This window comes from Oreochromis aureus, linkage group 4 (assembly GCF_013358895.1).
Source record: "Oreochromis aureus strain Israel breed Guangdong linkage group 4, ZZ_aureus, whole genome shotgun sequence".
Lineage (NCBI taxonomy): Eukaryota > Metazoa > Chordata > Actinopteri > Cichliformes > Cichlidae > Oreochromis > Oreochromis aureus.
The window spans coordinates 9,620,643-9,909,000 of record NC_052945.1 but is presented as its reverse complement, the minus strand read 5'-3'; the positions used below and the strand labels follow the sequence as shown (position 1 = coordinate 9,909,000).

Below are 288,358 nucleotides of genomic sequence, written 5' to 3'. Positions count from 1 at the left end.
CTTATTGTAGAATTGGTTCACTATGTATCGGAGGTTCATGGCAGATGAAGAAAAGTGATATTCATTACTGTAGACATTAATCTCTAGACCTTACCTCTTACCTGTTATCCTTGGACCTCGAGGTTCCTACTTTCTGCTCTAATAGCTCTGAATGTATAGTGCCTTTGGGTATTGCTTTGAAGGTTGCAATGAGGCATATGCAGGTTTCTTGCTTAGTACACATACTGTAAATGCAAATGAAGCGTTTACATGATTGCAGTGACATGTTTTTGTCTTTCTTGTACAGTAAGAAAACCTGTGTTCACTGCCTTCTAAGGTTGTCTTATATTTTTGCATCCAAGTCACGCTGTCATTGACATTCCTCCCCAGCCCCTCCTCTAATAACCTCAGATGGCCAGTTTCCACTGAAGCGAGGGCAGATCTATTGTGCCACAGAATGTGCTGAAGGGTTTCTGGGTCGATGAGCTCGCACAGCTGAGATGGAGAGAAGGAAAGAGGACAGCCAGGACAAACTGGGTTTCCTTAAACTCCTTCGGGACAATTTCTTCTAAGAACATGAATGTGAAACTTGGAAAATGAAAAGCCGCATCATTTTTAGACTAAGTGCCTTGATAATTCTTTCTGCAATATGGTCAGCTGCAGAGCCAACATTAAAACCGCAGCTGTCGCTTTATTAGAAAACAGTGGCACAGGGTGCTCATTGTCTCCTCGGAGCTACTTGCTCAGCAAGTTACATCTCTGCATATGAACAGCTTCCTGCTCAGTGAAATATACAAGCCCTGAGGCAAAACACCAGCTTGACCCAATCTTTAGCATTATTTTCTTAAATGTAGTAGACAGAAAGTGTGGTAAGGATTTCCACAAATTATGCACATGACAGCAATTATCTCATTATGTCAAGTGCAGTATCTTTTTGCTTAATTAGACCCATTGAAAAATACAGTCACACAGCAAAACACTGATGTTTCCGCCTGAAAACTACCACTAACGAAATAAAAGCGTAATAAAACACTTTCAGATTTTATATGAAAATCAGAAAATCCTAGAAGCATTCCTACTGCACTCCCTGCTTTACATCTACATTACCTACAATATGAGACATGCAGCTTTTTAATTCCACTTGTTAAATTGCAGCTATGCACCACGATTGCAATCTCACATTTGCTGTTAGAAGGCCTTGATATGAAATGGTCTCTGAAGAAATTGTGCCTGTATGGTTAGCTAGCTTTGCAAGTATTGGTGTGAACGCTTTGTTCGGCTGATAAAGAGGAGCAGCCACAATCCTGTGTGAAAAGCCAATCCCTAATCTGACCGTCCTTCACAGGTTCTAACACCTGCGGTCCATGATGCTGTAGAACACATTACAGAGCTGAGTTATTTTCTCATATTTGTTGACTCTGAAACTCTGACAGGCTGCTGCTGACTAAATTAAACAGGGTTGCCTTCCTTCTGTACAGAGATTTGCAGATGTGTGTGTGAAAGAGAGGCAATGCTCTGCAGGAAAGCAGAAAAAAGTCATCATCAAAACAGTTTTTTGAATTTATTGTACGAGAATATTTATTTATAATTGTTTTTTAAAACGTGATAGCATTTTGTGTTGCTGCATTTTGAGTGTGCTGGTGGAAGGGTGAAGTGGAAGGGAGATTTCATTCTGGCACATTAAGCTGTTTATATTGTTGCTGTGTTTGGATCACCTAGTCTAAAGAGGAGAACATGACACTGAGAATATTCTACATATTAATTTCATTTTTAAAAAGTTATATTTTTGTAACTGCTGTGGTTATAGCTACATTTAAGTTTTGAATTCGCTTAGTTTACGTTCATAATTATTCTTTAGGTTTCATGATATAGGGGCAGGGATAGCTCAGTAGGTAGAGTGGTGGCCCCATGATCGGAAGGTCGGGGGTTCAAATCCACTGAACGGCTACCCTGAGGTACCCCTGAGCAAGGTACCATCCCTACACACTGCTCCCCGGGCGCCCAATGGCTGCCCACTGCTTCACAGAGTGAATGGGTTAAATGCAGAGAGGAATTTCCCCAAGGGGATCAGTAAAGTGTACATTATTTATTATAATGATGATGGCAGTACTTAAAGGCCTCTGATAGGCTTAAAGTAGGCTAGGACTGGTTTGGTTCCTATTTTTGTGAAAATAAGCTTCTGTAAGTGGAATAATAGGTCAATAAAAATAAATATCTGTCTAAGGTGAAATCTATGTAAACGGAGGAGTTTATATAAACTAAGTTTCATTTAAGCTGATCAGTAAGGAATCCCTAAAACCCAAAAGTTCAGACTGCTCTAAATGCTCAGTTTCAAGCTATATTTTTTCCCAATCTCATGTCAGTGAAAGCAGGTGTCTTTGGCAGCACTCGCTGTGAACAGAAGAGCCCCGCCCACCAGTTGTTTACATCTATTTGCAAGGTGCAGCTAATCAGAAGAAAACAACTTTAAAGACAAGGTAAAGGAGCTTAAAGCTGCTTGTTTCAGACAGTTGCTGTGCTTTCTAGTTGGCTGCACAAAGTCCCAGTACAAGATGAATGAAGATTATTTTGAAATGTTTATCATGCAGAAGCTGAACTAGCAGCGAAAAATAAAAATGGAGTTGGAAATGAGCCAAACACGTCTCCTCTCCTTCTCCTAGTAACCCTAGTTCTCCTTTAATATTCCACCAACAAATTTCACAGTGGGTTTTAGGTGCTGCAGTAGCATTGTCTCATATTTGCCTCCTTCCATACGACCTTCTCAGGTTGAATATTTATAGACCGATATCTTGCCTCAGATATAAAGTAGGAAATCAAATATCTGTACAAAATCTGCTTTAAAGGATCGCCCGTCGCTAGTCATGTCAAGTTGGAAGTTAAATCTTGCTTAGTGGCTCTATAAAGCTAAAAGTAGATAATTAAAAATGTTCTGTGCTGGATTTAGTGTCTACTGGGGAACATAATTCTTACCATCTGCACCGTTATCGACAGCGTGACTGCCGAAAACCGCATTTACTTTTTCCATTTCCAATGTTTAACTTTTCTGAAGAACATTGTATATTATATTTATATATCTTAAAACACACACACACACACACTGGAAGTGTTATGATGACATTTTGATCACTGAAAATAAAACATTTTTCTGTCAGTAAGCTCTTAAACACTTGCACTGTTAAACCTCTCACCAAAGAAAACACACACACTAACACACACAAAAACATACAAAACCTGATAAATATTCACTGTGACAGGGTTAGGCTTCTAGCTGAGGTGGACAGGCTACACAAGGCAGGCTGATGTATCCCTTCTCTGAGCCTGTAAACCAGCTGGACATGACGGACGTTCCAGTGTGCTGTGTAAGCCATGAGCAGGCTGATCATATATTATTCATCACTCTCATCATGAAGAGGCCCTCCATCCTCTTTTATCTCTCCATCTCCTGGCATTTTACTTTCTCTCCGTCTCTCTTTCCCCCACTCTTCACTTCTTAATTCATCAGCACCCATTAGGTACTACAGCAGAGGCTGCTTCACTCTGCCTGACAGCAGTATTCTGGATCTCAATCATCCGTGGCTTATACAATATTTGTCCCCGATTTCACACCCTATGCCTTCTTCTCTCAGCTACTTTTAACTCATTTTGTCCTCCATCAGGAATACACAAGATTCATCTCAGTATGGATTTTTCCCCCACACATTCAAGGGTGCTCTTAAATAGCTGAGATAATGTTGGACTTGGGTGATACTTATCAGGACTAAAAATAGTAATAATTTATACAAACATCCAGCAGGGAAGAGCGATGCTGAGGTTGCCCTCCTGTGGCGTCCCTTTCGTCATTCTCACCTGCCGCCGAGCTCCGGTTGCCATAGCAATCCCACTATAACCTCCCCTCTGGCCTTACACAGCTTCATCATTAGCTGATGTTGTCACAAGGATATTTCAAGTGTTCACTCTCTCTCTGTCTCTCTCACCTCCACTGTTTCTTTTTTTTTATTTTCACCCACCTCAGTCCCTCCCCACCTTTCCTGGTACAATAGGTGCTTCAAGCACTTCTATACCCGCCCCCCCCCCTGCTGGCTCAGCTCAGGAGCCCCATGCAGGACCATCTCCCTGTACTCCCCTTTATTACGATATCATGAGATGCACCTTAGGCATGTAGCAATGCAGCGTGCCGCCTGTGTCTTTAAGAGGAGAGCGAGAGTATAATGTGTATTCAGTAGGAAATAAGGCATGGAGAGAGGAAGTGAGAGAGAGTGGGTGAGGGAGTGTGAATTTATCATGGGCAAAATTTGTGCTTCACTCCTAGCTGTGTGCTGAGCATCCCTGCACCGGCATGCACAGTCTCCCAAAGCTGCTGAAGATTACGCCCATCTCTTCCCTCTCTCTCCTCACGCAAACACACCCAGGCGCTCCCACCCAGCCTCTCCCTTACACACTCGCATACACACACACACGTGCTCGCAATCACACACGCGCAGTGCTGTCAGGAGCGCCGCTGCTGGACCAAAGCCATCTCGCGAAGGAGGTTCCAGTGGAGGGAAGAGAAAGCCAGAGTGAGACAAAGGGAAGGAGGACGGTAGAAGGCGAGGAGCGAATAGGAGCGCGGGGACCGGCACAAGGAAGGAGAGACCCAGCGATTTGTGAAGAACAGAAAGCGAAGAACAGGAGGAGGGGAGGAGGAGAGAGGAAAAAAGAGGAGGGGGAACAGGAAACGCGATCACTTTCAGCTGCAGCGGTCCGTGTCGCAGCATGGGCAATGCACCATCCCAAGGCATGTCAACCTTAATTCTATGCATACTTGTGTGGCAGGTATTTTTTGATTCTGTATGTTGTGCTACCCAACCAGCTGGCTGTCCTCCTGTCACACTCTGTGAAAGCAGGGATGGGGGGTTGGGCTGAGGGCTTGTGGAGAGCGGCGTTGCTTGAGGAGAGTGATGCCGTGAGGTAGCATCGGTTAATGGGCAGTAGGTCAGGAGTGAGGTGCCCCGGGAAAAGGCTTGGGGTGGGAGGGCTGTTGAACGTGGATGGGGTGCTGGAAATACAGGGTGGTGGCACCATGTGTGAGCACAAGATATGGGAGGGGACCGGTGTAGAGCAGAAGTACCATTAGTGAAGCAGGTGGTGCTGGTGGGTGTGAGTCTGTGTGTGTGTGTATGTGCACATAAGAGAGAGAAGGACTCGAGAGATGTTTGTGTGTAGTTGATTGGAAAGTGTGATTGCGTTGGTGTGTTGGTTGCAGCTGTTGCTGTCAGCCACATGGACAACCTCTGGGAAGTGAAGCACTCCAAAGTGTAGGGGTGTGTGCATGTTGGTGGGTGTGTGTGCATTTGAAAGATGATGAAATGCATACAAAAACAAAGATAAAAAAGACAATTTAGAAAAAATGGTGAACGTAACGATAGCTTAATGAAGGGACTAGGCAGCTCTGCTATCAGTGAATGGGGGATGGTATTGTAAACGGATGATCGGGTGGGTCAGCTCCTTAATGTGATGCTCTTGCTATTTTCTTCAGCCCCTTATCGCTCTTTTTTCATTATTTCTTCTTTTTTTGCGTTATGAAAAAGCAATCGTTGAAAATGATCTTAAAGTCTTCTTTTGAGAAGCAGGCAAATGTATCACCAGTTTGCACTAAATTTCCTCAAGCAAAATACAGTGCGCCTTATTTGTTTGCAGATTGTACACCCCCAAATAAACGAGGTAAAAATACACGATAAAGAGAGAGTATAAAAAGGGTGTGGGATTAAAGTAGGAAGAAATTTAAAAGAATGTACTTGAGGCATGTTGAAACACTCCTGGGATGGCAAAGCTGTCTGACAGGCAGCAGAAGATCCACTCTTAAGATCCAAAGACAGAAAGAAAGGACAGGATAAATGCTCACTTCTCAGAGAGATGGGCAACATGACACAGCTCCGGGAATTCATCCACATTCATTTCCCTTTCTAAGTCCTCATTCTCCCTCACCTTTTCTCCCTCCTTTCTTTCTCCCCTCCTCTTCATCCTCACTTGCCTCTCACCAAGGGACAGTCTGGTAGCTAGTGGTGAGAAGAGCAGGGAGACAAGTGACAGAAGATATGAAAGACGGGGAGAGAATGAAAGGAAACTCGAAAGAAAAGACAAAAAAGGGGTTTGCTCGTAGGTGGACAGGTAAGTCTTACTTGGGCAGAGGCAACATAATTCTCTTTAAAAGTGCTGAGTACCTTTAATCGGTCATTAGCTGCAGTGATTGTGAGAGCTCAACAGTGGAATAGTAAACCAACTTGTTGGCTTGTGAGCTTATTCTGTGTTTGGTGTTGAATACTGATACCTTCAGCTCGTCTGGTCAGCTTTTGGCTGCTGCTTTTTTGCTTTTTGCTTACAGATGACCTTTGAATAGTTTCATTTTTTCAGGCTGAATTCTTTGTAAGACATGTTCATCTGGCTCTTCAGATGGAGGGAAATAAGTTTGCAGCTTAGGTGAAGGCAGAGGCAAGCTACAATGGCATAAGACCTTTTGCACTGGCCAGAGGTCTGTGTGTGTATATTGGATTTTTGTGCTTTATCGCTATAAAGCTTGGCCTCGGAGCTCTGTGTATAGTCAGTGTCTGTCTTGGAGAGAATGAGATGTATCAGGCTGAATACAAACCCCTGGGTGTTATTATTTCTAAAAGCAGACATTACATTTGACTGAATGTTTGAGCTATTAGGGGGTTTTTTTCTTTACACCATCAGCAATTTTGGATAATTTGCTGAAACAAAAGATTTCCAATCACTTACATTACACCTGCAGTATTCAGCACTGTCATTACTGCTGGTGGTAATTAACAGCACTATTTTATTATAAATCTGGCAAGACCGAACCAATTCAAGTCACCAGCTGGAAAACAATTTCCTAAACCAGGCTTAACTTTCCCAGCTCAACCAGTGAAGAAGTATGGCTCTTACACTTGGTAGTCACACCTCCTGTAACTGCAAATGGAAACATCTTCATAAGCCTATTTCAGAGTTTTTCCAGCTCACACTGCAAGGCTAAACCATAAAGAATAGATTAGCAGAGTCGAGCGTTAAGCCAGTGTTAGCCTGCCGGAGAGCTAACACTTATCGTAATGTTGCCATTGTACAGAGACTGTAGATCCTGGTAGCTTTTTATCTCCATGCTACCCTAGTATGTTCAGCTGAGGGTTATGTCAACACGCATGTCTGTCTATCTTATGATCCTCTGTAAGAGGAGAGCAGGGCCCGCAGTGCCTGAGATGCTGTTTTACTGCTGAAGTAATTCTATAGTTTATCCAAAGAGACACAAGTAACCTGCTGACTGGATGTTACATGTTGTGATTTGCTAGGCATAAATTCAGGCCAGTTCTCTTCGGAACAATAACGGGTAAGGTGTGAGGTAGTGTGGTGACCTCTTTGGCCACATTAGCCGGCTGGATTTTCTTTGATATATAGAGGCTTTGTCTTGACATTGGTGCAGACACGTTGGCGACATTATGACATACTCAGGGCGTCGAGGTAGATAAACTGCAGGAGGATTTATCTGAAAGGATAAACCTGTAAAAAGACAGTAAATTTATGTCATGCATCGACATGAAATTGATGAATTCATATTTAGATCATGGCGTAATCCTGCTTTTAATGAGAGTTAGGAAAATTCAGGGCAGTTCCAAGATTAAAGATTTGCATTTGATGGAACAGGTTTTGTTTTGGAACAAGTCACTGAGCTGCTCTGTTTACCATTTTTTCATTTCAATACTGAAAGCAAAGACAGGTGGACTGTACGAGGTCATCTCATTATGCACCTGCCAGATATTTATCTTGCATGCAAGGGCACAATCTACATTGAACCACATTATATCCTGGCCCCTGTTAAATTCTATTTGAGCACGGATCAGATCACAAGTAACATGATTTGGTTTTTTTTCTTTTACCAAAGCATTGCTCTAAGCTTTAAATGCCTGCTATTGACAGCAGCACACTGTGGATGTCACTGTGTTAGTGTACTTGGGCACCTGCTTATTCCCTAGGTCTGTGCCACACAAAGCCCCATGATTCCTGCCTTGTGATTGGCTGACGATGATGCAATGTTTTATGGCAGAGGAGCTGCATGTTTGGAGGGGATTTCTGAAGTAATTGACCCTGCTGGGAATAGCGTAACCAGAGTTGTTCTGATGTTAACGTAAATGTGCTAAACAAAATATTTATATGATATACACACTCCCCACATTCTGGGGCACAACCTCGAGCTGGTAAAATGGGTTGAGCTCTTAATGATCGTGCAATGATAAAATCCCAGGCTTCTCTGCCCAAATCTGCAAGCTGTTTAGATTTGCTTCACGCCGTGCCCTCACCACATATGTGCACCCACATGCATATGTTCAAATATGTACTTTGGGATGGATGAAGGATGATGATGACACATGCAGCATTTAGTTATTATATGAGGCAACTGATCGTGCTCAAGCGATGACATTTGTTCTCTAGTTGATCACTATATAACGAGGAAAAACAACAAAAAACCGTTCACATCTGATTTCGGAATCTTTGCTCAGGTTTCTCACCCTTGTCAAGAATTGCTTTAATGGGAAATGAAGTTGCAAGTCAGAGATCTTTGCGAATCTTTGTGCTGTTACTCCAGGGGGTCTGTTGTTGACGGTATATGATGAGTCTCTCACAGCTGCAGTGGTAAGCACACTAGTAAGCTCTCAAGGTCATTAATGATTCAAGGGTTTAAATATTACATGCATTTATCAAAGGTCCTTGTTTCCGTGCCACAACTGTGTGCGTGGTAGAGTTTGATATCTGTGCATGAGAATGGACACAATAAAATGGGGGTTATACTTATTGCTTTATTCAAGGGTAACTATAAGTATAAAAAATCTGATTGTAGGTTCCTTTAATAATGAGCTTTTCAAGGAGAATTTTAACTAAAAGAAGAGAAGAAAGATGTTAAACATTTATTCTTGCTATGAAGTGTAGGATGTTTAGTTTTCTGAGAGCACACTGGTTACTCTGTTAAATGTTAGACAAAAAAGTAGAACAAATAACTAACTAAAGCAGGTTAAACACACCATGTGTGAATGAAATTCTCAGAAAATGGTAAACTCAAATACAACTCAATCAAAAAATTGTATTTCATTTATGATTTTAGTTTTTTAAATTGACGTCAGGTTTTAAAAAATGAAGCTATTTAACCACCACCGCTGGGTGTGGAGTTAAATATGAAATGCTTGTTGCAAGTGATGTAACAGGTCCAAAATTAAAATACAGTTTCTTTCTTGTTGTTTTTTTCTGTGTGTCATGAAGGTCTTTGTTTCTGCTGTCAGCCACATTAATTAAGCCATACTGCACCACAGAAATTCTTTGTCTCGTCTTGTCTTATATTAGAAATTATTTCTCAGAGACCTATGCAGTAGGATACAGCTTTTATGATGGGAACAGAAAAGTACCTTGTTTACCACTTTCCCTCTAAAACATTGCATGCTGTAGAAGTCTGATCACATATTTTCTCAGCATGAAGACGGCAGTTGTCAATGACTTGCATTACCATTATAAGTCAAAGTAATGACTAGTACATGCCCATGCTACTGTTAGGCCTGTAAGTGGATGATTTCAGTTGCTATGTGATTACTAATCATGCTTTTGTGGATATAAATGTTATTAATGTGAAATAAAAATGATAGGTGTATGAAAGCTAAAAACAGACCATTTTAGCCCCTTTCTGAGTGGTTGCCAGGCAACATGGTGGCGTCATAATGCATGATCATCATGCATAATTCAGCGTTTGTGTAAATTGAACTTTCACTGTTGTGAAAGAAAAACGAAACAATGTTTTTAAGGTTTTATAGGTGCATAGATGCTAACACAAAATCATTTTAGACTGTTACTAGGCAACGTGATGATGTCATACAATACTGTCTATAGATTACAGACCGTATATAGCACGGATGTAGCTTCAATCCGTGTACCTAGCATTTACATGTTTTATAAATCTTGGTCATACCATGTTTTGAAACTGAGGATTATCTGTGGTATGCTGATAACTCGTTGGTTAACAGGTTGTCACGATTCATCAGCCAATGAGAGTCTGGTTTCACAGTCAGAGCTGTGTTTTCGGGGGTTTTGGGTTTTTTTTTTTCTTCAACTAAGATAGCATTGCTTAACTTGACGCTTTAAAATGGCACTTCGGAAACAACAGGGTGTCAAGCAACCAACCATGAACCAGGTTTGATTGCTTGACCTTGAAAAATCTTTTAGGAGTTTGTGGTCAAAGGAAAAAAAAACAGATTTTGAGTTGTTCTCTTTAAAACACAAACAAACAAACAAAAATACTCAAAGTGCACCTATATGAAAATCTATATTCAACTTTCCACCACTTTCCTCTTACTTTAAAACGAATACAGCTCTATAATTGTCCTCCAGCTGCTGTCAGTTGCAGGGTATAATCACCTCCTGTCAGCTGGTAAAGTCTGTACACTAATCAAGTTGAATGGTGCTACTCCTACTCAGCCTTCTCTCTAGCTGCAAATGTGCTTGCAGCTACTTTCTTGTAATTCCAAAAAGAGCAGAAAGTGAGTAAAATTCCTCCACAGCAGCTTGTACAACATGATCCTGAAGCGATTGCACTGTGAGTCCAAGAGGGCAATATTTACTTCATTATTCTCGAGATCACCCCCCTCCCCCCCTCACAGAGCTCTAGTTGGTCCACAGTGATCTGTTGAAAAAGTTGTACTGCCCTAATGTGCCCTTAAAAGCTACAGCCTGTGAGTCATAAAAACAACTTGTCGTATATTAAGGTGTTCTGTAGTGAGACATAACAATATGGTCTCTAAATCAAAAGTAGCTTTCTGCTGACTCTTTTAGAGACAGAGTGGTACAGAGCTACTTTGTGCTGCGGCAGGAGAAAGCAGTGGTGTTGTGATGGCAAGGTAATGAGAATACAGCATCTTGGCATATTAGCAATGCAAGCAAAAAAAAGAGGGAGGTTTGTTGGCTATTTAACAATATATTGGTCGATTTAAAATGTGCAATCCTGGTAATTACAATACGTCTCAACAGCATTTGAAAGCAACATCTGTTTTCTGCAGCAGTGACAGTTGGTACTGTGGAGATCAATGTGTGAAAAAGTAGGAGATAATGAGGTAAATATTCAAATTTGTCAGGGGAAAAAGGAGCTGTTTTATGTCAGAACTCAGCTTTTTTGTTGCAATGATTAATAGTCACATTTTTTTGGTTTGGGGATCTTCAGTTGTGCAGAAATTAGATATAAAAGGTCACCAGTTGCATCATTGATGGTCAGATCTTATACTGAAATATTCACCCAGTGTGAGGCTGCAGAGTTTCTCCCCTCATCTGCCTCCCAGATTCACTCAGCCTCTGGTGATCAGCACTTTTATGACTGACAGCAAAGCACACTAATCCTGCTGTCAGTATTTTCAGTGTGGTAGTTACGTCTTACTTATTTATTTTCACCCGGTGCATCTTCACTGGATGAAGATATCAACTTATAACAGCTGTCTGTGGCGAACAGAGTTTAAAAAAAAAAGTTGCGTGTCTGCATGTAAATTTTGATTTTAGCTTTTAATTAGATAAGCTCTGATGTTTCAGATGTAATTTTTGTTTGATCTATGAAAACAAAATTCAAGCGTGAAATGGCTGAGCAGAGAGGCTTTAGCATTTTTTGCCTCCACCATGTTACAGCTATCATTTGCAATTTACCCTTTGATTTAAGACGAGTCTATCAGAGCCAGGTTTCTTTTTCGGTCCATTATTGGACAGAAAATGCAACTAGTGCAAGGTGTGTGAATCAAATTCTCTTAGCTTTATTGACAGCATCCGAGGTGCTAATTCAGCTGTTACTGAGGTTGTAAGTTTAGTGGCGATATTGCACTGATCTCATTAATGAAATGAATATTTTTTCCCTGTAATTTTAGTAAAACATCCCAAACACCTCCAAGTTATGCAACAGTACTGGAGACTGCTACATCAATTATATTCATTTAATTTGACACTGAGTATATATACACCCATCTGCCACTTTGTTAAATACACCTGTAAAACTGCTCATTAATGGAAATATCTAACTAGTCAATGTCATGGCAGAAAGCCAGTGCATTTAGGCATGTAGACATGGTCAACATGAGCCACTGAAGTTCACACTAACACCTGCACAGGCTCTCCAAAATTGGACAGTAGATTGAAAAAACATTGCCTGGTCTGATTATTCTCCAATTCTTGTGCTATAGTGGTTTCAGAATTTACCATAAAAAAAAAAGTTGATGCAATCTGCCTTGCATCAATGACTCAGGCTGCTGATGGTGGTGTAATTGTATGAGGGATATTTTCTTGGCACACTTTGAGCCCCTTAAAACCAACTGAGTGTCGTTTAAAGACCACAGCCTCCCTCACAACATGACAATGAATTCACTGTACTCAAATGTCCTCCACAGTCCGCTCAGCCACATTTGGGATGTAGTGGAACAGGAAATTCACATCATGGATGTGCAGGAAAATCTGCAGCAACTGTGCGATGCTATCATGTGCTATCAGTATAAACCAAAATCTCTGAAGAATGTATCCAGCACCCTGCTGAATCTGTGCCATGAAGAATTAAAGCAGTTCTGAAGGCAAAAGGTGGTTCAACTCTGTATCAGTGAGATATACCTAATAAAGTGTAAATGTTCTATTGTAAAAGTTTGGACTTGTTTACCTGTTAAAATATTGCTTATCTGAATACTTTTTGTCTGAAAACATCACCACAAACCTGATTTTGTTCTGTAGGTTTTTGCCTTTTTTCTCTTTAATGCGGCAAAAAATAAACAAGAAACTACTGATAAGCTTTGTTTACCAGGAAGTTATTTCATGCATGCATCTGCACCTTCTTGTTTCTCCACACCTGCAAAAACCAAACGTGTTCTCTGCCTGTGGAACAAAGAGGTCTGATAGCCGCACGAGCCTCACCTGGTGTTTTGCGGTCCCTGAAATAGCAGCATGTATATGCTCTGTTTTTAATATTCAGTGGAAATGGGGCACGTTGTGTCAGGTTCAAATGCATCTGCTTCTCCCCTGCATGGGACAGCAATAGCCTAAACATACGAGATGCAGATTATATTGCACCGTTCTTCTTCCCACAAGGTTGTGTCTTGTTATGTAGACATATTTTTGTGGTCGTTATTAAACATTTATGGCCAGGTGAATGCTTAAAAGGGCTCAGAGCGTTTTGAGCTGAATCACTTACGAACAAGTCAGCTGCTAGGGTGTAGGGTGAGACTGCTCTAACTTACATTTCAGATACCTGTGGGCTAAAGATTCATTTCTGGAATCTGTGTTACTTCACAGAGTACGCTGAACTGTGAAGCACGAGAAGACTAAATTATGGAAACTGCTAAACCCCAAAAACTTCCCCCCCCAAAGAAAGCGAGGCAGTTAGAGGAAATGAACGTGGTGGTGTTAGCGAGGCGCTAGCAGAAGTGGTTATGGTGTTCTTTATTCTCAGACTATTTCCTCCTACGTGCACATCTGATTTTCCTTCTAAAGATGTTCAGGCAGGAATACAAAGCAGGGAGTGCAGGCTCTAGTGATTATGGGCAGATTATCCTTCTTCTGCTTATGACTGGATCCAAATATCCCTCATCTCATTATGGCCCTGGTCTCAATAGACTGCTTCACTGTCCCCATGTTCAGACTAAATGTTGATTTATCAAACTGTAACGAGAGTTCGTTGGGGTATCACTTTGCGAACTGAACCATCAAATATGTCTGCATTGCCTTGGGGCTTGGCTGCGATTTTAGATTGCCATCGTGATTCTGCTCCAGTCAAAATTTAAACCTCCATCATATTTACTGTCAGTTGTGAACCAGTTTCTTAAGTCGCTCGTTCAGTTTAGTATAATTTGTGTGATCCATGCTGCAGTTCTTCATGTGATTGTAAGTCTGTGCTGTCAGAAAGGCTGCGCTCTGCTGCAACTTTGTGGATCACTTTTCATTTCCTTCCTCATTTTCCCCACTAGGAGCTACCCTTCTCACAAGGAAACCAATTCCTGCGTTATCGCCCACTAATATACATGTAATGAGTTGTAACCGGCTGAGAAGCTGATACGGACTTGCATTATTGAGGAGTCCAGCCAAGCTTAAAAAATGGATTTTCTGTAACGGGGATCAGTGCAGTCACAAACATTGCATGTGAAATTCGCGGATGAGCCCAAACTCGCCGCCATAAACTATTAGAGCAGCGAGTTTGAAAAGGTCAGATGTGTTTTACCCTGAGACAGACCGGTATCCCTCTGGTTCTTCCAGCGCTTCTTCCTGTGTTTTGTGTCTCTTGATCGATTAACTGGGCAGCATCCATCTCCTCAGCTGGAGGTTTAAATTGGAAACCAGTGGGTTTCATATTGCAAATTTCACTGGCTTTTTCTGCAACGCGGTCTATAGTGTGCACTCTGCAGCATAAATATAAAAAATGGCAGAAGAGATGTCTAGGATGTGCTGAGATTGTTTGTTTTTTTTCAGTATGAGGAGCAGAGATGTTTTATGAAGTGTTATGAGTGGTAACAGAGAGAGAGCGGGACTGAGAGAGGAAAATGGCTGCTTTTAATATGACTGTGTGTCATGATTGGTCAGTGATTGTGCGGAGGTTAGTTATTATTTCTGGTGGTACTGAGTCACTTATGGGTCATGATTTCAGAAGCCAGGAGTTGCCTTCTAATGTCCGACCTTGTTCAATAACAATAGGTCTGTTGAGGACTGCACACAGAGGTAATCACCGCTGAATCCTGAGCTCAGCCTGTAACAAGGGTGTTTGAAGGTTGTCATGGTGTTCCTTCTTTCGACGCTTTTTACTGTTTATATGCAACTTGTTTGCAACTGCAAATGCATTTCGAAGGAAATGCAATGCCTGCTGGATTGCTCTTTTGTTATCAACATAATGACTAAATGTTGTTAATTAACATTTTTGTTGTTATGTTTTATGTTTTGCCACTGGCAGTGCTTAGTTAACAGCAGGAAACTGGAATGGCCTGATTCAAAGTTCAGTGTCTTGGGACACAACATGTTTATTAAGATGCAACCAACCAACTTTTTAACTAAAGAGCTTTTGTTGCTTCAGTCAAATTGCAAGCAGTATCCCCAAGGTGTTAGACTCCTTGTCCACCTCTCTTAGTTTCCAGTGTAATTCACACATGTGGAATTTTATCCCCCAGTGAATGTATGATATGCTATATATTCATTTGATAACAAGAAATGAGTTGCAGCTTAATTTTCTCTCAGTAGGCTCTTCAAATTAATTGATATTCCTTTTCAGTATGAAGACTCGTCGTCTTCCACCCTGGAAGTCTGTTGCAGAATCATCCCATATCTTTTACAAAAATGCTCAATTTATTTTTTTTTTTAAGGCTGCATAACATGACGCGTTTCCTGAACAGACTGGCTTGTACTTCTATGACTAAAACTGGTGTAGGATTTGATGTGCTTAATTTCAGTTACATCAAATCTGGCAGAGCTGCAAATGATAATTTTTAGAACAGCTTTGTTAATGTCGGTGTTTACTGACTCATTATTATAAGGCTGTTATTTACTTTGTAATTTACATTTATAATCATGTGTAGGTAAAATGTTTTTTGCATGATTTTTTTCCTGCTTTTTCCTTTACAGTAGCCTGGTAATGAGGATAGACATTTACTATATTTCATATTTCTCCCAGGTGTCTCCTATACAGTAAGCCTGAGGTTGCTCATTTTAGTGTAGCTGTATCTGAATACATTTCAGCAAGGTTTTTTTTTTTCCAGTCACATAGAGAAAAAACAAACAAAAAAGAGCTTATTAAGTGATGGTACAGCATGGAAATGTTGATTAGCTTTACATGTTTTGGGTCATAAACCAAATTATAAGATTATTTGCGTTTTTACAAGCAGATGCTGTTAGATGAAAAAGGTAATTGGGCAGCAGTTATTATAATTTATCCTGAGGGAGTCATGATTGTTTGTGTTAGGTTTAATGGCAATCCAACCAGAAGTTGCTTTTAAACCACTAAAGCCTTTACTAAATATCGAGATGTTGAAAAATTATATTATTTTCTCATCTGGTAATTGTCATTTCTTTACTAATTGTTTTTCACTGGTTGGAGTATTTTAGTTTGGACCAAAACGTGCACCAGCTGTCGGACCGACAGACATAGTTACCTCTACAGTGAAAAATCATATATGTATGCAAGGAGTCCTGAAATTATTTAAAAATCAGCGCATGCATGCACCCAACTGTCAGAAAGATGACAAAAAAGAGAAGCTCCTCCGTTCACCAAGCCCTGTGTCCCTGCCACAGTTACTAGGAAACAGGAGGCTCACAGAGCCGGCTGTTGAGGCTGTGGAGGTGCAGCGAAGCAGCAGACTGGCAGCAAGTGTTAACGTGATTATAAGAAGTGAAGCTCTGGGGTTAAATGCTGCACAAATTCCAAATTTTGTATACATTAAAAGATTACCGTGTCATCCAGTTTATTGGCGTTGCTTCAGTGACACCTGTACCCATTCTGCGTTTTCTGTTTCGGCTGTTAGTTTCTTTCAGTGACAATCAATAGATTTTACTGAATAAACACATAAGCTCACGTATTATCTCTGCATCCTTTCAGAACCTTTTGTAGCGTGTTTGCTTTGTTTCCTCTGAGTCCAAGATTTAATTCATGCCATCTCTGCTGTGATAAATGTGTCCACATTTCTAATGACCCTGCTTACCAGTTCTTTCACACTGATAAACAATGTATTAGGCTCATTGTGCATGCATGCTGGATCACCCACCCATAGATCAACTCGCTGATCTTCCAGTACGTGTTTGGAAACAGAGTGCAGCAGTCTTGACCTTATAATCTCTCTCGCTGTGTTGGCACGCATACAGGTGTATTACTGGTACAAATGTGTATTTGTGCATCTGCTTGTGTTTGTTTTGTTTTCGGTTTGGTTAATGCTCTTCAGCACTATTCATTCATTCTGCAGAGGTGGCTGTGATAGTGTGCTTCATACAGCCTGTTGGTTTGGCAGATGTGGGTTTTGTTGGCCAGGGAATTTGGAGCTTGTCATTTGTCTTGTATTGCAGCCTTCTGCCTTTTGGCATACTGGAGCGCCAAGAGGCCATCACGATAAAATATTAGCTCCACCTTCTAGATAACAGCAGGAATTCTGCACCACTGGCTACAGAGAGAAGCTCCAGGGCTTTGCAGCAGAGCTCATCCAGTCCAGCCCACTTCCACCCACTGCCAAGCAGATGCTCTGGAGATGGTGGCGTATACACAGATGGGTTGCTGCCTGTCATTCAGACCACTGTGATATTTGTTCATTGAGATGAAATGTCATTTCTAAACACGGAAGGATGGTGCTTGCTCAGTAGTCTCAGACACAAGTTATAGGGTTTATGAAAAGGTATGTTATGTAAGATGCTTATTAACCGCTTATTTTACACTTATTTTTCATACGATTGCTTGCTGCTCATAATGCCCTTTCAGATTATGCAAGCAGTGTCTCGGCATCAGTTCATTTTTATCAATATAAAGCGCTCTTTTCTTGCCCGCACAAGTAACATTGACACTTACCCTGAAACTGAGCTTCAAATATTCATACCTTCATAGAATTATTAATGTGTTGTGTGCTCTGGGGGGAGTTTTATTTTACTGGTTTCATTAAAAGACATTCTGTTTCTCAGCGATGGAAAATGCCAGAAAAAGGTTGTTGAAGACACTGTGGACTTTCCCTTATTGCTTTGTGTCTTCCCCGGTGTTGTTTTTGAAATGACACAACTGCTTGCTTTGTCTTTTTTCTCACCTTCTGTGACGCGTTGAGTGCGACTCGAGAACAGAGAAGCTACATTTGAAGGAAAGAACATAACCCTTGGATTCAATTTGGATCATTGCTGGAAGAAAAGATTAAAGTGTGCTTATGATTGCATCAATACATAAAGTGCATCTGTGTATTTGCGTTCAACTGTATACTGTAAATGCACTGGTTAGTGCTGTTGCCTCACAGCAAGAAGGCTTTGGGTTTGCCGGGCGCGCCAAGAGGTCTCTCCCTCAGTTGAAACGTGCGTGTTAGGTTAATCGGTGAGCGTGCATTGGCTGTAGTTTAGGATGCATTTACCCGTGAATGGCTGCCTCTCACCTAATGTAAGCGATTAAGGAAATGGGTAGATGAATGAATGGAGATATACAAGAAAAAAAAAAACAGTAATACTCACACTGCAAACACTGGCATGAAAACACATTTTCTAAAGTAGTGTTTTAAAGCGAATAGAGCCCTTGGCACACATTAAATGTGATGTGGTTAATAAATACTGATTCCTGGCTTCGGTACATAATGACAACTCCGTTGTGGCTGACTGGGTTATCATTGACTGTCCTGTTGTTTGTTACAGTACAGTGCGTGTTGTAATGCAAACGTATAGATAATCAATGTCAAATATGGAGACGGAATGTCGAGGAGACAAAGTTGTTGTGCTCCCGGAGTCGTGCATCATCTCCGAGCACCGTTGCTTCCTCACACGGAGAGAAGGAGAGAGAGGGAGAGGAGTATCTTTGAAGTTGATCCTCTCTGCATTAGTAGTCTGTTCTGGTTTGGTGTGTAAGCCTGTTAACCACAAACAGTTGTTGCACACAGCATGCAAATGGAGTTTTTGTTGGAAAGAGGTCTCACCTTGTGGAGGCAAACAAAGGGCTTATTGTTTGTGATTTGCATGTTTCTGTTACTGCACTGCCTTGTGGTATTGTTTACATAGAGTGTTGGTAATCAGCGTATCATTTATAATATTCAGGGGCTGCCACTAGAGCTGCAATGATTAGGTAATAATTTAATTAGTTTATTTTTAACAGCAAGCGAAGTGACAACTGTTTCTCTGATTATTTAATAAGCAAAAATCCCTAAAATTATGAAATTTAGTCTTTTAAAGTGTACAAAAATTGATTTCTTTTTCATCTTCCGTGAATCTGTAGTAGAGTTAATGTCTTCTCAGTTGTCCAGCCAGTAGTTTTAGATCATCACTTTGCAAAAAATAAAGAATAAAAGAAGTAAAGGAGACAGAAAAGCAGCAAATCCTTAGTGGAGAACTTGAAATGGTCTTGTCAGTTTGTAGCTGAGACATGCATTTATTCACATATCAATTTTCTGCAGATGAACTAATCAGATCATCTAACTAGTTCTTTTTAACACAGTTCCTTCACACTTTTGTAGATTTTGAGCATTTTTGGTTGTGTGCATATTTTTTGTGAGGACCCCTAACTGTGAACGAGAGTGTGTATGTGTGTCTTTGTAAGTCCCCCCTGATGCTGTTTGTGGTAATGACAGCCGGCTGTATGAATGATTCATAGCTGAATACTAATGAGACCTGCTGCAGATGTCTTGGAAAAGTCAAGCTGTGCCCTTTAGGTGTCACTCAGCGCTCTGGGTTGCTGGTCACCTGCACGACTCGCTCTCACAACTTCATGAAAAATCGGAACCGATCCATCGAGTTCTTAATTTCCTGCTTGTTCCAGGCTTAATTTAACCTTTACAACTTTGCGTTGTTATGGTAATTTAAGACACCCGCACAATGAGAACATGATTGAAGGCAAAATGATGATCACACTGAAATAGATTGTTTCCCTCAGATGTTCTACAATAGATGGGAAAGAGCACAATGTGATCTAGCAGACGAAGGTCACGGGGAGAAAGAACATCAGAGTTGTGCGGTGGAGGGGAGGCTATAGGGAGCTGTCTAATAACAATAGGGAGCAGAGTTGGCCTTCAAAATGGGCCTCATCGCTCTCTTCTTCTCCTCATCTCCTCCTTTTTGTACTCTCTCCCTTCTTTTCTTGTTTCATCTTCACGGTCGAATATACCTGATGCAGCCTGAGCATAGCATGAGTCACTATTGATTTCTCCTCCCTCTGCTCTCTTGTTGGGTGTTTGACGCAGGAGTTCAGTGACACGCAGGGCTTTGTTGTGGCCCTTTGATCCTTTTCAACGTCCTCAGTCCGTCCATCCTATCCATATATCACAAAAACGTCCTATCGTTTTCGCGTGGCGTATCTGTCAGGATGCCCTATGAACGCTGTCTGTACTAGTAGCAGTCTGGAACCCCACAGGAGTGGTATGACTTTTCACTGGAGCAGCAGGACGCTCACAGCAGTCTTTTAAATGGTGAGAAAAATATCCCAGTGATTTATTCTTAGAAATCCATGTATATTAAACAGTTTGAAAATTCAGACGTAGAGTACTAGAGTTTAAAATGGCTGTCGATATAGTTACTTGAATTCAGATTAGAGCCAAGAGTACCTATAATGTCTTATTCACTGCTTTGAGTTGGGATAAGTAAACATCACATTCTGAGCATTGCAAGACAATATCATGTAGAGACATAAACAAACCCTAGATGGTCAGGTCTCCTATTCGCCCTGCTCTTCAGGATGCTTGCCAACAGCTTCAGCCACTGTTGTGTTTACGGTTTCATTTTTTGACACAGGGTCAGAATCATAGACTGTGCTCTCTAGGAAGAAATACTCTTTCCCATGTTGGGTGGAGGGCAGACCCTGCTACAAATACTCACTATTCCCTCTAGGTGTACAAAAGTGGTATTAAAGTTTGGCTGAATAAGGGCCAATAACTTTATCAGGTACAGTTAAGTCCATAATTTGTTAGACGAAGACACAGTTTTTCTAGTTTTGTCTCTGTCCACCACTAGTGTGGATTTTAAATCACAGAATTAATATATGTTTGAGTGCAGATGTTCAACTTTAATTCAAGAGTTTTTACAAAACTATTCAAATACTCAGAATTAATGGAGTAATAAAATAATTCATAGTAGTTTTGGATGTCAGTGCAAGTGAGGGAGGCCAACATTAGGCTGGAAAACCAAAACAAAGCTCTCAGAGAGACAGGAGGAACTTTAGGGGTGGCCAAATCAGCAGTCACGTTCAAAAAAGAGCAAAACAAAGATGGCAAAAGTGGATAATAACAGCATTACTTCCATGGTTAAGAAAAACTTCACAACATCTCACCAAGTCAAGGACATTCTTGAGTAGGCATATGTGTCATTGTTAAAGACTAAAATTAAAAGACACCTTCATGGATGGAAATACGGAGGGCTTACAACAAAGTTCAAACAACTGGTTACACTCTTACACTCTAGACCAGGGGTCCCCAATCTCGGTCCACGAGGGCCGGTGTCCCTGCAGGTTTTAGATGTGTCCTTGATCCATCACAGCTGATTTAAATGGATAAATTACCTCCTCAACATGTCTTGAAGTTCTCCAGAGGCCTGGTAATGAGCTAATCATGTGATTCAGGTGTGTTGACCCAGGGTGAGATCTAAAACCTGCAGGGACACCGGCCCTCGTGGACTGAGATTGGGGACCCCTGCTCTAGACCATGAAGGTCAGATTTGACTTTGCTAGAAAAAATCTAAAAGAGCATGCAGGGGTCCGAAAAAAATCCTTGGACAGCTAAAATCAAGATGAACTTGAGCAGGAAAGAAAAGTATAGAAGAGGAAAGAAACACATGAAAACTCATAATTCAAAGCATAATGCATTATCTTTTAGATGATATTAGCATTATAGCGTTGACATGTATGACTGTCAGTGAAACTAAGCCACTAGTGTTTATTGATAGTGCGACTGGAGGGTGAATTGTGAAATACACTATGAGATTCATGGAAATGCTGCAAACCTGATTAGACAGTACTTCACAGTGCAAATGTATAATGACCCAAAGCATACTGCAAAAGCAACCTATGGGTTTTCAAGGTGAAGAAATTGGATATTCTTCAAGCCAAGTAATAGCCAAGTCAGTAACCTGATCTCAACACAGTATAGCATGCTTTGAAACTGAATCCAGAGAGACTCATACACGAACTGCAACTGAAAGTGCCTGTAGTGTAAAGGTTGGGCACAATATCTCAAGGGAGAAACCGCAGCCCGTGGTGATGTTCATGGGTTCTAGACTTCAGGCACTCATTGACTGCAAATTGTTTTTATCCAAGTATTAAATACAATCCAAGAAAACCAAGAAAATTTCAGATTTTCTTGGTTATCTGAAAATGATTATCTAGGATTTTTCACAGTTTTCATGATGTTTAAACTCACTTAATTAAGTTATTAATTATACAGTTAATCTTAATTTATTTAGACTGACATTTTTTGTATCTTTGTAATTTTGATGACTGAAAATGTTAGCCCTAAATTCCCCAGGTCTGATTTTCGCTTACTGTAGATTTAGTACACCATAGCTTCAATTATACTGATTAGTAACAACAACATGCTGTTGGCAATGGGGAGAAAGACGAGGAAGGAAGGGGGATTGGTCTGCACCAGTTCACACCAACAATCATCGCTGTATACTATAGGCTAAAATGCATTTGGATGGTTTGAATTGACAGAACCAAGCTCAAAAAAAGGGTAGCCATCTGCTGTGACCAGTTGAGGGGATGAGGAGAAAGGGAAAAACAGTGTTCTGGTCGTACGACATTTCTTTCTATATCCTGTTACTTTTCTGTTATCTTTGCTTAAATTAACATCACAGCAGTCAACCAACGTAATGAATTCCATTCACTGCTCAATCCCTGTAGACCACTTAATTTGAAGGGACTAGTATCAGCCCCAATGCTTCTGTTTAAATCAGCCAAAGAGCCGTTAAGAGATATTGGGCTGTGACACCTGTAAATTCTTTCCACATAAATTACCGTCTCTGCAAGTTGAAGGGCTGGCTTTTTATCTCTCACCTCTTTACCCCGTACGGTTACTGGCTCCACAAAATCTTCTACTTGGGATGGCTGTGCCTGGGTCTAGCTTTGCACCTGTGGCTCATTCACAAAGTGTCGCATCTGTCATTATCATAATCATCATATTACTCTTTCTTCTCTGACACATAATCACTTTAATTGGACCGTAGCCATAAAACTGGTAATTTTGTGGTGGAGGGGACATGAGAGGAGCTTTTGGTAGAATTGAACTGAAAATCCTCAGTTTTCTCTTGTGGGTATATATAAAATAGGTTTAGGGGTTACATCTCAGTGTGTGTGTGTGTGTTTTAATATTATCTTTGGGATTAAGAGGGGCAATTGTCTCTTAAGATTTGGTACGAGGCTTTTGGTGAATCCATTTTGCACACGTGCAGCGTAATATCAGATTTCACATCTTTTTGTATTTATCTTGATATGAGAGGAAAAGTAGGCTTCTGGTCACATTACAGCAACATCACTCTGCATTATCGATCTGCAGTCCTGCTTATTATAGAACAGACAACGGTGCACTATTATTGTATCCAAGGCATTTACAGGAGGACTCTCGCTTCTTCTATGTGGTTTTTGTTTGTTGTTTAGTGATGTATTTGTATTTACGCGTAGGTTGTCTTTAAATTGTTACTGTAAATGTATGATTTAGCATTCCTGAGTATCTTTCCCTTCATATTCTGAGATTGAGGGTTAGAACTGGGTTAGAACTGAAGTTATTCCAAGTGAATCATGTTTGCATATACACATAAACATATATGTTTTAAATTGGTGTTCAAAGTCTCAATAGATTTTAATATCCTGGAACATTTCCTGTCAACACAGAATGACATAAATATAGATTTTTCCTGTCTAGAGTTTTGTCCATCTCTCATTCTTGTACAGTTTTACCTTTTTTAGCACTCATTGTTTGATGTGCCCCGCTTTCTCTCCAAGAATTCATCTTCACTTGAGCAGACATTTGGCTGTTCCCCGCACAAGTCTCTAGGCCTTTTGCTCTTAGATTATCAGATTAGAAAGCCAGCACATCACAAAAAAAAGTGTGTCTATTTTTGTGTATGTGCATGCTGTGTGAATATTCTGAAACAAATCGCATTGTCACAGAAAGCAGCAGATATAATGCAGTAGATCTATCTACATGTTACAATGTGTAGCTAGTATTTATCTTATAGCTCTTCCCCTCTGTGTGTGTGCGTGTCATTGCACATTACATCCTCTCCATGTGACACAACACACATGTTGTCTGAACACTGCTGGGGTAAATCTTTTTGAGTAAGAGGCTGTTAAGGGGAACATCTTTCTGCTGTTGCACATGCACAAACTTTGGACAGTGGTGGTGTGCATCTTTGTAGGGCGGAGCAATTCTGAGTGAGCAATTCTGGTAGCACCTTGTGCCGGCAGCACTGTCTCTGCAATCACGCTCCCATTGAGGGCAGCCTTTCATCTTGGGCCTTTCACAGAAACCTTTCAGACAGAGAAAGGCAGAGATGGAAAGAGGGTAGATCAAGGCAGAGAGAAAGTGCAGAGGAAAGGGGAAGTGCTTCTGCAGCCCCGAGCGCTTGTCTCCGATCCTGACTGTGAATAAGCATGTTGCTGATGAAGAGCACAGATGTTGAAAGACTGTATAGTAGTAAAAGAGAGCAAGAGGTGCTGTTAGTCCCTATTATGCACGTTCACTATGTTATCAGTCAGCTACCCTATTTAGGCCTTTGTCATACTCTAACTTCAGTGTCCTTTAAAGTCGTAATCATTGAGGCGTAATGTTACTGTGGGAGGGAAGTGGTGTTGTACACTTTGAGTACAGTACATTACATTAAAGTACAGTATAGTACTGTGATGCATCACTCAGTTGATCTTACAGGTTTTCCGCTGAGCTGAGTAAAGCTGAGCAGCTTTAGTGGATGGATAGAGGCTGTTTGCTGGCAGACCAGGGGGAGGGAATGTTTGGTGAGGACTACCAGGTGTTCATACCTGATGGGCGGGCAGTTGGCCAGGTGTTTGTGCTGGGACCCATGGATGCTGTTGGAGGAGGTAAGCGGGTTCAGCTTCAGAGATGAATTCCTCTCAGAAATTCAGCTCTTGCTTTTGAAAAGTTTTATTTATTTATTTATTTTTAGATCTGTTGCACTGCTGCAGAAAGCCCTACCTGCGCCAAGGCTTAAACAGCCTGTGGGTTTGAACTTTGTACCATTTCAGCAAGGGTACTCTGAAACTCAGGAAATCTAGGTGCATTTTTTTCTTTGGCCTGAAAACTTTCGTCTTTCTTTGTTTGCCATCATTGCTTTTGTTAGTTTTTGCTTTGTGTAGCATTTATCTAAAACAAACAACTGGCAAGCTTTGTTGTCGCTCATAAATCATTCAGACCTACTTTGTCTGCCAAGTGGAGCCCGAGATACCATTTCACACAGCAGTGTGAAACAGTTTTTGCTTTTGGATTCTCTTTGCTCCTGTATTCATAGTCCTCTGTGCCTCTACCATTACTGTCTGTGTGTCTGGATTTGGTGTGGTCTATTATGCTCTGGCAGCTTTCTGTGTGAGCTATGGAGCTCATTTGATGTCCGCTAGAATAATTTGAGGCGTGAGTGGGGGTGAACAGGGGATATGCTGTAAAAATCAAGCTCTGATTGATCAATGGAGAAAGAATGGAAAAAGAAGGCAAAACTTCCTGTTTTCCTTCCTTCCCTTTTAGAGTCTCTGTCTACCTCCCTCTGTTCCAGAGGCCAGGGTTGTATAGGCAGGAAGGCTAATTAGGCTGCTCCATCCCATTCAAAATGTTCAAAAGATTGTGAAGCAATAGAAAACCACTGACTAATGCAAAGAGTGGTTAAAAAAAAAAGATCGCAAGGCACATTCCTTCCACTATTATCATGATGATAATAAAGCGTCAAAACGCAGGTAGAAAGGAGAGATTGAGCCGATGTCTTCCTGTGCGTGTACACACTCCAGATGATTAACTGGACCAGCACTGATGTCATGTTTTTTTTCCAGTATGATTCAGTATGATGATGGAATATAGATGGATATTAAGCTCACCCACAGTGCGTCCACATTGTGAACATCTGCTGGAGTTTTTAAGCACTATATTCTGCATACACAGGGAAATATGATGGTAATGACTTCCACCTCTGCGGCAAGACAATCAAATGCTGTTAATTAGTTCTGGCACTGTAGCACTCTCAATCAGGAGAAATTCTCTGCAGCTACGAGCCGGGATAGAGAAAATCCAAGTGTGTATATGTACGTGTGTTTGCTCGATAGTCCTGCTTATTTTGTTGGATGATAATTATGACAATTATTAATCATGATTATCACCCTTGATGATTTGAGTAGCAGGATTTTGTCCTGCATTTTTGGCAGCTTGTATTGACAGCTTGAGATATTTTTATGTTAAATTATTTATTTCATTATAATTAATGCAGCTGAAAAGGTTGTCACGAGAGGATACCCTGTGAGGAGGAACAGGTTACCCTATGTTAACCTAAACAACCTGCCTGTCACACTGATGACAGAGCTGTCAAAGCGGTTTTCAGAAAGATTTTGGAGGAATTAAGAAAACAAATGCCTCACTTCCCCACCAGTCATTATCCTGGTGACAGACTGAGAAATGCACCTTTGTGTGAGAAACAAAGTGAAGCAGGGCTTTGTGTGACAGCTGAGAGAGAGATTGGGAGGCAGTAGGAGGGATGGCAGGAGTGTGCATGATTGAGATAAGCGACAGAAAGATGGGGAGCCAGGCAGAAGTCCTCTCCCACACACTGGGATCCCAGAGATGCCTCCCACAGAAACGGTGAAGCACACTGCGGTTGCACTGTCACGCAAGGACACATGAAGGACGCAGGGAGAGGGAGAGAAGCAGAGAGCATTCAAACTGAGCAAGCGAGCGAAAACGACAGGCCTTTTCCTTTAGTGAATAATAGTATTGTAGCTCATGCTCTCCATCGTAATAATGTATTATTGGCCAATTTGAAAGGATATATTGAAAAGTAATACCATCCTTTTTCAGAAGAAGTGAGCAAGGGCACTTTACTTAAGCTTTTAAATAAATTAAATCTTAGTGAATGGGTTGTGTGGTTGTTAATGACTTATGCGTACAGTTTTATTTGCCACACCACTTGGTAAAAAGGGAATTGACAAACAAAGAAAACTACGACTATGATATGAATGTCATGTAAGAAAGAGAAGAGGCTGAATGCTCAAACATGTTCTTGACTTTCGGCATATGGATGTTTGACCTTTCTTAATGTTATGCTAAGTACTATTCAGTGATACTTTTCTTCTCTCACAGTCCAAAGACGTGCAGTTAGTGGGGTTAGGTTAATTGGTAATCCTAAATTGCCCATAGGTGTGAATGTGAGTGTGGATGGTTGTCTGCCTCTTGCCCCAAGATAGCAAGAATAGGCTACAATGACTGTGAATTAGATAAGTGGAAGAGAATGGATGGATGGAGGTTTGATTGACATTTTGCTTCAGGTGTCCTTGAAACAATGAGGTCCAGCTGAAACAAAACGCATTAACTTAGATAAGAACCGCATCTTTATTAGCATTCATTTTTCTTGGGATTCTTCCTGCTTTTGGAGCTACGGTTTTCTTCCTCATGTCGGGCCTGGAAACCAATTGGAAATGTGTATTCTTGGCTGGCGAGTGGTTGTGGAGGTTGTGTGCTGGTGAAAGGCGGAATCAGTTGCAAAGAGGGTGTGTTATTGGTTTAGTCACTAGCAAATTGCCGTAATCACCCGTTGGCGTCGACTTGTTGCAGACGAGCGGTAGTGGAGCTAGTAGGGCAACACGTACTGTAGATGAAGAATTCTTACCTTCTGAGCAATAGTTGTGCCTTACTGCTGAAACCAACATGCTTCATAAAGTGCAACTGTCACTTTGAAAAAAAAGTAGTTCCCATCATCGACAATGCAGATTATAGGGAGCATAAAAACTCTCTATTATTGCAGTCTGAAATACTGAAATTTGCAGATCTAGTGGAATTTCAAACAGCACGAGTTCTGTTCAGAGCAAAAAATAATGAACTACCAGGTGATATTCAAAGCAAGTTATAATTTAAGTGGTTTTGGTAACTTTAAAGCTTTGAATGTGCGAAAGTTTTTGTTTTTCTTTGCTTGGAGTGAAAACTTTAAAACAGTTTGACTGTGGAGTTGAAACAATGTGCAAACATAAAGACGTTTAAAAAGAGTTATAAAGATGTGATCTACATGAGATATAAAGACAGGGAAAATTATGGATTTCAGTGAATGTCTCTGTTTAGAAAGCTGTTATTTCATGCTTATTTGGGTTGTATAATTAACTTTACAAAACTGGAGGTATTGGCTTGAGCGCATCATTCTGCTAGGTGCAACTCCATATGCCTCTTTGCAACCAGTGTGACCTAGCAAGTGCCAGCAACTGCTCACCAACTGGCTGAAAAATACAAAATTGCCAAGGGAAAATTGACCGGTCTCTAACCCTGCTCTGGATCTTAGCAATCTTGTTCACAGTGACTTTCAGCAAATATTCACAACTTGCCAAAGAATGCTTATTTTTCCCTAACAGCCAGTGGTTGCCAGTTCATCAGCTGGACTGTGGGACTGGGGCCTCAAGTAGCGAAAAACCATTCTCACAGTTAAAACTTACATCCTGTTTTTAAAAGATGTTGTGGTTGATTCCTGAACAGGATATTTATGAGACTGTAAAATGGGAAACACTCATCGAGATTTTAATTGGCTTTTTACATTTTTATTTTCACCTGTTTGATCTTAATAAGCCACTCCCGCAGATCTCAGCGTTCAGAGGGTGATAACAAAGTTGACGGGGAGACGTCCATGTCACGTGTTAATTAACAAACAAGCCCCGCTGAGCTTAATGCTGCCAGTATACTCAATCAGAACATCTCAATTAATGTGACATAATGACATGAAATTGGGTATCTGTGTACAAGCATTTCTTAAACTTTCCAAAGCATCAGTTAGACATCTCCATACACTTCATGCTGTGATCTGCCAGAAGGATGAAGGTGAGTTTGAACCCCATATTTAAACAGTGTATTTAGATTAATCTAGTTCTTTTTGAAGTTTAAGCTGATGGCAAATAATGTAAGTCTGACAACTTTATTTTAAAAATGACATTAAAAATAACCACTTGAACAAGGCTGATTAATCAGTAAACATTGTGATCTTTCCCTGGTAACTATCTCCTTACAAACATCACAATTACATTTTGAATTTGAACTATTAGCCAGCAGGAAAAAAAATCTAAAAATAGCTTTAATTTCTTAAAATTCCCTTTCAGCCATTTTGTGTGCTCGGTCTCCACCCATCCAGCTCTCTGTGATTTCTCTTACCGCCCTGTGTAGCCGTATCCATGCAACAGTGTGTGCACACAGCCACAGGGGATTGTCTCTGATTGGCACAAATGTTGACTTTTTTTTCATTATCATGAATCACATTTAAAAGTATGCTTTAAAGTTCAGTTTTATTTTTTTTTTCTTTTCGTTTTGCCCTCCACAGCCCAGTAGGTTTCAGTGGCCTTTATTTCATGGAGCTGTCTATGAAGAACTTGACACCCTGCTGCTGGTTACTGGCCTAATGAGTTGGCTGCTGCGGGTTTGTATTGGAATCCAGTAGTAGATGCCGGTTAGCGTACGCCCTTGGCTTTGCATTCTCCTGCTCATTCTTGTCTTCCAGGCCAACAGTTCCGACTGGGGAGGATCAATCCTATGGGTACAGGACTAAGATATTCCCATCATTCCACTCGCTGTTCTTCTCAGAGAGTGAATCTGGGTCAGACTTTGCGTGACAGACAGCCCGCCATTATCACTACCACTCAGATGCACAAAAGGGAAAGGCCAAGAGCTGGAAAGTGCTGGGATGGTGGAGGGGAGGGGTTGATTGAGGGTAGAGAGCGCTTTCCTGTTGTCTCCCTCTGGCAGTGCGACAGGATTGAATGTTTCTCCCATGGGTGTCTGGTCCTGTGTCCCTTTGACACATTCACACTCTGCCATCATCCCTGAAAGAGGAAAAAAAATTCAGACATGCACATACGTAGAAGACTGAGCCAAGAAAGTCAGTATGGCAATGAGAGTATGATGTCTTGGTTTTCTTTTGCACGAAACTATTGTGAACAGGTCTTAAGTTCAGGGTCTCATTTGTGTGATTCTCACTGTATTAACCTTGAACTGTAGTCAATGCACGAGCTGTCATCATGTGATGTTAAGGTGATAGGGGAACATGCCCCGACTCTTTTTCTAAACTGTCACCAGATGACAGGGGTCACACCCAGACCTAGACTCCCTGTTTCCCTCTATTCTTTCCCTCACAGTTTACATGATCCTTTTTTTTTTCTTCAATTTTTCATTTATCCCTCATTTGTACAAATCTTTCTTTTGATGTGTGCTCCATCTCTTTTCAAGCATGTTAAATGTCTTGCCTTTTACTCCTGCCTCCATTTCACTCTCACGGTCATTGTTTTCATTCAGCACACACTGCACGCTCCATAATTTGTTCTGCCAGTGACACTGATGTGTAGTCAGGTAGAAGAGACAAATAAAGCAAATGGCAAGTCTTTCAACTGACCTGAAGAATTTGGATTTGATTATACCTGCATTGGTGTTCCAGGTAAAAAAAAAAGAAACACATGAATGCTGTTTTGTGCATCCTTATTGCTTCTTAATCACATGTGTGAATCTGTAATGTGTCAGCTCCAGGACAATAGCTTCTCTGCAATATCCTATGAATCATATGTCCCGTTTGATATTCTGTCAGGTGAACCACCCTATCAGGGTTCATCAGGGTCCCACAGGGACCAGTAGACTTTATGGAGACAGATGAGGAATCGCAGCACCTGAAAGGGGGGATTAAACAGAATAGATGGCTGCTTCTGATTGGAGCCCATTAAATATGTCTTACAAACAGCGTAGATGGCCAAAGGATGGTGAATGTTGGACACTGGCGGAAATTTGTTCATATTAAGGTGTCTTGGTGGTGGTGAGTTACACAAATGTGACCTTAGTTTCAACCTTAGTTTTGTTTTATGTGCAGTTGTATGTTGGAGTCACAATCTTTTACACTGTTATCATCTGTTTCAAATAAAGCATAGATCTGCTCTAGGTGTCGGCTGCTGTGTTGGTCCAGCACAATTAATTTAAATGAATCTACATGGTATTTTATTATCAGGAACTTTTTCCAAGGATCTGTTCCACCATTCCACCAGTTTCTTTTCATTCACCGTGGTCTGAAGGCTCAAAAATAACAGCCATGAATATGGCGTTGGATATACAATGCCATATTCATATGCCATGTTTGCATGCCATTATACAACAGACTGCTTCTCTCCAGTCCAGTAATAAAAACTACTCAATTACATAACAGTCAATTACATAACAGTCTAATTGAGTGAGAGACCACTGACACCAGAGCACTTATCAGTTATGTTGTGCTGTTAATTGTGATTTACAGCTTTGCGAATGGTTTCAGTGAAGCAGTATTGTGAAAGAGATGCGAAGATGTTAAGATGTTGTGGAGACTGACTGTGAGATGACTCAGGTGCATGGCTGGCAGAAAGTGCTGTTCTCAACCAATAGGGAAATGGTTTCAGCATTCTTGAACCGAGTGGGGTTGATGCATAATTAAGTTAGGGGTGTGGCCAAGTGATTGACAGGTGTCCTAACAGGTAACTGGAGCCTCAGAGTCTGCTAGACCTCATCCACAAAACTCAACCTCTTCACTGAGTGTGTGTGTGTCTGCATTTGTTGCCTTTCTTAATGGATTATCTGACTAATGTTATGGCCTGCTCTGTCGTACAGGGTAGAAGAAGTTTGTGCTTCAGTTATCGTGAGTGAAATTTTAGTATTTTATTAGTCTAGTGATCTCCCTGTTGGAGCTCAGTCTGGGGGGAGTTATTTTTTTCTCCTTATCTTTCCTCATGTGGTGCATTTTCCATTGTTATACCTCTCTGACCTGTCTTCCCCATGTGATGTTTTTGTGTAATGTATGTATGGTCGGAGGGTAAGATGGCGCCGCCATTGCGTGCAATAGGTCGGCAGCCTTAACATGAAATTTCCCCTTGTGGGACTAATAAAGGTATATCTTATCTTATCTTATCTTATCTTATCTTGTCCATTACTAATTAGCTGATATTACATCCATGTTGCATTCCATATGGTTTATTGCTAACCAAGCTTATTAGCATTAGCTGATAAATTTGCACTCCATCCTTTCATCCATGTAAGGTAGGGATGGGCGATTAATTTTCCCAAGGGGCCAGACGAGAAAGTGGGACTGTTGTGGAGGGCTCCAAAAAAGCCAACATGGCAGGAGCCAAAATCCTAACACTGAAGTTCTAAAAATGCTGAATCCAAAACCATGGGTGACATTGAGGTGGGTACATTTGTCTTTAATTCTGTGTATGAATTATCTCAAAGGAAAAAAAAAAAGGAAACAAAACTTCCAAATATTCCAAGTCACTGGCAAAAGCTTGTGGGGTATATTTGACTGATTACTTTTCAAATCTGGCATTCTATATATTACAACAGCACTTCCTTCCTTAAATTGCTTGGACTTTGGACTATAGCAAGCTAGGCTTAAGGAGTGCAAATGATTCCATCTATTTAGGGCTAGGCTACAACTAAAAGTAGGGTTTTAGATAAAGGCTAGGAGTGCCTCGTGGATCAGTCAGGCTTAAAGCAGTAAATCCACACGTCTCCCTTGACAGAGGTCAGGATTACTTGTTCCTTACCCACCTGTTAGCAGGGGAGTTTCCTTTGATTTTCTTCGCTGTTTTGGAATAATAGTAAAATCTTCAGTTATGTGTCTTTTTATAAAATAAATAGAAGTGTCATGAAAATAGGAAAAGGAAAAAAAGATCAAAATAATCATCACTGACATGTGCATGAACTTATTACTAGCTGAGAAGGCAGCTCTAAAAATCCCCTGAGACCCAACATATCCGAGAGCTTAAAACAGTATCTCAGGAAAAACAAAACCGTAGTTTGATCTTTGATGAATACTTGCTTGGATCAGTGTTCATGTTCGTGTGTGTTTGTGTGTGTTTATCCATTTGCAAATATAACTGAGTAAGTTTAGAACTGTTCCATTCCCGTACGGTTTTAATGCTCCAATGAAAGCATATGCAAGATACTTAATATATCAGGGTGTTGAATGTGGACTGATTCGTGCTGCAAAATGATTTATTTATTTTTTGTAAAAAGAAAAAAAGCTTGGAGAGCATGGGATAAAGTCAAGCTGTTGACTGTAGCATTAAAATGTGAGCTTTTTTTCTGTTAATTGCAAGCTCAAGTCTTATGCTGTGAAGCTATAGAGCTCTTCTCACAGTTGCTGGTAGATGCAGACCGCTAGTAGCTTGGGAGAAAGGCTCTGCCCACACTGATGCTCTCTGCAACAGCAGCCCTGACCTCCTCACACACAGCGTACAGACTCTCTATACGAGTCAGTGTTGCTGCATTAATGATGTCGGTGCATCTGCCTTTAGAACATGCAGCTGCATGTGTTATAGCTGCTAATTTCTCACTCTGTAGTTTGAGGTAATATCAGCCGATATAAGCATATGTTTTGATATATACTGTAAGTGTATTCTTTTGAACAGTCTAAGAAACTCTGGTGGAACAAGCCAGAAGAAATTCATAAAGTGTGTCAGTATTGTATAGTTTATCTGCCAGACTTGATTTTTTTTTAATTGAAATATCCTTTTTCTATATCTTGGAATCAGGTTTTTAGAAAACAAAACAGAAAACATTTGGAATCCTTATTTGTTTTTGGTCATAAAGTGCTATTAGTGATCAGTATATTTATCAAAAATACACAGTTTTATATTGCCTCCTGAAAGCTGAAGTATTAACGCATCAAAGCGACAGCAAAGATAAATCAATCAAACAAAGACTCATGAAGTCAAGCAATTGTTTACTTGCATAACAGCATGGACTGTGCTCATGGTTACCTGATGAGATGAGGTAATATCTACAAAAGTGATAATCTTTTCTGTTTCTCCCCCTTTTATTAACCGGTGTGTGATGTGGGTCCAGGGTTGTGGGAAGTTTTTGATGAGTGTGAGCAGCTGGAGCAACTTTGAAGTGCCTGCCATCAGCTGTGATTAAGCTACTATAATAAACCATTTTCAGCCAGTTTCCCAGACCTGGATTAAACCTAGTCTAGAAAACTTTGATGGAGATTGCTACTGGAAAAGTTTTTTTTAGTCCAACTCTACGCTTAATCCATGTCTGGGGAAACTGAGCTGTAATATCTAATTATGCCTGGTTTTCAGAGTAATATTTATCCAAATGTTGTCTATCAGCTTGGCTCTCTATAATAAGAGAGACTTGTATGGCTCATGCAGCATTACAGCAGTCTCTATTGCTTCCTCTCCATTATCACAACAGACTCTTAAAACTCTTAAGAAGTCCCAATTTAGAGAGTTCTTGACTCCATTATAATAAAGTTAGAAAACACCTGTTTTGGCATTAGTTTTAAAAATCAATTCCATATTTCTTTAGGATGAGACTGGTTGCAGCATGACTTAAAAATGGGATTTTGATTGAATCTATTTGTACTACCTTACCAATAGTGAGCTTTAGTTTTGCAATAAATATAACAGCGGTACTCATACACAACATTTTAATAACAATTCGATCACAGTTGTGGTGTTGACAGTTATCATTAAACCAGCGATTGATAAATGTGATTAAACAGACAAATGTTTTACAGCTAATTTAATCATATATTAGGCTGCTTTGATTAAGTTAATAAATCGAGCGTACAAGATTAAATCTATTTAAGACATGTTTCATTTCACAATCAAACATTTTTGAACTATAATCTCTTCGTGATTGTAGTATGCGGTGTTATTTATCTCACCTTGATACCCAAGCATATGTTGCCTGAATCTGACTCATGCTGTGCAGATGTACCGATGTGGGTGTGTGCTGATGGTTGACACAGAGCCAGGAATGAAGAGCCCAAATTAAATTTCATGAAAGGCCCCCAGAAGACCCAAAGCTGCCCTGTTGAGTTGAGAGACCAAGCATAAATCCTTGAATACCTCCATAAAACACAAATTTCAATCCCTCGTGGACAAAATCGGATGAGAGGTGCATTCATATAAAGCACACAAGTAGTGGTTTAGAATTATGTTGCTGTGTTTTTCCTGTTGCACAGCCACTTTTTACCCCTCTATTACTGCAACTCATCCTCACCCAAACCGTGAAGCTCATTCATACAGTATTCTACAATTTTGCAGCAGGATTTGACAGATATGGCAGCTTATTACTGCTATTTTAACGTGCTATTTGATACAGATTTCTCTAATTGCAGCCAATTAAACAGCCAATTAGTGGATTCATTAGTGATACTGTCTCTTCTTCTGCACACAGATTATCCACGAATCAAAACTTTACAGAAACTTCACTTTTACATTGTAAAACCACCTGATAAGAGCTGAATAGACTGGTGAAACTCTCATCTCACTGTCAGCAGAACCTTGTTTTCTTTCTTCCAAGGACGTCTGGATTTGCACTGATAAGGCTGGGTAGTTAAAAAACTGCTTGCTGAAGCCGTAAAGCCTCTTAAATACAAAGTGCTCATAATTTGCCTCTCTAGAAATATTAATAATATAATTCAGCACATCAGTATCAAATGATTGATGAATGTGTTTAAGTTGGACATTAAAACAGAGCAGGAAAGGTGGGTTGAGGGTAATAACACAAGGAGAGATTTTAATAATACTGTATGGAGTCAGCGAATGTAAGTCCAGGTACGCACACACTGATGCCCAAAAACATTAGTGTGTCTTTGAGCACTTCTAATTTCCCCTCTCCGCTGTAGTTAAAATTCCTGTCGTCATAGCTGCAGTTTGATGTAGTGGTCTTCTCCTGAATGTGATGGCTGCCAGAGTGTAGGGCAAAATGTTAAAATTCAGGGTGCAACAAATTAACAGCTGAAAAGGGGGAGTGACAGAGTGCAGCCTTGATGGTGATGGAGCTCAAGTGCAGTACTGCGTAGCCAATATCCGATCAATATGTCACATAGTTGTCTAGCTTACTGTTGAAACGGCCGGCCTACTCCCTTTAGATCTCCTTCAGACCTGACTGAGTCTTTGTGTCCTCCAGTGCTGAATGCTAATTTATCCACTGTGCCAGAGGTCCCATGTGCACTCTCTTACAGTCATTAAAAGCTGCTTAAGACGTCACAGGACACTGGGCTCCATTTTTTTCATTGATGCTGAAGTGAATGTGTTTTTAGTCTAACTTCTGCATATTTAATAAACTTTAATGCCTATTTGGGATTTTGTGCAGGATTTTCCGAAAAACGTGGAAGAAGAGAAGCTGTCTCATCCACAGACGAAAACACAGTGACTGCTCTCTTTAGACAGTCATCCAATCACAGCCTTTACCGAGTTTTTGAAGAATGAAGACTGCGCTCTTTCTCGTCATAGAACTAGGCGGTCATCGGGGACGGAGGATTGATGGATAGACCTTGAGAGGGCACCTTCACAGAACTGCTGATGTAGTACAGCAACGGGATTAATGTAAAGCCCTGTCTATTTTTGGAAGCCTTTGTGATAGTGGTGTATCTGATTTATTGTTATTTTTTTTATTCAAGAATGTATTGATGTTTAAAAAAATCATACAAAAATCCATGAGCAAATTGGTTTTTGAAAGTACCATTTGCTGAGAAAAGACTCTTTATTTTAACAGTTAGTTTTTCACATACTTAGAGGGACTCTGGTGCATAATTAGCAGCTCATTTGTATTTTTCCCCTTTTTTTCACTTTCTATTATCGCAGTATTCTCTGAGATTTTTTTACATACAGAAGGACCTCGTTTTTTTGTGGCTGCGAGCCCTCTTGCAGAAGAAACAAGACTTTTTAGATTTGTTTGGGGTCGGTTACAGAGGTTTAATATGTAGGTTATGTTGTCTTGTGTTTCAGTGTGAACTAGAGTTAGTTAACGTCTCTGACAGCTTTTTATAGTCTCTTCTAAAGACTTTCAAAGCTACAGATTTCCTTTCAAATAACAAACTGAAGCAAACAGCACAAATCTATGACTGCTCTCTATTTTCTCTCAGAGACAGATGCATACAAGGTCAAATGACATGGTTGTTATTTGTAAAAGGGTATTAGCAGGTTTTATTTTATAAAATCTAACCAATGCTATTTGCTTTCCTGTCATAGAACGGTTAGATAAGAAATGATCATAAACAAAAACCGAGGTCTTCTTACTCGGTTTAGTACACGATCCAACAAGCAGCATTCGAATGCCTGTCTTCATTTGCTTGCAGTGTACTGTTGAGGAAGCACTTAGACAAATGGAAGGAAATTTTGACAGACATTTCCCTCTGAGAGAGCAGATTAAACAGACACCGCCATGATTCTCTCATGCTCTTACACTGTGGCATTTTAAAAAGAAAACATCCCGACACGTCTCCGCTGTCTGTTTTGAATTCCTTGCGGTCTGATCACATCTAATGTTAATGCTGCTCTGCAGAGCTGACTCTTCGCTGATGGAGAAACTCACCCACACAGTGATGAACGCTGGCTGACACACATTCAACATACAGTCAAGCCTGGAAAAAGCAGAAATACAAATGGCTTCAAAAGCTGGTTTTACCAGTGCCTCTCAGTTGGACTGACTCATAGGTGATATGTCTGACTTGGGTCATTTGTCATAAGGTGCAGAAGCCAGGGCTGTGGGGTTCCTGATCACATAAAACTGAGTTATAGCACCCCAATAACATTGGATTACTGCGGTGTGGGCCATAGTACAGTCAACAACACCACTGAGAGATCCTCTGAGTGGTATTGAGGGAAGGAGGGTAGATACAAAATCTAGATGCTGTCAGGGATGAGAAGAGATAGAAAATAGATGCGTGAAAATATATTGAATGGCAAAGTCACTGAAAGGATAGGATACCTAAAAACTAAAAAGTAAGTGCAGCTATACAAGAGTCTGCGGCTTTAAGTATAGAAGAGAGCGAGAATCCCAATAGAGGTTGTTCAGGGTCGCTGATGATCGTGCCTCCAGCTGAGGATCAAAGGAAGGGGAAACACTTTCAGTTTTTTCTGGTTTAGTTTACTTCCTTGACTCCATGTCGGCTCAGTGAGAGATGGAAGAAGCTGCAGTATTTCTACTCTACAAACATTGTCAGTCACCTGAATGCTGACCCAAGGGCAATTGTTTTGGCTACCATTGCAGAGAACAGTAAGATACAAAGGCGAATGTTTGTTTCTTTGTTTGTTCTTGTCGTTTTATGGGAAAGAAGTGAAATGTCTTTGCGATTCTCATGTTGCTGACCACTCTGTCAGTGACTTACATTCATTGTGAGGACGCCAGAAAGATTACCTAAACGATACTCAAGTGTCCTTAAATGAGGCAATCTGCACAGCCCTGCCTATCCATTACTGTTAGCGTCATTATTAGCTTGCAGTCATTTACTCAGCAAATCCATCTCTGGCTCTCTTAGCTCTCTTTCCACTTGCACTTCTGTTGAGATTTTCTTCAGTTTTGTCAATGTCTGCGATTTTTAAAGCCGGTTCTTATCGGCTCAACCCCCCCGGACTTCCTCTTATCAGTGCCATGGCTTGGCCCTGCGGGGCAGAGATGTCCTGTGTGGCCAAGCTGAGGTATAATGACACAGGTACTTCCTCCTCAGCTACCCTCTCACTCAGAGATACACGTTTCATCTCCCTTCCACTACCTCTTTCTGTCTTTGTGTGGAGCAGACTGTTTACATGCCCTGTCAAAATAAGATCTGGCCCAAAAGGTTACACTTGTTTTTGCTGTGCTGTCATTACATTTACTTTCTTTTTCCCTCTCAGAGAGGAAGAGAGAGGATAGAATTAATTAACTGCAGTGTGGGAGAAGTTGTAGACATCAGGGTGAGCTCCACTTATTAGGCCTATACCAAGCTCACGCACAGCAAATATGTCTTGGTGATGCGGGTTTTCTCTCATATCACAGATCCTCTTAGACTGTGGTTTGTCTCAAAGCATCAAGCTATGGAGTGTACCTAAAGAGAGTAGTTCTAGCTTGTGTGCAGAATACCTTTTCTGCTTCACATTTGAACATGTGCAAATGATGCACAGGCAAATTCTTCTATTTAATCTTCATGTTGCTGAAGTTTTTGACTATTTGTTACCTTACTGTGCAAGTGTAATGAAGGCTGAGTACATGTCCATTTGATTCCAAATGTCTGAAAGTCATGCAAAATAAAATGAAATAAACGCACGCACAAGTAAACAAAGGAAGAGTGCACTTGTTGGTGGGTGAAGAGTTTTTTGAATTCTGTTGGCCAGAGGTGCTGCCTGATGAGAGTAGCTGAAAGGAATGGTGAAGTGGTTATGGAGGGTCCTCTCTGATGAAGTCTGCTTTATTTTTTACTCTGTGACTGTGAGGGTCTTGAGAGTGGTGTCGATGATTTTGCTTGCTTGTGAGATTTTTCTTGTCTTTCCACTTTAGAGATGTTTTACCAGGATGCAGAGTGGATTGTGAGAGTGCGAGCGAGAGTTCATCACCTGCCTTTCCATAATAGTGCCATATGTCCAAAGGCAGCGTATGAGGTGACCCTGTACCAATGCTCTTTAAACTTTCTAATGTTCATTTTCAGGGGGTTTTCCTGGAATTAGACAAACTTGGCATCCACATTCTTCCTGTATGTGTGAACAGGAGCCCTCATCTGCCACATGTGCAACATGAGTTGATTTGAGTTTCAAGAGTGAAGCTTCTAGTCACCGTATCTTGAAAAGTTAGACAGTGATCCTGCTGTGGCAAACTCCACAATCACCACCAAATATTTGCATTCATGTATGAGTGTGGTGACTGCCACAGGTTTGAAATTCAGTTTTTGGGGTATCCTTCTGGTCCTCAAAATGAATTGAGGCAAGAGAGTAGTATGTCATGGGTTCATTCCTTTTGAGCATGTTGACCTCTATCAAGGTGCCGGCTTCCGAACAGCTTTGGTTACTGAAGTCGGGTGTCGAGGCCCTGCCTCACATTCCTTGTCTTTGAGTAAATCTCAATTCCATTTTACTTTTATATCAGAGCTTGGCTTTGTTTTATGCTTCAGCTGCCTTTTCAGTTCATTGGCATATTTTTTCCCTCTGATCTCACACTGTTTTTCAGCTCTCTGGGGTTGTTATTAGGATACGATCTGACCTGTTTAGTTGAAATAGCACCGTTACCGCAGAATGACATTTACAAGCAGATGGAGTTATTGAGTATGTTCAGGTCTCGCTCCCTTCTCTGGCAGAATATCTCCTAGTCAGTGAGCTCAAAACAGCCTCTAAGTGTTTTCACAAAATTGTTATTGCAGATCTGAATGACTTTTGAATGGATCTTGAGTGTTTTCTGTCTTTGCCTGTATTTGGCAGCAGTAATCTCATATAATGGTCTGAGAAACCAAGGGGAAAGCATCGCATATACTTTTGCTGGGTATATTTCCAAAACATATGTTTAGTGTTCTGGTCTAACATGGTGATGCTATTGCAGTTAGGCATGCTGTTCTGTGTTATAGGTGTGTGCAGTGCAATAAGCTGGAAGCACGTCCTCTGGGCCAAGGACATAGGCAAGTTAAGGCAGTTAACTTGTGAGGTAGATAGTAAGCATGTAACAACACTCACAATTTCATAAGAGTCTGAGCAGATGTTTTCATGAACTGTAAAAGTTAGTGGCCCATGTATTATGTCATCATTTTCTGGCTACATGGAAATGAGGATTTTTCTGGTAGTACATAAACAATTTTATAAGGAAAGCATCAGTGAACTTCCTCTGCATCAAATCATTCAAACATAAAAGCATTTAAAAGGATGGGATTCGTTCATCTTTGGGTGCAGAAACTGAGCCCTCAAGTGATTAAAAGTGTGTATGGTTTAGCTTTAACTAGAGTGAGAACCCGAAGACTGCCACCTTCAAACTTGACTACAAAACGTATGATGGAAGTAAAGCTTCAGAGGAGAGCTTGCAAAAGTTTCAGCAGTACACTCAGATATCACAAAGGATGCAGCACAGTCTAACTCGTTAAGACAGAGGGGCAATTTAAAAGGAAAAAGCATCATGTAGAGGCAAGATGGTGAGGAAGGAAACAATTGGAGAGAGATGACAGAAAGACAAGGATGCAGGATTGTTATAAGCAATCCTTTGGTGACAAGCCAAGAGGAGGGTGGGTGGGACAGGAGGTGGGAGATGGGGAGGAAGAGGGTTGGTGGATAGGGCAGAGAACTGAATAAGCATCAGGATGATTGAATGTGATCGAGAGAGGTGGAGACAGAGCTGGTTTCCAGATGCCTTGCCAGAAGATAAAGAGAAAGAAAGGAGCCAGGGTCCTCTCTAGGGAAATGCTCAGAGGAAGGAGAAGAGGAAATGGGGAATAGGAAGAGGGGGGCAAACAGGGGGCAAGTAGAGTTTTCCGGTAATACGAGTAGAAAAAACTAGGACAAGATGTTAAGCATCAGGAAAAGAGACGGACAATATATTGGGCCCTTTGTTCCATAACCAATTATGGTCTGTAATGGCCAAATCATTTATTTGCTGATAGAGCATAATTGCACGTCAGAGGGTTTGACTAGTGGTAACTGAGCTAATAAATCTCAGATGATTTACCGCAGTCACACGAGCATGCACACACACAGACACACACACTGATCATTTAGTGTACACGAAATGAAGGGAGTGTTATCCTATCTGCTTGCTGAATCACAATTCCCGCTCTACTGGAACATTAAGTAAACCTGCAGAGATGCTAATGCAATTACGGCACGCTTGCTCTGTACACAAATCAGAATAATTAAAAGGTCAAAGAGGACGCAGTAAGCCATTAATATCTCATCTGTATGTATTTGTTGGTGCTAAATTGCTTGGTGGATAGAGGGTTGTTTTTCAAAGGTAGAGGATACGCTTTTTTGGTGCTTGTTGTTTACTTGTCCTTGCAAGGCATTAGCTCTCTGCGTTAGGTTAACAACACACTTTTTTTTCCTGTCACTTATCAACATTGGCAAAAACGCAGAGCTTGAACGCTAGTACTCATGTCCCATACAATGCATACATGTGCGCAATGGAAATGCAGTGAATACTTTAATGTGTGTGCAAGTGTTTTAGTCTGTGAACTCCGGGGAGTAAAGCTGCGTGTTCAGCAGTTGTCAATCCCTATGTGGCCATTGTTAACCTTGCATCGCTCAGCAGGTGTACGGCTGCACAGGGTAAATTATCTGTGGGTGTTCAGTACAGTGATAATGGGGGGTTGCCCTTTGTCTAACCATCCCAAACACTTAATTGAAAAGTGTGGAGATATGCCAATGTGGTTAGCACAGAGGACCACTTCATGTGCTTTAAAAAACTTAAAGCCTGATGTGTGGCAACTTTTGTGACTTTAGTCACTTTAGCGAGATTTGCATAATCATTTCAGGGGTGCTTTATTTTACTGCAAAAGATGGATCGATAAAATAGTGTGTAGCTTTCAGGTTTAAAGATGGAATACATGCAAAACAAGAGAAAAGGCACACACTGGAGACCAAAGTGCTTGGACGTAGTGGGCAAGAGTGTGGTGTGGGGGGATAGCAAGGATAGTGTTTGTTATGTGTTATCATTATAATTAAAAAGGACAGTAGACCTAATACACTTTAGGGCAGGTCTAATTTGTGATTGACAAGTGGATAACCTATGAAGATGTGCAGTGTCTCTCCATTTCTCTGTCAGATATCGCTCATCGCTTGTTACATCTGGTTTTAAAACACAAAGAGCCAGAGTTACTACGTGGGGGAAAAACAACGCATGATTGGAATTCCCAAAGGTGTGGTTAGTTCTACGGGTGATTTACAAAAGTTACAATGTTTTGGAGTCAGTCCATTACAGAATACAGAATTTAAAGGAAACAAAAAGATCTCTAAAAATGTTCAGATTAAGCCTTACGCATTTGTATTAACATTTTGTTGGATCTTTGTCATTTGACAGTCTAAACATAACATGTGTTAATTTTTCTTTTTATTTATACATTTGTACTTGAATGTCAAACACAAGTTTGAGTATTTTTTATATGATTTTGCTTTATTTTAAATATATATTAAATAATATGTTAAAATAATATTAAAACTGACGACTATGTTATTTTAATTTCAGCTGTCATTTTTCGATAACAACACTGCACTGTCGTGCAGGCGCTATGGCGACAGTCTGTTGCTGCACATTATTTTGATGCAGCAGTTGTCAGATCCGGTATGATTTTATCCTATGAGAGACATGAAGTAATCGTATCGTACATCACGGAAGACAGTAACCCTGACAAAAGACTCGGATACACTCAAAAGAAAAGAAGCAGCTTCTATGTCGTTGCACAGATTGGCTACTTGCATTGCTTTTCGAGGGCGATCTTCATCCTGAGGGCTACCTTGACCTTTTCTTGCTTTTTATGAAGGTCTCTCAGGTGCCGATCTTGACTAAATCTAACATGTTAATCAAATGTTATTGCTGTTTCAGAGGGGCAAAAAGCAACGGCTTTGCTTTCATTCATCTAAGATTTTGATTGATTGTTGCTCTGTGTGATTCTTGAGAGCTGTTGAGCTAATCCCAGGCCCAGTGTTGTTAATTACCACACCTCTCGCCTCCCCCGCCTGTGATTGGCTATCTTTATCTGAGCAAGGGTGCACCGTGGGGACTGTGCGTATGTGTGTGTACATATAAATATATATACACCGCTCTGATGGGTCTCTTTTTATCAGAGCACATAAAGATGCAAAGATTGACGATCTTTTCTTCTCCTGTGAGCTCTGCTGGTAAGGATTTGCGAGATGGATGAAAAATAAATATAAACACTCTCCCTCATTTTATGCAAAGGAAAAAAAAAGGGAGGAAAAAGTGGAGGCAGATGGAGGTGAAGAGGAGGAGGAGGGGAAGATGAGGAGTTGAGGACGGGGGAAGCAGGCGGGGAGCGGAGGTGTTGCCGGGGTGACAAGAAGAGAAGGATGAAGTGGGACGTGCCAGTGGAGCGTCGGTAATCTGGGGCTCTGGCTGGCTGACAGTACAGTCATACACACACTTGCGCACATACCCTTGCTCAATCTATGGCCTGAAGCGCACAACCAGTGCACACAGGTCTGCAGTCGGTGGCCTGTCTTCAAGGTGTTTTAGGGCCAGGGCGAGCCATGTTTTCTCCTCCTACCCTGGCACGGCCACTCAGATGGACATAATGTGGAAGATGAAGAGAGAGAGAGCGAGAGAGAGCAGCAAATAAGACAGACAGCTAGGGACACACAATCAGACAGAGAGAAAAGAGACAATGTTTGGAACTGGCAGCCTCACTTTTCTCTCTCTCGCCCTCTTGCTTTCTTTGTGTGTGTCTTTCTCACTCGCTGCATTTCTTCCAATACTCCTACTCTCTCCCAACTCTTTCACAATCCTCTCGTCCCTCCCTGCCTTCCCTCGCTTTGAATTTTTTTTTTGTACGCAAATGTCCGCCCAAGCCAGTGTCCCAGTAAGGTGGCAGCAGCAGGGGATGAATGAGGAGATGGATGGAGGGATGGAGTGACCTAGAAGAAAACAGAGAGTCAGGGATAGAGAGCTAAAAGGAGCACGGATGGAGAATGCTGGGAAACCCTCAGGTGGGCAGTCGGCGTGGTCCCCTCACTCCTCTCCTCCGTTTGTGTGTCCTGGTCTCTGCTCGTTTTTGTCTATTGTCCATCTCCTTCCTTTCTTTCCTCTTTCTCTTCAGAGTTTTCTTTGAGCGTTGTTGGATTTGCTTGGATGCTTGTGGCTTTTAATCTTGATAACGTGCAGCACTGAGGGACTTTGTGGATGTGTTTCACAGTGTGTTTGTGCATCTGTTTGATTGTGGTTGGTTGTCATGAGAGTCACGTAGCTCTGCTGTCTGCCTTTGCCTGCCTCCTGTATGTTCAAAGGCTGTTGAGCTTGGTTGCTCCTTTAGGACTTGCTGCCGTTGCTGCCACTGCTGCCTCATTCATGAGAAGCTTCTTCATAAACTCTGCTTTTGCGTCCCATGTGCCCTTTGGGAGTTTTTAAGTCATTTGTAGCCAGTCAGTTGTAGTTCATTTGATTTCTATTCTTGCGTCTTCTGCTGCCATGCTGGTTTATGTTTGTGTTTTTTTGCAAAAACTTCTCTTTTGCTGCTGTTGATGCTGATTTGTATTTACTGACTCTACGAGGGCTCCTACAATCCCTTAAATAGTGAACTTGTCTGTTTCCAAGGAGATGTCAGCTTGCCAAAATAAAAGCCTTCAGTCAGTGTTGCCACTCCCTTTTCATTTTCCATTTTTCTCATATTCCTTTCTCTGTCCCTCTGCTGTCTGCACACATTTAGCAATAATATGATCCAGGGAAAACTAGTTGGATGATGTCAGCAGGACAGCTGGGCCGGCAAGACCAGTTATTCTTCACAATTATACCACTCTAATGACCTCAGTGACAGCATGTGCGAGAATTTGTCGGGCGACCACGAAGCTCACAGAGCATCAAGGACGCTGTGAAACAACTACAACTTCTCTTTAGATATTCCTTGATGACGACTTCAGCTGAAAAGGATTGTGGTGAGATGCTAACATGGCACCTTCGCCCTCCAAAGCAGGGATATGACAGTAATGAGGGTGTGGGGTCTGTGTGTTTTTGTGTGTGGCTGTGTATTGGAGTTCTCATTAGCCCACTGGGTTTTAGTCAATAGAGGCCAGCGCCTCTCCTCCCCTTTTTTGTCTCTTCCTGACAGCACACTATAGCACAAATTAGGATATGTTTGCAGTGTGTATATCTTTCAGGTGTGCGTGTGCTGGTGTGTATGCAACCTGTTCAGTAATCCCCGATTTACAAGATGGCCTTCTGTTTCCCTTTTTTTTTATTGTTGCTTTACGAGAAGGCTCCTTTTCCCTGTTAATTAGTCAGCTGAACCCCAAGAGTTTAAACCATTATTTATTCATCATGCCCTTAGTTCAATCTCATCACTTAATAGCGAGTTAATGTGTGTCCGTGCGCGTGCTTATGCGTGCTTTTAGGATCAATGCCAGAAGGATGCAGGGTTCACAGAGTCAAACCATCTAGTACACAAACACATCCACACATCTTTGCAGAGATTAAAACGCGGCAAACTCTTCCTGAATAAACGACTTCCTTCTTCTACGTCTTCTAAAAACGCCTACACTCTGTCGTCTTCATAAAATGAGTTTAAAGGATTCGAGACAGCTAGACAATAGGCGGTGGGAGATTAAAAGTGGGCAGCTGACATTTGTGTGTGCTGGGATTTCTGTGTGGAAGATACATCTATGTTATGTGAAGGATCATAGACAGTATGTAGGTGTGTGTGTGTGAGAGAGAGAAAGAGTAAGCCTGTTCGGCATTTTAAAATGTTTTATTTAATCTGTTATGTGCTATTAATAAACTCATCGTAAATCAAATGACAACTTGTCCTGACATTTGACACATGATAATCCGAAATGTTTAAAAAAAACAAGTAATACTCTTTATTTTTGTCATTTCAAAAAATATCACAAAGGTACTTTTTCTTTTAAACTGTATGGTTTACAACAAAATGTCATTCTGGTTTATTTTCTATTACACTATGTAACATTTGTTCTGTGAGTTATTACCCTTACAGTGTTTTGGCATTTTAAAAAGCTGGGTTCATTAATGTTTGTTCATTTTTATTGTAAATATACTCTCTGGGTATAAACCTTGTCGAATCGGCTTTTTGGCTACTGTGGAATTTGTTTTAGAATAACTTTCTTACGTGTCATCCTGATCTCTTTCCAAAAGACAGACTGTGAGAAAGAGTTAGTGTGTTAACCTGTGTGAATATTGATTACAGCACAAGTCTTTTCTAAATCTTTTTCATGTGAGGAGTAAGATATGATGCTCTTTTATGATAAAAAAAATTGCTTAACAAAGTGTTTGTGGGGATTTTAGTGGTGGAAAGCAGCAAATCCTCACATTGCAGCACCAGTGACCGGCAAAAATTGTCCTTGATGAAGGGCATCGACAGTTAATCATTCGGTGCATTTTGGCAGTTTTTTTCCCTTTGTTTTGTTTTTTTCTTTTCTTTTTTAGGCTACAACTAGCATTTCTCTACACCGAGTTAATGCTCCTGTTAGTTAGGATTCACTTTAAAAAATGCAGCTTTGCTTTGCCTTTATTCTCCAGGCACAGTTGAAACAGCACTTGAAACTCCGGAAGCGCACCGTTTGTCACTACCATGGAAAAGAGGAGAGAGATGTAAGGGTAAAATTGTTTGTGAAGAGACAGGAGAAAGGAGATGATGAAGGGCTGCGGCAGCATTTCTGAGAGCCCCATCTTACCCTCAAAGTGATATTTCTTTTTGATATATTTTCTTCCTCCTTTTCAGTCACATTGACACGACATGAACAGTCGACCTCTGGCAGCAGCTCTCTGTGGAGATGTGTTCTCACCACAAGTGTCCAGGTTATATTTAGAATATCAACAATGGCAGTTTTTCTGAAAAGCGTTTAACCTCCTCCTTCCACACTTGGAAACATATGCATGATAATGCAAGAATTTCTAGGCATTAGTTGTCACACTGCAAAATCACATAAAGACCATTGTCATGGCTAAATTATGATGTAACATCACAAACCTACAGTGAAGTGTGGAGTTACGGTTGGTCACAGGGCAATTTTAGTTATTTGGCGTGTTTGCTTATGGGCCAAAAAAAAACTAAGAGTGAGTCAAAACATTTACATTTCTATCTTTTTCTTTTTGGAAAACCTTGTGTCCATGAACCCATACAATCAAGGATTTTCGCTATAAGCTGTTAAGCATTATAACACAATTATACCACATACAAGGACAAATGTCTAAATCTTACTGCCTTGTATCTGAGACACTTCAAAGCCAGACCAGCCTCTCTTTAACAGGGAATTATGACAATCTAGATTAATTGTTAATCCTAATATGATAGCCTGCATAATGAAAACTAGAAAGGACTTTCATCCTTGAAATGATAGCAAATCACACTAATCCCTAAATGTTCTCAAAGTAGCAACAACATACTCTGACTTGGTGTGCTATTTGTTATTGGACAAAAAAATCAGAATCACAATACTTTATTAATCCCTAAGTAAATTGTGTAAATGATTATGTATTATGTAATTAATAATACATAATTATGTAAAAAAAACAAACCCATAATGTTAAAAAAGGCAACTTTTTCACAACCTGTTGAAACCCATCAAGTCTTTTTAAATGAATAATTTATTTGTCACTTAATATAAATAGATTTTTGCTAGTAATAAGCTGGTGTGGACATGAAATTATGTATTTGTCAAACAAGATTATTTTTCATTTACTCCACCAAGAAAAATTCCCATCTCTCTCTGTTTGTCTGCCAGCAGGAACATTAGAAGGTTTGCAGAAAGGTTCAGCATCGGCAGAGGAAGACCCCATTAGATTTCCAAGCCTGTGAGCATCCCGTTAGCTGCATCTTAAATGCTATACCACCACCAATGGTCAAAAAACTATGATGGATGTAAGTTTTTAACCATTTTCAGACCTGAGATACTGGTGGATTGCTTGGCTTCAGCTAGGAGACAAAATGACATGAATTTTTAATATCCATTAAAAATAAAAACACCCAAAAGTTACCACATAGATTATTTCTTTCCATCACATCCTATCAAAATTTGCTGCAAAGCTGTGAAACAAGACATGTAGTCATATGTCAGCATTGCTTTTCGTCTTTAAGTTGACTTGTTATATTGACCCTTGGGACCCTTTTTTGAGAAAACACAGTTTGTGGCGCTGGACCACTGAAAGTGTTGCAATAAGAAAGAAACTATAATTTTCTATTGTCCTATTAGCTCTGAGGGTATGCTGACATTTATGATGAAACCTTCAGTCAATGCCAGCATATATGCAAAGTGAATAGAAGAGCCTGCTGCTGGCCTTGGCACAAAGGTCTTTTTTGACCCTCTTTCTGTTCCATAAATCCTATACTTATTCAGGATTGCACTGCATGTGTGAAAAGAGTTTTAATCTAAATTTTTTATGGCTTAGAAAGCAGCATGTTTTCTAATGGTTCCAGGTCATGATTGAAGCATGGCTCTGAGCCTTCTTCATTCATTCCCTGGGCTCTGCCGCAGCTTTATGTCCTGTTGACCAGCCACAGTGTAGCAATGCCAATGGTGGATCTGGGCTGAGAATCAGGAAGGCTAGATTTTTGGAGGTTGAAACTATTTGTGTGGTGGGCAGGAGATGGTTTCGGTGGCAGGGGGTGGGGGAGACCATGAAAGCAGTGCTGTAGCTAGAGGCGCCATCTACAGACTGAAAAAAATGGAACATTTGTACACACATGCTTCAAATGGCTTCAGGGTGAGAGCAACAGCAGGTCAAAAGCAGAATATAACTAGATGTCGGATGGAGATGAGAGTGCTTAGTTTTCTTTCTTCATATAATTAAAGCCAGTGTTGCATTTTTTTGACTGTAGGGAAGATGTGCATATAAGAGCAGAGCGAGGCCGAAAGAGACAAAGAAGTTGGAGAACATGCCATGAGTGACTGACAAGCTTTTAAGCTGGAACTAGAAATATCTCAAAAGCATCTAGCGAAGCATAAAGAGCTCCACAGTCTCAAGTTGGAGGAAAAAGACAAAATATGGCGAAAAAGAAGCAGGGATAGCAAGAGAGAATGGAGGAAGGCTCTGTGTTTGAAAAACTGAAGTTAAAACCTGCCACATCAAAAACACAAGTGCTCTTTATGGCATCAAACGAATCAGGGTCTTTTTGGTGTGTATGCCAAAACCATATGAGCAGGAGACTGTGAAGCCTTTCTGTTTTGGATCAGATTACAAGTTGGTAAAATCCCCTGATTAGTTAGTCAGTGACCAATAAATCCCGCACTAAATCTTTCATTCACGCTCTCTTCATGTGTTTATCTTCCACATTTTTGCTAAGGAAATATGCAGGTGATGTATACAAACACTAATTCATTGACATGTAGGAGTTATGAGGACTGACTGAAGATGACAGCCTCTACTTAGATGTACCAATTTGTGAATACACTTCACCGAAGTCAACAAATCAATTGCAAAATGCAGTATTTGCAGGAGCAACGATGGCTCTTCACTTAAATTTTTATCTACAGTCCATCATTTAAAAGTAAAAACTTGTGTCAGTGCATCGATTTTGCCTTCAGATAGCATTAAGTTCAACTGGTTATTCACTGAGTTGATATTTGCTGATAAGATATTTTAGGTGTTTTTTGAACATTAAGGGGTTTTTTTCTGTCTTTGCAGCTATGGTATAACATGGGTCTGAAGAAACTAGGGAGCCAATGATATCGATACCTTAATTCAGCTGCTGTTAAGCTGTATTCCTCATTCTAAGGGAGATAATGGGGAGGATTCTTAGATTTAATACAATGTTAGGGTTGGTGTAAAGATTTTTGTCTTAACTTTGTAAAGTAAAATGCAAGAAGTCTGTAACACTTTATAATATAGCCCATGCCTAAGTGCATAAATCGCCTGTTATTTTCTTTTAAAATACAATGCAATTTTGTTAACCCACAAATACTTAATGGTAGATACACTATAATAGGGTGTAACAAGTCAGGCTTTTACAGGAGACTATGTAAGTCTTTGGTAAGTAAGTAATGCTTAAAAACTAATGCATGAGTAACTTTAATTATTGCATAACTTAATTCAGTCAACTTCAAAATATGGCCTGCACCCCACAAAGTACAATGTAAGATGGGGAAATATTGTTCATTATCATTTCAGTGTTGTACTCAGTGTTGTACTATAGGATGGGGTAACGAGGGTATGGCTTGGGTAGGAAAGACTTTTCATGGGAGTTGCTGACTGATGAAATAGTGTGCTTTGTTGTGGGAGATCCGTCTGTTTGTCTCTCTGTCCATCTTCTGGGAATTCTCTGGTGAGATGAATGTCTTCTTGTCAAATTGTAGACTCCCTCCTGTCAAACACACACTCCCAATCCTATTTATAACCAGACACTCACTCAAAAATGCTAATGAGTCTCTGGGTAACAAATGGATTTGGAGGTTTCACAACCTGGTTTCTGCTCTCTGCTCTTTTTCCACTGCCTTTCTGGCCCCCGACTCTAACGGTTGATTTTTTTTTTTTTGTTTCTTTTTTTTCTGTCTTGTTCGGTGCACACCTCATTTCAGCCCACTTCTGTGCTCTTTCTTCACTTTTCAGCTGTTTTTCAACGCTTACCTGAAAACCGTCAATTACTCCTCTCTTCACTGCCCTCTTACTGCCGGCCTCTATATCCCCATTTTTCTTTTTTGGCTCTCTAAGTTTCATCTACCTCAATACTTAGGTTCTCTTCCTGTCTATCTGTAGCAACCATTGTCTCTCTGTCAATCTCCATCTCTTTTTCTCTGTCTCCCAGCTCGTTGTGAGTCAGTGCTAGTTCTTACTGGATCAGCCATGGGCTGCTCTGCCAAGTGCTCTGGTGCTGTGGGGCAGAACATTTAACAATTGTCAGATTCAAGCTTCATTCAGCTAGCAGGTGGCAGGAAGAAAAGATTGGAACATTTGCTAAAATAGAGACATTTTTGATGTCTTTTTTTATATTAAATACTGCTGTATTCTCCCTTAAAGACCTAGGATCCCAAAGGAGGCCTGCTTTAGTTTTAAAACTGTGATACACCGCCTATTTGTGTGTGTCCAGAGAGGCAGCTTTTCTGTGGGTGTGATTGGCAGCATGAGGCCTTAAGATTGAAGGAAAAACATTCAGTCAGATTGGCCTTGGGACTCATCATAACTGACATTTAACTTGAGTAAATGTTACTTGGTGCTCTTGAGTTTTAGGGAGTAGGTGTTTTTGGCATGCCTGTACCAAGCCCTGCAGCTATTAGTCCCATGATATAATAAGTGACTAAAAGTATACTATAGGGAGCACTGTAGCATTCAGAGCTTTTACATGGTATAATATCGAATCAAAAAGTTTCCTGTAAATTTAAATCAATGGAAACTGAATGTTAAATGTACATCCTGATAAGCTATCTAAAGTCAAAAAAAGCAAAGTAACCAAAAGCAACAGAGCACATTTGATGTTCTCTCTCCTTTGGTTTGATTGATTTTGACTTCTGCAGTTAAAGTGTTTTGAAGTGGTGGCAGCAACATTGGCTAATCCTCGTCTTGCTGCAGTAAGCCATTTGGGAGTGAGCTGAGACACTGAGGTTAGCCTGGAAGGGCACAGTAAACTTTTCTGCTCTATTTCTAAGTTTCATCAACTAAAATTGCTATTTACCACAATTTTTTTTTTTTTAAAAAGAAGAAAAAAAAGAAAACGCAAACAGAAAAAGTGACATCATTTATTGGTTTTTGAGCTTCATCTTTACGGCTGTCACAATAAGTGATGCCACAAAGACCTTTAACACAAGAATTACACAAGCCTTTTTTGATGATTTTGGCTTATACTCATGAAAATTGGAAATCCAGTATCTCATTCTTTCAATAGTAATTTATTCAAATGAAATATTCTACAGTATAAATACCATGTATTTCACAGTGTAGTTCAGCACATAAAGCTATAATCATGGAGAAGACTGCTGACTTGACAGTTGTCCAGATAACAACCATCGACACGCTCCATAATCACTGTAAGCCACAGAAGGTCATTGCTGAAAAAGCTGGATGTTCGCAGAGCGCTGTATTGAAGCATATTAAGGGAAAGTTGAGTAGAATGAAAAGTGTGGTAGGAAAAGGTGCATAATCAACAGAAATTACCGCAACCTTGAGAGTCTTGTCAACAGATGTTGTTTTAAGAACTTTAGAGACCCTTGCAAGGAGTGGACTGAGTGGTGTCTGTGCATCAAGAGCCACCATGCAGACGTCTTCAGGAAAGGTGCTACAACTGTTGCATCCTGAATCAGAGACAACATCAGAAGCATCTTCACTGTGCTAAGGAGAAAAGGCACTGGACTGTTGCTCAGTTGTTCAAAGTCCTCTTTTCAGATGAAAGTACATTTTACATTACATTTTGAAATCAAGGTCCTAGAGTCTGGATGAAGAGTGGAGAGGCACAGAAACCAAGCTGTTTGAAGTCCAGAGTGAATTTTCTACAGTCTGTGATGATTTGGGGTGCCATGTCATCTGCTGGTGTTGGTGCTGGTTGGTCCACTCAAAGTCAATGCAGCTGTTTACTAATGTCCGATTGATTTTAGACATTATAGCCATTATTGGCTATGTGCTTATCTATCAGTATCTGCATTTGCAATCCTGATAAATGAAATTTAAAAGATTAAAAGACAGGTGGGAGAAACCCTTCAACCATGTTATTATTGCTGACAATGAATACTTTCTCCACCAGAGGGCAGTCTATAATTTCCTTGTTGGCAACACAGATGTTTGGGAACGCCACAAACACAAGTGGAATCTGGCAGAGCCTAAATAAGTAAATACGCTAAATACTATGCTTAACAGATGTTAGGGAAATCTGTTTAATATTTCGTGGGCCTAAAGAAACAAATATCAGCTGGTGTATCAGAATGTTGGATTTTCAAATCCAATATTCACCAAATATTGATATCAGAATCCTACAGTGGTTGGAATATACTGTCTACCACGAGCATGCTTCATGCTTCCATTTGCCTACATCTTCGAACTTCCCACAGTGCCAAAACTATAGTTTGCTCACTATGTTATTGGTGTATTTGATTGGCTAGCTAACTCACCTGACATGAATCAGGAGAGAATCTATGGTCTGTCATCAGAAGAAGATGAGGAAACCTTAACCCAAAAGTGCAGACGACCTGAAAGCTGCCATCAAAGCAACCTGGGCTTCAATCATAGCTCAGCACTCATTTGTGGTAAAGGAACCCCAACAAAGTACTGAGTTTATAAATGCATGTACTTTTAAGAAGTTGGATGTTTCTGTATTGTATTTCTGGATTGATCTTAGGAAACATTCAAATAATCTGAGACACGTGAGTTCTGATTTTCATGAGCTATAAGCCAAAAACAGCCTTTGAAAAAAGTTAAGAAATATTTGCTTAATTATGAAAATGTTTTATTAAATGTTTCCTCTTAGATTCGTATGGATACAACACACAGTTGACTGCTAAATGCTAACTAATTTATTAAAACACTAAAATTTTACAAACCAAAACCATAGCACATGCATCTGAATGTGCTGTACTAAATAATAACTCCTATTATTTCACAGGTAATGCCACTTAAATGCTAAAAATAAAATCTAAACTAGTGAGATAAAGAAAGAAAATCACACCTGCAGTTGTTGTGAAGGGAGGAACGATCTCATATCAAAACTCTTCAGGGGTTTTTTTTGTGCCAGATTATAAACGTGCTTTTTAATGGTGTTCAGTTGGGCATTTTAACATGAGAGTCTGTTGGGATTGACTCTCTTTTGGATCCACCCTCAAGTGTCCATTTGAGGAACTGCCGGTCTTGGCATTTCTGCATACCCGGAGGCTTCTGCTTGATTTCGCACATTAATTTTGTTTCAATTGGTCCAAGCTTGACCTAAAGTGGGTACCTCTTCTCTGTGGGTGGAATGGTGTTGGATTCATATTGATTGCTGTTTATAGCACCGGGCTTGTCGGGGGGTTGTCTCTGTTGTTTTTGTTGTTGCATTGGGCGCTGTGTTGTGTTGGCAGCGACAGCTTGTTAACGTCTAACTCGTCATCTCCTCCTCCTCTTTCGTGCCAACTGGCTGCTCTTCCCCGCTCACCTACAGTACATCACAACAGAACCCCACGCATCCATCTGTACGACTGCCCCACCCCATTCATCTTTCTGCACGCCAACCCAAATAAAACACATAGAGACATGCAGTAGAAACGCGAGATAAAGGAGGAAAGAGACATCTTTAAGAGGCATGACGATCACAGGGCACATGATAAATGAATAGGAAAAACAGACAAGTAGCATAGATTGTTGCAGAGTTTTGTCTGCACTAATGTGATGCCTAGAAGGACAATCGTTCAAGCGCAAGAGAAGATAAATGAGAAAGATGCAAAATTTTATTTAGTTAAGTCAAGGTAACTCAATCTTGCAGTATTTCAAAAGCGATCGGAAAGCACAGCGACATGAAATAATGGTGCATTATCTAGAGAATGCAGCATCCTACTATTAAAGCATAATACTATAAGTTACATTGAACAGAAGCAATACCAGCTACAGAGGATGCACTTATTTACTAGATGAAATGTCTTTCAGATGCCCTCTAAGCAAGCTGCTCTGATTCTCTGGATTATTGGAGCAAAAAACACTTGAAATCAGGTCATGCCTTTTTTTCTCAAGAAAAAAAAGAAATTCTGGAAAACAATCTCTTCTGTACAGCTAAAAAATAAAGATAAAATTCACTAAAACCATGCTTTTTAAAATTTTTCTGGAAGCATCATCAGTACTGACAGACGGTATAATCATACCATATAATATAAAGAACAGTAACATATAAAAATTAATTTTATCGTCACCTGTGTAAAAGCCTGCACAGTGCTTGGGCACACTGTTTCTTTAGGTAGTGAACTTAAAAATAAATGTACGCCTGGGGATCTTTGAGTTTTAGTTTCTCCTTCACGTACACTGTACAGTGAAGTCATTTCATTACATCGACAAACCCTGCCATAAACACAAAATGGCAAACATTTTATTGACCATAATTCCCAGTTATACTGTGACAGTGTCTCTAATATACTTTCTATTTTCTGTGCTTGGCTTTTGACACTACCGAGGGACACATACTGAAGTAAATGGTAAAGTTCAGCCTGCCAGGTTGCATTTGTTGTTCTGACCTTTGTGATGAAGACAAAGAGGCAGACAACGGAGATATGGAGGAGCAGGTGGAGCTGCTGTTTTGGAGTGTTTCGTCGAGCTTCTCCGCTGCCCACGTTGTGATGTCCCCTGGGGACTGGTTAAAAATAAGCAATTACTCTGACACCCCACTAGGGACTGCTGTGTGCCGTTCATCTCCCCCCTCTAGTACTGGGCTCACAGCAGACATGACAAAGCCCCGCTAAATAAGCTGAAATCCTAGATATGGGAATTCCTTTCTGATCTGTGTCACAGTTTTCGCTTGACTTCAAATGCACATGGCGTCTTTGTGTTTGTGACACTCTTTCAGCATGTGCGTTTTCTGATCTGACTGTCCTAATAGATGAGGGGTTTTGTTAACACAAAAGCAGATGACTTGAAAACGTGATTTGAAGATGAAAGAGGCGTTTAATTTTTTTTCTTTTTCTTTAACTTAGCCCTTTAAAAGTAAAAGCCATTTCCTACCAGACATCTGGAGGAACACCCACCTCCTACCTCCTATCTTCTGATTTTCTATTTGTCTTCTCTCTGATGCCAGTTGACAGAGAGCAGTTTGTACTGTGACACATGATGATCCGTATCATAACACAGATTCATGTGCCTTGTTGTCTCAGCAACTTGTAATCTCCGCTACCCTGCTTGTGCCACATCTGTCGCTGGCTACGTCTCACACCATAATGCTTGTGCAACCTTTAACCATATGCTTGTTGGACAAATGTATGTGTGTGCGTGTGTGTTTGGGGGTTAGCTAACTGCTGATGGCTTTGCAGAACAGCTGACCTGTTGCCAAGGTAACCGATCTGCAGTGACAGTCGCTGTCAAACTCATCACGGCTAATGACTGGTTGTTTTGATTGATCCTTTATATTTCTTTTCCACTTTCTTGTAGGTAAGTTGTGTGTGTGTTTTGTTCTTCTAATTAAAGAATTCTGGCAGCGGCATTCCAATTAAACTGTCAGGATAATTCCCGTCAAAGAGGAAAATTGCTTCTGTTTATTGTCACGATTTGAAGGAAATCAGCAATTCTGTGACTGTGACTGCATGCCTGCCCCTCCAGGTAGAAGACATGAAAGGCTAATTGTAGCTTCTATCTAGGAGCCAGAAAACACTTTAGCAGAGACAAAGATGACTGTGGTAAAGGTCTAGCTTATTCTTAGGCTGTGAGGGCCTCATCATTGATCTTTTTGGCTTCACTTGGTGCCAACACGAGGCCCTACAGCTTCTTATTCCCATAAGAGTGCCAGTGACAATTTTATTAGACCACCTGTCTTAAATAAACAAGAAATAACAAAACCTGTTATACACTGTTATGTATTAGGAAATAACAAAATATTCACGTTTTTACACCTAAATTTAAGACAAAGGACTTATTTGAGCAAATCTGCATTACATAACGCCACTGTGTCAGAAAGTACGCTACATTTTCATGTGTGCCGTTTGAGAAAAATGAAGAATAGCAAATAGATTTGTTATAAAATTGAGCACATTGACATTTACAAATGATAATGTTGCCGACTGAAAGGCAGCAAGGCATGCGTTTGTTTCGGTGGCAATTCACATTTTTCTCAGTTTCACTATACTCACATTTAATCCTGTTTGATTTGTGGAGCTGCTGCTTTACCTCCCCCCCCCCCTCAATTTTCGGGCATCTCTCTGTTGGTCTTTCTACATCTCTTCATGCAAACCATTTAATCAGCTGATGTAAGTAATGAATGAATTCCAGTACATAATGTAATCCACCACTTTGATTGATGACCCATGGCCAGAGCCTAACTAATCTGACAACAGATGTGTTCCTGTGGGAGATTGCTCGTTAGGTTAGCCTGTTGGCTCTGTCTGGAATGAAAATGCTAATACTACAAGAGGCTTGGCAGCAGGTCTGCTGGGAGGGGTGACGGCAACTACATGTCAGAACCGGCTCAGTAATCCTGCCCTATAAAAATAAATAACCTCACCAGAGCTGCGGTGACAAGATTTAGTGTAAATTACACATCATTACATGATCATTTGGAAAACTTAGACACACAGCCTCAGCGTCACAAATTAGGTTTTGGCTTTCATTCCAGTAAATTGATATTAGAATAGGCATAATCTTATTAATGATGTTATTTTGGGGCCGACTGTTTAATTAGATACAATAACAACAAGAAGAAACAGTAGTAAGTGTTTGCAGTTACCCTGCTTGCCTATGCAGTGCTGTGTTTCTTTAGCAGTGGAATGCGTCATTTGTTAGCGTTTATTCAGTGTAAATACATTAATAAGGTCTTTAGGGTTGTAGTCAACTGTTAGTCATTAAAAGATCACACTCATTGTTACTGGAGAAGGTATTTTAGCTCTATTCAAACAATATCATGGTATAAATTGCTTTGTCTTTGTCACCTCAGCATGCATTTTCTTTGTTACCTTTTAAGAGCTCTCAACAATCTGGTAATTTATTTAATTTAATATTATTCATCCTGTCTGATCACTGCAGAGAAGAAGAATGATTTCTTGCCCGAGGAAAGAATACCCTCAACACTTCCATCATGTACAAGCATTTTTATGTTAGTCGTCTTTTATTTCACAACTCTTTTCATTGTGTACCTGCTGGTTTTACCCAAAGGAGCATTTTAGAAGTTGAAAGCTGGTTCTTGCGGTATCTTTGAAGAGCCGTTCCACATCTCTCACTTTTACCGAGATTCAGTTTGACACCTCGGGTGTCTTACAGAGACTGTTGACATACCTGCAGATGGATGTTTTGAAATCAGCCTGATGCTGCCAGCCTGTGGAGCAAAGAAACAGGAAAGCATGCTGACCTGTCCAAAGCAAACTTAATGAACCATCAGTCTGTACTATAACAAGAAATTCACTTCTTCTGCTTGAATCTATTTCTAAAAATGTACGTGCTTCTAACACTACTTCCTATAATTGTGCTTGTGGGTGGCCCTCAGAGATTACAAAGGTGTATTTACATAAGAGTGCACACCAGCATTCCCCTCCTATATTGCCACGAAGGAGGGGAAAAATACATCAAAATTGATGCAGCAGAACGCTACCTATCGTGCAACTAGACCACCAACAGTTTGATCTGTTAATGTTAATACTAAAAGAAGCTTACATAGCCTTTTTAGCTTCTCAGCCTCAGATCTGTTTAAGTTATAGGGTTTAGACCCCTCTGTGTTTTTCAGTGGTACTCCCACAGACATTTGAAAAGACTTTTACGAGTAATATGGGTGGCGTTCTCCTTTAACGCTGGAATAATAGATTGTTTTGGCCGCTGGCAGCAGGGAGAGAAGCTGACAGAACTACCACTCAGACATCACATTAAGTTCTTGGCCCTAATGTGCAGGCAAAAATAGCTTATTTTTACATCCAGGATGCCAGGAGAATATGAAAGTTGAGATCAGAGGAAAATGATGTGCAGGAGCTCTGTAGAGCAGTAGGGTTGGGTGGTCATTCTTAGTTATTACACCAGTTATTTGCTTCATTATTATATATACCATGATTATAGTGGTCTTTATGTATGTTTTAATAGCTTTTTACAGTCGGCATTGTCTAAAGTAGGAGCATAATACGGGAACACATAGAAGCACAGCTGTAAAAAGGTTTATAGCTCTCTTAGGACTGCTCTCATCCCGTGTTGCCCCCTCTGTCATTATAACCCTGCTCATCTTATGAATATGTAAACAATCAGGTTATCAGCACAGATAGTGAAGGCTTCTTAAATCTTCCTTTTATATCCTCAGATTTTCATTGCTGCCTCAGCTACTCGACCAGATTTCACATCATCAGTCATGTTATAGTTAGGGTGTGCTGCATTATAAACTCTAGCAAGCATCTGGATATGTGGATATGTGACTGTGTGTGTGCAGGTGTGTCCTGCTGTTAATAAAACAGGGCCTGTGGGGCAGATAATGACCCATTAGACCTAAGCAATTTAAGATAGAGTTATTGTCAGCCATTATGGTGCTTCCTTTGTTATCTGCGACCTCTTGCAGCGTTTCGGTTCCCGCTTTCTAATTTTTAACTATGGCTCCCCCTGTCCTTCAGACATGGTCGTGCAATGCAGCAGCTTGAATGCTTTTAGTGGGAGCGCCTCTTTTTTTCAAGTGACAGTGCTTTCAGTATGGTTCATGTGTGTTCTTAGAGAGATTTATTTATTGATATGAGAGCAAGATAAGAGGACAGCTGGCAGATCCTGATTGGATGAGTGTTGTCATCCATTTGCCTTTGCCAGAGTTGGCCTGTTTGCAAGATAAACAGTCATGTTGAAACCCTCAGGAAAATTTTGGATTTTTTTTTTTTAATCCTGGATCTGCCTTTGTCCCCTTTCTCTCTCCGGAAATAGTTTTATTTCTCTACAATCACATTAACTTGTAAAAAGCTCCATCCTATATGTTTTTGTTTGGTGGCTGTTCACATCTAAAAAGGGGATATTTCAGGTATTTTTACTTTTTTCAGGGCATGATTTATTATGCCACTATATGTCGAGGTTTTTCATTTCCATTTTTATTTCCTTCCATGTTCTTAGCTGCTTATCCAGTTCAGGATCGCAGCAGGACTGGAGCCTATCCCAGATGCCATAGGGTGAGAGATCACCAGTCCATCACAGGGCTAATGTAAAGAGACAGACAACATTTCATGCTCGCTACTGCCCCTGAAGCCAATTTAGGCACGCGGAGTGGACCTAATGTGAGGACCTTTCTTTGGACTCCACTTGAATCAGTGCATGCAATAAGAAAACACGCAAACTCCACAGAAAAAGGCCTGAAGGTGGGGTTCGGTGGGTTCAAACCTAGAACCTGGTTTCTTAAAGTTGAGACGTTTTGGCTTGTATTGTGATAGAACAGCAAAGAGAAGAACATGAGAAAGACCAGGGGAAGACTTGCAGTGACTGTCTTTGAGGCCGATTCATACCCAGGCAACTGCATTATAGCCTTTTAGCATATGGGTCACCTGCTACTAGTCGGTAAACTATATTGGCACCCAGTTATCAATTTAAGAAAAGGAAAATGCAGCTGTGGAAAATAAGCTAATTGTTTTAAATCCCTGAAAGGAAATTCAGTATTCCGCATGCAGTGACGTCCATTGTTTCAAAGTTCAGTGTACTGCATTCGTCTAATGAAAACAAGAAAAAACAGTTGGATAATGCCACAGGTGATGCTGTTTTTTATGCTTTGTTTTGTTGCTCCTTTCATCACTTGACTCAAAGGCTCAGCAGTGTATTGCATCATGCTATTTTTTAGGGATAAATACCAAATGGAGTTTTTGCCTTAACTGTTCAGGTGCCACTTAGAGAGTGTAGTAAGAGAGAGAAAAGTGTATACAGGTCCTTATCTACCAAACCAGATGTGGGCCACACGATTGCTGTTGTTTGCTCTGCATACAGTAGAATCAGGTCATTGTGGTTATACATTAACACTCCTCCTTGAAATCAGTAGAAAAAAAAATAGACCTGGATTTTAGCGTTTCAACTGGAGTCCACAGTTACCCCTCTGTTACTGAAACTGTACTCTAATCTCCATGTGGGAAGGATCAGTCAGGAAGACACATTTGCAACAGCGATCAATGAGGAATCTGATTAGCTATAATAATGCATCATCATTTACAGCATGGACCCATGCAGATACTTTAAAAGGTGGTCTGCAGATTTCTACACCATCTACTAGTTTGTGCCAAGCTGTGCTATGTGTGTGTGGCTGATTGTGGCCAGTGTTTATACACTGTAGATGTGGCAACGGGCCAATCTTATTACATCGCCCTGCCAGAGGTTGTATTGTCAGCAGCAGCCTGTTTGAGATGTTATGATGACTCGGGCATCTCTGTCATTCATACTGAGAGTGTATAATGTCCTCTTTGGTTTTTTATTGTTTTTTTTTCTAGTGTTCTACTCGAGATGTAGTGTCTCTAAACCCCAAGCATCAGTTGTCACCATAATATTATCAATTTCATTTCTCTGTTAGTTTTAATATGTATCTCTATCTCCTGTCCGGTGGTTTGGACCCTTCGAAGGTTACTGAGCGTGGCACATTCAGTGAAGAGGCGGCCTCATACTGCTGTGACTAAAATGGTTGTAGGATTCCTTTTGCTTCATTTGGCAGCAGTGCAGCCGGGGATTTTTATAACAGGTTCAATCACAGTCCGTGTTTCCTGGACTTATTGGTACAGGGTTGCTATTTACTCCTTAATTTACAGATTTGATTCACTGGAATTAAAATATGTAATTTTCTAATCGCACTCTGGTTTGATAGGAACGAGAAAAACTTTTCCCAATGTGTCTCTCTATGGCCTATAAGGATAAGTTTGGATTTTGGCGATGTACACACTTTAAATCATACTTTGTAACTGCAACCAGACATACTGTGTGGTGGATTGACTTAAAATTGTTGTTGTGAATTTGTTTGGCTGTTGTAAATGAGCTAAAACACTGTTGAGATTCGAGGTTAGGTTCCAGCTCTTTGAAGTGTCTCTCGCCGAACGTATTTTTCATCAGCTCTCTCTTAACTCTAACACGCCTGCCTGTCTCCATCTGGCAACCTATTGTAGAGCTCCCCAGTGAGGTAAATGTAGCAGCACTGATGTAATGTAGTGTGTTTGGAGTGTCTTCCTCACACCCAGTGGCAATACCATGCTGCCTGACCGGGTTCGACAACAGGCTGTAATTAAGAGGCTTTCTCACCTGCTGCTGGACTGAAAGAAAAAAAAACCAGCCAGCTTTTACCAGAACGATAAGTGAAACAAAGAGATGCAATACGCTAGCTACCACCACCTGTTTCTCCCCAGGTCTCTCCTCCCCTTCCAGAATGTCTTTGTCACACTTATATTCCATCTCTCGCATTCATCCTCCAGTTGAGTACACACACATTTGTCGTTTGCAGCTACAGATGTTTCAGAGGAGCCGTAGCGTGCTCTAATTGCTCGATTGTGTGCCTTTGTGTATTAACAGGTGTTTTGCTGGATCCACGTTACTGCTGCAATTTTAGCTTGGCTGCCTCTGTAGTATTCCCAAGTTTGCCACGGAAACAAAGTTAGAGGCTGCCGGGTTTGTGGGTGGGAGAGAGGCACAGATAATAGATAGACTGAGGAGGGCAAAAGGTGAAAAGATGGGCGTGTTGCTTTGTATAGTACATGTTTTAATGATCAAGAGGCCGTCCCCCCCATCGCTTTGTGAGGAGCAACAGATTACAGTTGTCTCGGTCACTTACTGTATATGTGAGGCTGTCTGGAGCCTTATGATTGCCTTGGCCTGTTATTCCATCCAGCAGCTCAGACAGGCAGGCTGGCCTTCTCCTGATGGCTTGCTCTCTCTGCCCAGCCGTCATTTTCACCCCTTTTAACTCTCCTCTCCTGGCACAGCAGTGCCTCTGAGCTTTCAGAGATTACCTTAATGGAGAGAAAAAACTGAATAGCACATGCCTGCTGGGTTATATATGTGTGTGTGTTTTAACCTGGAGCCTGATTGCTTTAAGTGTATAGCAGACGCAAGCAGTGAGAGAGCAAGACAAGAGAGAAGGGGGGTTATTTTTACAAGTTCATAGTCATTTTTTGGCGCCATATTCAATGAAACTCAAATGGTTGCCTTTATATCCGCTACTGTAAATTTCAAGATGTGTGACGGCTTGCAATCACTGTCACACGAGTCACTTGTTGCAGTTGGAAAATCAGTAGCGACTGCCTTTTACCTCATCTTAACCTTACCTGACTTTTAACCACCCTTGTTTAATCTTTGATAATGCAGCTCACAGTACTCTTTTTACGGCTTATTCATTATGGAGATATAGCCTCTTTCTTGAGTTGTGACCTGCAGGGTTTATAATGTCCTGATTGTTGGGTTTTCATGAGGTTATAGTTAATCCTGACATGCCCTTCTTTCCTTCTGGTTGTTTGTTTTAAGTGTTCCCACTGGAGTGCACCGAGTTAAAATTGCTAACAGCTTTAGGCTTTGCAAATTTCCTTTTGCCTTTAGCTTCAACAGACGAGCCGGATTTGCAATTTGCAGTTTTTTACCTACTTCTGCTTAATTTTACATCTTCCCCACTTTTTCTCAGGTTTAATAATCAACTAGTCTGTCCTGCTGCAGCCGGCATTCCACAAAGAGCTTTGCCTTGCTAGCAGTAAATTAGATTGCATTTACAGGGAAGAGCTCGCCTTGTTTTCCCAACCGTCTGCATAGGGAGGAGATTGAGTTATAAAAATAAATAAACTTAATTCAAAAATCCAAAAAGAAAGCAATCAAAAGAAGTTTCACTTATAAAAAATATTTTTGATAGCAGCAACAGGGCCAGAGGGCCAATTAGGAGAGATGATTGAGTTTTTCTTAGCTATTGTTACACTTACTCGTTAATTTATTCCCTCTTGCCACTTCTGCTTCTTGCTGTCTGACAATGCACAGTCGAGACTATTCAAAAACACTAGAAAAAAGCATGTACTGTATGTGCCAGAGTTTTCAGACACAAAGTAACTTAGAAAATACTTCATACTTTAACTATTTCACAGATAGGAAAAAAAGCTTTCTGTCCTCCTGTTTCTTACTGCCACCTAAATAAGTAGACAAGCAATCCATCAGTTAGTTACTGATTAACTTGTTTAGCTAGATGATAGCATTTCAGCTTCTTTAGTGTTTTACCAGAGTAGTCTCGAAAACTAAAGATATCACCTTTAACTGTTGGAAATGATAAAAGAAATGTTCATTTTTTTCTGACATTGTGCAGACCAAATTATTATTGATTAACGGAGAAATCCTCCACATTTATCTATAATTAGGAAGCCACTGCATCTCCATTATACTGTGTTTAACTGCAAGCACCATGTTTTTTTATGTCAAGAGAATGTTTATTCAAATAATGCTTATTCAGAAGCCTTAAATTGCACCTGCATATGGCACACTATGTACAGACTCAAGTGTTTTGAAGTGCCTGTGAAATTAGATTTAGCTAATAAAGAATCCGGAGCTCTGATTATTTGCACCTTGCAGCTCTCTTATCATGCTGTGTGACTTAAAGCTTCTCATACACCCCCTGCTCGCTCTGACCCACATGTTTAACATCCCTAAAATATAAAGCTGCACAGGCTGCCTCTTCCAAATCCGGCAAAAAGCGAATCCAAACCCCTTCTCCTGATTCTCCATACCATATGTCTTTGCATATGATGAGTAGCAAGTTCTCTTCCTGAGCTTCAGTGGGTGGCTGTAAAAACACGTTTTCGTATACAGTCCAGAATTTGGTTGTAGTGATAGAGATTAATATTATGCATGTATGTCTCTTAATAGTTTTCGTGGGTGGTTTGGCAAATACCTCGTCAGGAACTGAAATTGCCTACATTTAAAGATAGATGAGAAAAGTTAAGGAGGATGAGGTGATTATGGGGGAAAAAACGACTAGTATGAGCCCTGTTTTTTTTTTTAAGCAACTTCTATCTTTTTATGCATAATCTTTAATTTGTAGAAAAATCTTCACTGATGGAAGATGGTTTCAGACTTCATGCATTTTGCATAAACCGGGAGAAATATCACTGGAGTTGGACTGCGCAATCAGGCTGCATTTGTTGTTAGAAGTTGTTTTTTTGTTGGGCTTTTTTGGACCGTATTATAGTATCTATTTTTCCAGGATTGTAATTTCTTCTCCTCTGTTTGTCTTGTGTTATCTCTCTGAGCTTGCCGCAGCAGGCTCTTTTTATTTAGACAGGTTAATGCACTTGACTGTGGCCTCTATCTTGGCAGTGCAGCTCAGGCCTCATTGGGCTCACAGATCTTATCAGTTCTCATTGCAGGCTCCTGTTGTCATTCAAGTCCTCTGTTTTTTAGCTGACCAACATCCTGCAACTTCTCCCGGAGGCGCTTTGTAGTTGCAATTTGGTGCGCTGCAGACCCAGACTTTATGACAGAAAGTGCTTTCTTGTTATATAGTGTACACTAGAAATCCTCCCCCAACCCATCTTTTTATGTGTGTTTAAATGATGCTGCCATTGCGTGGGCTTTTACAGATTGTTTTGGCTGTCAGGGTTATTGTCTGCCAGCTTATGTGGAAATATATTGGCTGAGAATGACGAAAGTAAAGATGAATAACCTGTTTCCATTTTCTATTCTTACGCTCCTGCCCACACAACTTTTACTCCCGCTGTTTTTAAGATGGAGGACTTTGTGTACAGCTTTGCAAAGAATATCCACAAACTGCAGTTCGGAAAGTTTTTGGGTTGGATTTGAAACGAGTGTTACAAAGAGATACGGAGTCATTCATTTTGGCAGACGTTTGCAAGCCATTTAACTTCTGCTATGACATAAAATCCTACTAAAACATATGCACAGCCACATAGCATATTGGCCTGAATACAGACCTGACATTAAGGAATTTCCAATTATCTGACATCTGTTGAAGACAACTCATTTTGAAGATAGGAAACATTTCTACACTCATCTTGTTTCCCTGAGATACATAAGCCTAAGGAAACTCCTCTGTAGCTGACAGATTCTTGATAATCAGACATGAAAACATGCCTAGCAAAGGAGGATTATAAAATTATCCCCACTTTTTAAACTTAATTTCCAGGAGAAAGAAACGAAATCGTATACAGGCCGGTTTAGTTGTTTACGCCGTCATTCTAAAGAACAACCGTGTAGTGATAATGTCCTAAATGTTTTTTTCCAGGCATTAACCAGCACTGATGCATTATTTTTGTTAAGAGGTTTGAATTATTTAGCTAACAGCTAATAAGGGCTTGCTACCAGTGCTTGTATTTTGCTGTAGATTTAGCCCTCGTTACCCTTTAAACGTTTTCCCATGTGTTGTCTTAACTTCAAGTAAAAATACTAATACTATATATCTAATTAAATGGGCTACTGTATTTTAATGCCGGCCGTAACGATGGCACTTGAAGAGCCAAATGTTTTTTGAGACGGTATTCACTGTGAAAAGTTTGACAGTCAGTCTATAGGACTCTATAAAACTCTTGGCTGTACTATAAATGTTTGCTGATGTTTCGTTCTCTTCTTAGTTTTATGCCTGTCTATAGGCAGCCTAGTGTACTCAGCTTTTCACTGTCACCGCTGCTACTCAGTTGCATAATAAGCCATACTACATAGGCACAGCTTTGCCAGCCATTGTAATGGGGCCCTTGAGTCAGGTCCTTGTTAGCTGATGCACAATAAGCTCCAGCCTAATGAGGTGTAAACCAGAGATCTGGGAAACTGAGAGGGGGCCAAATGAGTATGGCCGTCAGCCTTGGTGTGCAGTGGAGAGCTCAATGCTAATGCTATTAGCTCGGAGGTCAGTCCATTTTGCCTTTTGCCTGTTCAGTTTATCAGCACTTCATAACGTGTGGGGTGTTAGGGCGGGGTGTTGAGACAGCAGTTCACACTTAAGTGCAGAATCTTTCGGCGAACGAAGAGAGTGAGAAATGGGTTCGCAATGAGTGCACGGTTTGATTGCAGCTGCCGTGGAGTGATCACAGACCTTCGGCCCTTAACAGACTCCTTCTGTGTTAAGGTTTCTCCACCAGAGAGCGTCGGAGCCTCCATCTGGCCGGCTTTCTCGTCACTTCTGCGTTCATTAACAGTCCATTTGTTGCTTCTGCCCCGAGGAGCCTCCCTCCGCTGCTCACTTGCTCAGCTCGTCCTAATGTTGCTGATGAGAATTTAATGTACATATGGTGCACTTCATTCAGCCCTATTAAGCCTCAGCACTTTTCATGCTTTTACTTTAAATAATATTAGTTTTTATTATCGAGTTGAAAAGAAAAATGCTTGTCTACCTGCTGACGTTTAATATTTTGTTAGACTTAAATGTGTTGTAGTTTTAGGAAACATTATTTCTGTGTAAAATTCATGATTGTAGTCATTCACCATTCTGCAGGTTACCATCAGACACTATTAGCATTCATAGAAAGCCATTTCGCCATATGTGAGCCCTTATGAATACATCACAATGCATATATAATGCATTAACTTATTGTAATTCAGAGGAAGTGCTATCATTTCTTGATAGCCCTTTTCTGATGGTCATGTGTTCTGGTGTGTTCGGTTGCACATCTGTGCACAAACACATATATTAACCCTTGGCATGTTTCTCTTCTAGCCAACGCTGGGGCCTGTTTTCCTAAGCAAGGTAACTTACTGGTTGAAAGGTTCTCTGCTCTTTATCGCACTTTCATTCATTCATGATTCAAGTCACACATTTATTTGTGTGTGTGTGTGTGTGTGTGTGTGTGTATGTGTGTAATTGTACTGTCTCCTTCCGACTGTCTCCTTTTCTGTCCTTTTCTTTCCTTCCACCTTGGGCTGTGTTGTCTGTCAGTTAGAGAGCTGACAAAAGGCCGAGGGCTGTCAGTTTGAAGCACCTCCTTAAAAATGGACAGCCGGATCAGTACCTTTCAGCAGAGACAGTAAGAATATGTAGAGAAAATGTCTCACGGGGTTATGGGATGGATCGACAGGAGTTGGTGAGGAAGGACAAGAATAGTGAGAGAAATGAAAATGCTGTTCTCTTCATGTTCCCATGTGACTTTCAATCACCTCAATTTTCAGTAGTTTGTTTTTCACTGTTTCCACAAGAAAACAATGAAAGCCACTTAAGATGACAAGCAGGCATATCACAATGGAATATCCAGCAAAACAAATTCAGTTTGAGCTTCTTCCTTTGATGTACCGCAGAAGCATTTTACTTTTCTCATTTTTCTTCCCTCAGCATTTGAAATCAATAATTCTGCAAGGAACTGCTCTGTCCTGGTGGCAAATAGTCTAACATCCCATCCCATTTCTCTCTCTCTTTCTCTCTCGCTCTCGCTCTCTCTCCTGTCCCCTCTGTACCTTATATTTCCACTCTCCTTCTCTGCTTCATTTGTTTCCACCTATGCGTGCCTGCTGTGTGTATGTACGTCTCCACCTTAAAATCTTTCTGCATGCTTGTGTGGGTGCTGATTCACCTCTCTCCTGCATACTTCCCACCCTTCTTTCCTCCCTTTCTCCCTTTCCTTTATCCTCCCTTTCCTCGTCTCTTAGATCCCGAGCGTGTTGGCGGTCACATGATCTCAAGAGATGACCTGGAATATCCACGGGAATACCGGACGCTGGGGAACAACGCTCGGCGCTTCTCCAATGTTGGTCTGGTGCATACGTCTGAGCACCGGCACACAGTCAGTGCTGCGCAGAGCCTGGAGGCCCTGACCAACCTGCACAAAGCTGACATGGAACGCAAGAGGGACGCCTTCATGGATCACCTGAAGAGCAAGTACCAACAACAGCAGCAGCAGCAGCAGCAGCTTCAGCATCCACACCACAGCCCCCACCACAACCCACCGTCACCCTCACCCTCCCACGCCAGCATGAGGGGTACATCAGAGCGATCTGCAAGAGAACAAGTAATTAATATTAATTTATTAGTTAATGTACTTGCGACTGTTTCTATTTTTCACTTTGTTGCCATTTCCAGAGATACTTCCAAAAGACAATTCAAGCTTGAAATGACTAATTTATTACAGCAGCAGAGCTAGAATTTGGTATCTTAGCCCAGAGAACATCTCTTCCCCCACAAATATCACACGCGCAGAAATTTGGGAGCGATAGGGGAGCCAACAGGTGGGTGCAGGGCTCCAGCAGCACTGATTTGTTATAGGGAGAGAAAAGTATAAATACACCATCAAATGGGGACAGTGTTATTGATATACGACAGCAGGACGTGAGTCATGTTACGTTTGTATGACGTAGCGCAGCTCAGGTTGCTTGCCTTGAACCAGCTCGCAGGGTTTTACTCCATTTATGGTGCTTTTTTGGCAGGTGCTGCTTTTAATTCAGGACATACTACTGTTTTCTCAGTGGGTGACATTACCAAAAAACAAAACCAAAAAATCAGAAAAACATGCTGTCTGTACACACAGAATGCCTCATTACTTAGGTGGAGTCAAATGGATTATTAAATGGTAAAAACAGGCATCTTGCTGATGATATCAACAGTGAAACGAGCACACAGTTTGACACCGACCTAGATAGAAAAGATGTGAAAGAGGTGCATCAGGTAGTTTTTTGTAGGTGTAACAGGTGTCATTACAAAATGCTTTGTTTTGTTGTACTTCATGAAGAAGTAGCAAAACTTTACATAGCATTAAAGATGAGAGATGTCCTCTCAAATTAGTACAAAATTTGGAAACCCTGATTAAAAAAAATAACAAAGATCAAAGAACCAAGCTGGAGGTGCTGCAACAGGATGCTACTCAGCATGGTGCCGCCTTCAGAAGAGGGGTTCAGACCAGAGCAGGGGTTCAGACCAGAGCAGGGGTTCTGCTAAGGTGTAGGAAAACGCACTATAAAATACTTAATGCGCATATGATAATGCGGACACATCGAAATAATCTTTCTCCTCTACTCTCCTCGCTTTTTTATCAGTTGTTTTCCCCTTTCCAAATGTGCTTCATGCTTTGACCAGTTTCACGGCTCTCTGTCTCACACACACACAACGCAGAAACATGCTCTCTGTGTTCCAGTGCAGCTGCTGTGTTAAAAACGGGTAAATTTAGTGTAATGATGTGACAAGAAAAGCACATCAGGGGTGAAGGGAAAGAATCAAAGAGAGTGACGGAGTGAGCGAGCGAGCGGGAGGGTGGGTGAACGGCAGGTGGAGTCCGTAGTTGCCTTGGTAACCTCTCCCATGTATGGTAGGTGGGGATATCGCATTGCAAAGGTCAGGTTGTGTAGAGAGGGATGAATTGTGCAATAATGAAGGCAGAAGAGACAGGGGAATAATAAGCTCAAGGTAGGCGTTTTTCTCAAATTAAGTGTCAGCCTGTGGAGTGGACAGATCCATAGGTGACAGGGCATTTTCACTGCACAGGGGAGGAAGCAGCAGAGCCCAGGATTTCTTGTCATCTTGTGGTTTTGCAGAGCATGGACGGCAAGGAAGGAGGGAGGGTGGGAGGAGGAGCTGGAGAGGAGCACAGCAGCCTGTGAAGCAGCCCGCTGCTCAATTAGCCAGCACCAGCAGGACCCAGCCACCCATCTGCGAAGGAGTTAATCGGCTGGTGTTGTAATGAATTAAATAAAGAGTTTCCGCCGCATGTGCAACTGTAGAGCGAGACAGCGAGAGAGGGAGATTGAGTGAAAGAGAGGGAGGTGGGTAAGAGAAGCTCAGGGAGGGAGAGACAGGCGAAAGCACGATGAGGATTCACTGTACCTGACGAACAGCCTGGGATGACTGGAGTGGTGGACAGGCACAGGTGCACTGCAGGTGAGATGGGACTGGAAACTGGAGGCTGCTGTAGAGAGTTTGTGTGTTTGTGTGTTTCTGGGAGGGCATGTGCTCGCTGGGATTAGAGTGCATACCTGTTGTGCTTGTTGTGGTTGTATAGACGGCGTGCATATGCTCACAAGGCAGGCTACACGGGGGCTGATGTATAAGCTGTTCACAGCGTCCTTTGTGTCTCTGTTTGAGTGAGCAGTAATTTGCTGATTAATGTGTGTGTTTTTAAGAGAGAGAGAAGCTGCTGTGATGTTTAGACACAACACTGGACTGGAGGAGGATCGAGGGAGAAAGAGTAAGAATGGTTGATTTGAGGGGGGCGGGGGTGCAGAGAGGATGACGACATGAGAAAGAGACAGAGGTGGAGGAGGGGTGGAGCGAGTGCAGCCTGTTTTACATGCAGGTCAGGTAATGCAGCGCTCCACTCTGCGAGACTACGTCCTTCTGTTAGATTTCTGTGGTTAACCCCAGTAAGTGCACAAACACAAGCTTATGCGTAAATATATAGATGTCTTAACTTTGCAGTGAGAAATGCATTTAGCCCTCCAGCCCTGAGTTCAAACAGCTATCAGTAATTTGGTCTAAGTGGGGCTTGCAGCCTATTTAATTCAAGTGGAAGTTAAAAAATGACAATGTGTAGATTTGAGCTAAGTAGCAGAGCTACAGTCAAGAGTTACTCTGTCATCTGGGATTATGAGTTAGAGTGATAACGACTGACAGTATAGGCTAAGGTGTTGAATATGATTTCTTCCCAGAAGATGTTCTTTAATGGCAGTGATTATTGCCTGCATGGAGAAGTGCTAAAGAGAATAATCTACATTGAAATAAGCCCTTTCCAGTTTGCTCTCTCTCGCCTTCACATTAGAATATTTGCAAGTCAAAGTCCAAGTGAAGTGTATCTGCAGCTGTCAGAGCAGAGCAACGGTTAAAGAACAATAAAAATGTGTTTACTTTAGTGTGAGTTAGCCTCATTAAAGCAACAAACAGAGAAACACTGGGAAGAGACAGACACACAAGACCACAAATCACTTCTGCACCATTAAAGCCAAGCCTCAGAGTCATTCAGCTTTGTGGGAAAATAAAATCATTAAGGTTGTCGGAACAAATGAACAGCAATTATTTATGATGCACCGGTGCTGCCCCTGAGCTCCTGTCAGTTCGACAAATTGTCAAGGACAAAACTCAGTGGCTACAGTTACTAAATGATGGACTCATGATCAGGTATTTAAGGTCAGTTTAAGTCCAGTCCTGAAGGATTGTGTATTGGCATATCCCCAAAAGCGACCCGCTTTATCACTGACCTTCTATCTCTAACTGAGAGTCTGCTTTTTGACCGGATGATTTACAAATCCAGTGTGTTCCTGTGAACAACGAGAACTTTTTAAAATCACCCACAAGGAGTTTTCTCTTTATTATCACCAATATTGGCTAGTTTAATCCTGTGGACTTTGAAGATAAGTGGTTTTTTATGGACAGCAACAATATAAGGCATTAGAGGGGTAGGGGACAAACTCGCCATCACACCAAAGAGTCATCTTCTCTAGTAACTGCTTTGACATGTTAGTAGAAATTTATATACCACGGGGAAAACGAAGCGTGGGTAGAGATTAAGCACAATATAAATTTGTGTCCCACTTGTCTCAGAGCCAGTGAGCACAGTCATACACATTTAAAATTATACTTAGAACAACTCCGCTCTACACTAGCAAAGCATTACTTGGAGAATAAAATAACAAAATGGGACACAATGCTTTAAGTGAGATTTAAAGGTTTCGCTGTTTCATTTTTTAGGTGGTTAGTTTGTTACTGTTATTCGGCCCATATCACAGGATTATTAAACCATTTTAGTATTGTATACTGTGTAAGCTCCAAGCAGGTTTGGTTTATATAGTGGAGATACAGTAAAAAAAAAAGAAGATGAACTCAAAAACAGCAGCCACTTCACGAAACCTGAATAATTTTAGAGCGTCCTTCTAAAGCTGTTGTCTATCATTCATTACAAAAACACAAATGGCACAGATATTCTGAGCTATGAATATTTTTCCATTTTTGGGATGTTCTGGTAGTTTGGTGCAGTCATTCCCAAGACTAATGCTGAAACCAAAGTCCAAACTACATGCTGATTTAAAGATAAGATAAGATAAGATAAATCTTTATTGCAATTGTACAGTCATTCATAGTACAATAGTACAATGAAATTGGAAAACTGTCCCACGTCGGCACTAGATACATCACAACACATCACAGTAACTTAACTTAGTAATAAAATGAAGAATAAGTGTTTGTGTATTGCACACTGTTATTATTGCACATTAATTATTGTTGCACCTTGTTTTTTATAAATATAAATATTATTATTGTTATTGTTGTTACCCGCCCAAAAAGTCCAGGGAGGTAGTCAATCAGGTCAGCTGTTTGCACTGATTAGGGCTATTGCCCTGTTGTAAAAGCTGTCCTTGAGTCTATTTGTCCGGGACCTCAGCAGCCCAAGCCTCCTGCCAGACGGCAGGAAAAGCAAGATTTAAAATATGTTGCAAAAGTCTCAAAAGACTTCCAAAAAATATTTAATGGACTTTTATTATTCAAGAGAAGTGTACAATCAGTGTAGCATAGATATCAGGGAAACATGGAAACGTATTTTGATATTTAGCTCCCCCCTCTCCAGCCTGTTTGTGTGTATATACAGTATCTTCTGTATACAAAAAACAATTAAATTTTTGCTATTCTGGCAACTTTTTATTTTTAGGTAACCATATAGACATGATTTCCATGAGTGCTGTAGATGTGGCTGCTTCCAGCTGCTCCTTTATTCACAAGGGACCCACAGTGGGTAGCTCGGCATGTTTGATTTGGCAGATTTTTTTTTTACGCTGGATGCACTTCCTGTCACACCCTCAAAAGGATTTGTCTCCTCCTGGGATGGGATCTTTTGCTTGTTAGATGGTGTGAACCACTACACCATCGAGCCACCGTGTGTGCTATTGATGCACAGCGCAATGCAAAAAGGCAAAGTCCTGGGAAAAACAATCATAATTCATCATTAGAATAATTCGATTTTAGTAGAATAGCTCTAGGAGTACTTTGAAAAAACATTTAGTGTCTTTTTAGTGCATTTGTGCATTATTTTGTTGGTGTGATGTTCAAAATTCACAGTTTAATTCAAAACTGATAATATAAAATAATTATCTGTTCATTCATGTAAAGTAGCTACAAAACAGCCATTTAAAGTTTTACTTTCCTGTTTTCATCAGAGCCATAAAACACCTTCTACACTAACTAAAAAGAGCTGCAAAGGGGTTTTCAGCACACCTTCTTGCCCAGGAAACTTTACTGCTTTGTATTAATTTAATTATAGCACTTCATTCTGTGTCAAGGCCAAGCAAACAGTTGCACCTCGATATAAAAAGAGAAGACGGAAGGAAATAGAGTGACAGAAACACCTGAGCTGAAAAAGAGTGAGGGAACATTAAGTGAAAGCTTGGGTTGCAATAAGGTAGTAATCACTGGCCCTGATTCTCGTGTTTACAGAAATAATCTAGGCTTTTGTTGAGACTGTATTAGAATGGGAGCCGGGTAATGAAAAACCACCAGCTATCATAAATCAAAACTTGTCGCTTTAAAAAAAAGAGAGAAAAAAATTCATCTGCCAGGAGACTAATGTGGGTTCCGGAGAACGGGGACTGAATGGACTGAAAATTGCCTGCAGATAAGAATAAGAACAAGAATAACAGTTTGGATTAGAATTAAAATTCATGAACTTTTGCACAATCTTTTTTTTTTTTAATTTCCATGTCAGTTTAAGGTATTTTGGAGCCATCAGTGGATTGGCCTGGATTTGACTGTGGGGTAATTATGGCTTTATAGAAAGCCAGAGACCTCTGCCAAAATGCGAGCACCTTTTAGTATGTGGCAGAGCAGCAGGAAGGGCAAATGGACAGATGAGAAATACAGCATGCACTGGCGAAAATAAGCAGGTGAGATTTCGAGGTTCTGATGAAAAGAGCGCAGCTGGTGGATTGGGAATGGATGAGACAGGAGACAGCAAGCGGGAGGCAGAGTGCTCGGTTGCCTGTGGTGGTGAAGTCTGGGAGAGAGGCCAGCGTTGCCGCTACAGAGTGGGTTGCTTGCTTGATTCGATTTCACTCTTTTCATTTCCTAACCTTCACCAGTTACAGCCAACAACGCAATCTTGTTTTAGGTACGCTGGAACCCAGTGCTTGCAAAACACAGTGACCACTTGCATTAACACCAATCACTTAATACTTCAGAGAGCCCTGTTAGATGAGGCTGTCAGTAATATTAATGGGTTCAAATGATGCTTTCTGGAGGAAGATGCAAAACATCTTGTGGCCTGCAGTGTGACTCTGTCTTGTAACTAGTTCACTTTGCTCTGTACAATATTCTGTTTATATTTAACTTAAGCTATAAGCAGAGACGTAAATATCTAACTATTCTCTCTCTGTCTCCCTTCCTGAAACTTCACAGCAACAGCCCAACTACTGGAGCTTTAAGGTCAGTGCTGCTAGTTCAAGTGTCCCTGTGTGTTTGTCATTTTTCCTGTCCGTTTGAATGTGTCTATGTGTGCTTTGTGCTGTGGCATCACTTTCGACCCTCAGGCATCACTAGCCTATCTCCATGCTCCTTTGGCTTCAGTATCCAACTCGCTTGACATCTCTTGGCTCTCTGTGCACTGTGTGTGTGCATGTGTGTGAGAGTTTTGTCTCTGTATGGGTGTGTGTGTGTGTGTGTGTGTGTGGTGGCAGAGGTGTCAGGGGGTGGCAACAGCTTAAACTTCTCCTGCTCCATTTAATCTGCAGAAGATGATTCTCTCTGGATTTATGATACCTCTGTCAGCTGGCATTAATGGATAGCAGCCATGTGACACTGCTGACGTATTACTGAGTGAGACATTAAGAAGGCATTTCAGATGTGCTACTCAAGCATTACTGAAATAATGCTTTGGCATTAGCACAGAAGCTTGAGTCATGGCTAAAGGTGCTAAATGTATTTTATCCACAGGTTTATAAAGGAAAAACATGGGTTGTATACACAGGCAGAGATATTGACTGTATAAATCACTTACGCTGAATTGCTGGCTTGCATGCAAGGTTGTGTGTATCACTTTCTGACTTTATAGATCATAGTGGTAGGCAGGGAGTTGTACTATCTAAATAGAGGAGGTTAAAGAAGGTATTGATATGTGTGAGGGAAAAGCCCTGGGCTTGTCTGAGTTGTAGTCTGACCTCAGTCTGTGCTCTCAGCATCATTTGGACCAGGTGGAAATGTCACTAAATATCAATGGCTAAATGCCCTGACCCTTGGGGAAGGGTAGGCAATTTATCCCCTGTTCCCACAACTACTTTATCCTGAAAAACATGAATTTAGAGTTCTGTCTGTCACATAAATGTGCCACACAAGTAAACGATTTTGAACTCTGCAGGACATACAGGTGGGGTGCCAAAGCTGGGGGGTGTTTGAGGAAGAAAAATAGCATTTGAAACAATCGATTGAACCAATTATGACTTTTCAGAAATGAAATAACAAGACTGAAAGATTTTTTGCAGAAATACTTCGAATGCTTGCCTCATCTGCCTCCATTCCTCTGTCCTCCTTCACTATATCCATGAATTTGCCTCTTTTCCTGCTTGGAAGCTCCACATTCAACATCCGTTACCCACTTGTTACCCACTATATCCACTATCACTCCTCTGCATTTTCAAATAATGTCAACCTGAGCTAGCCCTCTGATATACTCATTTCTAATCTTATCCATCCTGGTCATTCCCAATGAAAATGTTAAAGTCATGTGAAAATAATGGAATTGAAAGTAATCATTATATTTGAAAACGTGGGTTCTTGATTAGCAATGAAGGCCGTGACGTGCTCATCAGTATTCCCCAAAGTCAAGTTGACCTTTTGGGATGTTTAGTTTTTTTCCAACCATTAATGAGAAACTGAAAGCTGCGTTATACAAACTGTGAACTGTTTAGAAGAAAAAAGCCAAAAATTAATTAACTCTTCTTTAGTCAAAGTAGTAACATTTTCTTTATCAGTGAAAGAGATTGTTTTCATTTCTTTGCATTTATTAGTGCAAGTTGCTTTTTTGTTATTCACATATTGTTGTTTTGCAGCTTTGCTTCACAATGCACTAAGTTAGGTTGTTTTAATAACGTAGTAGTGAGAAAGAGAGAATTTATTTATTTGTTCCAGAGGTGCACCAGCATTAATATAGTGTCAAATGAAATAAGCAAAATACTCCAAGTGATCATAGATCTAAAGATATTTATATGCTTTTAACACAGAGGCTGTTGTTGACATTTTTTACTGTATGTCGACGCCTCATCTTGTTCAATTTTCTTCATTTTGTACTAGAGCTTCTGAAAGCCATGTCCTGCTCCCTCATGCTATCATCTCTAATCTAAGGCTAATTCTCCCTGGATTACCCTCCCTGCTCAAATTAAACCCCCAAATGGAAGTAGTATAAGGACTGCACTATACTCATGGTTTCATCTTTGGCTGAAATATGTTTTCCAGGGATCTTATTGGATTGTACCATGCTAAATATAGACACATTTGTAACTCTAATTAACAAGTTGTGGGTGATGCATGACTAAACATATCCCTGAAAATGAAACTGTCAAAGTTTCAAAACTGCTGTTTCTCTCGGCCAGAAACCCACCTAACACTCTCAGTTATAATATGGTGTCTTGAGGAACACTATGTTATTCTCACTGTCTTATATAAACAAACCTATTGCAACAACTTACAATTTATAGCAATTTTACAAAGCAGTTTGTTCCATGCATTGATGATTCCTGGTACTCTAAAGAGAAAGGACTCTGAGAGTGTTGGGGGACTGTGTGTCCAGGAGATTGGCTACAAAGATGAAAAGCTATAATAACGGAAAAAAGCAAGTAGAGCCAAATGGATGTGAGAGATGGATCGATTTAGGGGTCTGTTTTCTCTCCATTTTCTAAAAGTGAGAGCTGTGAACTTTTTTTGTGTGGGAAAAGAGCCAGGCTGTGGGTGGAGGAAAAACATTAAAAATGCTCAAGATGTAGACAGAAACAACACGATAGATGTACCTGGATGTGGCTTTGGCCTCTGCTGCCAGAGACTGAGGGGGAAGCAGATATGTTCACACAAAGCAGCTGAGTAAGAATTAAAGGAGGACACATGAGTGACAGGGGATAAAAGGTGGGAAAGGAGGACATATCACTGGAGGCTAAGACACAGAAGCATCCTGGGAAGATAAAGATATTATTAGGAGGGGGGAACAAAATAAGCTGGTGGGGGGGGGGGGGGGGAAGTATGAGATGTGGACAAGGTGTGAGGTTTGCAATTTAAAGATTTTACACCTCGGGAACCAAAGGCTTCACTCACATCAAGCTGTGTTTGGCATTTTTATATGTAGTAATTTTCAAATCCAGCAGAATTTAATATCACTTAAGAGGAGAATTACTGCTCTTGCAGAAAAGATTAGAAAGAGGCTGCCAGCAACCTTCATGTAATAAGCCAGCCTCTGGTTTTAGACTGTTACAGCAGTGTAGTTCAGCCATTTTCCTGTCTTGTTGGATGCTCAGCAGTATCATAGCCAATGCTGACAACTCTCACATGAACTCCTCTTAACCGCTTGTGCATCACATGGTTCATATTTATTCACATTCTACATGTTATGTTATGAACGAGAGGAAAATAGGAATATATAAGGACACAGAGGGGGTTTCAAGTTTCAAAATATACTCCAGCTCACTTCACTTTTACAGCCAGGTCACTGAACCTTCAGGCAGTTAGTTAATCAGGCATCAACCACCTCAAACTGAGCACAATATCAGAAAACAAGTTCAGGGTAAAAATTAGATGTAATCTTCACAGAGAGATAACTTAACACTTTGCAGATGCATTCATTTTTTGATTGCCCCAGAAGTATAATTACAGTATGCCTGCACCTCTGATTAAAACATTCTGTGGTTGAAGTGAAGTTCACCATTTTTATTGAAGAAGAGATAAAAAAATCTGACAACTAGTTTGCAGTCTAAATAAGACGACCCTGAAGTACAAGTTGGAGTTTGATGAGAAATGCTCCCCCAAACATAGAAAGCCATATACCAAGGCTACAAGGCTTTTGACCTTAAAGCAGAGTAGACCATTGTGTGTGTGTGTGTGTCTGTGTGTATGCACTCGTGCTAGTGTCTACAAGCAAGAAACAAGAAAAGACATGGTGGGAGGTTGCAATGAGTTTAATGCAGTTTGTAGCCTTAGGTTGCCTTGTCCCACTTTCCACTCTATTCACTTGTGTTCCATGTAAGATCATCCTGTTCCCTTCTTGTTCCTCTCTTCTGCCATGCCCTTATAGCAGCGTGGAGTTCTCAACAGTAATTGAGTGCTGTTGGAAAAAGTCTAAAAGAAAAGGTTGAGGTGTAGGGAAGGGGGTGGAAGGTGGGAGGGTGTGGAGGAAAAATGAGGAGGTAAAACCAGTTTTCCTATAAGCCTATGAACACCGTGATGTAACACTGGCATTTCTAGCAGCACCAGATGCATGACCAGATGGTGTATTCACATATATTATTTACAATGCAAAATTACCACAGTGAGACATTTTCAGTTTACATATCACATAAACCACCAATATGGAAGTCAGTGTTTGGGGACTGTTGTAACAAGACAATCTGAGTAAAACCACATATAACAACAGCTGCAGTAATCTTACACCCAGTCATACATGGGGATTTCATTGTCGTTTTTTTGCAGCATGTTGAAAGGAGTTGTGGAGAGAATACAGCGTGAATAAGGAGGTAAATTTGGGTTTAAAAAGACGACAGGAAAGCTAGTTCAGACATACAGGATCATACTCTCCCTTTTCCATTTCCTAGAAAGCTCAGTGGGTTATTTCGCTTTAAAATAATATTCTAACAAGGACAGCTAGAATGAGTCAAGCTGTAGTTCAGAGTTGCTCATATTCCCATTCATAGAAAAAGCTGCATTTCTTTGCCAAATCAGCTCCTGGGTGTTAGTTTTACTGAGTAATATTTCATTTAGACGGCTGGTTCAGCACCTGTTCTGTGTTGGCTAAACACCTGGATTTGTTAAGCACAGAGTACAAAAACTGCTTTTTATCACCCTCCTTCTTTATTGGCATTTAAAACTTCAAGTGTAGTCTACAAATAGTCTAGCAAAAATTAACATTAAAAAATTAAATAGTTTGGAAATATGCTTATTCATTCTCTTAACAAGAGTTAGTTGAGAAGATTGCTATCCGCCTCATGTATGTGAAGCATATATGAAAACAACACTATCATTAGCACACCTCACTATGCTGGTTCATTCTAAAAAGTAACAAAAATCTACACATCGGTACCTTTTAGCTCAGTAAGTAACCTTTTATTCTGTTTAGCCTGTAAAGTGTAAAAATTACAACTGGTTATTTTGCCTATTTTGACGTAAGGTCATGTATAAATAACTCCAGCCTACATAGTTGTCTGGCAAATGCACGAAGCCCAAGAATTACACTGCTGTTACCTCAGAGCTGGGATGACTGTTCACCAGTGTTGCCAGTCTGCTAATCATAGCTTCTTAGTTAAGCAGAAGACTGACATCAAACAGGTTGTATAACACCGAAAGCATGTTTCAACATTTCAATCATAGCTTTTGCTTACTAAAACAGTGGAAACGTAAATAAAATCTCCAGGGTTTATTTTGATCCCCCAACCTTCCTCACCCCTTAATGTCCCTATGTAGGATGTTCTGGCCAGAATGATGCAAGCTACAGTGCGTGCTCCTCCTCCTCCTCTGTGATGCTGTTGGCTGTGTTCCTCGGTGTGGTCACAGCTTAGATAAATTACCCTATTAGAAAACATGGTGGGGGTTATCTGTCAGCATCGCAGTTTCTCAGTGCGCTCAGACACTGTCTGCCGCTACCATCACTGGTTTAGTTCACTGTGTATGATTGCGTGATTGAATTATGTATGATGGCGACAAAAGGAATGTAAGGTTACATTATAAAAAACTGTTGTGGGGATTTTTAGTCTTGCTGCAGGTTTGTAACTTGTCTTGTAAACATACACGTGAACGCATGCAGCAGCAGCTAATTAAAAGACCAAATTACCAATGACTGCAGTACCTAACATGATGTAAGGTCCCATATATTGCTGTTTGGTTATTCCATTTACTACTGGAATAATTACTCGATTCCCAGAAGTTTAATAAGTAAAAAAGATTTATCTCATTGAGTTGCATGAGTACTGCAATGTTTATTATCATTTACATCTACATATTAAGGATATCTACTAAAGCTAAAGCTAGGCTGGTGTTCAGTTGGAAGTGTTGGACAAATTGAACTATGATCGTCGGTGCAAAATTCTGTAGCAATCGATCTAAAAGCTGAGTATGCACCGAGGTGGTCGATCGACTATCTGACAGGGTGACATTGCCATCCATTGAATTGTGCCACCTGCAAGGCTAAAAAAAATTAATCTTGTGCTACATTCATTTTGCCCACTGTGACAGTATACTGTCACATGCTGCCTACTGGTAAAAACAAAACCCACCCTTTTGAAATTCTCTATCTGGGATATTGAGATGGATTTTTTTCCCTGCTATTTTTTCATTTTACTGATTAAGTAGTTAATTGATTATTTTTGAAAAAAAAATCCATTTTGAAAGTATTCTCTGTTTGCATCTTTCATTTCTTGTTCAGCATGCTTTCCTGGCTTATTACCCAATTAACAAAACCATAAATGGATGTACAGTGGTTGTGTATTCTGTGCAGTGTTGTGTGTTTATGAATGAATTCAAACAGCCCACTGCTGAGACTTAATGAGCGCAGATATGGCCCTCCATATTGCTTCTGTCAGTCTCCCATTAATTAAATACCACATTAATGGAAGCAGCAGTAGATCCATGCTGCTGCTTGACTTAGGCAGCGAAAGGAAGACAGGGAAATTCTTAGAAAGGGAGAAGAGTGTTGTGCTTGTGGTGCAAGGAGGATGAGACAGGAATGGCTCCTACACTGTGGCCAAAGATGCGTTTGCTTTTGCCGTCCAAACAATGAGCAGACAGCATTCTGGGAGCTCATTACAGCAGCCTCTGAGCTGGAGGAGACTCTGCAGCGGTGGGGGATCAGAGAGACAGTTCAGTGAGCTCAGCCCCAGCTGCGCTAACAGTCTTTCAGTGAGAGACGCCTGGGCATAGGCCAGCAGGATAAACCCACAGTGACAGCCTGGGATTTGCATGAGCTTCTCCTCCCATCCCACAAGCATTCATTTAAAGTTCGTAGCTGCAAATGGACAAGTTTGGATGAGAGCGTGTGGGAGGTGTGCAAAGTCTCACTAACTTTTTCTGAGTTTCTGCTTAATACTTCTCCTTACAAGTGATTCATAAAGGCTGATGTCCTGGCGTTTTGTGCCAACTGAGTACAGCTATATAATGTTTTGTTGCTCCACCATTCAACTAACGTCAGAGACTGTGACGCCAGTAATTCTTTGTAAATGGCTGCTAGCTTAACTATTGTCAGGGCTTCAATAATCTTGTTAGGTGTTTCATTGTGTGGTGTCTCACTGTGTGCCCGCGTTCTGTTTTCAAGTTGTTCTTACACCACTGGCCCCGTCCAATCCATTCTTTCCACCTCAGTTTCACTTCACAGTAAATTACTCTGTCCCCTTTCTCTCTGTAGAGCCGCAGTCCACGCCACTCCCAGTCTACCCAGTCTGGTCTTGCCGACCAGGCTGCCAAGCTCTCTTTTGCCTCCGCTGAATCCTTGGAGACCATGTCAGAAGCCGACATCCCCATTGGGTTTAACCGGATGAACCGATTTCGCCAGAGTCTGCCGCTGTCCCGCTCAGCCAGCCAGAATAAGCTACGATCTCCAGGTTAAAATCACTGCATACCAGCTGGACTCAAGGCAGCTTTCTCTTTACTCCATGTAGCTGGTGAAGGGAACCACTGTGCTTACAAGGAATTGAAGGAATTGTGTTTTTTCACACCGAATTTACAGTCTTTAGTCTAATTGACCTGCTATAAAAATGTACAGAACACTCAAACCTGATAAAGTATGACTTTGTTTTTCAGTGTTGACGCAGTATGCTCCCTGTGAGCTCAAAAATGTCTTGTAGTTTTTAGAATGGAATAAAAAAATAATCTTTTTTTTCTTAGGATAGTTATTTTAGTGACATTTCATTTAACTGTAACAGAGTTGATACTGTACAGGACTAAGAATATCCTTGTGTGCAAGCAGAACATTCAAGGACAGTTTTACAACAAAAGGGCCTTGGGAGTGTAGAGAGGATTAATGTGAAGGTGGTGCAGATTCATGAAGAGCAAGGTGTGGAGTTACCTTGCGTAGGTAAAAGAAGTGGGTGTAAAATTAAAGAGCTATACCTGATTAGGGCATTCCTGAATAAGAAGTTCAAGCAGAAGTGGCACACCAGGCTTGCCTGTCTCCCCTGTCTCTACACTAACTACTGTCTTTGTTTTCTTCTCTCCCCAACTTGTCTGCAGTATTAACTGACACTTAATTTTGCCTGACTTTTAACTCTTGGTCTTTCTTTGCTTTGTTTGTTCTTTTTTGTTTGTCCCATGGTGTATGACTTTTTGTTTGTCCCATGGTGTATGAAGATGAATTTTCAGGTTAGTCAGGCGTCAAACACATCTTTATTTACATGATCGTTGCAGAATCTGCTGAAAGCTTTTTATGAAGTTGGGATGTTTGGGAGTTTAATTATTCATAGGTAGTGCAACTTATACTCAAAAAGAAAACCTTGCAAAAAATTCAGCCTGTGCATGCATCTTTGTGCATTATCTGTGAATTCTCAACTAGCTCTCACAATCCTAATCTAACATTAAGAAAATAAGAGTGGGTTTGGTACTCATTTAGCCATTAGTCATGCTGACATCTGATGAGAAAAGTTATCTAGATTTCGTATACCAAGAGTCAGAACATTTGTATCATTTCAGTTGCAGCCAACAAAATGTCTCTGCTAGTTCTCTCCATCCACTAAAGCCAACATCTTCTGACTCAGCCACCTTCTCCTTCGTCGCTCTCTTTTAGGCGTGCTGTTTCTGCAATATGGAGATGAGACGCGTCGGGTGCACATCACCCATGAGCTCACCAGCCTGGATACGCTGCATGCTCTCATCGTGCACATGTTCCCTCAGAAGTTGACAGCAGGTATGCTGAAGTCACCCAACACAGCCATCCTGATCAAGGACGAGGCCCGTAATGTCTTCTACGAGCTGGAGGATGTCAGAGACATTCAGGATCGCAGCATCATCAAGATTTACCGCAAAGAACCCATCTATGCTTCTTATCCCGCTGCCGCACACCTGGCCAACGGGGACTTGAGGGTAAGCAGAATGGAGCTGGGAGGTGAAAAGGCCAGCCTGTTTTCTGCTATTTCACAGAACAATTCTTGTCTGATCTCTGGCAAGTTTGACAACTGAACTGTCAATGAAAACCATAATGGGGTGCCTTTTTGGTAAGGTAACAGTGCGTTCTTTTATTATTTTTATTATTTCAGTGGTTACTTTGACAGGCTATTGCAGTATATTCAGGTTAGTAATTTAACAGGTATTCCTCCTGGAAATTTATTTTCTTATCTTCAAGTAGGCCATCTGTTGCTGTGCAGACACCAGAGAACAATGTTCCTGTGTGAAATGAGCATATTTTAACATTCAAAGCTATTTCTGCTTCAGTAAAGATCAAGGGAGCCTGAGGGAGATCTTCTTTTTAGTTTTTTTTTTATACAAAACTCTGCTTACAATCTGCATTATTCACAAAATACTAAGAATACAACTCCTGTTAACCATGCAAACAGAAAATGAAAAATGATTTCAGTGCATGTACTGTGCTTGTTTACATAAACATTTCATACAAGAAATTGACTTGGAAAAAGAGGGGAAAGGGTGGCCAACCAGTATGTGTACACCAAAAAACATCAACAAGTAGCCACATAGGCCCAAAGACCAGCTGGTGACCACCTGGCAACCAGTTGGCAACAGTTGATTTAGAAAAATAAGTATTCCTTGACTGGTTGCCAGTGGTTGTTCATGGTCACTGTGAAATCTATTGCTAAAGCCCCAATTTTGCAGGCTGGATGTAGTTTCTATTGCACTTTTTAAAGTTTCAGTACCAGTGGTTAGTTAGTGTTTGCTAGGCGATTATTGGTACAGCCACCTCTTTTGCGGCCAATTTCTTCCACTGAAAATCAGCAACCACCTGTCAACTGGTCAGGGAATATACATTTTTCTCCAGCGACCAGAGGTTGCCAAAGGGTCATTAACTGGTCTCTAAACCTGTGTGACAAAGGCCTAAATCGTCACATCTTATTTGAAACCAGAAAAATAAGTATTTTTTTTTTTTCTGTTGGAAAAGCTAGCAACTATAAAGTCCATATAGTTTTTATGTACCCCATGAAAAGGGTTTGGTTTGGGTTTAGTTTTAATGCCATGGTTTTTCAGTGTATATGAATGAACCTATCCTTGGTTACAAAAGCTAAACCTCACAGATTGCTCTGTCTTTGTATAATATATTCTCTGCAATAAACTGTTTGCTAAGATGCTGAGAATGAATGAAAACAGGAATGACTTAAGTTAGAAAAGTAGATAGGCGACTAGGAAAAGCAGACTATTTGACATCTAAAAGGTTCAGAAATTAGAAAAATCACAACAGGAGTAAATTAGCAGCAGGAGAACACAGCCAGAGGTGAAGTGAAAAATAGCACTGGGGCATGTTTAACAATAATATACTAGACAAAAGGCAGGGAAGAAGAGCTCAGTGAAGAAATGTTCAGAGCTTTTCAGGTTGAATGAGCTTTGGAATCATGTTATCATCCTGCTGTAGATAAATATACTGATTTGAGACTACATGGTCTTGTGTTGCCTCGCAGATTCTTTCCATTTTGAGTAGACACAATCAATTTTATTTCCTTTTATCATTAGTCTAATAAACAAAATCACAGGTAGCATCTCTGATCTCTTCCATTGGACCAATAATTTGTCTTGTTGTTTAACAAATTTATCATCATATTTTGGCATCTGCAGATCCTGACAGCTTGTCTGGTGTCAGTCAGATCCAAGTCATAGTCATAGTCATTATAATGGGAATCACAGCACACTCATCTGTTGGTCTCCATGGTAACTCTCATCCCTCTTTGTTCATTTCAGAGGGAAATGGTCTACTCTTCCCGCGACTCCTCCCCCACTCGCCGCCTAAATACGCTTCCTTCATCCACCGCCTCAGCATCCTCTGGGTCTCCTTCGCGCTCACGCCTCTCCTACAGCGGGGGCCGCGCTCCATCCTTCGGTGGATCCCATCCCCAACATGATCAGCCCCGACACCCACACCATCCCTCGGCCGGCCACGGTGCCAACGCAGGTCTGTCCCCTTCACCTAGTGCCATCCTGGAGCGCCGCGATGTCAAGCCTGATGAAGAAGTTTCTGCTAAAAACATGGCACTGATGAAAAATGAGGGGTTATATGCCGATCCCTACAGCTTGATGCACGAAGGCCGCCTCAGCATCGCCTCCACCCAGTCGTTAGCTACGATCGGAGACCCCTTTAGCTTCCCTGTTTCCTCTGGCCTGTACCGACGTGGCTCTGTGCGCTCCCTCAGCACCTACTCAGCTGCTGCTCTCCAGGGAGACCTGGAAGACTCGCTCTACAAGCCTGGAGGTTCACTATACTCAGATACATACTCTTCTGCCACTCTGGGCATGGGATTTCGCATGCCACCCTCATCCCCACAGAAAATCCCTGACATGCAGCTGAGGGACAGGGACTCTTATTCCAGTACACCCAGAGCCTCACCTGTTAGACAGAGTTTCCGCAAGGACTCTGCCTCTTCTTCTGTGTTTGTGGAGAGCCCGAAATCCAGGCCCAGCTCCAGTTCTGACCCTCTGTGTATAACAGCTGGACCTGGAGAGGGCAGCCGCACCACATCTGGTTTTGGGTCTTCGTTATCCGGGCAAGATTCTGACAGTAGCAGGTCAGTAAGAATCAGTGTTTTTCTGTTTTTATTCATGTATTTTGTTGTATCTTCTGATGCACTGTGCATCAGGGAAAAAAAAGCAAACAAACAAAAAAAACCCTCAATGTTACATATTTTCTCTGCCTGATAAAATTTTACACATATTATTAATTCATGTTTAACAATCTCCTATTCAAATTTGCATATTTCAAATCCCTAAAAACAAATATTTTTCTGTTTGCACCAAATCCAAGTGTTTTTTCAGCTCTTAGTTTGTGTTGAGTTCAGTGTTTTGTTTCACAGATGTGCCGTTTGTTATTTTTGCAGGGATCATCGCCTGGAGCGTATGGAGGCCATGGAGAAGCAGATAGCCAGTCTGACTGGCCTCGTCCAGAGTGTGCTGACCAGAGCACCAGACAGTGACAGCACGTAAGACTCTCCATTACAGCCCATTAACCCTCTGAAAGTCACAGATACAGCATTAGTTTAGACACATAAACAGGATGATCGACAGGATAATTATCTATTATAAGAGCCATTATAAGCTCCATAGCTGTGAAGTGGTGCATTACCTCGTGTGAGCACAGCACAAATTCAGAGCACTAAACATTAGCCACAGGGCACAATGCTGATCAGTGCACTGATAAATACAGACACCTACTAGAGTCTTTCAGGAGATTTTGATTCCTTACACTGACCATTGTTATCAGGGCACTTTACCCTCACATATGCAGTAGACTTCATTAACAAGGTGACAACTTGTTAATGTAATCAGTCTGATAGTATCCAGTAGTGGTGCTTCTAGTGTTAGCACTGTAATTGCCTTGCCCTGTGGCCGTTGATCCTCAGATGTGGCCTGCTGCGTCTCTGCATGATGGCGGGCTGCCCTCCAGACCAAGGGACGGAGTTTTCACGGCCATTACCTTTCTCTTCCAGCGAGAAGACCGAAACCAACAGTGATGGCTCCGCCACTGGAAGTGAGTAAAGCAGCGTAATTGTAACCTGTGAACCCAACCGTTACTGACACTTCCTTTCCTGTGCTGTGCTCCCTGTGCACGCACCCGAATGTACCCAAACTAGCAATGGCGGTGACTTCCTGGTTTAAGACTAATATATGCCAACTTGGTAACTTTCTTACAAGAGGGTGGATAAGAAGTCAAGTTTAGAAATATAGAGTTGGTAATTGTTTATTTGGAACTTTTAGTTCTATTCCAGCAGTGTTCAAACAATGTGTTAGCTATGAAACTACATGTGAATATGTAGTTATACAGTCTGACCCTGGAACTTAAACATGTTTATCTACATATACAGTAATGGAGTGTCCCATCCCAAGCAGAATTCAAAGAATTTTATTTCACTTTAGCTCTAGTGGGAATGTATATTGACATGTTAATGGGCCAAATATAGTGCATAATACACTGAGTCAGATGAAATATCTTTAATAAATCAGTGGTATGATAGGTTATATGGTAATACTTCCATGTATCGTAAACAGCGATCCTACATTGGCTGTGCATTTTTTATTATAAGCATTGCAAATCTAACAGCAGATTTAGCTTATGAAGTCATAATAATTCTCATGGACAATTTTTCTTCTAGCTATCCAAAACTAACTGCATTACACAGGAAAACTTGCCAGGGTTTATTTTAATTGAACCAAATGAGTTCAGTGTTAAAGCCCCTTTGGACACTCTCTGAGAAATTACATTTCCACCTCATTCATAGCTCTTTTTTCTATTTCTCTTTGACCGTCTTTGCTTTTCTGTCGCTTCTTAAGTGGAAAAGTTTAATTTCAAATGTCTAATATATCATTTGATAATCAAAATTAAGCATCAAATCAAGCATCAAATCGGGTTAATAGAATTGTTAAAGCTCGGTCAGATGAGAAAATTACTCTTTGGTTCTTTTGAGATTGTACAGCAACGTTTTTTTGCATTGCTAAGTACAAATACAGGAAAGCAGAGGCGAAATGCTAGAACGGATCTGTCAGAGATTGAAAAATATACCTGGTGACAGCTCGTGAAATGTGTTAAATAAACTGAGATGCCAAATTGTAAACATAACCTCCAGAAAGAGAAAATAAGACAGCTTTGAAGTCTCTGGAAGGTTTATTCCTTCACTTGTGACTGTCTCTGCTGGCGGCATGTAAATTCAATTTTGTGTTCAAAGGTATTTTTCAAAATATTCGATATTCTCTATAAGAAACAAATATTTAATCATAGAATTTGTTAAATACTGACAGGAGTTTTGCAGCTTTTGCAGCCCAATAGGTATACTGGATGCATCCCTTTGATACTGTACAGTCATCCCTGTCTCTCCATAATTTTATAACCCTGTTGTCTTTGAAGCTTCCTCATGCATTGGATCACTGCCAGAAGACTTATGCCATCACCACAGCCATTGTCTCTGCTATAGTCAATAAAATGTTCTCCGGGATCACCATTCTGTAAATCTAAACTTTCCTCTCCCTCTTTGTCTCTCTGCTACTCATTAATTTCTTGGTAACTGGCTCACTCTTTCTATATTCCAGCCGGACGACAGAAGAAGAAAGGTAGTTTCCATCTCCTACTCTATCGCCCTTTTACTCCTTCCAGACATTTCTCATTGCTCCCTGACCTCTGTATGGGTGTGTGGTGTTGCTGGGTAGCTGGCAGTGTATATTCTCCTATTTATCTCCTGGTTGGTTTCCCAGAAAGCAGACTCCCCTTGTTCTGTCTCTACTGTTTAAATCTCTGCTTGGTTATTCCTTTGCGAATTTCAGAGGTTTGTTTTGTCACACAGTGGAAGACTCCTTTGTGAGGGTGTGTGAATATGTGTGGTAGAATATCTGGTGGGTCAATGGCCATACTCACAAAGGCCTATGTTCAGATAAGAGCATGGTTATCCCCGTGTGTCACTGCTGAATAGACTAATTGCACTTCTCTATGGGTTACTAATAGCATGAGCTCATATTTCTCCCACTGGGCAATTAGAGTTTTGTGAATATGGGACTTTTTTGTATTCACACACTATATCCTCTGTGTGTGTGTGCCCAGAGTTTCTGTATATGTAATTTCTTTGGGCCTTTATGGCAAGTGTGTATTTGTGTTATTGTTTTACTGTGTCATGCTGGCTGGCTGCAACTCTCACCGGAGCATAACCCAACAAACTAACCGCTTTGTTTCCCAACGACCTCCCGGTGACCCCCGTTTCCTGCTCTGTGATTGGCAGCAAATACACCGTCGGCACCTCTAGCTCTGATGCCGCCGCCACCTTCTAACTCAATCCAGGTGAACAGCGTTGGTCGCTTGCAGATGCAGCTCCATCTTCACGGTCTGCAGCAAAACGCCAGCGACCTGCGCAAACAGCTCAACCAGCTACGCAAGATCCAGGTATTTGATATTCATGATTAAAAGTTAATCATCGGTTTGTCCTTTCGGAATTAGAAAACTGGTTATTGTCTAGCTCGTTTGTTTTTCTAAATATACCTTTGATATTCGAGTTTATATTTCATGTTTCCTGTCTCATCTAAAAGATTATCGTAGCTGCAAATGGCAATCTGTGTTTGTGAACCGAGCTCTCTGTGGTTGTGTACTGAATGCCACTATGTAAGAACTACATAAAATGTATCTGGACACATCTATTCCTCCTCCCTATGGAGGAAAATAATGTTTTCATTCATCTTTTTTGTTAGTTATATTCTTGTTATTGCACAACAGAAAAACAAATACATATAAATATGTAATAAGGATAAAAAGAAACAAAGACATCTGATATTAATGCAATATTTCTAAATGTAAATTCATTGTGACAGTGGTATAACTCATCAAAACAAATTGGAAAAGGTGAACAATTATTAACACCCCGACCTCTACCCTAATAACATGCAAATGGTTATTTGTATTTGTATGTGTTGCTCAAGGCTTTGCAAATGTACGCTCTAAAAAATCAGCAGCAGCATGCCTTGCCTGAGACACTTTACTGATGACTCTGCATATTACACAGTCTTGTGAGCAGTTGTTATTAACAAGTTTCTACTGAAGAAGTAGTCCTTAGGAAGAGTGTTGACAGCATGCTCAGTAGATTATTTAGAGAAACCAGGACACTGTTTCTGGGTTGAGATAAACCCATTTTTTACTGAAGTGAACTGGCATTATCTTGATCAGCGTGAATGATGTGCTAGTAGCATTTGTTTGGAGCGTCTTTTTCCATTTCGCTCCTTAGACCTGTCGAGATAGATGCCGAATTAGACAGAAAGCCACAAGAAGAGTTAACCAAAATGTGGAAATTAAGTCCTTTCTGTATGCGTTTCATTTATCTCCGCTTGAAGTGGTGCCATGGTTACTGCAGGAGGAATTAGAAAGAGATGAGATAAATGCTCTCACTTTCAGAGGAGTGGAGTTTCTTGCAGGAAAAGGGATGAAAAATTGAGTAATGGAAGTGAGAGATGATAGGCATGTAGTGCTTTTATTTGTTCCGTAAGAGCAGTTGCAAGGCTGCTTTCAACTAGCGAAACAGTGAGATGGTGAGCCAAACACCAATGGTTGTGATGCACCGAAGAGAGAACAGTTTGCTGTTCGCGTGTCAGTGTGCCCGAGTGTGACCTCTGCACCTGGGCCTATATTGCTGCCCGTGCCGATGGCCAACAGCTTCAATTTTACATGTGAATGAATTATGCAAGAGGGTAAAGGAGAGACAGGCAACTGAGCAAGACAGAGGCAGCAGAGCATGCTATTTCTCTAGATGCATTAAACATTTTTCTTTAATGTGTTACTGTACTCCTTGCTTTTGGCCTCATGCATCTACATCACTGCTGCTGGCAGTATATCAGGGAATACTGGGTAATTATAAATGTTAGCGATATTGTTGTCTTGCTTCACTTCCTGGAACAAAAGAATAATCAATTATTCATTTTTCTTGCTTACTAGGTGATTTCATCTTGGGGAGTTGTGTTACATGCATAGTCCTGTAGAATATTCCTTTCATAACACAAAGCAAGCGGAGTTCATGCTTGGTGCATCTGTTTCATTTTCCTCAGGGTATTTCAGCCCTCTGTGTTTAGAACAATATTGTGTGCACATGCTAATGCAAATACAGACAGCAGAAAGTGAAGTATTGGCTGTATCTCACAGCGGTTTCAAGAATATATTGTTCATTACATCATGAAGGCTAAAACTCACTAATATTGACTGGAAAATTAATATACATTGAAGGACAGAGTTAAGTGTTCTTCTCATGTGGAAGGTCATGGAGTAAAGATGCCACAGAACCTGACCTCTCAAGGACAAGGTAGAAAAAGGTGTGCAGTTGTTGCAAATCGCTGAAGTTTTTTGTAAAGCCTTAGTCAGCTCCAGTTCTCCTCCTTAATGTGACATTATTTTGCGATAAATGAAATAGCAGCTTTCATAACGCCAGCAAGCAATGCTCCAAAGACCAAGAAGGCTAACATTCCCACAGCTAATTTCCAAATATTTGCTGAGCGTATGTGTATTTCTGCGATGTTGTTTTTTAATGTGTGGCTTTTTTTCATGCAGCTAGAGAACCAGGACTCAGTGCGAACGCTGCTGAAGCGGACAGAGGCGGAGCTGAATGTGCGCGTGACTGATGCCCTGAGGAAGCAGGAGGATCCTCTCCAGAGGCAGCGCCTCCTGGTGGAGGAAGAAAGACTCAAGTATCTCAACGAGGAAGAGCTCATCATCCAGCAACTCCAGTCAGTTACAGTACATGATTTGTTTCTTGGCAGTGCATTGTATAACAGTTGTTGAGCAGTACATGCTTGATGATAGAAACCAGTAATAATTTTAAAAAAGGGGGGTTTCCAAATATAGAAGAATCTATGAATGCAATCTGTGCTATAGGTGAATACTGGTTGACATTTGTGTAGTTTAAGATGTATTTTAACTTGTATTTTCTAATCAAATCAGACATAGCAAAATTCATGTCTTTTTTACAACACACTGATAGGATAAAACTGTCGCTATAATTAAGCCCGGCACAGAGCAAGATGCTTATTAAGATCTGAGGTACACGACTGTCCAACAACTAATTAAAGTGACTGCAAAATGAGTCCAAAGAGCTACCTTGAGATTTAATAATCAGATAACCTGCTTCAGCCCTGTATGTGGAAATTTTCACTGTGTTGAAATTTGCTGGATCGCTCTGTGAGTCGAAGAAGACTTATTGAATGTCACTCATTTCTGCACTTGGATTTCAGAATAATTAGTTGAACTGTTAGATGATCCCTGCTAATCGATGTCTGGTACTTTGCCTGGCTAGTGGCAGCCAATTATTTTCATTAATTATACACTGAAATTTTATTCATCATATGTCTTGAGGACCAGACTAGATCAACTCAACATTAGCACTTAACAAATTTATATTTGCGTAGTTTATGTTTTCTTGAAGGCGTTATATTATATAGCTATTTTAAAAGTTTTTTTTTTTTTACCTCAGTTGCTGCATGAAACTTTCCAAAACTAATCTGTACCTCCTCCAGTTCAGCTTGCCCAAACTGTTGATCTAGTTCCCAGTTGATTGAGAGACAGTTTATTGGCAAAAGCATGGCTGAAACTTGAATATCATGATTTTGAGATAAATATTCAGTCGAATCTAAGTGTGGCGGAGGAATCCCTGGTGTTCAGCCTTCTGTCTGTTCCATCTCAGCGACCTGGAGAAGTCAGTGGAGGAGATCCAGAAGGAGTCGTCTGTCAACCACAAGCTGGTGACAGTGCAGGAGCTGGAGGAGAAGGCCACTCTTCTCAGAAAGCTGGGAGAAACACTCACGGAGCTGAAAAGTGAGTCATTCTGGTGGATTTCACTGTACACGGGCGCAAAAAGGAAAACACAGCCTTTATAATGCCCTAGTTACTCATCAATGCACTGGCTAACTTGTAGTCACGAACAGCCAATCTGTAGCACTTAATCACCCTCAGATTACTCATTGTCTCAATGAACTCAGTGACCATTTACCTAAATTGAAAAAGGTTATGGTTGCCTACCACAAAACATTTTGGATAAAATGTAATAGATATTTTTTGTGGGATCACAGTTGGCTCCCTGTGTTAATCTGTTGCTTTCCCCTGAAGATCAATTCCCAGGTCTGCAGAGCAAGATGCGGGTGGTGCTCCGGGTGGAGGTGGAAGCTGTCAAATTCCTGAAGGAAGAGCCACACAGACTTGATGCCCTGTTAAAACGATGCAAGACTATAACTGATACCCTTGCTACCATGCGCAAGTATGACCTAGTACAACAATACCTACGTGGTAGTTTGTATTCCACTAAAAAAACAACATTAAAGTCTAATAGCTGTCTTTATATCGAGTTAGAGATTTTAATAACCCTTTAAATAGTGACAAGGAAGCACTTGTCCAGTAAATTCTTAAGCTCTTAAGTATGATCTGAAAGCTCTTAAATAGGTCCAACACTGACTGACCGGTATACACTTGTAATCAATTCCGGTCAGCCCAGTTTTTCCATTTCCACCTGTGCCAAAGGCATAATGTTTTCACCCCCATGTGCTTGTGTGCCAGCAGAACATTATGGATTTTCATAAAACGAGGCAGTGAGAGAGGCCTTTGACCAAGAAAATTGATTAGATAATGTTGTTGATCCAGATCAGAAACTTTCATGCTTAAACATTTGCTGTTTTTTTAAGTCAGAGTTGTTCTGAGTTCATTAAGAGATATAGAAGTGATTTAAATCCATCAAGTGTGAAGAAAAGCAGTCTTTAAGTGTGTAGTCAAGCTTCCAGTATTGTTGTACTTAATTGGCATTATTGAATGTCACACTGATGAATGTCCTTTTCAGTCACATGAATAACAGTTTTAATTGTGCGGTTAGTATAGACTAGAGGACTTTGAAGGACTTTTTCCTTCGGCATGCCATTGTCTATCTCCTAATCAGCCCTGTGTCCAAAAAGCGCCTCACTCTCAGGCTTAATTAATCTCAGTGATAAAAGAACTCATCTAATGTTGCTCTTTTCTTTCATCTTTTTGGGTAACAGTAAGTTGGCAAATGCATTCAGTAGCAGTGGAAGTTTTTATCCTTCAGCGTTTAGTGTTTTGGATCTTTTTTTAGCATTTGCAATTCCTTTTCATTTCAAGATCTGTATAATACATGTTTGTTGTTTGTGTTACATTTAAAAATGTTGATTAATTAATTCTTCTTCTGTCTTGCTAGACAAGCAAATGAGGGAGTATGGAAGAAGCATGAAGACTTCACTAGTTCATCATCCAAGCACAACGAGGACTTGCGAAAGTTTGCAGACTTTGAAATCCCCACCAGCCCACCGCTCGCCATCAATGACCTCGGGGGAGGCAACAGCTTGTCCAATTGGAGCCCTCACTCCAGCCTCAGCCGTGGACATGGCAACCCATCCGGCCTTCACAAGGATAATCATCCTCCTGTTCCCCACAAGGGCAAGGCTCTGGAAGAGCTTGAGCGTCGTGCTGCTGCTGACAAAGCTTTGTCCATGGAGGTCCGACTGGTAGGGATTATTTCTGCTGTTTATTTACACGTTTTTCACCATCTGCTGTAAATACTTTGTGATGCAAACCAGTAAACCAGTGAGGCATGACCATAGTTTTGTGTTCATACACTGCTCATATCCACCTCTCAACTTCACAGGCAGCAGAGCGGGACTGGGAGGAGAAGCGGGCCAGTCTAACCCAGTACAGTGCTCAGGACATCAACCGTTTGTTGGAAGAGACCCAGGCTGAACTAATGAAGGCTATTCCAGATTTGGATTTTGCTGCCAAGCAGATTAAGCCCTCCTCCAACACACCATCAACACAGACCCCCCAGAGTGGGGCAGCGACCCCAGACCACCGTGCCAACAAGCCCCAGCACAAGCTTTCTGGGAAAGAGGGAGGGTCCAGGCGTGGCTCTGGTGAGATGAGGCTCAGGCTGCATTAGTATGATGGATCGAAGTCAAATTAGACAGCCAAGAACCAAGGAAAGGAGTTTTGTTTCATAGCATCCAATTAATTTTTTTTTAAAGAATCCAATCTTTAATTCTTCAGTAAACAATCTCTGTTGTTTAATCAGTTTATTAAACTGCATGTTTAAAACATACAGTTGTGCTTATATCATAATAATTTGGGGCTTTTAATTACTTCTTTTAATTGTTCTTTTTCCAGGGTAGATTGATTGAAGAGCATACATCTTTAATGGCTTAATAAAATAAAAAAAAATAATTTGAATGTTTGACCCTCACACAGGGTCAGGATTAAATATACATACTCAGTTATATAGAAACTCTCTAATAATACTTGGTTAAATGTCTCTTAAAAGGTTAAAAGTTACTGTGGTGGGGCGTGGTCTGCCGTGCCATGCCGGGAGGGTGGACGCACCTGCACAGCATCCTTAATCGCACCCGCTGAGTTAAAACACGGGGACTCAGGGGTTGGTGTGTGTTGTGGTGTGATGTGATCTAAATAAATGGCTCATAAGCACAATCTGTGGTCCCGCTGTGCCTTAATTCCACCACAGTTACACTTCAACTTTATGCTTGTGGTAGCCATCAACAAGTATGTATGAGTTCAGAGATTTGGGAAGGCCATTCCAGAAGCTTAATGTTAGCCTGTTGTATCCACTACAAAACCAGTTTTGATGTGTGTTTGGGGTCATCGTCCTGTTGGAACACCCAGTTGTCTCTAGCTGTGGATTTGTACAATGTGCTGGTACCACTGGAAGCAAAACAGCTCCAGAGCATGAAGCTACCACCACCATCCTTTACAGTTGATACAGTGATCATATTTTTTAAAAGCCTCACCTTTATTCTTCCATACATAAGCTAAATTGGATTTGTTGGCATGATATTGTTTCAAAAATTCTGTGTTAATAATCTAATAATTGTTTCTAATGACATGTTACTGTGTTTTCAGATGAGCTTACAGTACCTCGGTATCGAACAGAGAAACCCTCCAAGTCCCCTCCACCTCCACCGCCTAGACGCAGTTTCCCCTCATCTCCAGGAGTGACCACTCGCAGTGGGGAGCCACTAATTCCTGGAAAAAGCATAAAGGTAACTGAAAAAAATAGTGTATTGAACAATTCCAGTGTTTTAATCCTTAAATCTACAAATGATCATATTAAGATTCCCCTATAGATATATTTGAGCTTTGGACAAGTTCTTACCCCTTTTTGTTCTTGTGGCTCTAGAAGTCTGAATCTGAAGAGACAGAGGGACAGAAACCTCACATAAAACTGAGGAGGACTGTGTCCGAAAACCCTCGTCCTTCATCAACACCTCCCACACTGGCTTCTGAAGAGAAAGAGGAGGGAGAGGAGGAGAAAATTGCTGCCGAATTGGAGGTAAGGAAAACACAAGGTTAATAATATCCCCAATAGTCTGTTGTTCATTGAAAAGAAAACAAAAGGAATGTTTTTAGTATTCATGTTACGTCCACAATTTGGAGCAAGTCTTTGTGTGCACACAGACAGACAATGTCTGTTCAGATATGCTCACCCTCATTACCACATGTTCAAGCAGCAGGTGCCATATGTCCCCAGCCCCTGGCACTGTGAGAGCCCAAAGATCACATACTGCTCACTCACACACATCATCACCCAGGGCTCACAGATCGCAGCCAGACAGATGGATCCTGATAGCTGCTTGGACTGTGTTTGAGATGACCTGCTGAAACTGAATAGAGTAAAGACTCAACAGTAATTGAGTTTGATCATTCAGCTGCTGCTGTGTTTTTATTTTGCAGATAATAACAGTTTGAAACTTTCTTTTTTTCCCTCCTCAGCTATTTGAGAGAGCCCCGCTCAGGCTCTCTAAGCCAGCTCCCCTTTCCCTGCTAGTTAGCCCATGCAGTATGAAAAGTTTACACCCATCCAGACTGGACCTGTGGGCCCCTGAGGCCTCAGGCAGTGAGGTAACCCTTTGGCTTACCCTGAGTGATCTACCTACTAAGTTTCCATCTCTTCACTTCTGCGCCTGCTACCACACACAAGAATTATTAACTACATCACCAGTTCCAAAAAACTTGGGACACTGTATAAAAACTGAAATAAAAAGGTGCAAAAAAACTTTAAGGTAAAAAATAAAAAGTAATTTGGAATTTGATGGCAGCAACATGTCTCAAAAGTCAGGACAGGGCAACGTTTGCAACTATGTAAGCTTATATATCTGGGAACTGAGTAGACTAGTTGCTTGAATATTGTTTTATTGTTGTCTGATATAGAATTCTAGCTGCTCAGAAGTCATGGGTCTTCTTTGTGGTATTTTCATTTGTGTTATGTGCCAAATATTTTCAATTTGTAATATGTTTGAACTGCAAGCAGGCAAGTTCAGCACACGGACTCTATGAGCCTTACTGTTGAAATAAATGCAGTATCAAAGTAAGAGTGTGTGAACATTAGGTAAAAAGTGTTCAGGCTTAGAAAAAAGCACTTGTATGTGTGTGGAAATGAGGCATGTAGTAAGAAAATGCTTTGAGTGCTCAAACTGAGTAGAGCACAATAAGTAGTATTGGTGCGTTAAAAATCAGTATTACCCTTTCCAGATGTGCAAACTGCTGATTCCATGGCAATAATGCACCATTATACCATCGGAGATGCAGGCTTTTGAACGAAACTCTGATAACAAGCCAGATGATTCCTCTTTTCTTTAGTCCAGAGGATCCAGCAGCCATGTTTTCCAAATCCAATTTCAAATTTTGATTTGTTTGACCACAGAACAGTTTTCTACTTTGCCTCAGTCGATTTTAAATTAGCTTAGGCCAAAAGATAGTGGCATTTTCTTTTGGATCATGTTCACATTTGGCTTCTTCTTTGCATCATAGAGCTTCCGCTTGCATTTGAATGCAGTTTGCTGTGGATAGCACAGCGAACTGTATTCACAGAGAATGCCACCTGAGGGCATCCAATATTGATTTTTGGCTTTGTGCACAGAGATTTCTCCAGGTTGTCTAAATCCTTTGATGAAATACTGTAAAGGCTGAGCTATTTAAAGACTTTCATTTTATTTTCAGGGACATTATTCTGAAAATGTTCCACATTTTTTTAAATCCAGCTTTATGTAGATTGGTAAACCTCTGCCCACCTTTGTTTCTGAGGTCTGCCTCTCTAAGATGCTCTTTTCTGCCTTTTGTTGCACCTTTTTATTTCAGGTTAAATAATTTTGAGAAAAATACATCGCTTTTGGGATTTGCAAATCATTGCTTTCTGGTTTTATTTCCATTTTACAAAGCATCCACACTTTTTTGGAACTGGGGTTATAAGCTTACTTTTATCTAGTGTATATGGGCAGGAGCTATACAGAGGTTTCTGCTGTTAATGCGCTGCAAACCCAAAGCAATAACTGAAAGAGTCAGGTTTGTCTGACAGTGAGTAATTTGATTCAGTACGTTCATTAACAATTTTTCTAATCACTCCCATTTATACCTGTTACACAACTTTTTACATATGTTTGTAAAAGTCATCAGTCCTTAACAGGTATTTGCACTTATTGATAATAAGTGCAAATAATGTGCTTTTGTGTGTGAGAGCCAGTATGTAAAGAATATACACTGAGCATCCTGGCAGCATTATCTACAAAGGTATTAGATACGATGTGATAATACTTCTTTCATGCTTTCTGATGTGCTTGGGTGTTTTTAATGCCATGGTTTGTAATCTCACTTGAAGTTTGTGCTTGGAGTGTGTTTAAATTTAAACCTCAAGTGCTTTCTTCATTTATAGGCAGGGCACATGTCTCCTGTCCCCCACATCGTGTTGACAGAGTGCTGTCCTGCTTCGCTCACAAACTCAGAGGATCCTGTCAGAGATTTAGGGAATGACCTTGTGGAGGAGATTCAATCACAAGATTGGACTGGTCATCATTCAGTCGGCAAGACTATAATTTCAAGGAGAAAGCATTCAGGGGGATTTGAAAGTCCTCCACAGCGAGAACAGTGTTCAGATAGTGAATTCAAACAGGAAGTTGCCCTGCTGGTGACAGATCTGGACATGAGAGTGGTGTCTCCTCTTGAGGTCCAAGAGCTCAGTGAGACTAAAGGAGATGTTCTTCACACTTTAATCATCTCACCGCAGACTAAGGAACTGTCTGAAACTCAGCTGAGTCACCGGCCTCTGCTAGTGCTCTTCAAGGTACAAAAAACTGTCAAAGAGGCCTACGAACTGCTGTATTCCCTTATGGGGACATTCGAATTAAAATTCTCCCATGCCCCAGGCCAGCAGATGTCTCTAGCTGAGGCTCTGAGGAGAGGCATAGAGACGGGGGCTAGCATGCTGACATTTCACCACAAACCTGAAATTAGGTTAATACCTGAGATACAGCTGAGCTCAGTAAGCAGTACTCTTAACCCTAATGGGTCAACTAGCTCTGCGGACACTCCGAGGAGAATGACCGAAAATGTCCGACGCGCCACCTACAAGAGGCTGGACAGCTTGGAGGAGACTATTCGAGAGCTGGAAAACACATTGATAGAGATCAGCGGTCATGCTACTAGAGAGCAGCTGTACAGTCAGACAGTCATCAACAGTAGCCCTGTACCGACGACTGGTAGTCCAACTGAGGCGAAGAAGCCACCACTCCCACCCAAGCCGTCCGCCTCGGGTCCATCATCAATCCAGGTTTACTGCTTACACCTCCTATGTCCATTCCTGCTCTGAAGCAGCATCCTCTTTTTTCTTCTCTTCTTCTCTGTGGATGACTGTTGGAAATTCACTTTCCAGCTTCTGATGTCTGCTCCCTGATTAAACCGGCATGCGACTGTATTTGAAATCGAAACCGTGCAGAGGGGACAGACAGCAGACTTCCTACCTACTTGTCTGTTCTGTGATTAGTGCTGGGGCTGCTCTCCTGCTGAGCTCAGAGTTGTTAATTGTTTTTTATTGATCTGTCCTGGTATCTCCTATCTGTCTGTGAGTCTAGCTAATTTTGCCTTTTGTTATACCAAGAGGCAATAAAAAATAAATGCATTTTCCTCTTCTCCTTTTCTGCTCTTTACTGGTTAGTACAATCTAATTAATTTAATTTCTTATCTTAGTTCTGCCCTGAAATCCAACTCTCTTTTCCTCACTAATCATTTTAAGCACAAAGCAATACAACTGCGGTTATGCTTTATTAAAAGGTAGCACGAGGACATATTTACATTAAGCTGTATCTTCCATTATCCAGGATCATTTTGTTGTACATTATGCTCTTTTTGCAGCAGCTGTTTTGATGTGTCATTGCAAGGTAAACAGAGACATTATTAATGAGATTAAGAATCTGTTCCATGTACATGGGCCAGGTCCCGGTATTGTTCATGTTGGCCTACTTAAATCCCCTGCTGTGACAAGTCAGAATGGCTTTTTATAAAAAGGGCCTGTTGCACACATTACAGTGGTTATGCTTAAATGGAGCCTAATATATCTGTTCTGTGAATGTTCACTTTAAAAGATCAAACACAGTAGAAGTTCCCCATATGAACACCTCAAGCACAATAAACAGGACGAGGCTTGTAACCTTTTTAATAAGTTGAATTTAATTGCTGCCCTTTCAAATCATTTCAATGCAAGGAATTGAGAATATCACATTTACAGCAACTTCTGCCCTAAACTGATGTGAGAAATCCTTTCTCGGGGAGCTATTCAGACACGCGTCACAGATAAAAGAGCCACTGACAAATGCAGATGCAGCACTTTTGCGACATTGTTTTGATTAAGTGCGTATTCATCCATCCACATAAATTTACAATCCATGTAAACAGCTGACCCAAAATGTTTAATCATAAGGACATAAACAGAGTCATTTAAACTGTTTAGCTGCTTTCAGTTAACGAGATAAAACTACAAAGAGAAAATTCAATCTAATAAGTTTAAAAAACAAAAGATTTCTTACCAAAGCCTAGTATCACTTCTAATATACTTCACATTAATATGTACTGACCATGTGCTGAACTCTATTACCAGATGTTGTCAGTGGCCTGGCTTTAGCTCACCTCCAGCTGACCGCTACACAACAAAAGATTAGTAATTATCAAAAGCATTCCTGTGTCAGCTGCCACTTCTCTGAGAGGTCTTGACAGCTTGCGTAGCACTCCCCGTTGCTCTGATTGTAGCCTACCACTCAGGGCAGGGCTGCAATACTTGACAGTCACACTGTCATGGTGAGTTTTAGCCCTCTGATGTAGAGCCAGAAAGCATTCCCATGGGCACGGCTGAGGATTACAGAGTCTTCACACATTATTTCATCACTCCAACTTCAACCACGTTCATCATTTCAGCATGACCCTTCTTCCAACTCTTGTCCAACATTTGCTGGCACACTTACCAAATTCACACTGACAAGAAATCTACTTTCAGAACCCATTAGAGTTTAGTTTTTAATTAGCACATCAAACAGCAAGTTTACTTGCAAATTTTATGATCTAATTTTAAAATTCTGCTTCTCGTTAAAAAAGGATTTGGCGCAGAAGGAAGGTGGTTACAAGTCTTTCTTCTCTGATTTAATGTAGTAGGGGTAACTGACTATTTGATATTAGGGTTAATCTTTTGTTAGTTTTCCTTTCAGCTAATGTCTCTGTGTGCAGATGAGGCACAGTTGGATGGAAATTTGACTGGATGTGTATTTGTTTTTCTGTGTATTAGAGAGAGTCAATAGAGTAACTCAGCAGGAAAGATCATTAAGCACACTGCCTCGTGGATCCTGTGGTGAGGCTAAGCTACGCAACGTCAGTTTTGATGCCGCATTTCTATATTCTGGTCTTTGTCATCTTCTGCTGATAGATAGTGAAACTCTGTGAAGTGGATAGTTCCATTTTATACCAGCTATAAGCTGAGGTCTTAAAAACCTTATTAGTCTCAAGAGAAAGACTTGATAAAGGCTGGACTCAAACTCTGTAGTAAGTAGATGTGTGTCTGAGGCTTAAATTGAAGACACTGTAGAGGGGAAGTGACATCTACAGACATCTGCTGTGTGACAAAGTGTTATTAATGGTTCTCCTCTGTTCTTCTCTTGTTTATTCTATTCTTAGGGAGGAACTAATTCCGGTGGCGGGAAGTTTCTCCACTCCTCAGCTGCCTCCAAACTGAAGCACCTGCAACAAAACAGCACAGAAAAGACTAAAAGTGGCAAAAGAGAGGACTTCATGAAGGTCCAGGGCCAGCAACAGGTACAATTTGCCTTTATGTTTTGCACTGTTGAGGCCAAATCAAACTTAATCTGGCAGTGTCTGTGCATGAGCCCTATGATGGACAAGTGGCATATTAGGTGTAACCATCTTAAGCACTTAATGAAGGCTTGTACAAAATGAAGATATAAAAAACATGAAAATTACAATAATGATCATTATCTGCCTTTATGCCCACAGAGTCACTATAGTTGAAACTGCCAGAGGTTCAAAGAGAAATGTTTTTCTTCACCTTTATAAACATGAAGCTGTCATTCTTAGTAAAATGCAAATTAAATGTTTAAAATCAAAGGTTTATTTATTGAAGTATTTAATTATTAGGGGAAAATGCCGTATATACTGAATGTATACCAATAAAGTACATTTAATTTGACCAGATTCTGTTAAACGTACTCTTTTACATTATACTTATGTAGTCAAATTGCTTAACATCAGCATTTTCGGCATAAATATTTTTTTGAGTGCAAAAATCTGGGCCTACCAAAAATCAAGCTAGAAAGGATAGTATTGATTTTGTTCTGTGTTTAAGCAAATTTAATTGCTTTGTTCCTCAAATAGAGACATATTTTGCGTTAATGTTTACACCACCTCCCCAACAACTTCAGCAAGCCTTCGTTCAGAGTTATTTTCTCGAAAGCAAGTGTGTGCGCATCCATTCACGTAATCCACTCTGCACCAGATCAAGATTAAATAGGCCTTAACTACCACTCTTCACTGCCACTCGATCCTTTCTGTGCCCCGCAGAACCACTGCAACCTTTCAGCATGATACCTTCCTCGCCCTCTGTGTATTACAGTCTGTGTAACATTCAAGATGCAAACTTAACATTCAGCAGAAGTGATGAATTGAATTCAAAGCCAGTTTTGCCAACAATCATAAACTTTTTAATGCCACATTATTGTGACAGGCTCATCATCACGGGAATGATGAATTGGATCAACGGATTTTCTGCAGGCACTGTCCCACAGAGAGATGCATGTCACACAGGTTAGAGTGATGAAGGATTAGCACTTTAATTACCTAAGCAGTGTTTCATGTCTGAAAGTCTTAAGTGGCTTCTAATTATATAATTTAAACCTATTAAAGTGTTTTCATGTGTTAGCATTATGGATGTGCTTGCATCTTTTTTCTGAAGTCTGACAGAAAATTGGGTATGAAGAAACTCTTAAAAGTGCTTGAGTTTAATTTATAAAACTTCATAAACTCCCTCTCTAAGTATTTGTTGTCATGCATATGCCTGACAGCTGGCTTTTCATTCTTTTTTCAGTTTCTAATATGCTGGCATTTTAGAGGTTTAAAGTAAGGCAAAAGACTGGACATAAGGATGCTAGATGGCCTCTAGAGGCAAGGAAATTGAACTGTTGGAGCATGTCGGTCAAGTAAAGCCAAGAGAAGATTTTTACAGCATGCCGGTGCACGGGAGGGGAAAAAGGCTTAATGTCAATGTAATTTGAAAAATAACCGAAGCAGTGAAGTGCACCTAAACCTTCATAACCCACAGAATTTGACAGAGCATTCAGACACAAATTCAGTCTTAAAGATTGAAAAATGAATGCGTTAGGCAGACAGCCAGAGACTTGAGACATGGGGGGCTTTGGTTGCCTCATACTGAGAGAAGATTGAGAAGAATCTCTACAGAGCCATGTAATAATCACCCCTTGAGTCACTGGCAATCACTGATTATTCAGTATGAAGAGGGCAGTTCTCTTTCCACCATAAAGTCTTTCAGGTTTCCTCTTCTTTATGTCTTTTTCTTCCCCTTTCCGCTTTCTCTACTCTGCAATTTATGCATGCTGGCCCTTTCTCCGTTTCACTCTTCCTCTGTCAGTCTCGCTCATTCCCCGAGATTTGGAAGCTGAGTGGATGCCTACACTTGTGTAATGAAAGCAAAATTAATCCCATTATTTCAGTATGACACTCACAGGCAGCACAGTCTCTTTGTCCACAAACTTCAAAACAGTCATTGTGAAAAGATGCTGTACGAGTGAAAGCGCTATCCTCCGAGGGACGGTGGACACTCAAAGCTAATTGTCGGCGTGGGAAGTCGGTGCCAAGCAGTTAAGGGTAGCAGCATACCACAACTGTGTGATGAATAACAAAGAGAAACAAATAACCAGCTGGTTTAGTCTGGGAGAATAAAGAGTCAGCTGTGGTAGGCGCTACAATAGCCAATAACTCTATTTTGTATTATTTTTAACGATGAGGGACTACTAGTCCCTTTGTACATTTCCAGGTGTTGTATAAAGACAAGCGAAAAACATTTATTCGATGCAAAAGTGCACTTGATATAATAATTGGCCACTTTATTAAAATGTTGGTAGGCCTCCATTTTTAAAAATGCTGCCATAGTTTGTTAGCTGCTTTAAGGCTAAAGAGGTTAGTTGGCCAGATACTTGTCCTAAATATCGATGCTTCTAACGATCACTAGTTGAGCTCCTGTTACATTCATTAATGGTGGCGATCCTCATGGATGAACATTTACAGACGGGCTTCTGTAAATGTGCAAACTGGAAGTTTGACAACAGTTTTGATGCACAGTTAACAATCATTGAGGAAATAAACACCGGCTACTTGTAATCTGGACCTCTACTACTGGTCACAAAGTAGCTCTATCATGTAAGTTGTGCAGACATCTGCACCATTACCTCCCTATCTGCTCAGTTTCCTTCATAAACATTGGCAACATTCTTCTTCAACTGCCTAACAGAGCCAAAATTTTCTTCTATCCTTCCATCTATTTTCTTCATGCAGTTCAGGGTTGCAGGGGTGCTGGAGCCTCTCCCAGCTGTCATCGGGAGAGACATGATGTAGTCCCTGAACATGTCACCAGTCTACTTGAAAGCTAACACAGAGCGACAGACAGCCATTAATATTTACACCTTTGGCCAATTTAGAAACACTAATTAACCTGCATGTTTTAGACCGTGGGAGGAAGCTGCCAGGGGGAAATTTAGCACAAGAATTATCTTTTTATCTTTTTATCTAATACAACAAAACAAAGAGCCGTAGCTCGAGGGAGGAAAAAGAAACTCAGAAATAAATTTTGCTGTGAGGCAGACTTGTGACCCCTTGCTCTTGTTATGCACTGTGACAATCCCAATAAGTGAGGTTACCATTACCAGTTCATGCTGCGATGTGGATAAATTACATATGGATTTTTTGCGTGTTGAAAAGTGAACAGCTACATGAAAGTGTTTTTTTAATTGTAATAATGTAATCAGTAAACAGGGCAGCATGGTGGTTCTGTGGTTAGCATTGTGGCTTCACAGCAAGAAGGTTCTGGGTTCCACCGCCTGTTCTGTGTGGCGATTGCATGTTCTCCCTTTGGTTTCATAGGTTCTATGTATACAGAAGAAAATAGATGGTTAATCAGTGCAACACAGTTTTTGCTCTACTTGCTGTCAGACTGTGTTTACTGTAAAAGGTCCGATTTAACAGCAACAAAACTATAAAAGAAGAGTTGAAATTGGTGAATAATTAAATTAAGGCTATACTAGTGATACTTATCTGTCTGTCTGTCTGTCTGTCTGTCTGAATGTCCTTGCATCATTAACTCCATACATATTTTTGAAATCTTTAATGTCAAATGAAAATGGTGCAGAGCCTGATAATTTAGTTTAAAGATTGATGGGGCAAAATCTGTCTACTAAATCATTTTAAATTCAGTATAATGAAACAGCTGAGCAAAGACTAGGCAGGAAAAAACATGCTGATTATCTGCTGCTCATCTCATCAAATTATCAAGGCGGCTGGCTGATTTGCATACTGCCTTTAAGAGCTAATTAAGAACTTTTGCCCAATCTACATTTTACTTTACCTATCTTTTTTTTTAAAACCCGTCAGTGACATCTGGTGTGTCATCTTTCTGAAGAGAAATTCAACTTGCAGCCGCTAAAAAAAACCCAAAATATGATGTATTCTTTAATTTTATGAAACCTTAAAGTTTAGCTGATATTTTTGAACCGTGTAAAATGTGGCAATGACTACAGTTAATCACAGTGCTTCCCATCAACATTTCACCACCAAACTCACTGCTAATTTTTTAAAAATATTGTTGTTTTAACAATCAGATGTGCCCACCTTGGGTGATCGCTCTCCTTGGCGCCGAACTCAAGGTAAAATAGGCTATTCTCCTAAACATCTGCTGTTCATAGCTCCCTAAATGGTCCCAAACTTTTACCCCTCCTTCCATTTCCCCTTGGTGTTTTTAGATTGTTCTCTTTTGTCTCTTCTTGCCAAACCGTAATGACATTTCTGGGGCATTTTAAATAGGGTCCGAACCCAAGGAACGAGGACAGCACTTCAGAGTCTCCTGATGGTCTGCTGTCCCCTGCTCCAGCTAGTACACGAATAGACCTAAATATCTGAATACATTTAAATATCTTTACCGCACAATGACACTTTCCTCCAGATGGCATGAAAGGTAGCTGGTGTTCATTCACTTGTCATGACTGAAAGCCAGCTGGAAGGATAGTTTATAATTTTTAAGATAAGGAAAGATGAATTGGTACCACTTTTTGGTTAAACTTGGGTCCTGCCGTTTCAAGAAAAAATACTGATTGAACATTGCGGCATTTCTATCACCATAAATTAGGATTATGGGGTAGGGATAAAGTTGGCCAGTCAGATTTTCATAATGGCCTTGCTACACCTTACCACAGTCTCAAAAATGTTCCTTCAAATAAAGCTGTATAAAATGTAGCTTTTTTCCCCCAGAGAATTAGTTTCTTTTTTAGATTTAATTCTAGCGTTATTTATGTGTATTTGCAGGTGTTAAAATATAGCGCCTCGTGCCGCTGTACTCGGGCTGCTTGCTCAATAAAGCTATACTGAGACATACTTAGCCCATTTCAGGCATGAGGATCCTTCAAATCAATGTGTTGGATAAGAACAGACAGTTCAAAGCCACAATTTCTCTCCGTTTGCTTTGGCACAGATCAAGGAAGGCATGACAATGTGAATCACTTTCACGCCGCAAAACCCTATTTCCATTTCCCATTTGGCCACTTATTACTTCTGGCAGTAAAGCAGGCTAGTTAAAGGTGTTGGGCATGAGTTGGGGTTAGTAAGGGACTATCCATGGAGGTTATCATTTGGCAGGCAGGTCCGAGTGCGTGAGATGAAGGGGTGCTCTCCCACACTCGCAGACCAGAAAAAAATGTGTCCACCAGGCTTGAGAAGAGTTCCTTGAGCAGAAGGAACAGCCCGGCTCTCTGGGAACGGTTGGCAGCCCAGGATCTGGAGCTGCAACAGAGCAGATGAAAGCCTCCCAGCAGTGCAGTCTAGACTAGCACACCTGCTGTCTTTTCAAGCAGAACTAATTCCCGTAATCCCAGAACAAACAGAGTAAAACTTTTATAGCAGCAGAAATCAACTTTTCTCCTGTTGCTTCATCTGAAAAGTACAAAAACACATTTTTTGCCATATATTAAAAAGCGAGTATTTACTTTTTAAAATGGATTTGCACATGAAACACAGAAACTGTTCTCTCAGATGTAGTCTGCTTGACAAAGACAGACCAATACATGTTGTAAACGCATCACCCACAAGTCTCAATCTACTGTTGAAACAGTGCCATCTACTGTCTCATTTCTGCATTACACAAAAGAACTGAAAGGATGTGTACATTTTTAATGAGTCAACATTAATAAAACAAGTGTCAAAATAAAGGTGGTCAACAGTGTCATTTGCCCACTTTCACTGTTGCACCTTCTCAGTGGTATCAGTCATTTTGTTTATCACGTGTAGATGGCAGCCTCTGTCGTGGCTTGCATCACACAGTCTGATATCAACCTGAATAACAATCTCCTGTGTTTGTTTCCTGTTCTGTTTTCACTCCCCCTCCCCTTCACTACATGTTTCTTCTGACACTTGTTCCTGCGGTGCAACCTCACCTACCCCGTCACCCCGTGTGAACCTGTGCTGCCCTGCACCTCCTGGCCTGCCCATCTACCCTACCTATAAAACCTGCAGCAGTGAGCAACCTGTCCGTGTCCAGCCTCTTCAGTTTCCTTCTTCTCCTGTTCACCTGACTCCAGAGATACACACAACCATGTGCTCCCTGTACCTTATCAACTACTTTCATATCCCCAATGTTTACTCTGATATATGGTCTGACACCCAGTCTGTGTAAGCGCGCGTGTGTGTGTGTGCGTGTGCGTGTGCAAGCATGCTTGTGCAGAAATGTTTGAGTGTAATAGTAAAGGAAGGTGCTGCAGGGCACAGTACCCAACCACAACCAATTTTAAGACTTTCATTTTTCATGATTTTTCCCTTCGACCCCTGAAAACCTCATCTCTTTACATTCCTCCTCTGCTCCCTCCTGTCTTCTGTGTCCCTATTCTACCTGAAGGCGAAAGGGACCTACAGCACCAGTGGCAGCATTGAGCCATACCTCTCTGGTATCAAAACGGGCATTTTTTCAGGCCGAGTGGCCTCTCCTGCGGCAGCGTTTGTTCCTGGTCTGAGGAAGTATCCCCAGGAGGGGGCGATGCCTGCACTTACAGCCTCCTCAAGCCAAGCAAAGGCCCTCTTGGCAAGCCTATCTGCTTCCGGCCTGAGCGCCGAGGCCTTGCTCCTTTCCTCCGCCCTTCGTCATCACCGCCTTCTACGTGAGCAGCGAGCCTCCTCCCTGCCCCTGCCCAGCAGCCAATCCTCCTCCCCTACTCCAACTGCTACCTCCTCCTCTTCATCCTCGCCAAGCACCCCGACTCCATCCCTATCTCCCTCCTCTCCCACCTTTGGTTCCTTTGCCTTCTCCTCTGGAGTTCTCAAGCCCAGCAGGCGTAGCCTCGACAGCTCCAGCCTCAACAGGTGCAAAGATGGTGGCAGCAAGCCTGTGAAAAAGGACTTTTACCCTGGCAACAAGTGATGAATAGGAGGAGGATAAGGACTTTGGATACAGTTCTCAACCACAACCATCATATCATGAACCATAAAGATGAACTAGCTGCATTATGGAACAATATTCTTTATATTCCAGTTCTTATAAGATTTTTTAATTTTTCTTTTCTTGTTTTTTCTCTTTCCTTTTATTGCACAGTCTACCACAGTGTAAATGGAGTCACAGTTTTCTTCACGGACAAGTTTCCTACTCTGATCCGGTACCTTAGTTCTACTGCAGTTCTACCACAAAGTCATTCTGTCACCTTCCCAGATAGAGAGTGCACAAACAGGCCTCCCCTCCCACCAGCTACCTGCTATAAGCTGATGTGGTCTGGATGTATTTGCTGACAGCACCATTCTCACATACCCTCTCTCAGTGGGTTGTTAGTGGCATAGTGAAGTATCTAGACTGTGACTTTGATCATATAGAAAAAAGAGCTGCAATAATCACCAAGTGAGTTCAGTAGTTGTGTGTGTTCAGGATAGTATTGTTTTGACTTACCTGCATCACCTGACTGAATGTGATTCCACTCAGAAAACAAAAAAATATTTCAAAAAATCATAAGGTGGCCAAGGTGATGAATGAAGTTTCAAGCTGTTTAGTGTTAAAAGGGCATTTGTGGCTTTTTTTTTTTTTTTAAATCGCCTGTTTTAAACTCTAAACTGGTGCTATGTTTTCCCCTTTGTTTGTACAAACTGAGCTTACACAATTGTTCCCCCCTCCTGTCTCGGAGTCTGCTTTCATTTAATTTTGTATTTTAATCTATATTTACAACCCTACAAACGAAATACTTGCATCAGCAATTAGGGACATTTAAAGTAGATGTCTAATTGGAAAACTGGAAACTGCAGTGCATTCACAAGAATATAGAAAAGGCAGCAGTCCTGAAATAGCACAAGTCTTTTTAAAGAAACGACAAAGAGGCACGGTTACGCAAACAGAAGGGAAAAGTGCAAACGATGAATTGTATTCAAATGTTGGTTTTCATATGTGTGTATTAACTAGTTAATTATGACAATCAGGATGTTTCCACAGTAGCATCTTCTAGGTTGCTCTGGCATTACAGAGCCTGACATCACAACCCATCCCAAAGACTTAAGCACACACACTGAAGAACAACACACAAACACACAGTCTCTCTCACACACACACACCTGAAAAAGCAACCTGTACAGCACAGACTCAACTATTTTTTTTTTCTTTCAGCCAATCTCATGTGAATAATCATCGTAGGTCACATCTGTTTCACCACTTATAAAGAGCACTCTGGTAAATTATGCCATATTAATCTGATCTCACCCTCTGATAGATTCTTTCTTTTGGGATAGTAGTTCAAAACTACTCACATCAAAGTTTAGGTCTTATTGTAAAATATAACACATTCTGTAAATGAGCAGATGACACATAAAGCCTAAAAGTGAGTCTTACAAACCAAGAGCGACACAAGAGGAAAGTATTGAAATTTAAAGCAAGCACAGTTGACTGTCAAACACAAAATTAACCCAATTAATGAGAATTAACTTTGTAATTTTCGTTAATTATGACAAGCACAAAGGTCAAAGCATTCCCATATACATTTGATATGCTACACATTAGATTCCAAGTATCGCTTTGGTTATATTACCTGCATTTTGAAGCATGAAACTTTTATGAATGAAAGCCTTCAGTGTTTCTCGATGATAGAAACTCAAGTTGGGATTATTTTCAAGCACATCAAAGGTCTGTCAGTGTGAACCCTGCACGAGGAACCTCTTTGGAAGCTGCCTGTCCTGTGTGTTTGCCTCGAGGCAGCCTGCTGGGGAGGTGAAGTAGCTGAATGGACCGTAACCGACAAAGTGATTCTTCTCACTGGTTCTCCAGCATGACTGTGTGAAATCGATGCTTTGTGGCATTGAGGTTTAAAACATGTGAAAAGGGGCTCATGTCAAAGAGTAGGCAGCTTTAGGAGAGGGGATTAGTTTGGGGACATGTGTTTGAAGGATACTTTAATAAGGGCGGCTTTGACTCGTCCTGTGTCCATTGAGAGCGCTTGTGAAATAAAAGACCCAAAGAGATGAGAGGAAGGGTCTGACAGCCAGAGGGCACTTCTTTCCCTGCCCTCTTCACTTTGCATTGAATTTGGTGTGAAGGATCTCTGAAAGTCAAAAGTGCTTAGCTGAGGTTATCCAAGAACAAAGTTTGACGAGCCTCAATTATGAACAATGTGTGCAATATATAATTAGCGCTCTTGCAATTTTACCAAGGCAGTGCTCTTTGCCTTTGACATACTCCTGCCTGCTTATCTACAAGGACCTGTAACCATGTTTTTCCCAGTGCCTCTAAGACGTTGCTCCTGCCAGAACCCCCCAAATGATCTTGTATTACAGTAGTACATCAGCAGCAATGACAGAATAACCCATTTACCCAAAGAAGAAGCTGCGAGAACTGGTTTGTTCCCATTTTTCTCAGATAAAAGAAAACGGCACTTGAAATGCAGTGCGTCAGGTTGCAGCAGTGGCATTTGACTAAACACTCCCCAGCTCTAACAGTGTGCACAACTGCAAGCTCGCAGCACAGCGAATTAAGTCTCACCCCTGGGTGCTCTGTAGCTCTGCCAGGCAGGTTCAAGCCCCGGGTTTCATATTGAGTGAAGTCAAATGAAAGAAATTCACTTACTCATGCTGTTCCACACTCAAATCCATAACTCTCCAAGTTAAATTTGCTGCATTTGCGTCTGGTGAGCAATGGGGAGGAAGCATGCACGCTTGGCTGCTTTCCCCCAAGTAAAGTCTGAAATGAAACCCTCCCAGAATTGCGTGACAGTGCTCTCTGGACTTTTTTTTTTTTTCAAGACAAGTGTTAGTGGGCTGTGATTTCAACATGGCTGGAGGTTTAGAGGGCATGTCAAAAAAAAAACTCACAGTGGATGCCTCTGGCAATCAGAAAAACTCAAACTTGAAATGAAACAGAAGAAATATACATATATAAATATATCTAAGTGAGATGTTTGTGTATGATATTATAATTGTGAAGAAAATGTGATATATATATATATATATAAATATATATATATAGGCCTAGATTAAATTATATACTGTAAAATGTCATCATCTCTTCTGTTTTATATACTAGTGACCATTTTGTACAGATTTTTCTTTTTTTAATTCATTGAGAGATATTGCATTTCACACTGAGATTATTTATTCATATGCAGAACATTTTTATATTTGTTTAAAATCTCTGTATAGATAAGAGTTAGCCTCTGTAATATACTCTGAAGTTAGTTCATTTTTAAATTCTAAATTTTTCTTTACGAACACCAAGTTAGATTTTATGTAATTTTAATTTGTAAAAAAACACACAAAAAAAGCTTTTCCCTGAAAATACTTGTCCAGCTCGTGTACACCTTTGCCTCTTTATGTGAAAGGTCACTTTAAGATATAAGAGGCTGGACCAGTGCCTGTGTGTTGGGCTTATTTTGCTACTGTTGTTTTATTTTGGGAAGGGTACTTTTTTCTGTAACTGTGATCAGTTTCTGTTTTATTTTTAATTTTGTTTTTTCGTTTCTCCCCATTCTGTGTCGTGATGATTGAGCTGGTATTAATGATACTGGAGATGGTCGGAAACACATGTTGTAGTAACTGTGAGTTTGTGGGCCTGAAAGCGTCATACAAGGCCTTGCTGCTTTGAAAAAAAAAGGAATAATACTTGGCTTTAATTTATCCCTGTGTCATGCTTGCCTGTGAACAGGGATGGCAGGAATGTGGATCCTCAGCACAGAAAGATTCAGGCAGGTGGAAGCTCATTTTTGTTGCTTATATTGCTCCACCTGTTCCTCTGAGTGGCTTTACGTAGCAGTTATGCTAAACCATAAATGTAAAAAAAAACAAAAACAGAAAGTTGGATTAATAAGGGAATTATGTGGAGTTTATGAATTTAACCTTTTATCTTTTCTTTTGCCATTGTATCTTTTTTTAAATATAATGAATCTACATTCTATAGTATGTATATGAGATTTTTACATGAATGTGTGGATGTTCCAAACTCTTGGCATCAAAAGTAGAAAAACAAAATTGACTTGTAAATAGGCCAAGTCATTCCTAGCGAGTTCAACAAATTGTTATGTCCAAAAGAAGATGTTTTAATAATAAACTATGACGATGGGTACAAAGGTATATACAAAACAATGCATGTATAGTCTCAAGCAATCGCACGGTGATTTAAAAAAAAAAATGTTGTCTACATGTTTTCTCAAAAAAGTGAGAATAAAGCAGAGAAGGGTTCTATGTTATAGGATTACAAACATGAAGGATGAGACATTATTTTGGTATGTGTGACACGGGCATGTTCAGTCTTACTGTGACGTTATGTGACAATGATGATAGTGGCTGAGAGTGCGAAAAGGAGTCAGGAATGCTTGAACGCACCCCAACCAGAGAAGTCACCAGTGATGGTGTCCTCTTTCCACAGAGTAACTCTCCCATTTGTAGAGTAGTGTGATATAAGAACAAAAATAATACAGAAAATAGATCTATGATATAATGATATATAAATTTAAAAGCCTACTGATACTGGAGATACTAATTTATCAGTGTGGATGCCATGATATTCTGTGAGAAATGTGTGTGTTTTTCCTGTGAGAAGACAGCAGGCAGTTGAACCTGCCTTCTTTTGTACATAAGTTGCTGTGATTGTGTGTCAAATAAAGTGCAGCTCTCTTGTACAGTCGTAGTGTCTGATCTTGCTTTAAACTGACTTGTCAGCAAGTGAAGCTTTTTAGCCTTTATTATGACAGGAAAGCTGGGAGAAAGGGAAGACAGGTAGCAAATGCCCCTGAGTGGGCTCAGAAGAAGCCTCTGCAATAGTCCTGTTGCATATGGTTTGCCTGCTCAACCTAATATCAAATATTGCATTATATGACAGATCCAGTAATCACAGAGCTCTGAGACTATGGTCAAAATGGTTAAACAATGGTTTATTTTGAAAACAAAGTATTTTTATCACTAAATGAGTAACAGTGTATCAGTAATACAAGTTTAATACAAAGCCATTAGAAATACTTAAATGGTTATGTTTTGTAACATTTCAATTAAAGTTTATGGACTGTTTATTATTAAAATATTTCCAACTTTATATTTACAGAGCAAAATGACACTAATATGTCGTTAATACACACTGCCATATGGCTAATTGTAACAAAATTGTATATACAGAACGTTTAAAACTTGTCTTCTGCTTGAATTTTAATGAGTGATTCCAGTTACAATTTTTTAACAAAAGGAAATTTGTAAAGAAAAGAAAAAACTGGCTTAAGTGTCCTGGCGCTGGGCTGGCCGACGACCATCTGCCCGCCTGTATGGTGAGTTCCTCAGATCTAATGAAAAACAAAGACAGACGTGCATGAACGTGAGGGTGGAATTTCTACTGCAGCAGACAAACTAAAACTGATTCACAAGCAAGAAGCATCATGTTACTGTACCTGTGATGATGTCCTCCAGTGCGCCGTCCTTCCCCTCGCGTACTGGCGGTTTCACCTGCCTCTTCTTCAGCTCTGCAATCAGGTCCATCTGGGGCATCTTAGGCATCATTGGGCCCTTTAGAAATCACAAAGTTAAAGAATATTTTGAAGTACATTTCTGAATGACTCATGTTTTAGACAATTTTATTTAATATAGGCTTTAAAAAAACCCTACAGATGACTACACACTAGCAGTATGTATAGTTTCTTACCTTTTGTGATCCAGCCTTGTTTGGAGATGGTGACTCTTTAACCTCACGGCTCTCGCTCTCCATTTTCTTCTTCTGTTCAATCTCCTGCTGTGCCGTCTGCATTCAGACAAGGGACAGAGAATTAAAATATAGCTCATGAGTTATAAAGGACAAATATCAGAAAGCTACCACAGAAACTCACTTTATAGGCCTTTATGAAGCGCCCAAACATGGGGAAAAACATTGAGGGCTGCGTGGTTTTGGGATTCTCTCCGAAGTACTCCACCACAGAGCCGTAAGCCTCCTGAACACAGAACAGCAGATGAATATGTTTCAGAATATGATGAGACATTATTTAGAGTTGAGAGCTTGATAAGAATTACAGACAAACCTGCGCTGTCTTGCCATCTTTGATTAAAGTGTCCAACTGTTCACTATTTGTTTTAATGAATTCCTTCAACACCGGGCTGTCATCCTGCACCAGGAACTCCTTTTTGGTCATCTCCATTCCTCGCTCTAGAGAGCGGATATCTTGAAGAATGCTGTCAAGAGAGACTGGCAAAGAAACAGAAGTGAGTTTAAACTTTTTATCAAATTAAAAAGAAGGTTGATTGGGCCGCCTGAGTGTGTGCATGTACCAAGGCCCGCCTTGTCTACAAAGTGTAGCTCGGTGTGGAAGTTGACCAATTCTGGGTATTTTTCCTGGATAATATTGGTGATGAAATGAAGTAACGTCTGTGAGCGGTCAGTGGATTTGGTCTCCAACAGCTGAAATGTGAAGATGGTGAAAAATGTAATTAAGCTTCCATAAATTGAAAAGCAAACAAAATAAAATTTTAAAAAAACACTACTTACAAGATCCAGACTCTGCAGTCTGAAACCACAAGCTGCACCTCTTTTACTGCTGTTCATGTAGTTACCAAATGCAAGAACAATCTGAAAGGAAATAAATGGGTTAAGAGAACCAAATCTTACAGTTAGATGCCTCATTAGCATTCATACTGCTTTACTTACCTCTAGGATCTTTTTTAGTTTGGTTGAAGACTTGAGAGACATGGATGCAGAAATGATGGAGTTCAGTTGCTGTGGACGGAGTTAAAAAAAAAAAAAAAGAATCAGTATGTGTTTATAATCCCTTTCAGCCCAAGTTACAAAGCATTTAACAGACTGACCGGCTGCAGCCGTTTCACGCTGTCTGGGAAGTTGCCCATGAAAGTCAGAGTGTTTATTCGCTGGTTGAGACGAGGAATCTTCCCAAAGCGTAAAATAAATTGGTCTTCGTCGGTCAGCTCATCCAGTGGACGGCCATCTTTCTCATAGTTAGCAAGAAGCTTCATCTCAAAATCTGATGGTATGAATGGTTCGAGCAGTTCCAGGAAGTCTATGGACAAAGATTGCTGGTCATACCTGTACAAACGAGGGTTAGAGTTAGTGTAGGCAATAAACAGTGTAAGAGGCAGGGTGAAGGAAGGAACAGAATATGCCATTATGGCAAAAACATCTGCTGAAGGTCAGTAAAGCAAAAGTAAGCACGTACATTTCTATGGCTGTGCAGATATTGGCCGGGCTCATTCCCCCCTTGCGTAGAGTGATGGCCAGATTTTTGGCTTTATTGCCATCAATCAAAGATGTCTTGGTGGGGGCTTTCGAGGCCATCTTCTTCTTAACCTTGGACAGGTCAGCTGGGTTACCCTGGGCCCTAGTTTTGAAATGTTCCTCAAACATTTCCATATTCAACTCCTGAGGTAGACAAAAAAGAGCCAGGGAGCGTGCTCACATTAGAATTTCATTTTCTTTCAGGATATAATTTCTGCTGTATGTAAAAAATGCAGAAAGCATATTCTTACCCCCAAGACTTGCTCATCATCTAGCTCGTTGAAGACTGTGCCTGTCACTTGGTTTGGTTTTAATGCCTGCCAGTTCAACAGAGGCATCCTGAACTTGGTCTGAATAGGCTTCCTGTTCTTAGCCCCTGAGAAAATAGAAAAACAAGAGGAATGGTGAACACTTTTCTTTCAGCATGTTTCTTTTTTGGGGGGAGGGGGTATTCATCATTCTCCTCACCAGAGTCTGTAGATGGTGCTCCAGGAGGCGGTGGTGGTCCACCACCAGGTGGGGGAGGTGGGGGTGGGGGGCCAGCTCCAGGGGGTGGAGGAGGAGGTGGGGGACCAGTGCCAGGGAGAGGAGGTGGAGGTGGGGGGGCAGCTGCAGAGCCAGGAGGTGGAGGAGGAGGAGGGGGTGGTGGTGGTGGTGCAGGACCTCCTGGTAGAGATGGAGGTGGTGGAGGCGGTGGAGGTGGAGAGACAGTCTGCTCGGAGCCACCTGGAGGGGGAGGCGGTGGCGAAGGGATGCTAGATGATGGGGAGGCTAACTCAGCAGAGTCTGGAGTGCTGGCTTGGTTGGCTGGGGCCGGGCTTTGAATGTATTCAACGACTGTGACAGGTATGACTTGGACGTCCAGACTTCCTGAGGCTGTGCGTCCCACTCGGATTAGCCCTTTGTCCTGCAGCTCCTGGATCTTCTGCTCTAGCTCTGAAGGTCCCTGAGGGCCAGTGATACCCAGCCGCTCCCTGTCCTTCTCTCTCTCCCTGTCCAGCTCACGCTCTCTTTCTCTCTGCTGCAAAGTGCTAACCTGGGAACATGACTCTCGCAGGCTTTCCTACAAGGGACAATTGCGCAGAGTTGTAGCATGGTCAAGTTTAATTGAATACTTTTGGATTAAACCTTAAAAAGTAGTGACAAAAACTTAAAAGACAGTTTGCTACATGGTTTTTATGCCATCATATTTTCTTTTGACTTATTCTAAATCCAAATTCAATGATGGGCTTTAGTTTTCCAGTCATAACTACTGGGCAAAATAAAGTATCAGCCATATACTGCTGTTAAATAAAAAATGATCACCATTTCATACATTTTGTCATTTTCTCCTTTAGCTGTTATTAAGCTGATATTGTAGTTTGAAATAAAGGGGTAGACCACCTGGCATTACCATGCTCAGGGTTATGTCCATACCATGGCAAAAACAAGTAATTTTGACATTTATTCAACAAGCCCTTATTTTTTCTTTTCTTTTTTACATCCTTTTAACCTTATTTAAACAATCTGTGTAACGATTACATATGTTCCTTGGCTAACTCGAAGGCAGCACTTACTTTGAGCAGCTCAGCCTCCTTTGTGGCCTGCATAAGCTGAGTCTCCAGTTCAGTTATTCTCTCTGCAGTCTGGTTCTCAATCTCCTGAAGCCGTACACTCAGCTGCAACACCACACAAGCAACACTGCTTCAGCATGATTTCACGTAATGTGCAGCAACATTGCCTCTGTTTATTCACTCAGATTCTTCTCTTTCTTTCTTTCTTTCTTTTTATGCCAACCTGAACGTTGTGCTCCTGTAATTCGTCCACATGCTCCAGCACCCCTCCTCTGTTCTCAGCATCCTCCAGCAGAGCTCCCACATCTAACACATTGTCCAAGTAGGCCTGGATCTGGACGTGCAGCTTCTCGCTCTCTGTTAGCTTCAGAGTCTAATACACAAAGATACACACTATTGGTACATAACAGGAGTAAATTACCACTTACAAAATATCACAGAACATGATTCTATTTTTTTTTTTAAAAATTATGACAATGAAACATGAGGTTTTAATGCTAAATTTATTATCTTAATGTCAGAAAACACTATGCCTTTTATCTTAATATTAGCACTAATTATACTTTTTTTTTTTTAAATCAAAGAAACGCTACGTCATTTGGAATACATTTCCCTTAACTGTGAAGTGAGGAAGTGAGTGTGTGACAAAAAAGTAGAGTAAAAGTATAAGTAGAGTCATTCAGGATGAAGAGGCGACAGCTGAGTAAAAGAGGAAGAAAGTGGGCATTGGAATTGAACATCTGGATACTTGAAGTTGTAAATTTATCAGAAAAGTGAATATTTAAATGCTATATTAAAGTATTTTTCTTCCTCACTATAGGCTTGAAGTTGTTAGCAAGAGACATTATAAATTAAAAGCAAAGAAATCCCCTATGAATTCTTTCTCCAACACAGTGCACATAAGTTAAACTTCCATAGGCCTGGTGCATGTTTTCACTAATACCCCTTTGTACCACAAGATGGTGTAGCAAGTCAGTGTCACCTCCAGTTAACATGAGGGGGTGTGGAAACGCCAACAAAGAAGCAGATTGTAAAAGGACAGGCATTCTAGTGAACTGGATGGCAAACAATGATTCAGGCAACCTTATCATCACCAGCATGAAGTTCCGAAAAAAAAAACTATGCCTGGTTGCAAAGAAAATAAATGATAAAATCAGCAAAACAAGTCCCACAGACGAGCTTTCTATTGCTGGGGACAGCTCTTGGAGAGTAAAGGAATAAATGATTATGCCAACTTGCCAGCTGAACTGGCAAGGCTTCTTCTGGTAAAATTAAAGCAGTTAATGCTAATATTTTCCATGCAGTGTTAGCTTGTAAAGCGAGAGTACATGGTATCTGTCATGAAAGTTGTTTGGCTTTTTTAATGAATTAACAAGATGTTAAGCGATTGACCTCTTGTGAATCTAAAAATATAATAAAATCGCTGAATATCATTATCACTTAATAGCTATCTACCAAACTGTTAACTAGGTCAGCATCTGTGCTTCCATTTAACACTTATTGTACTTCAGACAAACACAGAGAGACAACTATTCAATCCTAAAACCAAAGTAGAATCACCAGTTAAGAAAATCTCATGAAGCTGAATCTGTTTATCTGGAAATAACACAGCCCATTTTAAAAGTTGATTAGACAAATTTAGATACAGTGTCAAAAGATACTATTCTATTAGCTGTAGCTTTTCTGGTCATATGAGGGACTTTAAAAAAAATATCCACACCTCTAGATACTTGTCTAATCCAAGGTGAGTGAACTCATATTGTAGATGGACACGGAAGTTCATGTTCTCCACTGAATGGACCACAATGTTTATGAACTGCATGCAGGCAACCTTTGGGTAGAAACAATGAGAGTTAAATGTCGTTCACACGCACGGTCTCTTGGTGAATCTGCATCCAGTGGCTGTGGTACCTACCATGAAGTCAATGTTGTTGTCATCATTGATGAAGTACTCCATGAGCTTCTCAAAGCGGTTCCTTTCTTTGCTCACCTGAAAAAAAAATAAAAGCTTGCTAAATATGTATTTTTATTATTGTGAATATGGGAGGATTAAAAATAAACTGATTATAAATGTGTTAGCCCACCTCAGAGAACATTAATACTGAGAGTATATTCTGCACCTCAGTATGGTACGTGATTTCAGTCTTAAACATAAGCATGCATGACTTCTAGACATGTGCTAAAATTGCGACCATAGTGCATGTGAGCAGTAGACTGTTACTCATAAGATGAGCAATGAAAGAGGGGAAGTCTGAAGTAATTAGATGCCTGAACAGTCAAAGTCAAATAAGGCTCTTGCAATGTGAGGAAATTGCCTGAAAAAAATCATTTCACCTCTTTAAAGTTGTCAAAGGCAGAGAGAATGATGTCGTGTCCTCCTCGGACGAGACAGACGGCAGCCAGCAGCTCCAAAACAAGAGCTTTGGTCCTGCCACGACAGAGGAGGATGGGTGAGATGTGGATGCAGACACTTAACACACTTTATCTCACAGACAAATGCGCTCACCTGGGATTCCTGCTGTTGAGACTGAGGGTGATCTCATTCACGCAGCGTGGGTGAGTCATCACCAAATTAAAACCAGACTAAAAGCAGACGGAAGATACATAAACAGCTGTTCAAATGTGATCAAATGTGCTAGAAACAAGAACTGGGTTTTTTTTTGATAACCCAGAAAACATGTCATATACTGTGATAATCCATTTTAAAGACAGCATAGGAATTAAGTGACTTTATTAGACTGTGTGCTAAAGCTTTACCTGATAGTTCATGATGGCTCGCAGGCACATTATGCACACATGTACATCATCTCTCTGGTTGTTTATGTGGGACTTCTTATGCATCTTGTTTACCAGAGTGGAGCTTATTCTGTGAAGCAATAATACATGTTGGAATACATGTTTGAGGGAAGAGAATCTCCTGTATGCGTATGCATATGGTAAGATATGCAGTGAGATACTTGTAGCTTTGACTTCTAGGGTTTTGGACAGACACTGTGTTTGACAGATGCTATGTAGCACAACATGGAATGAAGATAAAGGATAAAAGACGAACTAACTTTACTAACAAACAGTTAGATGACCATGTGAGGGGATCTGAGTGAACGAGAGCATGAGAATGTCAATGGTTATCTTTTTTAAGGGGAGGCTGTGCTGTAGCACTGTATCGGTTAAGTAAACCTATGTTTCATATTTTAGAGTTATAATCTTATAAGCTCTTACTTATATATCAGTTAGAGCTGTCACTTTATTTGAGAGTATTTCTATTTCTGGGCTCACAGATTTTCTCAAATTCAATCCTAAATATTTATACTTCAACAACTTCTTAAAAGAAAGAGAGGTGTAGCATGGCACAGTTCTCACAGCAGTGGAAACCACTGTGGTGCTTATCAGTACCGCAGAAGTTCGTGGAGTTTTCACACCACTTCTGCTTTGCATGAGTCTATTTTTTGACAGTGTGTAGAGCTGCTTATGTTCAAAGTTCATTCTTCATTCAAAGGCATTTGAACTGTGCAACTTCTCTGAAACCATATTGCTGTTTCTTAAAGCTACTGTATCTCAGTAACCGTCTCAAGTTTCTTACCTTACAGTCAGTGCACGAGCCGCTCTGGTCATCCCATGTGACTGATGGCTGCTGGAGCTCTTGGTCAAGTCTTCCATTGACCTTTCTGCTGATTTTCCTCTGTCTGACAGGCTGCCACCATTTTCTATACCCTCAACCTCAAACCTTAAAAATAGACATCTTTTTAACACAATCTATAATAGCATAATTAAGTTTCGAAACTCAGACTGATTCTAAAATAGCATTCATGTCTGCTTAGTACTCACGAGCTGTCACTTTGTGCGTAGGACAGGTATTCCACCAGAACATCCAAACCTTTATTCTGTTCATTGAGAAACTCCTGGGCCCATCTTCAAAAAGAAAAGTAAATCATGAGGAGTGACAATATGTAATAGATTCTGTGCCCAGACAGGATTTATAGCCAAAGATTGTAACTTTAGAAAGAAAACAGAACGCAGTCCTGCTCTAAATATGGAATCCAGCACAGTCAGGCGATTTTCTTTTGCAATCTTACATTTTTTTTGACGAGTTGCACTATGAAGGAAAAAAATGCAACAAAGTCAAAGGGCTAAAAAACACAAACAGATTATTTCTGCACTGGTTTTGCCACCTTTTCCACTTTATGTACAAATGTAACAATACATTGAAGCTTTAAGTACTGCTTCTGTAAAGGTTGTATATAAACTATATATAACTGTTGGTGTGGTGAAGAACCACACCAGGATTGCGTGAAACTGCTATAAAAATCTGGAAAACATACTTGTGGCACACCAAAAACCAAAATAAAATACATTACACCTTAAACACTAATAAACCAAACAGAGGCTCATGAAACAAACAGGCTCACCCAATGTGATTGGTCCGGAGGGATATCTCCAAATTTTTAAGGACCTGGGTGGCATCTTGGATCCTTTTCTTCAACTAAAAAAAGCAGAAGGGGTTAAAGTCACTGATGCAGGCACATGATGCACGCATAAAGAACAAGAATGCTTTCTACTGACCCTACGAGACACCCCTCCTTGATCCTGGTAGAGGCTTTTGATCTTGGTCAGGTAAGTGGATGGGGGGCTCTTCACCTGGAAACGCTCCTGTGGGAGAATATTTTACAGAGGATAGAGTCAGCACATGCTGAAGTAGAATTAATTTAAGCAGCGACCTCAAATAATGACTGATCCAGAACCATATTTTACCAGCAAGCTGCATTTGAAGTTATTCTAGTAAATACAATGAGCACAAACCGCTCTCTGTTTCCATGCCGACGGCTCTATCAGTTGCCACCACAGAAACTATGTTGCAAGGTTTGCAACCACCACTTAAGACTCTCCCCTTTGGGTATTTGTGCACTTTATATCAACTCTGCCCCCAGTGGAGCCAACGCTGCAAGAATTTGGTCCATTTTGATGGCATATGTTACTCATAAAAAACAAATAAAAGCTCTCACCTGATCACAGACTAATTCCCATTTCTTATCATTGTCGTATTGACTCAACAGCTGGAGTTTATCTGGAGGCAAGTTCATGGAACTCTGAAAGAAGAAAGATGTAAAGATATAAAATGGGTTTTAGAATTTACATGAAAATGTGTTTGGAGTACAAAAAAAAATCAACTCCATCTCTACTGATATTTAGCAGCAAGATATTATACTATATGCTGTTATTTCTTCGTGTTTCCTGCTCATGTAACAATATGCAAAACAACAATACCTCAGATGCACTTTCAGCACAAAACTGAAAGGCGGTAACTACCTACTGGTAGCAGATGACTCAGTGTTTACGTGTATGCATTGATCGTTGCCAATAGGTACCGATGTGTTACACGCACTCAGTGTCTACTCAAGCTTCAGCAACACTTTTATTGACTTTTTGAATAATATGACCCATGTTCAGACATTATCTGTGCAGTCTGTTTCAGCTTTAGTAAAATATCTGTTTCGGTCATAAACTGCACATAATATTTCTGTTATTTTCTGAATATCATAAAGACCTTTATACAGACCAAGTATCCTCCACCTCCATGATTCCAGTGTAGGTTGAATTTCGAGTTGGCATATTACTGTCCATAAGGGACAGTTTCACACTGAGTTATCAAACCTACAGAGACATGTCATGTGTAAACGTTATTTCCCCATTCACAGAAACTGAATGAGCGGAGGTTGTTATTTTTAAAAAAAAAGGTCAAATTAAAAGGAATAAGATACGTCAAGGCATCGGCGTAACTTTCTGCTGAACATTGGGGGGGGGGTCAAGATCTCTGTCTAAATAAATAAATCTGGGTAAATTCCCAGATGATTAAACAAGCAACTATTTTGCTGGTAATAACTGAAATGAGTAAAGAAAATTAACAGCCTATTTATGCAAGATAATTCATCATTTTATTGGGGGGGGGTTATATTGGTTGAGTCTGATTATTGGGGGGGATCATAACCCCCCTAACCCCCCTGGAAATTACGCCCCTGCGTCAAGGAAAAAGGCTTCACTCACATAATTAACTTGTTTTCTTTGATCACTAATTCCCTGTAATTATTTATGTTTTGCTTAAAGATATTTTTTTCACAGTGCTCTCTCACATTACTGCAGCTGGTACTGCACTGGTACTATTTTTTTAGCTGATCAAAAGCTTAAATCAATGTGACCATTTACAGTAAGTTTAAATAATTTCAGTTGATGTTGGGTGTGACTTTTGAATCTAGTTTTGTGTACATTCAAGCAGCGGTTTGACATCTTCTGTGCACTTTTTTTGTTTAAAAAGGGAGGAGTGAAAACGGAAATGATCTGATGTGTTGGTGCTCGAAATGAGGCTCCTTCCTTGGCTGATGTAAGGGAGAGGTCTTACTGTGGTTTTGTGGTACTTAAAAAAATGGTAATGTGAGTGCCTTGCATTATGAAGTTTATAGCTTCTGATTTAGTTACTCAAAAATAAAAAGTACTCACATTTTTCAGTAATGCAAAAAAAAAAGAAGGTTCACTTCTCGTTTCCTTGTTGGTGATGTCAACAATATAATCTCTAGACTGAGGTTTGACAAGTGAGAAGTATTTTACTGAAGAAGGAAGACACTTGAGAGGGTGTTGTCATTTTCCGGAGAGCACATTTTGTGTAGATATTGATGAACTGTTAACCCTGGCTCTAAACTGCATTATCTTGCATGAAATTATAATGATGTTTCCATTCAAGGTTTGTCATATGAAGCAGATATGGCGTGAATTTTGACTTGTTTTTAGAATAATCATGGTATGCTGTTCCAATCAATGTCATTTTTGAGAAAAGACAAATAGTTTTAGTTGGAATAGTTGCATGGATTTATATTTGCTGTGTAAAGTGTTTGTTCTTTACTACATAAAAAATAACTTTCTAATTGCACCCCACCTTCTACAAAAACACAAAATCATTATTTTTTTTACATACACTACATTTTTATGTATGCTAAATATTTGCTTGAAAGGTTAAAACCCATTTACAACTGCTCTGAATAACACTGATCCTGCTTTTGTAATTTAATGTTTTGTTGGGAAAGCCTATGTTAAAGTACCATCCTAAACTTTGTGACATAATATTATTATTAATAGCAGGCAGGTGCTTTCCTCTGTGGTATAAGCCAGACTCATAGAAGCCACACCCTACAACTCATGGGTCTCAAAGGATTTGATACCAACATCCAGATGTTCAGTGGCAGGACAGCCTCAGGGGTTGACAGGTCAAAGAATCTTCGGTGGCTTTAAGTAGGTGTGCCCACTTCCAGACTAGTGGTTTTAATGAGTGTGGTTAAAATGTATATCTGGACACTTAATGCTGTAAATCATCTACCACATAAACCACAATGCCAGACATTATAGAAAATTAAAAATGAGAACATTGTAGAACAAACTGAACTATTTAGATGTAAAAATCTGGAGAACTTGAGCCTTGAAAAGGTAAAACTCTTAACTCATTGATGTTACTGGCTAAGCTATGTCAGATTAACATGACTGTTAGTGTCTTTGTTTCACTTTTGTAGATCTGTATTTTTTTCTTAGCATTGCTAAAGAAAAAACAAAACAAAAATCTCATAGTTAACTCTATTTTTTCATTAAAAAAGTCAAAGAATAAGCCAGGATTAAGATAGTCTAAGCATCATGATTTGATATTTTGCGCAACATATAATCTAAAAGATCGTAATACTTGAAGTTTTATCTTTACTAACTTGTTGTGAGACTGTTGAAAGAATGGTGAAACATTTCCTTTCCGGTCCTGTGGCCTCCGGCATGTAAATGCATTGCTCAACTTCCCATTTCAGCCTGCTGTTGTGCATGCATTTATCAAGCAGTTTCTGGTTTGAATTTTTCTAACCAAACCATGAAGAATTTGGCAACTTGTTGACAGGATTGTCATTGTTTTTATCACTAAAGTGAAAATTTAAGTAACTGATGATATTTGTGCAAATTTGACTGGACAAAATGACAGACCATTAGACTCTGACTGAGGGTGTAACGGTCTTTCTAACGTTCAGCTCTTTCTTCTCACTTGACAAATAGCTTTAGATACACCTAGAGAGTGTAAGAAATGAAGTAAAGTACATATTGGAGTCTATATTAGAGCAAAGTAAATTTCTAAAGAGTGAAAGATCAGTCACTTTCAAACTTGGGTTATTACTTTAACAATGTAACAATGTAAAATGAAAGCTGATTTGATATGTGTTTTTGTGATCCTCTTAATCATACTTACTTGCACAATCGCCCTTACATCTACAAACCAAAACTTTGTGCAAAATCTGCATGATTTCATATGGAGTAAGGGTGCATGGCGTGTCATGCTCTCACTCACCAGAACCGTGTTGAAGCGCTCCTCCAGCTCCTTCTCTGGTGGCATGGGAAGTTTGGGTTGAGGAGGCTGCTTTTTTTGCAAGGTTGGTGCAGAGTCATTCATTGCTGAAGCTGCACTGACTGAGTTTCTGGCCTCTCGGCCTTCGGCCGGTTCATGCTCCAATCCCCCACCAGCCGCATTCCCCATCACTAATCTCCACAAGTAATCCAGGGGGACTGCTTTACGCAAACTGTTTCCTCCAGGAAATCAGCGTATCCAAAAGCAAAGTGACAAAAGATGGTCACTCTGAATTACAATAGCAAAAAGGCCCTAATCAAATCAAGTCTAGGGCCTCTAGGGCAATCTACATTAATTCTCAGGTTTACAAAATCCGCCTCACACCCGAGGACAGGGTGGGCAATGAAAAAAGAAAGTTTGTCCTCATGGCCCCCTTCTCCTTAAGTTGTCTTCAAGTTCCTTTTGAAAATGAGGTGATAAGTCCTGTTAGAGCCTGTTAGAACTCGAAAAAAAGGTCCACCTATGCCTCATGCACTGTTGTCTACATTAGTTGACCGAGAACGCTCTGAAATAGTTTAGTACCGAAGCCTGCGTGTGAGAGGAAGGCGGACGAGGAGTGTGACACAGTCAGAAACCACAGAAGCACAAAAGCAGAAGAGTAACTTCCTGTGCATGACAGCTATAGAACCTGGGGCGGAGGACATGGTGGAAGATAAACATGGTAACCGTTACACGTAACCATGCAGTAGGTGGATGATGATAAAGAAAAGATACTACAGGAATGAAGGAGAGCAGACTCCAGATTTGATGTAAGATTAACAGATGTCGATGTAGATGTAAATCAACTACACAATTAAAGGGAACTTTGCAACATTTCACAAAGAAACCACCTTTTTGTACTAGATTTAGTCATTTTACTGATGTCAGCTTGCCATGAGTCAACGGTTACATTTGTTTTGGTGTTTTCCCTTCATGTGGTGGTTTAATCCAGACAGGTAAAGGTGGTTTCAGCATGACAAGAATTGTCAAACAACACCCCTATGTGGATAAAGATGACTACTGCATCTAGTGAGATCTATCCAGTGGGAATGTTAAGATAGTTATGTTTCTGAAAACTAACTTGTTACCATTCGTTGGCTCAGTAATTTACGAAGCCTGTGTGTATACAAATGATTTCTATTGAGGAAAAGAATAATAAGTTTATCACAGATGCATTTCTTCGAGAAAGTGAAAATTATTAGCTCCGATGCAACAGGATATTCATTTTCAAAGCTTTCTGAGACTCACTAGAAGGCAACAGTGTTATCAGCTGAGTAAAATGAAAAGATAAAGATAAAGATTCCTTTACTGCTGCCAAAAGAGAAGATTGGAGATGTGTTTAGACATCAGGGAAATGCTGGAAAAAAATCATCAAAACGATAAAGCTAATAATTTCCTTACAGGTGTAACAGTGGAGACGCAAGTAGCAGAGGTATTGAAGTAAAGTGAGTTTAAATACTTGGAGTTTTTCTTGTAAAGCAACAGTAGGTACACAAGATAGCTGAAGAAGAGAATGCATGCAGGATGGAGAGGATTGAGACGAGTGTCAAGGGTAATTTGTTACAGGAAGATAGCCGCAAGAATGAGATGATGTATGGTTAGGAAATGCTATCACTAAAAAAAGAGATACGCAGACCTGGAGGTGGCAGAGTTGAAGACTTTCACTGGCCATGATGAGCAAGATTCAAGAGCAGCTGAAAGAAAGCAGATTTATTTAAGTGTTTAAGAGACAAAGAACTGATAAAAAAAATAATTTTAGTTTTCCTCTCATACTATGTACGCCTTCTGTTTATTTTTTCTTTTCTTTTTAGTACAGTCTTTCTGTGACATAAAACCTACATTTTATGCGGTCAGTCACTGCAGTAATCCTTCCAAACCATAGGGTGGCGTTTATCATGAACAGATACAATTTACTACCGTGGTGCACAGAAGAAGAAATCCGTCGCATTCCAAAATGACGGACCCGACAACATCTCCAGAGGACCAGTGGAAAGTGAGTAACTGCTATCAGAAACCTCTATTTCGGGTTCAGATGACTCATGTGTATGGCAGCACTGGCAAATGACAAAAGCTGTGTTGTCTTAAAGTTGAAGCTTTAGTAAAGTGCAGGGGGTACACGGTTTGTTAGCTTCGTGGCTAACTAACGTTAGCTTCCGAGGTTTTGATAATGTTAGAAAGCTGTATTGGTTAGCTAGCCAATTGCCTACTTATGTAAACAAAGCAGCCATTGTTCCCCCTATGGTGTATACAGTAAGTCTTCATCTACACACGCAAAAAGGTAAAAAAAGAAAAAAGGTCAGAGTAGCTGCTTGTTTCTTGCAAATCTATAAGTGCAGCATCAGTGTTTGTGAAGCTCACATTACCTTGTCTGTTTTACACTATATATAATTAATTAGCACACCACAGAAATTGAAATGGTCTTCGTTCCACAGACTCCTTAATAAAGACGTTTAGCCAAATAAAACAAAGAAAATAATTAATAATAATTAACATATGTTCAGGGCCCCCATTAAAAAAAATATGTCTCTAAAATAAATAGGGAATAGTAATTTTACAGTACGTAAGTAGACGTGTAGTAGGATCTATTGTTCAAACTTAACATATATTCATTTTTTCCCCTCCTGAGCTTTTGAGACTTTGGAAACCACAAATTAGACAGCTGTGCCCTACATCAAACAAAAGCTCTGTGATGAAGGCTCTTATTTTCTGCAGCTTTTTACCCACCTGTTTTCCTGAACTGGACAAATCAGGGCAATGCTCAGTGGGGGCTTAACTGGCTGGCTATTGGTCTTTTGTCAAACAAATGTAGGGCAGCACAGCGTTTTCCCTTGTTATTAGCTTTACAGCCTCTTATTTTTTGCCTTTTTCTATCTTCTGCTCTCTCGTGATGGCTCGGCAGACCGATGGTGCTTTCAGCGATGGTGGCTTTGACAACAGTGAGTATTCAGTCAGTTCTTGTGTTGTACTTCATCACCAGTGTAATCTGATCTCCCACATGATACCGATTATAGATGTATATCAAAATATATTTTGATTTTGTTGTGGATTATGTTTGATCACTGCTGTCTTGCTGTCTAGGTTATATTTCTGAAGCAATCAGAAAGGGTACTATAGTGTCCCGGGCCAACAGTATCGGCTCAACAAGTGCCTCTTCGGTGCCAAATACAGGTACTGGGTTTGAATGTTGTATATTTATGTGATAGTTAGCTACTAGTAATGTAATTGTAGTGTAGGTTAATTGTTTACTTGTTTGGTTGTTGTAGCCTGAGCCAGTCAGATATTTTTAAGAAAAAAGTTTTTATTTAGTGTAAAAGCAAAATACAAGAAATAGAGACAGCTTTGCTTATATTTCTCCATGATTTGTATAAAAGGAAAAATCTCTCTTGCTTGTGATTAATAAAAAATATATATTAACCTTAGCTCAAGGCTCGCAAAATTTCAAAATCTCTGGTAGCCCTTCGGGCAGGCCCTCTTCAGTTTTTGGTAGCCCAAAATAAATTTAAGTAGCCCGAATAAAAAAGAGAGCAATTTTTTAATGTTTTGTTTCCTTTACAATATTATACATTAAAGTATAATATTGTAAAGGAAACAAAAATTAATCAGAAAGTTGTTAAAATACAAATCACAACTGTATAAAAATCACAGTCATCAACTCAAATACTTGGTTCTAATTGAACAGAAATTTCTATGAACTTGTAAGAACTGTGTAGAACATGAATCAGTCTGTGTCAGATCCTGAATCTGAAATTTCCACTGAAGTCAAGGGTAAGGGGTAAGTGGAACCAAGATCTAGGCCATTTGCTTTTTGAAGTTTGCAAAGACTGCTAAATTTTGACAATGGTAGTTCACTCTTTGCAACATAGTACGCTTTTGAAAGATTTTTCAGGACTTCTGCTTGTGCTTGGTTTATTTTTAGTATGTTTTTTGCAATTGCTGTTTGTTCTGGGAAAGATATTGCAGACTGAGCAATAATGCATTTCTTGCATTTCTCATGGGTTCTGATGGGGTCTTTCTTAAAATTACTGGTCCCAGTTACAAAGGCGCTTGTCGACTCAAATGAAATGAAACTCACAACACACCTGGCAGAACATCATGTTATTTAGCTTGTCATATTCCAGCCACAGAAATTCTTTTGTCCATGAAACCAAAAAAGCTGAGCTTTCTTTTTGCCTCATAGTCTGATTTGTCATAACTTTTCCGTTTTGTGGTCGGCTTTTATTTGGCTGCCCCTTCTTCACCCTGACCTGTCTTATTTGGCTCAGCAGAACTAAAATACCGGCGTAAATCCTGCTGCTTTTACACACATACTTACATAACGGTCAGCGATTCTCTGCGCAATCAACCTCTCACATGTTTAAGCTTGCTGTGGGAGATTTCACTTGTCACGTTTGAATAGTAGCTAATAAGTGATAAGACGATGTCAGAGGAATTGGTGCGCAATTAATCGTCACTCACCAATCAGTGCTGCCGCTCTCTATACACCGTTCGCGCGATCGCAAAGTGAAAGTGAAAGCAAAAAACAAGCACAAATTCAAACGCGATTTCAATATGTCACATATTGGCAGAGGCTCATCGATGCCGATGACATAATTACTCAGCTACATTTTCGAAAGAATGCAAAAGCATTGACACATATTTTCCCTTCCTATGATAGCCCGACGGGCAGGGCGGAGATAGATTTTGGTAGCCCGACTGGAAAAATCGCTAGCCCCGGGACGTCGGGCTAGCGATTTTGCGAGCCCTGTAGCTCTATAGCTTTTATTTTTATTTATTCCAGAAGTTAGAAAATTCATGTGTTACAGTAACAAAACATTAAACATGGCCCTTAAATATGTCTTAAAAAAACAAAAATACAGTTTGAATAAATATAAATAAAGATGGAAATATTTTTTGTATTGCTATTACAGCAGTTAATTTTCGTATTTATTTTACTCTATTTTTCTGTACAATGTTTTGTGACTGCTTTATACATAAAATTTTCTAACTTCCCAAACACAGGGATTGCTGTGTGAGGTAGAAAATATTTCCTGTATTAGTCCATGTTTAATTATGGTAACATGTGTTTCATATTTTACAATATTTTCTTAAATTCTTTGAGGGTTTATGAGATGTTAAATAATAATTTACTGTGTAAATTAAGTGCATCACAGTAATTCTTACTGATGAAAAACAATGAGTGTTGCCTATATGTGTGAAATGAGTGCCAACACAGGAATGACTCCAGGGTTAATAATCTTGTACGGTTATGAATTGATTTGATCAACTTTTTTAAAATAGCTACTTCAGCATTTTGTAAGTTGGTTAAAAAAAACGCTGCCAATGTCATGGTTCAGATTTTTATTTTTTCATTAATGAGTATTAATCTATTCCCACATAGATGATGAAGACAGTGACTACAGGCATGAAACATCATATAAGGACTCGTATAAAGATCGTCGGAGACAAGCACACACGCAAGCTGAGCAGAAGCGTAGAGATGCTATTAAAGTAAGGACACACATTTTGAAAGTTGGAGATTTGCTTTAACTTTTTTCAGTAGTTACTAGTTGCTCTCTTTTAACATTAGAAAGGATATGATGACCTCCAGTCAATCGTTCCAACATGCCAGCAGCAGTCTGAATTTGCGGTGGGAGCACAGAAGATCAGCAAGGCTACTATTCTGCAAAAAAGTAAGATGTGGTCAAATATTTGTTAACACTTGGACTGCCTCTGATGAGTAACCTTGACTTCAGATTTAGTTGGAGATAATCTATATATTAACTATTACATCTCACATCTTGATAAGAAAAGAGCAATTTTCTATCCTGTTTATGTGCCATGGAAAACAGTAGAATGCTTTGTACTGAACTTGTTGTGTATGGTGCAAGCTTTTCACAGTTACATCTCACTTGGCCACGTTTAACAATAAAAAGAGACGATAGACCAAGTTCAAGGAAGAACAGATATTTCCTGTCTTGCAGGGGCTCCTTTACCCAACAAAAGGGGAAGTTACAGTACTAACGCCCTCAGTATAAAGGTTAACTTTCAACAGTGTACCTAAAATTTGTGTGCAAGGCAGAAATCCCCGACTGACAATTTCTTGGTTGTTGTTTTGTTTTTTTAGCAATTGACTACATCCATTTCCTTCACAAAGAAAAGAAGAAGCAAGAGGAGGAAGTTTCTGTCCTAAGAAAAGAAGTGATGGCGCTTAAGATTATGAAAACGTGAGTGGTTTAAAATTCACAAGCCAAACTGCTTTTTCCACATTGTGTTCTTCACAGGCCTTCTTTTTTTGGCGATCTGAAACTTCCCTAAATCCTCTAAACATACCTAGACAGATGGAAAGACGGATCTTAATTGCTCCTTGGGGATAAATAAAGTCTTTCTGAGACTGTAAAAAGAATGCTGGTCTAGGGCAAAGAAAGAAAACTGTGGAGTGGGGAATGCATTGATGTGTGCTTTTGTCCATGTTCTGTAAAGAGTGACTCAAATTCATTGTTTATGAAATTATATTAACCATTCCCCCCTTTATGTTTTGATAGGAACTATGAGCACATAGTGAAGGCTCACCAGAACAACCCACAGCAGGGAGAGGATCAGGTGTCGGACCAGGTCAAGTTCAACATCTTTCAGAGCATCATGGACTCCTTGTTTCAATCTTTCAGCAACTCTGTTTCAATGAGCAGCTTCCAAGAACTGTCGGCCTGTGTTTTCAGTTGGATTGAGGAACACTGCAAGCCACAGGTAAGGAGTATATTTAAAGAAACCCATGAGAACTTTATTATTTTGTGTTTATGTTGAGATATTCATAGTTTGTCTTCTGCTTATGTTCTTTCCTAGACGCTGCGGGAGTTTGTTGTTGGAGTGCTGCGGCAGCTCAACGGTCAGCTTTACTGACTGCGCCTGGCCTCTGGTTAACACCCAAAAATGGACTTTTTGAGCTTACTCTGGCCTCTAAGAGTGGAGTAAAAAAAATGTTGATCAGCCTCAAGCTATGCCGCAGTATTTACACTCACTTTGACTCATCAGTGACTCCCTGGCTGCAATTTGAGTACCTCATCACATGTGGCAGAGGTGAAAGGTGGCATTGGAATGATATAAGTTTAATACAAATCACTTTAAGCTTTGAAATGTACATACATGTTTAACTGAGTGTATTTCAGGATCTTCTGATTGTTATTTGATTTGGGAACCCAGCAGTACAGAAGTCACTGTAAGTGCCGTTTTCAATGTGTCGGGCAGGCAAAATATTGTGTTTAACTAATGGTAACCACCATCTGCAGTAGCCATAGTTGCCCACACTGAGATAAAAAACATGAGGAGGGGAGATTAGATCTTAATAGCAAGAACTCTTCTTACAGATTGAGTGAACTGATGGTATAGTTTATGGTGCCTTTTAAAATAATCAACAGATAAGGGGGGAAGGGAACTCATGAGCCAACACGTTCCCCTCTGTCACATCAAGCATGACTTTGTAGCTTAATGCTGAACCAAAGGAGCTCTTTCAGCTTCAGTGGACGAACACTGAGCCACTCCTCAGCTGTAGCAGATAATAGAAACTACTGCAGAGTAACAATCATTGCTAAGTGTGTTATCAGGAAAATGCTATATGAGGTCTCAACAATTTATCACTGGGATTTGGCTTGTAATCCGACACATTTTGAGATGTACATAAATGGAGCTGTGACAAGCTGACAAAGTGCTGAAATGTCAAATTATTGTATGTATAAATTTAAATCTCTTTACAGTGTGCCATTTAACATTTTATAGTTGGCGTATTTCAATTCAATTTGGCTTCAATGGCAGGAAAAGTAATGAGTATTCTGTCTCATAATTGAGCTCATCACACTATGAAGCAATGTGTGTGGTGATCTTTCTGCAACTTTCAGATTTTCCTTTAATAAAAAAGCTTAAAATTTCAGCTTGTTGGTCCAATTCCAACAGAATAAACATTGTTTACTTTTGTTATCAGTGGTTCTCAGTGGCTAAGATGCAGTTCATGCCATGCTGTGTATCAGCCAGAACCCGCTTTTTTTTTTTTTCCACCATCACTTTGAAAACTGTCCCTTTGAACTGCACCAGCCAAGTTCATGCTGAGAGAAGTGTTGAGAAGCTACAGCTGCTGTGTGCTGAATTATAATGAGTGAATTTCAAGTAGGTGACAGCTCATTTTAATGATGGTTGTTTGTTGTTTCTATAAACATCCTTTCCTGTGTTAGCTGTTTTCATGGAAATGTTTTTTTTTTAACTGTCTTAAGTTGTTGTTGCGGGTGTATTAATAATTCTGTCATACAAGCCATGTACACTCAGTGGCCACTTTTAGTTACCCCCTGTAAAATCCAGTCTGAAATCTGAGCCTTAAAGTCTGCTTTATAAAGGTTTTTTTTCTTTCTTTAAATGTACACCAGCAGATAGGTGTAATCTATGCATTAATGTACAGCTCTGTTAGTGTTGTAGTTTGCTGTGGTGTTGAATGTTGACGTTTTTAATTTACAATCCAAGGAGGTTGAATATTTAAAATGGGTTTTAAATCTGTACCTCTGAGAGAACACTATGTATTTGATTGTATTCAATTTCATAGGTTTGCCTAATAAAGTGGCCACTGAGGGGGTTTTTTGTCATCCAAATTATGTGAAAATGAAGTATCTGTGCATAACAATAACAGGAAAAATCATAAAGCTAGGCGGTGGTTCCCAACTGTGCAGCTAATGAAATGTATTTTATTTATGCTTCACAAGAATTAAAGTAAAACAATTGTGGCGCTTCAGCATCAGAATTTATGGTGTTGAACATTTAATAAGCAGAAAACAGTACAACTGTAATTAAAAAAATATAGATATATACATTATACATTTTAAGTTATGCTTTCAGAAAATAAAGCAAGATGGAGTTGAACAAGAACAACAGAATGTATAGATTTTAAACATTTAAATAAAGCCTTGACATTTTCACTGGAAAGCTCAGGATTGGTTAAATTGCTTTAGAAGGGAAAATTTAAACCAGCGTTGCCTTTGAGGTGAAGAGCATGACTGTGTTGTCAATTGATGTGAAAGTGTTAAGAGTTTCACAAGCAACAAAGCAGTTTTTTATAAAAACATACTTTCAGTTATGAACTTTTTTTTCAATTAAAGCATTTATTAAAGTTGAACTATTTATTCAAAAAAAGGGCCATAAATAAAGTATTCTCTGGGCTTCAGATTGCTTTCCTGTGTAATCCATTTGCTTAGATTAGTGGCAAGGTGACTGTAAAAGAACTTTCTTGTTCAAGTATTTGGAAGAACTACTTTACAGTCCTCATCAGTCTCCACTCCAACTTCTTCCTGTGAGGAAGCAGAATATTGCAGGTAATAGCAAGAACTTTATTTTATTCTTAAAAAGGATTTTTTTTTTTTTTTTTTAGTGTCTTAAACTCACCAGGAACTCCTTTTTGCTCTTTGGATAACCCTCGAGGATTGAATTTATCATGTCTGAAGCCTAACACAAACAAAGTGCCAAACACTTTAATAACATGTCCATATGCAGTTTCACTCGCACTAATGAAAGGGAGGGATTGTACTGCATTTTTAAAATACATGGCATGCAATACGAAACATATGAGCTATGAATACAAAAAGGAACTTAAGTAAAAAAGATTACCAGTCTCTTCCTCTTTTTCCACTCTTTAACGTAGAGATCTCGTTCTTTATAAACCTGCAAATTAAAAATAATAATAATAATATATATAAGCAGCTGGATAGCGTAGTGGTAAGGTTACACACCTTTGGAGCAGGAGTGGCAAGTTCGATACCCAACATCCACATTGCAGGTCCAACGTTCAGGAGAAGGGACTGCTCTCACAGTTAGAGATTGATAGGGTACAACATATATGCTACGGCAAGGGGAAGCCAGGGCAACAGGTCAGGGGTGGAGATATCATTATCACCCCCACCCGAGATTGGGTACCAAGCCCCAAGTGCGCTAGAAGAAGGATAATTGAGTGCAAGAGATCATGGCAAGCTTGAAAGCTGGATCCTCCGTTACCAAGACTAAGTGAAGTACCCTCAGAAGCTCTACTCCACTATGCCGCCACCATTACCATTACCGAGACTAACAAGCTGATCTACAGTGAGATGAGATGTTAAACAGCCACATGGGAGCAGTACCCTACTCTCTAGGAAAAAACCCAGCTCCATCCAAGGTGTACTCTCAGATACCTACTGAACAGTACATGTACAGTTGACTCATGAATCATTAAGATTTTTATATGACACTGTGGAAGACAGAGGACAACTGAAGGCTGTAGACCATGGTACTCAAACAGGGAGAAGGGACAGTGAGATGGGGATTCATTTGCAAATGGGTGCGATGACATAGCTTATTTCCTTCATTTAAAATTTACTGAAACGTGTGAATGACAAATATGCAAAAATAAAGAAAGAAAAAAAGAAGTTGGTAAGGGGGGAAATACTTTTTCACAGCATTTATAAATAAAGGCCGTAGGACATATCCCTGGTGGATTCCTCACCTTGTCCTTCTCTTCTGGCGTGATGTGATTTGAGGCTGACTTTATCTTCTCCAGTCGGGCTCTGTACCCAGAACACTCTGCTTTTAGCTCCTGGATCTCTGACACCATTTCCTCTGTTGTAAGGGAGCTGTTTAGCTCCTTCAGTTCTGTCATCACAGATTTCACACAGAAATTTTACAGAACATCCCCTTTCAAACATATGCAGTAGAACAAAAACAACACGTGTAGAGAAAAGAGAAGTGGGGACAAGCCTCATCGTAAACCGTTTACTGTATCAAACAGCCACATCTTGTGGCTTAACAGTGTGCAAACTCTGAGAAGATAAATAAGATTGTTGAATGTCAGTGATTAGCAGAAAATTTCACCTGCATCTAGCTGTCTGCAACTCTGGGTAAGGGATTGCACCTCTCCAATGAGCTCTGAGATCTGATGGTCCATTGACTTCAGGTCTGCATCGTTCACATCTTTGAACTGAGCCTGTGGGACAGATTGAGTTGTTTCAGTTACTTTACTGGAATTTATAAAAATTATATGTGCATAATATTCCAGACAAACAGACTAACCTGGTCAGCAAAATAAATCTTTTGCTTGCCATATATTTTCTCCTTTATCTTGCCTTCCAGGGCCAGCAGCTCCATGGCTTTGACCACTGCCTGTTGGAAGAAATGTGTAAAAAACACTTACTTATAGGCTATGAAAAACAGGTTAATTTTAGGCATCTAATTGTCTCGTTGAAGTGTTAAACTCACCGTTTTGCCCAGCCCATGTTGCTTTTGTAAATTTGAGAAGACATCCTGAGCGCTATAGGGCCGGTTCTTCTCATTTAGGTAGGCAAGGATGAGGGCCGCCCCTGTGAATGACAGCAGGACAATCAGCTCGTTTATCTAAACTTACTACAACATTACACTTAACTTATTAACATAACCATGAAAATCTACTTCTGGTATAGCTAATAGTCCCTTTTCTCTGGCCATAATTATCATCCTAACCTACTTTAAAATAAATATGATTCCCCTCCTTAAAACAAGTATATCGTTTGGAAAAGTGGAAGAAGAATAAAAACACGGAGGTCGTCTCAGCTAACGCTAGCTTGTAGCCGTTTGGCTAAACGTTTCCATTTATCTGTGACTTTTAACAATCGTCGTTCGCTCAGTGCAGGCGACTGACAAGCCATCTAACTTGTTATAGCCTAGAATATAAACTTTTAACCTACCGTTATCTTTTTTACTCATTTCCAACTACTCCACTTTAGCTTTCCAGATCCGAGTTTCGCGCAAAACGCACGTCACGGAAAAGATCGTTCATGCTTAAAGATGATTCACACCAGCACAAAATCCGTCTTCTGCCTTCGCGTTTGAGCGCCCCTCTGTTAATCCTGCCCCAAAAGCTATTAAGTATGACAGGTTGAAAGTATCTCAATGGTTCTTTTACTTAAATTATTTTATGTTTAGTAGAACTTTATCTCCTTCTTCATTTCATGTCGTTAGCGATATCCCGAAAAAAAGTAGAGTGACACCTCTTTTAATTTGGCTGTTCTCAGAAGCAGTCAGTTCAAAGTCCAAAACAAGATATACCTAACCGGCCACTTCATTAGGTACACCTGTTCCCGAACGCAAATATTTATTCAGCTAATCACATGGTAGCAACTCATACGTAAAGACCTGGACATGGTCGAGATGACCTGCTGACGTTCAAACAAAGCATAACAATGAGGGAAAAAATGAGATTTGGATTACTTTAAACGTGGCATGGTTGTTGGTCTGAGAATCTTAGACACTGCTGATCTACTGGAATTTTCCCTCACAACCATATTTTTGGGTTTACAGAGAATGATCAGAAAACAGCTGCAGTTCTCTGGGTGAAAATGTCTCATTAATGTCAGAGGAGAATGACCAGGGTGCAATAAACAAGATATGCAGAAGAGCATCTCTAAATGTTGAACTTTGAAAAAAGATGGGCTACAGCAGAAAATCTTACTAGGTATCTCATTAAAATTAAAACGTTACAAAAACGTTGCCTGGTCTGATGGGTCTCAATTTCTGCTGTAACATTCAGATGGTAGGGTCAGAATTTGATGTAAACATTAAAACAAATGTTGGTGCTGGTGGTGAAACTGTGTGTGGCATATTTTCTAGGCAGTTTGGGCTGCTTAACCCTAGAACGCTATTGCTATAAATAGTAACACAATCACTACTGCCAGGTGATTTTTTACCCCTTATATAATAAGACCAACAAAAAGTACGTCATCAAAATATGACATGACGACAAACTAGAGTGGTCTTCTTTTATCTTCAACTGTGCCATGTCTAACAAAATGAAAACAAAAGTGTCATGGGGGGACCCTAAGATAATGCTCCAAAACAGAAAAATTAGGAATTCAAGAAAAAAAAAAATTCCTAAACAAAAAAATAATGACACTGGAAAGCTGGTCTTTGGTCCACCCATTCCTGGGACATTTGAGATTTCCCTGGTGAAGGCACAGTCTCCTTGACACGCTAAAAGCTGCAGGAGAGAGAAATCATGTAAATGTATTTGCTCGGGTGAAAATCACCCAGCGATAGTGTTCTAGGGTTAATACTGAGCATTGTTTAAATGCCACAGCCAACCTGTGTATTGTTGGTGACCATGTCTATCACTTTATGACCACAATGACACTGAGTCAACTGTACTTTAAAATGGCCTCCACACCAGATATCAGACCAACAGGACACCTTTGACATGTGACCAAATGTGACACAAAATGTTTTTATTATCCAAAGAGTGCTTTAGAGAAATCAAATTTTCTTGCAGCTCTTCAAAGTCCACAGCTATGACGATCCATCTAAAACGGAATAAAACAAATGTCAAATTAGGCCGTGACTGGTTTTCTAGTCATTTCAGAGCTTTTCGGTATTAAATGAAGTACATCTGAATTGCCTTAAGAGCACCTTTGATAAACAGAGAGACAGTTAATTGCAAACATTTTATTTAATATGATTTGCACATCAAAACATATCAAAACCAGTTACAGAGAAGAAAATACACTACTATGCACATTACATTACAAACAGCCTACAAATCACTCATAATGAGGACTTCTCATAGAACAGCCTACAGAAACATTCTTGTTAACTGATATGGTCAAACCAAGTCCAACTAATTTAGTAATATTTATTTTCTGCAATTTCCCATCAGTTTGCATTTTTCTATTTAAATTCTGAATCCAGCAGATTTTTTTTCCATACTGTGCTGAAATTGCAGCTATGATTTTCTTCTCAAAATAACAATTGAAAACAGTGATGTTTTTTTCCTCTATTAAACAACCAGCATTTTAACTTTTCATGTGTGCATTTCAGTAAATCTCACTTGTGGCTCATGGAAATTTCAAGTGCCATTTCCACTCTAAAACGCTATACAGACATGATTTGTCCATGTATAGGAAATCAGGCTGACCAGCAAAAGCCACTATAAAATAACACTTAAAAAAGACATGAGGTTAACTTCCTATCCAAACTTGATGTAAACAAGGTCGCCTATTAAGATTGTAAAAGAGCCTTGAGAATATAATTTTCTGTCTTAAAAAAAAAAAAAAAAAAAAAAGGTCAGTTTGAAGGTCAAGCAGACAGAATACAAGAGTGGTAAGACATAAAGAGACTATTTTAAATTTTTTCTTTAAAAAAACTAAAACAAACAAAAAACTGAATCGCACACAAACCCGAGGGCTCATTCCAGGTATTTAACATGCACACAAGGTAATTGAGCCATATTAAAGGGCAGGAAAATGGAAAAAAAATTCAGAAATTACTCACACGCGAAAAAGAAGCATGTTCTGCTGTGAGGAACAAATTCATTAACACAAATGTAACAATCAGAGTTACTCTGGGCCACATAAGACTATTGTGACAAAATAAACTTAGAATGCGTTCATGTTAGTCAAGAGAAAAGGGAAATAGAAAATGTTGAACTTTATCCAGATATCATTCACCTTCATTGAAGAACACAATCACAGTCTAAATACGCAACTGCTATCAACTGTTTAAATTGTCTAAATGAATCTCTAAATGAATTCGATGGTGCACCATCAAATTAATCCTCTTCCATCATATCGTGTTAAGACAGCAGAGTATCAACATGAACATGAGCTACTACTTACTGAAGGGCTGATACATCCGAATACTGCAATGCCTAAATAAGCTTTTATATAAAAGGCTGTTGCACAATATCAGTACTAAAACATGGCTCAGCTCAACCAAGAGGAATGTCACATTTGGTCCTGTGTTAATAGCCCTGTATGTCTAGACCTCGGTGTAGAAAAGATCTGATGGCCTCTGGCTTTCATTTGAAGTCAACAAGTACTTGTACCTTGTAACTGAGTGGTGTGTAAAGTTACAAGACTGCAAAAAGGCTCAATAATGCTGGTTTATTTAATGTTTGAATGTGTTTTATGTATGTTATTGTGTTATCTATTGCTCAGCCTACGAAGTAAAAGTTTTCTGGATGATCAAGATTTCAAACTACAGCAAAGAGAGTCTGAAAAGATAGAAAATATGAAATACTTCACAGTGATAAACTGATGCTAATCAGGAGCAGGGGTGCTGGAACCTAAAATAGTCTCCCACACACATTCTCATACTTTATCAATACGCATTCAAGCTGTGCACACACAGACACACACACACACCCCTTACTGTGGTTTACCAAGCAGGCTAGACAAAAAGTTAGACCCCTGGCTCTCTCCACGTCTAGAACCTGCACCTTCACCGAAGGGATCCAACTGGTTTAGTTCAGACTGATCCAGCATTTCAAAGTCTTCTCCATCCAAGTCTGTGTCTAGCTCAGAGCTGGACTGCTTGCGATAACTTCGGTGGGCCCCGGCCCTGGGGGGACCTTCTCTGCGTTGGGCAGCAGGAGGCCGAGGTTGCAGCGCCCCGGCTATTGCTGCCTGGATCATGTTGCTGGCAATGACTCCAGCCAAGTCTCCAGTGATATTAGAGGCAAGTGGCAGGCTGCTAAGAGAAAGTTCAGCATCTAGATCCTCTTGGTCTGAGTCAAGATGAGCATCCACATCCAGCACTGAAGCCCGGTGGCTAGCTAGCCCAGACGGACCCAGGCTAGGCAGTCCAATGCTCGTGTCATCATCATCATCCATCAGAGTGGCATCAGGGTTTATGGAGGGGAAGTCTGGGAGGTCCTGGGCAAAGGATTCTTCAGCATCACTATGCCTGTCAAAATCTGGCCGGATTACAGACAGGGAGAAGATCAGAAGCATGAACTAACCAGGAAATGGAGGTAAGAAAGCCGTCTTTCTTGCATACATACCCTCAGAGCCTTCAGTCAGTGGGGTCTGGCCACGTGACAGGTTAAATGTTCCATTGTCAGTATAAGAAACCTCAGCATCAGAATGCTCGGAGTCGGTCAGTGCAAGCGCCCTCGCAACAACAGCATCATCAAACTAGGAGACAAAATGAAATGGTTTAGGTTGTGCTGTGGTGCATTTTTTTTAAGATGGCAGTCAAGCTGGTAACTCCGACTCTGACATAAACAGAGAAACATTCTTAGTTTGACTCTGCTTGTTTCTCATCCTTTTACCGTCTGCAGGCTTTGCCACAAACACACATTAAGACAAAAATAAACAAGCACATTTTGTGACGTTCCTAACCACAACAGGAAATGGTGCTGACGTGCTGCTGTAGCTAACCGTGTGCTGAAAAAGCAATAGGTGCAATGAATGTTTCATCTTTTGTTTCATTTTATAACCTTGTAACCAACACTGTTGACTAACAACAACTTATGTTCACTTAAAGAAAAGAAAAAAAAAAAAAAAAACATTGACAGACTTTAAATTTTAATTTATAGAATTTTAAAGACTCTCTTTAACATTTTTTCACAAATTCACATTACACATTATGAACACTTTAAATATAAAAGTTTACTTCTGGTTTAGGAAGCATTTTGTGTATGTTGACATAATTACTGGATCACAATATGAACAAAAACAAAAACTATATTTGAAGACAAATTTCAGGTATGATGTCCCGACTTTAAACAATAGAAAGGCAGGCATAGTGAGTAACAGTTTGATTAAAATATCAAGAGCTTTAGAAGTGAAACAGCAACAGCCTTACTGTTGGGCAAAAAGCAGCCAACTCCTCCTCACTGTCACTGGCTTCACCCGAAGCTGCACCATGTAGAGGTCTTCGTAGGACTGCAGAGTGGAGTGACCAAGACAACAAATGAGTACTTAGTCCAGCTCATTTTAACTGTAGTAGTTAAATAGTGTGCAGGACACCTCCATTTCCTGGTTAGTTCAGTTTTAGAAATGCTAAAATGGTTTGTAAAATTAGAACTGATTAACATATTAATCAACAAACAAAGAAAAAAATACTTTACATCACTGTATCTACTCTGATATTTGCACTTTGGTCTCATTTACTGGAGAGGAAATTGTCTTAACAACAGTTTCATCTCAAAAGAATAAATTTACATAAAATCCAGCTGATTTGTTAGCTGTCAATTCTAGTAAAAACATACTAATAATACACGATACAATTTGGTTTACAACTTACACTGATTATCAATGGGCTTTGACATCATGTATCCACGAACGCTGAAGTCCAGCCGCTGCAGGACTGGATCCAGCTTGAAGCCAAGATGCTGGAAAACCTTGTGATAGGCTGCCAGAGGAGTCAGGAGAGTAGCTAACACTAGAGGAGGGGCAGAGAGAATACTAGTTAAGATAGAGAAGAAGGACATTTTCCATGCTATTAGACTGCAGTATTTCACTACAGAAAGATAGCCTGTTGACTTTTTTTTTTTTTTTTAAGTGATAAAGAAAAACTGAGGCACAGGGAATAGAGGGTTAACATGTAGAGTACAAGCTGATGTTTGGATTGTTTCAGACGTCAGACGTCCTCCTTGCCCAGCTTTGCAGCCTACACTGGTTGAAGGTTAGGAGATTAGCTTGGTCTCTGTCTGACCTCCTTAGCTTTCTGCCTGGCTCTTTCACTCCTGCCTGGTCTGCCTCATCCACATTTTAATCACCTCAGAGATCAGGCCCTGGTACTGAGCCCCCACAGATCTGGTTTCACCACCCATGCACTTTTAATTAGACTAGTCAGGCAGAGTTTCTCTGCCAACATAGTTCTGTGAAGAGGCGTGGATTTTTAATTAGAACTGGATAAACTGCTCGGACTCACAAGCAGAGTAGGAGAGCACTAATCCAGGAATGTAGCGTCCAATGATAGCCAAACAGCTGAACACTCCACAGGTCAGGATGCAAAACTGTCACAGAAGAGCCGGAAAAACAAAAACAAACAAACAAAAAACAAGCAAACAAACAAAAACACACACACACACAAACAGAAAATAGTCAACAACACCATCACGTGTTGCCCATGGTGCATTTATCCACATTAACAGTCACACTAGGGAAAACAGCAGTTGGAGACCGTATCACAACCAAAAGTATTCCAACCCCGTGCAATGAACATGTGGTATCTCTTCGAAATGGTAACTTTAAAGATGGCGAGCAGGACAATGACAAATCAGTCAGTTGCAGTCTTTAAAGTTACTTTAAAACAATGATAAAACAGCAATAACTGTGATTTAACTGGACAAAGATAGCTGCTCAGTAACTCTGATGTTATATAGGAATATAACAAGAAAACAACCAGCTGACTAGAACGATCTATTGCAAAGATACTCGTCACATATAAGTTGTGTCCATCGTTTCACGCCGACTCCAACTGTTTGTGTTTACAAATTAGACATCAATTTTCTTCAAGGCTCTGCCGATCTGTCTGAGCGACTGCAGTAAGTCCAACTTGGACTGTGACTGGGTGTTGCCTCCCAACAGGTCGCCTTGTGATTAAAAAAATGGTCTCCCAGAGGTTGATGGTTGAATGTTCGAAGGTTGCATGCTCAACCACTTGGTGACAAGTTGCTTGCCGAATGTGGAAAAATTCTGTGCAATCATTGGTCAACCGCTTATTTTTCCTCTAGTGTGACCGAGTTAATAAACCAGTGAAGGAAAAAAAAGTTAGAAAAGGATAATAGGTAAATCAAACAGGGATAACTTAAAAATCATACAACAGGTGTTGTGATACAGAATGAAGTCATTGTGTTATTGTGTGTAACCCTCACTGTGCCAGGATTTCGACGCTTGTACTGCACAATACTGGATTTGAGAACCACTCCACTGACCCAGGCCTCAGCAATATGGTGGCACAATTCAGGCACACTGAGGGTGCCAGGATGCACCAGACCCCAGCTAGACAGGGACACAATCATTTAAACTTCAACTCCTTATCATTCAACTAATGCTGCAATATGATAATTAAAAAAATAATTAAAAAAAACAACTGTGGGTACAAACCTCTCATTTTCTGATTCATCCAGCTTTCTGACTGTAGAGGGAGAGAACATTCATCACTTTAAGAGACATTAAATATCACTGTTTTACATTATGTATACATTATTTAGACATTTGCTTGGCTTTCATCTACAGTGTCTTCAGGATTTTAAAAACCACTGCCAAAGATGAACTGTTTCATGACTAATACAGACCACTTTCAAAGTCCGGAGTGCAAGGCTGCTGACTGATGTCATGTTTATTCTAGGAACAAAAGTACATTTGCTACAGCCACAGTACATTAGGGATTGAATTGGCTGCATTTTGCACAATCTATTACATTCCAGGAGTAGAAAAAAGGAAAATGCAGAACATGTTGCATTCTCTTAAATATACAAAGACCGCATTGAGACAAAATTTAGCACCTCTAATCTCTGGCCAGATCTTATTTCTCCAGGTATCTAGACAGACGAATACAGCCATGCCAGATGCCAACAGGAATATCAGGCGCAGTGAGGTCAGAGCGAAGAACCTGGCAGGGGATAAACCACAGAAAACACATGAACACAGTGCATCTATTTCTTGCTTTCCCAGGCATAAACAATCACAGAGCTATGTAGTTAAAAAGTTAATGCAAAATTAATTAAATCGCAAGACGGTCTGAGCGAATTCCATTTATTATTGTCAAAAGTAAGAATAAGAAAGAAAGCCCACCTTCTGGTGTCTTACACAAATTTATTGTAAACCAGAAGGTTGGCAGTAAGTAGAGTATTTGACTGTTTTTTTTTTTACTCCACCCACTACTGCAATATCAATTATATCAATAAACATTTAGCTGATATTAATCCAACAGACTAACAGATGTACATATTAAAAAATGTGGTCTAACTATACACAAGGTTTCAGGTTTTTTCCATCTTTCTGCCTTGCACACAACCCTAACTAAATCCCCACTGCTGCTCCATTTTCAGATCACAAGACTCCAAAATGTAATGGGAACAACAATACTGCAGGAATCTGCCAATCACCGGTTAGAGATTAACCTAACAAAGAATTTGCTGGCAGAACAAGGGGTATCAGTATTTGGGTTAATGCTGTAATTAGAAGTGACAGTAACAAAAGCAATGTGAAATGTTTATGGAAAGTTGGGTCACCGAAAAATGAGAAAACAACAAGTGCTCAGCACTGAAAATGCAGCTGGTGGTTTCACAAGTTTGTCTTCGCCACCTGTATGTTGAAAATCAGGACAACCCTGTCCTACTGTGAGAGTGGCTGCCCTTGTTAATGTCTAACTTTCAGTCACTTTGGGGTTATGGCTGCATCACTCTGGGCTGAAAATGGCCTGCACCATTACGTGCGTGCTGAAGCAAAACTAAAGCAGATGCAGTGCAAACGTTCTGAAACGCTTGGTGGTCTAATCAAATTCAGGCTGAATGCCAGAACTCTGCAAACATGCACACCAGTCAGGCTTTCTTTCCATGTGTCAGGTCAGTGATCCTTCCTGTACATCTAGCAATACCCAGCTCAACTAAGTAAGGCAAAATTTGGCCCAGTGAAACACTCAAACATACTTACATATTCATATAGTGAAACAACTTCCCCCCTTATCCCCATGACACTAACTGTAGATTTGACCTCTACAGGCTCACTGGTAAAATTGGTAGAGATAATCCACAGCATTACACTGATTTCAAGATGAAAAGCAACAGTTTGGAGAGCATAAAAGTTGAGTGAAAAGTCCCTGCAGAGTGTGCATAAAAATAGTACCGCCACTCAGCCAGCTGCTTTATATTGAACTGACAGGCAAAATATTTGCATTGTGCATAAGAACCATCTGCTTCCAGTCACGCTGTCTTGCCTCTTGGTTTTGTCTGCATGTCGGCAACTGTAACACAGAGACACTGAGGAAACATAACTCACAAACTAACATAAGCTAAAACTTACCAGAACACAACGTTGATCACAATGTAGAGAAGGACACAATGAAAGGGTTTTTCCCAGACCAGGACAGACTGCAGGTAGGTCAGGACAGGCTCATAGGGCCCCAGCCTGGACTGGAGAGCAGCTTTGACAGCTCGTACTTGGCCATCTCTTTCGCTAGAGCATGAACGACTTCGAAGGCAGATATCAGCGCTCTGATTAGCAGAGCAATCCCCCACATCTGCCCCTTGCATTGTTCCAGTGTGAGTCATCTTAGCGTCCTACTGCTGATAAAGTAAGCCTGTAAAATAAAGACTTAAGCTAAGTGGAACCATGTAAACAGCTTCATGAGGGGCGCCACAGCGCCGCTCCACTAACATTTATGCTAACGGATTTTTAAGCTAAAAGCAAATGACGCCAGCCAAACCACTTTATTATGGTCTAACAACACACATTTGACTATATTAAAATAAAATATTTTATCAAAGCAAATGGATAAACGTTTCAAAAGCAGCTGACACTTACTATTTTGTCATTTTTTTTGCAGAAATGCGGCGCTCGACTCGGAGAACTTACAATATGGCGTTACCTGTTTTTCTGAGCCGTCAGCGGCCCAATCACAATCCACTTGGGCCCTGCGTCATGAGACATTCAGGTGCAGTAGGAACATCTTTGCTTATTTTGAAGCACTTCGTTGGCAAAGTTGAAAATTAAAGAGCCATTGCGACTGTAATTTTCCACACCAAAAACCTAACCCATTTTCGATTAAGCTGTCCACAACCACCCACTTCTTCCCTCTTTATTCATCATGATTTTAAGCCTATTGAAAATATCATCTCGTACAATTCAATACTTACGACCTATTAATGAAAATGGCTTGTTATGAAAAGAACTTTACTTCCCTGTCTAAATAATCTAAATTTAACTGTATACCCGAAAGTTTATTTAGCTACTGTAATTTATCTCATAGACAGTGGGCTTACAGTTGAGCATTTTAAAACGTGTCTACACTGTCCCCTTCTGGTCACATTCTATAATGACATTGATGAATACAAACAAGGGGAACATTATTATTATTATTATTATTATTATTATTATTATTATTATTATATAATGTTAATAATGAAAGGATATGCAGCAGGTTAGAGTGATTACAGATGGAAGCTGTACTAAAGAGTGTGCCGAGTACTTTGAAGAGCTCATGAATAACGAAAGTAACAGAGGGGGAGAGATGGAGGACAGTTAGTGAATCAGGAAGGGCAGAGGATTAGTAAGGAGGAAGTAGCTATGAAGAGGATGAAGGGGATGGAGAGTGGAAAGGCAGTTGGCCAAGATTACATAAGTGTGGAGGTATAGAGATGTCTATGAGAGTGGAATTTTTTTAACCAGATTGTTTAACACAATCTTGGAGAGTGGGATAATAACTGAGGAATGGAGAAGAAGTGTGTTGGTATACATTTTCAAAAACAAGGGAAATATTCAAAGCTGTTGAAAGATGATGTAAATATGGGCAGAAATCTGTGCCATCAATTTTACGGTTCCTTACAGCACTACACACTCCGACACGAACGGTGGCAGCACACGTTTAGAGTCGCCTTGCGACTCGCTAACCTACAGTAGAAGAAGTCTGCTTGAAGCGTCACTGCAGGACCAAGCGGGAAGGAGCGGGCAGAGGTGAAGCGGTGTGAAAGCAGTGGCTATTTTCTTCTATTATTTAGCTAGCAGGCAGACTACAAGAGCTAGCTAAATAAGGGGCGACTGAAGACGGAACATGCCGCGGGAAATCATAACGCTTCAGCTCGGACAGTGCGGAAACCAAAGTACGTGCAAAGACGTTGATAGCGTTGAAACCGCTACAGCTTTTTTATTGTTAGCTGTGCGAGATGTCATCAGATTGTCATGTATTCTGCTGTGTAACGACAGTAGCTAACTGCTAATAATAAGTCGAGCTAACTTTAAATATAACAGAAACAACGACCTTGTATCCTAGCTTACCTATTGGCTAATAGTGTCTATAAACATAATGTTACTGTGTGCATATTGTGTGATTACCATCAGGTGCCTTTGTGATATGCATTTTATGGTAACGGGCATCCGTGCATTTAGAGTAAAGTTGTACCAGTTTGAGTAGTCAAAATGAACATGTTTTGTTTACTTGTTCCCCCTCCCTGTTACTCAGTCGGATTTGAGTTCTGGAAGCAGCTGTGTGCTGAGCATGGCATCAGTCCAGAGGGGATTGTTGAGGAGTTTGCTACAGAAGGGACCGACAGAAAGGATGTATTCTTCTATCAGGTAAGTGGAGCAGAAGTATTCTGGTTCATGGCACATAGTCTCTCTTGCTATGTGTTACATTCGGCCTACATTTTCTGCACCGCAGAGTGTACAACGTCTCCAGTCCTCTATGTGATGATGCTTCTATGTAGCTGAAGTGCAACCATATTATTTGCGACTAGGTGGCATGCTTGTATAGTAAACTGTAAGAACCAAGCTCCTGCAGGGAGACGACAAGCTCAACACTGCAGTGTTTTCATCTAACCGCTTGTTTTTGATTAAAACCCCAAAGGCTGACGATGAGCATTACATCCCGCGTGCAGTTCTCCTCGACTTGGAGCCCCGCGTGATCCACTCCATCCTTAACTCCCCATATGCAAACCTGTACAACCCAGAAAACATCTACCTGTCTGAGCATGGTGGAGGTGCCGGGAACAATTGGGCTAGTGGCTATGCACAGGTGATCACCTGATATAACCTACCTACTTTTCTCTTTTTGTTTGTTTTTTGTTTGTTTGTTTGTTTTTTACCCATACCCCATTAATCTCAATAAAATTTTTAATAACACATCTAAAATCTGCTCTGGATTCTCTACCTCTAGGGAAAAAAAATTCAAGAAGACATCTTCGACATTATTGACAGAGAGGCAGATGGCAGCGACAGTCTAGAGGCAAGTTTATCTTTTATCACATACCGACTATCCCAGAGGGCTGGGACGATTGAGGCTGTGGCAGTGTGGAATTTTAAAAATTGATTTAAGAGTAAATTGATATGGATGTGTGTAGAACTATTATATTTTTAAGAGCAGCTTGAAACTGTAGCCTAAACCTTATTCATGCATTAAAGTGTCAGGTATTTGTTGTTAATGTGAGGGGATTACTTTTGAACCTGTTGAAATTACAGGGATTTTCTGTCTGATATGGATATACTTACACCTTGTAGCTTGTTTTGTGTTTGTTTGTAGTTTTGTGGTCATGCTGCAGCTCCATTTGTCTCTTTGTGATCTGTGATCTGGTTAACTGGTAATGTCTGTCATCATTTTGTGTCGCTCTGTGGTCATTTTGTGTCTCTTTGTAGTGGAGCAATTGGTGTCTCAGTGTCTCTTTGTTGTCATTTTGCGATCATTTCGTCTTTCTTTGTGGTCATGTGGGCACTTTTGGTGTCTCTGGGGTTGATTTGTGTCTCTTTTCAGTGACTTTTTGGAGGTGAAGCTCAGTCTAGACTGAGTAAACCCATTCGTTGTCTGAATACTGTTATGGAGTGGTGGATTTTACTCAGGCATGATTTCTCTCAGTCTTTAAGGCTTGTGTTTTGTTTTTGTTGTGGTAAAATGCATGTAGAAATGAATGACTTGATAGAAACGGCATGCTAAAATGGTGCCAGAGCCTGTCATCTTAAAACCAGCACAGCCCAAGCCATGCCTCACTATTATTCTTAGCGTCCTTTTTTTGGGGGGTGAACTTTCTTCAGCTGCCAGCCTCCCATAAAATAACAGTCGCATTTCCCTTCGAAGGTCTGCAATTTCTGTAACTCATTCACATTATGACCCCACATTATTATTTAGTGTGTGCATTGGATAGGAAGGTGGGCCGAGCTGCTGTGGGCATGTGTATGTTGGCAGGGTGTGGCGTGCAGTATGTCTGGTGATAATAGCCGGGCGAGTGAAGAAGGCAGGTATTACTGGGCTGTCTTGGGGGGGTGAGGGAGCCTATTTGTAAGGTGGGGCTGCGTTCCCATTTATATAACTGCAGAGGAAAAGAGGCATTTGCACACCCACAGGCACATTTAACGTTCTGCTTCAGAAGAGTTCACAGTAAGGTTCGCACATGTGTGGCGCACGCTGTAGCTTGAAATTGAAGGTATTGAGTGATCCTTTGTCTTTGTAGGGATTTGTCCTGTGTCACTCGATTGCTGGGGGGACAGGCTCGGGGCTTGGATCCTATCTCCTGGAGAGGCTCAATGACAGGTCCGCATGCACATACTCAACTTGATCCCTTGTATTTCTTTTTCTTGCAGTATAGTACGAGCAAATAATATATAATTTCTGTCCCACAGGTACCCAAAGAAGCTGGTACAGACTTACTCAGTCTTCCCAAACCAGGATGAGATGAGTGATGTGGTTGTTCAGCCATACAACTCACTGCTGACGTTGAAGAGACTCACTCAGAATGCAGACTGCGTGGTGAGCAGCAGCATTTAAAAAAAAAAGGAAAAAAAGAAAGGATACTAATTAATCCCATTGCTTTCTTGGCATCATTACACACCCATGACGTAAATAATCTCACAAGATGGCATAAGGATATAGGAATCAGCATTTTTGGAAACCCTATAACCGTGCCATGCAAAATAAAGTTAAAATGAACCAAATTGTTCAGCTATTCCACTGAGCTTAAATGGGAAAATAAAATGTAACATGTTGAGATGAGATGTCTTAACATGTGCTTACTGGCCACTTTATTGGGTACAGCTGTTTAGTTTCCTGTTTATGCAGACATCTAAAAATCCAATCAGATGGCAACAAACCAATGCATGTTGTGCATCTAGACTTGGTTAACATGACTTGATGAAGTTCAAACTGGGAATCAGAATGGGAAAGAAAGGTGATTTAGGTGATTTTGAACGCGGCGTGGTTGTTGGTTCCAGATGGGTTGATCTGAGTATTTCAGAAACTGCTGACCTACTGGGTTTTTTTCCCACACAACGATGTCTAGGGTTTACAGAGAATGGTCCCAAAAAAAAGAAAGAGAAAATATCCAGTGAGTGGCAGTTCTCCGAAAATGCCTTGTCAGCAGTCAGAGGAAGAATGGCCAGGCCAAACCTGCGGCAGTTGTGAGACGCTATCATGTCAATGTGGACCAAAATCTCTGAGGATTGTGTCCAGCACCTTGTTGAATCTGTGTTATGAAGAACTAAGGTGGTTCTGAAGGCCAAAGGGAGTCTAACAAAGTACAAGCATGGTATACCTAATAAAGTGGCCAGTGAGTACTTAAAGTCTGTATACTACTGTAGCTATCTCCTTTTATAAGGAACCCATACTTCACTGAAAAGGTTTCTTTAAGGTCTGTTTTATGTTAATTTTAACTTTTCAGTGTGACATTAATATCACAGATACAAAAACTGTTAAATATTTTCCCCCCAATTTGACTACTCTGTTGTAATTTGTCTTTTAAAGTGAAATTACGCGACACTACAGCTTAAGCACTACAGCTTAATTGCTGACGGTGCCTTTGATGCATCCTTTTTATGGCATTTTGTTTATATTTTGAATTGCACAATCTTGTTTTATGATGCTACTGACAGATAGAGACTGTCTAACTCTTATCTTTTCCTTTGTTGAAGATCTACTCTTGAGGCTGCTTCACTACTTGTCTAGCAGGCTAATAAAGAAGCAAACTGCAGTGCCAGCTTTGAGCCCTAGCAAATCCTATTTAATATCGAACTTATTAAATCTAAGTCCTGAATTGGTGATTGTATTAGTCTGAGATGCTCTGACGGTCTAATGGTGTTTCCCCTTTAATACCTACTTCCTCCAGGGTCTTGCATAAGGCCCCCATGTTGATTAAATTAGCCGGAGAGCTAATAGAATCTGCCCAAGAATTGGTCCCCCTGTTGAGACTGTACAGTGTGTCTTTTATATTCAACTCCTCTAACAACAGCACACTGTATTGCTTCTTAAGAGGTTTCTTTACTGCATCATTACTGCGATATCCTCTCACCCTTTCTTTAACATTGTAGCAGTGTATTGACTTTCACTATGCTGTTTTGCTGGAGAGCTTTTCCCTCTCCCTTGTTTTTCCTCTTCATTTGTCTAATCATTGCCCTATGTATGTGAATTGTGTGTGTGCGTCAGGTGGTTTTGGATAACACCGCTCTAAATCGGATTGCCACCGACAGGCTGCATATCCAGAACCCCTCATTCTCCCAGATCAATCAGCTGGTGAGTGAGTGATATAACGCTGTGTTAGAGCCTCCACCTTTCTTTTTGTTTGTCAGTCAGCAGATCTTAGTTATAGGTGTAGTTTGCAGTCTTCCTTGTTGTATTTGAACAAAGACAAATGTTGAGACAGACTGCACGAGACGTGGCACCCAATACAGAAATTACAAGATGCACAAACTAGTTTGACAAGTTAGTTGAACTTTAAAATGGATTTCAGATTTCTTGAAAAGAACCACACTTGGCTTCACTTTCCAAACAGTTTAAAGTGCTTGACTTGAGCTACACTTTTTTATTGCCAAGTGGCAAAAAAAGAAAAGAAAAGCTTAGGGTTTGATTTACATTTGGGTGTGTGGTTGTTGTGTTTTAATATATTTTTATTATTTTGTGGGAAGATGAAAAATTCGTGTTTTCACTAGAGCTGATCAATAATTTTAGTTGTTCTATCAATAAAGTATCTGTCTTTTAAACACAGTTATTGAGCATATAGTGCAGAAATAAAAACATGTCTGCTTTAACGTTCATACATGCAGGTTTCCACTATTATGTCTGCAAGCACAACCACTCTGCGCTACCCAGGCTATATGAACAATGACCTTATTGGCTTGATTGCATCTCTCATCCCCACACCCCGTCTCCACTTCCTTATGACTGGATACACACCTCTCACTACTGACCAGTCGGTGAGTTCCATCCCTTGTGATGCATGTGAAATTAGAAAATAATCCCGATGGTGTTGCGTTTGAAATCAATCACCCTGCTGTGTCTCAGGTTGCTAGTGTGAGGAAAACCACAGTGCTGGACGTGATGAGGAGACTCCTACAACCCAAGAATGTGATGGTGTCCACAGGAAGAGAGAGGCAGCCTAGCCACTGCTACATCGCTATCCTCAACATCATCCAGGGGGAGGTCGACCCAACACAGGTACAATTGTACATCTGGTGTCTGAGGTGTTGAACTGATCCAACATATTTATGTTAGGAGTGTATTTAAACATATGTGAACTGACTCTAGGTGCATAAAAGCCTCCAAAGGATCCGGGAACGTAAACTTGCCAGTTTTATTCCCTGGGGTCCCGCCAGCATCCAGGTGGCTCTGTCCAGAAAGTCCCCGTACCTGCCCTCAGCTCACCGAGTCAGCGGCCTGATGATGGCCAACCACACAAGTATCTCCTCTGTAAGTGCATATTGGAAAGTTATGTTCAGTTCCAGTGTGTAACTATGTAGTGGAGACCTTAATCTGTCCTTGTTCATAGTTGAGGATATGCAGTGAGCTGCCCAAGCAGCATTTCATGGGGAATTCCAGGAAAAATTAGGTTATGGATTATTATGCTGCCAAACAAGACATTTCCTCAAAACTACGTAATCTTTTTACCGGTTTAGAACAAGTTGTAAAACTAAAAGAAACTATAGCCATGTCATTTCATTATATTACTTAATCTAAGGTGATTTAGAAAGCCTTTACTGGTGGTTATATTGCTGTGCTTTGTTTTCTCATGAATGTAGGTCCTAAATTTAAGCAAGGGGAAATCAGTGTTACACAGAAGTTTCAGTCATGCAATAGACTTCATTTTTCTTTCCCGTAACACTAAGGTGAAGAAACAAAACAGAAAGTGTGACTGTTTTAAAGAAATCTGAACCCGAAACTTTTCTTACTTTGGGATGTTAGCATTGATGTCACTTTTTCTTTTTTGCTGTCCCGCAGTTGTTTGAGCGGACATGCAGGCAGTACGACAAACTGCGTAAGCGCGAGGCCTTCCTGGAGCAGTTCCGCAAAGAGGACATATTCAAGGACAACTTTGATGAGCTGGACAACTCGAGGGAAGTTGTCCAACAGCTGGTAGACGAGTACAGCGCAGCAACAAGGCCTGACTATATTTCCTGGGGCACGCAAGAACAGTGAACAGACTTTGTGTTTTATACTTAATTCTCGCTTCTGGACACCCTCCAAAAATAGTTTTCTTTCATACAGATATCACAGAATAGAGTTATTTGGCTATAACCGCTTTTCTGGATAAAAACTATATTTATTGGCTTGCTTTAACATGTAATAACATAGTGTTTGTGTCTCCAAATTAGAGACTTTCATGACTATTAACCAAAAAAAGTAAATGCATCACATCCTGGAGATTCTGAACCCCCAGTTTATATGAAGTGTTCTCAACCTTAACAGCTCTGTGAAATAAAAGGGCACTAATTATAGAAAATCCTGTACAAAGCATCAACAGCTGGTGTCTCCAAAACATCTGTAAATGTATATACCCGTTTCTGTATTTCTATTGTTTATCTCTTGCAGCAATGTTATTTACAGTTATCCTCAGTCTAAATCAACATTTTGCCTTGTTTTGGTCTATTTTTATACAAAGTACAGTACTTTAGTTTTTGTGCACTTGGTAGGCAGAGAGATGTCCTTGTATATAGATGGAACTGACAGAAAGCAGTAGCATGCTGGTTAATGTGGTGCGCTGTACCATCTGTCTGCTGCTGATACACAGTGCTCATTTGTTATCACAGTACATGACCAACAAGAATGTCAAGTTGAAGTTGGATTGGAGCCATAAATGGTGTTGAAATACCTGCCATAAAAACAGCATTGACATTTTAACAGCATTTGTCCTCTAAAGAAAATTAGTTTGCGCAGTTGAACACAGTACAAGGATATATCTCATTTAAACACTTCATCTCTATGCCTGTAAATATTCTTGATTCACTGGCTTCCCCTGTGTTGTCTAAAAGTGAATATACTGATACATTTTGCTTGCCTGTTGGACCTGTTTTAAACTGAATAAAAACATTTTCTATTATTTTAATTCTTACTTGAAATGTCTCAGATGTTATCTGAAGACACACCTGGTCGGTTGTATGAGAATGGAATGGAGCTGTGCTCCTGATGTTTGTTCATCCGACTAATTAAACGGCGCATAACCAGAGGGCAACAAAGACAGTTGGCATTACTCGTTCAACCAGCTATTCTTATAAACGAGTAAAAAGCATTGGCACTAACAGCACAGCTGAGTTACTTCAAAACTACAGGAAGACAATAGTCTTAATGCTTCACAAGTCTGGGCACCACATACGTACATTTCTCAAAATAAAATGGGATAGATGAGGCTGAATAACACCACCAAAGACAACATGGTAAAATTTATTTTTTTTTATTAATTCCATACAGTATTTATAGTTTTTTTTATTGCACTCTCAAGTTAGTTTCAAAACAAACAATAGTGCAATTAACTATACACAAATAGAAAGGTACCATGCAACATACAAACAAGCTTAATACAAAGCAAAAACGTGTAGTTTGATTTTTCTTTTTCGTCTTTCCTTTTCATACATGTAGCTTGGAGCTGCCTGCAGCTGCAGTAGAAAAAGCAAAGACCTGCTTCTGAGCAGGATACAGGGCAGACTGTGCAATGACTTGTCAAGGCCTTCCATGGTGAGAAAAAAATGAAAATTAGGCTGGTTATATTGCATGGGGCAGTGTAGCAGACAGTACTGGACTATTATCTTTACAAAGCATCTACTGTCTTAAATTCCTACATTGTAAATACTACACTAAAAAGAAGTGTACAGCAGGAAAATGTTAATACAAGTGGAAATAGTTGCATATAAATTAGGGAATCTGTCCGCATTTGGTTAATTTCTTCTTGTAAAAGCTTATTAAAATACGCACATCTTTGGTCCGTGCTCAAACCCACGACTTGGTGAAACTTTGGCTTCAGAATTACCAGTGAACACAAAGGAGGAGCTACATGAGATTTACACATAAGAGCTGCTTTAGGGAGCATCTATGGCTCTGATCAGTTAAAGCAAACTTCAAATGAATATATGCATGGGTCTGAAATTAAGACATAAAAGGAGAGTTAAAACAAAATGCAAAGTTGGCATAAATAATACTACGACAGCACCTGTAGCCTGATTAGAAAAGTGTTTCTTTAAAGTAGGGGCACTGTTCGATGATCCACATTGCTGACTGGGACTGAGATTTTTATATTTATATGTATAACATAAAAGCACCTATTTTTTCAGCAGACTACAGCTGCATTAGGATATTTGTCAACATAAGCAAAATTACCTAATCAGTCAAGTGTTAACCAAATTTCAGGTCAAGGATTAAAGTCAAGACAAGCAGCACAACAAAGGACGAATCAGAGCATTTGGTAGAGACACTGTAGAAAGGACTCCAAAATCCTTTGGTTTCTGTGAAAAAAGAAACAGTTTATCCGGATCCTGAATGTGTCATGAAGAAAATGACACAGCTTTTCTGATTTCTCGGTCAAATAGCGCACATAGATAAGGGGTTTTATAGCAGTGGCGGCCGACATGACTCAACTATAGAGTTCAACATCTGTTTCCAGTTCCAAGTTCACATGGCTCACTGCATCAACAGTTCTAGGTAATGCAAGCTCAGCCGGGACCTTGTGAAAACTGAATGTCTCTGATGAACATTTCAGCATAAAGGGATGTGAGAGTGAGCGGGTTTCTATGTGTGTGGCAGAGACGGAGAGCAGCAAAGACAGGGGAGATGTCTGTGTCACTGAATATTCTCAGCACTATGCCAGCAGTGCGTGAGGGATCGCTGCCTTCTCCAAAAGGCAGCGCACATATGGCACTCTTTATGAAAGAAAGAGGACAAAGTAGTGTCTTTACTCTAAGCCATACCTTTATGAGGGGAGTACCACAGCTTATTGTTGCCCTAAGTCTCAGCTCTCAGCTGCTGTGTTTCCCTAACTACTCACATTGTCTTGAAGGGTGGGGTGAGGGAGGAGTGGGAGATACTGCCATTTAGGGTAACCTAGTAGATTGCGTGACAGGACTGGGTGGGGGGAGGGTGTTTGACACCTCATCAGCAGCCGTATTGGTTTCTGTGGGTTTCTGGCTTCACTTGCAAAACAGAAACCCTTGCCTTCTCATCCTCTCCCGAACCCCCCTCTCTCCTACATTGGCCAGCTCCTTCAGCTGGAAAGCTCAGCGAGGGTTTATTTTCAAAGATGGGGAATGAAAACAGCTCTCTCTTTGTTTTGGCTGCTGTGCCATTCCCAGCGGAGGAGGCACAGTGTCTTGAGGCCTGGGCCTGGGCCTTACAGGGGGCCACACGGAGGAGTTGGCTGAGGGGTTGGGGAGTAAGTGTCCGGGTATGGGTCCCTCTCAAACAGGGTGCGAGGGCAGCTCTAGGAGTGTGGGTGTCGGCGCTGATCGGAGGTGACGGAAGCCCACCTCTGTGCTGTCTGCTATGGTGATGTCTGCATCTTCCCCTTTTCCTCGTTGGCGATGGATGGCACTGAAATAAGCATTCATCAGCTGCATGATCTCAGTCAGCTGTGATGGAGAGAGGGAGAGAGAGAGAGAGGTCAAATTGGTGGCAGTCTCAGTGTCTGTCTGGCACTGTCACAGGAGGGCGGGTAAAGATGATGTCATTCAGCTGCCAGAAAAACTAGATCCTCCAGAAGTAAAGCGTGATGTTTGGCAGATTTAAGGGGACATACACATCTCTTAACTGCGTCTGGATAGTTCTTCACTTTGACATACACCACACTGTTCAGCAGCTGTTGCAGAAAAATTAAGGGAGGGTACTATAGAGGAGTTCATTTCTTCATGTGTCTCTCCATTACACAGACCTCAGAGGACATAACCACCAAACCACCAGAAGCAACAATTACCCTTACTCTAGTCCTGCTGATTCTTGGCTAAACATAGTCTGTGCATAAAACAACTCCCTGAGTTTCAACCTGCTTTTCAATTTCAACTATAACCCTGGAATCAGCAGCTAATCTTACATTCAACTCCAGGCCTAATCATAATCACCCCCTGCAAATCTGGTCTTTCCTTTTTTGCCCCCTCTGCCCATCGGCTGAAAACCTTCCACTTTTATGTCAAAAGGATATGAGGCCTTAAGTTCATAAAGTAGAAGTCTTTCTGAACCGTACTTCAATTTGCCTGTGTGTCCAATAAATAAAGTCACTTTTGTGCCTCAAGAGAGATCACAGAGAGCTTTTGTGTTGTGTGTGGGAAGATGCAAGCAAAGCGGCCCAATGAAAGGCATGATTTGTTCTTGATGGGGGGGGAGAAGAAAAAAGCACATCTATGTTTCTGAGAAATGTTTTGCCTAATATTTTAATCTAACCACTGCAATAAAACTTACCCCCATGCTATTAAATGCCAGGAAGTGAGACTTTTGGTGGTTACCATCTGTTGGGGAATATGGGCAGTTTGTGTGCTCTCTATTTAGACCAAATTAATGAGGGTTTTTAAAGTGGGTCAAAGAGGCGGAGGGAAGGGGGTATCGTGGGCAGACACTGTGCGTCTTTCTCTTACTCTGCAGAAAACTGCACAGTGATAAGGCCACTTGGCTCTGCACTGTACATAAACAAAATCCAGCCTACAGCTGAGACACATTATGTTTAAGGTCAGAGCAGAACCAGCTTCAATTAATATTTTCCTTCCAGTCACCTTCAGCCTCACCCTGTATGTGTCATCCTGGGAGGTGAGCCATTATACTTGGGTGACACATACTGTCAGAGATGCTAACCCTGTGGACTAACAGTCGGTTTTACAGGGCAAAGTCAGAGCTAGCTCAGTTTAGGACATTGTAATGCTTTTTAATATTTTACTTTGAAAGTTTATTTGCTGCTACCCAGCTCATGATTCAATAAGTCATCCAAAGGTGTGGCTCTAATTTCATTCTTCATAACTCTTTCTTCACAGACCCAGATCCAGAAAAGCTAAAATAAAACCTTTTACTACCTAAATAAATCACACAAATGACAAATTTTAAACTAAGAATGGAATTTTCCCCCTTAAACTAAACAATTCTGCACCCTGTTTATACCTTGGTGGTTTCAAAGAGCAGATCCCGGCCCCCAGCTGTGATCTTGAAGGTGTTGCTGTCAGATACACCATAAGAACAGATCTGGCCATAAGGAAAGGACTCCAGGGCCTCCGATTCTCCCTGCTTATACAAGGATACAGATGTAGCAGCTACACCCAGCCATAACTTCTGGGAAAAACTCCCCGTTGAACTCTGCAGGCAAAAAGAAGTGTGCAAATGTCAAGAGACTGCAGGATCCAAGTGGCTCTTGAGCTTGGAGGAAGAAAACGTTTAGGAATGATTCTAAAACTAAAGCATAAGCACACAATACTCACAATGTAAAAGTCCACTTCATAAAGAGTGCATCCAAAGCCGGACCACTGGCGTGCAATTGTGAGGTAGGCGGCCATACTGTCCCTGCGGCTGTAGCCGGCCAAACCTTTCCAACGCTCCAAGATGGACGTCATGACAGCCGCTGCCTCCTCCTTCAGGCGGGTCCGCAGACGCATGTCCTGCTCGACCTTTTGCTTGTGCACCGCTGTAGCTGTGTGGCTCCACAGAGTCCCTGCAAGGAGTCCTGTGTGGAAGCGCTGCGTCGTAGGACAGCCCTGAGCAGCTACCTGACAAGGAGGCACATCTTGCGGTGCAGAAAGTGACATGAGAACCCGAGTTTCGAGCATATGACCTGGAAAAAGCTCATCCAGAGGCGGGCAGGGGGCATGTGTGCTGAAGTCACCCATTAGGCTCTGAAGCCTCAGGGCAGCTAATGCCTGCAGGTCCTCTTCACAGGCTGGTAGCTGACCACGCACGACCATCTCATGGCACTGTGGCGAAAAGGTCGAAACCAGGACAGAGAGAAAGAGAACCAAACACAAAGAAGGTAAAAGTCGTCAGTAATAGCTTCAAGTCCCCTCATCCATCCTTTCTACCCCACCTTGTTTTATTTCATCCCGTAACTCTTTTATAGAATTCCCCAGGAAAAAAAATATAATGAAGCCAATGCTGGCTGCCTTTTGCCCCCTCTGCACTCCAGCCAGTGCTCTTAGTCATGTTTTTTATGCAGTCCATTTTATTACAATTACAGCCAGTGGGAAATTACAGGCTGTGATTGCAGATTGTTTATTAAAAGCATAAAAGATTCAACAAAAAAAAAACAACAACACAAGTGATGAATCACTGCATGACAATAAATTAGATGCCATCATCAACACCATCACTGGTCACTCACAACAAAGAAATAGTGAAATAGTGAAAAGAGAAGGCTCATGTTCCACTCCATTACCTGCTCAAAGAGGAATAAATACTCTATGCTGTCCACTGATATGCTGTCTGCATCCAACAGGCAGTAGAGCTTGAAACACAGTTTCCACTGGGATTTAGACTCCGACTCTTTAGTAGAGAAGCTGCACAAGAGAAGGACCAGAAAGAGTTAAATCTGGGTCAAGAAAAAAGATATACTAAAGACACATATGACAAACAAAGAACCTTAAGCCTTCTGTTAATATGTTACAAGCTATTGCTTCCCTGCTGTGTAATAGCGTTGTTTAGTAACCCGACAGTTTCATGTTTACCCTGTCACTCAACATCGAGAGGACAGACACACCCATGCCTGTTTGAAAAGAGAAAAAAATGAAGCATAGAGCCCTTTTTCCCAATTGGCTCATTGTTTTCGTTTTGAGACTTTTGCCTCGCACAATTAAATGACATCATCTTTACCTTGACTAACACCTGGCTGGCACTGCTGACAGACATAGAGACAAATCTAGTTTCCCAGCATAGTGTCATGTTTGACCAACAAGAACAGACAAGGTCACCAGATACCAAGGACACTGGATAACATTCAGCATAGCACTTGGACTAGGGGGGAGATAAATAAACAGTGTGCTGCTGCTCTGTCCATACTCGTCTATAGAGTGACAAATAGGCTTTTTGCCACAATGTTTTGATAGCACGTCTGCTTGGTTTTATTATGACTGACTTTTTTGTTTGTTCTATCTTCCAGGGTAAAGACTGACAGTCACTTTTTCAAACCTGGTTAGGATGTCTGCGACCAGAGCGCTTCCTGTGACTGGCTGCTCCCACAGTGCATTCTGCTCGTATAGTGCAAATGTATTTTTGCTCTCTTGTAGGCCGAGCTTCTCTTGCATCCTTCGAACCACCTGGTGAGGAGGAAGGAGAAGCGGATTGAAAAGACAGATGGACTCACAAGTTACTGGGCTTCAAGGGTGAAGGCAGAAGAGGGAGCATTTTACTAGGCTCTTGATTGCACTGTGAAATTTTGAATTGGAACTAGTGAGTAGCTGAAAGACTCTGAAGCCAGCTCAGAAAAGTTGTGCTGCCAAGTAGAATACAGGGAAATGCTTCCAAACCTCATTGGCAGTAGTGTGTGAGCTGATGTAGAGCTGGCAGGATCCAGGGCCCGGATAGTGCACGGTGCACAGCATCTCCTGTCGGTTCATCAGCATCTGGATCTCCTCCCAAGATGGCACGCACTCCCGACACTTTGTCTTCTCCAGAGCCTCACTGATGAATGACGCATAGTTATCCATTTCAGACTCAGGACTTTGGCTCTGGATTCTGCAAGACAGATTAAATGTGTGAGAAAGTGATACTGCTGTGAGTGTGTGTCTCTGTATGTGTGTGTGTGTGTGTGCATGCACTTGTGAAAGCAATTTGTCATAAAGATGAAAATATTAAGCGCATAAAAGAGAGAATTTACTAATGCCTGCGACTCAAAATCTGTTAGGTGTTACGCTGTGATTATGGACTTTGCGTCACCCCTTTGATTCAACTAAGTTTTTATTTTGTTTGGGCTGGCAGTGCTAGAAAGTCAATGAGGCGAAGAATGACAAATGTTCTCACTTTAGCTGTTAGGAACTTAAAAGACTCAACATCCCTCAATCCTTCAAAGAAAAGGAAAATGGCAAAGAAAACATGTTTGACTTTGGGTAGTGCACGACACAGGAAAAGGCGTTTCCGCTCCTGTGAACCAGAGTGACCCCCTCCTTCCTCCCAATGGAGTGTCCAGGAGTGGAAGGTGAGTGTATGTCTGTGTGCTGTTGTTTTAAAGGAGGGGACAAAAAAAAAAAAAGCAGCAGACAAACCAATCTAGTGGGAGGCTGAGGTTTGCGAGTGTGAAAGGTGTGAAATACAACCTGATTGAGTGATTAGCTAAGCCCTTTGTAAACACAGGGGGAGACAAATAGGAAGGAAACAATTACACTCCAATAAACGTCCCAAAATACGCAAAAACAAGGGCAGAAAGAGGAAAACAAGAAGCCCTGAAATAATTTGTTAGACACAGAGAAGTCAGCTTATTCACTTTAACATCTTGCTATCTCATAAGGGTGGCTGAAACATAACTACGAATGTCCCACTGATATGTGTGAGATTTCCTATACTCTCCTTTCTTTGTGTCTTTGTACCATTTCCTGCTTTCTCTCCCTCTCCTTCTCCCTTGCTTTCTTTCTTTTGGCCTAATCTGTCTGACAGCAGACATTCCCTGGGGGTTTCTCAGGGCACTGGGGGAGTGGAGGATGGTTTCTGGGCCTAATGCCCAGCTCCAGTCTTAGCTCTGCCCAGCTGCAGCCTCAGCAGTGGTCCAAACAGTGAGAGAGTGCGTGAGAGTGACAGCAAGACGTATCAAAACACACAGCCAGCGAGTTCCACAGAGTTGTTATGAATTGCCGTTGCATGCAACTGTTCCATTAGCCAGAGGGCGATTCCCAGTACAGAAATATAGATAGAAAATTGTAGTGGTTTCATGGCATGGCATTAGACAGAAAATCAAGAGCAGGAGATTAGTGCTTCTAATAACTTAGATTAGCATTCTTGACAGAAGGGCTAATTCAGACCTGTAAATCCAGCCCTTGAAAACTGAATCTGTCTAGGGAAGCATGCTAACAATGTGAAGGCATATCATGCTTCTATATCTAAACAAGTGTTTAGGGATGCTGGCGCCTGCTTTTTGTCCGATGTCTAGACCCCATGTTTCGCTGCTACCATGCAACAGTGGTTCACCTTTATCTCCTAGGTCAAGCCATTCCTTTCTTATACCCATGTCTATCACCTACAGTGTACTCCAGGGTCTGATGTCTCATATGGGATCGTGGCCATCGTACTGCTGAAACACTCATGTAAAACAATTTGCATGACTATATAAACGACTTAATGCAACTTTTCTATTAACTGACAACTGCAGTCTGTTACCTCAAACTGTCAACATGGGTGGATACACTGTAGTGTTTTCCACCTTACTTCCACAGGCCACGTTTCCCAGTCGGAGAAATCAGAGCCAGAAAAAGCAAGAAAGTTTTCCACTTATAAGTAAGAGATGACGAGGTGAGCAGCTTTCTCTAGTTCGGAGCATTTGTGTGTGCTTAATTGAATGTGAAAAAAATCCTGTCTGAATGCTGTTGCAAAAGCAAAACAACAATCTTGAAGCGGTGACTTGTGAGAATTCCTTCACTTGAGCTAAATAGTATCTCATTACAATAGTACTGTAATGAAATACTGCAAGGTAAATACAATCGCTGCACCTGACTTCCCAGCAAGCAGCATTAGATTTTAGTCTTGGCTCAATCGTAGCAACCCTTCAACTGTCAGGCATCCTTTGTGTGCATCTCACCTTTTGAGGTGGAATCGCAGGTATTTGAGCACAATTGGCCCAGGAAGGAAAGTGCAGCTCATGCAGGTGAGAAGCTGCCAGTAACGGAGATGCGCGGCAGTGTTTGGGGAAGGCGTGTAGCTGGTCTGCTTCACTAGCTGGCAGTAGACCTCATCGCGGAGAGGCCGCAGGTCCAGGCAGGTCTGTAGCACACCCTGGATGATTGGAACCGGCTCCCTTGCGGATTCCAGCTGCTGCAGGCAGTTGAACAGCTTCACGGCCTCCTCACGCACCGAGCCGTAGCCTTTCCCACTGTGGTCTGGAGAGATAAACAAAGAACAGTGTGTCAAAAGTTTTTGTCAGGACATATTCTTCCTTTCCCCCCTTTTCTAGACATTTGAACCTTGCAGATATCTTAAAGGAACGATATAACATTTAATCATGTAAAGTATCGTAATATAGCAACCTATTACATTAGCATCTCATCAGTTTTATCATCATATCATGATTTTTTTAGCTTAATAAAACAAAGTGTGTTCCCTGAACTCTCAGAGAGGATGTGCGTGAGAGAGAAAGAAAGAGAGAGAGCTGCAGGCATGTATTTTCACACTAAGCTCCCACGGTAGCTTCCTCCCAGTGCATTTAAGTGATTGGAAGATTGTCCATTAGGGTGGAAGAAAGAGCGATTTCAGGGTCACGGGAGGAGAGTGGACGCAAGGAAGCATACGTAAGCAAAATGAAAAGCAATCTGTGTTGCATTGAGCTTAATTCTTCCGCTAAGCAAATCAAACTGCAGAGCAATCACAGTTTTTAAAACAGTTTCTTTCCACTTAGCCACACTGCAATTACAGAAAACAGCTGCCAGCTTTGCACACACACACACACACACACACACACTGAGTGGCCATGTGCACTGGTTATCTCTTTTGTAAGAGCTTCAAGTTAAATTCAGCCAGTTGACACTTACAGTATTCAAAGTGCTAAAAAAATGCTAATCATGCTATTGTTTTTAACAGGTACTTTCACATACATAGCTATGGCAGTGTAAAAATCTTAAGCACTTACATGTGTGGTCCAGACTGCCATAAGGGAAAGGCAGCAGAGGAGCATATAAGGGTCCCTGGGTGTACTTCAGGATGGGGTTGTGCTGGTAGATGTGTTCCACTACCTCAGGGTTGAACTTATTCTCCTAAAACACACAAGTAAAACAAAACCAATCTATAATAAACAAACACATTTGAAAATAAACGCTCATGTGCAATCAACAAGCACGAAGCCAGCCTGAAAACACTCTGTGAGTGCGTGACTGTGTGTTTGCCTATGAAGGGTGACTGAGGTCGATTTGACCGGGGTCACAATCCAGCTCTGGCATCTTTTAAGCAGGAGGAAGGTCAAGTGATGACCCAGCAAACCACACTAGCATGACTGACACGTTATATTTTATGCACTGGTGTCAATGAGTTTGGTGTGCGTGTGTTTGTGCCTTTCACTGGGTATGTGGATAGATACCTTCCAGCAGTACAGATGGCTTCCATGCTACTGCCCACTAGCACCTGTTGCTCATTAGTAACGTTGCCACTGCTCTGGCTCTCTCCTGACTCTGCAACTTCCCCAATCGTGCCTCCCTTTCTCTCTGGCCATGAGACAAGTCAGCTTTCTCCCTCCTTAGTGGGGCAAAGTTGACACATTCCACTGAAATGCTTGGTGCACACTGGTGACAAGTTTGTCTGTTTGAACTATGGGAATGACATGTTGCTCTATGGACCACGTGCAGTGGGATGCAGCAACTCAACATCCCAGATGACATTCATCCACTGATCCAGGGCCAGAGATTGTTTTTGTTCCATTTGGTCATCCACTGCCACATGCAATAGTTTGACATTTTGGGAAATACGCTTATTAGCCGTCTTGCCAAAAGCTAGATGAGAAGAATGATAGCGTTCACATGCTCGCATGGTAATTATGATGGACTGGAAACAGGGGCAAACAGCTAGCCTGTACAACGGCAACAAAATCTGTTCATCTTATTTATATTACACAGAAATGCTTTGTAATAACAAGCTGGTCTAAAGCACGATTGTTTTTTTCTTCTGGTCTCTGTCAACCTCATTGCCAGGGTGGGAAATGGTTTGATATTCCAGAATACACCAAGCATGCTACACTACTTTGGAGTGTTCATATACCAAGCACGACTAAAGAGTTTGGTAGAAGAAAAGACAAAATGAACAGGGTTTCCCACTTTTTGTTTTCATGGACAGTTATCAAGGTAAGGTTCTAAAAGGTCTGTCTAACATATTATTGGGCTGCTTGTGTTTTATGCCTCAAATAATATTCAAATAAATTAAATTTTATTTATATAGCACCAAATCACAACAACACTGGTGTCAAGATGCTTTTTCAATTATCAATTTAGCTAATAAGGAGCTCAAATGCCCCTGCAGCCTTAGACTTTTCTGTGTGGACTGTCTCTCTAGATACTCTAGCTTCCCACAGTCACAAAGACATGCATGTTAGGTTGACTGGTGATTCTAAATTGGCTTCCTGTCTCTACATGGTAGGCTGGTGACAGGCTGGTGTCATGGCCAGGATATACCTTGCCTCTCACCCTGTGACAGTTGGGCTAGGCTCCAGCCACCTGTGACCCTGAACTGGATGACAATGGTTAAGAGCATGAATGTGTTTATGATCTAAGCACATAATAAAGTCACAGTTGAAATAAAACATTTCACGCATCTAATCTCTTTCAAATATGACTTCTGGCTATAGATCCATTGCTAAAGCTGCCAGGCTTTCGCCCTTCTGTGTCTGTAACCTGATTCTATACTTTAAAGATAAGCAAGCAGTCCCGTTCACACAAAGCCGCCTCTGTTTAGTCTCTCTGGATTTTTACAGTTCCAGTCATGACCTCACACTTTAGAGAGAGAATATTTTGTCCAGTTGAGGAAAAGTGCCTATGTATAAAGGTGAGTGAGAAGGAGAGAGAAAGCAAGAGACTGAGAAAAAGTTTTTAGGTGGAAGGATGAGTGGCTGTCAAAGCAATAAATGAAAAGCAGATCCCTTTATTCCTACAAAATAAAAGCTTGACCCCTTTTGGCAAACCAGATGAGGGTAGAGGGAGCAGACTAACCACTTTCTTTGAGATTAGAGACTCTCGTTGGGAGATTACTGAGAGAGGAGGCCAGGCAAAGGACTGCTTATCTCGTCCTGCTGCTTTATGCAGAGCCCTCCTCCATCTCCTCTGCCAGAACTGCCCTTCTCTACACCCAAGAGGCAGACTGATGCAAGACGAGTCGTCTTCTCTGCTCAATGACATTCCAGCACAATGTGTTCTCTAGCAAACCGTGCATTAAAATATGACGATCCCTTGTAAACACACTCCCTGCACAAACTAAGGTATCTTTCAAAAGCCACAAATCCTGTTTTTCTAAATATTCAAATAGCTGGAAATGCCTTTATCTTGGAATGACCTTTCAACTACAGGTCTGGTATTATTTCCTGTCCCTGTGTGACTGAATGAAATGAGGTCACTCAAAAGAGAAAGGCAAGCAGAATAAACTTTGGACTCCCTGGTGCAATGTGGTCGTGAGGTTTCCATGGTAACGGGGCAGGGGGTGTGGAGCATTATGTAGCCTGATGGCCGCTTGTGTTTGGTGGCTGTAATCATAGGTAGTTTGGCAGCAACCCTGTGTATGTTTGTGTGTCTGCGTTGCGTGGCCCACCTCAATGTCTCGAATCAGGAGCTGTGTTGGCGTTTCCACGGGTGATTTACTATCAATGATCTTCTGGATGGCACAAGCCCAGTGCACAGCCTCATTGAAGTGCTTGGTGTACAGCCTATAGCAATGTTTCCGACCATAAACTGTAATGCTCCAGTAACCTGAAAACAACAATAATAATAAAGCAATACACATTTAAAAACCATTGCAAATCCTATGACATGTAATGGTAATAATTCATAGTTAGTCATTCAAACTGCACCTTATCTGGCCTGACACTTTTCCACGCATGTGTGGGATGTTTTGTTTTTTTAAGTAAACAGCATGGATTTAGGCCTGATCCAGTTTCCTACAATGTGAGGCAAACTGATTCCTGCACATCTTTCATACAGACTCTCTCTCCTTTACTCACTCAGCTTCACTGATGATCAAAGGTCAACCTGAGAAAAAAAACCTCAGACCACACCAAAACCAAACAAGAGTAGATATTCTGCAGATGTCTTAGGACACGAGTCCTAAAGCACTTAGTGAGTTTCATTTCGGGTAACACAATAAAAGTTCAAAAAGAGGAACATTTTCGCCTTCTGCAGAGGAAGTATTAGACATACCCCAGGCAGTCTAGCTTGATCTGTAGCCCCATGGCTGTTATCAGGCTTTCCTGCTACGTGACTTGGCACCACATCCTTCTTTGTTTAAAGTTCTTAGTCAAGTATAACCCCAAAATAAAAAAGTTTTAATACTCAAATCATGACACTGCACTATTGCCACTGACCAATTTGAATATGTTCAGTGCCCTTAAATTACCACTGCTTTCAAGGGTCTATGAGACCAAAAACGGAGCCCTTAAAGTGAACTCCTATTTTATGGCAACAACCAGAAAATACAGAGGAAGTAAAGATTTCTTGCAACTCTTTTGTGACAAATTTCCCTGCTTAAGAGGAACACAGATCTACTCAGCAGTGAAACAGCCGGGAGCCTGTGACAAAGTCGCTGTTGAAAGTCCTCTTCTGTCCAGAAAAGTCCCCTGGCCTATTGAGTTAGAACTATGTTTGGGTTTGCACTATGGTTTTGGCATTTTAAGCGGTTTGGTAAAGTTAGCAGGGCATAATCTCCATTCACAGAGAGGCAGACAAACATAGATAAAGGGTGTCTGAGGAATACAGATTTGAAAAAACACAAGTCATCCCTGTGTCTTTTCAAAAGCAACTCTTTTTATAAATCTTTGTCATTTGTTTCCTGCATCCAAGAGATTGCCTTGCTGGTTACGCGAATGAGACACTTGTAGGCCAACCTTGACCCGCATTTCTGACCAAACAAAGCCGGGGCTTCCCAAACTTACTAAGAATTACAGTACTCATGGGAAGGGGAAAGCTAGCCACAAGTCACCACTTTCATACTGAAAGACCCAATAGTTTACTGGGAAGTTTTAAAATAATGCCTATGATCACTATACCACAAAGGGAATTAACACAAAGAACTAACTGGACTCTACAGAGATTACAGGAAAGCCTGCATGAGTGTGAGTCAGCTATGCCTCATCCTGTCTGCATATGGTTAGGTATATAAGTGTGTCTTGCTCACCTGTCTCCTTGTATGTCTGCTTGTCTGGCCAGATGACAGAGCAGAGGTTTGTGAGGACCAATGTGCCTAGTCTCCGGGCACCTTTCTCCGGTCCGGTGTAGTAGTCAAGAGAGTCTTGGGTCAGTACAAACCAGTATCGACGCTGCTTGATCCAGTTGCCACGCACCTCCCGTAACAACCAACCTTTAAACAAGCAGAATGCATATTTTTGGATTTTACTTATCAATATGAAGTAAATATATAGTAAAATATAGTAAGTATATTGCACATTTTAGTGGCTACAGAATGATGACATCATGGGTGCAAAGACTGGCCGCCTATAATCAAGGCCGAACGATAATAGTGCTTTTGTTTTCACTGGTAGCTACTGGTGACTTTTCACAGCCTTCTGACATGGTGGAAAACCTGAGTAACTGTGCAAACTCAGTCCTTATTATTGTATTTACACAAGAATAATAAGAAACAATCCAATCTTTGCAAAAGAGATACAAGGAATGGGGGCTTGAAGTGGTCTGCTGTGGCTTGAAAAAGAATATACACAGGGATTATGTTACAACTTAACCCTGAAATGAAAGATCACATGCCAGTTCAGCTGCAGTAAATGATTTTTTAAACTGATTAGTCCAGCAAAAGGAAATTAATCTTGAAATGTGATGTTTTCAAATTTTCAAGCAAGCGAGCCTGCAGCTTCTTGTCCTGTTTATTTTATTTTATTTTTTTCAGTAAAAAATAAATACCTCCTTTTTATTAGAGCAATCTCTAGCAGTAGTTTCAGATGACTTTAAAAACAAAAAGAAAAAACCCATTAGATTGGTGGTGTCCCCTATGAGAAATCTTTGCTACCACCAAGCAACTTGTGAATTCTCAAAATGGAACAATGCTCTGCAACTTTCTTTCATAAGTATGGGACTTTCACACTAAGGCAAGCATTTCCCTTAAAAGATTTATGGGGGCAGGCCGTAGGGCTACAAATCCAGGGCTACTACACCATGTCTTCACAAAGAATAATCTCCAAGGGGTGTAATTGTCCCTAAAGTTCGCAGAAATCTATGAGTAAAAGTTTTGTTGGAGTAAATACTAGGGGCTAAAAATATGGCCAGATAATAGCATAGGCATTAAAGGCAGCACAAAGCCACCATAACTGCCACTTTTGAGGCTGACAGAATCAGATAAGGAGACAGAGACAGAGAGAGACACAAAGAGAATGAGGCAGCTAGTTTTTAGCCTTGTCTGCTAATTTTGTCAGGTCTCTCTCTCTCTGTAATAAAAGACTCTTGTGTTCCTAAAGTTCTGAGGACTGGGAAAACTGCAACAGCCCAGATCTACCGATCCCAAATCTCTTCTTCCTCCCCAGTTGTGTACAAATTGTTCCTAATAAGGAACAATTACATAAGTACATAAGCATTTAATCTCTGAGCAGATAAATAAACTAAATTGTGCAAATTGTTCCTGATAAGTATTTTATTTCTGAGCAGATAAATAAACTAAATGACTTTTGGCCACCCTGACTGATACTGGGTTGTGTAGGACTATATGCAGGGCTAGGGCATTGAGATGCAGTGGCAGTCAGCCGTACATGGTGTGCCTGTGCATGACAATGCATATGGCTTGCGTATGCATTCTTGAGATTGGTTTAAAAGAAAGAATTAGGCAATATATCTTCAGCCTCTAACCCTGTGAAACTGTAATAACGCCTCCACAGCATCACAACTTCCTCTCTGGTCAGCGAGCTGTGTGTCACCTGTCACCCAGAGATAATTTTGCTTGCATCTTTCTTCCTCTTGCTCTCATTCTCTTCTCATTTACTTTCATCTGCCCCAAATTTCTCTTCTCTCCCTCTTTTTAACCTTGCTTAAATGTGGTTTACCCAGGAAGTACAGAGAAACTGCTGCCTTGCTCCTGCTTCAAATAAAAAAAAGAAGAAAAAAAGCAAGAAAGAAAGGACGGGGTGAAGGTTCGGGCCTCAATATGATATAAGAGGGGATTTTGAACCTACCCTCAAATATAGCCCAAAGTGAAAACCCAGGGGGTACTTAACACCACATCAGAGAGGGTCAGCATCAAAACCCAATGTGAAATGGATAAATAAAAATCGCAAAGAAAGCTGGGACGACACGCAGGACAGGAGGCAGACAAGCTGGCTGGGTCAAAAACAAGACACAGGCATGCCTGCACGCCCCGCAGCTCTGTCGCAGGCATGGGATATACACCACATAGGCTGCACTTAATATTGCAACTTTAAACAATGCAATAAGAATTGATGTGAAAAGGACAGAGATAAAGCTAGAGTCTCCAGACCCCATGTATAGCCCACCGATGATCTTCCATCTGGATCTCATCTCTGTAGCCAGCTAATGCCTCCCCTGGGGGCCACAGCTCGCCCTTAATTTGTTTCATTTGTGACCCTTGACCCTTCAGTGCCCTGCCCCCTCAAACACAGATTGAGAAAACAATCTCTCTCTGTGTATTTCCATCTTTTTTTACTGCAAGCCTCCTGCTGCTCTCACCGCTGAAAGTTTGTTCAATATACTGAACATTGAACTCCATGATAAAAATACATACGTCTGAGAAAATGGGTCGCAGTGCTGTGCTTGCCGTCATTTCATAAAAACCATCTCCGGAAGCAGAGCAGCATTTCAGGAAAATAATACGTTACAAACTGGTATTGAACTACTTTTGTGTGGAACAGATAAAAAATGTAAAGCTAAACTTTTCCCCCGCTTTGAATCATAAAGCACCAGACAGATTCAGCTGTAGACGACTGCAGCATGAGAAACTCTGCATCACATGAGAAACAATTTTAACTTTAAATCAACAAAGGTATATCAATAAACCAATGTCAACATCTCTGTCTGTCAGCACTCGTCTATATCTGTAATGTTGTTGGCCTACTTTAGATACTGGGGCAACATTCGGCCCGTGTAGCCTCGGGATGCCCTACAAAAAAAAAAGAGAGAGAGAGAAAAAAAGAGAGAGTCCTAATGGAGGCATCCTTCAAAACATATTCCTGTGCAGTATACAGAGAGAATTATCTAACACCCTCAGGTTGCCTGCTGTTGGCTGTAATAGTGGTGCCTAGTGAAGTGTAGTGAAGGATTGCTATGTGGTGCAAGAGCTGAAATGTTAAATAAAATTTGCCCACAGAATGTAGCCGTCCTCAGTTTCACAGGGAAACTCTTCTAACAGTGAAACAGCATGAGTGGGGACAGCAGTAAGGGAGGAGGCCATAGCCAAGGGTGCATGGTAACTGCTGTCAGAATTAGGCAATCTGACTGTCGCCATTCCCAACAGGACGTAACATATCTAAGCACTGGCATTTTACTGCTCCCTGTCAGCAGCAGGCCGAACGGAAAAAAAAGGAAAAAATAAATAGCACAGAAATATCCTATGAGATCATTCCTCAAAAGCATCAGACATGCAAGATAGAGCTCCCGATGCCAGTAGCTGTCTTTGCATTAATACATACAGAGGGGAGGGTGGGGGCAGCTGTGCGCCACATGTGGTAAGAGAGGGGTTGGCTACAGGGCAACAGCACAGTATGGAGCTGCGACAGGAGGCAATTAGCCTGATGAAATATATACCATACAAAAAGACACGAACAGCACTGACTAAGCCCTGCAGGGAATTTGTGAATAAACTGGAAAACAAAACTACAACAACAGATTTTTCACTTTGTTAGTGATTGTTCTTCATGTTAGGTTTTGGATTTTTCAATCAACTGTTTAGCCTTAAAAAATAAAATAAATAAATAATAGTAAATATTACATGACAAATTTTAATATACCAAGGGGAAGTCTTAAAATAGCTCATTTACCCCCAGTTTGGCCAATCAACTGTCCAGACACAATTTGCATTGCTAGAAAAATGCTAAAAAGTTAAGTATTTCTGTTAAATAGTAAACTGATGACTGGCATCTTTAAAAAATAATTTTCCTGTCTGAAGACTACTTAATTAGTAATGATGTCAGCATAATGAATAATTGATTATAGCAGGTAGATGCACTTATTTAAGGAGGATAGGAGAAACGGTGGTGCTATGTTAGTTGTGTGTGTCAGGCTCACCTTTTACCAAGAGTTCAGGTTCTTCCTCCTGTCCCATCTTATTCTTGTCAATGATCAGGCTTTTCATCTCTTCAGAAGACTCCGAGACAGTGTGGCTAAATGGAAGAGAAGAAAGAGAATGTAAATAACTCTGCTTCCCTCTCAACTCAAGTCTTCCCCTGACTACTCCCTCCCATTAGACAGCTAATTGGCTCAGAGACACACAGTTGGCTGTGACCCCCCGCCCCATGTGACTCTTTGCCAGCGTTGAGCCTCTCTGATACTCTTAGGTGGGGAGGGGGATCACACTGAAAGAGGTGCCACGAATATCTGTCCTCTAGCGTTTTCCCACTTTCCCTCCCTAGGAGCACGCAAGCCCGCAAACACACACTCATACATACCACGCCACTGTGGACAGCTCGTCTCTCTTTTATCACTTTGGCCGGCGAGCCAAAGGGGCGACTGAAAATAAATGTGACAGAGCGACGCCGGCCCGACTCCCAGCCAGCCAGCTCATGCTGGTCAGAGGAAAGCAGAAGGTTCAAGAGGTCGCCGCCTTAGATAGTTAAAAGCATAAACATCAAAAACATCATTAAATCTGCTGAACGGATGTTTTCTTGTTCGCCAATCAAGTCTGCAGCAGTTTCCACGCACACTGACTGTTCTGGTCAGCAATGCTGTGGACAACTTCAGACTTGTTATCTCTGGCCAAGGCCCATTTCAATTCCATTACATTGTTTAGACGTTTTATCTCTTGTCATTTATTTACCTAATTACTCGTTTGTTTTCTCTATTTCCTGGATCTAACTAGCATGTTAGGTACAAGTGACGAAGCGCTCCTTCCTTCCTGTCCTCTCCACCTCTTCTTCCTCCCGGGATTACCACTCAGGAAATGAAATCAAGCCCTCCCTCCTTCCCTCCCAGGGTTATCTCTCATCTATTTACCTATGCATTTGCTAGCTGATTTATGTCATTATTGATCTGATAATTCAGGAAGGTTCCTCCCCATTGAAGGCAGCAATAATCAGTGGGTCAGAATATACCTTTATCTGCACTGGCTCAGATTACAGCAGTTGCCAAATTCTGTCCTTTGACCTGATCACTGATCACAGGGGAGATTCGAGATAAGGTCAAAGGATTTCTGAAATGCTGTCTCTTATGCATATGTTATCTTTATGGTGTTTATTTGCAGTGGCTGATTCTAACTAACTGGCATCTCTAATTTAAGCTAATGTCCAGACACCGTGAAACTCTAGGAGGCCATTTTTTCCGTATGTGTGTATAAATTGGTATGACGCATAATCAGAAGGCAGAAGAGAGAGAACGAAAGAGAGAGACTGTCACATTATACTCAGCCATGCTATAAAACTAAGCCTGCTCGCCTGCCACAGCAGCAGCCTATGGGGATCTCTATCAGTCCACGCATCTACAGACCCCATTTAAATGTATTAAAATAAACACAGAAATGTGACATCTCTTTTTTTGAGGTTGTTAACTCCCTCTACATAACAGAGACATTCACGCAGAAAAAGCAGCCCAAACAGGATGGGAAAAGGATCTATAGAACAACTATGAGAGGAGTGCGTAGCCTGACGTGCACACTGGGCATGCTAATGTTCTGGACAACACTGTACTATTGTTTCAGTTTCTGAATATCAGTTTAGTATACACAAATATTAAAACTAGGACAAGTCTGAAATTCTAAATAGCTCCTCTAAACAAAAGCAGGATTTGAGAGAGGTGTTTCAGAGAATTGAGTACAAGTGACATTCAGGTCATGTCTAATGGTTATCCATCTTAGAAAACTTGGCTCTTGTGTGCATTTTTGGGGAAATATGGCCATTTCGCTACACTTCAAGCACATTCATAAATTTTTATCTCTGACCCTTAATGGTGTTATCCTCCACATTGAACCTGAAATACCAGACAAGCCAAAAGTCACTGCTACAAGGCCATGTATAGAAAGAGGGGACATTAAAAGAGGACAGAAACTCAGGTAGGAGGCCAGGTTTCTGTCCAAAGTTTTGAACTTTAGCGTCACCAAAAGCCCGACTTTCAAAATAAATGATGTATTAGCAGGGCCACTATTGTCCAAAAACCCACTCTAACATCGAAAACTATCCATCATTGACTATGGCTGCAGACCACAGCGGTATAGTATTATTACTACTGTTATTTCTATATAACAAGCTGTTTTTGTAGCTAACATTTTTTCTAACTCAAGAAGAATTACATTATAAGATATGAAAAAACAAAACAAAACACTGTAGCCTATATCAGAGAATAACCATCATTGTCCTCTGACCACATGTTGGAGGTATAAAAAAACTATTGCTTCAACAGTTTTATTACTCTGGTATTTTGCCAGTGTCGGTACAGACACATGTGGACATTCCATTATGTCTATGTATACATAAACTGGGTAAAAAGTGCTATTTCTTCATGGCAATCTATGGTGTAACAAATGGGGCAATTGTCTAAGTAAAGTTGATGTGGGAGTTTTGGATCTCCACAGCTGTCCAGCATCCCTACAGTACAACCCCAGTCCAACCCCCTCGCCCCCATACTACCACCCCCCACATTCCCAGAAGTTGCAGCAGCAGGCCGTGACGGTGGGGCGGTAGGCAACTTCCTGAGTGCAGGAAGCAATTTAACATGGGGATTAGACACCACGAAGAATAGAGCTAACGCAGATCTACAGACCACACCTCTACAGACCGCACCTCTCTCTCATTTGCCCTTTCCTAGAAGGCTAGACATTTTTTTTTAATCATTTGCAATCTCAGAGAAACACATTGTACGGCAGTATTGCTTTTAAAACCAATATGGCAGCGCACGTAGCGTAGGAGGGAAAAGTGAAGAAAGCAAAAAAGAAAAAGACCCACATCACACAGATCAGTTTCGACTAGAAAATAAAAACTGTTGGCTGTCCCATGAAGTGGAAGAGGGAGAAGTTATGGAAATAAGGCTCAGAAAAAAGAGACCTGATTTGTGAGAGGAAGGGACATATTTCCCTATTATCACACAACCACAGATATCTGACTCCACAGCGAATACAAAGCACATTTTAACAACCTGTGTAGTTGCATCAGCAGTAATGTCCTCTGTACAGAAGATATTGCCTGCGTGATGTAAAGCCAATGAGGCCTTAAATACTGGGCTATGTAACAATTTGTGTTTGCCCTATCCCAAATCTTTCAATGTAGCAAATTTTGTTTTGCCATCTCTTTTATGCCTAATCCCCACAACGGCAACGGCAATACACAGTTCAGGAGTCAATGTGGCTACAAGCAGCAAATTATTTGTAAAGTATTTGACAAATGGGAACAAAATAATAGAGAAGAACATACCAAAGAAAAGAGGAAGAAAAAGATTAAGAGTACAATATAGCTTGATCTAATGCAGAACTCATTTCACCTCAATTTGGAAATGTGTTTCCATTTTAAGTTTTTTTTATTGGTTGTATCAAGGACACCATGCTTTAGAGTCTAATAGGGTGAAAATTGCCACATCGTACCAATAATACCAACACTGTAACTTCTTTTGCCTCACAAATGATTATTTGGAGGGCCTGAAAATCTCAGGGGGTAAATAAATTTCAAGAAATTATAAAGGTTTAGCAAGATGACTTATGCCAATACCATTTATGTCATACCCATATTAATAAAAGGTCTTGAACTCTCATGTAGGTGTATACAGTTGAATTTGTCTACCTTCTTTAGCTGGGTGGAGATTGAGTAGTAATTAGTAATGAGGTCACCAAATTCCATGCACTAAATAGAAAGACAAACTTGAATGTTGTCTCAAATGTCTCACCCTTACAGGTGCAACAAGACTAAAAGGAGAGGCAGGAACATGTCAATCAGCCACGGGTGTGTACACACCCACAAAGGCAATAGGAAGATATCTAATCAGCCAAAGCAGGTAAAGTCAGTGCCATATGAGATTTTAGCTTCCTCCCAGCAACTTCATTACCTGCTAATCTTGTCCATATATGATTATGTGCACTGCTTTGTAAGATCTCATACCCTAATTTGGGTTTTGATTTTAGTTTTCCACAATCATAGTATAGATAGGTCACTTGAGGCAAATTTCAGAGGTTTATAAAATATCAAAAGTTGTCCCAACCACAACCTCACTTTGAATTAAAGTAACCGATACCCTTGAAGGAGAGGAGCTACAGCATGATAGCAAATTGTTTTTGGTAACCTTTTTCTTAGTTAATAATATATAAATGTAATATAGGAATAGCATTGCCAGGAATAGTCAAGTTGAAGTCTGGAAGACCAAATAACCTTCTGAGAAAACTGCTCATTGCTAGAAAAAGGAAAACCCCGCTTTGACTGCCAAAGGACGTGAGGAATATTTAACAGTCTGGAGAAGCGGTGCACTGTTTTGAAGTGCAGTGGCACCAACACAAAAATTATCCTCATGCATAAGTCATCAGTAGAAATACAGTTTTGGTTCCTAACAACAAAAAAGTGAATTATTTTCTGAAAAGAAACCTGCACAGTAGAATGAATGGTGCTCTGCATGAATGTGCTAACAAGCCACCAGTCGAATATTTCACGTATTTCATGTAGCTCACGTATCTGTGATGGTATATGGTCTATTCAGTTCCATTCTATTCTATTTTGTTCTGTGTTTATGACATCACATCACGCCATACCACATGTCATTGCACTTTAATGCTAGTTGTACAGCTAACGCAGCAGGGAGGTAGCTAACAGCAAAGGGTCAGTAATTTGGAGACATTTCATATTTGATATCCCAAGTGATTTTCTTTGTGTGTTCGCAACAGTTTGTGACTTAACAGCAAACAGTGATGAAATAAGCTGACAATGATTGAACGTTTATTGAACTTCAGTGGAGTGTGTGCCAGACACACACCCAGTGAAACTGAGAGCAGGCAGAGAAAAACTAGAAAGACCATTAATGACAGTAAACCACAGAAAAGACTCACAAGGTGTCCCACACTGAGCCGAACAACTGCAAATAAACTAGATAATAACACACTTTTTTTTAAATTTTATAGATTGCTGCTTATCTTTGTCCCAAACCCAATTTAGTACATTTATATATTTAAATATTTTTATTTCTTCTATTTTCTTTTACAAAGTTGGGAAATTAATGTTTAGGTCAAGACTTGCATACCTTGGAAACAGAGAGACACACAGAGAGATTGCTGGTCTCTAACAGTCTATAAATGAAGCAATGCTATCAGAGTTGTACTTGTATCAGCAGATATCTAAAGCAAAGGTATACTATGGGCAAAAGTGGGCCACACCTCTTAATCTTTGATTCAGTTTTTTTCAGTCCTATTTCCACAGTTATAAAAAACAAACAAAAAACTGAGTCTGCCTTTATAAACATTTGTGAAAGAATGGATCATTCTGCAAAGCTCAAAGAATCCGAGCACAGTACTTTAATAGGGTGTTAGTTCATGAAATGTATTTCCTCCAACATATTACGCGATCATCTGTAAGTGGTATTTGCAAAGCAGAAGTGTTTTAGGAACCGCAGCGACTCGGGCACTAAGTGGCAGATCATGTAAAGTTACAGAGTGAGGTTGCATAGTACTGAGGTGCATAGTGTGTCAAAGTTGCCAATGCTCTGGTGACTCAATAACTGCGCAGCTCTTAACAAGAACACAAAAACTGTGTGCCGGGAGCTTCCCATTACAAAGTTCCGTGGCCGAGCTGCTTCTTTAGGCATGCCTTCTACGAGGCATGAAAGCCTCGGCCTTGTGTAGGTTTTATCCATATAATGTATCGGTACTGTGACTGTAAAGTTTGCCTACCTACTAAAAAGAGCACTTCTTTGAACACAAATCTTTTCAGTGATCCCTGGCCCAAATAAATGGTTGTTTCAACTTAAGAACATGATGTGAGTGTTCCTTAGAGCAAAGGAGTGCAGTTGAGTGCGTGAACTGCACATGATGCTCTGTGAACAACAATACAGCTTGCTGGTATGAGAAATGTGAACTACTTCAATTTAATCTGTGTGAACTGAACTTTGAGCTAGCTCTTGCAAAGGGTGACCTTGCACAACACTGAGCTTAGGGAATATTTCACTGCTGGAGCGAATATTAGATTCATTTAAATCCCAGCAAATCCTGGAAGAAAGGATGTGCTTAAAAAAGCTGGTGATAAAAATAATCCTAAACATATTTCAAACTAAACAAAGACTACCTGAAGAGACACAAATTCAAGCTTTTGCCATTGCCCCTAATGCCACAAAATCTCCAGATAGACCTGAAAGCAGCATGCATGCAAGATGTTCCATCTTATAGAAGTAAGGAAGTAAGAATGCCTTAAAAGACAAAATACTCTAATCTCTAACTGAGATGGAGAACAGAGATGGAGATAAAAAGGTAAGCATCATTTAAAAAAAAAATTAAATAGAGTAATATTATAAAAGTCTAAAGATTAAACAAATTAACCAAATGTCAAATCTCTAACTTTATCAGAAAAACTGAAATTTTGAAAAGGATTCCCAAAGTGGTGCATGAATTTTTCACTGGTCTTTGTTTTTTTTAAAGCAGCCAACGTATAGGAAATCTGTACAATGACCATGACACACTTAAATCCAGCAGTGTGAGCAGCACAGTGAATTAATTAGTTTGTGTCTGTCTGCCTGGTTGCAGTTTCTGTGGCAATGAGTAATTGATTTCAGTCCAGGATCTAATCACACTGCTGAGACATTAATTAAAGCTAAAGAGCCACTGTCCTTGCTCTTGGGCTTGCATGACCGCAGTGAAATGAAACATTCCTTGCAACCCAAAAGAACATGCACGGTTGCAAAAATGACCATTGCATTGATTAGTCACAGGAATACTTGGGAGAGTTGTCTGATGGATAAATAGCTCAGGATGTGCCCAGAAAGGCATTTAGAAAAAGCACCAAGTAAAATACACCAAAGTTTATTAAAATCATGCTCATATCAGAGGCTTAATAATCATTCTTCCTGTAGAAATCCATCTATTTCTCTTCCCTGTCTCTATTCCCTTCTCCATAGAGTGCATAGGCTGACTGCATGGGCCTCTGGCTGAAACTGGGCTGGTGGGAAAATGGGAATGTGGTGATTAAGACTGGGCCTATATGACCTCCCAGCTAAAAATACACTGTTTTCTCAAGACCACTGCCAAGAAGCTCTGGACTAGGCAGAGGGGAGAGGGAAAACAAAGTCATGTTATGAGACCTGAGTAGGAGGGACAGGAAGTCTGAGTTTGTGACTGAAGAAGTGTTGTCAGCAAGGCATTTTATGATAGGGGGTAAGTGACTCTTTAGTTTGAATAAAGCCATTCTACTTGTGAAACTTAGTAATGCGGATTAAAACTTTCCATATTTGTTGATGTTGTAAACAAGGCCAGATTGTGATGGTTGGATGGTTGACAGACAGGACGACAGACATCCAGACAGGCAATTACTGGGGGCCCACTCCTAAGCTCTTCACGCAAACACTCACTTGTGTTATGCATACACACCCTCTGTCATGCACGTACATAAATTTACACACATGAAATACATTCCTTAATACTGTTCTCTTTTAGTTATCTAGTGGCAAAAACTTCAAGCTTCTGACTACTTCAGAGAGCTGTCAACAAAGAAGAGGAGAAGCTAATTCCAGAATAGATAGAACACAGAAAAGTCTTCAAGTGTCTGCTTTCTTTTTAGAACAGTTTGTACTCTCCCCTGCCTCAGCTATGAGAAGGAACTTGAGAGTGAGGAAAGGGAAGATTTAAAAAATAAATAAATAAATAAATAGTCACAATGTAAGATGGATTTCAGCACGAGAACAGCAAAGAGGGAGTAAGCTGTGTGGCACTTCCTAATGACCAAAAGACCGACAGGGAGTGCCTCGTGTCATCTGCCTGAAGACCCATGTTTGGACGATTGAACATTTTTATGTAATTTTGTGTCTCCACACCACCCAAGTAGGATTAGGGAAATTTTCAACTTTAACTTGAGGAGATTAACAAGAGTATTGCATTAACTGGTTAGGAATTACAGCCCTTTTTTATACAGTCACCCATTTTTAAAGTTTCAAAAGCAACTGGACAGTTGAGTGATAAGTAGTTTCATGACCAGGTTCGATCCGTTTCCTTGTAATTCGATGACAAATGAAGCAGATGAAAGACCTCAAGAGGAACTTTGTTACCCATCCAGGTGACCTCTGCAGTCTCAACTAACTGCAGGTTTAACAATGAGCAGAAATAGAAGTTGCTTTTGAAGAAGTTACTGGCAGCACGCAAAGTAACAACTGGGGCCTTACCAATGTGTCGTGAGGTCAGTTTCACAATTGTTAATATGCAAATTATCATGACTACTAACAAATGAGAATTGACTGCAATCACAGCATTGTAATATGGTAAAGGATTTACCGTTAGGCCTCCTCCTCTGTCCAGAGATGGTCTTTCCCTTTTCACATAAATGCCCTCCTTGACTCCCTGCTCAAACCATCATTCCTCCCTGTCCAGGATGTGTACATCCTCATCATTTCAAGAGTGGCCACTGGTCTGTAAGTGTAAATAGACTGTGGAGTCTTGGCCTGACAAGGTAGCTAAGGTTGTTTGGTTTCACTGATGTACAATTCACAGTAATCCTCCTGTTTGTGTTGGGAACCCCGATCCTCAGCGTGGACACATTTTCTTCAGCGGTCAGGACAATTTGCATATTAATGATCCTGAAACTGAGCACATGGCCCATTGTTAGGCAATGATGCTGGTTTTGGTCATTGTGTAAATGGACTTTTTGTAAGGTTGGGGAAACTTGCAGTCAGCTGAGACTAAAGAAGTTGCTTGGATGAATGCAAAAACGTTTCTCTCACTGGAAACGCTGCGTCCAGATGAGCGCAATCATCTTTCTGGGATTTCTTGATGACTGAGATTGATTAAGATATATAAATACAATTGAAGGAGGCCATCTTTAAATATTCGATTGGTGCTGATACAAGTAGCAGGATGATTTCTGAAGTCCACATGGGTATACTCTGCTCAAATTCACACATATGCTGCAAGACTCATCAGACAGCACTTCAAAGTGTAGGTGGATAAAGACCCGAAGCATACAGCAAAAGCAACCAAAGAGTTTCTAAAGGCAAAAAGAAGGATATTCTTTCATGATGCAGTCATCTGATCTCAACCGGTTTTGTATTTAGTAACTGCTTTTCAGTTATTAAATGCAAAATTGAACGCACAGACCTATAAACAAGCAGCAAACAAAGGTGGCTGCAGTGAAGGCCTAGCAGATCATCGTAAAGGAAGGAAGGACAACACATAAACAAGGACTCGTCTTATAGTCTTCAGTTACTTTATTTCAAATTGTGTTAGTTTGTCCAATTAATTTTGAGGAAATATGTTAGGAAGTTGCAGGCATGGATTCTGTGAGTCCCCCTGAAATCAGCTAATGCATCAGGCTTGTAAAACGGCTAATTAGCCGAGTATAGCCATGCTAACAAAAAAATCCCCTAATGAATCACAATCACATCTTTATTCCATCTAATTGTTTACATTAACATTTCCTTGCGCACAATGCAATTCAATAGTTTGGTCAAAGTCCGATGTAAACCAGAGCTTGCGCCTCCTGTTATGCAACAATTAAGATGAATTGATATGACTCAATTTGTTAAAATAGCAAAGTTCTGGCTTATCAGAGCCTAACTTGGCGTTCCTTCCGTACAGCTGAACTTCTGGGTGTGTCCATTCATTGGCCAGGTAATGAGCAAGCGCTATGCTCTCTAATCTTTGCACTTACTGTGATGATTACAGCCAGGCAAACACACACTCTCTTCAAACCAGTAGTTAATCATGCCATGCGGCCTAAGGCCTCCACCACAACAGTGCAGAAATGACATACATGCACACACACACGCACATGCACCCGAGCCACACCTCTTTTAGGAGTGCTGTTGAGGCAGGACTGAGTCACCCAGTCCTTACTTCTTTCCATCCCATTTTCCCCCCTCAAGCCTCAAAAGACACCATGTCACGTATGACTACAGCAAAATACTTCATCTCACATACCCACTTCCTGGGACAGCTCTATTCTTGTTGAGAGTTTCTTCAGATCCTCGTCTGTTCATTTGTGATGGGCGATAGACCTACAAGTCAAGCTTTGTGATTCATTGCCTGTGAGTCGGCAGATGTACAGTTGCGATTGTGGAAGGGAGAACGGGGTGGTGATAAGGGCACGATGCCAGAGATAGAAAGAAGCAGAGCGTGGCTACATCACTGTCTGAGATCACAGCCATGCACTAATAGTCTGGATCAAGCCCTCCATGATTCACTTTTGACTCTCATTTGCATTAACTTGTAATCCACATGGCCATTTGAATCTCATTTACAGTAAGATGCCCTGATATTGAAAGGGTGATTGGTTAAAGTCATCTAAGATGAACATATAACAATGTAATAAAAGTAAGTACATCCCAAGGAAATCTTCTGCCATTCACATATGTAGATAAGCAAACATCTCATCCCTTTTGAAGCAATATTTTTAAATAAGATCAATCCAATCCAATTGAAAAATAACTACTTGTCTTTTGTGGAAAAAGTAAATACAGGAAGCCACAGAAACTAGCATTGCTCCCTTTAGCAGAAATAATTAGCTTCTTGTATGCATTTTTCATAATGACTCACTCTGGTGTAGGCTTGCTAAAAATCTTGATTGCGCTTCATTCAGTGGTACGATCCTTAGCACTGTTTTTTTTCTACTCAAAACCCCACACAAGATCTGAAGGGGGTTCCAATCAGGAATTTGAATGGGCTTATTGAGCCATTCTTCAGTGGATTTGCAGAGAGGATGAAATCCTGTTGAAAGGTCCAGTTAAAGTTTTATCTGTCTCTGACTGCTGGCCACACATTATCTACAAGTACCCTTTGATATGATGCAGAAGTCATAGTTCATCATCAGTGAATGGAGGCTGCCCAGGTCCAAACATAGCGCATTAACCAGCATCACTGTGGCCAAGCAACCCCGTCTTTGATTTGTCTGTGCAAAAGGCACAAACTGTAAAAGCATTTACTTTGACATCAATAGCATATGTGTTTGCAACAAATAGTCTGTTCTTCAGCTAATTATCTGGTGAAGTCTGTTCTTGACTAAAACCCAAAATAACAGCCAGGTTAACTTCTTAATGGTAAAGCTCAATCAGTTTGAAAGCCTGAAAACTAATTTAACCTAAAAGAAATCAAATATCACCACAGATCCCAAATATCAGATCATCTGTCAGTATGCATATGACTCTGTACCACTTGCATGCACACATGAGAACACCGCGAGATACTGAAGAGGAACTGAAAGAAATCAAGTATTAACACATGCGCTTGTGGATATATACAGAAATCCCCGCCGCTCAGAGGAAGTATACAAGTAAAAGATGGAACTACTACTTCCCTTGTCGTTTGCACTGTAGCCTGCAACCAAGTCGAGCTGAATGGGGGAACAAATCGAATTGGACATAAAATGGACTTTACCCTGCCAGTTCTATGTAATGCCCAGTCAAAACCATGTGATAATAGAGCATATAATTTCCTGGAGAATTCATAGTGAGAGATTGGGTGTCACATGCCCCGTCTCCGGCATGCTCTTCCCAGAAGCTATATACGCTGTATTGGAAATGGACCATTTCCAATACAGATAATGCAGCTGACATGTACAATCTCTTGCTATTGGCTACATGTGAAAAAGGACAAAAATCAGACAATGCTGGACAATGTCCAGATCCAAATCTCCCAAAATTGACCAAAGTTCAAGTGTGAAATTGGCTTCTGTAGCTCCTTACCCATTTGTTCCATTGGCTGTGCAAGATGGCTGAGAAACAATCACCTCAGCTGGAGTCTGTCAACAGAAGAGAGAGAAAAGGGTAAATCGACAATCATGCACCACAGACATTGCTTTAGCTTCAGAACTAGTCCACAGTTTGAAGTGATCCTTCAATGCTTTGCCTTCAGAAGCCATGTTACAATAGGGCATGCAGTTGTTCCTGGCAAGCCTCAGCACATAGCTGCACTATTCCTGTAACGCTTGGCTTTTACTTGCAAGGAGTAAAATGGATGGGAGAAATATGGCATGCAAAACAGGCTAATTTAATATAAGTGATGGGAACAGAGGAATTTTTCATGCTTAAGCTGAGTGCACCCCAACATTCGCAATCCAGAGTGATTTTTTTTTCCTCCATTCGTTTCTCTAAGAAGCTTAACCTAAAAATAACATCAGTTTTTGAGAATGCATGGACAACCAGAACAATTGTATTCATCGTTTCTATCTGCAAGTTGATTGGTATAAGTTGTGAGAGTTATAGGAGCTTGAAAAAAAGAACAAGCAAGAAAGACAAAGACTACCTTTAGCCTTAATTATAACAGCTTGCACTGAGAAAGTGCCTTTCAGAGTCTTTACACTAAAGATAAACACATAAGTGTAAAGATAAAGTCTTTACACTTATGTAAAGAGAGAAAACAAAATCAAACAATAGCAGTGATTATGATAGAGATGAAGCCTTAAATAAGACCCAAGGTTTTCCTGAATATCAAAATAGAACTGCTGATACAGAACTCTGCCCAGGAATGTAGAAACTGCACTTTACCTAGTAAAATTCATTGTGCCCTAATTATCATCTGATTAACAGATTAATTATTTACTTAAATATTAAACTGAAGCTGGGATAGGCTGAAAGCCTTGATAAGGATAAACGGAAGAGAATGGATAGATGGATGGATATTAAACTGCAAGCCAGCTATTCATTTAAAAATCACATAAACACCTTCTTGGACATTAGTTTTGTGTGGAAATTGGAGTTAGTTCCTCTACTGACTAAAATGAGCCTACCACTGGCAGACATGTAAAATCAAATTTCATGGGTAGAACAATGAACTTTTCATTCCAGGACTCCCCTGTGAAGCAGAAGATGGAAGAGGATGTTTCCTTTCACAGTGCTCCGGCCCCTAGATTCCCAACCTGACCTTGGAAAACCCCATCAGACAGCTTGCCTGTGTGCAATTTGGACAGATTCCCTGGTGTGCAGAGCAGCACTGTGTGTCCCTGTGGCCTGACTTGTTGTCTCTGTGAACCACAGCCTTGAGCCAGCTCCTGTGGCTGCCCTGACCCAACTCAGGGGTGTTGGCCTACCTGAAACACTATCCAGGTCAGTTCTGGGCTCCTCACAGTTCACACACCACACTTTACTACAGGGCAAACTATCCTAAGTATAACCATTGCCCCACAAAACAGTCTAGGCTTCTTTTTAGATGGCTCAAAAATAACAAAGAAAACATGAACTGCAAATTTATAGGCTAGTTTGGAATCTATGTTATATTTTTAAGGCAGACGGACCCATACGCAAATAAGGAAAAGATTACAGTTTGGATAATGAGATCTCATTAATGTTTAACTCAGAGGGAAGTACTGTAAATGTCAAACCAGACTGTCGAGAACAAATGAACAGACAGTGTGTGTATGGTAAATCATTTAGCCAAGCCAACAGGCCCAATAAAAAAAAATCTAGACAGACATCAATGACAGAAAACCCTTAATAAAAATCAGTGACTTAAAAGCAATAATTTAATAATATCAACTAATCAAACAATCAGTAAACTAATAAGACAGGTAGGCACAGTCAAAATAGTCTGAGTCATTGCCCACAAGTCTTTGCAATTTACTGAAAAAAATGCTTTCCAATAGAGTTAATGGGCTGTGGGGTGAGGAACAAGGATAGCGTGCGATGTAGAGCCCTGGCAAAAGATCTCTCTTTGTGGACGGCAGGGTATGAATCATTCCAGACTAGAGCAGAGCTTGAAGAGAAATAGGGAAAGATGCCGTGATGTGTTCGTTCCGTGGCTGACTTCCGCTCTCGCTTTTCCCAGTTTATTCTCTCCTTCTCTTTCTCTCTCCCTTCAGCTCTCCTGGGAGGCTGAGTAACCATGAGAAAATGCTTGGGCTCAGCCAGTGTCGGCCTGAAGACCAGATGTGTGGCCTCGAGGTGGTGAGGCAGAGACGCAGCGGAAACCAAATATAAACCAGCGTACCGTGACACCTCTGAAAGCAGAGGGCAGCAGGGATGGCTAATAGGACCTGCTCTCAGCAAAGCAGCACTGTGTCTGTTTGTTCCGAGCAACAGGATGCACTGCGGTACTCCAGTCCACACTTACAACTGCCTGGGCCTAAACCTCTGTGGTGGTAGTTTATTGGTAAAACTGCATACATATTACATAAATACCGAATAATGGTTTTAGTGGAAACATGGAAAGAAAAGAGAATGACGGATATCCTGCCCTAAAATTAGTGCCCAAGTATTCCCACACTGGAGGCATTCAGCCTGGTGTGACTGTCTGGGCAGCTGTTAAAGAGCAGTTTCTTTGAATGGGGACTGTAAACATGAAGAGAAAAGGTTTTGACATTGCCCTGTGCTCTCAAGGGCCAAGCCTACATAAGCATCAGCACTGACTCATGATCCCAACGTCAGTAAGAAAAGTCCTGGCAAGGAAGAGTGTGTCATCTATGGCTTTGGTACTTCAGTTTCTACACATCATGGCGTCTTCTGGCAGCATGTTGTAAAACAACGCAGGAGCTCATGATTTTGGATGTCTTGAGGATGGTTAATAATGGTTAATAATCGAACACAGCCCAGATGGCTTTCCTAGAAATCATTATACACCAACCCTTCAACTGACCTCACCCTCTTGGTAGAAATTATGGAAAACCAAACAGTATCAACTGGATCTACAGAGGGGAAGGACTCTGGGGACCGTAACACAGCTAAGATCGACCAGCTGATGTGAGATTGGAGTAGTTTCAGCTGTGTTCCTAATTATTGGCTCAGCTTAAGATATTGATAACAGAATTACAACTGTCACAATCAGAGTGGCACAAATTAAGAGATAACATGATTTGCTGAAATGGATCAAGCGCCTGGAAGCGTCAATAAATAACTCCATGGCACGAGAGGGATCTATTATTAGGCGAAGGATCTCTAAGACCAAAATGATGCTTTACTGCCAAATTGTTACTGTGAATTACAACAGTCAATTATTTGATTCCTTCCATTTACAAGTAATCTGATAAACTGAACATGCCAAACCACATGATAGATTAAGACAAAATCCCCCTCAAAAGAAAATACATCACTCAGATTAATACAGACAAGCATATACTTTATGACTCAGGTCACGCCTTTCATATTCATAAATATTTATGAGCAGAAATCAATAGAGCCAAGACTTTAATCGGTGATTTAACATCAATGTTGGGGAAGCCGTAGCTCTAAAGACAAAGCAGCATTATGAGCTTCAGAGTGGACAGTTTTAAACTGCCAGAAATAATAAAAGCTGTTTTTAAAGAATTATTCTTGCGTAGATTGCAAGTTTGAGCTGACCTTTTAAAATGTCACTGTATCATTTCATTAATGGGATAGTATTGTATTCAGTTCATCATTTAAAAACTATTTTGAGAGAAATGTGATAATTTTTGGGTTATTTTATAACATTTATATGTTGTGGTGGTAAGACTGTTAGTCTATATGCCATTTAAATAAGCCCTTTATCTTCAGTAGGCTTGGTTCAACTCTCAAAAACAAAAAACAAAAATGTAACAACTTAGTTTTATTCATAATTTTGCTAAATCAGCTGTCCCTGTTACTATTAGTTATGTATCAGCTTATATAAGTCATATTGGATTCTGATAATAAAAACTAGATTCAAGGACTTCACTTGTTTCCTTTTTGTCAGTCAAATAACGGCACCCTGGTCATCTTTATATTTTTTAAAAAGGCCAGGATTAAAGTCTCAATCAAGCTTCTCTGAAAAAAGCTCTAATTCAATAAACATTAAACCAAAGCCACCAGAGGAGCACAATTATGCACATGGATCATAGGTTGCATTTTAATGAGGGAATCCGGGAAAGTTAGAGGAAAAAGGATCTCGGTGTCTCACTTTAGAAGGCCATCAGGCATCTCCACTGGGACATGTAACTGTGATCTTGTATTGATTGCAAATATGAAGCACAGTTGGGTTCCTCTGACCACCAGTGGTAGAACAGATGGTACATTATGACCAAGATAGTGTGTGCTACGCACCAACACCTCTTCGGATAATGCTGAGTAACAGATGTTGCTCTTATCTGGTGTTTTTCGGAACTGTTAGATTTCTGTTGAGCCAATAACTGTGTAAAACTTATCTGTTTCCATCGTTTACATGCAAATTGCTGTAGTGTATAACTGGCTGGCTGCAAAAACACAAAAGGGGCAATAAACAGATAAGCAGGATTTGCAAGTAATGGCTCCAGGTGGTATTACTTTCATCTGCAAAGGCTTAGTGTTGGTGTAAAGTTTATCTCAGAAGCACAAAATAGCTGTGCCTATAATTTCAACCAGCACATAATGTTATTTAGTGTGCACTGAAGTCAAAGTCTAAAAATATGATTTAAAAAAAAGAGCTGGTGTTTGGAAAGGCACAAAATCCTAACAAATATTTGAGAGTATTTTTTTTCTGGGACACTTTACATTAAGAGCTGCATGTGGGGTTATACAGAAAGAGCCTACCTTAATGCAAGGCAACAATGCCCCCTTACAAGTGGGTGGACAATGCTGAACTCTCTGTGACTGATCAGATGACTAACATTACAGAGAATACAAGGCCACAGTCTTATTTGCCACTGAGCAAATGGGAGGCCAAATACACAGGATCAGTTCAACACCGAGTTCGACAAGTTACATCAGAGAGTGTGTGCATGTGGGATTGCTCAATGTTGCCCAAGCCTCAAAGACCACACAAACCTAAACGTTAAGCTAAGGATCAGTAGATTCTGTGTCATGCATCACTTTTAGAGGCTTGTATTGAACAGACAACAAGGTTAACAGTGAACACGTATCTAAACTCGCGCGTGAACACTGTAGTTCACCACTTCACTGGACATAATGCCATAAACGGGAGGATGATAAATTCTTTATCATACCCTGAATTTCCAACCTATATGTACAGTACTGTGCAAAAGTCTAATTTATTAATATTTTGCTCACAAGAAGCCAGACACTCTTGGTAATTTTTAAGTGGTCTTTAGTAATAGTTCTTAATGTCTTTCAAACTTTTATTTGGACATTGGCTGCTTTTTCAGTCATTTTCAGTCCAGTCCTTGTATGTGCTCATTTTCAGCCAAAGACGCCTATTTGACAGGCATAATAAAAGTATTTTTGCACCAACAAGGTGATTCCCAAAGAGCTGTTAGCCGAAATGGGAATGGCGTTCTGTATGTCCTGTACAGCATGCAAAAAAAACTTGACAAGTAAATGCCAAAAGCCTAAAGAAATCCTAAAAAAAACAGCAAAGATCTGACAAAGGACCAGAGAAAAGCATCAGGACCCTTGGTTGATTGATCTACTGTTCACCAAACTTGTCATCGGAAATGATTTCAGAGGAAGGGCGGCTGCCATGAAGCCATTTTAGCAAAAGGAAAGCAGGACAAAAGGCCAAATGACAAAAACTAGACTAAAACAGGTCTCACAGAGGGGTGAATCTAAATTTAAAATGCTGGGTTCATCAGCACATATGGAAAAGGCCAGGAGACAGGTACAGGGAATGCCTAAAGCAAAACACGGTGGAGGCTCTGTCATGGTTTGTGGCTTTTATCAAAACTGATGGACTCTCAACTACAGAAAAGTACGAACATATTTTGTTCCACCATGTAATACCATCAGGAAAGTGTTTACTTGGCAACTGACCTCATTTCTCAGCATGAGAATTATCTCAAACACACTACCAATGCAGTTAAAGCATATACGGAACACAGTCTGCCTTGGATTGGCCTCCCCAGAGCACGGACCTTAACATTAGTGGTGTGGGATATTCTTGACAGAGAACATAGCCAAAGACCTTCAAGAAGAAGAGAACTATTCTTGAGAACTACTTCAAGAAATTACAAGAAAGCTTGGCTGAGAGTGTTCAGACTGCTTTAAAGAAGGAAAGTGATCATACCAAATATTGACTTTTAAGCTCGTTAGATTTAAACAGTCTGTCTCTGCCTTGTATACTGCATGTATGTTTGTACAAATGAACCGTTGCACCCACGCTAAAGTAAAGGGTGACTCAAGACTTGTGCACAGGACAGTAGTTTTCCAAGTGAAATCATTTTCAAACACTGAACTAACTTCTGGGTTCATTCTTTTCGTTGAATTTCCAGTGTAGGACGAACTGAGCAGTTTTTAAAACCAATACTGATATTTTAAATGTAGTGTGGGCACTCATTAAAAAACATGCTATTAATTTATTGGTGCTCTGAAGCTGTTCTAGTGCAGGTGGTAAGTTTTTACCCGTCCATTGGGAGTCAAGTCCTCCTTGTTGCGCAATTCAAAAGATTCTTCCTCCTCTTTCTCCCCATAGTCCCGTCCGAGCAAACTGAAGCCCTGCCTGCAGCACAGAAACCAGCAAACTCCTTGCAAAGGCATTCAAATCAGGTTAAGTGTGTCGTCTTCTTCTATCCAGGTCGGTGAATTTAACATTCACGGTGTCGTCTCGACCGTAAGTAACTCCAAAAGCTGCGTGAGCGCATACAGCAAATCCTCTCCATAGATATCCAGCGAGGAGGGTGATGGGAAGCATAAGCTTATTTTCTTCCTTTATGTAAAGGAATATTAAATGTCTAGTAAGTGTACATGACAGCAATCGTTCTCCAACACAAAGATGTGGTTAAAGGAAAATCCTCCACCGCTTTCAGAGCTCCAGCTGCTTCATTCGCAATACCCTGCTGCCCCTGCTTTAGACTTCACAAAACCGAGGGGAAGTTAGTATCCCAACCTGGTACTTTAAGTGAAAAGCACCAGTGTGACTAACCCTGGCAGGAGCACCGCTATTGAGATCAGCATTTTTTGCTCACATTTAGCGAGTAACCTGGAACTGTACCTCAGCGGTGTCTGACTCCCGAGTTTGAACAAAAGCGTGCTGCTGCTTGGACAGGACCGTGTGGGAAAGTAGACCACGCCCATCGACCTCAGCTCTACTGCGCTATTGGCTGGACACAAACACTCCCCGGGATACCACGCCCACGGTGCACGCCTCTCAAAGCAAACATCATCCACAGCGTCACATGTCCTGTGGTAGATGACAGTAATCAAATCATCCAGAATCAACATGATGTATTATAATATTCTAATATTGACTGTCTCTAGTGCTCACTTGTAGGGATAGTGTCTTTAACCGCTCACAAATCTCTCTGATGTAGTATTTATACAGACACTCATTATGTCTCAGCAGCCAGTTTAGTCTGTGAATATATTGAATAAGGACACAAAATCATAGGTGTTTTAATAATACACTTCTAAATGACCGTTGAGTGTATTTAAGATGACATTTTACTAAATAGTAATATGCTAAAATCATGATAAAATTCTTCACAGACTTGCTAGTGTTAGGCTACATTATGTTAGTGTCATGTTTGTGTAATTAGGAATCTTTCACACTCTCTTTACTTTGCTCTCTATACTACACTTTTCTAAAATCCACAAAACTGCAGCAGTAGGAGGCAGGAGCACTGGTGCTAAAACTAGACACGTGACAGATCCAGCCCCCTCAGCACTCATGGCTATTTCTCCGTTAATATGCCTTCATTTCCCCTTTGCTGCTCAGTGTAGACTTCCCCCACACACTTTTGGCTTTAACTCATTCCTCACCAAGTAGAGCTCCTAGCAGCTGGTTCACCCACATCAGCTCAATAGGTATACTTCTTTAATTCAGTTCTCAAATGCAGTACATACAAACTAAGGGTCATTTTTGCACTGTGAGCACAAAGGAACATCACCACTTCAGATACTTTTAACCTCTGCACTCTGCATTCTCCCTTGGGCCTTTGAAAAATCAATAAGAAGGCTTATGGGGTCACATTTTCACCTTGGCATTATGGACAGTAAGCCTAGCCACCTCTTTACCCAATCTCCCACTGTCAAAAAGGAAAGAAGAAAGGAAGCAAACTGGTTTCATTTTAAGTATGTTTTGTTTTGACAAACTGCAAAAAAGATAGCATATATTACTACACAGAAGAGAATGTTTCTTTTCCTGAAAGCCATAGCTTTTCTCTTAGTATCTCTCTCAAGGCCAGATCCTCCCTGTCCTCCCCCATATCCCAAAACAATACGCTTGGGGGCCTCTGCTCCCACAGACCTGGAGGAACATATGTTTTATTTTTAGAGCCCTCTCTCTCAGCCCACGCTAGTAAAGTGAAAAAAGAGAAAAACCCTCCCTCCGTGTATGGTTTCTGAAAGAGCTGAAGTAAAAAGAAAGACTAAAAGTATTACAGCAAAATTTTCAAATATCAGTAAAAAGACTAACCCAAATATGATCTGCAATTAGTTTTCTTTCTTTTAAATTTATTTGGTATAAAAGCAGCAATCTGAAAAGTTCTATTCTGTGTCATACAAACTTTATCCCAGTCTTTCAGTATCTTTCACTGTCTCCATCCACCTCCTCCTCTCTTTTCCTCCTTCCAAGAGACGACACACGATGCTCTATTAGCACGTATGCATATATGCACTCACACACTCACGCACGCATACTTGGTTAGACACAAGATAACCTGATACAGTGTGTCAGGTTGAGGAACCAGATCAGGAGTAGGGCAGATGATTTGGTAGGGCTCCCAGTTTGAATGGAAGCCAAGCTGGCTGGCCTCAAGATGGCAGAGGAGAGGAAAGTGTGAACCTGGAGTAACAGGGTAGTCATTGAAATCTGAAAATATGATGGAATGCAGCTGCTAGATGTGGTGGAGCTGCAGTATTTCCTTGTGTCTCTGTAACAACAAGTAAAATGTGATGTTGCTTTTAAAGCACTGTGTGAATTTGGATTTCTTGCAGGTAACATGAAGGGACATTTGTCTTTTACTTCTCCTCAGTCTTTCCTTTTCAGTCCTCCACCCTTCAACCCCACCCCCATAATCACTACCCCCATCCCCAAGATACACACACACACACACACACACTTCCTGCCTCCAACTTCTCACAACACCATTTGTTGAAATTGGCATATGGGGTTTCCAACTGAGACGTAGAGTAGACACAAATCACACACATCAAGAGACAGAGCAGAGCAGAGTGCTGTTCCCTCCACTTTCTGCCTCTCTCTCTTTTCTTTCCTTCTCTCTGTCTCTCACTCTTTCCCCTTTGAGTGTCTGCCTGCAGGATCCTGTTTCACTGCAGCCCGCATCACAGCCAGACTCAAATGTTGGTGAAACAAATTGATTGTCAACAGAAAGAGATGTGAAGTCTGGCCTGCCAAAAAGCTCTCTGCATGATTCACATTTGGGTGTTTGATATGTTTTTGTTGTTGTTTTTTTCTTCTCTGAGTGATGATTGATAAAATCTTTTGATATGTTTCAAGAGCTTTCTGCTTTTGAGGTTTAATTTGAACATTCAAAGGGGTCTCTAGGCACCAGTAAGAAGCTCTATATCTGTATATGAAAGCTACTCCGTATCTGGTAAATTGCACCTTCTGTTCAAAAGTCAGGTCCAAGGTCAAAGTTTATCTGACAGCCCCCATGTAAGGATTTAGGATCGGAACGGACCCTCTGCGGCCCTGGCTCGTGACTCAGACAGGATTTCCTCCCTGCTGTATTCAGCACTGAACTTAACCCTCATCCTGCTGTGGCACCAACCCCTTTGACACCAGTCCTGTGTGCTTAGGGTGACCAAAAGTTTAGGCTGCAGGTCAGAGCACAGAGGACTGCTGTTTGATGGCTGTTAGCCCATGTAATGGGATAGGCTTCTGTAAAGCCCTGGGTGGGTTGACCTCAACTTCAAACTGTGAAATATCCAGCAGTGCACGAGATTACTTGTGACAGAAAAGTTGTTTATGTACAAAAAATGAATGAAAATATAGATGAACGAGAACTAAAAAATGAATAATAAAGTCACTAGAATACCTGGCATACCCGAGGATCTGGTTTTAACTGCAGAACATCCAGTCACAGGGGGCCTTGTTAAAAGATTTGTTAACCAAATTATGCATCAAACATTAAACAAGACAGACAATGGGATTCTTAGGTGCACACCTGGGCTCACACCCATGCCATGTATCTTCTTACCCTTTCCTGTTCTACAGTAGTTATAGTGTTTAACGGTGTTATGGATGCCACAGGTAAGGAAGTGTTTCTAACCCTGGCTGTGGGTACATCTGTTCCTGGGGACTGTATGGTGTACGGGATCGTATCAGTGACAGGCCAGGCTAGAGAAAACATTCCTGGCTTCAACTTCTGACCCTCTTGCCCCAGTTAACCCCTCCCCGTTTCCCTTTCTTTCCTGGCTTCGTTACAGTGACCCTCAGCACTCAAGATTACTGCACACCGGTTCAACCTGTCAATGCATTAACTGACAGCAAAACTTGTGCAATGGATGGATAAAGTTTCGCAACAATGATTCTCATGTTTTAAGAGACAGGGTGATATTCTATACCTGAAGCATGTGTCGCAAGTACCAAGTATGGAAAATGTGCAAGAAACATCACAGTCTACTAAAGTGTCTTTTTAATACAGCAGCTTCTGTCAGCTAGATGTTAGAAAGATTTCAATCTAGGTATTTAGATATACTGACACCATTATTCATTCCAGCAGATAAACAAATGCTTTTAACTGTAACACTGCTGATTCACTGTTTAAATTCTTCAGACTTTACTGTACTTAGTAATTATATTTGAAGAGCATGCATTCCTCCGCTTTGGTGAAAATGTAAATAGGAGCAGACATGATAGCAGAAATGTGGTTATCACTAACTGTCATCAAAAAACAAATGAGGAGGGGATGTACTGGAATCAAAGAGCCATAGAGAAAGATGGGAGACTGATAAAAATCAGTAGTCAAATGGAGTAGATAAATAGCCAGGGCAACTGAGACTCGGGCTTGAAGAATAGACACAACATCTGACAATACAAACAAGCAGAGATATACCCTCATAGTATCTGGTATTTTTACATCAAAGAAGAGGTAAAAAAACCCGATAAGACTCCTCAAATAGTTGTGTTGAACATATCTTCTTACTTGCTGTTAACAATTTAATCGTACAGGACAATCATGCTCTCCCTCGGTCCTCTGTTTTTTTTCCGTAGCTTTTCTAAAACCTTTATCATCCCGTACTCGGGACTATCCAAATTGAAATAATTTATTATAAACTTTTGGTGTCTGGAAGTCAATGATACAGCAGGTTAAACACTGTGAGTGTTAGAGTGAGGGAGAAGATAACATATTGACAGTTAGGAAGGCTGGGCAGAGAACCAGAGTCCTTCAGCTATTTTTGGATGCCGACTGTGTGAAAGTATGCTGAATGCAGAATAGATGACACATTGCCAAAATCTGAACCTGCGTTGCATTAGTGGTGTCTGTGCAAACTTGAATTTCTGCTTGTTCTTAAGCATATACATTTGCAAAAAAAAAAAAAAAAAGTGCTTTGGCGCAGAGGCACATGTATGCATATTCTAACATTTATTTGATGGAAATAATGCAAAAATTACTCTGCATTTTAAGAGTGGGTTGGTTGGTAGTCGCCATAGACGTGTCATCAGTATTTGCAGAATCACTGGAAACAGTCTGCTGTTTGTAAAAGAGTCCAGTCCTGTGCATCTGTGTAAGGGCTTGCTCTTGCTTCCTGTGTTTAGAGATCAGCCTTGAGAGCAGCTCTTACAAGTACAAGCAGTATAATTACTGAATATGGAAAAAGTGCCCACTGCTTTCCCTCAGTCTGAGCAGTGGCCCTTCACAGAGCAACTGAGTAAACTTCAATTCCTTTGGTCCTGTTTGTGAGTATGTATCTGGATGTTTTTGCAGAAGAAAATAATTACACACTCCTGTGATTTTGGGATTTTCCACACTTCTGTAAACAGGATCTCTCAGGTGCTAAAAGTTTCAATAAATGGGTATTGAGTTATATTAGGAAGAAATCAAATATACGATGATGCTACAAAGAGTGGAGGTCTGCGATTCATAGGCTCACCTGAAAAAGAACAAGGTAAGGGATTTGAGACATTTCTATATTTCAGTTTAAAGCAGAGGGACAAAGAAGGGGGTAAAACACAAAAATTTAACTTGGCCTTAAAGTAAATACATGAGTTTACAAATTGTCTGCATTAGTTGGGATGCTAATTAACAGCCTACTGCATTTGGTTCTTTCTTTCCTTAGTCTGGCAGCATTAGCCCACACATCACCACATATTGCACTCACCTGAACCCACTGTTGTATCGTAACAAAGTTAGATTAATCTGTTTGCATTTAAGGAACTGTGTCTTACTAAATAAACTGTGCGTGCTTGAGACAACACACGGGCGTCCCTCCATGTGTTGTCTCGTGTTTCCTTCAGGGCTTGAGCCAAGCTGTTGCTAGGTGCCATGACCTCCAAGAGCACATTCATGGATAGAGAGGGTGAACCCTGCGAGGAGGACCAGGGCTGTATTTTATTTCTGCACCTCCCCCTACCACAAACACACACTGTATACCACAAAGTCCCAATGGGCCTGGCCTCTGGCTAGGCTTGTTCACTCAAGTTCATCATTAGGATCCATTTATATTCATAACTAATGATCTCTTATAACTAATGATGTTTCTTAACAGGAAGCAGTGTAGTCTATGATCCTAAGAGGTAGGATATTTCAGCCTTTTTTCCCCAGCGATGAAGGTTTTAGTATTAAATAGGCTACTTTATACACTACATTGCAAGAAATAGCCCTCCCTCGCTTTGGCTGCCCATCAGATGCCCTAGCCCCCACCCCACCTAGAAGCTGTGAGTGGAGTGGGGCCCAGCATTAAGGGGACAAGTTGTTCTGTAACCTCACTGCCAAAGGTACTTTACTGGAGCTCAGCTCTACAGAGCTGAGCTGTGGGAGGGAAGGACACACTTTGCATGTCTAGCCAGATATTTAAAGAGTGTGTGCATGCATAGCAAAGTGTATTGTAGAGAGGGTTCGGCAGAACGTTGACGAAAAACAGGCCTTGAGAATTAGCAATTGCGCTATTGCAATTACTGGAGTATTTTCCAGTGTCTTTTTTAGCCAAAGAGAGAAGCATTCAGTTGCCACTTTTTAAACACAAGCACAGAAACATTGTTGGTTAGCCAGCCTGACCACCTTTATACGTTGTGACTTGGCATAAACCCTTTTCATCCTCACTCATCATCCTTCCAGCTGCAACTGTCATTTACTACAGACAGTTTCAGATTAAACAAAGCCCGAGGCAGTGCAACACAGGAAAAAAAGACAGTGGGCAAACAAACTGGGAGGCAGACTAAATACTGCGGCTTGTTTGCTTCGTGAGGGAAATACAGCCAAGGAGTGTGTATCACTCATTGAGGCTATACATGTCCCTATATGTGAACTTCTGCGTGTGTGTGTGTGTGTGTGTGCCGTGTTGGCAGCAAACATCAGAAACAAAAGTGTCTCGACTCCATGTATCTCAGGCCACAGCTGCTCATGGTATTTAAATCCAATACAGGAGCCTGTACTGTTGTCTTTGTGGACTTGTCATTGTGTGTATACCAACCTGTCTCGTCTGTCTTTAAATCGAATTTGAAGACATGTGCAGGTGTGTGTATTCACAAATATAGGTCACTATTTGTGTAAAAACGGTTCACGGAGCGCAACAGATGTTGTCCCTTGGCATCAGTCCTTTTCTTTTCTCAAAGTAAAGGGATAAAAGTACATTAAAAAAGAATATAAACCACATGTACTCTAATCTTCAAGTGCTGTGTCTTTTATACGGTATTTGCTTAAAACCCCCCAAAACAATAGGAGAAATAGATTTTAAAGGGGTAATGTAAATGTTGATCAAGTGTGGAACTGCAGTGCTTAGGGTTCTACATGGGTCCTATCAGCCTAGCTAAGTATAGTACACGGTGCATGCTGGTTTGACCTGGAAACCCCTGACATTGAATCTTTGACAGGACTGTAACTGCACAGCTTGTGTCTGAAGTGTTGCTGTCGATAGCAGATAGCATGAAAAAATAAATACTGAATAAATACTTCAAATACTTCAAACACAGGGCATAAAAGGGTTGTGTAACACATTTTGCTTGTTGAAATTTCAACAGCACCTATACCACTCTCATGATTCCATGACCACATTATTCCTTATAGCATTATGACTACAAACATGGAGGAATGCACTAGTCAGATTCTGTCCAAAAGCAGCCACATCTACTCACCAGCAGCATTAGAGCTCACTAATCACTGTTTTACTTTACTTTTTCTAATCCTTAGAAAAGAGAAAGCCAAGAATCGTTTTCTTTGCTGACCCTTTGACAGATTTTTTTCTTAGCAAAATCAAGTTGCAACTCAACTATATTCTCCCAGAAAGCACGCATAGCCTCTACACAACCTCTCAAAAACTGAATTTTTCTTTGAACTGAGGAACTTGCACAGATTTACAAAAAACAATCTAATTTTTGAGCGTTGCAAAGACTAAATGATGGGCTCTGTTACTTTGGACAAAGACGCACTAAGTGCTTCCTGTTGCTTCTAGTTTTGTAAATTGAGCTGGTGCATCCACTTTTGGTGTGAGTGGTTAAAGAGGTTGTGGCAGCTGTCTTGAGCTAACACTGGGGGAGAGCACCAGGACCACTGTACCAGTTTGCAAATCCCCTGCTGGGCTCACTTTTAGCTGGGATTGGCCTTCACCAGCAGGAGGTCATACTAGTGTATGGACACCTGAAAGGAAGCTGTTTTAATTGCTCCCCACCAGTATGGAGGGACACCAGGTTCCCATAGTTTGCGATAAAAATAAACACCTGTCTCATCAGTGTCTGACTGTCTTGCTGAATTATCAGGTTTCTGGCAAACATTTGAAAACCAGACACCATCAGCATTATTTACATCTGTTTTGCGTTAACGTATCAGCTACACATAAATAAAGACAGCACTTACCATAGAAACCTTTCCAGATCCTTCCATCCATCCTCATGACAGTGTTATTCTATGGTAAAAGGTCAGCAAAATTATCTCTTGGAAACATCTAGGCATGACCCTTGTTTATGCGTAAATGTGTGTTTATATGCCCTTGGCTATTGGCTCGACAGTGTAATTGTATTTGTGAGAAATTCTGAAGCGTGCCTTTGCGCTCGTACCCTTATAGCACATGTCCTTTTCATTCTGGAGTGGCACCCCTATGGAAAACACACACTGTGCTAATGGGTGCAGACCACAGTAAAATGTGATCCCAAAGCACAAAAAGTTCTTTTAAAATCCAGGGCTTTGTGAGAAACAAGACCATCATAATTCTCCACCTGTCAGTTTGTTTTTGCATGTGTGTGTTAAAGACAGAGAATTTGTTGTAATTCAGGTTGAATGGGGAAAAAGAGAAAACAGTGTCAGACTGATGTATACACAATTATGGAAATACCTTCTTACTTCCTTATTATAAATAATTGTTTGTGTATGGTTTAAGGTGTGCCAGGTTAATTTTAGAAAATTAAAGCCCCTTCTTTTATTCATTTAGAATTTATATTAAAGTTTTAAACATTTTTGACAAAATGAAATGTTTCGAAAGACCTGCAAAACAGAGTTAAAATGAACAGATTGTGTGAGATAGTTGGACGGCAACCAGCAAAACTGCTGCTCAAGTGTTGTAATGTGAGCAGACCTGTTGTACTGTGAGAAGCAGCGATCCAACTATGAGCCATATCTGACATCTAGTGGTGAATTGTGCAGTTTTGCTCTCTAAAGTCACTGTAAGGTCAAATATAAAAGGTAATTAGAGAATGAGATGGCCTCCAGCCAGCCATATCTATAAGCTAGGTGCAGATGTACTGCATGCATCTACTGCATGCTCCACATTATGTCTAAAATAATGCCTGCTGAAATTAAGTAATCCTCTTTGCTTGCTGCCTTACCATAAATTACAGTGTACTGAATTATAAATTATCCAAGCTATATGAGGGTGTTAAACTCTATATTTTCCTCTCAATATTAAGGGCAAATACATGGCATCTTACCGGAAACAAGTACATCTGTAAAATATTACTGATTATTGTACACTCTACTACTTTAAAACCTCAGTTGAATATTTGGGGCAGTAGGGGGGAAAACAAGAAATTTCTACTGTGACTGAAATAAATTACCCATCAAATCCTTTGCTTTCTGTCTCTTATTAGTTAGACAAATTCATATACAAGGCCTGGAGACTATTTGCAGCCAGTTTCTGGTGCTGATTTGATGTCCTATTTTACTCTCCCGTGTCATTTTCTCCTGCTTGCCATTGTCTTCTCCCTGCAGATATAATTCTGTACTTACGGTATTTCGAGAGTGAAAATAGTTGCAGCTTACAAACAGACAATCTGATTTGATTGAAAACACGTAAATCCCACGATGAAGGCATTCAGTCTCACATCATCACTGACGCACCGCCGTCCCATAAACCCAATTCTTAATCCCAAAGCTTTTTTTTCTCCTTTTTTTGTGGTCAGTGTGCCACTCATCGCCATAAATCCCTCTCCTCCGCATCAATCTCACCCCGCCCCCACTCCATTGTGCATGTGAGTCTCCAGGGATGAATCTGAGTTCAGCCACAACTGGCATCCTTAGGCTATAACCTGTTCTGTTGTGAGTATATATATTTATCATTGCACTTGCTCGTCTAAATACCTGGACAAGGGTCACACGAGCATCAAGCAGAACAGTGCAGCCTACTGGTCAGATGTGATTCTCATACCCTACTCTGCGGTTCTGCTGCTTGTGAAGGATATTACGGAGCGTCATCTTATTTTTGGAAGAAGTTCACGTCTGCAGTCCTGGAGAGAAAGCGTTCTTAACCAAACCCTCGAAAACACGGGGCACAGCCGGGCAAGTGGAAGCCATGAAAACAGTGCCAAAGGATGATATGAAATATAAAGGGGAAAAAAAGAGGAATGAATATTCAGAACATTGATATTTAATCGAAAACTGATTGAAAACTAATCACTTTGACCAGCTTCACAATATTGATTTGGGGACTGAAAACACCGTATTCTTAGTTGCTGAGGAGAACGCCGGACAGCTGCGGACTTTAAAAGTTTTTTTGTTCTTTTTCTCCGCCTATCAGATTTCTTCTGCATTTGAAAATCCAGGCTCCTGCGTACGGGACCCATCTGAATCCTTTCTGAACTGCCTGCAAGCGCACCGCTTATGCAGAAAACTGAAAAGCATGTTGATTGCCACCATAGAGGAGCTATTGCATTCCATTACGGTCATGTAAATAAAACCATTAAAAGGATATAAAAGAAAAGTGCGCGCTCTCGGCGAAGCGCAGCATCAGCACCAGCAACCAATGCGCGTCCCCGCCCCGGTAGAGGCTGCCCGAGATCCCGGGAAGAGGAGTTGGAGCCGCGCGAGTTAAAGTTGGGCTAAAGGGGGGTGAGAGGATGCTGCAGAACAATCTACGATCTAATTAACATAGCATATGTGGATAAACGTGTCCTAAGTGAAGGATGACTTGCAAAACACTGAGCATATGCCTCTTGTTTTGGGGGTTTCAACATTGCTCATCACGTAAGTCTTGTGAAACAGCAATTATTCATCTACTGTCGTTTGCTAGAATATGATTAAAATATTTCAGGGTGTATATACATGCATTATCTGCTGACTGTTTAGCGTCGGATCATACGCTGACGAAAAAGTTGCATTCTAACACGCGATAACCTGATGAGTGAAAAATACCACTGGAGGGCAAAATGTAGCCTGAGATGTTGGGATGTTTGAAGGGCAACGCACGCTGCGATGAAACCGGGCATTGTGTTAAACGGACACGATTTAATTTTCACGGCTTGTTTTTGGCTATTGAACATTTCAAAGCACGAAAAGTGTTGAAGCAAACCGCGTCGGTCCTGCATAAGGTGCGCACGGCAATCCCCCTTTGCACTGGACTGTCTGCATTGCAGTGCTTTCTTCCAGCCTGCACGCAAGTTTCTGCAGCGTGCGGGCTCAACTCTATTTTATTTTAAAAGCGCAGTGCTGTTTATGTTGATTCAAATATAATAATATACACACAGTGTATCTTCTTGTTGGTGAAAATCCGTGGAGCGATTTTTTAATAGCAACGTTTGAGAGAGCAGGGCTCAGCGTCCTGACCGGGACCAGCCCACTGCAGTACTTTTTTTTTTGGGAAAACCTAGGTGTCCATGAGCTGCCCAGAAAGCGCTGCATCTCGCTTTTAGCTTGCTGGGAAATCATCATCTGCTATAAGACTACTGAAGTGCTTCAGTTGTCTTGCAGGTGACATAATCGGGAATACGTTTGTGGGGATATGTTTGGGGCTAAAATTGGGTAAGGGTAAACACCCACCTAGACCCATTCACCAGAGCTTGAATGCATACTGATAAGCGTTATGTGTGATGTCACTGTCAAGATGACCTCAGAGGGTCTTCACTGCTTCTTAAACGCATACTTCCAGAAACCGGCTCATTAGTTTAGGTAAGAAGAATGGAGGATGGACTAAGGTATGACTTCCTGTCACTTTGGAATGTGAAATTCAGAAATTCAGATACTGACTTACTGCTAGTGTATATATATATGTATACTAGAAATTATAACTTTGCTATACAGGAACTATTTTCTTTTATTTTGAAAAAGAAATGTTTCTCTGTGATGTCATGCTAACTGCAGAAGATGAACAGAGAAACCAGTTAGGCAGAATATGTTTGTCAAGCGCATTAGTTCGCTGATTGCCAATCAATAAGTTGATGTCTCTGTGCTTTATCTGCAAAAGTTCTGTTGATAGTTTAATGCAGCCCTCTGGTCTGCTGTGGTGACATGCACAGTGGAGCTGTGCCAGGATAAAATGGAGCCTTAGATCTCAGAGCACTCTAAATCATCCTGGGGTGAGGCTGAAACTCGCTCTCTGAAGTGAGAGTGTGTGTGTGTGTGAGGAATAAGAAGGTGGAATACATGTAAATAAATCTGAAGTTTATAGTCTGAATAACAGAGAACTAACTGTTTGGTTCATGAGAGGGGAATTGATATCTAAAGAAGCTGTAATAGTCATTTAGATTTAACTTTAAGTCTCAGCAGAACTCTGATATTCTTTAGTGTTTGTAGCTTTGGTTCTTGGTAGTCAGGCACCACCCACTGTGATGTCTGCCCAAATATGAATAATTTAGCAAAACCTCTCTTGCAAAACATGTAATATTTCGGCCACTCTTATGTACTGCTTTGTTGCAGTATGTTTTGGTATGTTTGGAGATGCCCGCATTCAGTGGATGTCTTCACTCAGACGGGGTTGCTGTGTGAATCGTCAGCAGCCATGCATCACAGAGCAGCGTCAGTCAAAGGAGGTGCCTCTGCATACTGTATGTAACCGGCAAAAATGATGTGTCAGCCCAGACAGGCCTACCCACACTAGCGGCAGAGTGATATTTCAGCAGGAGTGGTGCTAGAGCTCTACACAGCTACACTGTTCTCCACAGCCTCTTAATGATAAACGGAGAAATAGACTACCCCGTGTGGTGCACAGATGGGAGGGGGTGCAAAATCACAAGTAGCAGGGTACGCAGGCTTCAGGTAGACTCTAACTGCTGCAGCATGACAACGCCCAATAGGGAAGAGACAGGCAGAGAAGGCAGAGAAGATTATGTGATGAAGATGATGATGATAATGATGATGAGCAAGAGTAATGGGATACAGTGAAAGCATGGAAGATTGGAGGGTTTTTAGAGTTGGGCTGGAGATAAAGAGAGTGGTATCAAAATGAGGGAAAGGAAGTGAGACAGTGAATAGGTCTGGGTGCGGAGTGCGTGACATGCTTTTCATAAAAAGGAGGAGCTGTGTGACCTAGGTTACCTTGATGCAGTCTAAGATGAAGCTGTTAAAGCCAAACACCATTTCATTTACTAGTAACTGAAGAAGTTAAAGAAGTAATTACTCAAGCTACTAGTAGCAAAGGAGCTTTGCTTGTGTGATTGCATCTCAAAACTTCAAAGTATATGTATTTTTGTGGGACTGGACATTTGAGGGTGTGGTTCACTTGAAATGGCTTTATAGCACAGCAGTAAAGTAATGCAGCAGAGATCTGTTATTGATCATCTGCAGAATAGCAGGCATTTCTGTATCACAAAGAGAGAGAAAGCCATTAGAGAAGAAGCTGAATCAGAAAGTCATGCCCTTGGAGCGATGTGGACAGAACTCATTTAAGTTGTTTAAAATTTCAGACTGTGCTCCACTTGTCCTCATCTAGCTCCATTTGCAGTCAGTATACTAACTCTGCTAGCATGCCTTGTCCTTAGCTGCTGGTTACCATGCCTTCTTCTGTGCTCCATGACCTGCACGAATGTAAAACGATGATTAAAACTCCTGTTTAGTAGTAAACAACTCCCAACATTTAAGAGAGGATTATACTGACACTGGTGGAAGGTCAGATTGGAGCTTCTTCCATTTCAGTAATAGTTATACATAAGCAAGATTAAAACATTTTATTTATTTATTGATGCACCTGGTTTGTCTTTCATTGAAAAAATAATATCCCTCCAGGATTTTGGTTTATCTATTTTAAATGTCTTAAGAGTCTCAAGGAGCATATTTTGGCACTTAAAATGAGAAACCGTTTCCTTTACAGCTGGAGGTGAGGGCATCAGGCATTTATCCCCAGCCACGACAGAAGCAAGATTAGGTAGAATTATGGTCACTTTTAACAGCCCTCAAGCAGGGAGCAAGTCTGAGCAGATGCGTGATGGCCCCATTAGCCTCATAACTATATGTACAATGGCAAAGCAGCATGACAGAGCTCTTTCTCTCTCTCTCTTTATATATTATATATATGTATATATAATAATAATACATTTTATTTGAGGGTGCCTTTCTAAAACCCAAGGTCACCTTACAAAGAGAAGAAAAATATCAATACAACAGTAGATTTAAATCCATTAAAATCCATTAAAATACAAAAAAAGTAAGATCTGTATTAAGGCGGGTAAGACAGTTTAAACAATTATGTTTTGAGCTGTGACTTAAAGGGAAGGGAATCTATATTTCTTATGACAGGAGGAAATGAATTCCAGAGCCGAGGAGCAGAGTGACTGAAAGCTCTGTTTCCTGTAGTGATAAGACGAGGAGATGGAACAACAAGAAAGTGGGAAGCAGTGGTAATATTAAGCAGATCACATACACACACAAGGATCTGTTTTATTTCTGTTAAGTTTGAGAAAACTGGAGGAGAACCATAATCTCATCTCCATAAGACAGTTCGAGAGGGAAGTAGGTGGAAGGGATGAATTAGGTTGGGAGGAAATGTAGAGCTGGGTGTCATCAGCATAACAATGAAAATTGATATTATATTGTAAATGTATTATTATTATTATTATTATTATTATATATATATAATATTCTTCTTCCTGCTCCTTTTCATGCATGGAAACAGTGTTAATTTAATTGAACTGATCCGAATAAATGTGTCTTCCAGAGAATGCAGTGACCGCTAATTAATCTCCAAGTGGTGTTTTCTTATCTAGCTGTGCAGGAGTGCCTGGTGTTGTTATTCATTTCGAAAGGTGCATTGTTATAAAAAGCACTTTTTTAAAACACCTTCTGACATTGGTGTTGTCCCTGTTTTCACTGCAGGAGAATGTGTCGATCCACTCGTCTCTGGGCTGTATGCCTCCTCCTTCCTGGCCTCTTCCAGATATAACTTTCTGTACTCTGCCAATTTTGCCAAACTATATGGTAAGTTTTTGTAATGTAATGCAATGTTATATTTGAGACCTGATTCACAGCACAAATTCCAATAAAGGTACTAAGGTGAATTGAATCCTCTGTTCCATTCAGCTCCACTATGAAGACGTTTGCATGAAAATATCAGAATGGAATAAACCCATTATTAATGTTACTAGTTGTATAATTTTTGAGGACTATTCCTAAAATGGCAAGGCATATGAAAGCAATCTATAAGCCATAAAGTGAGGGACTCTATCTTAAAGTGGCAATATTTTCAATGGAAATGAAGAGAATATGATATAATTTATTAAAATAAATCCTGCTACTTTAAAAATATAAACAAACTTAAAATTATGTTTTGTTATTTTTTAATTTGATTGAACCTACTTTTAGCAAAGGAATCTATTTTTTAACAACGTTAACAACTGGCAGGTTAAAATAGAGTGTTTACCAGCTATGATGCAAACACAGTTTGATAATATATCACTTCATGATGTGTTGCTTAGGCTGGCTGCAGTCAGCAAAAAACCCCAAAACAAAACAAAACAAACAGAAAAAAGTTACCACCCCTTGTAGTGAAAGGATGACTTCAGATTCATTTTCCTTGAATAGAATAATTATTCTGTGATAATTGAGCCTATACCATACAATTACGCATCTACATGGGGGCTTTAATAGCAGTACATTACATACTGTGTAATCATTCCAATAAGATTTAAGGTCAGCTCTGTAAGGTCACAGTTGTATTTCTATTTATTTCATCCTTCCCAAATTTGATAAAATCTTTTCTTTTCATGCCCTCAGGCAGCAGTGGCTGGTCCCCTTCCCCAAGGGACAGACAGCCATGGTTGCAGATAGACTTGGGCAGGAAGTACCGACTGGTGGCAGTTGCGACTCAGGGGACCTTCAACTCATATGATTGGGTCACCAAATACACTCTGCTCTACGGAGATCGACCAGACTCCTGGACGCCGTACATCATGAAAGGAGGCAACTCTGTAGGTGTCACTGGGCCCTAATGGCCGCGGTGGGATGAAAGCCATAAAAGGGATGAGTCGAGGATTAACTAGTCAAATGTAATCTCTATGGCAGATTTTGGATTCAGTGGGTGTTCCATTATATTCATTGCCACAGGCAGAAAAACAAAGACAGCACAGAATATTATCACTGACAAAGCTAATCTCATCATCAATTCATCATCGTCTCTTAATAAGGCTTTAACACCATAGCAGTGGCTCAATAACTCTCCACTCTTCTCCTGTCTCATCTGTTTGCAGACGCTGCCTGGTAACTGGAATTATTATCAGGTGAAGAGGAATGTCTTCCATTACGCCTTTACTGCTAAACATATTCGTCTGCTGCCTCTGGCATGGAACACAGAGAATGGAGGGAAGATTGGTGTGAGACTGGAGCTGTTTGGCTGCCCTTATGGTAAAAATGACTGAAGGATGCTGTACATGGATTTCCTGATTCTGACTGACATCCAGCAGTTAACCATAGCTCTTAAATATATTTTGAAAACATGCCAAATGTGCTGCACTAGTTCCATATTCTTTCACAAGCGACTACTCTCAGTACTCTTCAGTGGTTTGAATGTATTACGCAAGCTAAAGTGCTAACAATTTCAAGGAGCTCAAGGACATGAGCCATGTAGCATACTTGCTACATTACTCTTTTAAACTGAATCAGGTTGACATTTTGTTGCAGATTCCTATGTGCTACAGTACAATGGAGATGACTCAGTGGTCTACAAGTATCCTGAAAAAAAGTCCCGTACGCTGCAGGACCACATTGCCATAAACTTCAAGACTCTGGAGCAGGATGGCCTTCTTTTGCACAGTGAAGGGATTCAGGGAGACCTCTTTACCCTGGAGCTGAAGAAAGGCCGGCTTTACCTGCACATCAGTCTTGGTACAAGCAGCATTAAAAAATTTGTTTACATTTATTGTTTCAGGAACTAAAAACTTTGTAACAGTAACATCCATCTCACCTGAAACAAAGCCGAATTGTCACGGTAGGGATCTTGGCATTGCTGGTTAGGTTGTTGAGTTAGGTCTTTCAGTTATGCCAAAAATCTTTACATGCTTTGAACATTTTTATTCAGTTCCTTCCATGCTGTGTTTGCTCTTGGTTTTTCAGGAAGCAGTAATGTACACAAACTTAATGGACGGACTACACTGACCGCTGGCAGCCTTCTTGATAATCTCCACTGGCACTATGTCACAATCAAACGTTATGGTCGACAGGTGAACCTCACAGTGGACAGTCAGACAGTGACAGCCATATGTAATGGAGAATTTACTCACCTGGATCTAGATAAACAGGTACTGTCTGGAATATATCCTCCTTTAACCGCAGAAATATTAGTGAATGTAGGACAATGCTCTGGGTATCTGACTGTCTTAATACCTGATGCTTAGATCTATGTAGGAGGAGTAATAGAGCAAAACATGCCTCACCTCCCTAACACGCCAAATTTCGCGGGCTGTATGGAAAACGTCTTCATCAATGGCATCAATGTCATCGACAAAGCCAAGAGAGAAGATCCCGACATCCATATACCAAGAAGGGTAGGGCTCTACGATAACTCTAATCCATTATATAGCAACATCATCATTTTGGGTAATCGCCTTTAAAATTTGCAGCTTCACCCAAATTCATCTGTTTTATGTTCACAGTTTAATCACAAACACTGTCATTCGTTTCAGTGTGGCTAATAAGGTCGATTTTCTCTCTCCATCTAGAAAAAGATGCATTTTACCTGCCGTGACATTCTGCTGAAACCAATGACCTTCGCTGGGCCCAATAACTACCTGCAGGTGCCAGGGTTCTTCAGGAGGCCCCGCATGTTTGTCAAGTTCAAGTTCCGCTCATGGGACTACACAGGGCTTCTGATGTTCACACGTTTTGCTGATGATCTGGGTGCTCTTGAGCTGGGTCTGAGCGAGGGACAGATCAATGTCACTATATTCCAGCCTGGCAAGAAGAAAATTCAGTTTGCTGCTGGTAGGCTTTTCTCAGACACATATTAATGATCAAGCCCATTGCTCGCCAGTGGTGCTAGTTTTTGTCAATATGCAAATTTACTCTTTATAAGGGTGGGGAAACCTGCAGTCAGCTGAGACTGAAACAGTCCATTGAATGAGTGACGAAACGTTTCTTCCACTGAACACGTTATGTTCAGATGAACAGAATCAACTTTTTGGGACTTTGTTAAAATAAGATTATTAATACATCACATCTTGATTGTTTGAAATCCACAATGGTGGTATACACAGGCAAATCACAAAACAGTGTAATTGTCTAAGATCTTATGGAAGTAAATGCATGGAGGGTCAGGAAAGTTCCATAACAGAGACATACCACCAAACTTTAATTTCTCCACATTTAAATATTTTCTGTCCCTAAACTATAACTGGACAATTCACGGCAACCTTTACCTGACAAATGAAAGAATGGTTAGCATTATGCATTAGATTTTTGTACTGATAATATGTACAAAACAACTGCACATATCTGTACCTATAACATAATATGACAGCATCACAAAGGGCTTCGTCTTGTTCCACAGGATACAGACTAAACGATGGTTATTGGCATTCAGTGGATTTGGCAGCCAGAGACAACCTGCTAACTCTCACTATTGATGAGGAGGAGGGCTCACCACTAAAGATCACCAACCCTTTCCTTATTCGGACAGGCGACCGCTACTTTTTTGGAGGTGAGTCGATTTGTCAGATAACTGCTAACAACAAAAAGATCACATAGATCAAATCTGTGCTCATCAAGTCTTACAAAATTTGCTTTCCTCTGTTTAGGTTGTCCGAAAACTAATAACACAGTCAGGAAATGTGAAACCAAGCTGAATCGCTTCCATGGTTGCATGCAGCACATCTTCATAGACAACGAACAGCTCGATATTGACATTATTCTGATGCGACAGTGGGGAAGATATGCTGAGCTGTTGTTGGGCACCTGTGGGATCACTGACAGGTGAAACACACCATTAGTCATTGAGGAAACCTGACTGATTCAGTTTAATTAAAACGATACACTAATAACTCATTATTGCAGTGCTATATTAGTATGTCATACTGAATCATTTATCATATCTACTGATAACCCATTCATAATGTTTGTGGACTACTTGGCCTCACATTGCTGTCAGACATAATTGGTTTGGATTGTCTGGTTTTTAAAACTATCTTGACCTCATAAACTCTGTCTAAAAGAACTTGGCAGGAGAAAAATATCACAAAAAGGAGAATAGGATGGTGAAAAAACATAGGTTATTTATGTAAGTCGTGGGCGATCGTGGCTCAAGAGTTGGGAGTTCGCCTTGTAATCGGAAGGTTGCCGGTTCGAGCCCCGGCTCGGACCGTCTCGGTCGTTGTGTCCTTGGGCAAGACACTTCACCCGTTGCCTACTGGTGGTAGTCAGAGGGCCCGGTGGCGCCAGTGTCCGGCAGCCTCGCCTCTGTCAGTGCGCCCCAGGGTGGCTGTGGCTACAATGTAGCTTGCCATCACCAGTGTGTGAATGTGTGCGTGAATGGGTGGATGACTGGATATGTAAAGCGCTTTGGGGTCCTTAGGGACTATTAAAGCGCTATATAAATACAGGCCATTTTAAGTTGCTCACTTTTGCAATAACCATAAACTTAGTATAATAATCTCTTTTGTATGCAGATGTACTCCAAATCCATGTGAGCACGAAGGTAGATGCATCCAGTCCTGGGATGACTTCATCTGCCTGTGTGAGAATACAGGCTATAAAGGAGAAGTGTGTCACATGTGTAAGTGCTAGCTGATAATTGTAAAACGCCAACACTTTCTTAAATAAATAACACCTTGCTTGTGTTATTTATACTCCTTATTATAATAAATTGCTCCATTATGTCCCCAAACAGCGGTTTATAAAGAATCATGTGAGGCCTACAGACTCAGTGGCAAGTATTGGTCTGGAAACTACACCATCGATCCTGATCTCAGTGGGCCATTGAAACCATTTGAAGTGTACTGCAAAATGAAATGTAAGTAGTCATTGTTGCTAATGATGCATGGCTGCAGCAGCACTGTGTTTGATGTTTTATCTGTAGGTTGCGAAAAGAGGGAGAAAAAAAGTCATGCTATTATGTGAGGGTAATGAGAAATGTGCACTGAAGTTTCAAGGGAAATTAAAAAAAGGATTTATATAACAAGAGAGATCCAGCTGTTGCTGTCTTTGCATCTGTCTCGTGAAACTCTTCATCCTCTGCTTCCTCCATATTATTATAGAGGAAGATATTATTATATAGTAAATTTCTTTTTAGTGTTTCATCATGTTCCTTACTTTCCCCCCATTATTCTATTTGATCCTTTTCTGATTTGACTTACATCTATCACACCCTTTTGCAGCATATAAAGCTTGGACAGTGATACTGAGTGATCGAGTGGAAGGTACTAAGGTGATTGGGAGTTCAATCGACAAGCCATATATAGCAGATGTCAACTACTGGAATGCCTCCTGGGATGAAGTCACTGCTCTTGCAAACACCTCCATGTACTGTGAACAGTGGATAGACTACTCCTGCTATAAGTCCCGTCTCCTCAATACCCCCAGTAAGTAGGATGAGACAGATTTTAATAGCGTGCAGATGATCAATAAGCAAAGAAAAATGAAAACGAATACATGTTTCAAACACAGATTCAATTTCTCTTTCAAAATAGATGGAAGGCCTTTCACTTACTGGATTGGTCGCAACAATCAGAGCCATTATTATTGGGGTGGGACATTCAGAGAAGTCCAAAAATGCGGCTGTGCTGTCAATCAAACCTGTGTCGACCCCAAGTTTCAGTGCAACTGCGACGCTGACTATAGACAATGGTGAGAGAAGAACACACTGAACATGTTTACTTGTGGCTTTGACATAAATCATTTTCTTTGTGGCTTTTCAGGTACTCGGACAAAGGCTACTTGGACTTTAGAGACCATCTGCCTGTGAGGAGGGTGGTGGTCGGGGACACCAATAGGACCGGCTCAGAGGCGCATTTCACAGTTGGGCCACTCCGCTGCCATGGCGACAGTGAGATTAAATATTATGGCTTTTGCTAACACATATGCTCATCTCTAGTGTATCAAGGGCTTCTGAGTTGTTTTTCTCCAAATTTATTTCTATGTTTTCCACAGGAAACATCTGGAACACCATAGCCTTCACAAAGCCCACTTACATAACATTCCCCACCTTCAGGCCTGGAACAACTGTTGACATCTCTTTCCACTTCAAAACCTATCGTGACCATTGTGTCTTCCTGGAGAACTCTGATGATCATCTTAGAAACTTTATAAGAATAGAGCTCAATAGTGAGTGGGTTCATCTGTTAGAAGGAAATTCTCAAGTGTATCCTATTAGAACTGTACATTTTGTAAAAAGTATTTTCTTAATTGTATCTTTTCTTTTCTTCCAGCCACCCAGGATCTTGCATTTGTATTTATGGTTGGCGATGGCATCCTTAATGCGACCCTACACTCTCCCGTGCCACTTAATGACAACGAGTGGCATTTCGTTCAGGCTGAGCTTAACGTGAAGTTGGCTCGGATTAAGGTAGATTATCAGCCATGGGCAGTCAAACGCTTCCCACCTCAGACTTTTATCACCATGAAGTTCACACATCCTCTCCTTGTAGGTAGGTTTCCTGAGGTGCACTTGGAAATTTCAAAATATAAAAACGACACAAATTAAATCAATTTAATGTGTCCTCTAGCCACTGATACAAGTATTCTTTGTCACAGGTTCAGCCAACCGTACCTTGAGACCTTTCTTGGGCTGCCTTCGAGGGTTGCGGATGAATGGCGTGCCTCTCGATTTAGAGGGGAAAGTAAACGAAGAACAGGGCATAAGGAGGAACTGTACTGGGCAGTGTCTTAATGCTACCATACCATGTCGAAACAGCGGGCAGTGTATTGAGGGATACGCTTCCTATACTTGTGACTGTAACAATACAGCCTTTGATGGTTTCTACTGCCATAAAGGTAAGTTATGTTCAGCACAACAAAAGTTAAACACCTTAAACCTGGTAAATGTAATGAAATGCAGACTGAAATCTAATAATTTTTTTTCTAAGATATTGGAGCTTATTTTGAGATTGGATCATGGATGAGGTACAACATACGAAAGAAGCCAGTATCAGATGAAGCAGCGTGGGCCAACTGGATTGACCCGCACTACGACAACTTCAGTCTCGGCTACAACGATACAGCAGATGACATAGAGTTCAGTTTTAGCACTGTTCACACACCAGCCGTGTTGCTCTACATAAGCTCCTTCGTCCAGGACTACATCGCTGTCATACTCAAGACTGATGGTATGGAAAGCTAAGAAACAATATTTGTTGAGAATGGGAAAGTCATAACTTTGCACATAATCTCATTTTTAGGACAGCGTAGTGATTTTATTCACTTGTTAGAGTTATTGAGCAAAACAGTACTGTATGCTATTGATTTACTCTCTTGCCTCTCCCCTCAGGTAGTGTAGATCTGAGGTATAAGCTGGGAGTCATAACACACAAGTACCAGCTGACTCACAGAAACCTGGCAGATGGATTCCCTCACTATGTGAACATAACCAGACACAACAGAACCATCAAAACCCAGGTTCAAGCTCTCATTGCTCCCACTGTGTACAATGTGATCTGTGGTTTAGATTACCTTCTGTGAAATCATTTATTATGTCTCGTAATTCTGAACGCTATTTAAGGATACCCAACTAACTGAACTTCCCCAAGAGAAGCAGAATTTTCCTACAAATTATAAGAACAGTGATCTACACAAATGTTCAAGTAACAGTTTTACATTTGGGAATTAGATTTGGGGTCAGGTAAAAAGGCTCGAATTTCTACCTTTGATAAAAGCCAGGTTGGTAGCCTCACATTTATTACTTTCATATGTCATGTCAAAGAATGTCTTAAAAATAGTGCTTTTTATTTGGAAGTGCTCCATCTGTAGCTGGTTAACTGTTTATAATCATTGATGCTTGTCGTACTATAGGCATGTAATGGTGTCTTTTTATTCTGCAATGTCCCCTTGAGGTGTAAAAACAAATGTTTCTCTATCCATAGGTGGATTACATGGAGCCTATAGTGGAAAAGATAACCTTGGTGGAAGATGCTAGGTTTGACTCTCCAAAGTCCATGTTCCTGGGCAGAGTGATGGGTAAAAGGCTTATTAACTTTTTGTCATTAATAACATCTTGCTGCAAGAATTTTATTTTATTTTTTGTTTAATCAGATCCTGATGTCATGTTTAATTGCTGTATCTTTTCCTTCAGAGGTTGGTGACATTGACTATGAAATCCAGAGGCATAATGCTCCAGGCTTCATAGGCTGCATATCTGGGGTCAGATATAATGTCTACGCACCTCTGAAGACCCTGTTCCGTCCAAACGAAACAGACCCTCCAGTACAGACGCACGGCTATGTCTCTGAGTCTAATTGTGGTGCCTTCCCTCCTGTCCTCGGTTATGTACCATGGGAGGCCGATCCCTGGTTTACTGGAATAGGTAGACGTTTATTTTTCATCATATAACTCTCATGAAATAAAGGCATTATTGTTTTCTGTTTATTTCCTGAACTGTGCATCTCTCTCTCTTACAGAGTATATTTATATCCATGATGACCTAGGTCTATTTTGGATAACAGGTAAGAATCATTTTTATTTTGAAGTTGTACAAAACGTGTAATGTGACATTTAGTAGTTTATTTCATTTAATCTGAAGCACCACTCATCTCCTTCATTTCTGTTTTACTCTTTTCCTCGTGCCCCAGATGGCTCAAACGCTGTTTCAAATTCTCTCTTAGTTTTTCCTAAAATCCTCTAATCCAAAATTAGAGCAGAGTTGTCAGAGTCTGACAGGAGCTTTTCAGTGGTTGATTCTTTCTGAAGGCAGAATTTTATTATATGTGGAAAAATAAAACACAGAACATAATTACAGTAAAGTAAACAACTATTTTTCAAGCATTTCAGTCATACCAAATGATAGTGTTGACTACATTCGAGTGCATTCAGGTATATTGATTAAATAAGGAAAATTAGTGCAATGTATGGGTTATTTGATCTATCTATCTATCTAGCTAGCTAGCTAGCTATATAGCTATCTATCTATATATCTATAGATATCTCTCTCTCTCTCTATATATGTATGTATATATAATTAATAGCCATGAGTGTTGGACCGTACTCGCAACACAGAAATATAAGCTGTCATAACAATAACAATGCCAACTGACTTGCTTTCAATATGCACTTATAGAAGGTATTTGTTATATAATCAACATGAATATTACAATGAGAACATGGACGTGGAGGACATGCACTGAGAGCAGATGAGCAGCCTGCAGCATAGTACCACAGATGAAAAAAAAATTAGAGCAGGTCCCCCTGATGAGCAGGAGAGGCTGGAGTCTCAGGATTAAACTGCAGCACAGAGACTCCCTGCTCCATCCCTGTCTGAGACCTTTACCGGATCAGCTATATTTAGTCTGCATGGTCCCAGCTTACTGTTCATCATTGATAGATGCTTTAGCTTAATAAATCATTTTGCTTCTGAGATATTATGCTAATACTGGACATCAGCATGTCATTAAAGATTAATGCAACATTCGGCTATGCTGACAAAGGTCCCTCCCAGATATCAGACATCTTCTCTGTCTGATATATTGTCATAGATAAAATGGTTATGACTCAGAAATTACACCTCCTGTTTTAATATTACCAATGAAATAAAATGCTAATCTCTACTGGCAGAAAAAAACGTTCACAGACATAAGACCTGAATGCTCGAGCTCTACAGTGAATGATCCAGTGGCTCTGTTATGCTCTGGGGGATATTTAGCCAGCCTGATTTAGATTCCCCTTTTACTCTTTGAGGGAATAGTCACTGCAATCAGAACAACATGTATCTTGTGGAAAGACAGTCTTCCTCATTTTAGATTGAGGTAAATGTACAATGAAGTTTTAGTGAAAGGATTCAACACCATTTTAGGACACTTTATGTTGATTTTCCTTCCATTTTCTACCCTTCTATATCTTTCCAAGAGACATAGAAATACTGTAGAACATCAGAAGTTATCTTTTTTTATACTTCACAGACCATTCTCTGTAACCATTCGCTGTGTTTATGAACCTACGGCGCTGAGAACATTTTATTGGCAGAAAGGCTAGCAAACACTGTTGATGTTTTGCCATTTCATTACACAGCGAACACTCTGAGCGACAAAAAACCTCCACACACCTACAGGCAATTTAATGCCATGATTGCACTCACTGAACTGTCAAATATTAAATGTGGTTGGTCTCCAAGCTCATGTACAGCTTGTCTCTGAATACTTACAAGCACTCTCTTTTAAGATGAAAAACAGTGTTTGTAATATGGTCTTTCATCCTGAAGTTATAGTCGATGTCATTTCAATCTGATGAAAAAACTCATTTATGTCTTTGCTACAGCTGGATTACAGAAAGTCCATCTTCAAAGTCCATTTTCATTTAGCAAATTCTAAATGCAGCTGCTTGGGAACTAAGGACAAAGTGCTTATCAGGTCACTCCAATCTTCAGAAAATTCCTCTGGCTATCTGAAAATTTCCTCTGGCTTACTAAGACCTTGCTTCAGAGAGTGCTCTATTTCAGATCATATTTTAAATGTATCAAATCCAACAGAGGATTACTGAGGAGGAAGAGAGGACATGTATGGATAGGATGAAGCGTGGAAGACGGTTATTCAGATGACAGAAGTGTGTAGGGATGAAGTCAGGAGTGACAGAGAAGTATGTGAGGGTGTTGCAGGACATGCATGAGCACAGTGAGACAGTGGTGAGGTGTGCGGTAGGAGTGACAGATGGGTTCAAGTTGGGGGTGGGATTAGCTCAGGGATCAGCGCTGAGCCCCTTGTTGTTTACAATAGTGATGGACAGGCTGACAGATGAGGTCAAGCAGGAGCCTCCACGAATGTTTGCAGAAGATACTGTGATTTGTATTTGAGAGTAGGGAGCAGGCCTAAAAGAGTCTATAGAGATGGAGGTGTGCACTGCAGAGAAATGAAAGTCAGTAGAGGCAAGACAGAGGAAGAATGAGAATGAGAGGAAGGCAAGAGAAGTGAAGAAGAGCGTGCAGGCCAGGTGGAGTGGGTAGCAATAACAAAAAGACAGGAGGGACAGGTCAATTTGGAGATAAAAGTGAGAAAGGCAAGGCTGAGATCATTTGGACATGTGCAGAAGAGTGTATATACTGGACAAAGTATGTTAAACATGGAGAGGTCAGGTAGGAAGACAAAAGAAGACCACAGAAAAGATTTTTGGATGTAGAAAAAGAGGAAATGCAGAGAGTTGGAGTGGGAGAAGATGCTGGTGATTGGGTAAGATGGAGGCAAATGATCCGTTGTGTCCCCTAAAAGGAACAGGCGAAAAAAGAGGAAGAAGAGATCAAACCCAGCAAAGAATGTCTCGAAAGGCAGGTCTAATTCCAGTGAGAGTACATTCAGTATTTATAAATCAAAATCATTTACCAGGTTATTTAATATTCCAAACCTTTAACTGGGCTTGCTGTTAACCTTTTAAAATAAAATCAACGTAGTATTTGTATAGTCATTAATTCAATTCAGTTCAACTCAATTCAATTTATATAGCACAAAATCACAACAACAGTTGCCTCAAGGCAGTTTATATTGTGAAGTAAAATCCCCCAGATGATACAAACAAAACAGAGAAACCTAACAATCAGATATCCCCCTATATTTTTCTCTTTCTGTATGTTTTGATGACCTTTTCACAGTAAATCACACTAACTAATTAAATCACTAGTGTGAGCAGTGATTTCTTATTCAGAGAGACCAAAAAACCACACATGCGCAGAATGTAAACATCACACTTAAGATGTTGCAGAATTAGATCACAGACTTCTGGGACAGCAGAAAGAAAGTGTGTTATGTTATCATAGGCAATATGAGACCTAAATTCATTTATTCCAACAGTTTGTCTTGTTAAGATAAGAATGTACCTATCTTTGTGTCAAGCAACACTTGCTTGTCATCAGTATTTCTTGGAGCAGCTTTTTCTTCCAGGCCTTGTGGATAATGTCTGACTCCTATTCTTGTCCTTCAGTTATTGTGATCCTGGGGCTGCTGCTGCTCTTTGGAGGCCTGTACAGCATCTATGTGTATGCCTATCAGCAGAAAGGCAGTTACCATACCAATGAACCTAAAAACCTGGAGTCCCCCAGTAGCTCCAGACCCCTCACCGAGACTCTGAGGAGAGAAAAAAAGAAACTCCCAGAAATTGAAGAGGAGTTCAGGAGCGACTAGCATCAGAGAACCTCTTGGACAATGGTTGGGGTTTTGAGTGGGGGTTGGAGTGTGGGAGTTAGCATCTACAAAACCACAGATACCTATATTAAGTTTTCTATTTTTTTTGTTTCCCGATTTTTTTTTTATTTACATTTTGGTTTCTGTTCCTTTGCCCAGTTGATTTGGATATGATGCCTGGTGCTCTACATAGTATGTATTTTGGTAAGTCTGGTTTTGCTGGGTTCAAAGTTCAAATCAAGCCCCGCGTTGCATGAGTAGCCAACAAGTCTCACACTGTATTGCAGGGTGAAATACTGAAGTGCCTCATCTGAGCAAGCTTGATCTGAAGTACCCATAATAGCTTATTCAGATAGGAATTAGTTTAGACACTGTGGGAAAGGATCTTTAATTGGAACATCAGATTTAAGTGTTTAGGCTTTAATTGAGTGATTTCTTTTCTGAGCCATTTTTAAGACCGATGAAAACTACCAATAACCTACTGTATAGATTTATCGCCATCTAAAATATACCTTTTGCTGACAATCTCTTCTGGAACCACTATCGACACCATAGTGCATAATCCATTTTGATTTTAAACAGTGAGAGCATCTGAAGTGGTGAACTAAAGCAGTGCAAGGAAAATCAACACACAAGATTGGTGTTCATGGATAAAAAAAAAAAATAGAAGCATCAACCGAAAAGGAATATACTGATAAGCATGGAGCTTTGTGATGATAAGCTTTGAGATGATACGTACAGATTCTAAAAGGTACATATGCTTATGTTTGTTGTATTGAAGCCTATAACATTGCATTATATATACAGTGTCAGTAGAAAGCAGCTTTGCCGATTACAGTATGCTCAGATTCATAACACATTCTCAACGATGGGGGCTTTGGACATGAGAATGTGATAGTCTGAAGATACAGTACCTCTGGCTGTAGGAGCTAACAGACTGTTGGTGTACTGCAGAACGAAAACAAAAAAAGTTCAAGTGATGAAGCTTGCCAGGGACAGAGTGAACTAGATCTTATTTCTTCTGTCTTACTTCTGGTTGCATATTATGATCAATCTGCCAATAGGTTGGTGCTACAGACGTTTGAGTCTCTAACGTCTCAGAGTGTCAGAACAAAAAGAGTATAAGTCCTTCCACAATCCTTTCTTTTTCAGTGAAAACAAATTTCAGGGAAAAGCTGCTATGGCCATATGGGAAGCATACATATAAACACACATGCACATACACACATACACACAATAACATATGTACAGAGGACCACAAAAATGTAAATGCTAATCTTTTTCTTTTAGCTCATACTGCTAAAATATTTTTCATTATATTGTAGTGCAGTAGCTGACCACAAAGTCATCACTGCTGCTGATTGTTTAGCTGCTTTCAGTGAAAAAGTGGAAAATTCTACTGTCACATGAAATTTTCATCTCTGGCAAGATGAAATATCATTTGATCTGTGGTGCAACCAAAGCTTAGGGCTATCATCACTCACTGCAGCTCCTTGTGTACACTAAAGCACTATCGTGTATGTGGAAAACAATGAAAAAAGTAACACATTTGCAACATATCAGCTATGCATATGTAGAGCATGAGCGCACTTTGCAGTAACATGCAATAATATTAGCTTCTTCCAGCCACCAATAATGTTAATGCCTCAGTTTAATTTGCTAATGCACAATAGCAAGTAGGATGCAATGAGTGTATACGTAACTATATGACTAATGTGTCAAGTGACTTGTTTTTAAAATTCCTTCAGTTTGTACAAGAAAAGCTACAGTCAAATGGAATGGTTTGAATGTATATCCTCAGACTGTGTAATGTATGAGCAGACACTACACTGAAGACCTGCTCTGTTTTTATTGTAGACTGCTTAGTACTGAAAGTAAAACTATTCATTGTAGCTTTTTAGAATGCTCAGGATAAAGAAAGTACAGTACTTGTTCTCTGTAGCACTAATACACCTCCAAAACTCAACATTGTTGGTTTTTCTTCCGTTACAGATGGACAGGACTGTGCGAAGTTGTACAGTGAAAGAATGTACAGTAGATGTAAAAACTGCAATTACTGTAAAGGCACGACTTGCTAATAATGTATGAACATGTACAGATTTGGCCAAAACTGGCAAATACAGGCTCTATTTTTCAGAATGTACTTTAATAACACGAATGAGAGTGAAAAGTGAGCAAACAGAGTGAAACTGATGGTTTGTGATGATCGAAGAATGATTTATGTTTTTGTTATTTGGACAATCCACCACATCAACAAACTTGGGTCAAATGTGCTTTGTTGCCTTTTAGCAAAGAGTCGACTTCTTTATCATATAAATGTATATATCTCACTGTATTCATTGGTAAACGGACTGTAAGCATTCAGCATTAGCAGTGTCACATTATTGCACCTCACTAATTAATTCATATGTGGTCCCTGGAGCGTGTGTTTGTGTGGTCTGATGTTTTAATGTTTGTGTATTTACATTTTTGCCACCAAGATACAACCTGATGTTAAAATAATGACAAACGTGCACTCATGCCAACTATTCAGCTCACTTATTGTAGTGCACCAACAGTAGTACAGTGAGACAGTGTTCAGTATGGCTCCTGTCTGCACAGGCATCAGATGATCTTATCCTTAAGGGACCATCCTGCAGCCTCTTAATGGAGGAAAAGAAATGGGTAGGTTAAAACGTCCAGTAGAGGGAGTCAGCCAGCTGGATGTTAGCTAAGACAGGGTATGTGCTGACAATTTAAAATGTGAAACTTTCCGAGCATTGTTTAATGAGTTGAAGCTTAGATTAATGCCAGAATTTACAGGATTAAAAAAAGCAGATTTAAAGGGGCTTAAATTAGGCTCAATAAAAGAATTGTGATTTGTGTGTAATGTGTTCTGTTAGCACTTAGAGATTTTAATGTCTATAAAGGCCTTAAAAATCTGCAGACACCCTGTGAACAGTGATATCATGTCTGAAATCATATGAAGAGTAGGCAGGTTAGATTTCTCTGCAACATCAAACTAAATCCCTCTGGAACAAATTCTAGAAACGAAGATTACAGTTATGTTTTGATCACATTGAAGTGTAGATTATTTTTCTGTTCTCTCTGCTCGAGGTTGTTTTGTAATAGTTTCACTGTAAATGACCATAACTGTGTAAAGCAAGGCAAAGCCAAACTGTCATCTCAATAAATGAAGCTTGAAGGAAATCAATGTGTCGTTTGAGCTTTCAATGTAGTCAGCATTTAGCACAGATAAGGACTAGGATGGCATCTTTAATGTATAAAGTTAAACTTTTATTTTTATAGGCATACACTGTACACAGCATTAAACTCCATTTTGTTCATCTCTATTGAGAAAGATCTCATTTCAAAGTGGGCTTTTAATGTTTTATAAATGAAGAACAGACCAAACAGCAAGTGTGGACATAAAAAAACAGAAAAACAAATGAAAAAGGATCATTTACATTCACATGTGGGGGGCCTTAATATTTGGTCAAACACTAACAAATTTGCTTTTTCCGTGGTCATAACCTTCTAAAGGTTACCTTTAACACAGCTTTGTTACGCAACACAGCAATGTTGTTTCAGCACTTTTCTTCCTGGAATCATTTGGCACTTATTTAATTTGCAAAGGAAACATCTACTCTGTGACTTACTTTCCTGTCAAAATGTGAGAGTATCGGGCTGATGTAAACACAAAGATAAATGCTTGACATATGCATGCCAGTCTGAGTACCAATAATAGGATAATGTTTAAAATGAAAAGAGGAATGAGATCTCTTCACCATCATCTACAGGTTACATTCAGTCAGTCGGTTTCTCGTCTGGTTGCCTATTTTTGCAGAACAGTGATATAAATGCACAATAACTTATTTTACCATAAAGATGGATGACGTTGCTAGTTGCAGAGAAAATTCACAGGGGAGCGCATCGAGTTGCGCAACCTGATCAAGTTTCTCCGTAAAACAGCGACAGCTTAACCTCATACTACAATACTGCGTGACTGCACGTGAATAACAGTATCTGTCCAAAGCTAATGTTGCATCTAACATGTTTAATGGATGGTTTGTCACATGCATTTCATTTACCATCATTACATACACTGTAAAAACTTGCATTACATACTGAATTTTCAAAGAAAAGCCAGTCAATAAGTACAGTAACAAAACTGCTGAGAGTTACACACTGTGCTATGGGTTATTTCGGCGTTGTTTGCTTTGACGAGATGGAATAAAAAATGTGAGATGCTCTCGGTACAGTAAGTGATAGGGATTAATAGTATTTCCACTTTAAATAGTTTAAGCTTGGTTGATACAGTTTTACAGGTAGACGGATGGGTCTGAGCAGATGAGGAGGAGAGCTAATGGCTGTCACTGAAGGAGGTGGTACAGTGTTTGTGGCGCATGAGCACCTGCAAACAGCAGGGAGGGGCTTTCTATTTTTGGAAGTGCAGCAGAGAGGGCAGAGACGGTGACTGCTGATAGAAATTTGTCAGCTAAATGATGCTGCAGACGGGGAAAGAAGCATTAGTAGGTGGCTGAGGAGTTAAGGACCAGTTCTGAAGGTAGGCAGCCGATGAAGCTAAGACAGGTCTACCTCCCTCTCTATTCCCACATATTTGAGGGCATCGGCTTGGCTGTATCTGTGGGAGGAAACACAGTATGAAGAGTGTGAGTTTGTATACAGTATCTCTTGAAGCTGGAGATTACAAAGAGGCCTTCAACTCTACCTGTAGTCAAAGAAGAGCTCCTCTCCTTGAAGGATGGCTCGTTTGGCAAATATTCCGATGCGGTGGTCTCCATTTACCATCACCACTGCAATGGCAGGCAATATAACATCAGACAACATAACTCTTATAAAGCTGCTGAATTCATATAGTAAAGTAAAGTGACCCCCACCCCCCCTTCACTGACCTTTAGCATAGCAGTTGGGATTAACTGAATGATTTGCAAAGCGGATTTTGTTCCCCTTTCGTGTGGCATCCACAACAAAGTCTAAAAAGAGAAACCGAGTTTGTTATGGGTTTTTTAATACACTGCAGTGGTACGCCTGGCTTATAATTTTATGTAGTGGGGAATACGTGCCATTGTTCAAGTTGAAAAGGAAGCTAGACATGTATTTGTCATAAATCCTTCCACGTCGGTCTGCTTCATCCTGAGAGATCAGCTGCTTATGCACCCATATAGGAAAAATAACACTGTAAGCACGCAGCATGAATGATGTATTTGAAAATAAAATCGACTAAACTGCACAGACTTGCCTCTCCGCAGTATTCAGAGATGAATTCATTCTTCTGAACAGGCTCTTTGATGAACGTGCCCCACCCAGCAACATCAGAGGGAGCCAAAAGCAGGTGCTAAAAACACCATATGACGTTTGAGTTATTTAATACCACTAAATCTCACAATTTTTAAACAGCCACATCTTCCAGTGTACCTTTTTCAGGCCTCTCTGGATGCTACAGTTCTTGCAGGAGACTACTTTACTGTCCCAGTGGTCTGCAGCACCGCATGTCATGCAAAGATCTGGGTCACATTCTCTTACAGCCAGGTAGCAGGGACATTGTTTAGTGTTGCACTGGGTCTTACACCTGCAGCCTGGGAAGCGATTTTGGCCTAGAAAACATTTAGACACAGAGCTGCTCTGAAAGGGGAATTGTTGACATGTTTTATAAAGAAAAATAAAGTTAGCAGCAATCCAGAAATATAATACATTATGTGAAGAAATATCACTATGATAAAAAAAAAAAAAAACCCAACAAAAAACTGAATTTCGAAATACAGTTGCAGAAGAGGAGCTCAGAGGTTGAGTAATGCTGAGAGGTTCATCAATCAGAGACCTCTGCTGGCAGACATGCTGAAATACAATTTTGAGGCGTGTAACATAACACCCTCAGGGCAGATGAATGGAAGGCTCAAGCAAGAATAACCGAAATGTCTTTCCAATAGCCTATGCTTGGAAAAAAACTGTCCACACTAAGGCTGCTCAAGGCAGCCTTTCACTTCCCATTCCCACCACGAGTGGATTTTATACCTCTGTATCATCAAGCGCCGTTTAGCTCGAGCTATTTGACTCATACTGATGCAGGAGACGATGTTGTATATCAAGTACAGAGCCTGTCACATCCCTTTGATTTCACTCCAAGTTTTTAGAGCACGCACATGTGGAACTAGGGCCTGCTTCCTGTTTGGCTCCAGCTCTTTGCTGCTACGGGAAAAGGCGAGGTAATCAGGAGATGGGAGGAGAAAAGGTGACTAAACCAGCACAGATGAACAAATCAAGCAGAAAAAACCTCCTCTTCCGAGACCAGAGAAAAAAAATGTTTGCTTAATCTTATCCTCTCCCTTCATTATCAACTCTCCAGAGGGCATCATACAGAAAAAGCATTTCTCCACCATGTGGCCATTTAAGAAAACACAGTTCTGGGGCATTGCTGCTGCAGCAAATAGCTCATTGTGAATGCAGCTCTCTGTAAAGCAGACACCCACCTATCCCTGCCAGAGGACAATTTCTCCTCTGGCCGCTGCCAGACTACTGCAGAATCGTTTTAAATTCTGCTGCCCTGCTCTATTGTGGCCTGGCAAACGGCTTCTCAGTGGAAAATGTGATTATAACAAACAATCTTCTTTGAGCATCGCATGGCCAAGCAGGCTATTGTATTTTTGGTAGAATTAAGCCACAAATTGTGATGAAATGAATAAAAAAAGTTAACACTTACACTCATGCTCACATTGGCAGAACTTCTCACAAAAATTTTGGGTCATTACACACGGGCAGGAGCTGTCACATGGGTGGTCGGGGTGGTCACATGGCTGGTAGTTGTACACCTGATTGGATGAGTTATCTGGAACAACAGAGGACAAAGCCCTCAGACTGGAACAGTAAGCTGTGTTGTATGTTAGAAGACATAATGTATTAAAAATCATGCCTTTTTTTAGTTACACATACCTTTCTTAAGCTGAATCTTTGCCCACAACCTGTAATATCAATTAAACACATTAGAAAGCTTTATTCCTCTTGGCTAAAAGCTCAAATTTCTTTCACACCTATTCCGGAAGATGAAACAATAAGTCAGAAAAAAGACAATAACAGTTGAGTTCTTGCCTATGCTTCCTTTTCTTCTTTTGAGGGGAGATGCCTCCATCTTCCAAAGGAACACGATGGATCAGAGCCTCTTTCACTGCAAACTCATAGACCTTTGGGAAATGACAATGACGTGGACGACATATCATCTTGCAAGTTCAGCGTGCAAGCAAACAAATATGAGGACATTCTGCAATTATTTTGTGCAAAGTAACAAAGGCACCCAAGTTTCAAAACAAGCTGCTTATATAAAACTCGACTGCAGCATTCACATGCATCTGTGTGAAAACATGCTCAACCACTTCTGGTTGCTAAAACCCGGTTTTGGCCTCTTTCCTGGGATGTACACATACATAATGCAGCTGGTTTCAGCATTTCCCCTCAGAGAAGCACTGGGTGGGTGGGGCAGTCAGAATATTAGCAGGGCCATGACAGCCCAATACAGACTTGTTTGGCCATGGAACAAGAGGGGATACAAGGGTTGGATATAAAGGGTGAAGCTTTTTAAATAAATGCACAAGTGAAACAACTTTTGAAATCTAATTTTTTAAAGTAGCAAAATGTTCCCAACAGAGCACTCTCATGCACAGCCCAAGGAAAGCTGGGAATGTCTGGACAACTGCGTCATGAGGGAAAATGAGAGACGTCACATCTGGTTGGCATTCCTCTTTATGGTGCCATATGCAATTCTCTCTGTAGTCAGTCCAATTATCCACACCATAAAACCACAAGCACCGGATGCACGTTATTATACTTGGACTGACGCAACAGAAATCAGCAGCGCAAGTATGGTTTGTACTTTCTTTCAAAACAACTATGAATCAGTTTTAGAGAGTTTTAGTTGAGTTCATAGACTACAAAAAACACATTTCATAGTTAGTATGGTTAGTAAACAACAGATGTGAGAGGTAATCAGGCACAACTGAGGCCCAACTGAGATTCTGGTTTTCCCTTTTCTTTTTGTTTTGTAGTCTACAAAGATGTTAAGAACTCTTTTACTTATACTTCCTTGCATTTTCTTCTGAAAGCATCTGTACTGTCATTATAAAGCAAGCTACATTTTAATGTCTGTTTATTGGTGTATTGGTTCATATGACTGAAACTGTTTAACAAAGCTATTTGTGATTTATGATGGGGCTGTGCAAAATGTATAAAATGATGCCAGTTGAGTCAAGCTGCTCTGAAGGCAAGCTTGAAAAGGAAATCAAAGGCATGGAGTTAGCAAGAAATCTCTGTGCACTGCTCCTCACTTCTGCTTGAGGCTTCATGTCTCCAGGCTACATTTGCTGCTACAGGCAAAACATATTATAAACTCTCAACTACATAGTTTGAAATCTTATTACACTGTGGTTAATGTAGCTATCCTATCTGGACACAGAACGAGGATAAAGCTGAAATAAAGCGCATTTATTAGTGGTGACTAACATTTAGTAGTTTTAACACCAACTTTAAACCAAAACAAGTGAACGCAGAATCATTCAGAAACTAGAAAACTGTCATGTGCCTGTATGTTTTACCTCCTTGCAGTTCTTTGTACCGATGAGGCGAGCAATAGAGCAGAAGTTGTTGAAGTATGTGCCATGTAGCACCCTGAAAAGCGACTCCTCTGCTCCACTCCACTGGACGACACAGCACGCCTGCTGCTCCCCGTCATCATCTCCTGGACGCAGCTTGGTGGGAGTCTGGCACCGTGAATTGCCCTCTTTTTTATACACAGACACACACAAACATACTTGGGGACTTTAGCTGGAAAGCATTTTGTCACATTTTTTAACTCAACATGTATCTGAACAAGCAAGCACTTTTTAAATTACTTGGTCCTGGCAAAGTTTGTGACAGCTTTTATCCGCACTCATGCAATAAAAGGTGCTCTAACCTTGCACAAACATAAAAGCTGCTGTTTCTAGAAGCCGTCTTTGTGTATAAATGGACACAAAGGGGACTGGGAGTTTTGATTGGGGTTTTGGATATCCAACAATGATGCTCGTGCATCCACAATTCAAGACAGCGAATGTTGCCAGGCAACAGAGTACATGGAGCATTACTGTGGCCACATGCTCCGGCGCTGAGTGTCTTTATTAATCGGCTCAACAATCTGCTTTTTCCACATTATCCCAACACATGTGGGAGACTCTGCTGAGTCACTGGCTGAGTACCAGGAGTTTCCAAAACTAACACAGGCTTCTGGTAAGGAACTGATAGAAATCAGCAACAACCTGAGAGTGAATAAGAGAAAGAAAAACAGCCAGGGGTGTGCGCGCTTATTTCCTTCCTCTTGCTCTCTACATGAAGAAATCAGTAGAAATGTGAAAGAATATAGTGCAGTAAAAGTAGTGAGGTGGAGGGGGAACAATGTGTTTATGTTGAGGCTGAAGCATACAAAACTAATGGCTAGTTTATTTTTCTTGGCAAGAAAGAGCTGATACTACAAGGAGAGTGAAGAGGGGAGGAAAGGAGAGAGGATGTGGCTTGAAAGCTGTCATCTCTAGCCAAATTTCACTTTCCTTAAGAGGGTTAGTCAGGGTGGACAGCCTTCTGGGGGTTGGGGTGGGGGGGGGTGAATCTCAGAAACCAATTAAAATATATACACTATCTATACTGCATGAACTCATAATGAAGAAAGCCTTTTGATACCAGAAAGAAGAACACATGAACTGATTTTTTAAAATTCGTTCATTCATTCAAGAGTAAGTGACATTTTGAGAAAGTGCCCCACCTGAGGAGGAGGTGGTTTCATGGTCACTGTCACCCTCCTTGGGTTCTTCAGCAGAGCCAGATGGTCCAGGACAGCTGGAACTGGTGGGACGGGGCTGCCTCCGTCGCCTCCGAGACTTCTGCGACCGTAACATATTCTGATCCACAAACTCTTTAGCCCCTTTCTTCACATGAGAAAAGACGTAGAACATTTAAAATATGATCAGGAGGAAAACATAGGGGGTTCTAATGTGTAGAGAATGCATGAATGCATCAGTTAAACAACTGTGGGCATACCTGTAACAGAAAGCAGTTTACACCGCATGGTTCAGTCTCCATGCGGATCTCCTTATTCTTCCTCTTGTAAACATTGGGTGTAGCATGAAAAGCTTCATCAACAGAAAGAAAAATGTTTTGACCCCCATTTTTCATCATGTGGTTACTATACTTGGAATACTATAATCTTAATATATACATTTCAAACTTTGAAAGAATATATAAGAAGCTATTACGGTGGAGGAAACAGTCGTATTTGAAGCAGCGCCTGCAGAAGAGTGTGTGGAAGGAGTGTAACGACTGCTCTCTCTGCACAGACTTTGCAAAAGGTCCGTCTAGGTTGGGGGTGCAGAGAGGGGGCAGCTTCACTGGACTTGGCGGCTCCAAGAGGTCCTTGTACCTGTGGAGGACATATGAAAAGTTTCAGCGGGATATGTCACTTCTTTGTGGCACACTATTGATACGCTCATTTAACTTAGTGAAACAGTGCCGGACAAAGATGAAGATTTTTTTTTTCTGAGCACAGCTCTTTCAGATGCTGATGTAACTACCCCTTTGAGTCGGAGAGCCTGACAGGGAGCGACTATTATTACTTTACTCCCTGACAGCTTTCGTCTCCATGGTGAACACTAAGCAACAGACTGCCCGGCATTGTGCGTACAGATCCCTGGATTGACTACACTTTTCTTACTTTTCCTTCAGCTCCTCTGTGGTGCCTTTGTAGGGGAACATTGAGGCGATCGCTGTAAATATCTTATCATTGGGGATCTTCTTGCTGCTGGACACGTCCTTCACTGTGGGAGACAACGAGCAGAGATTGCTATGTGAATCACCCAGGTTTGTCCAGACATCAGGTTTTGATACAAACTCACAAACAAAGGTTATGCAATATGTTCTGTTGCAATGGTAAAGTTCCTTCCATTCTCAAGGTCACTTGGTAAAAAAAAAATAAAAATGATGTAATAAGAACATTGTACATCTCTTTTACCATTATCTTTGATTCACGTTCCCATCTTCTACACATGTATTTGTGAATCAGTTTCTAAATGACACTGTGCCCAGGTGTGCTTCAAATGAACTGTCGCTAAGTGTTGGCAGTGTGTATATAGCCTAGTTTTCCATAAAGCCCGGTGCACGAGGTCATTCAGTTCTGTAATTAGAGCTGGGCCATATCAGTGTCATGGACAAATGGGTTCACTCACACACAGTAGGGACACAGAGGCAGCTGTAAAGCAAACAATGTCAGCTCAAGAGCTGCTGTGGCAGGGCGACCTTGTGGCAGGTGTACAGTGCAATGACACGAACAGCATGAGCCTGTACTTTTCTGAAAACACAAATGCGCCAAGCTGAAGACTCACCCTCAGTAGTGCTTCTCCTCTTCCTCCTGACAAACGCCACAGATCCAGCCTTATTCTCTTCTGAGCCCTCCAATGAGCTCCTCCTCATCACCCTCTCTTCTTCTTTCTTCCCTGTCATGTCCCCAACAGTTCCTGCTGAGGCCTCCTCTTCTTCGTCCTCCTCGTGGTCGGAGTACTGGCTCAGGGCGTCCACTAACTCTTTAAATATCTCATCGCTGATGAACCCTCCCTCTGGAACACAATCGAGATGTCATACCGACAGTTATCACCAATTAAATGTGTGATTCTTGACTTTTTTATTAAGATGGCAAAAAGTCTGTGGTTTTAAAAAGAGCAGGATCATTGAAAATCAAAATTCAGTTGTTCTAGGCTATCCCTTTTATCCTATCCATTGAATTGTTTGATTAGTGAAGTACGAAAATGATGCAAATCTTAAAATCGCCAAATTTCAATTTAACACCTATTGGAGATTTTTGGACCAACATATTAGACAGTACTCCCCACCCCAATCATAAAAAAAAACAATCAGAGGAAAGAATTGAAGAAAATCACTGACAATGTGCACTGAAGCTGTTCTGTTGGTACGAGGTGACCCATTACCTTACTAAGACACTTGATGCTGCATTTTCTTTTAATTTGTCTCCTGTTTGCAGGGACATATAATATTCAACACGAACCTCTGTCACCATGAACACCGTCATAGTTGTCAATGAGTTCCTCCAGGAAAGCCTCGTCTTGCTCCAGCACTTCATCGCCCATGTAAGGGATGTTGTGGAGGAACGTTTCATCCTCCACCTAGAACAAACAAACTTTGGTTAAAACAAGTCTGTAACTGCAGATTCTTCAGAGGGACCAAAACTGTAAAAGCAATATACAATTACACTTGTTAGCAGAAATGCATTCGCAAAATAAGTACACGACCTGACTGAAAAAAATAAATGAAAAGTTCGGTTGTAAGAGTGTTCTGTGAGCATACCCCCTTTTTTTGGATGAACAAATATGTTTTTTTCAAATTTTAACTTCTGTGGAACAAAATCCTATGTTATAGCTCGATAACATGTGTTCCTCAGTTTATTCAGATGCCCTAAAAGTTCAATGAACAAAGAATTTAATAAGAAAATAGTAGAACATTATCAGTTTCCATTTAACTCATAACTAGAATCAGATGAATTAGCAACAAATTATATTCAGCGTGCTCTAAGGGTGATATGAAACTGTAACTGTGTCAATGACAGTTGTGTTTTATTTATACCATAAAGTTGTGCTGCAGAGGGGACCAGGAGTACATAAAGGGGATTCCAGCTACTGTTGACAGTGGTCTCATGGCAATGGCTTGAGCTTTGAATCCTGGGAAGCCAAACTCCACTGTACACACCTGTAAGATAACCAGAGGTGCCTTGAGAATCACCAGATCCTAGAACAATATGCTGCAGCACTTGGCCGTTTTATAACTACACACTTGCTGCTTAACTCTGAGCAGGGGGAATAAAACCAGTTAACACAATACAGTCCACCATGACAGCATGTGGGAGGAGAAAGATGTGGTTATACCATCAGGCTGTATGTATTATAAGCTCCCACAGGGCAGCAGACTGTTAGACTGTCATGCGATCCACTTCTACCACACTTTCCCATCCAATTGGGAATCGGTATAGAAGATTGGGAGGGGTGAGGAGATCTCAACATGATGTTCAAGAAGGGATTTCCTCACAACACATTCACATTATAAAAATATATTGAACTTCTAGCTTAGCCAGAGCATCTTGGACAGGAATAAGAAGACGTACCGCAAGGTTCAGATAATAGTGCAAATCATGTGTCCTGCCATTGTCTTAATAGTCTCCATCGCTCTCTTTTTGTATATTTTGGGTGGCTTTTAGCCTTTCTTATCTTCTCTCCACTGTCCTATCACAATAAAGCTGACAGAAGAGAATGAGCGGTTTCAAACCCTGGACACTGCATCACAGCACAAGGGTTGCATGCTCAACTAAAGCTAGATCAGTGCCCCATAATTTCTCCGTCTCTCTCTGACAGACCACACACCCACCTTTTTGGTGGCCAGACCCCCATTAGAGGTTGACAGAGGGATGGACTGAATCCGGAGCTTGGACCATTCTGTGTTTAGGATATTTGTCTGTTGCTCAATCTTTTGCCTGTTAGACATGAAAAGGGTCTAGAAAAAAAAGAGAATAAAAGACCAAGTTAAACAAGACATACACACTATTAATATAGCACACGCATTGAGAACTGGATACAAAAGACACACCAGGGTCCCACGTACAAATTAAGCTTTGCTCTTTATTTGTTCAGGACCATTGCACAAAACCCTGATTGCACAAGAGAAAAGATGTCTTGTGCCATATTTAGCTACAACCTTATCTTCATTCACAGACCCTGAAAAAAACTGAACATCTGAATTTAACTTGGGTGATGTCAATGTGACTCACTTTGACCTCTTCTGCTTTTTTAAGGCGTTTGACCTGGCGAAGGCGCATATACTCAGACTTGACCCTCCGTCTCCACTCCAGCATGCTGCGAGAAGGGATAAAGGAGGAAGACTGAGGTCTTGGAAGTGATGGGGCAACACCGGTGCCAGGGGCTGCTGCGGCACTTTCCTCCATGACTGTTTAAAAATAAAAGGAAAGCATATGACAAACAGGACCAACTTCAAAACATTCCAGGTTCATATTCAGACAAGTTACTTTTGTAAACTTAGGTTTGTTTTCATGTTTTCTGCCACAGTAACTACATTCACTAATTATATTAAATGTATTATAGTAGTAGTATAGCAGTAGTTCTGATGTAATATGCCTGCAGTCCACTTCAGTTACCTTATTATAGTACTAATGGGCTTACTATCGCCCTCTGTTTCTCACAACCCCATTACATTTCCCCATTCACCCTCGCCGATGGTCTTTCTGAAAGAGTGCCCCCATCTGTTAGCAAAACAAAACAGACGTCTAATGCAAAAAAAAAAAAAAAAAAAAAAAAGCCTCCTCGAGTGCTTTACGGGGCTTTTTCTGGTAGACTGTTTCTGCTCTTTTTATAAATCTTGGGGAAAATTGATTGAATTATGCGCATACAGCGCGACGGTGTGCGCATCTATGAATACAACACATGAATTTAATAGCACGGGGCATCCACATTGCACAGGAGTGGGCGTGCCACTTCAGAAAAGCAGAATAGAAAAGTGCGTAGTACAGTTTTTCTGTGTTTCATAATCGCCACGCTGAATATCAACTTCCCCGTCTGAACTCAAACGGAATTAAAAATAAATACAAAGGTAATACTGAGCTCGGGGAAACTGCTGCACTTCGATTTTGGGGGCTACGAAACGTGCACACGTTTCAGACACATGAAGCTATGAAGTCCGCGACGTCCTGTAAGTGCAGCCCCGTGCCAAGAGAGCTACACAGTACCATTTAAATGTAGAACACTAAAGACGTGCGCACCGAACAGCACAATGACGGCACGTTACACTAGCGCACGGGTGTGCACGTCAAGATCTCTACATCCAGTGTCGCAGTTATTAAATACCTTTAAATCCACGTCTCGTGTCCTATTTGTTGCGACAACAGCCCGCAACGCGACCAAGTCCCTTTCTGTTTTTCTCTCTCTCTCTCTCGTTTTTTTTTTTTTTTGTTTTTTTTTAGTAGAGAGATCCGGAGCAATTCAAGGCTGTGTTTGCTATGGCTCTGACGCAGTTATCATCTCCGCGCAGCGAGGGGATCTCTGAGAAATCTCTATCCATGGGCATGGTGCTGGAGGTTGTTGTTGTTGTACCTTACAAATAACTGCGCACTTGGTTTGGTTGATCCAACTCGAGCAGGAGGGTGACGTCTATATTATGATCACAGCCTTTCCAAGCAGAGGAGGATTTATTACTATTCTGCGTCCTGGGAATAAAAAGTAGCGTGCAGCAGCCACAGCACAGCCATTTACACGCATACACAGGAACTGATGCAACTGTCCGGAGTGCTAGATCGCCATCTAAATGCGTGAAGGCAGAACACTCTGTGGGTTTTGATAGTAGAGCAAGTGCAAACACATAATCTTAAATACAGCCGACTCTATAGGAGCGAAAGAATAAAATGGCCTAAATAAACATTATGAATACACGTAGCTTTATAGGAGTATCGGGTATTTATTTTATATATTTACAAAAAAAAATCAACGCAAAATAAACTTCTCACAAAACCTGAAAATAGATGCATTAATTCAGTCTGCCCACAGAGCTGAAGTAACTGTCTAGCCTACCAATTAAAAATAATAAATACTTGGACACTGGAACACAGTTTCCCGACATTCCAATGTACTAGGGTCAAATGGAAAACAATTCAGCTGCTGTTCAGCTCTTCTCCTCCAGGGAGAGCCCGACACACAAAGATAGAGGGTTGGATGAAGGTATTCACGCCACTGATGCTGTCACTTAACCCACGTAAAACCCGCTATACAGAGCTCAAGCAAGCTGAAAACACGATCGGATGATGTTTTCGATGGACTTTGATTTGACGAGCAGCGATATGAGAAAGCATAATGACTTGAATTTACAGAGAAGTATATTAACCTCTGTATGAAGGAGATTGGTTTAAATCTTTGCTTTTGTGTAAGTAGCCAAACGTCACACCCCTTTCGTAGGGAAATGTTTAATTTAACACATCACACATAAACCGGACGCAGGGTCAACGGAACACGTGGTAATAGCTAATCTCATTCCATTTTCTGGCTTGATTTGATTTAATGTACACAAGCTAACTGCTAACACCTAACACTATAAATAATTACGATAAATTACCAATAGTCACATTACTATGGAGTCACTGATTCTGACTTGTGTATACATTTAAAATCAGAGAAAATCAGTTAATTTGCTACAATCACTTTAAATAGATTCAAATATTTACGTTCAATTAAATATAAAATGTAGTGTGGATAAATAGTGTGTGTACTTAATGCCAAATAAGAAGCTGAAAGTGCAGGCAATCGAGTAGTGGTTTGCTATAAATAAAAGTCCTTGAAAGTACTGCTTTGATAAACATGTTAGATGTTGTGTGTGCTCTCCACGGGAGGAATTTTAACATATCCTCTCAGGATATAATACAAAGAAAAAAGTAAAATACAAAGGATATATTTAAAAATATTTACTCTCAGGGTATTTTATTTATAGCTCACATTTATTTCATTTTATAGTTTATTATTTGTAAGATATTAAAAAAATCCCCAAAAGCAGACACAGTAATTATTCATCTGCAAGACACAAGATGGCGCTGTTTAGCTGGTTTTTAATGGAAGGACGCCACATAAACTCATATGTACACATCAAAGTAGGATTAAGAGAAATGAAACTTTATATCGCCTTAACAGACCCATCGTGTTTCTCTCTGATTGCTGTTGTTGCTGATCCCCTCTGTTCCCTGGCTGTGCTGTTTGTGGCACGCATGCCTGCTTATGATTTATGCATTCAGTGAGCAAAAGGTATCTCAGATAGTACAGTTTGTTTGCCATATCCACAGTGATATTTGAAGTAGCCACTGTCATGTTGATACTAAACTGTCAAACAAAAGCAAACACACAGAGGAAGATGAGCTTAGGACACTGTTATCAGCAGGAAGTTTTTAATTCTGCATCATGTAAACTGCGTGTGTTGATCTTGGCATCTCTATTTGGGATACATTTCTTCAGATATGCTGCAGGCTTTATGATCTGTGACAAAGCCTTGGAGATGAAAAGATTTACAACGTAGCTAATAAAACAGAGACTTCGAAAGCCATTTGAAATAGTGAGTGACTGTAGAAGCATTCATTTTCATAGAACACGTGTCAAAGTAAATGTTTACTTACTTACATTTCAAATATGCTTCATGCTCCACTTCGCTCACACTCCAAGTTCAATATTTAAGCTTCTATATGCTGGATTTTTAAAGTTCAGTCCATTACATGTAAAACAGTGGCCTCCTTTAACTGAAATGAAATGTGGAAGCAATTTTGGCCTGAGCTACTTGGATTTCTTCCAAGCCTAGCAGCTGAAAAAGAGTACTCATCCCTCAGTGACGTGAATCAGTTTCATACTGGATATTCCAGCCACCTCTCTTTACCACAGACGTTTATTGAGATAGATAGATATTCTTTACCCACGGTTAGTCAGTTGCTCCACAGCAATGAAATATGAATCCATGACCTAAAAAAATGTAGATTCATTAAAACTTTGTCTGATATTTCTGAACAATAAGCTAAAAAAAAAAAAAAAGTATCTCTTCTTTGTGATTTGCAACCCTGTGTGTTTCTCCTAAAAATACTTTACTGAAAACTTTTACTTCTCTAAATCTTTGAAAAGCAACTTGTCAGCAGCATGTATCCTGTCAGTCTAACATAGCTTGCATTTGATCAGAAACTCCTGCATGTTTGCAATAAAATTCTGCTTGCAATGATAAATAAAGAGGCAGAAAGTGGGGAAGAGAAAAACAGGACAAAGTGTGGCCCCTGAAAACAGAGGGTGGGACAAACTAAGGAAATAGATGAAGAGAGAGAGATTGATAGTGCTGCACCAATGGGCCGCAATAGTCCTAACTTTATCAGAGGCTCTTTGCCCCATTTGGTGAGTCCGCCCCTACTAGGAAATGAGGGCTTCCTGTTGCTTTACACAGCCTTCCTGCAAAAGGTTGAGATATGTAATTCTTACCCATCAGGGAAGAGGAGAAGAACATTAGGCAAAATGACACTCACCAGATTCTTAGTTATGTATTTCAGAGTTTTTATGCTTCTTTTCATCTGGGGTAAGTAAAGGCTTTATGCTATCCTATTTTTTATTATTTTGACTTAATCTTTTAACTTTTCCATGAACTCACCTCTCAATAAGAATTCAAAGAAAATGTTTAGTAATTAGTAGATTTTAGTAAGGAGTTTAGTTAATCCCCTGACTGAGTTTTACACTGAAACAGTTTGGATTAAGGGTCAAAGAGTAATTGTGATCAGCCTGAGACAACTGATTTTTCTTAGATCAGTTTTTTTTTTTTTAACTTTAGGAGGATATTTTTATGAATCTCGTTGCATTTTTTAAAAAAATGCAGTTGTCACGAGTCTTTAAGAAATAAAATATTTCAGTCAATTACTTATTTATTTCGCGCAATAGGACCGCGATCACATGGGATGAGCTTTTGAGTTGAACAGATTAAGATTTCCTTAGAAAAGTGCTAGACAAAGGGAGGATGCACTCATGTGTTCACTCAGCACGGCATGTTATTTCCTTTACTGCCCCACTCAGGTCTGCAAACTACATATAGAAGATTATGTACACGTATAAAATATTGTGGTGTTTTAAATCAACAGTTTTATTCCAATGTTCAGGTCTTTATTTTATTCCTCTTATTACAGCAAGCACAGCAGTGGTATGTCAAAGTGAAGAAAAGGTAACTGTGCATCCGACAGTAACAGTAGGTAAGTACATTTACAGAAATAAGCAACAAACCAAGGAAGAAACAAAATTCATGCATGACCACTGACTAACTGATACCCCTCCTTTGCAGAGTTTAACTCAACAGACAGGATGATGACTCTTAGTAAGTGCATACATTTTCTCCATCACTTTATTATAGACTGACAGCTATACATCTATGTCTATATGTCCTAGATTTTGTATTTTTACAGTTCCAAATGGGGTTTATGTAATTGCATCCACTGAGGAATTGCTTTGGATTACATTTCTAAACTTATTTGCCTGGTCTGGAACTGACAAACCAGAAAAGCAGAACTCAGGGATCCTTTTTTCTGCCAAGATTTGTCCTTGTGTGTATTACCATGAGAATCCAAGACAAACTCCTGGGGAGGTCTCTACCAGTGAGGGGTCAACGTCAGTGGACATGAGGCCCGTACTGGTTTGGGGTTGGAGGGTAACTGAAACCTCATCACGAGCAGCCCCCACCTGGCTCGACTTCCTTAATTTGTTCGTCATTCACCCCACGCAACGTCTGTGATCAACGCATGAACTCTGAGTTGTGAAACAACTAGAACATTGGAGCAGCGCCCCTTTCACTGTTCCTCATCCTGTGCCTTCCTTTTTTTCCTTTTTTCCTCCATCCCCCGACTGTCCCCCTCCTCCCCCTGCCAGCGCTCTCAACTCTGAGCCCCCCACCCACTGAAAAAAAAAGAACACATTTCCTGATGTCATTACTAAATCAAAATGTTGCTTGGCAAACAGATGTTGTGAGAGGCCGAACATATGGATTTAGTGTCATAAATTAACAAGCTGGTTGTGAGAAACCCTAAACCATAGATTTCATTTTTAATTCAATCAGTGAAAGCACCTCTCTTGCACACAATTTTTTTTTTTTAAAGACAGTGAGAAACTATCTTCCAGATGTATCACACACATGAGCAAGATTTCCCGTACTTGTAGCGTTAATTACAGAATGTTTTCCTACTAGCATGCATGCGTAACGATAGTTGGCCCTTTAAACAGCTGGTCAACTTTGACAAACAACTATTTCCAGGTTTGGTCAAATTAACCTAAATATGAAATCATGGCTGTCTGCAGAGCACACCCTGCAGAGTCATGATTACATCCACCCCGAAACACTAAGTCCTAAATGTTTACTTATGTTTCCTATTTGGCAGAGACAGCCCAAAAGGCAAATAAATCACATGCTGTGAGCTGGCCAGGCCTTCGACTGTGAGAAACTGAGACTAAAACGCAGAACAAGAGTTAAAGAGTAAAGGGTTTTCAGATGTGAGTCCAGCCCCAGCTTGGGTGTGCTCCCTTTTATTTGGGAGAATGGAGAGGACAATCTTTGTTGCCTCCACCCCTTTAAAAACGGAAGAAAATTTTAAAGAAACGTGTGTTAGAGAGGGGGAGAGCCGCTGCCAAGGCGGAGGGCCATCAGACAGATCTTCGAAGAACATCTGGTAACCGCGGGTAACATTGTTTGGACATCTGGTAACCGAAGATTGCACTGCGTCTCTTCCATCCTGTCGGGTTTCCTGTTATGCCTCGCTGTATGAAGTCTAAGAAGTTTTGGTTTTTTATACATGGTTATACGCTGGGGAAAACGCACCTTTATTCATTTTTTCTGACATGAAGGGAGCACTTGGTTTCATAGGGTTATTCCTCTCCTTTCTCTCCGGTGAGTGTGTGGTCTCCCTTTTATATATGGAAATGCCTGCCTCTGTGCTAGAGATGTGGAAAAAATTCATTATCTAAAGTAGACAAAATTTCCCATGGTACTCCGATTTGCTTGGACAGATGAATTAGGAAGGGCTTGCATGGCAGATTTGAAGAGATTTACTGCTTCATTTACATGTTTTTAAGCTAAAAAGTGTTTTTTCTTCTCTTTCAGATGCCAGTGGACAGTTTGGTAGGTGGCATAACCTTATAAACATACATAATCATATAACTTCATATATAATTTGATAAAGGGAGTCTTGCAGAAGTTGTTTTATGCACAACTCATTTTTAAAGCCACTTTCTTTTTCCCTTTTTTTGTTGTTGTTGATTCTTCTCTTCTGCTCTGTAGTTTGTGCAGTTGACTCAGACAGAATGGGCTGCCTCTCCGACATGTTTGCTTTGCTCTGTGTGCAAAGATTTGAGCTTGAAATGGCATCACTGAACAAAACTGACTGGTGCGATTGGAGTAAGGTAAACAGGTAAGTAGGGGGCATTTATATTTAAAATGAATGTTTTTTGTTTAAATGCCAATTTCTAATTTACCTTTCATGTTCTCCTTCTATTCAGTTGGTACAGCAACCTAAGCATGTGTACAGAAGTAATATGTGATTCATCCTCCATCCCATGGCCCAACCGTGTGGTGGAACAGACCTTTTTGGACATTCATTCCAGGTTTTTCAAGGATTGTCCCACAGATGAGCTAAGTGACCCACCACCTGCCATCATGTTTGCTTTGGTCATCACGCCCATCTGCCTGATCCCTGTAATGGTTAGCCTGGTGGTACTTAAGACCAAAAATGGAGACGGCAACTCCTGATAACCTAGAATCTCTGCTCAGCTATGTTCTCTCTTCTCCCCTAACCTTGTTTACAGACTGCTTATATACTTTCATCTCATCAGAGACTGAATCTTTAGATCTTCTGCACTCCACAACTTAAATTAGCCACATAGACATAGTAGGCATGGTTATCACTATCTCAGAGATAAATGTTCTGTGGCATCACAACTGTTTCTTTTAGGTGATGTACTTCTTAACGCAGACAAACACTGTCAGAAACTGTGTTCTGTACTATACTGTATCTCATTTACTGTGACAAAAAGGTTTTGTTTTAAACTACTTGACACTAGAGTTGGCCGTTGCTTGAAGCATTGGTCATCTCTTGTTTGCTCACAATATTTCATTTATACTGGAGAAGCCAATATTCGTGATTAGCCTGACGAAAGCTCCGGAGCTTGTAAAAGTAGAAACAAAATTTGTATTGACACTCTGTTTTATGCAAGAGACTTGGGCTGATAAAAGACAAGGTAAAATTTATTACTGAGCTGCTTTTGCATTCATAGGCAATGTTGTGTTAGTTTTTTTGCTGTTTAAACTTTGAGCCTAAAAATATAAAATATATTTATGAAGACAGCATTTAGAAGCTAAATGATTTTTAATTCTGAAAAGGAGAAAGATGTTCATATCTGATCTTTGACAAAGGTCCTAAACACTCTGTAGTGTGTATGTGTAGGGAGGACAAGAAGTTAACCATATGCATGGATCTAGTTATTCAAATCATAGCACACAAAGAGTTCAAAGGGTCGAGGTCTGTTTTTATTAACTGTAAGTAATCTTCATACTCATGTGACGAGAAGCTGGTTAGAAGAAAAGCGTATCTCCCTCCAGACAAAAGACATTTTAAGTTGCCTGCACAGAATTGTGACAAACACTGAACAATGACAAAAAGATAAAAGTTTTATCTTTTGCCCTGAATGACAATAAAGCCACTATAAGTGCTTTCAGATTTAGAACAAAAATGTGTATTTATATACTCTGATGTATTTCTGCTATTGTCAGGACTTCGTGGACTTACTGTGAAAGTACATCCTGCCTGCTCTCATGCAATGAACTGTATGCATTTTTATTTTTTATATTTTAAACCAATAAATCTACAGTTGTATACTTACTATGACTTGTAAATTATTGTGATGGAACAACCTTGAATTAAGTCCAGCTCATGATACATTAACAGAGTTGCAGTACCATTCTTGTGCAATTACCCTTTCACCTTTGCAGCTATTTGATTAAACACCCTTTTCCCTTGTGTGTGGGGCAGATGGTCTTGCTTTTTGCTCTAGGCAGTGTTTCACTGTCTCTTTAGTGATCAGTATATTGCAGTGCAGTTGCTATGCTCTTCAAGTGCTGATGTAGTGAAGGAAGCAGCGACAACAGTCATGCATCACGCCCTCATCTGGCACACAAAACACTACAGGGTGGGCCTGTATTTGTGTGTGTGTGTGTGTGTGTGTGTGTGTGTGTGTGTGTGTGTGTGTGTGTGTGTGTGTGTGTGTGTGTGTGTGTGTGTGTGTGTGTGTGTTTGGCAGGACCGGGTGGGAAAATGTGTTTAGTGACCTTCTTCCTCTCTAGATGTCGGGTCATTCTCACCCTCCCCACCCCCTTCTGATCTCATCCAACTTTGTGTTACTTCTTATAGTTAGAGCCAGGAGATGCATTTTCTGGTGCCATTGCGCAAGATGAGACTCTGCAATCAACATCAGTCATGTTTTATCAATCACAAAATATTAACATACATTCTATACACAAAGGGTCAATAGTTGTACATGAGCTTTAAAATGTTTCAGGAAAGAAATTTTGCCCTCTGGTGGTTCTATTAAAAACTGACAAACAGACATAAACAACTAAATTTTGAACACCGACATCGCTATGAAAACAAAACACAAGAAAAAACAAAGCATGGAAAAAAAACCACTGATTTTTTTTCATGAAAATATTTAAGAAGCACCATAGTCCTGTACACAGCGGAGCCTGTTATTAATCTTTCTTTATACTTCTGTTTTTAACATTTAAAATAATAAAGAACGGTACAAGTTTGGAAATTGCTTTTGTAAGAATATTGCATTTTCAGGATCATCCACTGTGTCATCTCTACTATCACAGCAATGCAAGGCCTGACAGTATTTGGCTCGGATAACCCTCTGTTGGGTTTTTAATCCCATGTTTTTGGAACAGCACGTTTTGGCAGATGGGCACAATTAAGTGCGTGAAACTACATACAAGTGCACTAAAGGCACCACCTGCCCAATGATCAATATCATTGGGCATAAAGCTGCAATTTAGTGGCTTAAAATAGTAATAAAAATACCAAAAACAAGCCAAACCATATAAATAAATAGATATATGTAGTGGTTGCGAGGTAATGTGAAGGGGAGCAAATGGGGAAAAAACCAATTACACGAGCCTTCAGTTGTTTCGCAGAGCTCTGAATATATTTCTTTTACACATACAGAGGTTTAACACTCTCACCAGTGACACATCTAAAAATGAACAATGCAGCTGCTCAGAAAACCCCTCCTTAAATAGGTGCAGGTCATACCACCACCAATGAAATTTAAAAGATTTCCCTTGACACAGTCCAGCTACAAAAAACATATACAGTGAAATACTGCAGTTATTTTAACACACCTCACATATATTTGACTACAAACACACCCCAGCTAAATAATATACAAACTAACTAAATCAAACCAAACTGAAGATTCAGCCCAATCCCACCCTCAGCTCTCATCTGATGGTTTAACCCACTAGCAGTGGATAATTGGAGAACTCCTTTCAGGTGAGCATCATTAGGCCGTAATCGTGTGTGCACTCCATGAATCAGGCCTTCAGGAAGTTGACCTCAAAAATAGAGAGAGTGGTTAATGGACTTCAAAACAAAAGCATAACAAAATCAAAACTTCCTGTAAGACATTGTGGGTGCTTCACCTTAGTAAGGGAGATGCTACGCAGCACCCTCACAATACAAAAAACCCAAACCTTAAATAAGACAAAGAAAATTAGTGACATACTTCTGAATGTTTCTATTTTTAGAGGCATGTACATATTAAATATATATCAACAACACATGTTCTCTGAGGGATCTGGGATTGGTTTGTAGTAGCGCCGTGAAGTATCCTTTCAGCAGGAATCATTTAAAGCAGTGTATGAGGCCAATAGTTTCTTCTCCAACCTCTTAGATATACCACAGTACTATTACATAATATGCTGAGTATAAATCGGCTGATCCAAATGCACTTTCATAGGGACCCTGTTTTGACTTGAAAAATGTAAGTTAAAAAAATGCAATGATTTGGTTGCAATATTTTATGAAACATATTAGCTCATTTTGACTTTTCAAAAAGAGTTTACACTTAAAAAGAATCACTTGACCTGTCTTAGCTAATAGGCTCATCTCTAACTTTCCTTTTATTTCTAAAATTATTTAAAGAGTAGTTGTGAAACAACTAACTAATCTGCAGAGGAATGGTTTATTTGTAGAGTTTCAGACAGGATTAGTAAGGTTATGAATACTCTTCTTATGATAGTGGAGTCATCTCTATGCTTGTCGTGCTAGACCTCAGTGCAGTTTGATACAATCAATCACAATATTTTACTGCAGAAATCGTAGTTGTAGCTATTAAACATAGTTGTAGTGGTTTGAATCACATGTATCGAATAGACTCTAATTTGTTAATGTGCATGAGGAGTCTTGTTCACACACTAAGGTTAATTATGGAGTTCCACAGGGTTCTGTACAGGGACCAATTCTATTTTTATTATACTTGGCAGTAATAGTAGAAGAGAGAGCATATATATTCATTGCTATGCAGATGATACCCAGCTTTATCCATCTATGAAGCCAGATGAAACACACATCAACTAGTTAAACTACAGGAATGTTTCAAAGACAAAACCTGGATGACATCTAATTTATTGCTTCTAAATTCAAATAAAACTTGACCTTAGAAATCTTAGAAACATGGTATCTATCTGCTCTGTATGGCATTACCTTAGCTCTAGGATATGTTCTTAAATATGCAAATTAAACAAATATGTAGAAGGACTGCCTTCTTGCATTTTGTGCAAAATGTCTAAAAATAGAAATATCCTATTCCTGAGTGATTCTGAAAACCTAGTTTATGCATTTATTACTTCTAGGCTGGATTGTTGCAATTCATTATTATCAGGGAGTTCTAAAAGCTCTTTGAAAAGCCTTAGTTGATACAGAATGCAGCATATATTGCATTAAGACAACAGTTGTTGTGACTTGGCACTATATACAGTGCCAAGTCACTAAATCTTTATATAGTGCCAAATCACCTAATATGTGATTTGGCACTATATAGAATGATCTGAATTGCACTGAAATCCCTAAATGGGATGGGACCATATGTTAATCTAAAACCTTCTTTCAGCACTGAAGGTGTCTTTCCAGATGTGTAAGCTACTAATTCCACCCCTATACATTCAGAAATTACTATACATATCTACCCATCTTTACTTCTGAGAAATTCGTCCTTCTGAGAAATTCGTCCTCTCTAAAATGCTCTTTTTATACCCAATCATATTAGTCACACGTTTCCAATTAGCCTAATTAGCTGCAAGATGTTCCTCCAGCTGATTCTTTTTAGTACCACTTACTTTCCCAGCACTTTTTGCCATTGTTCCAACTTTCTCTAAACATGTTCCTGTACTTAAATTAAAAATTAGCTAATATTTTTAATGAAATTGTAAAATCTCTCAGTTTAAACCAAGTTTTCTGTGTTCCATTGTGAATGAACTCTTGTTATAAGATATTTTCAAATAATTACATTCTGATTGTATTTAGATTTTACAGAGCATAAAATTTAGACAGCCTTTTTCTCAAACCTAACGTTGTTTTGGAATTAGTTTCTAGTTAAACTCATTTTATAAACTGATTCTAATAGAAAAGCCATGAAGACACCAATATGTATTTCTGAAATAAACCTTTTAGAGCAAAAAAAGATACCCTGTCCCCCCCCCCCTCTCAGCAGGAGGGACCAGTGAGCCTCAGCTGTGCACCTGGTTGCAGGTGTTGAGTTTTGGCTCTCTGTTAGGTGATTCTGGATCATCTCACTATGGGAACCCATGACTGCAATACCCCAGTGATCTGGCAGTGTGGTTGGAATGGGGGCATGTTAGGGCATCTATCAACTGCTGCAGGCTTTCATATATGCCCTTGGTAGTGTGACTGGGGATTCATGTATGACTGATGAAAGGGAGAATCTTAAGTCAGCCTATATCAGGTTCTTGATGAATTAGTGATATTTAATTTGATTTATAGATGTCCTGATGCCTAATAAACTTTTTCTGCATGACACTTTTTTTTTTGTTGTTTTCCACTTGCTAGATTATTGCCACACACACACACACACACTGGAGTTTGTCCAGATTTGATGAAAATTAAAGATTGCACCCACTGATGCGAGTCATTCAGTGTGACATGAGTAATTACTTTGTTGTGTGAGAGCCAGGCAGCTGGTACTGCTGTGTCAGAGCTGACCCTTCAGCTGGCTGACACCATGCTGGCAGCAGATGACTGTACATTCAGCTAGGTTTGACATGAAAACGGCTGCTAGATCAGTCAGAATAAACTCAAAGAAATATGAAGCATGGATAACCTTGTTTCACTGCCAGCTGAAAATGAAAATGAAAAGAGCCAGAAACATCAGTTCTCCAGTGATGATGAAAAGGAGCAAGGCCTGCAGCAGCCTGCGGATCAACAGTTAGATGAGGAACCTGAGACATTTATCCCTGAAAAAGCAAGAGAACTTGATAAATTATATATATATGAACTGTAAACACAAAAATTATTTTTTTTAGCTGATACTGCAAACTTGTGAGAAAAAGCCTTCTTTGTTGCATCCAGCAGATGCTGAGCAACATTATTCACTAAACCTGCTACTTTAATTGCCAATTTGCCCTGGGCAGAAACAATAAGTGTGCTTTTTATTCAAAACAGCTGGATATTGTGAGCAAAAATACACTAATAAAAACACCAGTTCTGAGCAAAAAAACCAAAAACCAAAAACCAAGTGTTCAAGCAGGATAACCAACAATAAACTGGGAGTCAGTGTGAAGGAAAGCCTGGTTTCACTTATTTTAACTACTTTTTTTCTCTGAGGTCATCACTACAAATATCCTTTCTTAATGCTTTTTGCATAAAAATATCAATCTAGCTACTTTATGGAGCAATTTTATGTAGGGGTTATTGCATTGGAATTTTATTTTCCTAAAGGTTTACAAAGGAAAGTACGTGAACTGATAAATTCAAGTTTAAATGAATATGCTTAGTGTTAATAAAAAAAATGATGAAAGTTTCAAATTCAAATTGCTATCCTTTTTTACAAGATTAACAATATTTAGAGGAATTGAAGCATCAAGAATGATTTTGTTAATGTAAAACTTCTGAAAATAAAGAACACATAAGTGTTTTTCTTCAGGCTATCGGTATTGTTACATGATACACATCTGTGTCACTCTACATGCTGAGAGATTCAAAAATAACAAACTAAAATGGTATGACAGTTCCCAAAGCCTGCCAGGAATAACATGACATTTGACCTTCATGTATCAGCTTAAAGGAATTATTAAGAGTTTGTGAAATATAAACCGCATAAATCTTAGAAAACAAAACAAACATTCATGTCTGTGTAACTCAACCTTCCCCCTTTTTTCCCACTCTTACAGAGACTGAACCTGACTGAGACTGAAGCCTGAAACTGAGCTCCAGAGTTGGGGCTGCAGGTGTTGGGTACCAGCCTGACACACATCAGGTCAGATGCACAGCAAACTATCGAAGTGTACCAGACACTGCTGGATGTCAAGACATGTTTGTAGCTGGTGGTAGCAGAAGGAGACACGGAGTAATCAGCTTCTGAAGGACACAAAGCCAGCTTTACCTCTTACAACCAAGAATTTGGAATAGCTATTCATTGGACATATTATATTATGAATGTCGTATACAAACTGTAGAGTTTAGAAAAGGTTTTTACCTAAATATTTTTCCCCAGCTGTCTCTAAAATGCTTAGAGCAGGTAATTGTGTGAGATAATATAAGTAGGAGGCCTCTAGATGGCAGTCTTTGAGAGCTTATTCTGTTGTTGATGATGATGATAAGCTAACCTTTTTAAGCAGAAGCCTGTTTATTTTGAGGGGCAATAATATCTTTTATGCAGCTGATTATAACCTGGGTGATTTTTACACAGCGGTATAGGCCCACGGTCAAAATTTAGATCATGGAAATTCCTTTTGCACGGCCAGACTGACAAATTCTTAAACTCTGAGGGCGATTAGAGTCACTGTAAAACAAAATAAATTGGAAGCTGAAATTTAATATCAAGACTGATTTATCCAAAAATATGTTGAATAGACACAGGAAATAACAGGTGGGCATTATGGAAAGGAAGACACTCCTTTCCAAATCTTCATGTGTCTTTTTTCTTTTTCTAAAAATAAAGTGAAAATTGAAGAAAAATGTAGCCGCTATATTAGTAGTGCCAGAAATGAATTCAATAATCATTATTTGTGATATAATAATGCAGAAAATGCTATTATAAAGTAAAAATGCTTGCAAAAACTGCAAATAAATAACAGTTTTTACATTTTCCCAATTTTATTTGAGTTGCTGTGTGCTTTAAAACAATGTTTTTTCTCAACTTCCTGTAGTGTTTGTAACTAGAACCTTGCAGTCATTTGAGTGTGATCAGCTGATATATGTCTCATAAAAAGACATGTTGACTTTGCTCATCTCGTGCTTTTATTCACTTCCCTTGCCTCTTAACATCCGGGAAGGATTGGAACAGAAGGCTTTATCAGAAAAGTAGTCAGATTCCCTCGTGTTTAGCATCTGTTTCAGTCCTCAAATGCTGAGCCTCTTATATTTATCTACCTAGAAAAAAAAATTCTCATATCTTTTCTTCCTTGCTTAAGAGTCTAATCCTGCACTGTTCTTGAAAGATTTTTTTTCACTTCAAAATACAAATCACATAATGCACAAAAGAATGCACAAAAGAATGCATTTGATATGAAATATCTGCAGGCGCAGGTGCGTACCCAGACTAAGAGATGCTCACCACAAAAGGGTGCAAACACATACTGTACATACTAATGTAGATGCAAATACTGGAGCACACTTACACAAACACATGCAGTAAACAGTATGATGCAAATAATGAATGTGGACTTGTGTGCACAGGTATAGTAAATACTAAGGAGAGATTGAAGAGGAAAATTTGAAAGGAATGTGCAGGCATTTGTCCTTAAGATAATACCTAAAAAAACACCTAAAAGTTTCTTGTTAGTGTTCCCATCTGTTTATAGGGACTGTTTCATTTCTCCAGTGTCACTCAACAGTGCTTCAGGGATTGTGCTTAAACATGCCGAGGTTATGCCTCTTTTCTATGTTTGGCTTTTATGCAAATGCAAAGGTGACAGAGTGCAGAACCTTTGATCTGAGCTTCTTTGTGGTTTGAACAGTTAATACTGCAAAACCACCATAAATCTAATGGGAAAACAGAATCGGGAAGGCAGTATTGAGATTGTAGACGGAATAAGCAGAACCTATAATAACCTCATATAAGATGTGAATTAAGAGGAGATATTGTGCCTTCTTCGTGAGAAGCTCATATTTCCCTAAGGTTAATGACTGTCTCTTCAAAGAATTGGCTGTGCCATTACTGAAAAATAAACTCTGATGACGACATTACACATCAAGATGGTAATTTCTACCCAATTAAATAGTTATAAGCTTTTAGTAAGTATCACAAGTTACAAAAATAGGGTCTTCACCCAAATCTCATCCAGTTTGACAAGATGATAATCACAAGAAAGCAGGTGTAGTTTCTCCTCAGGTTTACTGCTTCATAAAGATTAAGTAATGAACGTACATTACAAGTTATTACTGCAAATTAAAAGTAAATGGACTGGTTCTAAAATAGCACTTTTCTACTCTACTTGACAATTCAAAGCACTTAACATGTCTCATTCATCCAGTCATCCTGTATCCATCCCAAGGATACTTTGGCATGCATACTGAATGATCTTTTGGCTAACCAGCAGCGCAGACTTGCCTTGCTTGTTTTTAGAGGGATTGAATGCTTTGATTTTACAGCAAATTTTGTAATTTAGCCGTAACATAGCTAATAGCTATTACAATAGTAAAGATTTTTATAAATAATACAATTGTTTTTCAAGTGATATCAAGGCTTTGATGAAGTAGAATTCAGCCATGGGGGGAGGGGAAGAAACAGGACCCTTTGTTTTTGTCTATATCAGTTCCACTTCAGATTGACCCTTATGAAGCCTTTATAGATACACAGCACATGGCGCATGCTTTGGAAATCTCATTTTTTAAACACTTTTGCATCTTCTAAACTCAGTCAACAGACAGTCATACACAAATAGCTTCAGAAAAAAAGGTTTATTTTATTCCTCAGACTACAGTGTCAAGGTAAATACAGACAAGCTTTCAGCGTATTTCATTAAGCTATATGCCCTCATCCTCCGGTGAGTCATCCTTTGATTTCCATTTCTAAAGATTCCATTTTAAAACTGAATGCTATTGAAACAGAGAGAAGCTGTGATTATACAGTGTGTGTGTTTGTTTGTGTGTGTGTGTGTGTGTGTGTGTGTGATGGGGGGCTGGGAGGGTGGGGGGTGAATTTATAAACAAACTAAATTCATATCTTAAGCAGATTTACTGAAGGGTAATATCCAGGTATACAGACACATGTCAGCAACAATACATCTGTTAAATCATGCATGCCTGCTGTATTAGAAACAGTCTACCAGGAAGAAGCAGAAGGCAGAGAATGAATTCTGCTGTCAGGAAACATGACAAAAATACTGGTATCAAGGGGCCCTTTAATATGCCTGCTGGCCCATGGGTGTAAGAAGCTTATCCCACACCTCTACCTTCATGATAGCTTTGCCTAGAGGACACATAGTGGCCCTGATATCTAGGCGGTTACCCATGTAATTGATTCCTGACCCAGTGGCTTCCTCCCTGACAAACCCATGTTCATGCTGATTCTTCTCGTAGTACATTTCTTTGTACAAATCCTTGTCACAGTTACGGCCCCTTTTATAGATGCCCACTGCAAACCAGTTCTTGTACAGGTTGTAGTCCCAGGGGACGGAGAACATGAGAGCCACAGTCTCAGCGAAGTCATTCTGTGACCTCTCGAAAAGGTCGTAGGTCAGTACACCAACAGCTCCTGTTGCTTTGCTGCTGGACTTGGTGAACGTGCAAACCTCTGTCTTTAGAGGGCGCACTGTAGGTTGCGGTGGGTTGTATGCCTCCCCATTCTCAAGGTATACCCTAATTAGTACACAAATAGAAAAATGCATTCAGCATTTTTTTATGGTCTTCTATGTATTTCATATAAGCCTGAAACGTCACGGGCTGGGCTTACCTGGGGTTAATAAGGCAGTAGCTGTTAGTGAGATTTGATATTTCGATGGTCACACTTCTCTTGCTGCTCACGTCAGCAGCTACAGCTTCAGCTGTCTCTGTCATGTTGCAGTGGCTGCGAGCTCTGTTGATCTAATAAAAAATAATTTAAATGTCAACCAGCTCATACCTGTAACCTGGATGTTTATTTCCTCCTAACTGCAGTGAGAATCATAGGAATAAACTTAACAATATAGAACTCAGGTTTGACCTCGTCTCTGATGATGTACTCTAATATCATTACACTGACCTTCAAAAGCACACATCGACTGTCACTGAGTAAAAATAGTGTATTTCACAGGCTAATGAGATTTCACAAGAGAACAGAGAATTGCTGCAGTCTTTTAACAGAGTGTACCACTCCAGTGACAGTACTTTATAATTAGTACTACACAGTGATAAAGTTAGAGTGAAAATGAAAGAACATGATCACTCATTTTATCAGCAGATACATTAAATAAATCAAACAAAAGCCTCATCAAAGTTTTATATATCGTACAAATTATATGAGCTAAGAGAGTCATTGTTCTAAATGTATTTTCCCTAAATGAAGTGACTTACCTGCTGAGAAACGCTGTTAGTACTTGAAGTCCAAAAACAGTAAAAGTTGCTGGTTGGTTTTCCTTTTTTCCTTTTTCTTTTTTTCCAAAGATGTATTAATCACTCAGAAAACCCTCCCAATGGAAGTACAACCCTGCTTAAACACAGGATAGCACACCCTCTTTCCAAACACATGACCCACACGAAAAGAAGACTATGAGAACAAATATTGCTCTTTTCCCCTATGGGATGAAACAGCCACACCCTAGTCTGTGGCTAATTTGAGCAGTTTCCAACAATTTCCCATTGGATCCCAACCACTGAGGTGAGCCCTTCAAGCCTATAATAACAAGACATGAATGTGGTTTGGGACTGTCATTCCTCTTGTATTGTGAAACAGTGAAAAAAGCAGATCAAACAAGTTGGGACAGACATTTCTGGAGCGAGACTTTGCTTAGTATCTTGCTGAAACTCTTGCATTCCAAATACCACACAATCAAGCAAGATGGAGAGTCTAACAGCGAAGGAAGAACAATATTGTTTTCGTAGAAATTAAAAAAACATCTATGCAGATTTTCCATCTGTTGTTGCTCATTAGAATTGGACGGATCCAGATAAGAGATTAAAAAATGATTACAGTTCATCAGTAATAATGAAAGCATATGAATGAAAACATATCCCACTCAAAGTAGCACAAGCATTGGGTCTGAATGCTTTATTACCATAATAAACGAAAATAGAGTATTCAGTGTACATGAGCCCAAGAGCTAAGCTAATGGAGAATCAATGAGGTGGCTGTCAGATATTGATATCTTTCAGCAGACACAAAATACAGATGACAGCAAAATCAGTCTTCCTCTTCTCCTAAATGTTTTTTTTTTAGGATGACAAGAGTCGTCAAATCAAATGAAGTTTATTTTTCTGCGACTACAAAAACAAGAAAACACAGAAAAGCAGAACACCAGTAGACTTCACACTAATGACCCATTTTATCATAGAGCTCCAGTTTAACCATGGCTTTTCCAACTGTAGACATTGTGGCCCTCAGATCAACATATTTTGCCTTGTACTCCAGCCCACAGCCATTTGCTTCAGAGCGGGTGAAGTTGCTGAGATCCTTCCCATCATACATCTGGTCATACAGCTGTTTGTCACAAGCACGGGATTGCTCAAACACACCTATGGCCAGCTGGTTCTTATATAGGTTGTGGTCAAAAGGCACAGAGAACATGATAGCCATGCGCTCGGAGCAAACGCGGCTCTGCATATGGAACAAATCGTAGGTTAGAACGCCGACGGCACCCGTGGCAGTGTTGTCATCCTTGGTGAAGGAGCACACTTCTGTCTTGGTGGTACGAATCGTGGGCTGGGGCGGGTGTTGACAGAAGCCACTTTTCATGTACACCCTACACATTAGAGCAAGAGATAAATCCTTACCGTCACTACTAATCAGTTAACAACTTTTATGTCACACTTCTCGTACTTTTGATGAAAAAACACACTTTTGTAACTTTTGTGGAGATTGTCAATTTACTTTTTGAGTGTTGGGCTTTCCAGGGTGAAACATCTTATGCTGATGGATGGAGTGTGACTGGGAGTACTACTGTGGACTTCTAAGCAACAGTGAGTGTACCTGCATGCGATGTGCAATGAGGCAGTGTGTGTCACTGCATGATGGATAGGTGGATGTTCTCAGCAAAGTAATGTCACACATGAAAACCAGCCATCCAAAATATGGCCTGTCTTCCCACAGCTAGATAAATGTAGAAGGATGGCACAGATTCCAATAGACATGAATTGTTTATATTTATTTTGTTGCTGTGTTTTATTAATTTTTTTCTCCTTTTTTTGGTCGGAGGAGGGAAAATTCATATTACATTGTTGAGAAATACAGTAGGTGGCTATATAAAACTAATATTTTATTAATGTTATAATAGATGGTGCACTGCATTTTGCTTGCAGTGCCATTGAGCTCTCCTCATGAAATTTAGGTTTATGAATTATTAGAAAGAACACATGGTGAAGATTGTGGTGACCCCCACATTATACATGGCTGTTATGCAAAAGAAAATAATAATTACATATATGTAACTTAGTTATCCTTTTTTAAATAACAGTGATTCACAAACACTAGGCAGCCTAACCTAGTTATGAATTGCTGGATAAATACATGTCACTTGTTGTTGCTTTTATGAGCTTAGAAGCAGCATTTTAGTTAACTTAATGTATAATGTTGTGAAATTTCCATTGTTCATCACAATGTTTTTCTGCAATGTCATTCATTGATTTATGTTTTATGAAGTAAACATTCAGCCATTCAGGTCTGGCCCTAAATGCTATCCATTTATTTTCTCAATTAATCAGTTTTACAAGTGTTAAACTGACAAAGACATTTGCAGACTTACTTGGGGTTAATGAGGCAGTAGCTACCGCTGACATTGGTTATTTCTATAGTGCAGTTTCTGTTGGTGGTGAGAGTGGCTGACACAGCCTCAGCTGTTTCTGGCATCTTGACTGCAAGAGAAGCAGGATTGAAAGCTTAGAACAATACCCACTGACAGTTCACCAGCTAGCAGCAACACATTTAATTGCTGAAAAGATTAATTGCCTCCAAAAAGCTGGTTTATATCTCTCCTCAAATATAACATAAGAATTAACATGACGTAGGTGTGTTTGAAAACGAGTATACCTTAAGTATACGAGAACAAGAGAAACGTTGTTTTTACAGATGATATCCAAGACAGAAATAAGTTCTAGTCCTATTATAAGTAAGCATAATTAGGTACCTTTTAGAGAAAAATACGCGCGTTGTGCCAGACAGCAGCGTCAACTTCTTTTTCTCAGGTCTTGCAGAGAGCGTCTCCCTTGTGTGATTACACCTCCACAGTGCTTGTGGTAACACAAGCACAGGCGTGTCCATCGTGAAATAAAAGTACCCCATGCATTGTGAGAAATCATATCTCACAAAGAAGCAAGCACCTAATATTACATGATCACAAGATTTAGCAGTAATCTGTACTTTTACTCAGGGGAATGGTTAAAACATTACTGTACAAATTTTTTACTGCATGGTTAGCATCAAAATATCTATTTTATTCCAATAAGGTCGCTATTATGCAGCATATTTTAGCAAAATCGTACAAGATTACTCCTCTGCAGTTTCAAATTGATCTCATATGTTATTTTCTATAGTTATGTCATTACTTATTAGATTTAGTGAAACAATAGTATTTAGAATTTCTAGTCTTCCCCATCTTTTATGAGTCCATTTCCATCCCAAAAAATGAATTTAGTAAAACTAGTCAAAGTTTATGGAATATTTTCATGTTCCGTCTTGCTTAGACTGACGCTACAGTCACCGGGAATTACTCAACTGGCTGCTTGTTTTTGCAAGTGATGACTCGTGACACACTCCTTCGGGGACCTCCAAACATCATTAGCAGTTTTTACACACTTTTTTAGCTCGTTTCACTAAATTCCCACCCAGACTGTGGAATAAAGGAGGAGTTAATTCCTTCTTTCCAGTACAGTAACTAGCAAAAACACTGCATTACGTAACAACACAATACAGTACAGTGTTATATTTTTCCATAAGTTCACAAGGTACGGGATCTTCCAGAATAAGTTTGTTTTGCGGTGTGTTCATTACTCCACCAAGCAGCTCGAGTAATATGGCAGCTGTTCTGTTCCATTTATCAGATGCCCGGCCCTTGATTTAAATGCTTCAGCTCCTGTGCTTGAAGTCACCAGATGGCACCAAACATGCATTTGCAAAAATACATTTGCACTACACACACTCTTCAAGTTAATGTTTGCTTTCTGATGATTAGCCAGTGACCGTGGCAGAAAATCGCTGACAAACATTAATATATTTAGCATATCCTTCAATGTCCCATGACAACAGCAGTGAAAAGAAAATAAGAAAGAAACAGTGGTCATATTATATACCTAAAAATTCTAAAAATCTAAGAGAATACAATATTAATGAGTTTATATAACCAATCACAGTGTAACATGCTTGAAGTTTCCACACTGAACACTAGAATAACAAATAAACTCAAATTAATCCAAATCCAAGTAATATATTATCATATGGCATTTATTATTAAATGACCATGATACATGGGAAACACTCTTCTGGCATGACCTCTCCTCTGCTGCCACCCTCAGGCCAGTTTCAATGTTTTAGATGAAACATTTGATCTTGAGTCTTGTTTAGGAAGGAGTATGCACTTATTGGCCACTTTATTAGTTACACTTTGCAAGTACTCATTGTTGTATTTTAGGCATATTGTGGTAATAAAATGATGGACATGGTCAGCAACAATACTGGTTTCAGATAGGCTGTGGCATTTAAATAATGCTAACTTGGGACTAAACTGTGCAAGAAAAGATCCTCCACACTGCTACCACCAGTCTGAATGGCTGTTACAAGGTAGAATGGCTTTCATGCTTTCATTCTTGTTGTTTGCAATCTCAATCATCCACTGTCCAAATTTGATGAACTCTTGCAAACTGTATCCTCAGTTTCCTGTTCTAAGCTGACAGAAGTGCTGCAGCCAAAAATTTGATGTTTTGTGCATTCAGAGATAGACTTCTGCTTACCTTGGTTGTAAAGAGTGGTTATTTGTGTGGCATTATCTTCCTATCAGGTGGAAACTGACTGGCCTTTCTCCTCTGACCTCTTTCATCAACAAGGCATTTTCACCCAGAGAATTGCTGCTCACTGGATATTTACTCTCTCTTTTTTTGCATCATTCTCTGTAAATCCTAGAAATGATTGTGCAGGAAAATCCCAGTAATAAATAAATACATATAAGTAAATACATAGCCCTAAGTACTGTATATTTTCAGCCGCACTTTTGAGGCTAAAGGCAGAGATCTTTTATCCAGTATTATGACCTATTTTAGATCACATCCAGAGCAGGTCTGTAAAATTTAAACACACCGAGTTATCTTTCGGCAATTGGGGATGTGACAAAAGGCAGAACATCAGTAGTCATGAGTTGCTGAGCCTTTGAAAGTCTTCTGATGACAAAGATAAATGTACGCTGAAGACGAAGCCGTATTTGATTATAACGGCTGCAGTATCTCAGCCTCGCGCCACACATGTTTTTGTCCATCCCTTACGTTCCTTCTTCACTCTGTTTTATGTTGGAAAAGTGACTGTCAGTGGACTGACCCTATTAATCATTTATTTTGGAGGATGATAGATAGCAGCAGAAGCCATCATTATCCAAAAATCTAAGCAGACACTGAACAAATACAACATTTAATAGGTCCTCCTGAACATTATGTGTCCATCACTGCGCTTGTTTACTCTTCTACCATTCAGCCTTGATTAAAATGTAAAGTGAAATGTTATGTCAGCATGTTGTCACCAGTGAAGGTTTTAGTGCTCTGAAAATAGCTGAGCTATAAAACACAATCATGTACAGCGGTAAAGGTTGTGCCACAATCAACACCTTGTTGAAATTACATGCCTTAGTAGTACGGTAGCTACACCTCTACAATCAGCAACAACTACAATGGGAAGCTGGAAGAGTAAAATAGGAATAGGTCGGCCACACAAACAATATCACGATATTTATGGACTTGTATCAAATAAAGCGGGGGTCATAACAAAAAGTGACTTTCAGTTTTTTATGTGATTTTAATGCGTGCCAAACTAAGCCAACAGAAAACCACTGACCAAAGTGCTGAACATGGCAATAAAGAAAATAAATTAGAATAAAATAAAATACACAATTAAAAAATAACAACACAAAAAAGCAGCAGATGACATCATGAATTGTTGAAAAGTTTGGTTGGTGAACTATTAGAGTTCTAATTCAGCTCAATTTAACTTTTTTTTTTATATAGTGCCAAATCAAAACAAGTCACAACAGTTGCCTCAGGGTGGTTTATATTGTAAGGTAAATACCCTATAATAATAATAATTGAGTATTGTGGCACTAGTTTTACCAAGTAGCTCCACTTTTGCTTCCTTATTGTACCAGTGTACAATGCAGTATTTGGAAAAAGTCAAGTAAACTGAGGTAAGTACAAAGTCTATTCAAAAGCATCAGTTCCTGTCGCATAACTGCTCTATTTTGTACTTATTTAGTGTTTATGAGGCAAACTGAGTGAAGTGCATGGCACAAAGGAGGCAACAGGCTGCAACAATTTCCTGTTCCCCAGACCTCTATTTGGGTCAAAAGTGCAATAATTTGTGTGTCAGAGATGACAAGAAAATTTCAACTGCAATGTAAATGTGATCATTTTAGACCTCCGTATGACTAAATCAAACAAAGACTGACTCATGTCTTTTGACAGCAGGGGTACATTCAAACTGAAAATGGTGTACAAGTTTTTCCATGTTTATATGTGTTTTCTCAAAATGCTCATCATCTGTGTACAACGTGTTAGGATCATAACTAGAAAACAAAGCTGTAGCTGCTGCGATATCACACAGATATCACTTCAGAATTTTACTCTTAATTCTGAAGCCTCAATGCTGGGATTTTGGCCACTGTCCTGTTAGGTTTTTTTTTAGAGCTAGAAGTTACCATGTCAAGTGCTGCTTGTTTTCTGCATCTTTTCACTTATTTTCTCTCCCTTTTTGTTTACTATTGCCATATTACACATGCACTTGTAAATAATAAAAGATATGAATAAATAAATAAAGACAAGAAAATAAAATTAAAATAAAAATACAAACAAGAGGAGCCTATAGAGAGACTATATAGCTTATCTTGGAAAATTAAATTTGTTTGGCACAACAGTCCATTCAGGTGCTGATTCTGACTGCAAGACTTACCAGATATGACTGGCATTTAAAAGAAGATGAAGTTGCAGACGTTGCCATGTCTGCATGAGGAGGTGGCGTGCTAACTTACCAGCTTGTTAGCAAGTTGCCTCATAAGCTTTAACGGTACGTTGTTTAGACGTACATATCTGCTGACTGATGATACAACAACATAAAACTCTTGGATGGGCACAGAGAAAGCAAAGCTCCCTCTTTGTCACACAGGCCAGCCAAAACAGTTACACTCGTACCTCCAGCATCCAGAGATAGATGATTTATTTTGTATCAGAACTTTTAATTCTGTTAAGTTGAGCTTTTTTTAAAATTAGTAATTTCAACTTACAAGTCTATGTAGACTGAGCAAGGGGCAACCTCTGGGGCTGAAAGAATGCAGCCCCCATGGACTAGCAGAAGTGCAGATCCTTTAATGGCCACTTGAGGATTGAAAAGGGAGTTAATTCCAAAAGAAGCACAAGTTACAACTCTCAGCTCTACAGTATTAAAATACATATTTACAGCATGGAAAAATGGTTTACAAAAAAAGTGCTGCTTGATAGTTTCCCTCTTGATCATAATTATGTTTAGTGTGATATTAATTTTTATTTTATAACTCATCAACTTGGAGGTGCGTTAGCAGTGTGGCATCATTAATTGACAGGTGTCCTGACACAGGCAGCTGGAGTCCATCAGCGTCTGCTAGTAGTCATCTGTGCTACGCTGAGCCATTACACTGATGCTCTTCACCGTGTGTGCTGTTGGTGCCTTTTGGAGGATGTTTAATGGATTAGCTGACTAATGTTACAACTTCCTGTGTGATACAGACCAAGAAATTTGTACTCCACTTTTGGTGAATTAAAATCTAGTGTTTTATTAGTCAGTTACTTAGCAAATGATGATGATATGACTTTATGAATACGGGTTGCTAACCAAGCTTGCTAGTATTAGGTGATAAATTAGCACAGTGCCCTTCATCCATATATGGTAACAAACAAAGAAACAAATGAAAAAAAGACATGCAGTATCCTAACACATATTGCTTTTGGACTGGAAGTCCAATGATACATTGATATATTGACGTCACAGTGGCTAATTCCACAGAGTTGGTTTGCTTTTGTAGCCAACCTTAAATGGCCAGTTAAGTAACTGAAGTTCTTGGTACTTAACCCATTGACGTTTTTTTTTTTTTTTGTTTAGGTTTTTTTTTCAGCTCAAGCAGATGGTCCTTGGTTAAATTAAGTTTTGATTCAATCGTAGTTTTGTCAGAAGTGTTAAGCGGTCAGCAGCAATAATACAGTCAGTACATGCAAGATGCAATATCAACAACAAATCAGCTGCCATTGGTTCAAGGATTTTGTAACATAATCCTCAGGAATGAACATCACCCAGGTGATGAATGTCGGACGTCTGCCAACCGAGGCAGGGAATCAGCCGGGTGGGCATGAATAGCCAGTCTAAAACAAGATGAGAATTTAGTATACAGTAAAATGAATGCACAGGGGCAGGGATGTGGTTGAGCAGCTGTTTCTATGACAACATCAATGTATCATTAATAAAAAAAAATTGTGAATGTAATATTCTGTGTACAGATGTGAAACTTCCACAGGCTTCCTAATGTATTATGTGATATTAGTCTTCTGATCAGGTGCAATTGCCAGAAATTTTCACGACTGATTAGAACAATGAGGAAACCCTCAAAATTAGCAGAAGGACAGACTTCTCCAGTCACCTGTGTCAGGAGAGTCTAATAAGTAAAGTAAAGTATATGCCACCTAATTTTCCTTCTAAAACACGACTGCGTGTTTTATATCTTGTCATTTGTCTTAACATCACAATCACATCACATACTGCTGCAAATTTTGTATAAATCTACACAAACATAGCATGTAATTGTAGTTAAGATATCCAATGTTAAACAGAACAATTATACCCAAGCTTAGAGCGTGTCCATTTTCAGACTCAAAGCTATGCCTTGCTTGATGTCTGGTTTTGTCCTGACCTCTTCCCAGAATCACTCTTCCACTTCCAAATGCGATATCAACATTATTGAGCTCTGGGATGCAGAATTGGCCACTTAGGATGTGTGAAAACAAAAATCATTGTAAATTGCTCCTCTGCTGCTGGGATTGGCAGGTGTGCCAGACCAATTTTAGATTTGTGTGACTGTAGATTTGAGCATTGGTGTAAAACTGAAACATGCAAGGGTGCTTACATTCTTGCTCTTTGATCATTGAGAAACAAAGCATTGTCCATGATTTATTGTTATCATTCATTATATAGAAGATTTAAATGTTTTATGTAGTAATTGAAAAAGTAACAAAATATGACCAGTTTTGCTTCAGTTAAACACTAATGTCTTATGAGTTATGAGCATATTCACATTCCATCCCCTTATTCAGCACAGCCTATACTTTGCAGCTCTAATGATGTGTAACATTAGTGACATTTCTCCCTCTTCAGGGAACAATTTGGTTCTGTCTTAATCTCTTTATGTCTGCTGTTATAACTGATGATAACTGTTTGCTTGATGAAGTGCTTATTGCCACTTTAAGGACCACTCACTTTATAAAACAGTGTCCACCCTAAGCTACCAAATGTATAAAAAAAAAGTGTTTTCCTCTTTAATGAATCACTTTCAGCCCACGGGCTGTCACTTTTTTTTGCTCCTCACATTTCTTATATTTATGTATCACTTTAAGTGCACTAATATGAAACCACATCACTGTCTGCAATGCAAAAGAGGAAATTAATATACTGTTCAAATACATATACTTCTTATATCTTCTACTTATATCTAATTATTTCTCATGGATTTGCATTCATGAGTTATCTTTTTGAAGACACAAACCGGAGAGGACATTAAAGATTCTTTGAGAGCCCAAATGAGACGACAAACTCTGATTCTACAAACCTATGTAAACATACAGCACCAGATGGGACCAAATGAAAAGGGCAAATCACCGCAGTGTTTATTTTGGGAAATGCTACATTAAATCATACTGTTGTTTCAGGTCTGAGGCAAACATAACATACTCAGTCACCATTAAAATTTGTAATATTGTGTGATCCGGATATTTATCAGTAATAGTTAAAATACACTTTACTTTTAGCGCCTGTGTTATCATTTATAGGGAGTGGATTATCATTTGAAGGATGTAACCACCCTCATCCAGAAGCTATCAAGACATCTTAAGCGGTTATAAAAGATATTAATTTCTATAAGTATTACTGCTGTTGACAAGTTCATTAATAAGTGCTTAGTATCCACTTTCGAGGTGTCATGGTACCCATGGATTTTTGATATCCATTTAAACATCAATATTGTGTAAATTAGGCATATATGAGAATATATGACCATCAATAACTGTGTAATTGTTCTTTTTTGTATTGTTTTGCACATGTATATTTACAGACTCTCTCATCATCTCTATGTCTTTGCATTTGGAGTTTATTTGATTTGCCAAACAGACAATACACAGAGTTATAGAGGAATTTAAAGATGGTTTAACCTGAAGTCTCCATATTTCTTGATGTTTTGTAAGATATAGCATTATATCTTACACTATATGGCATCAATCAGAGAGATTAACATACAGAATCAGGGATATAGCCTTGGTATATAGACCCCTGCACTATACAGGTTGAGTTATAGGAGATCTCCTTTTTTGCATATTTGCAAGAAAAATCATATGGTACTATACAATTATTTTGTTGTTGGTGTTAACCTGATATCATTTCAGCTGCCACCTATTTGTCATCTGGCTAATCAGGCTAAAGCTGTGTGATTAAACTGGGTCAGAATCCATGAAATAGTTTTTCTGGGGGTTATTCATCTTGTACACTATTTTGAAGCAGTCAGATTTTTAAACAGTCGTCAACAAAAGATTTATATTTAGTGCTTTGTTTCATGTAGGAGCAGAACTAAATGTTGTAAGGCCATATATTTATTGTGTCGACAATACAAGGTGATAGTTTAACTCTCATTTCGAGATCAAACATTTTTGTTGTAGAGTCTGCCTAAAATTAAAAAAAGAAGGTAAAAAAAAGCAATCTTTTGTAAGATTCTCATGCATACGACAACATTAAGCATAAAACATTCAAAACAAGAAAACAGAAACATCAAATTATTTGTCCTTGTTTTTCTGTGCAAATATTTTGTACCAGCAGGCAATCTGAAGAAGAGACATTTATAAAAATCAGAATACTTTTCAGTCATTTTCCAATTTCCATAATTCAAAAGAGGAAGGCTGAGACCTTTGTGATGTAAAACATGCACACTTTCTCAGAATGAAACTTCAGACAATCAGTTAAGCTACAGATTCAATCGCTGAATATAAATGCCCCCTTTTTATATATCATGTCATTCACTGCATAAACTCTTACAATTTCATCCGTTTTGAGAATGGGAGATTCTGATTAATCCCTTCAGTCATCAAAATGGTCTTCAAAGGTAAAGGTTCTCAAACGTGAGGTAATGGGTTGAGGGGAACTGGAGGGGGATTATGCAAACTTCACAGTGATTAATTTTGGCCTGAGACGTATCTGCACTGATGGTAGCCGGGAGAAGAGCATATTGATTGATTGCTGCAGGGGGCGCGAGGTTCTGCACATTTACTTTTTGATGAATAGGCTGTCAGGGCCACGAACAACCAAATATGGCCCTGTAAATGAATGCTTAAGCGATTATGGTATAAGTGTAAATATTACACATCCATTAAGGAGGATTACATTTGGTGCCACTTTGAGAGAGGGGAGGAAATAAAAGGGACAGGCCCACAGAACATCCCACAGCAGAGTAGTTGCATGAGGAAATGTGGTTTTAATCTGCATGTATAATGTTTTAGAATTCTAAATAGGAAAGACCTTGACATTAATCTGTATGTGTGTTAGTGTTTGTGCATGCATGAGAGTAAGTACGCATGTTTATGTAGGCTGGTGTGTGTTTTCAAGAGGGCAAGACTGAAGATCAGGGCTTTAAGTTGACAGAGCATGCCAGTGCATCAACCCGCGCAAATTACCACGCGATAAAACACATCCAGGGTGTTGCACAGGAGGTGAGAGTGGGAATAAATGCCAGCTTCAAAGATGATTTGCGCTCAGCGCGGATTAATTCCCCCACCTAAGAAAAATCAATAGCACTGTGTGGAATAGGAATACATTTGTGTCACCTTTTGGGGACAAGGAAGTGAAAACACAGCTCAGAAGCAGGTTTAGACAATATACATCAAAATGACTAAAACCCAGGCAAGAACTAAACTGGTTCTGGGGAGCTGCCAGTAATTAAGAGCTTCGTTTCTCTGTATCTCACTTTCCATCCGAAAGCTCCGTGCAAAATTTAATGCATTTACCAAAATAGCACTTGAGTAATCTTAAACGTTTGAAACTCCAGCATTTGATCATTCAAAATATGTAAATATATTCACCATATTCATCATTCATTGTTCAAAAAACCTCTTTCCATCTCATTTTGGCATTCAAATCTCTACATTTGACCCATGTATCAATTGTCTTCTTGGAAATTAAACATTTGGCTTGATTTAGTTTTAGCTTGAGAGCATGCTTTATGTACTTACACTCATGCATAAATAGATTTCAATACTGATAGACATACACACAGAAAACATACACCATGAACAACACAAACAGATACTCATTTCAATAACAAACCACTCAGAGAAGCCCAGCAAACCCCCCAAAAAAAAGCATATCAAAAGACGCAAATGAAAACAAATATGTTTTCCTTACTCAGCCCATTCTGCTACATTTCTTCTACTTAACAAACATGAATACTAAATGCTGTCCTCGAACAGCTTGCTGTTTCTGAAAACAAGTAAACTACCTTGACCTTCACCCTGTGCACTCATATTATCTTTCAAAGACATTTTGGGAAAACATCTGCATCACAAATGCATGCCGTATTGTAAAGTTTGCCATCCATTTCCATATCCTCAGGCAGAGTGTCCTCATCCTTGCATTGACTAAATGATAAACACCAGGGCCTCTGTTTGCCACTGATCTTCTGAAGAAAAGACAGACAGGAGATCAATAAGCTCCCCATCCTCTATCCCATCTGTAGGTATTGGCTTTTCTTCAGTAACCCCCCTCCCTACCCACCTCCATTCGCCCCTAAACCCTACTATTTCCCCAAATTGTGGCTCTGCCACTGCATCTACAAGCTGTGCTCATCCAGTATCTCTGACAGCTTGAGCCTTTGCCTTTCACTCATATGCCCACAACCCTGTGCCGTCCTTCCTGCCGCCCCCACCTTCCTCTGTTCCATCCTGCTTTATAAGAAATATAATCCTATTGATCCAAAACCCGATGGGAAGCGTTGATCTGTAAACAGACGAGTGCTCAATAAGAGCTGTCCAGTTCTCTAGAGGAGACGGAGGGATGGTGGGTGTTAGGGTGGGTAGGTGGTGTTATAGGTGCAGCTGGTACTGAAGAGGTGTGCTTGTGAGAAGGGCTGCTGTGAGAGAAGAGCGGGTGGTGGTGGTGGGTCTCAGTATCTGTGTGTCTTGGCATCATTTATCAGTTTTATTGCTTTCTTGTCTTGTTGCTGGCTGCCATCGCCCCTCACCTGGCCCTCCTGCTCCTGGTAAACCTCGCTCTCATCCCCGCTGCTGCCTCACTTCGATCTCACTATGTTCTACCCAAGCAATTAAAAGTCCGCAGCTCAGGGTGAACAGATGAAAGGTGTGACATTTTGCTTTTGACTGATGATGAATTCAGAGTGACAGGCTGGACAGATGCATCCAGGCACAGATATGGATTTATTTTTTTTCCCCTTGTATTCCCACACTCTGCCCACAACCCCTCCTCCACGTTCTCCTCCCAATTCCCAGCTGTCTTATTTGGCTTCTTCCTGAGGTGATAGGACCTAGCTGTAAGAGAATGTGTCCAGTACCCTACCTTATCCTAAATCATTACTTGACAATTTAAAAGGGCAAAAAGCAATGGATGGCTTTTTCTCAGTGTTTCCATGGTTATTTCTCTTAACCCTTTCCCTTTTGTGGCTTTGATAAAGTGAGTGGATCTATCTCTACTACACTGTTTCTGTGCCAAGGTCATTTGTCACTGAGAGACTGAAGCATAGACTCCCTATCTAAATGAAGGATTTTTTAAAAGTTGTAATTGTTTAAGGTACAAAATTAGCATTGTTGTTGGCAAAATTGTAATACTTGAATCAGTTGTGTCATTTTAATACTATAACATCTCTCTCTCTCTCTCAATATATATATACATATATATATATATATATATAGTCAGAGATCTCAGATGTCGTTTCTGGGACCTGCAGACAGAGCAGACACTTGACATCCTGAAGAGGTTTGCCTAAATGTCCCCTGTGTAGTGTTCACAGTGGTACAGTAAACATTATTTTGATGATTAATCAGTTTGTCATTTATTAACATTAAATGATAACTGATCCATATATCAACATCAGCACATCATTGGACATTAGTGTAGGGACACAAACTGGTGGAATAAACCACAAAGTTAAAGGGTGCCATTGATATCGACACCCTGAACTCTTCTTATGGAGCATGTACACATCAGGATAAGGATGAGATGACCAGAACCAATTCAAATTAAGATTTAAGAACTTGTAATCTCTGTGTACAGTTGCACACAGTTCAGTTTAAAAACACTGTCACCACATTGAAGCTCAGACTGTCAGAAGAGGGGCTTTGTTGTCAGGTATATCCACACATCTGCATGTTCTGGCTATAAGCAATATTTTATTATAAGTTACCAATTTCTGCATTCAGTCTAACTATTCCTGCTTTGGCTTGCTTCCCAAAATGTCACAAATACTGCAAACATGCTGCATACACAGAGATCGGCAGGTCTTGTTTTGCTCTAAAATGGGGTCAGCAGCAGTCCAAGGCACGTGCTGTGCACACAGGAAAAGTTGTTATTTCCAGTTTGACCTGTGACCCATTCAACGATGGAAAGGATTAAGCTTTTAGATTTGCAATTAAGAAGAGATGAAAACAATTTCTTTTGGTATAAACATGACATAGACCCACAGGGTCTATGCTTAGGTGCATTGCAGAAGGAAAGGTCATTTATTTCTGTTGTTAAAAAATGACACATGGCAATAAATGCATCAAAACCAGTTACTGAGTCAGAACAACTCATTCATCAGTGTTCCCAGTTAGCAATAATCATGTGGTTCTCAAGCTCCAATTGTATTGCACTATATTGCCCCAGTTTATAATGGTAACAGAAATAAATTTCCATATGGTCAGAGAATAACAGAATTTTAACAGATTTTTTTTCGTAGAGACTAAAAATATAATAGTTCAGTCCAAGAACTGCTGGCAAGTAGCAAACCAGACTTGCATTATTAGAAAAGACAGCAACAACAAAAACAAAAAATAATTGCATGTTGGAGGTTTATTAGCCATGTGTTTTTGTTTGTTTTGAAATGACTAGACTTTTGTGAATTCTGTATGATGTCCAGAAAAGATTATCACATATAAAAGCATAAGCCAAAAAATTAATAAGCAGATTTTCCTCAAATCTGAGCTCAAATTGGATATTTTATTATTATGTTTGGTGGGCCAGCTGTAACCTGCCTTTATTGTATTGCTGTTTTCTTCTACTGCCATTGAGAATATTATTGAGAATATTGTTTTTCTGTACAAAATCTGATTTTTTCTGTGCAGTCTTCTCTTTTGTAATAATTTATCAGTGGTTGTCCTTTGCTATGTGTGTGTGTGTGTGTGTATGTATCTATCTATCTATCTATCTATCTATCTATCTATCTATCTATCTATCTATATATATATATATGTAGTTAGTCAGTTAAATCAACTTTAAATATTTATTCATTTATTTTTATTTTTACTTTAAATTACCCTTCCCCCCTACACAATTACTTCTACCATGATTTTAAACAGACATTTTCTGTTGTTTCACAAATGGCGAATGTAAATCTCTTACACATTGTAACTACTGTAACAAGTTTTAAAATAATACCAATTTAAATGAAGAAAACAAGTGCTTAATCTTAGCCACCAAGAACATTCAATTGCCAGGCACTCCGCAGTGTCAAATTTGCAAGCAGACAGATGGCTGGTATATCAAAAATTATAGTCCTGAAATGTCATAAATAGCTTGGTATGTGGTCGAATTAGATGTGTGTTGTTGTAGTATTTTAAACCTTCCATCAACAGGCTGCTCAGGCAATGGCTGAGTTTATTTTGTCTTGTGTGCATTTCTTCTTGAAATAGTCAGGTTAACACCATTGCATCATGGTGAGCAAAGTGAAAAAGCTGCGGTAGCGGGAAAATGCTGGTGCCTCAGAAACAGCCATAAAACAAGCTATTTGAATTAGGACCAGAAGTAAACTGGCTGGGCTCCCAGATGATGAGGAACTTCTTATTTGTAGTTCTATCTCATTAACTGCCAATATCTTCAGATTCTGCAGTTACCTATACGATCAGATGTCTTTCATTTAGTATTGCTGCAACAAAGTCTGAGCATACTGCTTACCAAATAGAGAGAGGCTGCTGCAGTTATTAGTGAGTGATAGATATCGACAAGCAAATTCAAACCAAATGTTGTTGCTGAGCATTGAGATGACTGTTACGCTGGGATTAGAAAAACATTGCAATGTGCCAACATAAGTTCTTACAAAGCACTAGAATTAGTTTATATTTTTTAAAAATATTTCTCTTATTAATAAAAATATTTTTGTAATTGTAATTCTTACAACTAAGTTAAGATTTTACTATGAACTAATATCTTGGAAAAAGAGAAAAAAGGGACATCAAAATCCAAATGTGGCCTACAAAACTTTTGGTGCAAGGCAGATAAATTAACTGCAACATGAACTGCACTGAAGATATGTCTAGAAGTTGCACAGATCTTTATCCTTTATTCACAGCTTGTGCTTGTGTTGTAGAACAAAGGTGTTCAAAGAACATGATGAGATCCCTCAGAGGTAACCTCTACAGTGGTGCTTGAGGCTAGAGAATAAACATGGAGTGCCTTTTTACTCACTTACCTTTTGATTTCTTTGATTGTTTTTAGTCTCCACTAAACCTCCCTACAGGCTTCTGAGCTTTAACTGAAGGACTTTGATGCTGGAGGCTTTACTTAATTGTTTTGTTCACTTCAGAAAAATCATTAAGTGTTTGTGTGTGTGAGAGAGAAAGAGAGAGCGAGAGAGAGAGAGAAGAGAGAGAGAGAGAAAGAATGTCTATGACGGGCCATCCTCCTAGCAGAAGGGACCTCGGGAATAGGAGATTGATCCATAGACATCCAGTAGAACTCCTAGGCTGTTTTGGCACCTGTGCAGATGGCAGACCTTAAAATATCAGTTTCATCACAGAGGTGAGAGCCTGAGAAAGTGAAGCACCAGGCTTCATAATAAAACTCACACCAACATGTTGTCAAGGGAAAGCGAGAACAATGTGCAATGAGTCTTTAGATGTTTAAATCTTTAAATGTGCAGTTTCCATTATTCCAACTTCACTATATATATATATAACATATATCTATATCTATCTATCTATCTATCTATCTATCTATCTATCTATCTATCTATCTATCTATCTATCTATCTATCTATCTATCTATATATATATATATATATACACACACACACACACACACACACACACACACACACACACACACACACACACACACACACACACACATATATATATCTATATATATATAGATATATATATATATATATAAAGATGTGTAAAGATGCCCCTGACACAATCCAGCACATAACAGCAGGGTTCAAGATGCTAGCAGGCAGGGCATACATGGAACGCCATAACCAAGTGGCCGGCATAGTATACAGAAATATCTGTGTCGAATATGGCCTGGAAGTTCCGAGGTCAAAATGGGAGATGCCCCCAAGGGTGGTGGAGAATGACCGAGCTAAGATCCTGTGGGACTTCCAGATACAGACGGACAAAATGGTGGTGGCTAACCAACCGGACATAGTGGTGGTAGACAAACAGAAGAAGACGGCCATAGTGATCGATGTAGCGGTTCCGAATGACAGCAACATCAGAAAGAAGGAACACGAGAAGCTGGAGAAATACCAAGGGCTCAGAGAAGAGCTCGAGAGGATGTGGAGGGTGAAGGTAACGGTGGTCCCAGTGGTAATCGGAGCACTAGGTGCGGTGACTCCCAAGCTAGGCGAGTGGCTCCAGCAGATCTCCGGAACAACATCGGAGATCTCTGTCCAGAAGAGCGCAGTCCTGGGAACAGCTAAGATACTGCGCAGGACCCTCAAGCTCCTAGGCCTCTGGTAGAGGACCCGAGCTTGAAGGATAAACCGCCCGCAGGGGCGTGCTGGGTGTTTTTTTTATATATATACATATATAGATATATAGATATGTATCAATAAAACTGATATATATATACATATATATATATATATATATATATATATATATATATATATATATATATATATATATATATATATATATATATATATATATATATATATATATATATATATATATATATATATATATATATATATATATATATATATATATATATATATATATATATATATATATGATTTAAAAACAATTGTTACAAATACAGCTACATTAAATAGTAATGCATAACTGCAGCACTATTATGACATTATTATACAAAGTAAAGCTAATAATTCATTAAGTGCCATTCTTTCAGTGTTCATATCCGTTACATATGCTACTGTTTTATGTGGAATCATATCTGATCAGTTAATATGTACTTAATAAGACCTGTGAATAACAGTGTAATGTAATAACTATGACATTATACTGTATTTAGATTTTTCTGGGTTTCATTACATTAAATACAGAGTGAAAGAACAAGAACTTAAAAGCAATTTTAAGCCTGAGAACTTATATTAGAACAGTGTTTTAATATTTGTAATTTTATTTGTGTTACATATGTAAATACCTATTATTTAAAATAAAAACTACATTGGTAGTCTGCACTTTTTGTGATGATAAATTTCCATTACTTTATGTCATTTTCTTATATTGCAGCTGCTGATATATTACTGTTTTTATGGATTTTCTTTCCTTGTCTTTTACAGTGTGGCCCTGACTATACATGCTTTCTTTGCTCATCCTACCATGAAGAAAGACACACTCGAAGCAGTTTTGTTGCAATATTCATGCAAAGGAAGGAAGTGAGTTCCATAGTGGAACCATAACAGAAAGATTAATTTTAAAGGACTTTGATATAAAACTTCAAACTTGCTGTACCTATGCTATACGAACTTTTAAATTCTTATATTGTCTGAGCTGTGTCTCTTAGTTTTTTTTCCATGATTCCTTTCTTGAGTCTTTCCAGTATCATACTCTTCATTTTGTTGTCAAAAGGTGTGTGATCTCTGGTGTAATTGCTATCCAAGAAACAGGGGACCTAACATCCAACTTCCTTTTAATAACGCAGAACACTATAGCAAACTACATCTGTGAGTGATTATAGTTAATTATGCATAATTTTAATCATATATAATTGCAGACAGGTATAAATCCAAACAAAATAATGAAAGAGAAATTATTCAATGCTTTATGCGTAAACCTAATCCAAACCATAAACCTACTGGTAAGCACTACCAACTTGTAATAACTCTAACCAATAACTGAATTAACTTTGGTTTTGAGTGCTCTATAAAAATGTTACAAAACCATCACAGGAGAAACAGAATAAAACAGAGATTAAACAAAAAAACAGCCACTGAACAAACACTAATATTAGAGTGAAATTCTAGGGACACAACGTGTGTTCATCAAATTAAAACACAAAACAGAAAAAAAGGAGAACTTCTCTTAAAAAATATGTTTTAAGGTAAGACTTGAAGTGGCTGAATCTGCCGAACTGATTTTCTTGGGTGGATCATTCCAGAGCCTCAGGCCTCTGAGTGCAAACGCCTTGTCACCTTTCGTTTTCAGTCAACCCCTGGAGCAGACAAAAGACCTCTGCTAGAGGATCTCAAGATACGTGCTGGTGCATATGATACAATGAGATCAGATGCAGCTTAAAGCCACAAAGGGTCGTAGAAGTAATGAGTAAAATCTTAAAATCAATTCTAAAACATGAGTAGTATAAAAATGGCAAAATGAGAATGATATCGCTTCGCTCTGTTTAAAACAACAACAACAACAAACTTTATTTATATTGCACATTTAAAAACCAGTGGTGTACCAAAGTGCTTAACATGCAAGAGGGTAAGATGAAGTAACAGGGAAGGATGAGGGCTATGGCACGGTACCAAAACGTGCTAGCAGGTTGAATGGCATTAAAACACAAGAAGGCAAAAGAATTGCATATAAAAGCATAAAAGAAAGCTAAGTGTAGAGGATAAAACAATCAAAAAAAATTAAAAATGAATTAAAAGTAATTAAGAATAAGCTGAAGATAAGAATAAGCGTTAAGCTAACTATCAAGCAAGCGTTAACTGGTAGAAAAGGCGAGGCTAAATAAGTGGGTTTTTAACCGCGATTTGAAGGAATGGATGGAATCAGACTCGCGTATAGCGATGGGGAGGTTATTCCATAAATCGGGTGCAGCCAAGGCAAATGCACGGTCATGGGGCGATTGTGGCTCAAGAGTTGGGAGTTCGCCTTGTAATCGGAAGGTTGTCGGTTTGAGCTCCGGCTCGGACAGTCTCGGTCGTTGTGTCCTTGGGCAAGACACTTCACCCGTTGCCTACTGGTGGTGGTCAGAGGGCCCGGTGGCGCCAGTGTCCGGCAGCCTCGCCTCTGTCAGTGCGCCCCAGGGTGGCTGTGGCTACAACGTAGCTTGCCATCACCAGTGTGTGAATGTGTGTGTGAATGGGTGGATGACTGGATATGTAAAGCGCTTTGGGGTCCTTAGGGACTAGTAAAGCGCTATATAAATACAGGCCATTTACCTCTAGTCTTCAGCCGAGATCTCAGCAGTACCAAGAGTGACTGGGAAGATGATCTTAATGCTATAGTAGGGGTGTATGATCTAAGTAGCTCAATGAGGTAGCTTGGCGCTATATTGTTAATAATTCGGAAGGTAAGCAGCAGGATTTTGAATTGACTGCGGTACTTAACGGGAAGCCAATGCAGATCAGCAAGGACAGGGGTAATAGATACACGCCGCCCACTACCAGTAAGGAGACGAGCAGCTGCATTCTGAACAATTTGGAGTCTATGGAGGAGAGGAGAGTTAAGACCGAAGTAAAGTGAGTTGCAATAATCCAACCTAGATGTCACAAAGGCGTGGATAAGCTTTCCAAGGTCCCTATGTGGAACATAATGTCTGGCCTTGCTAATAAGACGCAATTGATGGAAACAAGATTTAACAACAGAAGACACTTGTTTATCGAACTTAAAAGAGCTATCCAAAAATACACCCAGGTCACTAACAGTGTCGGTGAGGAAGCTGTTAAAGGAACCGAGGGCGTCACGGAGTTGGCCACGGGGGACTCTAATGTCAAACACGATAATTTCCGTTTTCCTGTCGTTTAGAATAAGAGAGTTACCTGCGAGCCAATTTTTGACCTCACGCATGCATTCACGAAAGCCGTACAAAGACATAGAGGGATCATCAGTTAGCTCAAAATACATCTGTATGTCGTCGGCATAACAATGATGTGCGATGTTATACTTCTCAAAGATTGCGCCTAAGGGGAGCATATACAGTGAGAAGAGCAGGGGGCCAAGGACAGATCCTTGAGGGACGCCGCAGGAGACGGGTGCAGCAGAGGAGAAATAAGGGCCAAAATTGATCGAGAAGGACCTATTAGAGAGGTATGACTTAAACCAATCTAGGGCGGCACCTCCAATGCCAACTGTGTGTTCAAGCCTCGCTAATAGGATGTTATGATCTATATCAAAGGCCGAGGATAGATCTAGTAGGACCAAGACTGAAGAGCGTCCGGAGTCAGCAATCAGAAGGAGATCATTGAGGACTCTGAGCAAGGCCGTTTCAGTACTATAACAGGGTTTGTAAGCAGACTGAAATTTATCATAAATGGCATTCGTATCCAAATACTGCTGGAGTTGTGAAAGAACGATCCTCTCCAGTATTTTGGACAGGAATGGAAGCTTAGAGATCGGCCTATAGTTCCCAAGATCGTTATGATCAAGGTTCCTTTTTTTAAGAACGGGCTGGACAACAGCGTGTTTGAAGGCTAAAGGAACAGAGCCTGCAAGTAGAGATATATTCATTTGAGATAGGATGCTGGGTCCAATTACGCTGAAGCAATCATTAACTAAACGAGATGGAAGGATATCATAAGCAGGAGAGGTGTTCTTTCATTGGTCAATAAGTCGCTTGAGAGTATGAAGTGACACCGGCTCAAACTGTTGAAATGATGATGAACAACCAGGGGTGTTCATCACAACTTGCATTGTTCATGAGAAGGAGTCATTGTGGGTTCCTGCCTCTGGCTAAACACACCTGCAGGAATCAGCCACCTGTTCTAGATGAGCTCATCAGCAGGCCAGTATTTAAGGTGGTGGGTGAGACTCATTCTTTGCTAGATTGTTGAACTATGCTGTTAGTAAAGCCTCAGCTCTCTTGTCTAGTCTGTTTTCCTTGTCTTTTTTCCCTCGTCAATAATCTCATTGTTCTTCCTCTCGTGTACAGACTTTCCCTGAAATGGAGTATTTGGAGAGACTGCCTGGGCTGAGTGAGGGAGAAGAGTTGGATTGTTTGGACGCTCCCCATCCCTGGATCCCTGTTTTCCCCCCATCACGACCTGTATATGTCACCAGGGTGTTTTTTTACTGTAAATAAATGAACTTTAACTCTCTGAATCCTGCCATTGAGTCCACTCTGCCCAGTGCTCTTGACATATTCTGCTCAAAATTTACCAGGCAATAAACCAGGCATCAAGATTTTTTTGCTACAGGTTTAAAAGGACTGACAGCAGAATCTGTTCAGCAGTGAGCTTCGACCCAATGAGAAGATTTTCAGTTTTGTCTGAATTCAGGTGGAGGAAATTATTTGATATCCAGTCTGAAACTTTGCAAAGGCAGCTATTACGAGAACTTAACATACCAGGGTATACGTCAGTCTAAACGTCATCAGCATAAAATTGAAAAGATGCACTGATCATCTCAAATACAGTTTGCTCACTTGCAAATAATTTTTATGGTTCTGTCATTTTAATGGCGAGAGATATCAACCAAAAGCCCATTAAAAAACGCATTATATAAACATTATAAATGGATTTGCATATCACTGAATGAAATAAATATTTTATCCCCAAGCAAAATATTTTTTGTATTTGGTCACCAGGTTTGCACACATCTCAGGAGGGATTCTGGCCCACTCATCTTCACAGAAACTCTCAATCCTTTAGGGTTCTTGGTTGCTGCTTGGTTACTCAATGATTCAGCTCCTTCTACAGATTTTCTATAGGATTGAGGTCTGGAGACTGGGTAAGCCACTTCATATACGTCTTCTTTTAAGACATCATCAATTACCTTGAAGAAGCAGTTGGACAATAATAAGGTTCATTTTACACACTACTTTTTCATTAACTTGACCATTGTAATGACACCGATTAATATGTCATGTGCTGTAGTGTCCTCTGAAGAAGTTGAGTGGTTAGTGTTGTCTTTAGGTGAGTGGCAGGCATGAATGGTCACTTGCTGTAATAGCAAGTTGGTCTGTAGTGGGTGGTTCTTGTAGTCTTGTTGGGTAAAGATTGATACTGAAACCTGCTTCCTAAATTCTGCTGTCTGTCTTTTTTCACCTGAAGACAAAACCCATATGTAGTTTATAGCAGTAACAGAGACTGACATGACATTGAAAAATAAGTGAGACAAGAAAAATAAAAAAGTAAACTGCTCACTTGTCATTGATTTTAATGCCTCAAAAATTGATTGTCATTATCTCAAATTACTGTTGTTAGTTTTGATTTCTCTTTAGTTGTTTTTTTTTTATTTGCACGGCCATGCGATCGTGGCTCAAGAGTTGGGAGTTCGCCTTGTAATCGGAAGGTTGCCGGTTCGAGCCCCGACTTGGACAGTCTCGGACGTTGTGTCCTTGGGCAAGACACTTCACCCGTTGCCTACTGGTGGTGGTCAGAGGGCCCGGTGGCGCCAGTGTCCGGCAGCCTCGCCTCTGTCAGTGCGCCCCAGGGTGGCTGTGGCTACAACGTAGCTTGCCATCACCAGTGTGTGAATGGGTGGATGACTGGATGTGTAAAGCACTTTGGGGTCCTTAGGGACTAGTAAAGCGCTATATAAATACAGGCCATTTACCATTTAAAAGTAAACTTTTACCCATGACTGAATTATCATGGGGACTTAAACTAGCCTATGTATATAGTGCCAAATTACCACATCACTAATTTATATTGTAAGTTATAAACCCAACAATATTATAGATAGATACCTAATTATCAATGATCTCTTACAAGGAAGCACTTTGCAACAGTGGTGGAAGAAATTTTCTTTAAAAACTGAAAAACCTCCAGCAGAACCAGGCTCAGGGGAGCGACTATCTATGGTGAACAACTGGAGTGAAGAGAAAACAAAAAGAGAAAAGAGCATAGAGAAACAACAAAGGCAAACCTACAGGAAATAGATGTTAATGATATGCCTAAGAAGCACATAAAAACATGAAGAGTGGAAGAGAGAGTAGGGGAGCAGTGCTCATTGCATCACTGGTTTGGTAGTGGCCCAAGCCTGTATAGAATAACTAAGGCATAGTTCAGGGTCACCTGATTCTGCTCTTACTGCACCACTAACCATGTCACATTCAGAGTCAAAGCCTTTTTTAAAGTAATAAATTAAAAAGAAAAAAACTACAGTAAGGCAGTGTCTGCCATCACCAGAGAGAGTAATGACAGACACCATTGAGTCTCAAAATGTGAGCTGTCTCTACACACACACTATGTATTTAAGGTGAATGTGCCCATCATCACTCACTGATTTTAGGGTTTTGGAACCATTAGTGCAAGACATAACCATATTTAGGTAAAAGGGGTAATAACAAGTTAGCAGCTAAAGTGCTTTTATTGTAACATACTCCAAACATATTTCTAAATGTGCAGCTGACTGATTTGTTTTTGGAACAGGCTGTAAAGTGTCCATTTCAGATACAGTGCAGTTTTTGGCACTTCCATGTTGGCCTCATGCCACAGAGAAGCCTGATAGCTAGAGTCTACCTCCCACTTAACTATTGAAAACTACAGGAACCACAAGTAAGTCTGTACTAATAGATAATATGGTGAATCGTTTATAAAAATAAACATGTTCGGAAAACTGTCATAACCAGAGGGCATCTGGAATTCAGGCTGACTTTTTGATCTGAACCCTGCTGAAGTTCTAAAGTTCAAACCAAGTATCAGAATGGAGAAGAAAGGTGGTCTGAATGTGACATGGTTGGTTGTTCGAGATGTTCTGAGTATTTAAGAAGTTGCTGATGCACTGGGATTTTCCGGCACTATGTCCAGGGTTTACAGAGAATAGTATACAAACTATCAAGTGAGTGCTAGTTCTCTAGGTGAAAATCCTGTTGAAGTTAGAGGAAAGTTTTGAGGATAGGACAGGAAGGCAACAGTAACTCAAACAACCACTAGTTACAACTAATGCAGAAGAGTATCTCTGGATACAAAACTCTTTTCTTGAAGCAGATGCTAAATCAGCAGAAGGCTGCACTTTGTTCCACGTCCTGTCAGCTAAAAACACTGAAAAAATGTTGCCTGATCTGGGACTTGATTTCTGCTGCAACATTCAGATGATAGGGTCAAAATTGGTACAAACAAGACAAAAAATGGAACCATCTTGTCTTGTATCCCACATAGCATTACTGCTTTGTGCAAGTGTGAGGGGATACTTTCTTAGCTGTTTCTTCCTAGGAACAGCAAAGACACTGCACAAACTTTATCCTTCAAACTTGGACCCTCAAGCTCAAAAGGCTCTGGAAGAGTTTGAAGGTTGAAAGACCGGCCATATGGCAAGTGTGTGTGTGTGTGTGTGCATGTGTGTGTGTGTGTGAGAGAGAGATTATCATTATTCATTACCACTTATGTCATCTGTATTTCTTTTTTTTTTAATCATTGGAGTAATTTCTTCTGAAATGTTTTTTATTCCAAGTTACTGCTGAGATTCATCACCATGATGGTTGTGATGCAAGTGGAAGTGACACAGGGCAGACAGTTAGGCAGCCTGTGTGAAAGAAAGAGAATATGCCAAAAACTGAGAGTGAAAGTGGGAGGCAGAGCCAAGGAATAGAAAGATGGGCAGATGAAATTACACCTGCAGGTCTGTTAGCTTTAGAAGCCAGAGTCTAACAGTGTGATGTCCCATAACATACCCCAAGGGTCCATGAGGAATAAAGAGTGAGTAAACCTTACATATCAAAGTTTCTTTTCTCACACACTTCTGTTATTGCTCCTGTGCCTCTCCTTGACAGCCCAGTGATTCATTTCCTCCAGCCTGAAAGACGGGAAATGAATAGAAAGCTTGGATATTGTCAGGTGCTAAATGGAAAAGCAGTTGCTCTGGAGACACAATACAGGTGCAGGTAAGAATGGCGAGTTCAGTTTAAAATGCCACTCAGTCCCAAGAAACGGCACACAGCACCACCTGTCTAACATGGCTCAACAAAAAAGGAGGGGTGCTTGATTGGATGTAAAACATTCACAAATCAGCGTTCTTTATGTTTGAGTAGATTTTCATCTCTTTGCTGTCAAGCTGCAGGACCTTCTCATTTTATTTACCTGCACTCCATGGTGCAGGTAAGAAGCTTTTGCACATTTGCATTTAATAAGAAAAAGGACACAACTGACCTTAGATTTTAACCTCTTTTAATAAAAAACAAAAAACAAACAAGGCCACATCAAATGACAGCACTGCCTGCAAGATAACACTAGTGATATTAAGTGCAAGTGGGTTGAGTATAACACCACTGTAAAAGTTGCACCTAACATCTGTTTTTTCAGTACAAAAGTAACACTAAAACGCTGAATAAAATAAGCAAATAATAAAATTCTTTGGTATTTCACCCTATGCCCCCAAAATGTCATATGTTTTATGTTCAAGTGACAGAGCACTGATTGTGACAGGAACAGAGGAAGCTGTAAGATGATGTACAGCAGGTGTTTGAGGTACAAAGGTTAAGTCAACAAGATACAAAAACTGTTGAAAAGCAGTTTTTGTCATATTCCATATACCTAACAGTGTTATCACGTCATCATGTTTGTGACAGTGATTTTTTTTAAACTCAGAAATAATCACGACTTTTGGATAGTGGTGTCAGATGTTAGAACACTTATATATGTTGTTATTACATTTGGGCCATTTGTTCATAAAATCAGTGCTTTTGACCAAATTTTTCAATCTTGATGAAATTGAACAATTTAGTCACACTGATGACAACATTTAAAGAAATCTGAGATGTGGTGATTTTTTGATTATGGATCACCTCTCTTCACCTCTGCTCAACAGAATATTCTCAATTTTGAATGTGACTCTAGGTCGTAAGGTTTCTATACTTTCAGGATATTGGGCTACACTTGAAATGGCTGCAGCTTGTAATATGTCCAAGTAGGCTACAATATATGCAAGATAACACGGTTTAACATACCACATAGAACTTAGAAGTATGGGCTACTTGTTGGAATAATAGATTTCATGGGACTGAAATGTCTCCATACATTTTTATTAGGTTAGCATGAGGCCAAACAGCAGTAAGATAACAATAATAAACCCTGACAGGCATGGAGCCACCAGGGGACTTTTTAGAGTCTGAACCGGGTGCAGCTCTACAAGTTGTGGTTTTGGACTGGGTGGATGATGCTGTTTGTGTTCAGCTGGTTCAGCACGGTCTGTGACCTTCTCTCCACATGTGTGCTCTGTGGGGCCTCGCTCCTTGTTTGTGATGGTATTGGTCCTGCTGGGAAATTCTGCTCAGCATGGCTGTGCCTGAGGTGGCTCCCTACTGGGATGTGGACTCTTCCAGATGTGAGGGAGTGAAAATAATGTTTGTTAGGCTAAAACAACTCTTCTTTTTTCTTTTTAGTTGAGTACTAAAAACAAAATTATCTGTTAGTTTAAAACTGGACCGTTTTCACCCCATTAAGTAATAATGAATTGAAATGATGACCACTGTGGATGACATCTGATGCAGTGTGTTTCTAAATAGGGGAGGACAATCCATCCATCCATGTCTTATCTGCCCAGATCTCCATCTCCCCAGCCACTCTCCCAGTAGGATATGCCTAAAACGCACCTAGGAGGCATCCTGGATAGATACCTGAACCACCTGAACTGGCTCCTTTCAATGTGGAGGAGTTACAGCTCTACTTGAAGCCTCTCCTGATATGGTCCCTTGTGTACTCCAGATGTGGCACCTGCCCTTCTCTCTGTTCTCTTCTTGCTCCACCTCTCCCTCTCTCTTGATCTTTGTCGTGTCTGTGGGTGTGCTTGTGCAATAACTCTCCTTACCACCGCACATAGGAACCACACATACCTTCAGGTGTCTGCTGGCGCACTTATAACAGATCTCCTCTTACCTGTTGTATTTAACCGCACTCCCCCACTGATTGCCAGGTCATTAAGCTACTTTATGTGGTGGCCCTATTAGAATCTTACTGTAAATGTTTGACTCCCATCATGTTTTAAACATGGCCTGGAGTTCCCTGGAAGTCCCTCCTGTGACCCTGCCCTAGACTTCTTCCCAATTTGGAGCAACATGGCGCCTGGGATCACTTGGGCACACTCAGTCACACAAACTCCGAAGCCATAATAAAGTAGCGATTCGTGGAGGGGTAGGACAGGATGATAGACTTCATATAAAGTCAATCATCCTTTTATGTTCTTTTAAGAAATATTATATACAGAGTAAAGATGTGGGGCATTTTGACATTAGAATCTACATTCATCATTCATTGAGTTTGCCCCTGTGGGAAACTGCCAGTATCTTGTGGTTGCCAGTGCAGCTGGCATGTGTCCAGAATGAGACTTCCTGCTCTGTTCAGTGGCTATTGTTTATAAATGGAGATAAAAGAAAGAAAAGGAAAGCTAATAAAATGCTAAATTGCCACCAGACAATGGCCAACAATGTGCTTTCCAAACTGAATTTTTATAAAAATTCAGTTTTTGACTGCTCAAATGTGGCCGGCCACTAGCACTCTACTAAATAGAAATGGTGTCCAAAAAAGCTTCTCATACAAAATTTTGTATCTTCTGCATACAGAATCGAAGTCATATTTATATGAAAATATTTCTTATAGAGATTGAGGTCCAGGGGAATTGAATAGACTTCTTAAGAGACACACTGGATATGAGTCAGTATTACACACTATATGAAGAAAAGCATCAGGCTGTCCAAACATTACACGCACAGGTGCCACTCAACAATAAAAATTCATGCCATGAAATTCCCAGCGCACAGTTTTCATGCTGATGTTAATTCCAGAGGAAGTTTGGAATTCTGCAGTTATTTAAGTCAGCAGAGCATTGGTGACTTTTACACATTATTTGCCTCAGCACTTGTCAAACCCTGCTCTGTAACTTTATGTGGTTTGCCACTTTTTGGCTGAGTTGCTAAACGGTTCCTAAACGCTTCCACCTTGCCGTAATACCACTTACAGCTGATTGTGGAATATCTAGGAGAGAAGAAAACTGATGATCTGACTTGTTTCAGGGATAGCATCCTATTACAGTATCATGCTCCATTTTAGTGAGCTCTTTAGAATGAGCTATTCTTTCACAAAAATATGTATGGCAGACTGCATGGATATATACTTGATTTTTATATACATGTAGCAATGGAACTGTAATCACCTGAATTCCAAATTTAAAAGCTGTGGCCCAGTACCTTTACTTATACAAAAGATTAGATCATGGATAAATTCCATATAATGTGTAATTAAAGTCAATACTGGAAAAGCATTAGTGCAGAGATTGAGAAAGATTTTGTGGCTAAAAAGATGTTAGGCTTGCTGGGAGTATGTTTTTCTTTACTTTATGTTTTCCAATGATTACGAACACTATCTTTCTTTTTCTTTTGCACCTTGTTCAGTACTTGTCCTTTCTGCTGTCCTTTTTCAGTTCAAGGCTGAGGAAAAAATTTATTTTTTTCTGTCAGCTACCATTCAAATTTCAAATCTGGCTTAGATTTAAAGTGTCTGTGAAAGCTTTCACGGTCACCACAGCCTGTTGAGACCTCTCTGAATCTGAACAGTTACATTGTTTGACAAGAAGGTTTTCTCTGAAACCCTATATATAATGCTTGAAAGTACCTCTAAACTGCTTCAGAACGTGTCATGCAACTGTAATTATTAGTAATATAAAGATTTCAGAAGATTGTAAGTTTCACAATATAATCATCTTGTAACTTATTATAAATAGTATTAGCACTCGAAGCACAAACTAAAGAGCTTCTATGGTCTTTGATATACAGAAGTGCTATGTAAAATGCTAAAGCTTAAACAGTAACATTGTATATTCCTGAAATTATTCTTTAATGTTTATGGCTATGATGAAGACAGACGTATTGGAAGATGGAGGAAATGAGCTGAAGGCTTTATTGTGTTGACTGTGACAGTCCATCCACTGATTAAAAAACCTGTCCTGGATCCCACTGCATTATCCAACTTTCGGCCTGTTTCCAGCTTTTAAACAGTAATCCATGACTTTATCCCAACTTGTTTAGATTACTGTACAGTAACTCTTTGTATGTCGGTGTTTGCCAGTCCTCCCTGTAATGTCTTCACCTAGTGCAAAATGCTGCAGCATATTACTCTTGTTTTATCCTCACAGCACTGGCTGCCTGTCCATTTTTGAGTTCAATTCTAAATTCTTTTTTCTGTTTCTAAGCTCTAAAATGACCCACGGTCATTTTAGAGCTTACCTCTCTGAGCTGATGGTTCGCGGTTGAGGGAACAGGGCTCACGCGACTCCCAAAGTGTGGAATTCATTGCTGTTTCACATTGCACAGGCGTCTTCACTGCCAGTTTATAAAACTGCTCTTAAGACCCACCTGTTCTGCTGTGCTTTCGACCCAGTTTTATATTGATCCCTTTATTTTCCGTTGTAATTTTAATTCCATTCATTTTGTATTATTTGTTTATTTTATTCTAATATATTTTTATTCTTGTGTTCAGCACTTTGATCACTAGTTGCTGTTTTTAAAGTGCTTTATAAATAAACTGGGACTGGCTTGGCTTTTTGAATTAGAGTATTGCTCAGATGAGAGTGAGCATCAGTAACTTTAATGTGAAAAAACCCTGTCTTGTATCTACTTTGGCACAATATCACAGAAATGAAAACAAAAACAAAACTGAAAATTTAAAAATCAAATTCAAGTCAAAAATCAAATTTATTTGTCTATTTTATGTTGTATTTTCTGGCAAATTAATCAAGTGAAAACAAAATAAAAGTGAATGGAGATGGAGCGTCTGTAATCATAGCTGGACAGTAACACTCACAACATCACAACACTCTGTGCTGTCTTGTGAAAAACAAAGTACACCTACACTGTTTCTATTGGAATTAAGAGGGTTAGTATCAGCCAATAAGTGATCAGTTAAGCGAATGCACTTCATTAACTGATCATCAGGAAGTATGAGCATGTCTATACGCGCTGAAATTTTGACAGTTTGTTGCACCATTCGTGTATGTGTTAACACACCACTGCATTATTGTAGGAATAGATGTCCCAGCAAATTTATCCCAAGGTCAGCGATGCAATGCTAAAAAAATACTGCAAATAAAATACATCTCAGACCCTACTGGCCTCCATGAGGAAGGGCTGCCGGTAGAAAGCATCTTCTCTCTAAAAACAACATGGCAATACAGGTTAGCTTTGCTAAGTTGCATGTGAACAAACCATAAGACCTCTGGCAGAATGTGTTTTGGACACAAAGGACAAACTAGAGATATTTGACCATAATGCACAGGACCACATTTGGCAAAAACAAAACACAGCATATCAGCACAAATACCTCATACCAACTGTCAAGCATTGTGGTGGAGGGGTGATGTGCTCATTTTGCAGCAACAGAATCTGGGTAACTTACAGTCACTGAGTCAACCATGAACTCCTGTATACCAAAGTATTCAAGAGTCAAATATTAGGCCATCTGTCTAACAGTTCAAGCTTGGGTGATACAACAGAATGGCTGAAAAAGAAAAGAACTGAGCATCAAGAATCAAGAACGCCCGCAAACCTCAACGAACTAAAGCAAATTTCTAAAGAGTGGGCCACACTCTTTAGAAATTTGCTTCAGTTTCTTTAGATATGGAAAATGATGTGACAGATGATAAAGTCATACAGAAAGAGATTACTTCAAGTTATTGCTGCTAAAGTTCTACCAGATGCTGAATCATAAGGTTGCTTCATTTTTAACAGGAGTACACCAACTTGTGCCCCAGCTTCAAGCAAGACAATAAACTGAGAGCACGAACTGTAAATAAAGATGGATTTAGCTTCTGTGACATGACCCTACTGAAGTCTAAAGTCTTCTTATGTTTTGAAACGGGGACACTGCACATTCGCGCAGTAGCAACTTCTCAAGTTATAAGGATGTTGTTCCACAATTACTAAACTCTGAATTTACATATTTTTTTGTAAAACTTTAATTAAATGTGCATATGATTTGCAGTATATTGTGAGTGTGCCTTTCCACATTTGAACCATTGTAAACCATTGTGGGAGAGAGCGCACATTATTGTTTGTGACACTGGGGATTACAAGTAAGTCCTTTTTGTGGCAGAGCCTGCTGCTGCAAAGTCAAGCAAGCTCTAGATTTAAAAGTCTTCATGCGGGGATGGTGAATTAAACATTGCTTTCATGCCATCCTCAATCTGTATCACTTCAAACATTCCAAGAGTGTGTAATTAGTCACATGGTGCTGTCTTCCCTTTTGAAGAAATGACACAATGAACACACATGAGGCTAAAGATGGAATCATTGCATAGACAGAGTGTCCCACAATGAAGCAGGACAATTATGACAATTTAAATCCCACAGCACGTCCCAATAATTTTCTCATGACATCCTCCGACTGATTTTTTATGTTGCTGTTTGACAATCAAGCCACCTGTCACTCACTGCTAAGCATTTGCAGGGAGATGAGTATCCACTGGAAATACTACAAAAGGTTATTCAGTTTCAGTGAAGATGCGTGATAAGAGTGCATTCACGATAAGCCTCTGAAGAAAAGAGATCAAGATCTGTGGTTCTGGTGCCACAGAGTCAGAAGAGTCAAATAGCCCCCTGTAGACAAGCCATATGGCCCAGGAAGACTTTCATGGGTGTATATGTGTGGCAGCAAGCACCATGCCAGTTCCTCTGCTGATTTCTCATTATCGAGGAATAAATAGAACAAGACAACAAAACACTGGCCCTGTTGTGTCATACCCATTCTGACTTCGGTGTGAGACAGATGGTACAAACTAAATGGCAAGATTTGAATAGTTGGGAAACTGGGCAGCATCACTAAGCACAACAAACAACAAACTGTGATGAAGAGAGCATTCTATTCTGCCCCTTTTCTCCTTGTTTTGTGAATAGCATCATCATTTTTTTTCTTTGTCACCTGCTCCATGCTTCATAACCCAGTGTCACTTTTAACAACAATCACAATGACTGCACTCGCACCGGTTCTTGCATTATTGCCTCTACAAGCAGAGCGTGTTTGTGGCAGTGGCGTGGGAGGCTGTAGGGAGCAAGGAACAGCAGGTACCAGGTCTCCTCCAAGGTGGCTGACGGGTGGGCAGGCAAGGCAGACAAGCGCAGGATGCAAAAAAACTAAAGCAGAAAGGCTACCTGTAAATATAGCACAGCAGCTCAGAAGCTTCGGTTTCTATTAAATAGCCATGTATTTCCCAGCTTCTGGTTTTATTGCTCCGTTGCTTCGGGAGTGAGAGCCCAGGAGGCTCTTCAACATTATTAGCAGCTCGCAGTACATAATCCCACAGCAGATTCTCGTCTATCTTCAGACCAGACTGAGATATATAGAGAGGGATGAGGAGCAAGAGGGAGGTGGGGGGGAGTATTTGAAGACTAGGAGAGGAAGGAGGGGGGCGGTGGTTGCCAATCTTTGCCTAAGCCATTGATGCACAGAGACTGACAGAGACGCAGACATACATTGTAAATCCTCCATGTTTCTCATCATGGTGTCAATCTAATTCAATGACAGACACCAGATGGTGGTCGGACTCCAGTGGTCTCATGTGCCTCACTAAGTCATGAGGCCAGACGCTGTGCCAGTGCCCTCCTCTGCCATTCCTTTAGAAGAGGATGGAGCCACCTCATTCGGCTTCCCCGATGTCTCGGCCTGGTTCCACTTCTGTGATGCTGGCAACTCTCAGGTGCTGCTTGCCACCAGAGAAACTGCAGGGGCTGAAAATATCCAAAGCAAAACATCAGATCCTGTTTTTTTAACCCCCCCCAACCCCACTACCAAGGTTAACTCCTCAACATTTGAACCTTCATGCTCAGAATCAGCAAAAAAGAAACACAATGGCTATAATCTATCATTTTCGAGTCTTGTGAACCTTACTCTAGTTTATCTTCATTCATGTAATTTCAGAAAAAGACACTACCTACGTCTGCAAAACAAAACATTCACACTAATCATCACCTAAAAATATAGCGTATTTGCCAGTTATTGAGCACATGATGATTAGGTAAATAAATTGCCATCCAAAACCACAAAAAGACACATTTATTGAACAAAAAAACACCAAAACAACATTTTTTAATGCCAGTTTTATTTATATAGAATAGAATAGAATTCAACTTTATTGTCATTGCACACATCACAAGTACAAGGCAACGAAATGCAGTTTGCATCCATCCAGAAGTGCTTTAGCCATGATATAGATATATTACAAAATATATATTAGCAATAATATAGATTGTCAATATTATATACTGGTCAGACAACTCAAAAACGAATTTGTGCAGTTTATTGTTGCTTCAGTTCTTGTGACCATTTAGAACTGACAATCAAAGAGTTTCTGTTGCTAAATTAATGCCCCTAAAACTGCCTGATTGTCTTTTCCCAGTATCTGCAGTATGACTGTTGTTTTATGTGGATATACAGAAAATGAACAAAAATAACAGAAGATAAAAGCACCCAGAGTGGAATTCAGTTATAGCTGTCACATGGGTATGTGATATGTCCTCTAAACAAGACATCAGGATGCTGGCATTTCACAGTTAGACACTGTGCACACCAGCATATCACACACTGTGTTGTTGACATCCTGTGTCAAAAGGTGAAGATAAAATCTCAGTATGCTTCAGTGAAATGTCTCATTACCATTGTTAAAGGCAGTAGCCTATTAGATAATCACTAGATTAGAAGGGAGAGAAAGAAACAAGCATAACATCACAACATCCCTCATACCACATGCTTTCGTGATGTGTCAGAGAAAGGGAAAATTGCTGCTATGGCACCAAAGGAAAAAACAACAACTCATCATTCTCTGAGGAGCTCAAAGGACTTGCTGTGTGCTCTGTGATTACAGGCCATTGATGGCACAAATAAACTGTGTCAAACCATCAAAGCATCCCACTGATATCACTATTTAACTATTTGTTCTCCCCTTTTAACTTGTCATGTAGAACCTGCAATCTTCCAACAGGAGTTTCGACTACCCCTTAGTTTTTTTGAAAATTAAACATTTCAATTTAAAATTGCAGACAGATATTTGTACTGAAGCACTGCACAAGCAAAGAAGTGCGACTATTTAGTTGCTACTTTTGTTCTAAATGATTATGCATAATCACACTTCTTGGTTTCTGATATAATCTATGTGA

General features: G+C 40.2%; 12 protein-coding genes across 14 annotated transcripts; 5 read left to right on the top strand and 7 right to left on the bottom strand.

Moving 5' to 3' along the window:
• The first annotated feature begins 56,441 nt into the window (after positions 1 to 56,441).
• Positions 56,442 to 114,273, top strand: si:ch211-278a6.1 (SRC kinase signaling inhibitor 1). Its single transcript, XM_039611264.1, has 22 exons — positions 56,442 to 56,474; positions 68,388 to 68,746; positions 75,103 to 75,129; positions 82,289 to 82,484; positions 83,230 to 83,241; positions 83,663 to 83,958; positions 85,777 to 86,597; positions 86,907 to 87,008; positions 87,429 to 87,556; positions 89,110 to 89,130; positions 89,790 to 89,950; positions 92,093 to 92,268; positions 93,222 to 93,352; positions 93,644 to 93,791; positions 94,737 to 95,043; positions 95,184 to 95,445; positions 96,443 to 96,582; positions 96,720 to 96,872; positions 97,313 to 97,441; positions 99,249 to 100,142; positions 102,530 to 102,667; positions 109,038 to 114,273. Exons 1-22 carry the CDS (start codon positions 56,459 to 56,461, stop codon positions 109,554 to 109,556), a joined length of 5,136 nt encoding a protein of 1,711 aa, XP_039467198.1. The 5' UTR covers positions 56,442 to 56,458; the 3' UTR covers positions 109,557 to 114,273.
• Positions 114,274 to 114,499: 226 nt separating this feature from the next.
• fmnl1a (formin-like 1a) lies at positions 114,500 to 127,390 on the bottom strand. Its single transcript, XM_039611265.1, has 25 exons — positions 126,765 to 127,390; positions 123,409 to 123,492; positions 122,969 to 123,055; positions 122,815 to 122,888; positions 122,234 to 122,317; positions 121,989 to 122,132; positions 121,166 to 121,274; positions 120,915 to 120,991; positions 120,743 to 120,836; positions 120,324 to 120,398; positions 120,129 to 120,239; positions 118,632 to 118,781; positions 118,412 to 118,513; positions 117,324 to 117,918; positions 117,107 to 117,231; positions 116,797 to 116,999; positions 116,432 to 116,666; positions 116,274 to 116,342; positions 116,115 to 116,195; positions 115,898 to 116,027; positions 115,651 to 115,814; positions 115,462 to 115,563; positions 115,281 to 115,376; positions 115,030 to 115,144; positions 114,500 to 114,924 (listed from the first exon to the last, which is right to left on the bottom strand). Exons 1-25 carry the CDS (start codon positions 126,948 to 126,950, stop codon positions 114,860 to 114,862), a joined length of 3,357 nt encoding a protein of 1,118 aa, XP_039467199.1. The 5' UTR covers positions 126,951 to 127,390; the 3' UTR covers positions 114,500 to 114,859.
• A 1,308-nt stretch (positions 127,391 to 128,698) lies between these two features.
• mlx (MAX dimerization protein MLX) lies at positions 128,699 to 135,388 on the top strand. Its single transcript, XM_031729920.2, has 8 exons — positions 128,699 to 128,793; positions 129,700 to 129,736; positions 129,879 to 129,968; positions 132,178 to 132,287; positions 132,367 to 132,469; positions 132,904 to 133,003; positions 133,322 to 133,523; positions 133,620 to 135,388. The coding sequence occupies exons 1-8, from the start codon at positions 128,755 to 128,757 to the stop codon at positions 133,674 to 133,676; spliced, it is 738 nt and encodes a 245-aa protein (XP_031585780.1). The 5' UTR covers positions 128,699 to 128,754; the 3' UTR covers positions 133,677 to 135,388.
• On the bottom strand, positions 135,011 to 138,746 carry LOC116312487 (PSMC3 interacting protein). Its single transcript, XM_031729921.2, has 8 exons — positions 138,497 to 138,746; positions 138,033 to 138,133; positions 137,847 to 137,936; positions 137,649 to 137,760; positions 137,284 to 137,429; positions 136,416 to 136,469; positions 136,194 to 136,253; positions 135,011 to 136,099 (listed from the first exon to the last, which is right to left on the bottom strand). The coding sequence occupies exons 1-8, from the start codon at positions 138,513 to 138,515 to the stop codon at positions 136,043 to 136,045; spliced, it is 639 nt and encodes a 212-aa protein (XP_031585781.1). The 5' UTR covers positions 138,516 to 138,746; the 3' UTR covers positions 135,011 to 136,042.
• A 1,485-nt stretch (positions 138,747 to 140,231) lies between these two features.
• On the bottom strand, positions 140,232 to 148,165 carry retreg3 (reticulophagy regulator family member 3). Its single transcript, XM_031729918.2, has 10 exons — positions 148,058 to 148,165; positions 147,557 to 147,833; positions 146,038 to 146,144; positions 145,637 to 145,667; positions 145,405 to 145,531; positions 144,459 to 144,543; positions 143,829 to 143,966; positions 143,388 to 143,467; positions 142,582 to 142,714; positions 140,232 to 142,494 (listed from the first exon to the last, which is right to left on the bottom strand). The coding sequence occupies exons 2-10, from the start codon at positions 147,802 to 147,804 to the stop codon at positions 141,947 to 141,949; spliced, it is 1,497 nt and encodes a 498-aa protein (XP_031585778.1). The 5' UTR covers positions 147,805 to 147,833; positions 148,058 to 148,165; the 3' UTR covers positions 140,232 to 141,946.
• Positions 148,166 to 148,858: 693 nt separating this feature from the next.
• tubg1 (tubulin, gamma 1) lies at positions 148,859 to 156,540 on the top strand. The gene is made up of 11 exons (XM_031729917.2): positions 148,859 to 149,352; positions 149,712 to 149,824; positions 150,096 to 150,263; positions 150,405 to 150,473; positions 151,690 to 151,769; positions 151,859 to 151,985; positions 153,654 to 153,740; positions 154,271 to 154,420; positions 154,509 to 154,661; positions 154,752 to 154,913; positions 155,442 to 156,540. The coding sequence occupies exons 1-11, from the start codon at positions 149,304 to 149,306 to the stop codon at positions 155,637 to 155,639; spliced, it is 1,356 nt and encodes a 451-aa protein (XP_031585777.1). The 5' UTR covers positions 148,859 to 149,303; the 3' UTR covers positions 155,640 to 156,540.
• Positions 156,541 to 156,875: 335 nt separating this feature from the next.
• Positions 156,876 to 193,407, bottom strand: plekhh3 (pleckstrin homology, MyTH4 and FERM domain containing H3). The gene is made up of 13 exons (XM_031729916.2): positions 192,785 to 193,407; positions 186,272 to 186,327; positions 174,509 to 174,603; positions 170,448 to 170,630; positions 168,870 to 169,027; positions 166,216 to 166,339; positions 165,172 to 165,469; positions 162,914 to 163,121; positions 162,576 to 162,703; positions 161,827 to 161,947; positions 160,880 to 161,368; positions 160,566 to 160,757; positions 156,876 to 159,055 (listed from the first exon to the last, which is right to left on the bottom strand). The coding sequence occupies exons 1-13, from the start codon at positions 192,917 to 192,919 to the stop codon at positions 158,885 to 158,887; spliced, it is 2,358 nt and encodes a 785-aa protein (XP_031585776.1). The 5' UTR covers positions 192,920 to 193,407; the 3' UTR covers positions 156,876 to 158,884.
• Positions 193,408 to 203,860: 10,453 nt separating this feature from the next.
• cntnap1 (contactin associated protein 1) lies at positions 203,861 to 223,602 on the top strand. Its single transcript, XM_031729957.2, has 24 exons — positions 203,861 to 203,955; positions 208,015 to 208,116; positions 208,912 to 209,105; positions 209,385 to 209,538; positions 209,815 to 210,018; positions 210,247 to 210,431; positions 210,528 to 210,677; positions 210,852 to 211,113; positions 211,679 to 211,828; positions 211,926 to 212,100; positions 212,793 to 212,899; positions 213,014 to 213,136; positions 213,501 to 213,704; positions 213,813 to 213,969; positions 214,041 to 214,168; positions 214,273 to 214,446; positions 214,551 to 214,769; positions 214,876 to 215,115; positions 215,208 to 215,447; positions 215,609 to 215,736; positions 216,201 to 216,294; positions 216,410 to 216,640; positions 216,735 to 216,779; positions 220,234 to 223,602. Exons 1-24 carry the CDS (start codon positions 203,895 to 203,897, stop codon positions 220,431 to 220,433), a joined length of 3,927 nt encoding a protein of 1,308 aa, XP_031585817.1. The 5' UTR covers positions 203,861 to 203,894; the 3' UTR covers positions 220,434 to 223,602.
• A 66-nt stretch (positions 223,603 to 223,668) lies between these two features.
• Positions 223,669 to 235,947, bottom strand: ezh1 (enhancer of zeste 1 polycomb repressive complex 2 subunit). Of its 3 annotated transcripts, none has more exons than XM_039611277.1 (20): positions 235,629 to 235,947; positions 234,274 to 234,449; positions 233,874 to 233,999; positions 233,079 to 233,201; positions 232,504 to 232,621; positions 231,827 to 232,057; positions 231,160 to 231,262; positions 230,705 to 230,868; positions 230,490 to 230,581; positions 230,215 to 230,377; positions 229,016 to 229,200; positions 227,520 to 227,611; positions 227,364 to 227,392; positions 227,134 to 227,259; positions 225,852 to 226,030; positions 225,676 to 225,771; positions 225,500 to 225,581; positions 225,329 to 225,409; positions 225,145 to 225,229; positions 223,669 to 225,057 (listed from the first exon to the last, which is right to left on the bottom strand). In XM_039611277.1, the coding sequence occupies exons 2-20, from the start codon at positions 234,445 to 234,447 to the stop codon at positions 224,997 to 224,999; spliced, it is 2,310 nt and encodes a 769-aa protein (XP_039467211.1). In that variant the 5' UTR covers positions 234,448 to 234,449; positions 235,629 to 235,947; the 3' UTR covers positions 223,669 to 224,996. The 3 variants fall into 3 exon arrangements, with proteins under 3 accessions (XP_039467211.1, XP_031585774.1, XP_031585773.1); XM_031729914.2 differs by having other exon boundaries at positions 235,610 to 235,946; XM_031729913.2 differs by having other exon boundaries at positions 235,364 to 235,943.
• Positions 235,948 to 238,440: 2,493 nt separating this feature from the next.
• Positions 238,441 to 242,929, top strand: ramp2 (receptor (G protein-coupled) activity modifying protein 2). Its single transcript, XM_031729912.2, has 6 exons — positions 238,441 to 238,598; positions 239,197 to 239,259; positions 239,349 to 239,381; positions 241,155 to 241,172; positions 241,332 to 241,461; positions 241,550 to 242,929. The coding sequence occupies exons 1-6, from the start codon at positions 238,538 to 238,540 to the stop codon at positions 241,797 to 241,799; spliced, it is 555 nt and encodes a 184-aa protein (XP_031585772.1). The 5' UTR covers positions 238,441 to 238,537; the 3' UTR covers positions 241,800 to 242,929.
• Positions 242,930 to 251,226: 8,297 nt separating this feature from the next.
• Positions 251,227 to 253,163, bottom strand: apnl (actinoporin-like protein). Its single transcript, XM_031729970.2, has 3 exons — positions 252,835 to 253,163; positions 252,236 to 252,366; positions 251,227 to 252,141 (listed from the first exon to the last, which is right to left on the bottom strand). Exons 2-3 carry the CDS (start codon positions 252,337 to 252,339, stop codon positions 251,685 to 251,687), a joined length of 561 nt encoding a protein of 186 aa, XP_031585830.1. The 5' UTR covers positions 252,340 to 252,366; positions 252,835 to 253,163; the 3' UTR covers positions 251,227 to 251,684.
• Positions 253,164 to 253,513: 350 nt separating this feature from the next.
• On the bottom strand, positions 253,514 to 255,698 carry LOC116312521 (bryoporin). Its single transcript, XM_031729968.2, has 3 exons — positions 255,600 to 255,698; positions 255,219 to 255,327; positions 253,514 to 254,219 (listed from the first exon to the last, which is right to left on the bottom strand). The coding sequence occupies exons 2-3, from the start codon at positions 255,320 to 255,322 to the stop codon at positions 253,790 to 253,792; spliced, it is 534 nt and encodes a 177-aa protein (XP_031585828.1). The 5' UTR covers positions 255,323 to 255,327; positions 255,600 to 255,698; the 3' UTR covers positions 253,514 to 253,789.
• Positions 255,699 to 288,358: the final 32,660 nt, after the last annotated feature.

Excerpts from the sequence above, each read along its gene's own strand:
- cntnap1 (XM_031729957.2), top strand. The coding sequence starts at position 203,895 with ATGACTTGCAAAACACTGAGCATATGCCTCTTGTTTTGGGGGTTTCAA. Across the intron at positions 215,448-215,608 it reads TGTCATACTCAAGACTGATG|GTAGTGTAGATCTGAGGTAT; the intron begins GTATGGAAAGCT and ends CTCTCCCCTCAG. Across the intron at positions 215,737-216,200 it reads ACAGAACCATCAAAACCCAG|GTGGATTACATGGAGCCTAT; the intron begins GTTCAAGCTCTC and ends CTCTATCCATAG.
- tubg1 (XM_031729917.2), top strand. The coding sequence starts at position 149,304 with ATGCCGCGGGAAATCATAACGCTTCAGCTCGGACAGTGCGGAAACCAA. Across the intron at positions 149,353-149,711 it reads CGGACAGTGCGGAAACCAAA|TCGGATTTGAGTTCTGGAAG; the intron begins GTACGTGCAAAG and ends CCTGTTACTCAG. Across the intron at positions 150,474-151,689 it reads ATGGCAGCGACAGTCTAGAG|GGATTTGTCCTGTGTCACTC; the intron begins GCAAGTTTATCT and ends TTGTCTTTGTAG.
- LOC116312521 (XM_031729968.2), bottom strand. The coding sequence starts at position 255,322 with ATGCCAGAAACAGCTGAGGCTGTGTCAGCCACTCTCACCACCAACAGA. Across the intron at positions 254,220-255,218 it reads TACTGCCTCATTAACCCCAA|GGTGTACATGAAAAGTGGCT; the intron begins GTAAGTCTGCAA and ends TCTAATGTGTAG.
- ezh1 (XM_039611277.1), bottom strand. The coding sequence starts at position 234,447 with ATGGAGGAAAGTGCCGCAGCAGCCCCTGGCACCGGTGTTGCCCCATCA. Across the intron at positions 233,202-233,873 it reads GGGGTCTGGCCACCAAAAAG|GTGTGTACAGTGGAGTTTGG; the intron begins GTGGGTGTGTGG and ends GTTATCTTACAG. Across the intron at positions 232,058-232,503 it reads CGGTGTTCATGGTGACAGAG|AGGGAGGGTTCATCAGCGAT; the intron begins GTTCGTGTTGAA and ends ATTGTGTTCCAG.
- LOC116312487 (XM_031729921.2), bottom strand. Across the intron at positions 137,937-138,032 it reads AACATGGGCTGGGCAAAACG|GCAGTGGTCAAAGCCATGGA; the intron begins GTGAGTTTAACA and ends TTCTTCCAACAG. Across the intron at positions 136,254-136,415 it reads GGAAAAAGAGGAAGAGACTG|GCTTCAGACATGATAAATTC; the intron begins GTAATCTTTTTT and ends TGTTTGTGTTAG.
- retreg3 (XM_031729918.2), bottom strand. The coding sequence starts at position 147,804 with ATGACTCACACTGGAACAATGCAAGGGGCAGATGTGGGGGATTGCTCT. Across the intron at positions 145,668-146,037 it reads GATCTGGCCAGAGATTAGAG|TCAGAAAGCTGGATGAATCA; the intron begins GTGCTAAATTTT and ends CTCCCTCTACAG. Across the intron at positions 142,495-142,581 it reads ACTGACTGAAGGCTCTGAGG|ATTTTGACAGGCATAGTGAT; the intron begins GTATGTATGCAA and ends TAATCCGGCCAG.
- apnl (XM_031729970.2), bottom strand. The coding sequence starts at position 252,339 with ATGACAGAGACAGCTGAAGCTGTAGCTGCTGACGTGAGCAGCAAGAGA. Across the intron at positions 252,142-252,235 it reads TACTGCCTTATTAACCCCAG|GGTATACCTTGAGAATGGGG; the intron begins GTAAGCCCAGCC and ends TGTACTAATTAG.
- si:ch211-278a6.1 (XM_039611264.1), top strand. Across the intron at positions 83,959-85,776 it reads TGGCCAACGGGGACTTGAGG|AGGGAAATGGTCTACTCTTC; the intron begins GTAAGCAGAATG and ends TGTTCATTTCAG. Across the intron at positions 100,143-102,529 it reads CGGGTCCATCATCAATCCAG|GGAGGAACTAATTCCGGTGG; the intron begins GTTTACTGCTTA and ends TTCTATTCTTAG.
- fmnl1a (XM_039611265.1), bottom strand. The coding sequence starts at position 126,950 with ATGGGGAATGCGGCTGGTGGGGGATTGGAGCATGAACCGGCCGAAGGC. Across the intron at positions 118,782-120,128 it reads GATTAGACAAGTATCTAGAG|ACTCTGAAGCTAACAGAGAG; the intron begins GTGTGGATATTT and ends TTTGTGTATTAG. Across the intron at positions 118,514-118,631 it reads TACAGGAGCACAACGTTCAG|CTGAGTGTACGGCTTCAGGA; the intron begins GTTGGCATAAAA and ends GTGGTGTTGCAG.
- plekhh3 (XM_031729916.2), bottom strand. The coding sequence starts at position 192,919 with ATGCCTTTGCAAGGAGTTTGCTGGTTTCTGTGCTGCAGGCAGGGCTTC. Across the intron at positions 166,340-168,869 it reads TCCTGATTCGAGACATTGAG|GAGAATAAGTTCAACCCTGA; the intron begins GTGGGCCACGCA and ends TGTGTGTTTTAG. Across the intron at positions 159,056-160,565 it reads TGCTCTTTGAAACCACCAAG|CTGACTGAGATCATGCAGCT; the intron begins GTATAAACAGGG and ends TCTCCATCACAG.
- ramp2 (XM_031729912.2), top strand. The coding sequence starts at position 238,538 with ATGACACTCACCAGATTCTTAGTTATGTATTTCAGAGTTTTTATGCTT. Across the intron at positions 238,599-239,196 it reads TATGCTTCTTTTCATCTGGG|CAAGCACAGCAGTGGTATGT; the intron begins GTAAGTAAAGGC and ends CTCTTATTACAG. Across the intron at positions 241,462-241,549 it reads GATTGGAGTAAGGTAAACAG|TTGGTACAGCAACCTAAGCA; the intron begins GTAAGTAGGGGG and ends CCTTCTATTCAG.
- mlx (XM_031729920.2), top strand. The coding sequence starts at position 128,755 with ATGACGGACCCGACAACATCTCCAGAGGACCAGTGGAAA. Across the intron at positions 128,794-129,699 it reads CTCCAGAGGACCAGTGGAAA|ACCGATGGTGCTTTCAGCGA; the intron begins GTGAGTAACTGC and ends ATGGCTCGGCAG. Across the intron at positions 129,737-129,878 it reads CGATGGTGGCTTTGACAACA|GTTATATTTCTGAAGCAATC; the intron begins GTGAGTATTCAG and ends CTTGCTGTCTAG.